The 247,493-nt window shown below is 31.5% G+C and overlaps 6 protein-coding genes, 1 long non-coding RNA gene and 1 pseudogene across 16 annotated transcripts; 6 read left to right on the forward strand and 2 right to left on the reverse strand.

Moving 5' to 3' along the window:
• The first annotated feature begins 2,220 nt into the window (after positions 1-2,220).
• LOC148280735 (aminomethyltransferase, mitochondrial-like) lies at positions 2,221-3,619 on the forward strand. Its single transcript, XM_088227941.1, has one exon. The coding sequence runs from the start codon at positions 2,256-2,258 to the stop codon at positions 3,501-3,503; it is 1,248 nt and encodes a 415-aa protein (XP_088084067.1). The 5' UTR covers positions 2,221-2,255; the 3' UTR covers positions 3,504-3,619.
• Positions 2,224-30,089, reverse strand: LOC148280736 (uncharacterized). Of its 2 annotated transcripts, none has more exons than XM_088227940.1 (19): positions 29,738-30,089; positions 29,423-29,561; positions 28,155-28,475; positions 27,220-27,308; positions 25,709-25,865; positions 24,441-24,654; positions 22,385-22,451; positions 19,622-19,840; positions 16,596-16,749; positions 15,830-15,953; positions 14,992-15,214; positions 14,064-14,243; positions 11,029-11,227; positions 8,253-8,335; positions 7,816-7,936; positions 6,421-6,626; positions 4,137-4,610; positions 3,788-3,913; positions 2,224-3,697 (listed from the first exon to the last, which is right to left on the reverse strand). In XM_088227940.1, exons 1-19 carry the CDS (start codon positions 29,852-29,854, stop codon positions 3,611-3,613), a joined length of 3,300 nt encoding a protein of 1,099 aa, XP_088084066.1. In that variant the 5' UTR covers positions 29,855-30,089; the 3' UTR covers positions 2,224-3,610. The 2 variants fall into 2 exon arrangements, with proteins under 2 accessions (XP_088084066.1, XP_088084065.1); XM_088227939.1 differs by having other exon boundaries at positions 16,578-16,749.
• Positions 30,090-34,938: 4,849 nt separating this feature from the next.
• On the forward strand, positions 34,939-38,358 carry LOC148280737 (pseudouridine-5'-phosphatase-like). Its single transcript, XM_088227951.1, has 4 exons — positions 34,939-35,236; positions 36,812-37,030; positions 37,199-37,431; positions 38,066-38,358. The coding sequence occupies exons 1-4, from the start codon at positions 35,182-35,184 to the stop codon at positions 38,237-38,239; spliced, it is 681 nt and encodes a 226-aa protein (XP_088084077.1). The 5' UTR covers positions 34,939-35,181; the 3' UTR covers positions 38,240-38,358.
• A 73,273-nt stretch (positions 38,359-111,631) lies between these two features.
• On the forward strand, positions 111,632-217,267 carry shd (cytochrome P450 family 24 subfamily A member shade). Of its 8 annotated transcripts, none has more exons than XM_088227943.1 (9): positions 111,632-111,768; positions 180,061-180,341; positions 202,474-202,687; positions 206,040-206,230; positions 209,953-210,142; positions 211,353-211,509; positions 213,733-213,978; positions 215,443-215,658; positions 216,894-217,267. In XM_088227943.1, the coding sequence occupies exons 2-9, from the start codon at positions 180,113-180,115 to the stop codon at positions 216,999-217,001; spliced, it is 1,551 nt and encodes a 516-aa protein (XP_088084069.1). In that variant the 5' UTR covers positions 111,632-111,768; positions 180,061-180,112; the 3' UTR covers positions 217,002-217,267. The 8 variants fall into 8 exon arrangements, 3 of the variants coding, with proteins under 3 accessions (XP_088084069.1, XP_088084070.1, XP_088084068.1); XR_015822533.1 differs by lacking the exon at positions 111,632-111,768 and adding an exon at positions 163,420-163,706 and having other exon boundaries at positions 202,489-202,687; positions 209,953-210,155; XM_088227944.1 differs by lacking the exon at positions 111,632-111,768 and adding an exon at positions 163,470-163,706 and having other exon boundaries at positions 202,489-202,687.
• Positions 217,268-217,297: 30 nt separating this feature from the next.
• LOC148280739 (RNA exonuclease 5-like) lies at positions 217,298-219,368 on the forward strand (annotated as a pseudogene).
• A 487-nt stretch (positions 219,369-219,855) lies between these two features.
• Gip (hydroxypyruvate isomerase-like protein Gip) lies at positions 219,856-223,499 on the forward strand. Its single transcript, XM_088227957.1, has 5 exons — positions 219,856-220,414; positions 221,686-221,973; positions 222,242-222,372; positions 223,014-223,191; positions 223,316-223,499. Coding segments are annotated over exons 1-5 (852 nt in total). The 5' UTR covers positions 219,856-220,161; the 3' UTR covers positions 223,318-223,499.
• aurB (aurora kinase B) lies at positions 223,494-229,386 on the reverse strand. Its single transcript, XM_088227958.1, has 7 exons — positions 229,234-229,386; positions 228,989-229,147; positions 228,630-228,821; positions 227,347-227,503; positions 225,344-225,480; positions 224,436-224,667; positions 223,494-223,843 (listed from the first exon to the last, which is right to left on the reverse strand). Exons 2-7 carry the CDS (start codon positions 229,111-229,113, stop codon positions 223,751-223,753), a joined length of 936 nt encoding a protein of 311 aa, XP_088084084.1. The 5' UTR covers positions 229,114-229,147; positions 229,234-229,386; the 3' UTR covers positions 223,494-223,750.
• A 1,223-nt stretch (positions 229,387-230,609) lies between these two features.
• LOC148280742 (uncharacterized) lies at positions 230,610-231,946 on the forward strand. 2 transcript variants are annotated; one of them, XR_015822537.1, is made up of 3 exons: positions 230,610-230,817; positions 230,945-231,122; positions 231,287-231,946. It is a non-coding gene; the product is annotated as an uncharacterized LOC148280742 (long non-coding RNA). The 2 variants fall into 2 exon arrangements; XR_015822538.1 differs by having other exon boundaries at positions 230,631-230,817; positions 230,945-231,135; positions 231,287-231,417.
• Positions 231,947-247,493: the final 15,547 nt, after the last annotated feature.

A 247,493-nucleotide genomic window follows, 5' to 3' on the forward strand; every position in this document is an offset into this window, starting at 1 on the left:
TCGTATGAGAGGTAACGAGAGCGAAATGCGATTTTGATTATACGATTTTGATTGCGAGTGAGATGGATATATGACGAACAAACGAATTTACTAAGCAAAATTGTGACAGAATAAGCCTGCTGATGCAAATGCTCATCGAGCATATTCAGAATAAAGACCGGATAGTTTATTGTCTCGTGACTAGTTTTGCTGACGCAGGGTTCAGAGTTCACCGAGGGTTGAACCTTGTACCTCTGAAGGTGATTTTGTAATAGTGAGTAATAAGAAACTTGTTGAAAATGAAACATTTGAGTAAATCATCAGACACAAATATTGCTTTTAATTAAAAGAAAAAAAACTAAACTGAAACTGCAATATTTTTTTGAAGGTATGCCTTTGGCCTCATGCAAGGCAATGTGGCTTCTAGTCGATCAAAACTATGGATTGGTCTTGGTCCCATTTACACATTCTAATGAGTCATTTGCATATTACCCCTCAAAGGGAATACGTCGGTTTTTGGAACACACTTCATCGGTTCAAATATCGGTATAGTTCTTTGTGCCAATTTGCGCCACAGCGCCAAGACTGATAGAATACAGAATTATAATTTTAAAATAAGGACATCCGTTTTTTCCTTTACATTAAATTTTGTGTAATAAATGGTGTGCCAATTTTGGAAATATTAAAGAACAGAAGCCTATCCCCAAAATTATTGTTTGATGCAGGCACATATTAATGCTATGTATCACTCTTTGGGTGCATTGTCGAGAATTAAAAGGTGTTTACAGAGTTACCTTTTGAAGGAAAGTAAAATTTCTGTCGGAAAAACTAAGAAACAAAATAAAAGTTAATTTATTTATCTAAATAATCATGATTTATTTAGATAAATTACAAAAGCCGGCCATACACATGATGAAGTTCAACTTTGATCATACATGTAACGGCCTATCTGTGACAATTTTCAGTCAACGGTGGAATCAGACAGCGTAATACCGATTCATATTAGCAGATTTTGGTACAAATAGAAGAATTTCTGGTAGCTAAGAATATTAAGTTTTTTGAAAAAATGCAGGAGAAAACATTAAAATCCAATGGGCAGAAAGCTTCGGAAATAGTTACATATGTCTTCCATATGTCTTTGTTGCCGATGATGCATTATGCCGATGCACTATTATAAAGCAACAAACAGATATATATTTTTTAATGACACATGCAGTAAATTGCTATGCTCCACAAAAATGTTTAAAAAAAAATACTAACAGGATGATTTTTTTGAATACATCCTCTTTGGTAGAGTTTGTTTGAATACATCCTCTTTCAAAACGTATAGTTAATGTTATGTTTTTGTTCTTTTATTGTGCGTTTTATAATATAAATAATAAAGGTATACAGAAATCAAATATAAACATAAATACGTAGTGTTCAAAACTATCTAAACATTTTGTAATTTCTCTCTGTATATTAAGTTTTCTTTGTATATTCTCACATGTAAAAAAATATAAAAAAGTATATTGTTGTGTCCTCGGCACGGGTAACCCCAGTGAGGTCACATTATGTTTATTATTGTTTGTAATGTGAAAAAAGTGAATAAATGAAATGAAAACAAGTCTCTGACTTATGCAATTGGATGAAATTACGGCGCGCTTGTGAGAATCCATTTTTTCCAATCACAACCTTTTCCTTCACGGAGGACAAAATGACAAATAACACAGGTAGAAAATACATATTATTATTTCCTGAACAGGTATATTTATCAGGTAAAACATTAGGTGTATGGCCGCCATAAGTTGATGTCTACAAATTAATAAATACATAAAATACTTCTTCACTGCGTAATGTCATTAGGTATTTTTTCAAGATTCTGAAATTCGTAGTTGTTTTTAAGAATGATTTGGTTTGATAATACATAATGCTCTTTTTGCCAATGGAAGTATAAACATTCAAATAAACTTAGAGCATTTAAAGTTTATTAAATGTGAATCATGAATATTTAAATAATATTGGTGCTGATAAATTTAAGTATTCATGGACAAACTTGATGAAAAATATTTGTTTGTTTTAAATTATGTTTCTTTGATTACAATATCATTAAGTTAACAGGAGTTAGTATTGTAATTGGATAAAGAGGATTGATTGTATTATTTTAAATATATTTACTGGTTTCCTAAGATAATAATGTGTATTTGTAACCTCTGACCCCAGATATACATTTATCAATGTAACAGTCAACTGATTTTTGGTAGCAGTGTTAAATGTACCTTTCGACTTAAGACATCATGTTTATACGAAGCAAGTGTTTTCAAATTATATCCAAAGCCAATGGATGTAAGCCTCCGATGAGACTTGTGAATACAAGTAACGTTTTATGTGATTCAACAAGTGGTGGGGAAGTAAAGAAAACGTCGCTTTACGAGTTTCACGTAAAAAATGGAGGAAAAATGGTTGACTTTGCTGGACATCTCCTGCCTGTACAATATTCTGATATGGGTGTTGCTGCCTCTCATCTTCACACTAGGAGCAGTGCCTCTCTTTTCGATGTGTCTCATATGTTACAGACTCTCATTAAAGGTAAAGATTGCCTCGCCTGGTTCGAAACATTATGCCCTGTGGATCTTAAAAACATGGAGAATGGTTCCAGTGCTCTGACAGTATTCCTGAATGAAAACGGCGGAATCCTCGATGATCTGATCGTTACCAAAGTAGACTCGGATAATTTGTATGTGGTATCGAACGCCGGACGGATGGAACATGATAAGAATCATATGACAGAACACCTGGAAATATTCAAAACAAAAGGCAAAGATGTACATATGAATTTTCTGGATGTTTCGGAACGAGCTTTGATCGCTATTCAAGGACCAAAAGCGGTTGAATCATTCCAGAATTTGTGCACCAAGGATCTCTCCAATCTTTATTTTATGAATTCTCTGGAAATGAAAGTAGCGGGAGTAGAAGGCTGCAGGGTTACACGCTGTGGCTATACTGGAGAAGATGGCGTAGAAGTTTCTATTCCAGCTGACAGTGCCACTCGAATCTGTGAAATTTTATTAAAATCACCAAGTGTCAGACTTGCGGGATTGGGTGCGAGAGATTCATTACGGTTAGAAGCAGGATTATGTTTGTACGGAAATGATATTGACGACACAGTTACACCGGTCGAAGCTAATCTTACATGGTTGGTAGCAAAGAGAAGGAGAGAAGAAGGTAATTTCATCGGTGCCGGAGTTGTGTTGAAGCAGATCAGGGACGGAGTCTCCAAACGTCGGGTGGGTTTAAGGTTGGAAACGGGTCCTCCAGCTCGCAGAGGAGTGCAGATTTTAAATCCTTCCGACTCCCGAGTAATAGGAACAGTCACTAGCGGATGTCCGAGTCCTTCTCTGGGTGGAAATGTTGCAATGGGATATGTCGAAGAGAAGTTTAAAAAACTGAATACCAACATATCTGTCAACATCCGCAATACCAACACTGAATGTCATATTTCTAAAATGCCCTTTGTACCATCCAAATACTATTTGAAAAAATAATAAACAAAAAATACATTAGTAAACCTTATATATTACGAGATAGAAATCTTATTTTACAAAACTGAAAATAATTTATTTATCAAACGCTTGATCATTAAAGTCTTTTGTCAGCTGAATTGTTGGTTTTTACTATTTTGTATTTGAGGCATTTTTTCAGAATACTTGGACTCCAATTCCATCAGCTTTGTTCCAGACTAAAAATAAATAAGTGGCATAATTATAAATTGATTGTACTATTAAAAGTTACAATTAAAACTATTAAACAATAAGTGAATAAAACAAACCTTTTCATTTTTATTGTTTAAGCAATTTTCTAAACGCTCCTGCATTTTTTTAAGTGAATTTTCATAATTAGACTTTATTCTCTTTAGTTCACCATCCACGTGTTTATCCTTTTCAATAACGTATTCCTGAAATATATAAAAAATGCTATACGGTACTTCAAATGAATAATAAATTCATTCACACATATCGGAGATTAAAATAGTTTTTGAAAATAATAATACAGACTTATAAATTAATACATTATAAATATTTAGGATCAATTTATTTTTCTACTAAAACGGTGCATTTCGTAAATGTATGGAGTTGTAACACAGTACATTGATAATATCAATAGAAATTATTACAAACCTTATATTTAAGAGCTGTTTTCTTTAAAATCCTATATTTATCTTTTAACCTTTCAAGATCTTTTAGTGTGTTTGCAAACTTTTCTTTTACTAACGCAGCTTCAACTAAAGTTTGCTTCTGATTCTTAATATTCTCCACATCGGTATTTAAGTTATCGATTCGCTGGTGATATTTTTCCAAACTTCTTTTGTATTCCTCTTTGAGCTTTTCATTTTGGATATTCATCTTTTCATGTTCTCCTAACTTTGACAAGACTTCTTGCAGTTTTGCCCTTTCTGTTAATATAACACTCTGTAATGAAGCCACTTCTCTGGTTTTAAGTTTTAGTACATCACCGAGTTGGGTGACATTACTATTGTACTGATCTTCGACTTCGGATAGTTTTTGTCTGAAGCAAATTTCCGTTTTTTTAATCTCTTTAGCAAAGTGTTGAGCAACTTCTTCTCTGATTATTTCTTCCATTCTCACATTGACCTAGTAACAAAAGAATAAATGAGATGACTTAATACGGGTAAACATATTTGTACATAATATATATCTGCGGTTTGGATCTAAATAGATTTCTTTTTTTTTTCCCAGCATTTTGTAGAGGGTCAATTTCAATTGAATAAACAATACATTTAACTATTTTATACATATGTGGTAATGTTTTTTATTAATATGTATTTGTTATCAAACACATCACTAATAATTGTATATTGATCAATTCAGTCTAAGAGCATCCGCTACAGGAAGTATTGACAAAATCAAAACACTTCCAAACGAACACAATACATTGCTAATGCTTAGTTTATGTAAAGCAAAAGAAACTTAAAATCAAAAGTGAACTCAATAGCAAAAAAATTGTTTGTGATTATGTAAAAACTTTTGACTTTGTCGGTTTTCCTTGTATGCTCACAATATTCATACACGGTGTGTCCGGAAAGTAACTTTAGTGAGATGATTACAAAGAAGTTATTGAACTTTTCGTTACAACACATCAAAATTCCTCAAAATAGGCTCCTCAGAACAGTTTCCGCGGCAGTCTTGCCAAGTTTGACGCAAAATTCTCAGGTCAAAAAAACGGTAAGTGCTGGTTTCTTCCATCTCTGACAGATCAAATCCGTGCTGAGAAATATTCCTATAGATGCAACTAAAGCTCTTGTAAATGCTTATGTCGTTTCGTGTCTAGATTACTGTAATAGAATATACGCAAATCTCCCAAAATATCCAACTAATAAACTTCAATCTGTTTTCAATGCAGCAGCAAGGCTTATTACGGGAGTAAAAAAATATTCTCACATCTCACAACATCTTCGAGATTTGCACTGGTTAAAAAGCCCAGAGAGAATAAAATACAAGCTTTGCTGGACAGTATTCAAATCCCTTCATGAAATGGCTCCAAAATACCTATCGGACCTTTGTATTTGGGAAAATACATGTCAAAGAAAATCTACTCTTAGGTCAGCATTTGATTCAGAGAGAGGAAAACTTGTCAAAATCCGGCGCTCCCTAAACACTAGATTGGGAGATCGTGCTTTTGCCCGTTGTCGGCCCCTCTGCCTGGAACCAATTGCCTTCAAACTTACGAATCATTGACAGTCCCAGTCAGTTAAGATCCCAACTAAAATCCCACATCTTTAGACTATCATACCCTCAATTTTAAATCTAAATATAATATATCACTTTAGTTTAGTTAAAATGTAAGTTTAGGTATACACTTGTAAAGCGCCATTGAGGTGATTTTTTACAAAAATGGCGCTATATAAATCAGCCAAATATTATTATTAAAACTTGATCGCCATCCTTTACTGTACCGAGTGCTGCCATTTGACTTTTGTACAAGGTCCCAAAATAACTTCCGCGGAAACGCCTGTCCTCACTAGACAGGCGTTTAGTGAGACAGGCGTCACAAGACTGAGAGACCCAGCGTTCATTAGCTGACTTCCCTCATTATCATTCTCAACCGGTACGGGCGCGCTCAGATGTACAGTCGCGCCAAAAAAAATTAATGACATTACTTTCCGGACTCACCATGTATATGTCAACTGATTTCAGTACAAAATGACATTTTTTCTCAATTCGATCTCCATTTAGGAGCCCCCTTTATAAGGGTATACAAGTTCTGCCCTGATTGGGAAGAGTTGAACTAAGCACTTTACAAATCTAAAGATAACGTGAAAATGCAAAGTAAAGCCAAAAACACTGTATCTTCGATACAAAAAAATATAATAAAACGAAGAAAAGTTGGACACCGAATCTACCGATTTCAAATAAGTACCTTAAATATTGAATTTACCCCTACCTGTTGTGTTACATTAGTTTTCCTGTGATCATTATCCGAAAGGTGATTGGTAATTGAAATTTGTTCTTGAATAAGAGTGGGGACAGGTGACGTGCACGCATCTCGTCTGTTCATTAGTTTAGTCTGTTGTGATTGTATGTACTGTTCAAACTGTTTCCCTTTCTCCTTCAAGTCAGTAATCAATCTGTCTCTCTCGCCCTGTAATTCTAAAAAAGTATCGCAAAATTAATGTTTTTGTTCGTAAACATTAATTACATTAGGGTAATCATTACTGTGTAAGCAGATCGGTACACGACGGGATTTTTTCTTATGTCTATGATTTTTAAGTGTTGACCACAGAAAAATACAATACAAGATTTTTTTTCTTTGTCTTTTACCAAAATATGATAATATCGGCCGAAAACAAAATACGTGTTGTCGGTATACTGGTAAAACAATAGCGGAAATTAAAAAAAAAAAAAAATTTAAATTTACCTTTAACTCATCAGTCATCCGTTCATCTAGAACCAGGATATATAAAAATATAGATTTTTAGTCAGTTGCTTGCTATTTTTTGTCAAGTTGTGTGTTTCATTATTTTATTTTTGCGATAGGCCGCATTGTACATATTATTACAGATCGGGAATAACATTAAAAATATATTGTTAACATATTACAACAGAAATGGAGAACATTTTAGAGAAGGGAATATAGAAGTCTAGGCATCTACAGGACTTATAATCTGTCATTGGTTGGTTTAAGTGACCACTTTACGCACTGTGTAACATTCACCATTCTACCTATATTTGAATACCTATATTCTTTCAATTCTTCAATCTGTTGATTTTGTGAAGTTAAAGAGCTGAAACCTTTATTGATGTGGGTGAGATTAATCCGATTGCATTATTCTCTTCTCTAAGCTGTTCTCCATCTCTGTTGTAATATGTTAATATTCACAGCTCCCTAGGGGGTTGAATCTAGTATATATTTATAAAAATTTGGACAAACTCAAAACATTGTTGAAAAATATATTGAATATTTAGAGCAGGTTTTAACGATTCTAATGCAGAACTATCAATCTAAAAAAAAAGTTTTCATTTATAATTTTCGAGCGAAAAATGAGCACGTACAAAACGGCACGCAGTTGGCGTCATGTCATTTTGTCGTCACATGTTATGCTCCCCAAGTGTGCTTCTGACAAACATTGGGTACAAGTATGGCACGGTAACGTAACACGTTTCGTTTGTTCCACAGGGTGCGAAACGTCTTGTTTTTAAGCAATTCTAAACATGCATTTTTTAAACCTCTGTAGAAAATTTATCTGACGTCGCACGGAACAAAATATTGTTAGCTTATTTCACACAATAAAAAAAAAAGTAAAAAGACCCCATATAAAATGGGAAATATACAACATACCGACTTCTGCATTCAATTTCAGAGTCATCTTTTTAGATTCTTCCAGTTCAAGAAGTAGTTTATTCAACTGTACAGTTTGATCATCACATAAGTGTCGGAGATTTTCATTTTCTTCTTTAAACTAAAAAATAAATAAAAAATATAATTGTAAAATAACTTTTTAAACTTTTATTTTATTGGTTGGTTGGAAGAAATTGCCATTTGGCAATAAGCCCGCCAATGTACAAATAACATTATGTACAAAAAGTTAAATAAATAAAATAAATAAAAAAATAAATAAATAAAATATATTATATAAAACCATGTGGGAGGAAAAATTATTTTACTTGATTACACAGTCGCTTCGTAAACGAGATTTCCTTTATCAAAAAAACATTGCGTAATTTTTTTTCATTTCAGTGCATTTTTTTAATTGCAAAAAATTGTATGTTCCTTACCTGATTTGTTATTTCTAAATGTCTTGCAGTAATACTATTTTTTTCCTTTGATTTCGTGTCAGAAGCTTCCATAGTTTGTTGATCTTAAAGTATACAAATTAATATTGTTTATTAATTTATAATTAAACTTAATATGTAGCATTATACAAATAAAAGGACAAAAGTATGCAAAGTTAAAAGTAACCAAAATAAAAAGGTAAAAAAAACACCATAATGATTTTGAGTATGTCTAAATGTTTGGGGTCTAATACTGTATTTGACTATCTGAGTTTATCAAGATTTACAGATTTTGGAATATTATGGAATATAGCAGTCTAGGCATTTACTGGGCTAGCGACTTGTCATCGGCAGGTTTAAGTGTTCACTTTACTCACCGTGTATCTGCCTATGCAGAACAGTGAATGTAGACCTAAGAGTAATAGTACGCCACCCGCTTATAGAGCCGCACATATAGACAAAAAACATTATTTTATGGTACTCAGGTCGAGAATCGCAAGCACAAACCAAAACCGTCCGTTACACGTTTGTTGTTAAACCAAAATTTGGAGTGCTTTTATTTATTTGACGGACTTATGCAGTCCATTCTAACAATGGTGAATACAATTTCTTATAATAAATACAGGCACTAGTAAAATAAAATACAACTATATTTAGTTGTATTTTATTAAATTAAAGCTAGGACAAAAAAGTTACACCAAAAAAGTCCAGATCTTGTCTCGAGTTTACAATACGACACAATCGGGACATTGGTGCATGCAAGCCATAGTTTGTACTGTGTTGATCGAGGAACAGCACATTATTATTTCGCAACCGGCTGATTGGAACATTGAATGCCGCTTGTTCCAGTAACGATGGTACATCAATTAAGCCATTCAGTAAATTAAACATAAATATGGAGTCAATGTTATTCCTATGTTTTTGTAGACTTGAGATTTTTAACATTGACTCCATTTCTCTGTTAGTGTAGTCTCCCCTCTCGAGGCCAATCATCCATGCTACTTTTCTTAGCAAACGATGTTGCACCGATTTGATATGATTTATCCGGCCTACATAGAAGGGGGACCAAATCACGGATGCATATTCTAAAAGAGGACGAACAAGTGAACAATATAGTGTTTTAACCATGAACATATTAGTAAAGTCACTAGATGTCCTGCTATCAAAACCCAAGAGTTTTGGTGACTTGTTAATCATAGTATCAATATGTTCATTGAAGGTAAGTTAGTATTCTATGCAATAGAGCGAAAGGATGTCTGTATAAGCGGGTAGCGAATTATTAGTCTAAGATGCAGACACAGTATTAATAAAAATTTTTAAATGTAAATCAAATATTATAAAAAACAATCGTAGCTGAATCGTATATAACGATAATATACTAAATTTACATTTTAAAAATATTGTATAAAAGATATTTTCATTCTTCATACATATATTATTTGTTTTAAATAAATACAGTCGAACTTGGTTATTACGAGGAAGATGGGACCGATAAATTGATAAATTTGCTCGTTATAAGCGTAATTCTTTATACCAGAGAAAGGTTTTATTTATACAATCGCTATTGCACATTGTCACTAAGTAAACAAGTAAATACATATGTGTACATTTACTCATAATTCACAGAAAAAATTAAAAAAAATGTTAAAGAAAATTATAATAAATGCTTACAAACATACCTATCACATGAAGACATTATTACATTTAAAATCGTCGTATCCAAATTTTTTTGCGAGCTTTTCCGCATGCGCCTTCAATATTGATCCATTGATGGAAAATCCTGCGTTTCTTTGGGTACAAAACTGTTGGAGCAATGCTTCATTGACATATTAGTACAATCGTACTTTCTAATTTTTTTTGTTTCTGTGATATTCTTTTCAAATGCAGACAAATAAACATGCTTATTTTTCCACAATGTTCACACTGTGGATGATAATAGAGAAAACTTTGTACACACTTCCACATTTTTCGCGCCACGTTCGATTTCACGAATAAATGCCACTTTTTTACGAATTAAGAGACACTTTCTCTTGTTAGTAGACATCTTTATAATTCAAGGATTGGGTTTTAACTGATCTGTTCTAGAACTCATTTGACATCACCCACTTGTTATGTTTGCTGTGTATTGAAATAAGCATAGAACATTAAAAAATCTAAAAAAAACCCCAGAAAAACCCCCGAAACAAGCATGTCATTCATAAACTACAAAAGCAGCTGTAAATTGTAACAATGAGCCGAGCCGGCACTTACTAAGTTCACAAAGCTTGGATTTTTAAAAACCATGTGTGTTCATTTTTCAATATTGTCGGCGAAAAATCCAATTAGGTACGTAGACACTTACATAGCTATCATAAACATAATCCGATCCCAACGCCCGGCGGTAATAATCCTTTACGTTACGTAGTCGAAGGTTTGGATTTTATTACTTAGGTTTTTATTTCGAGAATGATGTTTTTAACAATTTAAGATTTTTTGTATAATTTTTGACAATATTTTTGTTCAGTATGTCCGAGAAGTAGCTCATTATAACAGTGAATAATTATATGGGGAAAACCATGAACTAAAATGTCAACTAATGTTTCCTCGTTACATCCGAGATCTCGCTATTTCCGTGATCGTTATAACCGAGTTCGACTGTATGTCATTATAATCTAAGCCCAGCCATACATTTTTATTTATACAACTTCAGTTATTTTTAGAATAAAATAAATACCAACTGCTTGAGGCCGTTGCTGCATAGTGATCTTATACAAGACTAGAAAAGAAAAGATCCACTTACAATTCTTCAAATGGTCATCAAACTGCTTGACCTGTTGTTCTAATAAGTGCTGCCCGAGTTCTTCAACTTTAGATTTTTCCTTTTCTAAGAGAATTTTTAGTTCGTCAACACGAGTGCGCTCCATCTGGAGGTCTTCGTAAATATCTTGGGACTTTAATTCATTCAGATCTTTATTTATTTTATCTTTAACTCCGCAAACCTGAGAAAATACAGAATTAAAAATGGTTTTTTTTAAAACATGTGTCTTTGTTTCAACAATCCATTATAAGGCCTGTTGTTGATGACCGTTTTTGGCAATGAATGGGACCATTGTCTGTTGGCCAGTGTTCGATAGGATAGATGCCAGAGAAACACACAATTCTGTTTTACTTTTTCAAATTATTTTTGAAAAGTGTCTTTAACCATACGAATGTATAACATTTAATATAATTTTTTTTTTAAAACTACAAAAGAGTGTGGAAAGCATGATAAAATCTTACTTAAGAGGATGAACCCATAACTTTTTATTGCGTTTTTCTACTTTTTTTTTTGCCTTGCGTACAAATAATACGCTGTAATATTTTTTCATTCTAGTTGACATTTGGAATGTGTAGTCCACTCACTTCTCAATTTGAAATTGATATTATACATTATATTAATTTATATTGTCAACAGAAGCTTCTCTAAATAAATGGATCGTCAATAAGGACTCCCTTTCCTCACTGGTCCGTTTACATGGCATAAAGATGGTAGTTAACAAGAAGCCAAAACTGCATTGTTCAAACAATTTTTCAGAATGTAATTTTTTAATGTGTTTATTTTTGGCTTCTAGTTTTATGTTTAAAGGTAATTTGATTGTGTCTGCTAATTAGAATATTATCTTTATATTGTAAATTGCAAAGTATTGCTGTAAATTTTGATAATTTGATGATATGCAATAAAATGTAACTTTTATTAAGTCTTATTAAAATACATTTATTTATAATATTTAAAGCACTAACTTTGTGAAACATTATTTATTAATCAATACATAAAAATGAAATAACTTTACCACCACTTATTTTTGTGTACTTTATTTTTTTATGATTTAATAACTAAATAGTTTTGGAAAAAAACACCAAATAACAATAAATATTATTAATTATCAAATCAATGTAAGCAAAACTTCTATTTTGAATATGTTTCCTTTCCCTAAACACGCACATAAACCCCCAGTTTCTACCCCCTCTCTTCTCCCCTAGCCACACCTACTCTACCATCACTGTGTAAATTTGATATATATATTTTTTTTATTCAGAAAACATAGTCATACATAATAAGTATTAAAAACAACAATTTTTTAACATAAAAAGAACAATTAAGTTTTCATAAATTATGCAAAAGATATAAACATTAAGTGTGACAATTTTTTAAAAATAAATAAGAAATTCAAGTGAGAAAAGAATAATTGTTAACATTTGCGTTTTCCATGGAGGTTATCGTTGGTAATTAATTAGAATAAATAAAAATAATGAATGCACACTCCGAGCCATTCATGCACACACACATGAACGCACATATAAAACATACACAAACATATACATAACATGCGGCACATAAACCACTCAAGATGCACATTCAGCAACTATCCCAAATAATCGACCCCATGAAGAAATTTTCTGTAAAAATGCAACGTGCAGTCAAAAATGTCTACATCAATACTGAGTACATTATAATTTTTACAGGTAGTCTAATGAATGAATTAGAGGTATAATTGTTTTTACAAGTTGGTATTCAAAAAAGGGAATTTAATCTGATATAGCGAAGAGGACAACGGAAACCAATGTTTTGTAAAAGATACGGCGAATCAATCATATTATTTAGAATTTTGAAAAGAAAAATTGAATCACACGTAAGGCGCCTTTTTTGTAGTGATTCTATATTAAAATTAATCGCCGTAATCATTTTCAATGTTACCAAAACGATATTCCAGGCTCCTTATAAATTTCTTTTGAATGTTCTCGATTAGATTCATATATACATTATACTGAGGGGACAATACTAATGAAGCGAATTCGAGTTGACTATGCACATAAGTATAGTAAAGAAGTTTGAGTGTATCTGGTTATGAGAATGGCTTGGAGATTCGTAAGATAAACCCTAGAAGTCTATACGCCTTATCCACTTTTGTATTTATGTGATCTCTAAATAAAAGCTTATCATCCATCAGTACACCCAAATCTCTCGCTTTCATTGAACGATTGACAATTTTCCCAGATAGTTTGTAGTCAAATAGTATACTTTTTTTCTTTCGAGTAAATGACATGACAAGACATTTATCAGAATTCAATAATAACTGATTGTCCCTGCAATAGCAACAGATTCTATCTAAGTCAGCTTGAAGAACTTCGCAATCATTTATTGAAGACACAATTTTAAATACTTTATTGTCATCAGTGTATAGCAAAAAAATTGAGTTTTTAATGCATAAACTTATATCATTGATATAAATAGTAAAAAATAAGGGTCCAAGATGCGAACCTTGAGGGACACCTGATGGGATTGGTTTAAATGATGAATTCAATCCTTTGAGTGAGATCGATTGACTGCGGTTACTAATGTAGGAACATTTCCAACGATACAGATTTCCCCATACACCAATGTTCCAAAGCTTGCGAAGCAAGACCGAATGACTTCTTTTATCGAAAGCCTTTGAATAATCCATATATAAAATGTCTACCTGAAAACCTGCATTCATTACATTCAAAACAATATCGGTAAATTCACAAAGATTTGATTCAACTGACCGTTTCTTATAGAATCCATGTTGATTGGGATTAATATGTGGTTTTATAACATCGAAGAGCTGATCAGTTACTATATTTTCAAGGATTTTACTAAAAATGGGAAGAAGAGAAATGGGTCGATAATTAACTACATTATATATATATATATATATTATGATGGTTTGTAACTAACCCTGAAGAAGGTATGATGTTTTTGCCGAAACTAGTTGGTTATTAAATTATTAAAAAATAAAGTGGTAATTATATATATAAAGTATCATAGTTACATACCTCAACATACAAATTTTTGAATTCCTCTATTTGTTTTTGAGCGTCTTTGAGTTGGTAAGAAAGTTTATCCCTTTCTTTGACTATTTCCATGTGTGTAAGTCTATCCAATGAATTTCTTTTGTTTCCATCGGAACTTATTTCTTCATACTTTTCTTCCAAACTAGAGTATTTGGAGAGTAGCTATAAAAATAATTGAACATACACAATATTATATAAAGAGGGAGGGGGGGGGGGGCGTAATTTTCTTCTATATTATTATAAGATTCAAGCTGCTCTATCAGAAACCATTTCACTGCATAAGTATTTAGCTCTCAAGGACAAAAAACTTTTTTCAAGAGAGGAGTTAAGGACTGGATTTTCCTCCGTGGAAGGGATTTGAGTGGAAACTCCTTGATGTTTTTCCGAATGTTTGAGTTTGCTGTTTACCATATTGATGTGCCATGTATTTATTTAAAAATGGTGATATATTCGTATGTCTGTGTTAATTAATTACTCAACACAGGACTTTTAGTCCCATGGAGTTGGGACTTGTCTCAAAAAATGTGTAATAAACTTAAATAAATAAATATTACTAACTTTCAAGCTTTGTTTACATTTACTTTATACTGTTCACCTGTCTTTACAGTGGTTTTTACTGTTAATTTGGTTTTATTTTTTACAAATCTTTTAGATTCATAATTTTTCCTAACAAATCTTTTAAATTCATAAGTTTTGATTCTGTGTGTGACGGAAAATATTAGTGGTTTTTGTTCTGTCTTTAGGACACCAGCGTTAAGACGTTATAATGAATAGATATAGCTATGTAGAATAAATAACTTATTGCCAGTAATCCTTTAATACACATAATATGTAAATTATTCCTTCCCTTGTTATATAATCGAGTGTCCCTGAGCGATGTTCGTACTATTACAGATATTGATTGACTTACAGATGATAATTCCGACATTGTTTTTCCCAATTCAGCTTCCTGTTGCGCACATTTTAATTTTAAATCATCCAAAAGTTCCGGGCGGCAAGATACATTGTGTTCTTCAAATTGGTTTTGCAAGGATTTCAACTGAGATATTTTTTTTTGCTCGGAAGCTTTTAGATTTTCTATTTCTTTTTTTAATCTTACTTCAGCATCTTTGAATGTTTCTATTAACTGGTCCCTGTAAGAGGTAAAATAGATTTTACATATAAAAAACCCAAATGAAACTTATATGGATGAGTTATCTACTCGTATTTTCAATATGTAGCATCTCCATACGGGATAATTTTACAGTTTTTTTTTTTATTGGAATCCATTTTCAAAATTGCACTCACATCGGTGGCCTCTCAAGTGTTATGGCTAAGATACTTGACTCATGCACGGAAGGTTTTGAGTTCGATTCCCGGTGAGAACACAAAAAAAGTGATTTTTCTCAAGTTTGGGTGTTTTGAGCTATAATTCACTACTGTAATTGGACCTCCTGGCTTTTCATGGTGCAAGAAAAAAAAGACAATCAATGTGTAATGCTTTAGATACAGATTTAGAAATAAAATACACATATTAAGAGTACATACTTGTTTTTGGTAAGGCTAGAACACCCAGTAGGGAGATGAAAAAGCAAAAAACGAAGAAGAAGAGTACTTGTTGATTAATAAGCAGCCGAGGGAAATTATTTTCAGTTGGTGGAGATGGTGGATATTAGAAATAGGCACTCATGGCCCAACCTGTAAGTTGGAGATTTAAAAAAAATAATAATTTAAAATTGTGAATATTCTGGAAAATATGACTGACTCACTTTTGCTGAATGGTTTTATTTAATTTTTCAATTTGTTCCTTTTTAAGTTTTTGTGCAGCCAAAGTCTTTGATAGCTCGTTTCGAAGTAACGCCACTTTATCTGCTTGAGAAGAAAATCCCCGCCCTACAAAAAACATTCCAGAAATTTAAGACTGGAATAAGAAAACAAAGGCAAATGCATATCATTATTAAATAGTAATGAACAATATTTTGTGTTTGTCCAAATTATTGTAGACAAGTTGGATTTCCTTCCAAGGGAGTTATTATATAGTAATAAATAGTTATGGTTTATTAACATAACAATTTTTATAATCTGCTACATTTTTATGTTTGCCTGACTAGGTGCAACCCATTTTAAGGCAGACATTTTTATATGTAGCGCAAAATAATAATTAAACATGACTACCTACTATGCTGCAGTGTATTTATTATATAAGTTTAATTATCTATAAATAAATTAGACATTTTTGTAGAGGGGTAAAAAATTGAGAATATATTTGTTAAGGTGGTTTTACATGGCAATATTTCACTGTCCCTGGATTGGCATTTGAAGCGTAAGATTGATCACTTTGGATCCCTGTAAGAAATGATCGAGATAAATGCAGTGCCCTATGCACTATCAGGTGCAGATTAGGGTTTGATGATGGTGATGAAATAAACATATCTACAGTATCTGCATACCCACATGTCCTGGTAGGGCATACCACGATAGTCTCTCCTAAAGTATACTGAATCTGGGATTACTTACTATAATTGATTGAATTACCAGTTTTAGATGATCTAAGTTGAACGAAAGAATCCGATTCTCTTCCTTCGGACAATTGTTCGAGAACAGCCTCCAATTCAGATTGCTCTTCTTGTAATCTGATAAATTTAGTTCTATAGTCCACGAGTTCTGTTGCAGTCGCCTCTAGCTTACCCTGAAGAAAATATGTACATTTAAAAACTATTGATTCTTTCACAACGTATGCTTTTTTAATTATTTACATTAAAGATAATGTTTCCTCACTGGGGAGTCCTGTGCCGAGGGACACATGCCTTACTAAACATAATCTGAAATATACCTTGAACATAATCCTTCTTTTAAAAGGCACGCACTATCCTGGATTCAAACTAAAGATATGAACTCTTTTTTTCTATGATATATTTTGTTGCCCTTTAATAATAAGGAATATTTTAATGTTTTTTTTATATTTTTTATTTTCTTTTAATTACTATAAAAAAAATTTACTATATAATCTTTTACAGAATATTTTATTTTCTCTTTCTTACGTTACACAAAAATATTATAACTGTTGATTTATTATAGGAGCAAAAATTCATTAACATTTTCTTGTATACCCACGAACAGGCCACGCCTTTGTGGGATTTTTTTGTTTACTATTTTTACTATTGATATGTATTTTATTGCTATGTAATTATCCTTTATTTTTGAATACTCTGTTTTACCTCTTATGTATATTGTAAAAAAAACAAAAAATTTAATAAAAATAAAAAATCTTATAAAACTCACAAAACTAAACTCTTTTCTACCTATTAGGCCTGATCCACCCCACCCATCAATCCGTGCGCAACTCACCTCAATACCTATTATCCATTACTCATCATTGTTCCTTTTACGTATGCTCGGTATCACAAGTTTGCGGGGCAGAGGGAGCATTGCCTTGCTTATGATGGCCTTTAAACTTCTGAATGGGTTAATTTATAATACCAAAATTTTGGAGCATAAAAGTATATGTACCAAGCAACAATTGAAGAGCTAGGCAACACAGACCTTTGTTCTATCTGATGATACCTGTGGGGAGGATAATTGGTCTGTTGAACAGCTTACCGAGAGAGGTGGATCTTTTCTATGCTGGGATTACCAATTTTAGACTCTTCTCTCTATGTATCATAATGTGTATTAGTTACTACTATTGTTTTTATGGATATGTTGTACAATAAAATTTATTGTGCACTTTTTTTAAAACATTATTTTGTAAATACCTAATCATATACGTACATTGTAATGACGAAGTTCAGTGTTTTTTTATTTGTTAATAAATTGTAAAACTAAGCCAAAAAATATTTTTAGAAATTTCTATGTATCATATTATCAGTACTATAATTTTTTTAAGTTTTGTATTTCTGATATACTCCGCGTTTGACATCTCAAGTTCTCTTCCACCTCTTCTCGGTTAGTTTTGCCGATTGGTCCGTTGACGGTAAGTAAACAGAAATCTTCCACAACTCTCTTATCATTGGTTGATTCATATAAACTAGTGGCGTCGTTCAAAGTACATGGTTTTTATATATTTTTTTAAATCCTTTATTTTTAAGAAACTTTGCTGTATTTAATTTTTTTTTTAATGCTCTATTTTTTACCGCGTGTAAGAAAACATTTTTTGTATCTAATTTCCCGTAAGGCTGAAGTTCCTTATTGGGAGGCGTGCTGCATTGTACATTTAATTTTAAAAATCTTGATAGCAATATAATAAAGTACTTACTAATTGTCCTTACAGACAATGGAAGTAGGTTGTACACTTTAATGGATACGCAAAAAATAAATACACCAAACTCCCGTTTTACCCAATATACCTACTCATCATTAATGGTAAACGTGGTTTCAAAATAATTTGGTGCAAAAAATAGATTTGATTTTCAAATATTGATTAAATAATGCGTATTAGTAATACTATGTATTGGTTTTTGGAGTTTCCTACTCAGTAGGCATAGAGAGGTATATGGAAGGCTCCAGATATTTTAAGTGATGTAAACGATCTTGTACCAAATTTGCGTCTATTCTTTGGGCTGCTATTTTGAACGCTCTGTAACGTAATTTACATATTAATTACGCATTAACAAAGCATTTTCTGCGCCCGTGAGAGCGTTCATAATCACACCCTTGAAAGTGATAGATCTTTGTCACCATTTTTTAAAAGCACTATTTAAAAATTAAGATACAATAAACAATAATTCATTTCTATAACCACTCACTGTTTTTATTGATTTTCATTCAATTTAGCGCAAAAATAAGATTTAGTTAAAACGTAATTGGCTTTTAGTATTGACTACACCAATGTTCAGATTGTGTCATATTGTATATTCGAGAAAGGATCTAAACTTTTTTAGTGCAAGTCTTATTAAATAGACTATACCTTCAACAATGCTTTAAGTATGTCCAAATATTTGTAGACAGGCTAGATTTCCTCCCTAGGGAGTTATTTAGAAGATCTAAATTTGTTGCAAAAGAGATGGAAAACATTTTTGAGAAGGGAATATGGAAGTATCAAAAATGTTTTCCATCTCTGTTGCAACAAATTAAGATCTAAATAACTCCCTAGGGAGGAAATCAAAAGGAAAAAAGAAGAAAAAAAATGGAAGATTGTATTTAGGCGTTGCCTAGTACGGGAAATAGTTCAACTGGGTGAATCACACTAACATGATAAAGGTTTCAGCTCTTTTACTTCGCAAAAGTCAACAGATGGAAGAGTAGAGGAAATGTGGATGTTTAAACATAGGGAGAATGGTGAATGTTACAGTGTGTAAAGTGGCCACTTAAACCGGTCAATGACAGGTCATAAGCCCTGTAAATATCTAGGCTTCCATATTCCCTTCTCAAAAACGTTTTCCACCTCTGTTGCAACAAATTTAGACCATACCTTGTCTCGAGGTCTTTTTTTTTGTCCTGCTTTAGTTATTCTTTTTGGTCAAATTTTCTTTTAATCATACTTATTTTTTTTAAAAATGGCCATTATGTTATTGTAACTAAATAGACTGTATAAATAAATAAATTATAAAAATAATACTAACCGCCATGTCTTTGAATTGCATTCTTGCTGTGTTTCTTTCAACAATCAATTGAGAGATTTTCTCCTTGAGGTCAGCAGATTCATTGGCAGCTAATCTGTGTTGAGCCTCTTCTAACTCCATTGCTAATTTGTTAATCGTAGAACCTTTCTCAATGAGGAGCTCCTCTTTTGACCTTTCTAAATCCCGATATCGTGACTCCAAAATCAGGTTTTCATTTTCCTGCAGAAAAATTGTATTGAATTGGGAAAACAAAAATGATTGTATTGTAGAATAGTTAAGTACAGTAAAACCACCTTCTTACGTTTTTCAAGGGAGCAAGAAAAAAATGTGTGGAAAAATTAGGAATTTCATAAAAATAAAATTGATTTGCTACACTAAAGTGTACATATACTTGCAGAAAAATAGTAAAAATGGTGATAAGTGGACATTGACAATATTTTAATTCCTATTTTCAATGATTTCACTAAAAATATTTATACATTTTTTCAAACAATATTATGTAATCTGTTTTTTTATTTGATTTAAAAACGGCATGTTAAAAATATTTTATGTGTAAATAAAAAAAAAACGAAAATAGAATTTTTCCCCTACATGTTGGGAAATTTTATTTATACGGTATCACTTTTTTTCTATGGCATCACTAAAAACAACATTATCGTACCTGTAAAAATAAAGAATGACGCAAAAGACAACAATAAAATATTATTTGATTTTGTTAACGTTTTGCCAGTTAACAGTGTCAGTATAAGATAATGACAGATCATTTCCTCGATTGCAATTTTAAATCCAAAATAAACCACCAGATCATGACCCGACAAGTATCGGCACAGCTGCTGATGGTACCACGACAGAAAAACTACTATGGTGACAGAACAATGGGTAGTGTAGTACCAAAACTGTACAATTTAATACCAGCCAAAAATCGTGAAGAAAAAAACCTAATTTCATTTTAAAAAATAATCAAAAAATTATTAAATAGCAAGTGAAACTTAAGTGTATAAATATATTTTATTCTTCAATTATTATTAAACTATGTACTTATAAATTTAAAAAAAAAATGTAATGTAATCCGCAGACAAGCTTCGGCTTTGCGGGAACAAAAATACAATTATGTATGTTACTTATTTGTTAAAATGAATAAAACTTAAAAAAAAAAAAAATATATAGATCGCGGCATTTTTTTTTCCATTTTTATGACAACTTTTCAAACTATCTTTTTTATAACTTTAAATATTTCTATTATGTTTTAAACATCACAATTTGATGATACTACAACTTTATTGTTTCTAAACGTTTGTCAACTGCGTATCATGATTTGTACGTCAATATGAAGTTTTTGTTCAAATGAAAAGTAAGACTCTAAAGGAAGATACTTAAACAAAAAGGTCAATTAAACTACACCTACTTTGAATTTAGGTTAAGACAATAATTTATCCTTTAATTATTATTTAGGTATATAAAATGCTTCCAATGTCAATTAAACATTGTAATATTTTGAAACATGTAAAAGTTGTAGCTAGTTGGAGCACATGATGTCCACAAGAGCCAGCTCCTATGCATCCTCCCGAGTCAGGTCCGCGTTCAGTAGTTTTGACATGAACTGCCGATGAACAGACAGCAGCGGATGCCTTGTGAAGTAGACAAGCGCGATTAAAGCTCTCAAGAGCCATTAGAAAACTACCCAAAAGTGAAAATACCTTCAGGAAATATGATCGTAGAGATCTGCTAAGTCATACAGCATCAAAAGATTCCTCTGTAGCAAGTCTCTTTCAATCAATTAATATCAAATATCAAATAAAAGCGTCACCAGGAGATAACTCATAATATGTGTTCCAGAAATTAATTCAGAACACATAATACAGGTAAGACTTACCTGATGCATTATGAGCCTTTTGAAAAACAAAATCCATGGATGATCAGGATAAAAAATTGTCAGAAATGTACAGAGCAACCATAAAGTAAGACATTGACCCAGGTATGGACGATAAAAACAAAGGACAATGGGAAAGTAAATTAAAGTTATCATAATATGGACTCAATATACATAATATGTATATATTTATTACTAATATGCAAACGTGTTTTTTTTCTGTCCTACTTAATTTATTTTTATATTCACCTATTGTTTTTATTTTTGATTTAAGTAACCTTAAATTTTGGATGATTCCAAATATTATAAATATAATTATTACAAACATTTATATTTTTTTTATTTGAAGCACTAACTTTATTAATATTCATTACAATAAATTAAATATAAAACAACCTTGTTTTTAACAAATCTTAGAAATTAAAAAAGCGATTCATAATGAGAAAAAAATGATAAATAACCAATAAACAATATTTCCTTTAGTCTACTCCTGTCTAGTTTTAAAGATCGTATCTATCTCACTTCACACTTCCCATAATTAAAAGAACAACATGACAAAAACACTTGAATTACTAGCTCCATAAGTATCAATAATGTAATCCTTTAGTTATCACTGTAAAAATAAAATAGGATAGAATTAATTAGTTAAGTAAACCTTGATAAAGAAGCATGTGTAGCTTTGAAAGCGGTCGGTAGAAAAAAAGTGCTTAAAAACAAAGTTGTTTTATATTTATTTTATTACATTTTGATTTCTTTCACTTTACATTTTGTAAAATACATTTTGGAGTGTATATTTATGTATGTAAAAGCCTACAGGGCGTTTAAATAAATTTTAATCAATATAAATTAACAGTTTTAATGGTAGGTAAAACTCCAATATAATATTTTGTTACCTTTTCCTGCAGTTTGTTTCTGACTTTCATTAAATCCTTTTCTAGATGATTAGTGTCCTCTTTGTACCTACAATAAAAAAAATATTTATTAATTTGTACACATGAAAACTGTATTACATAATTTTATATTATACTATTTTACGAGATATTGCTACGATATTTAAAATGTAGATTCCTTTTCAAGTACAAGAGTTTGAGATGAATTATGTTTGCAAAAAAAGATCAAAATAAAATATTTTAAAAATCAACAGATGGAAAAATTGAAGAAATGTAATATTTAAACATAGGCAGAATGATGAATGTTGCACATTCTGTAATGCGATCACTTAAACCAGTCAAGCCCCGAAAATGCCTAGACTTTCATATCCCCTTCTCAAAAATGCTCTCTATCGCTGCATATTTATTTAATCTAATATCGACACATCCTACGTACAACTGTGTAACTGAAAAAAGTAAATTTTAAAGGAGAGCGTTTTAAAGATTTTTTAAAAATAAACTCGTGATATTTCGCTGTTCTTACGTAGTAAAGCTGTGAAATTTGGCATAACGCTTTTAATTGAGTTATTTAATAAGATAAAAAATAAATGTTCTTTCTGAGAACACTAGTTTTTGTTTTATCACACATACACACTTACGCTACTATACTTTGCTACGTAACCTGTCATCAATACTGTAAGTTGCTGATACAGGCTTATTCAATGGGATTCATTGAAATGTTTCACGTGTATCTGCCTAGTTACATAGTTTTACTCGGTACTTCATTTGATATCTTCCCCTAAATTGTTCACTAACACAGCTTTTACCAAAAAATTGTAATAAAATACGGTCTTATATTTGTTTATGTATCGCTGTCACAACATTAATATTAGATCATTTTCATTATTTTGATAAGCGTATATTTCAAAAATGCAACAGTCGTATAACCGTGGATGAGGCAGTTACACAGTTGTACGTAGGATGTGTTGATATTATCAATTAGTTCCTATTTTCATTGAATTATTATTTGATATTATTGTTAAAACACTACGTATTTTCTTTTTTCTTTTATATGAACCCTAGAGGCTTGCACTCACCATCTCAAGATTGGGAATAAATACTTATTATTAATCACAAAAACCCCATTTTATTTTATTTCTAAGTATTCTATTTATGTACTTAAAGATAGGTCCAACTGTTGAAGTGAGTGATGTAGCGGAATATTTATATGACGAATGTGTGGTAAAACTAAGACAAAATCAAGGAGTGCTGTGTTAGTTTGGACATGTAGAATAAATTGACAGCAAAAGAACGGCTAAAACAATTTACAATAAGAATGTTGATGGATGCAGAAAACGACGAGGACTAAGAAAGACATGGTATGACCGAAATCCAACAAATACTTGAAGAGAGACATGTCATTTTTCAGTCATTCAAGGTGGCAACTAAAACCAGCCAAAAGCCCTGTAAATGCTTATAAATCCATATTTCTTTTTCTAAAAGTTCTTTATGCATGTTTTAATATCACACCCCCCGTCAAGGGTGCTGAAAGCATAAAAAAAAACTGTGTTTGGAGTTCAATATGACATTGAATAGGATTTGGTGTGTTTTCTGTGCCAGATTGCCATAGCTAAAAAGTTCATTAAAACCGCATACGAGTGCATAATGGCATTCTAACATGATATTTATTTATAGTCATAACACATTATTGTTAAGTGTCAAAATTAACAATCAAATATATTTTTTAATAAACAATTGTTGTTATTGAATATATATTACAATATTGAGTACATTGTTTTATATTGAACTGTGGTGAAAAATCTCAAATGTCAAAATGTTCAAAGTCATTTTTCTCAGTTCGATGCATTTAAACTTGTGGCACTCAGATGGACATGTCAAAAGTCGGAATAATCATCATGCGTGCATGAGAAGATATGCAGAGGCAGAGTGACGTGGTGTTCTATCTTCTCTGCCCACCTCCACGAAGAAACGGCTTGATAGTTTGTTTGCTTTTTGTTTTATACAATGGAGAACAAAAAACAATATTGGTTTATCCAAATTTAAATATAGATAGGTTAACCTTTCTTGTTGGGCTTTGAATAGTGCGTCAGTAGATTGTGCAGACTCTTTATTCATCTTGGCAGCCTGTAGTCTCCTCTGTGTGTCCATCAGGCTGGCCGTGGTGGCGGTCACTTCGGCGTTCAGTTCCTCGTTCCGCGCTGCAATGATCCCCAGCTTACTGTTCAGGCTGGACATCTGGTGCTCCACTTCGGCAATACGGTGTTTGCTATTAGCTGAAAGTATTTTGGACACTTATGCGCGGAAGCGAAACATACAACTGACAGAAGAAAGATAAGTACATCATCATCATTATAATGGGGTACCGCATTGGTACTTCAATGAGGAAGTTTAGTGGTTAAAAAGAAAGAATTACTTTATGTTTTATTATCGCTACGATTTTTTTTTAAGTTTTGTAATTTTGAAAATCTCAACGAAAGTTAGAAATTACACCGTCCGAAACGTCACAAGTTCTGGTTGGTGAGCGATCAAATCTCACATATAAATCATAAAACATAACTGCCTAGAATACTGGAGCATACTAGAATACTGTTCCATAATTTGGGACCCTTCTGAGTTGAACCACATCATATTCTATTAAAGCAATTTTTGCAATATTTATATAATAAGGAATATAACTACGAGTATTATACATTCTTGTGGCTATCATTATTTCTAGAAGGGATTATTATTATATTATTATAGATAACTTATACGGCATTATTTTCATAATACAATACCTTAAGGGCTCTTTACGAAGTGATTCTATGAATATCAATTTAATTTAAACTTAGAAATGATAACTTAAGTAAAACAATTTATTTTGTAATCACATACTACAGATATATCTAAATGATTTAGAGAACAAGTGGGTTTTTAGTTTTTTCCGAATCGTCACTTCACTCTCACAGTTTTGCACTTCTCCTGGGAAAGCATTCCATGCAATAAGATCTGCGACCGCAAATGCATTCTCATTGAGTTTAGTGCGCTGGTCGCGTAGAGGTATAAATAACTTTTCCTATCGCCGTAGATGTAGCTGATTTAAGCATAAGACGTCTGCCAGCCGGTTCATTTGGAATGAATAGATATTATAGTTCATCCTTAGATATTCCGGAGCAGAGTTGTGCAGTGACGTATAGATAAGCCAACAGGTTTGTATTCCACACTCGGAAAACATAACTAGTGAAATTCCCGAAGTAGATTAATATATGCCTGAACTTAGAGATTACAAAAATAAGTCTCGCTGCCACATTTTATATAGCAGGCGAGTCATTTTATGTTCGTAATTACCGACTAGTTCTTGTGACTGCTGCAAGGAGAGCTGGGCTCGTTCTCTCTCTGCTTCCGCTACGGCTAATCTTGAGTACAGTTCGTCATGGGCAGCTTCAGCATCCCTCCTACAAGTTGACAACTGCTCGCTTAGTCTCTTTACTTCCTGTACTCTCATCTAAAAAAAATGAAAAAACACGTATTTAAAAAAAAAATATTTTCCATCAAAGGGTTAAAGTAGGCTCTCATAAAGACAGAAAAGATGCCTGTTTTAAAAAGTCTGTTTTCCAATCTTACGGAAAATGTTACAAATTTAATCAAAACTATTATGAGTTTATACACAAATACTGGATTTAACTTTTTAGGAAGTTTATTCAGATAAAAGATATTTTTACAGAGATGGAGAAGCTTTCTGAGAAGAAAATACGTAAGTTTGGGAATTTACATGGTTTATCGACCTCTAGGTAGAAGTAGATTTAAAGACTCAACAAGCCGATTCTCAGTGCAACATACAACCCAATTTTTACTACTCTGTAAACTATATCATGAAAGTAAAAGAAAAAACTGAAAAGAAAAAGAATTATTAATTAAAGTTTAAAAAAAAACAAATACGTAAGCAGTCAATAAGTTATTTTCATTCATATATAAACTTTTAATAGATAATTAGGATTTTCAGTACTGTAAAAACTATCAAGGTCGAATTTTTCCCATTTTTTATATTTATCTGAAGGGGGGGGGTGGGTATTTCACCATCTCCTTGTAAATTCTGATTTTAAAAATCCGTACGATTAAATGCTCTAATTTTTACCGGGTGCAGGAAAACATTTTTAAATCCAATTTCCCTTAGCACTGAACTTCCTCATTATTATTATTATTATTATTATTATTATTTATTTATTTACATAAGTTTATTGTACATTATTTGAGAAATAAGTCCCAACTCCATGTGACTAAAAGTCCTGTGTTGAGATGGGACTAGCAATTAGTTGACACAGACACATGAGTATATCACCACAAATATAGGATCAGAAACATAAAAAAAAATTTTTTAAAAAGACATACAAAATATATTAAAGTAAGATTTTAAATTAATAAATTTATTTGTAGAAAATTAGTATAGAAATAGAATTTTGAAAAATAATTTATTTGTATATGGCACATCAATATGGTAAACAGTAAACTCAAATATTTGGAAAATCATCAAGGAGTTTCCTACTCAAATCCCTCCCACTAAGGAAAATCCAGTTTCCTTTCTTGAAAATAATTTTTGTCCTTGAGAGCTTAATACGCTCTTCCAAAATATTGAACACTCTCGGTGCGATAAATGAGAGATGTCTCTGAGCAAAAGAATACAGTACAATAAATTTATACAATAAGTTTCATTAACCAAGATGAATAAATGCCAAAACTATGCAGAAAGATATATTTTTAGTTGATTAGTCAACATCCTTCAAATTATGTACATTATTTTGGATGAGTTCTTTCCACCACCAAGACGAGGAACATTTTAAAATCTACATTGTTTTTCTTACTTGATAAAAAACATGTAATTGATCCTCATTTTGCCTTGGATTTTCGTCCGGAAGATCCGGTTTGGTTTGGATGAGGAGATGTCTCAGAGCTATAAAACAGAGAATCATTACAACAGGTAATCCTAGTGAGGACCTAAAAATCCATTTTTTCATATTCTTAGCATTAAAATAAAATATTTTAAAAAGGTAGTATATAATATAAAACATTGCAGTTTGAACTACTTGGAAAATCAATATTTATTTATTTTAAATTTTCAACTACAATGAACAAATACTTTGACGGACTGATCGCTGAACACGATAACTTCTAGCCAACCAAAAAGCAGACTGGTCAAAAGAAGAATTGGTTAAAAATTTGTACTAAAAAAAAATACATGCATGGAAACACCTAATTAATTAAAAATAACAGCTGTTTTTTTAATAGGGAGATAAAGCTTGCACATTATGAACTTAATAAAAGTAAATTATGTTTTACAGAATATTTCACAGGAATCAAACCTAGGACCTCAAAAATGGTAGGCGATCACACCAACCACTACACAACGAGGCGGACTTGTCTCCACTTGATTCCCATTTTCAGGATTTTTATTTGAGTGCAAATACTCATAGAAAACACTCATCCAGGATTCTGGTTCTATTTCACAAACAGAACAGTATTTTATATCTGCCTGGATACATAGTAGAGCACAAAGTTAGAGCTTCAAAAACATATTTTTTTAAATTATTATTTACTCAAATATAAAAATTTTGAAAGTTGTAAATAACTGGGCTAGAAAAAATCATGTTATGGTAGAGCGGGATTTGGAACTCAGACCTCTGATTCTTGAGTCTGCAACCCAACTGCTGGAACACAATCTGGTTCCAATATTTCTATTGTTATCATGTACGAGAAAACATATTGAAAATAAAAATTTGTTGTAAAATAGAGTTCTTACTATCATATCCTGTAATGGGTGCTTGATAGCAATGCTGATGGTGCTCGGTCAAGACTTCATTTTGAAAATGCTCTTGACCAGAATTAGGTGACGTGTAAATTGGAGAATTATTCACAGGAATCCTGTTTCCTTCACTGAAGCCATTGTAGTTATGTAAGTCTTTCTGGGACATTCCGTGATGAAGAATGGCTCCATTTCCGGCATCCGCATTCGCTCGACTGTGACTCGCATGTACTAATTGTTCGTTGCTTTTGTAATTATTCAAATTTTCAGATTGCAAGAGTTCGGCTTGCAAATTTAATGGAGGGCCATTATCAAAACCTAAAATTGAATAATCATCACAAACTCTTATTTGCACTTGATTGTGCATCGGTGAGGTAAAATGCAGCGTATCCCGTTCATCTGTTACAGGAATGTAAGGTGATCAGTCTTACTCTTCAAGTGCCTGAGGTAGTGAAATATTGCTGTGTGCATTATAAACAAATATTTCATACTGACCTTCCCGGCAATCGAATCCGGGACTCGAGCATGGTAAGAAATTTGTGCCAACCAGAATACTACAAGGATAACTATTTTCCACTCAATTTACTTTTCGGGATTTTTACATGAGAGTAGGTTCAAGATTTATCATTGACATTACTGTATTCTTCATCCGCCTGGACAGAGAAAATTTGCTCAAATAAGGAGTTCATCGTTGAAACTGAGGCCTATTTTGCAGAGCTAGGCAATACCTTAGGAATACCTAGGACGTTGGGAAACGAGTATAACCCTAAAAGAGGACTGAGTTGAAAAACACATAATTTGTTTTTGAAAAAAATGGCATCTTCATTCCTAATACGGGTTCTTGTTGAGCCACCCTCATATATCTCAAAACGTCTTTTTTTGACGTTCATCCTTTATATCTTGTACCCTTCATTTATTGATTCATATAATTTTATTTCATTTACATGCAAACATATATTTTTTTCAATTCTTAAATTTTAAAAGGAGAAAAAATAATATCAAAATGGTAGATTTTATAGAAGTATACTTATAGCAACAACCTTGACAATAACACTACTCAAAACCATTGAACCACAGAAAAAATAGTCATTTTTAATTATATTACTTACATATTATGTACTTACATGTATGTTCAAATTAAAGAACATTTTTTTGTAGATTACCTATAAAATAGATCACGGCTCGCCACGGGTAAACGTTGTGTTAAAAAAAATATGATAAAATGCATAGTTTCAATTTCTTCCAGTAATAATAAGTAATCATACCTTTCTGTGGTGGAATATTGTTTCTTGATAACCGTGAATGAGATACATTGTGCATGGATATAAAATTAGAGCTGTCATTGATAGACTCATCATCGTCATCAATAAAGTCATCAAAACGATTCTTGAGATCATTTTGAAGCTGAAATATGAATGCCAAATGAATATTATTGCTCGCGAAAAAAAATGGGAAGTAAAAACAATATTTAACTTTGGTAAACAACAATGTAGAATTGAGATTTGATCCATATGGATTTTTAGTTCTGTAAATAAAACGTGTTAATTCTTCAAAAAGATTTAATAAAACGGAAGAAAAACCTCTTCGTTGCGTCTTTTCTGATCTTCAATCGCTTCTTCTTCCTCAAGTCGCTGACCACTTGTATTCAAATGAATACTGCCGGCACCATTGAATAAACTCATTCCGGGACCATCCATTTTATTAGTTTCATATGGAAGCAAACAACGAAATACTTTGTATATACATAGATTTAATGTTCTTATTTATAATGTAGCCAAAAACCGGTTTTGATATGCAGTTATAATCGCTTATAATGTCACGAAGGCGAACTGTCACAAAGCATTTTGCGAAAATGAGCGGCAACGTAAACAAAAAACAAGGCTACGAAAAATGAAAACTGATATCGTTGACCTCGAATTAATTTTTGTCTATGACAAATGCACTCTAGTGTTGCCATAACTTTTTTTTGCCAAATGAAAATTAATTTCATGAAGTTCCTACAGTACATAAAATATGCTCGACTATAAAAGAATATCAAAATAGAACATCATCAATAAATTGTTTGAAAAAAAGCAGTGAAATTTTAGTTGGTCACACGTTCACTTCTGTTCTTTAACAAAACTACTTTTGCAAATTGGAGGGAATTAAATGAATGTTCAAAAAAATGCTTATGTTAAAAAAAAATAATCCGGAGAACGTTTTCTCTAAGTTGTCCTACACATAGTGAGCAAAAGCAAACACCAATGCACAGGGTAAATAAAACAGTTGTCGCAACGTTGTTGTCACTTTATGAAATAGTATCTTGTTAAGGGAAGCAATTATTAAACATTTAAGATTTGTAAACTTAAAAATTATTTTATATCAAAAACAGTTCTTCGAAAAATTTGCATGGATATATTTTCAATGCTTGGATAACAATCCTTAGACAATTAAGAAATATATATTGGCACTGGCGCCCGATGCCGATAAATTAACTCACTGCATTATTTTGTTAACAAATATTCGGTACCATGCTCAAATGCTAAATTTGAATACGAAGGTAGTAAGTTAAATAATTTAATTTTCTATAATTGATGTAACCGACCCGTTACAGGGGGGGGTGGCAGCTTCGTTCTGCCTGGTTCCACTCAATCGGCCTAACCGGCGTAAACGGGAGACCTGGGAGCCCGACGCACCGAGAAAGAACTGACCACTAAGTCAACCTCAGTAGCCCTGGCTTTCCAACGGGTCCTGTTTGTGCAAAGAGGCGAGCGCAGTCAAGGCGGAAGCCAGCAGCGAAGCACGAAGTCCAGCGGAAAGCGGAGGGCGCGTAGGCGTAGAAATAAAACACATGCGTTAAGTGTCTTGAGTGAACTGATCGTTTATTTGAAATGTACCCATTATAAATGCGCGGCTGCCGCCTTGTACGCGAGCCACCACCGGGGAGTGGGGGTACGGGCGACCATTCGCCTGGCCTCCCCCACTCTCACTCTGCCCTACGGTCAGCCACGTAAATAGGGTCGTCCACCCGCGCGCGGTTTTAATCGACAGTATGCCATGCGGCGCGCAACATATAAGAATGCAAATAAATAAACATTCATTTTACAAAATTAATATCCAACATTTTACTAATTAAATTCCCGTATATGAAATAAATTAAACCTCGGTATTTGTCAAGGCCGAATTCGAAAGTGAAATAACTCGTCTTTATTGAGGATTCAGCACTTGATTTTATTACTTATACCGAGGCCCTATACTAATTAATATCTTTATTAAGCACATAATCCAATAATATTATAATTCTCGGCAGTCTTGTTCTTCAGCCTGTGCGTCCGGAACAATTGACATAAAATATTTATTGAAATAAATACTCACAACAAGATTTCAAATTTTGGTTAAGAAAATCAAGACAGGAAACTTTTCCACGAAAAACATAACTAACCGCATCGGATTCTAAATTTGTACTGCAGTAGGCAATACAAATCTCCATAGTGCGATTATTTTGCTCTTTGGTGATATACTGTATGGCAAAGGTGGATTAACTGTCAACAGCGTTTTAGGCTGCTGCGCTGCAACAGCACCATCGCTATAATCTACAATGGTCAATTAGTGATGACACCCTTGGCAGCGATCATGATCTTAATGATCTTAATGGTTTAACAACATGTTCAGCCATAGATAATGCCAATGTAGTCTATCCCACAAGGGAAGGCGAATACCGCGATACATCAGAGAAAATATATAGTGGAGAGACTTCTCTGATGATATTAAACTCAAAGTGAACGAGCTGCCCACTCCGACGAAAGAAAATGTAATGAAATGCTACGAAGCATTATCATCATACATCGTCGATGCAATAAACAAACATGTCCCCATAAGAAAAAAATGCAAGGGGAATATGATCGTTGAATCAGGACACATCCCCCCTTCATGGAAAACCCAATCCAGAATCCCAATCCTTAAACCCAACAATGACCCAAATTTTGGGTCTTCCTACCGCTCTATAGCCCTCTCCTTCACTAACAGTGGTGGAACATATGGAGAGACAACACTTGGACTGATTTGTGGAGAGCTTGAAAACTCTGCCCGAACCTCAATTTGGATTCAGGAAAAAAAAGAGCACTACTGAAAGCATGTCAATTCTGACATCCGATATCAAAGCCGCTTTGACCAAAGAAGAGTTCTTAATAGGAGTCTGTCTGGATGTTAATAGACATCAGCGACATTTTCCCCGTAGAGACAAGTATGCTGCAGTATGCGCCAGTATGCAAATGATTTCTTCATGTATGCAAATGAGAAGAACTCAAAGAATCTAGAAAATGATCTAAATTGAGGTATGATTAACATAAAAACTTGGTTAGTGGAACATAGCTTAGATCTATCGGCTGGTAAAAGTAACGCCATATCTTTTTGTAGACCACAAAAAATCCCAACCATAAAAATTCAGAACGGAGATGAGATAGTCCCTTTTATGACCCAGATTAAGTTCTTAGGAGTAGTTTTGGACACTCATCTTACACGGAACTCACACATAAACCATATTGTAAACAAGTGTCAAGCCGGATTGAATACGTTAAGAGCAGTCTTGCGAGTATGGTGAGGGAGCCACCCTTTTAAACAAATATTTTTTTACACTGCGCATATCCTGAGCCATCTTAATTATGCCTCGTTTCTTTTAGAACCATGTTCAAAAAAGAATCTTCAAAGACTCGAACGGATCCAATCCCAAAGTCTGAAACTAGTCATCGGTGCAACGAAATCCTCTCCAATTAACACTTTACAGGTAAAGTGTTACCTAACAGTGATCTTCTCGTTATGACAAAGGAGAAGCAACTTAGTACATGGCAAAAATATTGGGTAGCCTCCTCCCAAGCCAAGGGAAAACAAATTTTCTAATTGAAACCAAATGTAACAGAAAAACCTTGGTTTACCAAAGTGATTCTGAACCAATTTGAGACATCTTTCATATGCATAATGCGCATTGGGCACTGTTGTAATGGTTTTGACTGGTTCAGAATGTATGTCCGGGACTCTGCCATGTGCGAATGTCAGCTTGAGGATGAAGATTCGAATCATGTTTTTTTATGCCCCATAAATGATTGTTATCCTGAGTTCCTATCTTCCCTCTCCGATATCAACGTCTCATTCCCTATTCACATTTTAACTCTACTGTGACCACCCAATATATATATATATAGTTGGATAATTTATAAAGCGCCATTTTTGTGAAAATCACCTCAAAGGCGCTGTACAATTAATAAACATCCCAGTACGTCTTGCAGCTACAGAGCGCATGGACGGTTGGGATTCTAGTTCCTCGTTTTCAATTAAGATCAATCAAAAATTATAATAGATAGGAGCTAGATTACAGGACGTCTTGCAGCTACAGAGCGCATAGACAGTTAGAAATTTAGCCCCCATTTACACTTTTAAAAAATTGACAAATAAATAAATAAAATAGTGTATTACAAAATAATAATAATATGAATAGTAAAAAGGAGTAAGATTACAACACGCCTTGCTGCTACTAAGCGCATAGACGATTGGAATTCTAGACCTCGTTTACAAAATTAAGGTATTTTAAAATTGATATATTAAAGCTAGATAACCAATCATCGTGCAGCTACAAAGCGCATGGATGAGAGGAATTCCAGCAAAGTTAAAACAATATCAATAAATTTACAAAAAATAGAGTATAGTAGTAAATTGGTCAAGTGTTCATACCAAGAAGTAAGCAATAAAAAACTAAATAAATCAAACACTGTTTCAACTCCATGGTTAACAAAGGGAGATAGATGTCCGAAGAGAAGCTTTTGTAGACAGTAGGTAGATATCGTCGCCATGTGGCCCGCTGGCTAGTTAGGTAGATAGTTTCTGGAAACGCACGTGTGTAGTACTATTATGCTTTTTGTTCCAATGACTTGGTGTCCATTTTGGTCCGTATTATTTCGTTTTATGAGACGCAACATTCCTGTTCAAATTCACTTCTTTACATGAATATTACACAAACGCGTGTATAAGCGGTTTGATTTATAATTTTGTATATTATTAGAAGGCAGATATTTGAAATATTATGTATTTATCAATAAATGTCAGTTCACTTTTAGTAGCACTGTTGTAATTTTTTAATTATGGGTGTAGTGTTCTAAATAGCAAAATGTAGGTACTTTCGCGTCAAAAACTGATACATTCTTAAACGGTTTTAAAGGATTCATATAAAATTTTATGATTTTAAGGTTACAGACGCACTATGTTTGTAAGTTTCCATTGTTCACTATTTGTCACATATTTTGTTAAGAATAAAGTATAAAACAATGCTATTAAATAAATAGTCTTCTTTTTTCCACTGTTTGTTGAAACATGACTACACTACTATACACTAATGATTTATAAACATTAACTCATTGTTTTCTAACATATAATAACTTATTTTCAGATTTATTATAAGATTATAAGCTACGGTTGGGGAGGAACTATATTTCACGCCCAGCCCGTACGGTGGCTGAGCGCGAATGAACATGTATTCAACATTTTATATTAATATCTAGTAATAAATATGTTATATATTATATAAAATGTAAGCAATATTAAATACTAACACACTTACTTACTTATATTACTAACACATGAGTAAATATACTCGATATTGGCTAGAACACCCCAGTTGGGGGGTGAAAAAACAAAACAAAGAAGAAACATTTGCCATAGACTAAACATAAAATATTTGCGTCAAAGTCAAACATCAAGTCAAATGATATATCTGTAGTCTGTGGTCAAATGTCTAAAATTCGCACAGATCTGTAACGTATAACAATTGAAGGTCTTTGGTCTTGTCAGATATCTGTAGTCTGTGGTCTTGTCCATTGTACTTGTACAATATAATCTGTGGTCTTGTCAATGTAGTTTGAAAAATTGATAACCACTCGCTATACACGTGGAAATTAAGTAAAGTACATTACTGAATTTTGTTGCAATTTCCATTTACTATTTGTTGACAGTTCATTTAGTGTTCTAATTATTGAATTAATTACTTAATTGATATACAATGCAGTATAAGAAAATTACCCACCTCATTTTCGACATGGATGGTCTCATTATCGGTGAGTTTTTAAAAATCAAATGACCTTCATGTTTTAAATTGAAATATCGTTTGGTTGTATTATGAAAAATAGGTGGCAAAATTCCATTGTAAAATATGATTGCGTAGGCATAGTAGATTTGATAAATAATAAAATTTTCTGATTAGTATTGATTTTTGCTGAGTTGCATGTCTAAAGCTATTAAAACGTCTAAAGTTTTACGAGTTGAATTCTAATAGTCATGGAAGGAGTGAGTCGAAGACAGACAAATTTCCTAAAAATTATCCAAATGATTAATGTACTTAAAATATTGTAGCATGCCTGAGTTTTTTTATCCAAATACTAGATTCAACTAAGAAGTTTATCAAGTGAACAGATATTTCAGCAGTGATGAATAACTTTTTTTGACAAAATCGTTACAGTAAAACCGTAAAATGTATAACAGATTTTTTTTTTCTAAAATGAATAACGAGTTTTGTTAATCACACATATTTAAATGGGTTATAGATAAAACTATATCATACTTTTAAATGTTTCTGTTACGCACTTCAGAAACAATTATGGTACAAACTAATATGAAAAAATGGTAAGATAATACTGTACAAAACTCTGATCAAACTAATCCTTACATATGCCTCTGAAACCTTGGTTTTGACAAAGAATATTAGGGGAACCATTACAGCTTTTAAAAGAAGAATCCTCAGAGTTGTCTATGGCCCTGTGAGAGAAAACAACCATTGGCGTTTTTGCTACAATAAATAGAGCTACATGAAATCTACAGAGCGTCCGATGTAATCAAGCCCAGCAAAGTGGGGTTTGAGGTGGGCTAGCTATGTAATTAGAATGGACGACGAAAACCCCATAAAACGCCTAACTTCGTCTGTGCCACAAGGACGATAATCCGATGGATGGACTGCATCAGTGGAGATACGACAATATGGAAAGTGAGGAACTGGAGAGGAAGGACAGCAGACCGGCAAAAGACTCCTGGATTCAGCCAAAGCCCACCCGGGGCTGTTGAGCTTATAATGATGATACTTTTAAATGGGCGATAGAAGGAAAAGGGAGATGGATAAAAGGGAATCATATGATTTAGATTAGTACGTTATGGGCCTTTCTTATAAACCTGGTATAAAGTTACGCCTAGTCATATTGGTGATAAGATAAGATAATGAAATAAGGATGGTTTTCCCATTCTATAATAAGGATGGCATTCCCATTTCGCATTTTGACAGCATTCAGCCTTCTTTCATTCTTGTTTTCGATTAACCCTGTTCCTAGCACTCACCCTCCTTTCAATATCTTTCTGATTTTGCTTGCAGCCGTGGACGTCCAGGACTGTGAGAACCTGATGCCTTGTAAAGTAGGCAAGCGTAGTTAAAGCTCTCGGAAGGTATCTGTAATATACGGCCCAGCCAGCGGCATCGCCTACACGTATTGATAAGTGTCAGCGGAGGTTGCTGCATTGTCTTAATTCTTAAAAAAATAAGTGCATTAATTTGATACGGGATAGACGTCGTCACTCTTGGAATATCTGTCGGTTAATGTATTTGTTTATGTGTTTCTGTGTATTAGTGTAGTTACTTTATTTTATAGATTCTGAGACCCTGTATACAGAAGCATTTCAAAACGTTGTGGGTAAGTTTGGTAAACAGTACACTTGGGATCTAAAGGCCCAGCTGATGGGACAACAGAATAGAGAATGTGCAGCTAGTGTCATTAAGGCTCTTGATCTACCGATGTCTATCGATGAGTTTATTGATGAAACCCACAAGCAGTTTGAAGTGTTATTCCCTACAGTCGCTTTAATGCCAGGTTAGTTTAGTCTCTAGACAGTTATTATGAATACTAGAACTACATAAGTATCAAAAGATCAGCTAACAAAATATAAAATAATTCTGAGAGAAATATATAATAAAGTAATTAAGCATACTTAACGTCATATGGTTAATAATATGTGGTAAAAAGTTGTATTTTTTGCAGGTGCTAAACGTCTTATTCAACATTTGACTGATCTTAAAATTCCATTTGCATTGGCTTCAAGTTCCAGTAAAGAAAATGCTGACCTTAAGACAATGAATCATCAGGATTTGTTCAATTTATTTTCACATAAAATATTTGGCTCATCCGATCCTGAAGTTAAAGTGGGAAAACCTGAACCTGACATATTTTTGATTTGTGCTTCCAAATTCCCTGACAAACCTGATCCCAGTAAAGTAAGTACATAATACTCATATTTGTCTTTGGTCTAAAAATTTTTATGGAATGTGATTTAAAAAGTTTATATTTTCACTTTCATTTCTGTGAGCTGCTTGTTCTAGAACTGCAATTAAATAATGTTATGATAACACTTATAGTAATATTATATTCATCATAACTATATCAGGCACGTTGTTAAGATGACTATTCTGTTTTCTGTCTTTTTTGTCTGGTGACTATTTTTCCTACTTCTTTTTGCGCATCTTATGAAGGTGTATAACTGATAATTTTACTAGTTTAATATTTTCATATAAATAACTTACATACTAATTCTTATTTTTAAAGCACTCTAAAACTAGCCCACAATGTCACGAAAATGAATTGTCATAAAGTATTTTATGACAATTTGATTGAACAAAGGATGAAATGTCGATCTCTATTAATTTTTTGTTGATGACAAATGGTGCTTAGTGTTGTCAAAATAGTATTTATTATAAACTACCTGCATGAGACCACTGCGGTTTCCATTGTACCCCTCACCGCAGGTATGTGAACACACACTTAGTTCTTAGTTCTCGAGAGCTCTGATTTTGCTAGAAAATTTATCAGTTTAAAAAAAAATTAACATATGTAACCCCCTTTTTCCAATAGTGTCTGGTCTTCGAGGATTCCCCCAATGGTGTAACTGCGGGTATAGCGGCAGGAATGCAAGTTGTCATGGTTCCAGACAAACAATTGGATCCAGCTTTAACAAAAGAGGCAACTCTCGTACTTCAATCCCTTGAAGATTTCAAACCAGAATTGTTTGGTCTCCCGCCGTTTTAAAACAAAATATTGCCATGGATATTTTGCCAAAAATTAATGTACCTAGAAGTTGAACTTGAAAGACAATGTGAAACATAAACGTACTTTGTAGGTATTTCAATAAACACAATTTGCTTATATTTGTTTATATTTTAATTTTGAAATATTTTAAGACCTATCTACATACCTTATGTCATATATTTTTCTTTTGAAATATTTAAACCATTGACATTTTTCTTTTTGTCTCCTTCATAAGGCAAGTCTGTATCGAAAGGTACAGATTTATATTTAATATTTATTAATTTTTTCCCATTGTAAACAATGATTAATAAAAAAGATAATGTGACCTCACTTGGGGTTACTCGTGCCGAGGACACTTACATGTGTGAATGTACAAAGACAAAATAACAAAATATTCAGACAGTTTTAAACACTATGTATTTATGCTTACATTTAATTGATGTATACCTGTATTATTTATATTATAAAATGCACAATCAAATAAAGACAACATAAGCTATACATCTGTGGAGAAGGTGATTCAATATTGGTTTGGGCGAATGAGACAATCCATTTTACTTCTACCCAGCTCCACTATATTATTTCTTAGTAACATTCAATTGAAAGGTTTGGTATACAATAGTATGAACTTTATTTTGTACGAAATTGACAGTGAAAATATATAAATAAAAATTCTTCTGTGCTCTGAATAAACACTCCATCATGTAAAGTTGGTGAATGTGGAAGGTATATTTTTAGAAAATGTTAAATTATGGATTATTTTTGTAATAAATGTATTTTTAAACACCATTCATTTATTTGCATTTTGAAGTAATGTTATTCTGGTGTTAGATTCTTATTCAACATTCAGCTTTTCCGCCATTCTGCAAATGTGTCAAATGTTACATTAAAAAAATATTTATTATCTTGGCCTTCAGTAACCTGTGTTATTAGAGGTTTATATGTATTTAACTAACCACTTATATTTAATATAATATTTATGTCTTATATTCTAAATGGTATGCCTAATCGATGAGTCGACCAGTGTGCACAATATAATAAATTTAAATCTAGAAAACAAAGACTTAATTAGGCTGATAAGAATCATCTTCATAAAGTCTACTAGAACATGAAAAAATCACTTGCATACAATATTTTTAAGTGAACAGGCAAGACCCACCTAATGCAATAAATGTCACCGATATAGTTTTATTTCAGTAATGAAAAGCATAAAATTATTCACTCAGTGTATGTAGGTTTAAAAAATATTAGCCATTTAAGTATTTTCTATAAGTAAAATAATTGGTTTATTTTATTTACAATAAACTGTTTTAATATGACTTACTGTTATTTTTCTTGAGAAATATATTATAGTTTGTTGTTTACTTGGTATACAGGATTATTCTAAATGGACTCTTATTTTGTAATTCCATATTTAGAACCACAAAAAAGTGACAAACATGAAGTAAATTACATTTCAACAATGTTTGAGTATGTCCAAATGCTTGCAGACTGGCTAGATTTCCTCCCTAGGGAGTTATTCATATTAAAACTTATTTCAACAGAGAAGGAAAACATTTTTGAGAAGGGAATATGAAAGTCTTTTATTTTTCTTTTACCCACGTGATAAAGGTTCCAGCTCTTTTACTTTACAAAAGTCAACAGATGGAAGAGTTGAGGAAATTTGGATATTCGGTAACTCAGTGTGTAAAGTGGCCACTTAAACCAGCTAATGACAGGTCATAAGCCCTGTAAATGCCTAGATTTCCATAATTCCTTCTCAAAAATGTTTTCCCTCTCTGTTAAAATAAATTTTAATTACATTTGGTAATATATGTCGATGCGAGAAACGAAAAAGTTACCAAGTGACATTTAGCAACTTTACGGAAAAGCCAATTAAAGTTTGTTTTTTTTTTAATCAATAAAAAATCTAGTTTGTATTATTTTGGCTTGATTCCTACATAATTTAAACAAAAAATTTCAATATGAGATTCTTTACTAATTAAAAAAAAAAAAAAATATTGGCTCTTCTGTGAAATTGCTACGTGCCGCTTGGTAACTTTATCCTTTCCAGCGTCAATATATATTTACAATAAAGCTGACAAAGAAGTAGTTAAATTATTTAACATGGAAAGTCACAAAGTAAGTGGTTCAAATATAAGCTTATAAATACGGTTGAATGTTCATGTGTTCCATTTTGACTCCGAATGTAACTGAACTCAGTTCACATCCAAAGAAGCAGAAGCAAGACATTCAGTTTGTTCAAACCAATGACAAATGCTCTTTCCATTTGAAGGTTTAATGTTTGAATTGAGAAACTATCAAACCCAATGACTTATAACAGAAATCTTTAATCCGAGTCATTTAAAAAAAAACATTTCGTTATCCAAGTGACTTGCTCTTCAAAGAATTCAGAGTACTGAATATTATTCAACAGTATATATTGAGAACGGTAGTGGTTACACACATAAAGAGAGACATTTACCCAAGCGTCAACCACAACCATAATACAAGATACTCTAATAGGGATCTGATACTAAGTGAAGGGGTCAACACTGTTCTGGCATCGAGACAACACTATAACGTAGGCAAAAAGGTCCATAACCTTTTGCCAGAATCGTGGAAAGACGGGAGTGTTGTCAAGTTACGGAAGGTGTTGACCTCGCTCTTTCATGACATTGGTCGTAGGGAGTCAGAAAAGTTGATGCATGCCACGGATTGGAGAACCTTACTGGATGTCAAAAATAAAAAATAAGGATTAATTAAAAAAAAAAAATATTTATAGATGACAACCATGAAGTTTCGCATAAATAAATTGTCGATGTTTTTATGAATGTATGTATGTGTATGCGCATGGGTGTATGTACGTATGTGTGTATGTACATGTGTATATATGTGTATATTTATATATATGTGTGTATATATGTGTATGTCTGTATGTATATGAATCAAAATGTGTATCCGAATAAGTTTATATTTTTTTTGTCTGTGCTCTATATTAATTTGTTAACTATTAAAATATATTAAAATGTAATTGCCTAGCTTGGAACGGGGTATGTACCCTTGTTAGCTGGGCAAAGTGAACATGGAATTGTATTTTGATAAAAAAAAAAAAAAAATTAGTTACAAGCGTGAAGAAAATGGAATTTCAATTCGTGGGTAATCAATTGCCTTCCATGCCTCCATTCTGTGACGGACTTTCATCACGATCAGACATGATGCTATGCAGAAATATGTCCTTGTGCATGATGAAAACATGCTTTCATTGCATTGCAACTGTTAAAAGCGAAACCGATATATCGTTTAATTAGTAAGTAAAATCCAATTTATTGAATAAGCAGATAATTCGTTATATTTTAAAGCACATTTTTCAAAATTTTGATGGCTGCCAGCTTGTGTCATATCTGGTAATAAGTTACATAGACATAAACATGAACTAAGGAAATACGTATGTATATCTCTTTCCCACTTGAATTATTGCATGTGTATCATGATTTACCACCTCTTTTTTTCAGATTGTTGAGGGCACTGCAATATTTGCTATATCTTTGATGCAGCTAGGTATAGGAAGAAATTGTCTGTTAGTGATCGAACATTTGCTATATTGTTCTGGAAATAAAGGGGTACAAAGCTGAAGCCATAATTTTGAATAATTCTGTACTTAATATTGAGTTACATGATCACCCAAAAATTAGTGGAATTACTCGTATAATAATAATTTAACTAATGATCCACGTTGTGTATTGGATTTGGATTTAATGAATTAGTTTTCAATTAAGAGTATTGAGATCATTACTCGATTCAAAGTAAATTAACGTTTATTATGTATTGATACATAATAAAAGTATTATTAAACAGATAAATATTTGTTAATATTTATGAATGAAACTGTGATTTTAATCCTTTATTGTGATGTAAATGTTTAGTACCTGGTGCTTATGACATCCATTGAATTATTCAATAAAGGAATGGATAATCAGTATGTTAAAGACTATAATCTGCACAAGATATGATTGTAAAATATATGTGGAGTTTAATAGCTGATATGATATTATTTAAGGATTGTAGAATTCAAATGAAAATGGACATGTTCATAGATTTTATCTTCTTTTTGATTCACTCAGTCAAATATAAGATTGCTAAAATAATGAATTGATATTTGTGAAGATTTCGATAGAAATGTTATCTGACCAAAATTATTTTCCTTAGCTTACCGTGACCTATATATTATGTTTTGCATAATTTTTTTTTATTTATAAAAATCCTTCATTCAACAATATGTTAAACCTTCAGGTTTGTGTGTTAAAAATTATACATAAAACGAGTAATAAATACTAAACGCACATAATGTAAAATATAATATTATTTTTCTAAGATTATTAATAATTATAAAAAACATTCATTAAGATACTAATGAGTGACAATAAAACAACAATAGAGCTTTTAAATAAATTATTTTTAATTATCTGTTGGGCCCCGATTGCAATGGGAAGTTACCATCTTCAATCGTCCATACGGTAAATTCGATTTTTCTCTATGAAAATGTGGATTTTTTAAACGTGTTAAACCTTTTAAACCTACACATTTTTGTACAGAAAAAAATATTTTACTTTATAGACAACTCTGTTGTCTTCCCATTGGAATCGGGGCCCTAGATTTAAAAATAACCAATTGTACTATTTTGTTTGCATAATTTTGAATATTAGTCAATTTATTTCAAAGTCTAAAAAGTACGTACATAATACAATCTACAATGCAATAATACATATCAGACCAAAACAGGAATATAATGTTCAGTAACCTTCTGATTATGTATTTTATAACCAATAGTTAATTTATTTTTCAGTAAATTTAATGTCTAATAGTTTATGTCATTTCCTCAGAAAAAGAAACAAAAAAAAATTATTAAACTACCTATGCATTATCTGATAATTACATGTTTCATTATTAAACTTACCGAACTGTATATAAAATGTCCATTATCAATAAATGTAAAATAAATGGTTTATTTATTTTTTTCACCCTCAATCTTTCAGTCACAATGAGGAAATTCATTTCTACCGGAAATTGGATACAAAAATGAATAAAAATATCATTTTTTTTAATATAAAAAATCAAACACAGATTTGAGTCTACTAAACACTTAAAAAAAATACAAAAACAAAAATTCTTTTTACAATAATGTTTGGCAACGAGTCGAAACAATCGTAGAATGTTTTTATATTTTAAAAATAAAATAAAGTTTTCAGTATACTCAAATCAGTGTTTGATTTTTATATTAAATATATGGAGTTCTACAAAACAAACGCCAAAACAATAAATAAAAAAGAATGACCTTAAAACGTCACAGGTTGTGACCATGTGTTTACAATACCCAATCGCGTTGTTGTGGCAAGTAACAGGTTTCCGGGGTAGGCATATTTTTCGACATTTAGCGTATTTTGACGTGTAGCGGGTACATGCGGTTTGCACGGGGTTCAACTATTAAATGTTAGAAACATTCACTGACTTTGAGGGGGTGTAATTTCGAAGCTTCAGTGTGGATTTTCAAAATATCATTTTTTTTTTAAATCATGTCAATTTAAATTACTATACATAATTTATTAAAATTAATAAATTGATCTACATAACAATAATTCATAATCACTTGTATATTTACAAGTAATATTACAGTACCTATAATAAAAATATATAAAAGGCTGTTTTTGTTGTGTGTAGGTCATGTTTTTGTTCTATAGTTAAACAGGATTTGAAGCGATTCAGAAAATCTTTTAATAACTAAAATCCTGTTTTGACTGCTGCCGGTTGCCGTTTTTTTTTATTCAGAAAACAACAGCTAATACAAAATATATAATACTTACAAATGAATCGAAATTATAAGTCCAATAATTATTGTTTTCTACATATATTAAATACAATTATAAGAAAGCATACTTCTGTAGGCTTTATCCGTATCAATCCACTTGTTAAAAAAAGAAAACAAAAATATTTTTTTTAGTTAGCTACGGTCTTCCCGGCCATCGCCAGAGCGGTGTTCGCCGGCAATGGTGTCACAATATTATGCCGGTGAGCACTGATCAGGCGGGACGCATACTTCTCATGCGACCGGGCGGGTCGGCGGGTTGCGGATAGCCGACCCCACTGTGGGGTGTCTATGGCACCAGGCAGTGGGGAACATCATGGTTGATCCCGGACAAGAGAAGATACCAACCTTTCCTGTCCAGACTGGTTGGTATACCTATCACCTCATCCCGTTATCAAACTAACACACCCCCCTTCGATCCGATCCCCGACTCTTTACCACTGTCCAGAGGAGTTCACCTCGATTCCAAAAAACATGGCTGCAGTGAAGTGCAGTTGAGAACGGAGGGTACCTGATACCGGGCGACCTCAGGTATAAATAGCCTTACCAATTGGTGGGCCTTACGTAGTGTCGTCACTGCATACCCTGAAAACTACTAAGACAAATCAAACTAGAATGTCTTACAACAGCTCAAGTGCGATTCAATAGGGCTAAAAGAGACCAAAACTGGGATTAATGCAGAAAAGCCCTTACTGAATTCAATTCAAGGAAATGAATGAGAGCATCTTGGAGAAGTTTCTATGATGAAATAAACGGAGCCTCATAAATTTCAAAGATTCATCAGATGCTCTCAAAAACTTCTCCATCACATCTAGGGCTATTTAAAAGACCAGATGGATCATTTACTGAATCCTCGGAAGAAACGCTGAGGCTCCATAGCCCAGGTTTATTTTCCCATTTCGGTGATGCCTGAAAAAAGAGAGAGCCACCCTATCCGGCTGAGGAACTTTGAAAGACCGGCGATCGAGGACTGGAGAAGAGCATCCCTTGTATTTTGACCACCCCAGGTGGAGTAGACAACTAACAATTTTATAGCAATCAAAACTGGGGGAGAGGATGGTATCATCCCTGCTCCTTTACAACAGGGATTAGACGTCACCCTACCTATAATAGTAAAACGTTTTGGGGCTAGTTTTGCATGGGGCTATATACCAAACAGCTGAAGTCCAGGTAGCCTTCATTTCCCAGGCTGGAGATAGAGACAAGTCACAGTCTAAGTCCTACAGGCCAATCAGTCTCGCCTATTCCCTTCTTAAAACAATGTAGATGGTGATTTATATTTACAAGACAGAGACCACTCTAAAAGTGGCACCTCTTTATGTTATTCAACATGCCTATCAAAAAGGCAAGTCCACAAAGACTGCGCTGCGCTACTTACAAAAAAAAAGTTTTATGTTCATTCATTTATTTAAAAAAAATGTACTTTAGCAATCAATATTTTCGCCTTTTACCTAGCTCAAGAGGTTTCCTCTTTTTTGATGTGGTATTCGTTTCGTTTTTCGTTATGTGTGCTTTCACCTTATCATGTACTTTTTTGTAACTTATTTTACAAAAGAAAATATTAAAAAATATATAAAAAGCATAATATTGTAACTATTAATACAAAATGACTGCTGATTAAATTTCGTTGGTTTTTTCTCTTAAATTCACCTAGTAATAGGCAAAATGTTTAGCTTACTCAACGCCTGCCGTTATACAATCTACGTAGCCATTTTTTATTTGAATAGGGAAATATCACATACTACGTATACCGATAAAAATATATGAAATGGATTTAGAATAATTAATTGTATTTTCAAAATCAATATCAATATTGTGACGAAATGTTTTCATACATAAATGTAAAAAAAGAAATTCAATAAAAATATGTTAGTAGAAAAACGCGACGTGTTTGACCTTGGTTGTTGTGACGTCAAGATTCATGAAATTGTTTTTTTTTTTTTTTTTTTGTACCACAACAGGCCAGGAGGCCCAATTACAGTGGTGAATTACATCACAGAACACCCAGGCTTGAGAAAAATCATATTTAAATTTTTTTGTGTTCTCACCGGGAATCGCACCCGGAACCTTCCGTGCGTGAGTCAAGCGTCTTGACCACTACACCACGGAGGCCGCCTGCGTTATACTCAAATTTCAATTGCAGGAACAAATAAACATGAATCGTGACGTATTAGGGGCGTGGCCAATGGAAAGACCGTTTTTGCGAGAATTCTAAATTACAAATTTAAAAGTATTTTTTATGCTCCTAGTAATTAGCAAGAATTTTTTTTTACTGGACAGTATTTCATAGACCTTTATTACTTTAAAAATGTAAAAAAAAACATGGTATTTCCCCTTTTATCAATAGGTGTGAATTTGATTAGGTACTTTTAAAATCGGAAAATCACGTTGTGTTGATTTAGGATACAATACAATGGAAAGTGGAAGCATGCACATCATTAAACAATAGCGAAAATATTTTTAAAAAAATATTACATAAACATGTATTTCAATAAACATCTGGACAGCGATAATAATAATAACATTTATTTTTATTCTAGCTCGATTGAGTGGGTAGTGCAATACCCAACCAGCCAAATAACCATTACAAATGATAAATCAGAATTTTGTTTTAAAGAGTAACATCATTCATATGAAAATTAAACAGACATAAACACATACTAAACAAATAAAACATACAAGAGAAAACAAAAAGGGATTTAAAAATATACTACTAAAACATTTAGTATTTAGGTAACTTAATTAACCTAGCCGGACGGAAAGGGGGGGGGGGATTCGAATCCCCCATATACTGATTTTAATTCGATAACTTAGTATTATTAAAGCTATTTGCCGTATATTTTTTTGTAATCGTGAAATTTAAAACGTAACGTAAAACTTTCATGGAAATACCAATATGAACATGTTAAATCAAAAATAGTACCCGTAACTGGCGTTTTGCATAGACTTCGTGGTCTGCTTCCTCACTCTGTTTTGTTTGCCGTCTATTACGCTATGATACATTCTCACCTATCCTATTTATGCTGTATTTGGGGTTTCGCTAACAAAAACCAGATTTCTGAGATTCAAGTTCTTCAAAACCGAGCTCTGAGAAGCATTCTTGGTTTGAAATGGAATTCCCGTGTCAAGGATATTTATCGTAACACAAAAATACTTCCTTTCAAGGTAATGGCACTGTATGACATCACTAACACTATTTCAAACATCATAAACTTTTCTGCTCACACAAATTTAAAACTTACATTTAATCATGAAATTCACAACTATAATACACGACATGCAAAAAATCTTCACATTTCTAAATTTTGTTCCACGAAGTTCGGCAAAAGGTCTCTGGAATACATTGGTCGTATACAATTTAATAAACTGCCTGATGACCTTAAAAATGAAATGTCGAGTGGTAAATCTCAAAGACCAGAAATGAAGACCTATTTCTTGAATCTTTTTGAAAGTAATAGTTTTTAGCTCAGTTTCTGTGAATAGTCTATATATTGTGTTTTAGGTTTAAATGTTTTTCTTTTATTTTTTTAATATTAAGTTCACAGAATGTTTAAATGTTTTTATTTTCTTTTTTAATATTAATTTCACAGAATGTTTAAATGTTTTTCTTTTCTTTTTTAATATTAAGTTCACAGATTGTTTGAATGTTTTTATTTTCTTCTTTAATATTAAGTTCACAGATTGTTTAAATGTTTTCTTTCCTTTTTTAATATTAAGTTCATAGATTGTTAAAATTTGTTTAAATTTTTATTGTTTAAATGTATACTATGTATTGTTACAAGAAATGTACTATTTTTTTTATGTACCGTCCCAAATGAGTTTTCTCGTACAACTCCTGGGAATATAATATCATGATATTCATGTCTTATATGTTTTATTAATAAATAAAAATAAAAAATAAAAAAAATTAATAGAAATAAGCATTTTGCTGTTTTTGTTTTTAAATTTTGAAATAGTTGTTATTTAAAAAAAATATTATAACAAAAAAGGCGTAAATAATACAAGGGTCAATTTCACCGTATGTATATAAACATTCGACAGAAAAAGAAAAATGAATAAATTACACGAATGAGTAAAATATGTGTCGCGAAAACATGAATAAATTATTGCACGGTCATAAACACTTCCGCCGATATTATTTATTGTCATAAAAATGTTTTCTTTTTATGTACCAAATGAGTTTTTTTCATAACTCTCAGGAGCATGATATCTTATTAATGTATTGCATGCTTTATTAATTAAAAAAAAAAAAATAACATTGAAAATCAAATGATGACTACCAACCTTTCGAGGCAACATAACTTGACCTTATAATATGTTTATACCTAGGCTACCGGACAAATAAAACAATCATCCGTGTCGAATAACTGTTTTTTTACGATGATATTTTAGGGGTAGGTGACTAGTTTTTTAGAGATTTTTCTAAAATAGTTTTAGGAAATCGATATTTTACAAAGTAATGTTGCATGACCTTTCAAATTGCTCTCGTCTTAATGGTGTTATGTGCCGTGTGAGGTGTTGAGGGGCACTTTGTAATGAGTAATTGAATCGCCCTCCAGTCGTCAATAAAAGGCAGCTTCGAATATGGTATTGTTTTATTTAATTCAGTTTCGAAGATAACAATATGTCTCCAACTACACTCGTTAGGTTTACTGTACTTATAATTATAAATATTCAAGTTTACATTTAATAATAAATTGTCGTAGTCACGACGTACTAAGTTAGGAATCTAATTTCAATGTGTCCTCCTGGAATCAATGTATGCCATAATAAAGCTTACATTTACAGTAAATGGAGGGGGATTATAGTAGGTAAATTTAAGAAAGGTTCAGTTTGGATCATCGCAAGGTGCATCTAAACAGTCAATATTGTCCCTTGGGGCATCCGCCCCTTGCAGGTGAGAGCATTAAGATAAGTAAATTATCAAACGCGTACAGACTCTAGATATAAATTGTCAAATGGGTATTGACTACGACTAATAAATAACCCTTGGCTAAAATATAATGTCAAACCAAAGATCAAAAATAAAATAGTTGCGATACAATATAAGTTATTAAGGTGTGGGAGATGGCAATTATCTAATAAGGGTTTGCGCTAGTTTTGAATATAACAAAAGGCAAAAAGATTGGCACACAACAATGGTATGAGATTTATAAAACGTCAATTTATTTTAAAATCAATGTCATTGTCCGTGACAACGAAGTTATTGAATACAATTTCAGACCTCAATAAATGTGTAGAGAAGGTCAAGGTTACACCAAACGCTGACGTTAGAAAAGTACTGGTCATCCTAAAACATCTAAGCACTGAGGACGACGCGACGTACAAGTTCATAGCCTTGGGGGCTATTTATGTCAATTTGCTTGTTGATATATTATTGTATAGGTACATGATACTGATGTGTCGCAATAAAGGTCGTTGTTTTATTTGCGAATTATTTAAAACTCGCTTTAACCGTCCAAAGAAATGTAATACTCGCGTGAAGCTTAATTTGACGGGGTTAATTTTACCCATTGTTATCGATATAAATATTCTTATTCGTCCCTATGTCCGAGCGGATGAAGAATGCAGTTCTGTGTGTGAAACAGAACCAGAACACTGGACGAACGTTTTCGACTCGGTGGTTGCTCGCAGGTAAAACTCTTGAACCAGGAATTCGAACGAAGGAAAGTCCGCCTCTATATGCAACTTTTTAAAACAAGACAAGGACAATCAAGACTAATGAACCAGGGACTGAAATTATACAATAAACTACCAGACAAAACTAAACAAAAGACTCAGACAAACTTTTCAAAAGATGTAAAAAATATAGAACAACAGAGTATGAATGAAAAATGTTATTTTTGTAAAATGAATGTAATAATCCGTAAGGGTTTATAAATAAATTTTCAAATAAAAAAATAAAAATATTGTTAAGTGCCCTGGGCACGGGCAACCGGTGCGGTCACATTATTTTTATTATTTATTATTGTTTTTAATGTGAAAAAAATGAATAAATAAATAACATATTTACAGATGGCATTCCACTGAGTTAATATCCGATCTCCATACAGTTTACATAATGTTGAAATTAACCTATTACAACAGAGATAAAGAACATTTAAGCGAAGGTAATATAGAAGTCTAGGCATCAATAGGGCTTATGACCTGTCAATGGCTGGTTTAAGTGGCCACTTTACACACTGTGTAACATTCACCATTCTGCCCATATTTGCCCAGTCCTTATCTACAAAAATTTGGACAAACTCAAAATATTGTTGATAATGTTGAAAGTAAAAAAATTGTTTCGGTTTTTCAAAAATAGTCGAAATAAGTTGTTTTGTCGTGCTTTTTTCATGCAACCCATTTCGTCCACTTTAATGAAAACGCAACTATGATTTAAAACTGTTAACTTGATTACACTTAACCTTTTTTGGTGCAAATTAGTTAAAACCGATCCTTTGAATGTAAACTGGAATACGAGGAAACAAGCGATCCGTTTCATGACAGCACAAAAATAATTATGAATTTCTAGATGCATTTCTAACCCGCATTGGTCACTCTAGGTTTTACAACGCTGCAATATGTAGCACGATAACTCAACAAATTGATAGACGCATTAATCTATTTATTTTACGCATTAATTCAAGCGTAAATACTTGTGCTTATACTTATATACCCATATGAATGGAGTCACTGATATACCCACATGAATGGAGTGAATACATCGCGGTCCACATACCGGGCATGACGCATGACGTATGACAATATGACATGTGACGGAGCATTGTGCGTGTGAAGTTATGCGTTATGCAATAAAGATAAAATGGATGCATTGTTGATAGCAGCAAACCGAATGCATGAGAATTTACGCTTTAGTCTTTTGTTTTCTACATTTTTACAACAGCAAATTTGCACTGTACAAATAGGTACAGAAACACGTGTGAACGCAATGTTTATTTTAGATAATATACCTATCGTGTTGTACAATGTATGTATTTATTTATTTAACTTTTTGTACATAATGTTATTTGTACATTAGCGGAATTATTGCCAAATGGCAATTTCTTCCAACCAACCAATAAAGTAAAAGTTTTATTTTTATTATTCAAGTTACAGAACATATTCAATAGAAAAAAAAATTAACAATCTAAAGGTATATTAAAATAGAAATAAACATAATAAATAACCTTAAATCAAAACTATTACTCAATACGAACAAGGAAAAAATCGGAAAGAGGAAAGGAGGAAAGATTAAGGAAGAGAAAGGAGATGTTTCTTCAGAGTGATTTAAACAGAGATAATGTAGTGACATCTTTGATGGTGGATGGGAGATGATTCCACAGTCGAACCGCATGGCCACTATATGAGTTAGAGAAGAAAGAAGAATTGTGGATGGGTATTAAGAGAGTGCCTTGAGAATTAGAACGAAGAGGTAAACCATGAACTGATAAGCGTTGAAATGTTCCTAGGTAACTTTTATTGACATGTTTTTGAAAAGGGAATACCGATTTTGTCAGAGGGAACATAATAAATTACAATACGTATTAATTTGTATGTAAAAATTATTTAAAAAAAAAACAAGAAAATATAAATGAATAGTGGAGCTGGGTAGAAGTAAAATGGATTGTCTCATTCGCCCAAACCAATATTGAATAACCTGCTCCACAAATGTGAAGTTTATTTTATGTTTTTGTTCTTTTATTGTACGTTTTATAATATAAATAATATAGGTGTACATAAGTAAAATATAAACTTACTTACGTGTTGTTTAAAACTTTCTGAATATTTTGTTAATTATATCTGTATATTAAGTCTTCTTTGTTTATTCTCACATGTAAAAGTATTTGAAAATATATATTGTTGAGTGTTCTCGGCAAGGATAATCCCAGTGAAGTCACACTATTTTTATTAAACTTTGTTTATAATGGAAAAAAATGAATAAATAAAATAAAATAAAAAAATCAAAACAAAGGAAAGTAAATTATTTTCAGAAAAATAAATACACAAAATATTAACGAAGCAAGAACGGCAAAAAGAATAAAATGTGTTTTTTGGTGCATGCGGTTAACGAGGAAGACGGAGAAAGACATGGCATGACCAACTCCAACATATAACTCTTTCCATATCCCCTCTATCCCACCTGCTGACAGTGCTGACATGCCTCTAAATAGAATAAAAAACTTGAGTTGAAATAGTAGTTGTGTGTGCATGAGAAGATGTATGAATGTAGAGGAAGCGAGTTCTATATGCAAAGATAAAATTTATTTATTTATTTAAACACTTTATATACATACACAGTTTACATGCATATGCATAAGGGCGGGCATATTGCCTCAGGCAATTTCTTCCTACCTACCCCAACCTAGAGTTTTATGGCGTATTATCCTTTCTGCCTATCCCCAAGGGGAAACGGTTGACGGTGTGTGTGTATGTGAGCATTTGTGGAAAAAACAAATCTAAATTAACATAAACATTTCATAATAGGTACCAGAAAACTCCGCTCGATTTCGTTTTTAAGGATTTTTACCTGAGAGTAGACATCGAGCCAAAAACAGTCGTTCGGGCTTTTGGGCCACGATTACGAACGCTATTTTCATCGGTACATATCTAGTATCGAGACGGTATGAAGTAAAATCGATATTTATGTACGAAAATGTGTATATTTGTATAAAAACTCAAAGTATCTTCGTCGGTAACCTGTAAATGAACATAATATATTTTTCATACGGAAAACTTAATTTTACTTTTTAAAAAAAAATTAAGATAAATTTTAATTTCCCATTTCAGAATACGGGCCTCGGTTCTATTCACACACATATTTAAGAAGAAATTCGGTCTGACTTTTCTCCAAACAAACTTATTACTGTATTTTCCTCCTAGATTATGGCACTAGAGCAGTGTTTTTTTTACACACTATAGATATTTACCATTGGCGTGTCTTGTTTGTTTGTTTTTTTTATTTAATAAATGGCTTTTTATAGAAATTAGGACCATCCAAAAACTCTTAAAAGCGCCCAGTTTATCTGCTGTTTTCAGAGGTGCGCGTGCGGTATGCAAACTATTTTGGAAAACGCAAAATACACCGACATAGAAAATTTAATTTTGATCCTTTTTTGAAAAATCGTTTCAGTTGGGGTGCGGTAAACGAGACAATGAAACGTCGATTTTGTCGATTTTAGTTACGAAAAAGTAGTCCTACATGCAATTGTCTTTTTCGCGCAGTATCGGGGAGACATTTGCAAGAAAGTGACAGAAAAATAATGTCCAAATACCTATTCATAAAAATTATCATTCGTTGAATTTCCTCTCGATTGAATTGTCCGTTCTGCCTAGACGCGGACATGGGAAAACACGTATTAATTTAATTTGTTTTAGCTCTTATTTATTTAGTTTTACTTATTATTAATATTATTTATTTTTAGCACCACAACAGGCCAGGAGGCCCAATTACAGTGGTGAATTACATCACAGAACACCCAGGCTTGAGAAAAATCACATTTTAATTTTTGTGTTCTCACCGGGAATCAAACCCGGAACCTTCCGTATGTGAATCAAGCGTCTTGACCGCTAAACCACGGAGGCCGTGGTGTGTTGCATATTCTCTAAACTGCAACTGATTTATTACTATTTTTTTGGTAGGTACAGGTAGAGGAATTTGCGTATCTAGGAAGTATGTTTACTAGGGATAGAATAACTGAAAGGAGGGTAAGTGCAGGGAACAGGGTGAACGGTGCACTTAAATCAACCTTGGTAAATAAATATTTGTTGCAAGAGGCAAAATTAACAGTTCAAAATGGAGCTCTGGAGCCGACCCTGGTGTATGGAAGCTTGGAAAAACTGGGATAAAAGTAAGCTGAATGCTGTGGAAATGCGGGTTCTCGGGCGAATGTGAGGTAAAACTATGTACGACAAATAAACAAATGTCGAGATCCGTACATTACGCAATAATGATTTAAGCATTATCGACGAAATCAAGAAAGGAGCTCTGCATTGGTTTCGACATGTAGAGAGAATGGACAGCGAAAGAACAGAGCAGAAATAGAGAAAAGACTGAGAAAGACATGACATGACCGAATCTGACAAATACTTGAAGATGGACGTGTCAAAAGTTGGAGAAATCGGCTCGCGCGCATGAGAAGATGCATGAATGTAGAGGAAGCGAGATATGTATTCAAATTTTATGTGACAACATTTACAATAACAATTTTACTTGGAAGCTTCTAATTGGACTTTATTACCTCTAAATGTATAAATGTCTTTTGACTTTTCAATGAAATAAAATAAAATAAAATAAAATAATTACAGAGTGATATTCTATCCTCTCTGACTATCCTTACGGGGAAACGGCGTGATGGTTTGTTGTTGTTGTTATTTGTTTGCCTTTGTGTACATTGTACATTGATAGCAAAAACAAAAAACAAAAAAAAATAGGTTAACTGACAATATGTGCACATAAATGAATTAATTTGATATTATTTTAATATACCAGTCTAGGAAAGAAGAAATTGTTTATTTAGAAGAAAGTTTTGTGTAATTTTTAAATCACTCTGCCCGTGACGTCATAAGTTAGTCAACGAGTTCTGCTGATTGGTGATTAGCTTCCCGGAAACCAGAAATTTTTCACAACACATCATTGGTTTATTCGAAAGAATTTGTGACGTAGTTCAAAGTTTTTAAATGTATTTTGAGTGACTGCAGTTCAATAATTAAATGCTCTAATTTTTACGGCGTGTAAGAAAACGTTTTTTAAATTTAAATTTCCCTTGGAGTGGAGGAATTTGTGGAGCGTTGGGAATGTTGTGACTGTGAACCTACCAGTGAACAGAAGTGGGTATATATGGGAAGTTGTTATACCTTTTAGTTATTATACATAAGTAAAAAAATAATTCAATTATAATAAAAATAATAAATAAACATTCGCTTTGCCGTAACAACATTATGTCAAACGGTCGGATTGCAAATTGAATTTTCTAGACTAAACAAAATCTCATTTCGTTTGTAATCCGACCAGAGACAAATAAACAAAGGTATGTGAGTACGATAATTGTTTTTTGTTATTGTTTTATACTCTGCTGGTGGTTTGTGTTTCCATTGTTATAAAAGTGTTGATGCTATTTACAATAACTGATGCGAAACATGATTACACTGGATGCATTTTCAAAGTGCACTTATTTGACTATCGCAAATTTTATCGACCGACGAAACTGCTTTCGTTTTCTTATACATAATCATATAAATACATTAAAAAATAAATTTATTTTATTAAATATTTTTTTTTGTACCTCCCAGGAGTTACAACAAACTTTTTTGGGACAGAAAAATATGTACATGAAGGTATGGTAATAATATATTATCAAGTAATAATACGTACATAAAACTGAAATAATATAGCAAGTTAAGTATATCTAAGTTATGTGAACTCTTTAAACAAACTAAGCAATTAAATGTAAGTGAACTCGTTAAACTAGAATCCTTAGAATTTATTCATAAATTAGCCACTGATGTAATTGTAGACGAAGAACAAAAAACTTGAAAAAAAATGTACTAAACATGGACACAATACGAGAATATCGGAAAAATATAATATGCAACCTTCTTAGACGAGACAAGGACAGTCGAGACTAATAAACCAGAGACTGAAATTATACAATAAACTACCAGACAAAACCAGTCTGCAAGCCAGTCTACAAGCATTTGGACATACTCAAACATTGTTGAATTAACTACCTGGTAAAAGAAGAAGTATAAAAGTTGGAAAATTGTTTTCAGGCGTTGCCTAGTAGGTGATTTGGTTCAGCCGGATGAATCTCACCCACATAATAAAGGTTTCAGCTTCTTTACTTCACAAAAGTCAACAGATGGAAGAGTTGAGGAAATGTGGATGTTTAAACATGGGCAGAATGGTGAATTTCACACAGTGTGTAAAATGGCCACTTAAACCAACCAATGACAGGTCATAAGCCCCATAAATGCCTAGACTTCCATATTCCCTTATCAACAATGTTTTCCCTCTCTGTTGAAATAAATTTTAAATATGAATAACTTCCTAGGGAGGAAATCCAGCTAGTCTGCAAGCATTTGGACATACTCAAACATTGTATAAAACAGCCCATTATCTTAAAGCAGTGGTCTCCAAACTCCATAAGAATGTGAGCTACTTTCAGAAATTGAACTTGTCTGGTGAGCTACCTATACAAATTCCCTCTTTATAGTTATTTATCATCGGCCTTATCGTACCATACATAATATTTTTATATTAGTTTAAATCAATTAGAACATCAGATTAACAATAAAACATAAAATTCGTACTTCAAATATTTATTTATAATCAAAATAATAATTGAAAATAGGTGTGATTAAAAATTAATGTAAAAATAAAAGTAAAAACAAAGAGTAAAAATAATTAGTGAAAAGAATGGCATTCACTTTCCTCCACATTTTTTTCAATGCTCGGTGAGTACCTTGTCACTCGCATCCGAATGCAATTACCAAGATGTAAATCTGTGAGTCTGTTTCTATATTTACTCTTAACAACCTTCATATTCGAAAACGTTTTTATTTATTTTTGGAGTTCAATAATAAAATTTACTAGGCAAATTTAATATCCTACGCGAGCCACCAAAAGAGCTTCGGCGAGATCACTGTCTTAAAACATCTTGGCTTTACGCGCAATTTTCAATCCCAAAAACTGCCCCGTGTAAAACAGAAAATAAAACGATCTAAGATTTAGCACAAGAATTATTGTACAGGAAACTGCGCAAGATCTTGTATCATTTTCTGACTTATATATTACGAGCTTTAGTTATTATGTAGGTTACAACTACATATGAAAAACGTAAAATAGAAAAAATGGCGTTTGGGACAGTTTTACAACAGATATAAATGTGTTATTATTGTCTACATGTTAAATTTGACTTAATTATATAAACATGCGGCATCGTCACCGGTAAGTTTCTTATCTTACACTCCAGAAATAATGAGACACGAGAAATTCGAGCTTAGGAATTCTTCAGAAGCCATTTTGATTAAATATTTTGTTGCACTTATTCTTTAATTTATGAATGTAAGTAGGTACTGGAATGGTTATGTTTAACCACAGACTACGGTAGCAGACTTTAGATATTAAAGTAACTCATTTTTATATGACAGCACGGTGTCCCTCATTGATTCAATTGAACCCTGAAACAATATAAAAGTAGGTAGCTGCATATTGAATTGAATAACCGACGGGTGCATCTATATAGAACCATTAATGCAACTTAAAGCTGTGTCATTGTAATACATGGCAAATGAATCAGTGATACAAAGTATTTGAGAGTTAAAAATCAAACTAAAAACATCTAAATTAATTTATTTCAATATCAGAAAAGTGATGATTTCTACCTTATAGAAAACTATAAATAAATTGATCATCTTTACAAGGGCCGCAATTACAAACGCTATGTTTATCAGTACATATCGAGACGGCATAAAGTAAAAATGATATTTATGTACGAAAAGGGGTATATTTGTAAGAAAATTTAACATGTCTTCATCGGTAACTTGTAATTGAACGTGTTTAGAAAAAAAACAAACATATTATTATAATTTTTGTACAGAAAACTTCATTTTACTTAATGGATAAAATTGAAGATTACTATTCCCAGAATCTTTCTTTAATTATTTTTTAGCATATAGGACTTTTATTTATTTACGTATAAAAAAATACAGCTTTATAGGATTTAACATATTTCAGCTCTTTAGCTAAAAATTTGTGTTTAATGAAAATGTTTAACAAGAATAATGCAAAACTATAATATAATATTAAACTAAAAAGAAATCTTAATTTTAAAAAATACATCTGTTGTCATTAAAAAAGGTATTTAAATTAAGTCAAAATGAATAAAATCATATTTAAATATCAATAATTTACAATCGGATTGTGGTCCCGCGGCTAGTGTGGCGGACTCATGAATCAGAGGTCCGAGGTTCGAACCCCACTTTACCCAACTTGATTTCCATTTTTCAAATAATTAGTTATTTACAACTCGTTGAAAGTGTCCCCCAAAATTACCCAAAGTATTTGGGTAAATTATAATAACGTAAATATTTATTTAAAAAAATAAAATTTACGTGAAACTGAGAATCGATAAAACCATTTTTGATTACCAATAACAATTTAAGGTAAAACTGTGAATTTTGAAATAATTAATTAAACATAGCTGCATTGAATTTTTATTTGTTATGTTTTTTTTATTTTTCATTTTTGTCATTTTTGTCGCACGGCGAAAAATGAATACACACGTAAGTAGAAGTAGTATTTTTAATATTATAATCATTGTCAAATGACAAAGTAAAGAAAAATCCGTAATTAGCCAATTGAACATAATATTTATTGTTTTAAATATTTAAGTACAAAGAATAGGCCCATCATTTGCGGACTATTGCTAAAAGTAATATCCATCATCATTCCCTTTCCGCACCTAATGGTGCATAGGGCACTGCATTGGTACACCAATCGCAGCGTATGTTGTTCATTTTTGTTACATGAACGTTAGATGATCAGTCTTACACTTCAGGTACCAGTCTAGGGACTATGAAATATTCTCGTGTGAAAACACCCTTTAAAATAAATATTTCACATTAATCATGTCGGGAATCGAACCCGAGACCTCTTGCATGGTAGGCAAAAGCGCTGACTATTACACCACGAGATCGACATTTATCAACATCTTTCAGCTAACCAAAAAACAGGCTGATAAAAAGAAGAGTTGTACTAATTACTAACCACAAAAGAGCATGTGTCATAAATAATCAAATAGTAAATAGGTGAAGCTTTTAAATATTTGTTTCATATTTTGAGGTTCGGTTTACATTTTATTTAAAAAAAAAAATCCATTATCAAAAAAAAATCATATAAAGACACATTGCAAAATAATTAAAATGTATTCCTAACTCTATGAGGCCTAAAGCTCTGTGTTGAGTTGGGATACAACAAAATAACAACTACACTGTGGTATGAATTAGAATGTATGCTTAATAGAGAATTATTTTGTATTATTTTTTAATAATTACAATAAACTAATAAACTACGATTGTAATTACAACTATAGAAATCCACTGAAAACCACGTAGATTAGTGGAATAATGATTGTGTAAATTTAATTTTAAACAAACGGCACAATGTTTCGCTATATAGGCATTTTTAAAGCGGTTGAAAAAAATATATATATCGGGCTGGCACTGTTTTTTTCATAACGAATAACTTAAAAATAGTATTTTGAAAAATATATACATGTAGCTGAACTTCCCTCGTAGAGGAGTACAATACAGTGCACCTGACGGCGTTATTCAAAAATTGAATTGTGCCCACGTAGAAGGCCAAACAAACGTCAATTTTGTGGAATAAGCATTGTTTTATTTAAAAAAACAATGAAATCAACCATACATATTTTTTTTATTCGGTAAACAAACAGTATGTTCAAAATGTATTGACAATTTCTTTGTACGACAATCATGCACACACCAAAAAAAATGTTTACACTGAAGACAATAATTCAAACTGTGATAGATAAAACAAGCGAAGAAGATAAGAAATGAAAAAGACATATCCAATTTTTAATGAAATATGTGCTTCTCTTAATATTTCTATGACTTTTGACATAAATTTACGTCAACTGTCACGAAAAATATCAACTTCTGTAAATCTATGGTTACATTGCCCGCATATTCTAGGTATTGTAGATTGTTTTAAATACTTCGTTGCGCATTGTCTGTGTAAAACCAAAGATTTTGTGTTGTCGGTCTAGATGGCTCTCGGAATGGAAGTCTTTCAAGTTGGTTGGGGGGATCAATTTGATTGTTTATGAATTTGTAAAAAAATACGAACATAAAAATACTTAACAGAGTTATGCCCAATTTTTTTGTTAATTACTCGTAAAAAAAACAAAGTCACGTACCCTTCTACGTGGGCACAATTCAATTATTGCATATTCATATATATAAAAAATCAACTCTTTTTCTTTTTAAATGTAATAATTTAATTGAAACAGTTGCTGAATCTTTTAAACGCTTCGTAATATAGCGGTTTTTCCCATTCTTTATTAAATAATATTATATGTTTATAGTCTGCATTACGTAATTGGTTAAACAACCCGTAAAAAATGCAGACTTCGATTGTCCAATAAAAAAAAAACATATGCATTAATATCTACATTGGTACCAAAGTCTCCTCATAATAGTGCGCCTATTGCAAGATTTATTCTTTGATCCCTATTCAAATGTCAAACTCGTGTAGTACATAATATAGATAGCAATCTCTCGTGTTTATGTACATAGATCACTATGTTTTGATTTCAGGGCCCAAAACACGTGAGGTTGTTCTAAGAAAGACGAAAGTAATTAAAAAGCAAACTCGTGTATTGAAAATGTCTGTAAATAATGCGGCTCCGTTTGTTTATAATTATATTTGATAGTAATAAACAAATATTTACATGATTGCGGATTTTACCATTTCAATTCGGTCCATGAGAATAACAAATACAGGATTAGTGAAATCGCCGGTCCCGGTGTTCTCTCTGGCTCTGTATGAAGTTTGGGAGTGGAAACGCGGACACTAAGACCTAGCGGGCATTGCGACTTTAAAACGCGCGGTAGTTTACCCGCGACGATACAACTGATGGTTTTAGGATCGAGTGAGCGAAAACGCGGGTAAAAGTTCGCAGCGGTCAAAAAATCATAACCTGCACATTTTTGACGCGGTACGGTACCCGCAAAGAAAATTTTAGAATACGCGCACTTGCGGGTAAACTTCCGCGCAGTGTTGCCAGTTTAGCGACTTCGTCGCTAGATTAAGCGACATTTTGACATTAAAAACGAGTTTTTTCTTTTTTCAGCGACAAACAAATTCTAGCGACAAAGTAAAAATGGAATCACTTGTGATGAATAAATTTTACTTCCAAAAATATAGAAATGAATGGGGAAGACAGACATTTTAAGATTATTTAGTTAAAATTTAATATTTTTGTCATTTATAAAACATGTAATAATTACTTAAAACGATATGATATTAATTGACATTACTTATTTTTAATAAAAATAACAATATTTTTGTTTTATTTTACACGGGTATTAAAATATATTATGTATTTATACCTTTTTGTTATAATGCACATGACTATAGATATGTTCTTTCTAAGTTTTTCCTTTGTGAATATAATGTATGGTGTCTGCTTTTATTCATTCAAAATATTCATTTTTTTCTTACTATGTTTTTATCAGTAGCACCGAGAATATACATTTTTAAAAAAAATCTAACGTCCTTTACTTATGACATTACTTACTTTTATCTGTTTAATTTATTAAGTTATTATTATACTTGAAGGGAATCGTGCAAACTACCGCCAGAAATCCTTGCCCCCCCTCCCATCACGAACCCCCCCTTCATCAACAACCCCCCCCTCTATCTTCGCCAACACCCTCCCTCTGTCTAACATCTTAAGATCTAGCGACTTCTAACGACTTTTAAACCTCCGTTTAGCGACATTTGCTCGCGACGAGTTGGCAACACTGCTCCCGCAGCTGGTCAGTGTTGTTCCTACTATCTAAGCTGAAACACACGCCACGCAGCATAATGTCCGCACCCAGATTCTCCATCAAGTGACCAGGATTTGGTACCCTGATGTTTTATTTGTGGGCCCACAGTTTCAAGTGATTGATCAAATGTTTCTACCCTCATTCTATAATAACTGAAAAACTTTTTCGGAAGTCATAATGTAGCTTGTAAAATAGTACATTGAGAAGCCTTAGGCTGATAAAAGGATGCTACACAATCGTCGTTGCGTTTTTCCTCACTCAGTGAATACATGCACATACACAAGTAGCTGTTTTCATTACATTCATTTTGATGCAGTAGCGTTTTTTAGCCGCTAGTGTGAGCAAAACAATTTATTGTTTAACCTTGCGGGAGTGGGAGTTTACCCGCGCGTTTAAACTCCCGCATTTGCGCTCCTAGCCTAAGGAAAATGAACGGCGTACTGGCGAATACTACGCATTCCGTGGACCGCAAGACGCACAAAAGTCTGCATCCTCTAAGAACTATAAAAAGCGAACGACGTCCCAGGACATGCACAAAATGATTTTATTCCATATCTGACGTATTGCAAGAAAGGACGAGCGGCTCTCGAAAGCCAGTAGAAGCAGTGTCAGTTGAGAGTGAGCGAGCGAGAAACGGTCTCCTATAAGGTGGATTGACCAAGTAAGAAATAGGGTATTCTCACAAATCGGGCATAAAGATGAAAATATATTTAATAATTTTGAGTAGAGTTTTAGGATTCTAATAATGTAACTATCAATTTATAAAAAAAACAAATTTTCATTCATAACGCTGGGAATTTTTTTTTTTTATTTCAGAAAGAAAAATATACGACTCCGATAGTAATTTTTCTCCTGAATTCAAATACAATCGGTTTTCCCCATCACACGAGGTTTCTACGGTGCAGGCATTTATAATTTCAAGCATTTTAATACTTTCTCCATTCTTAACCTGCACGATATTTCGATATTACTTACCTAGAAACCTCAAGTAACATTTTTGAATGCTCGTCAAGCTGTATTCTTCAGTGGATTCTATAGAATCAGAACTATAGTTCTTTAAACTTTTTATCATGCATTAGTGATCGTATTTGTGATCCACAAATATTCTCTCTGTAATTTTCGTTTGTCTAATTATAGGAACTCCTGTTTGAGGTACGTGAAACCAGGAGTATTGTCCGTGGCTTTGACGAAATTCTGTGGGTGATGGAGAAATTCCAAATAGATGTTTGAAAACATGATTAAAAACTGCATTACATCCCTGGAGACCACGGCACTCACTATTTTGACATCTGTCAGATCTGGAATGCATAGGTCTTTTAGAATTTCAGATATTCCGGAGCAGAGTTGTGCAGAGACATAAGCCAACAGAGTTTGTATTCCACCCTCTGAGGAAAGGTAGCTAATGTAAATAATGAGGCATTGGAGTGATATGACTGAACTTAGAGATTCCAAAAATAAGTCTCGCTGCGGTTTTAATATAGACTACAGTTCAATAATTAATAGCGAAGATAAACATTATCAAGTGAAGAAAATCATCTTTACTTCGTATTTGACGTCCATGTATACAGCGGAACTATGGAACAATTATACGCAAGCAGCATGGAATAAATTAACGGTCACGTATAATAATTCATACAGGCAATTATTCGAACTGCCTAGGTATTGCAGTGCCTCCAAATGTTTACAGCTGGACGGGTAAACACCTTCGCTGCCCTACTTCGACAAAGAGCCTGGAGCCTATAGGAACGCCTAAAAAGGTGTGGCGGCCTCCGTGGTGTAGTGGTCAAGACGCTTGATTCACGCACGGAAGGTTCCGGGTTCGATTCCGGTGAGAACACAAAAAATTAAAATGTGATTTTTCTCAAGCCTGGGTGCTCTGTGATGTAATTCACCACTGTAATTAGGCCTCCTGGCCTGTTGTGGTGCAAAAAAAAATGTAATGTAATGTAATGTAAAGCTCTGATAACGCACTTTCCAAGCCACTGCAGGGTGGATCCATTCACCGTGTTCGAGCGATGCGGGATATGCTAAGACCACTATAAGTGCTGCAAACATAAAATTTGTTTTATGTTTATGCTTGTATTATGTTTATGTTTACATGGTACAATTGGCCTGCACTATGTAGCCATTTTACTGGAATAATAATAAAAAAAACACTTATAGACACTACACAAGCATTTATTGATTGGATTACAACTTCCTCGAGTCTTTTCCTTATATTTTTCTCGGAAAACATTTTTATAAGCTGACTTCTGGAAGCTCACAATAGAATCCAAATATGTAAGAAGTTATACAATAGATGCTACAGGTCTCATGCTTTTGCAACATGTTTCCGTTTGCAATCAAAAGGCTAATAAATTAATTCCTTTGTTAGAATGTTATCGGCCAAACGGAATAATAAATGCAGTCCAAATATCAAATCGATGACGCATCACAAGTATTTCAATTTATAATTTAATAAAAACGGCTTCTGACTAGATGAAATACAACGCGAAGCAATTAAGTTATTGACAGGTTTATGGCGATTAGCGAAAAGGCGAAACATTTTATCGCGCGGTCAAATTGGTGTCGCCCTTGTCAGTTGCACTACTGACCCGAAATTTATTTTTTTGTTTAATTTTAGTCTGGTAGTCTCTGGAATGTTATTGCAATAAACGTCGCGTCGTATAACTATAATTTTGGATGGTGCATCAAATGCACACTCAGGGAAGTTAACAGACAAAACTCGAACTGAGCAAAATATTATTTTTTTTCCATGGAGGTAATAAATTAAAATAAATAAAAATACCGAATGTACACTCCAAGCCATCAACGCACACACATGAACGCACATATAAAACATACACAAACATATACATTACATGCGGTACATATACATAGCATATTTATTTATTTGACACTTTATATACATATACGTGAAATAGCGGATATAATTTATTTACTTAAAATTGCCTCTGGTTCAATTGACTGTCCCGAACTACTATGCAAACTTTCTATCAATGTTCCTTCCAAAGTTTTAAGAAATAACCCTCTCCTTCACATACCTCTTGTTTCATCTAATTATAGGCAAAATTCATATTTATAGCGAACTTTTAAAAAATTTAATGTAATAAATAAATCATTTAACATAAATTTATTTGCAAATAATCTTAATGACGTACGGCGTTTGCTTTCGAAATAATTCGTAGTATGTTTTCTTTTCTTTTAAATTTACATTTAATTACTATTAATTTTATGTTCGAGAATCTTTTTTAACTTACTGTGATGCTACTTGTGAAAACCTGTAATTGGCTTATTTGTTATTTGTTTTGTTGTATATATATATGACATAATTATAGCTGTTGGTTATCCAAATAAATAAAATAAACAAATAAAAATATACAATATATATATATATACATATAAGGGCGGGCATATTGCCTTAAGGCAATTTCTTCCCACCTACCTAAACCGTTCAGTTTGAGAAAATTATAAATACATGTACCTACATATTGAATCTTACAATTTTATACAAAAATTAAAAGCAAAGATTAACAAAAATAAATAAAATAATTTAAAAAAATTAACATTATACTATAAAGAGAGGAGAGGAGATGGGAAGGAAAGAAGAAGGACAAAGGAACAATTTAAATATTTAGATAGTAACATTTCAATCTTGACTTAAATGTAAATAAAGAAGGGGCGTCTGTAACATTAGTGGGTAGATTATTCCACAATCTAGCGACTACTACTGTGAAAGAGGAGGCAAGAAAATTAAAGCGATGACAGGGTATTAAAAGGGTTCTCTCACAATCGAGCGGCTACTACTGTGAAATAGGAGGCAAGAAAATTAGAGCGATGACAGGGTATTAAAAGAGTTCTCTCGTTATTTTTTTCTCATTTTTTTTCGAGGTCAGGCTCGGATACAATATAGGTAAATATGACGTGCTAAGTTGCAACGGCGGGACAAGAAAGAAAACTCTTTTGCTCATAAACCAACCAGCGGAAAAATTGATGGTGATGTGGGCGAAATCGTAAATGTTACATATTGCCAATTTTTTTAGAGTAATTTAAATGACTATCGAGAGTTAATAGAGCTCTGCATAATATTTCTTGGCGGAGATAAAGGTAATGAATTTAAAATTCGGCCCCCAGGCGCCGTCACCAAGCAAAATGGATGGCGAGAATTAAAAATATCATTGTTTTGCTCTCAATTCAAAATGTCAAATAAGGACAAAACAGCTCAATTAGACGTCTGCCTGTGTATCGCGACATCCTATGTCAAGCCTTGGCTGCAATGCACTTTAGCGGTAAAAGCGCCCTACCAGGACTTGTGCTTTTTGAAAGCTGTGAAAGCATACGAAGTGGTCGACAAAACTATATGAAAAGCGGCCATACAGAAGTTTTGCCAGCATTTGTGGTATTTAGCAGACGAAATCTTATCTCTATTTGACGATGATATTAACCAAGAAAGTAAGGTAAAAATAGTTGCTAATTTGGCCAAAGAAAATCCATCAGTCCACAATAAACGCTACATTCTATCGAGAGAAGAACTTAGCGGGACTCTTTTCGAAAAAAACATCGATGACTTTGTTTCCATGAACAGCAGATCCTTTTTCAGGCGACTCAAAATTGATGACAGTTTTCTCATGGAGTGTCCTACTTCGTGGCCTGCTAATGCTTCGTTTCAACACGCTTAAATGAAGGTGCAGTCACTGAAAGCAGTTAATGATACGGCTGAAAGAGCTGTTAAGTTGATGCAAGACTTTCATAGCTTAATCACAGTGAACGAGAAACAAAAACAATATTTATTACGTTGCGTACAAGAACACAGAAAAGTATATCCTGACTGTAAAAAACAAACCTTAAAAAGAAAATTTAATTAATAATGTCCTTTTAATAATTAATATGTATAATACATAATAAATATGATACAATAATCAAAGTTTTATTTACAAAATAAATATTAAGTTAACATATTCCCCTATGTTTCCATACAAACTTTTATATTCAAAGTTTGACATCAAGTCGGCACGGGTTATTGCTATCCGACTTCAATAATATTTATTATCTCAGTTATTAAGGTCAAATGTAACAAAATAAGAGGGTATGCGTGTCTCAATCTGTAAAAAAAATTGCCCTTATAGTCTGGGACACCCTAATATATATTTAAAAAAACAAATGGTTGCTTACTTCTGCAGTGGAGAAGTGAGGGGGGCTCGGTTGTTGGTGTATTAGACTCACCCCTCGTTTCTCCCCTGCAGAAGTAAGCAACCATTTGCTTTTTTAAATATATTTAAAAAAAAAAAATATTCGTTCAAAAAATGTATTTTAATGTGCCAATATGCCTTCTAGCTCATACTGATCATCGTGGTTTCGGATGTGACAGGGTTTAATGAACAACCTGTATATGTTTGTCGAATACAAAAAACTTTAATAATCTTCTGGAAGTCAAAATTTTTATCAAATATTAAAACTTTAAAATCTACATAAAAAAACACACACGAGACTCGCCCTATCCTGAGCTCCATACAACTCTGTAGAAGATGATATATCTTTTAGAATATAAAATCTAATTTTAAAGAACCTGTTTTAGGGAATAAACATGAATGTAAACCGAACTCCCGTTCTAAACACAAGTTTTTACTTTATTAGAGAGGCAGAAACGTTATTATATGCAAAAAACATTTTTGATTTTATACTTATTTTGTAAACAATTTTTTCAATCAAAAAAATATTTTTTTAAAAATAGTTGTGAAAAAATTAAAAGATTTTTTTTTTTTTTTTAAATATAAATATAACAAAAAAACTCATTCAATAAGATCCTATAGGTACTTGGAACAAATTTGTTCAGAGGTCGAATTCCGCGCGCAAACAGCATATCTACGGAATTCTGAATTAGGCCAAGATTGAGGTGTCGAATGATATTTATAGGTATATCTTCTACAAGGATATCTTCTACATCATAACGTTATTATTCCTGTTGACCTACACTTGGCTTAGCTGTTAATAAAGATGTTTCTTTCAAGGTGTCATCAACAAAACTGAACATATGACAAAAAATATATAAATATATAAGTGCCCGACTGATTTCGGTTTCGGCCAGTTAAACGAGTTTCGGTCTAAAATTGGCCGAAACTTCTGCTCAGCCGAATCCTGCGGTCGTCCGGCTGAATTCAGGTGAAAAATTAGTATAAATTTTAGATATTGGATTGTTGTCCATTTAAATAATTAGTTATTGTATTGGTCATTGTCTAACATAAAAATAAAAACTAGACGATTTTGTGATCTGTTGACTACAGTCAATAGTTATAAGATATTTCATTTTAAAATTTTAGTAATTCCTTTATAGTTAACTCTTAAAAGATTGGTAAAAAATTGCTTTACGCGCGGTGATGTAACATCGTGTGACCACAAGCAAAAGACGTAATATTAAAATGTTCGAACATTTGAAAAAAAAACAAGTAGGCATACTGTTAAATAAGTCCTTTAAATAACACATAATTTAATCCTGTTGTAGAAAAAATTAATTAAAATCACAAAATACGCCGGTCATCTTACATGCGTGCATCCCCCATCATTGTCAATAACCGACTAAATCTGTTTCACACAAACATCGGCCACAGAACAGCCTCTCTGTCTTCCTTGTTATGAGTTCTATCTTCGAGCTCTTTTTTATACAGATTTATTGCGGTACTGGCGTCACATTCATTGTTCGCGTAGCAAGGATATACGAGTTTGGGGGAATTAGAAGCAAACTTAGAAATCTCCATCAAAAACGGGAAATTAGTTATTGATGCCAAAATATACTGTACATAAAAACCTGCCAAACTAAATTATAGCGTAATTTAAAACCGTCTCTAAATCTTGTAAAAAAGATTTCAATTATCCTACTTGACACCGAGAACTTAGCATTCTCCGTTGAGTTAGTGAAGCATAATTAGAAATCCCACAATTCTTTTTTCAAAGTTTTTCGCAAATATCAACGTTACTCCTTCAATGGAGATTTCGAAGTTTGCTTCTTGTACCCTCATATATTTGTTGTAAAAAAATCTAGCTAATTTATACAAAAAAGCCCCAAAAATAAAAAATACGCTACTCATTAAATTTACTCGTTTTATTTCATTGTGAATTTTATTAAATTTTAGTCTTATTTTGATGAACTTGTAAGGTTTACAATAAAAACGAATAATTTTGGGCGTTTTTAAATGACTTTCAACTTAATCATTTCCGGTTTCAATTTTTGGTCGTGAAACTAGAACAGACACCGAAATTCATTTTTGGGTTTGGCTAAAAATATTGTTTCGGTCGGTCACCAAAAAAGATTAAAGAAAAATAAAAAACATTCGCGTTTTCATTATCTATTTCTTTAATTATTTTATTTACCCAGGTAAAAATCCTGATAAAGGAAATCGAATGGAAATACGAATAAGTCCGCTTCGCTATGTAGTAGTTGGCGCGTCCACCCATTATTCTTGAGGTCTTTGGTTCGATTCCTGGCAGGGTGGACGGGGTTTAAAGGTGGTTCTGCACTGAAACATTGTAATGTCTCTGGACTGGCACCTGATCCACCATACATATGTTCGGAATGCGCTGCATTTGGTTTACCTACTTTTGCAGTGCCCTATGCACCTTCGGGTGTGAAAAGAGGAATGATGATGATTTAATTTTATTTGCATTTTTTTATTAAATTTTATTGAAATAAATTGCACTTAGTGCCTTTTACAGATTAGTTGCATACATAAATGTAAAAATAATATATTATAAGTAAAAGGTAGCATTTAAAACATATTAATACTGACTAGATTGAGTTTTTCTATTGACATTTCTTGGTGGAACTGCATTTTAATAATAATAAAAAAATACGCTAGTAGTTTTTATCCACTCAGTTTAAAACAATAAAATATTTTAATGAATAATACTTTTTTTTCTATTACAGTTCACTTATATTTTTTAAATATTAAAACTAACTTTCCAAAGAAGAGAACTAACTTAAATTTTATTTATAATTTAAATCAGAGATCGGGGGGGTATATATTTTAATTTAAACTCTTTTAATCCCATAATTATATAAAATCATAATTTACAACCTCTGCTTGCACTTGTATATAACATATACATTTGCTTAGTCTCCCACCAGTCTGATGATGCTGGTCACAACGAAACCCGGTCACTAGTAAAAATTATAAATAAAAGTGGAATAAAACTTTATACGTATTTTTATTATTATAACTAATACTAAACAGTTATTTACAAATTAAAAAGTCTAAAAAGACAAACAGTTTAAACAATATAAAATGCCCTTTAGATGTTACCTAAAAATAACAAAGCGAAATTCACATATTATGTAATACCAATGTTCTTGTTATTATTTTTTTTAAATACTGACTCATTGAAAATCCACCATGCGTTTAAACTTGTATTTCAGCTCAGAGTAATAATGCGTAACCTAGACAGAAGCCCTTCCATCATGTTTCATAGAACGCAAGCGATGTTGGTTTATTGGCTAGCAACCAATTGGTGGCCATTTTGTTTTATTTGACAATATAAACATAACGGTTCGATCGGATGCTTTTGTAGCTGTGCTTGGCTTTGTTTGTTAATAACTTAGATATTTACGTAATAATAAGTAAAAATCGACTATGGTGAATTGCAGTATGTTTGGTTGCAGCAGTAGGAGCGTCAAAGGTGTTAAAAGAGACAGTTTTCACAGTTTATTGATTTAGAATATTTTCCCATGATTTAAGTTGATTTTTGGCATTTGTTGTCCCAACACGTGTATTATTTGCTTAAAAAGTTTCATCATAACAAAATATTTACTTCAGATACTATTTTTTCTCAATTTAGGGAATAAATTTGTGAATTAAAGTATGTTTACTATTGATAATGACAGTTGATTATGAGCAATATGTCAGGGCCGCACTAGGCATCCATATAAAGTTTGAGTTTTATCGAGTAGAGGTCGATTAAAATTGTACTCGAAAATAGCAACGTTAACCTAGGCCGCTACGACTTGCCGTTTCGGAGATGTGACAGACAAACAAACAAACTCAACACAGGACTTTGGTTCCATGGAGTTGGGATTTATGTCTCAATAAATTTAACATAAGTATATTGTAAATAAAATGAAAAAAATAAAAAAATAAATAAACACACACATGTAGAAAAATAAATTGGAATAACCCTGCAATAATAAATACACAGGTACACATTAAAAAATATTAACAAGGCAAATTAATATCCATTTGGCAATTCTCGACCTGAGTACGGCCCATTGTTTGGCTGCGACCTGTAGCTAACTTAATACCCAATAGTCATATAATGGTCTTCCTACGTTTGGGCTCCTCTCTAGGTTATGGATTATTACTCTGAGTATTTAAGGCAAGAATATATAGGTTTGAACAAATTTAATATAGTATCAAAGATGGCCAAACAATCCCATACCAACTTTCGAGAAAATTCCGATAATCTGTAATAGCACTTTTTAATTGAAATATTTATTAAAAAATAATTCTTATTTCACAATATTTAGTGCCATTAACACTTTCAACAATTAACCTAAAGGTTAACATAACAAAAAACGCTATTTTGATTAAGTATTATAAATGAAGTTGGCCGTTTTTGATACTATTTTTAGCGTTTGGCCATCTTTGATACTGAGGGCCTCATATATATTTATTTTTATTTATTTATTCATATTTTTCTCTTACAAACTAAAATGAATAATTAAAATAATGTGACCTTACTGAGGTTACCCATGCCGAGGATACTTAACAATATACTTTTTTCAAATGTTTTTACATTTGAGAATAAACAAGAAGACTAATTTAATAAACAGAGATAAATAACAAAATATTCACAGTTTTAAAAACTAGGTATATACATATGTACATGTATATTGTTTATATTACAAAACGTACAATGAAAATAACAAAAACCTAACATAAGCTATACACTTGTGAAGCAGTTGATTCAATATTGGTTTGGGCGAATAAGACAATCCATTTTACTTCTACCTAGCTCCACTACCCATTTTTTTATAGCCTTTTTAAACATTTTCTCGCGACTAATTGTTTTAATAGATAGTGGAAGTAGGTTATAAATTTTAATTGAATAATACTCAAAATCCCTTTGTCCGAAAGTGATATTAGTTTGTATTTGTTTAAGTTGTCTTAGTGTTGAGGATCTAGTGATTATATTAATTGTATGTTATGTATTGTAGGGGTTATGTCTTTCATTTGAGTAGTACTTTCATATGTACGTAGTTTATAAAAAAAAATAACAGTGCGCATAGAAGAGTTTTGTCTCTTGCTCTTTCAAATGTGTATTTTATAATTAGCGTGTTAATTACATTCACAACACACCATATTCAATTAATTAAATAAAGGCGTGCTTGTGAAGATAATGACGTTAAACGTGAAACGGAATTGAACTTGTGATTTACGTAGTTACTTGACCTTCAGTTTTAAAGAGTTAAGAAGTATGTATAGTATATTTTGGTAACGTATTGAAAGCTAAGAAAAAAGTTTGTATGCAAGGTTTCATTAACCAGTAAGAACTGTGAGAACGTAAGAACGTCACAATATTATTGAAATCGAGGTACCAATTTTTATCCAAACTCAACCGAACAGCGTCAAAACACATGACCACATTCCTTCCGCGCGTCTTGAACGTAGACCCTGACTATACACGAATATAATTTATCATTCTTTCTGCAAAATAAAATTCGGTTAGATTTTGGGGTGCGGAAAACAGGACAACGAAACCTCAATTTTGTCGATTTTATTTAGGCATAATCATTCCGACGTGCAGTTGTCTTTTTGTACAGGATCGGGGAGGCATATGCGAGAGAGTAATAGAAAAACGATGTTCAAATACCTATTTATCAAATTTCTGTGACACCGCATATCCCTTTTTAAAATATTTTAATAAGTTGAAGTTACAATTTTTTTGCAGTACGCATTAATTCTTAAAAGGCTGTGTTAAAAAAATCCTTTGCGCTGATGGAAAATCGCATTACCACAAGCAAAAGACATACATTATAAAGATATACATAAAATTTAATCCTGTTATAGAAGAAATAAATTAAAAATCATAAATACGCCGGTCATCTTACATGCGTGCATCTCCCATCACTGTCAATAAATGACTGAATCTGTTTCCACAGAACAGCGTCTCTGTCTTTCGTGTTGTGAGTTCTATATTCGTGCTCTCTTTTACAGATTTATTGCTGTTATGGCAGTACATTCATTCATCGCATAGCAAGGATAACTAATTTGATAAATTTTACTTTCCAAATCTAGTGTGAAAATGTCCATTGGAGGTTACGAATAATACAACTACACAATTTGAAAAAATAAGAGATACATAAAGTCTTGTATCGTATGTAGACTAGTGGGACATCACAGCCACACAAGAGTTAAATAGTTTTAGAGCAAGAAATAAGGAATGTCTTTGTGGTAGTTGATTATAAAGTTTATGTAATTATTATATTATTTTAGTACTGTTCTGTGACTATAAAATTGAGATTTGTAAAATAAGCAGGTTTTAAATCAACAAAATCATAATGAAAGTCAACAGTTTACTTATTACTAATAATAATGACAACATTATTTATATTTATGATGATATAAAATACATTAAATTAATTATTCGCTTTTGCATGTAAGAAATAAGTAATACCACATTACGTAGTTAGATTTATTGTTCTATTTACAATTTTAATTCAATACGCGTTTTCGATTTTAAAGGTAAGATATTTATTTTATTTATTTTATAAACTTATACGGAAGTTCTTGGACATAAAAAATGATTTCTTACGCGCGGTAAAAATTAGAGCATTAAAATTTCACGGCAAAGTTTCTTGAAAACGTGTAAAAAAAATTATAATAAAAACGAACTTCTTTGAACGATATCACTAGCTTATATGAATCACCAATTGAGTTGTGAATGATTTCCGGTTTTATGGTAAGTCAACGGACCAATCGGCAGAACTGACCGAGAGGAAGCGGAAGAGAATTTGAAACGTCACACGCGGAGTAATTTTTGTTTAAAAAATCATAGCGCTGATAATACGACAGAAAAAAATTATAAAAAAATTTTTTTGGCTTAGTTTAATAGTCTCTTAACAAAAAAAACACTGAACTATCCCATTCAACATAGACATATACCTAAAGAAACACAAGACTTGTAGATATTTGTCGATACAATTCCTCATGCATATTATATCTTCAATTACAGAATAACACAAACAAACAAACATAACAAACAAACCATAACGCCGTTTCCCCGTAGGGGTAGGCAGAGAGGATAGAACGCCATAACACTCTATCTTATCTAGACCTCGCTTCATCTACATTCATACATCTTCTCATACACGCACGCCGATTATTCCTACTTTTGACATGTCCATCTTCAAGTATTTGATGTACTTGATCGTGCCATATCTTTCTCGGTCTTCCTCGTTTTCTGCATCTATCAACATTTCCATCGTAGATCCATGTGCCGTTCTTTCGCTGTCCATTCACTCTACATGTCCAAAGCAACGCAGCACCCCTTTCTTGATTTTGTCGATAATGCATGTCTCAGTCTTACACACTTCACGGCCCTCGACATTTGTGCACCTATCATACATCGTTTTACCACACATTCGCCTGAGGGATTGCATTTCGACCGCATTCAACCTACTTTCATCATCATTTTTCCAATTCCGTACTTCGCTCCCATGCATTAGAGTTGGCGCTAGAACTATGTTGTGAAATGCCACTCGTAGTTTAGCCTCCTGCGATAAACATTTGTTTGCCAAAGTAGATTTCAGTGCACCGTTCACCCTGTTCCCGGCACTCACCCTCCTTTCAATATCTTGCATAGATAAAATTATTGTACATTTTGAATTTGACATTTTAGTGTGTTGGACAGATATTTATTTTACAAAATAAGAAGTACACGTATACAGTCCATTAAAATATTTAAATACCACTTTATTTTGACGGCAGCGAAAGTTCTTCCTCCACATACCCGAAATAGTTATAAAGACCGTGCAATACCTCCGCTATTTTTTAATTCTAAGACTAATCTCGAAAATGGATTGTAAGTCTTGGACGTTCGCTGCTGACTGTTTGTCGGCAGTTTTGCAGTTTATGTCAGAACTTCGGGACGAGAACCTGACTTGGGGGGAACGCAAGGAAGATTTTTTTATTTTATTTAATATAATAGTTAACAAAAAGAAAAACATTATAATGCAAAAGTACAGAAACAAAAAACAAAACGAAATACCACACCAAAAAGGAAGCAACCTTTTGTGCTTGCTGTAAGATTACAAAATACACTTATATTTCAAAAAATAAATGAAGGTATTAAAACTTTTTTTTATAAATAAGATGCATGGAGGCTCTTTGTGGATACCATATGCTCTAACTAAGGAGCGGACATGAAATGATGCTGATTTATGTTTGCGTAACACGAATAATTTTATCAGTATTCACTATTATTTGAATTCCCAAAAATATTATATTACCGAATATTCCAAACGTGATATCCGATAGTGAATGGCCCATTTCCTACGTTTCGTCGAAAATTAGGATAGATATTATATTCTTTTGTATCTATGTATTTAACATCTGTTCAGCAACTACTCTCAGGGAAAAAGTCCTAAAAAAGGAAATCGAATAGAGATAAGTAGGCCCCAAGGTGAACTGTTTATTGCGTTTACTTGGCATTAAATAAATAAATATAATAAAAAAAAATAATTACAACATTCTTCTTAACTTAACACAGGATTTAAGTCCCATGTAGTTAAGATTTGAGTCGCAATAAATTCTCTCTCACTTCTTTATAATATTCCTCAAAACCCATGCGCTCCAAAATATCTAGTTGAGAATTATATTTATCTTTCTGATCCATGATCTTTCGCTTCGCTCTTCTCAGGTTTTTCAGGAGAGAACATTTTCCATTCCTCGACATAGCACATCATTTTTCAGCAATTTCTTTCCTGTTCAAGGTGCTAGACTTTGGAATGAGCTACCCCTTCATATAAAAAATACACCTTCTCTGATCACCTTCAAGAAACGCCTGAAAAATTATTATATGACTTTAAACCCCTCAGTTTACTGTTTTTTTTAAATAAAAAATCTTTTTATTCTTTTCCTTTCCGGTTCCCCTCCCTCTTTCCTTCCAAACCCACCTGATTCCACATTCCAAATCCTTTAATATGTTAAACATAGTGTAGTTTCTATTTGGATTATTTGTGCAAGCCTTATTTCCTCATTAAAAAACAATTGTTATTATGAATTAATTAGGTTTTTTTCTGTGTGTTTTACGTGTCTTTAAATATATATTTTGTTTTTTAGTACAAATTTTTGACCAACTCTTCTTTTGACCAGTTTGTTATTTGGTTGGCTGGAAAACTTTGCTTTTAACAATAAGTCCGCCTAGGCAATTATTATTTATGCTTGAAGATTTAAATAAATAAGATAATATAATTTAAATAAATAGAGGTGCCAAATAGCCCACGATAGTAGCTTGTTTCTCGGCTCTGCACTGTACTAATGACATTGTTATCCTTTTTTCTGTTTTTTAATATAATTAATATATATATGTGAAGATTGAAGTATGCAAGTATATGCATTATTTTACATTTATTTTTAAGACACCATAAGGATAATTGAAATAATGTAAATAAATGCCTCGACACGGGTTGTGCCCAGTAAAGTATTTGTACATAATAGAAAAAAAAATGTAAAACATGAAAATAAATTACAGAAATACTGTAAATAAATAAATTATCTTGCCGATAATCGAATCCAGGACCTCTTATGTTAGTCAATCGCGCTATTCACTACATCACGAGGCGGACAAAGTATGTCTCCTCAAACCATGCTGACAAACTGGTATTGTAATCTATGATTTATGGACTATTAATGCGAGTGGGAGATTGAATAAAATCTAACCTTTGGTAGAATACTAGTCCTTAAGCCCTTTTTACACGGATCAGGCAACTAAATCTGTTCGGATACTGACTAAAAAATACACAAACATAAACAAAATATATAATAAAACGACCTGTGGTGTAGGCTAAGACTCTTGCTACACGTTTTCCGGGTTCGATTCCCGGTGAGATCGCAAAAAAATAATGTGGTTTTATCAAGGTATTCTGTATTGTAATTCACTACTGTAATCGAGCCTGGAGGTCCCGTATTAAGTCAACATTTATCTTCAAAGTAAAATTAAATTTTCTGTAGATAAATTTTAATACAAATATACACATTTTCGAATTTAATATCGATTTTACTTTCGTACAGTCTCGATGTACCTACCGATGAAGATAGTATTTGCAATCTCGGCCCTGGCCTGTTGTGGCGGAAACAAATAATAATAATGAAGTTTAAGCATTTACAGGGCTTATGACCTTTCAAATGGCCACTTTAGAGACTGCCTAATATTCAAAATCTTCATTTATTTCCATCCTTATTTCTTCAAACATAGGCATAATGGTGAATATTAGACAGTGTGTAAAGTAGCTACTTGAAAGATCATAAGCACTGTAAATGCCTCGACATCAATATTTCCTTTGAAAGAGTGTTTTCCATCTCTATTGTAATACGTAAATCGTCATTAATTTCTGTCGTGTGATACCTAGTCATTGCCTACAAAATTTTGTCAACTTAAAATATTTTTGATCAAATACAAAAACATAATAAATACCCAAAAATAACATTGCAACAATCTTTTTAGAGATGATGGAATATGGAACGCAGCGTCCTTGACTAGAATTTTCTCATAAATGACGATATATTAATTATCCTATATAAATTAACTAATATAAGCAGAACGGTGAATATTACACAGTGTTTGAGGTCCTTTAAGGACTTTCTTTGATAATGTATCTATCTCATTGATATTTAAGAGTTAAAACTCTTCTACAAAGTACTATTACTAGTTAAAATTTATTTATTATTTATTTGTTTACGGACTTCGTAAGTTCATTTAACAATGGTAAATACAGTTATTTAAAATATGTACAGTGTACAGTTACAATTAAAATAAAATACAACTAAATAATATTAAATCCAGGACAAAAATTTAATAATAATTACTACCTCAAGACAAGATCTGGTCTATCATAGTGATTGTTCAAATACTTACACCAAAAAAGTCCACATCTTGCCTCGAGTTTACAATACGACACAATTAGGACATTGGTTCATGCAAGCCATCGGCGGATTGGAACATTGAGTGCCACTTGCCACAATGTATACAAGGATTTGGATATACTTTAAATACTGTTGAGGAATTTTGAAAAATGTTTACTAGTCTTGCCTGTTGATTAAAGGATTTCTTTTTAAAAAATATTAAATCTAACTTAATTGTGTTTAACGAAATTTCTTCAGCAATTTTTTTTCCTAAGAAGATTTCTTCAATAAATTCTCTCTACCTAACTAATGATTTGCAATTGGTAATCAAGATTGTCAACACAATTGTACAATAGCTTAAGCTCTTTATCATGGCCAATTCAATTTTTTTTCTTAAAATGGAGAGTGAATACGCAAATCTTCTCCTACATAAAAAAGTTTGTTGGCTTTCAAGAGGAAATGTTTCAAAACGAAAATAAATTTGGCTCTCAAAAGAGATCTTAACAAATTGTTGTACTGCTGATCTTTGGCTCTTCTGACTAATGAGTTTGCCGACTACTGTTGTATACCATTATTTTATTGCACTTGTTTGTCTTTGTCTTATTTAATGGTATTTTTGTTCAGTTTCTTGCATATATGTTTCTTCATGTAACTGTTGTAATAGGCTGAGGACGTATTTAAAATAAAAAATAAATTAATGAATGCCTTTATAGATTTCTCCTTTATAATATTTTTTCCTCTTAAACAAGATTTCTTCATAGAAATTATTATTTAGCAAGATTTATTCCACAAAATTACTCTGTTAAAAACATTTCTTCTTCAAAATTATTATGTCAAACAAGATTTCTTCTCTAAACACTCTCCACCAAGATTTCTTTTCTAAAATGCTTCTTTCTTACGAGATCCGTGTAAGACGGTCTTTAGTCTATCCTGGTTCCCGTGAGAACGCACGCCCTCTAAGTCCTAATGGCCAATTTATGGTACCGGGACTTGTAAAGGCATTCGGTTCTATCATAGGAAACCTGAAGAACCTGGTAGAAATTATTGTAAATCACTCTTGAAATAATTTATTACTTAAAGGCGCGGCCAGAACTTGGAACATTGAACACCTTTATAATTACATGCGTGGACAAAATCAAATCCTGATTAGGTATATGATAATATATCAGGGGCGAATCGTGTATTGAAGCGATTATGCGCAGCTTACCATTATATTTGACCATCTATAATAATGTTTTACGGTGACTTAATTTACAGAAAAACAAACAAATATTTACTATTTCTTATAAATCATTGCAACCATTTGTATGTTTCTTTAAATATGAATAAAAATATTAATATAGCCCAATGAACCAAGGAACTAGCCGATTACTATTTTTCTTTGTTGGATACCGTTGACATATTATGTATCACATAGGACATGTGGCGTTTGCAATGGCCGTTTTTGTCATTATTCTTTTTAAAAGGAATTAGCCAGTGCTCAGTGTTCAGATTTAAATTGTGGTATTTTTTAATAAACTTTTGTACAGGTATTGTATCAAAATAGTTGAGCTACGTATATCGCGTAGTTAATAATAATTGCAGTTTGAGTTGATTTAAATCACAAAACCACTGGAAAAAAAACATTTATAATTATATTACTTACACATAAAGTAGGACTTATATGTAGGTACAAATAATTGTAGATTATTTTTTGTAGATTACCTATAAAATAAATCACGGTTCGCCACTGCTATATACGTATTTTCCATTTTATCATAATGCATAATAAATTGACACAAAAAACCATAAAATGTTTTGAGTAACAGCATTGTTTTAATGTGATATTTATACACCTAAATTTTTCGATATAAAAGCTATAGACCTTTATACCTTTCGACATAAACATATATTATAATTCGTATTATGTTTAAGATTGTGTATTCAACGATGTTCGTCGTTGGAACAAATAAAAAAAATGGTATCGGGTCTCCTCGCCTTTCTAATCAGACTTCAGCAAAAAACGAATTTGAAATTCGGACAACAGAAAACTTTTTTCAACACTAAACCCAGTTTATAGACAAGTTATCGAGTTGTCGTGTTGTGTGTTAAGTAAAGCGTGCGACTGAATATGGCCGTTAAACCGTGAAATATTATGTTGTAAGGAAGAGCCAACCATTATTCAAATACTAATTGCCAAAATGGAAGCTTTAAATTAATAACAGTATTTCCTCAGATAGCTGTGTAAATAAAAAAATAGTCCGAAAATGAGTCAAAACAGGTTAGTGTAATAAGATAACTCAGCGGTTCATATAATTAAAAAAATATATTACTTTGAATTTTTCTTTCGGTCAATTTTCCATTCGGTTAGTTTTTAATACGATCATTATTGTTCAATCAATCTCCCGTTAGGTCAATTTTCCGTTAGACCAATTTTCCGGTAGGTCAATTTTCCATTAGGTAAAATTTCCATTATGTCAATTTTCCATTAGGTCCATTTTAAGTTGGGTCAGTTTTCTGTAAGGTCAATTTTCCGTTAGGTCAATTTTCTGTTAGGTCAATTTTAAGTTAGGTCTATTTTTTGTTCTATAGATTTTCAATTCGGTCATTTTTTGTTTGGCCAAAAGAAGACGAAGTGCTTGTTTTCTTGGATAGTTTTAAGAACGTAATAATTATAAAATCTAAAATCATTGTAATTAAGTTAAATATTTTCTCAACAATATTTTGAGTATGTCCAAGTGTTTGTAGACAAGGCTGGACAGAAAGCATTACCGAAAACGATTTGGGCAGGTTTGGAGGTCATAAAAAAGTCAATAAGATATTGTTTTAAATTGAATATTACAACCAGAATTGTCTTTTTTTTTAATAAAAAAAGTACAATTCCATAAAAAAAAGTTTAAACTAAAGTATTTCAATAAATTTTATTTTGTTAAAGTATTACCGAAGGCATAATTTTAAGTAGAAATAAAGGAAAATGTCACAAAAATGTAGGTGATTTAAAATGCTCGTATTTCTTTTCAAAATCAAAAAAATAAAATTAGGCTCAGGCCACTTTCATGTTTGATTTATTATTTTAAAATAATTACAATTTTTTTTAGTTCAATACTTAGTCTTTATTGAGATCCCAGATAGTTTAGTCTAAAATTGAAATGGCGTAATATGCCGGTCTAAAAGTAATTTTATTTTAGTTACATAAAACTTTTACGTACAGAAATACCTTTAAAAAATATTGTTTTTATCTAATTCATGTTTTTTTATTATTGCGCGATTAAAAAAAAACTTTAGTTTTAAAGTGGCAAAATCGTATGATTTCTTAATTTTGCGTTCGTTTTACCAGACTTACAGCCTTAAGATAATTTTCTATGGATGAATATGTACTCTCGTATACATAATAGTTATATAATTTCAAATCATTGAATAATGGGTTCAATATTTTCTTTTATTTTTAGTTGTATTTAATTTGTATCCCTGCAGAGCGTTCAGAAGCGCACTGCTGGTTTTATTGTAGATAAGAATTGTTTGTAAAATTATATAAAGCGGAACTTGTTTCTGAACCCTGGCTTTAGTAATATTTGAATAAGCAGAGTTTTGAATGCGTCTTGGGAACATGAATAGGATAGGGTAAAACTGCAGACACTAAAGCGGGTTTATAGAAGATGTGAGACGGACTTAACGCTGCTGACGCCGTCCGGACGGGTCATTCAAGAGGCAATTTTAGGGCCTGAAGTGAATTTCATATTCGGTAAAGGTCGTGTTTAGAAGGTCGCGGTAACACGCACGCATTAGGTTATTTTATCGTCATTTTATGGTACTGCATCGGCACTCCATTTACCTTTTAAATATTTCATCTATTGATTTTATTTTCCGTTGTATTTAATAGTAATTTAATTTTACTGGTAATGACTTAGGATTTAGGTATTAGTGGTATATTATTTATAATTTATTTTTAAATCTGGAAGCAGGGCACACATAATCGCACAGATTATCGTAGGCAACTAAAATGGCTCAAAATTAGACAGCGGAGAGACTATCACTCCCTCTCACTTCTGTTCAATGTACTTCATAGTCCTAACGCTCCTATATACCTGCGTGAAAAATTTCAACGCTTATCAGTTCATGGTTTATCTCTTGGTTCTAATTCTCAAGGCACTCTCTTAATACCCATCAACAATTCCTCTTTCTTCTCTAACTCATATAGTGTCCATGCGGCTCGACTGTAGAATCATCTCCCATCCACCATCAAATATGTTACTACATTATCTCTGTTTAAATCACGTCTGAAGAAACATCTCCTTTCTCTTCCTTAATCTCTCCTCCTTTCCTTTTTCCTCTTTCCTCTTTTTTCTTTTTTCCCATAGAGTAATAGTTTTGATTTAAGGTAATTTATAAACAAATACGTTTATTTCTATTTTTATATATCTTGAGCTTTTTAATATTTTTTTTTCTATTGAATATGTCCTGTAACTTGAATTATAAAAATAAAACTTTTATTTTATTGGTTGGTCGGAAGAAATTGCCATTTGGCAATAAGCCCGCCAATGTACAAATAACATTATGTACAAAAAGTTAAATAAATAAATAAAAAATAAAAAAGCATATTCTTATGTGAGCTCTAATAATAATAAAATAAATGTATTTATTAATTATTTTATATTTATTTTAAATATAAATATATTTACTTTCTCAAAATGGGGAAGCTATCTCTAGTTAGGTAGTTTAGTATTTAAAAAAAAAGGTTATTTTACATAATTCCTAAACAATAATACGATGTTATAGCGGGCTTTCAAATATGTTTAATAGGTGTTTATTCTAGGAACCTAATTTATTATTTTGTTGAACACATTTGACGGCGTTTTATGTATTTATTTTCTTTGTGTGAGAAAAGGTATTTGGCTCATATATGGTTGTGTTATACTTTATTTATTTATTTGCGGTTCCATGAACCTTTTACATAATTATAATAAAACCAGTGAAAAAAAATCAACAAAAAATAGCATAATTATAAAGGTGTTAGTTAAACTTGCTTCGTTTATTTGTTGTTCTTAATGTGTGCTTTTGATAAAAAAAATGACAATATTATTTAAGTCCCGAATTGAGTTAGGAATGTAATTTAAAAATAAAGAAAAAAAAGGTAATGCGATTTCAGCATTTTTAGATTTTCTGATTTTCATCATTATTGCAGTCTTGCTTGATATTAACGAAGATGCCTATTCATCATCACCATTTCATCTTTCCGCATTCAGTGGTGAATAGGGCACTAAATTCTTAAATTAAAAGCAGAGTATTTTTATCATCTGTTACATGAATGTAATGAGATTAGTCTTACGCTCCACGAAAAATGAAATATTGCGGTGTGGAACAACTCAAATAATATTTTGAAGTTCATTTTATGGTACTGCATACGTGCATAGTTAAAGAAGTTAAGGTTTAACTGGTAAGTCGACCTGTCTAAAGAGTATTTGTTGGACCCTTTCTAGTCTGTTAATACTAACATTATCGTAAAGTGACCAAATAGGAGTACAATTTTCTAGCTGGGAACGAATAAATGTTTTATTAAGTTTTTTAATTTTTTCGTTTTTTTTATTTTTAATTTCATCGATAACCCTACGGGTTACATACATTTAACAAAATATTTTAACTTTCGAAATTCACATTCTACTGTTAATGATAATATTTTTAACTTATTTGTAAAGGTTGTCTGAGTCTTTTGTTTATTTTTGTCTGGTAGTTTATTGTATAATTTCAGTCATGGTTTATTAGTCTCGACTGTCCTTGTCTCGTTTTAGAAGGTTGTATATGATATTTTTCTGATATTCTCGTATTGTGTCCATGTTTACTACAATTTTTTTCAAGTTTTAGTTCTTCGTCTATAATTACATCAGCGGCTAATTTATGAATAAATTTTAAGTATTGTAGTTTAAAGAAATCAGTTACATTTAATTGCTAAGTTTGTTTAAAAAGTTCTTCAGTTGCTGTTAAATAGAGTAGGTCATATACTAACTTTAATATTTTATTTGGCTGTCTTTGTAGTCTGTTTATATCATTTTGATTTCCTGTTCCCCATAGTAGTTGCAAATAACATATTTTAGTTTTTACATAGGCTTCGTACATTAGAATTTTTCCGTTTTTGCAACAAAGATTTTGATTTAAAAAAAAGACTCGATAATGTCATTTGTCTTTGCATGTTTAAATGGTTTGGTTTCGATACCCGCATGATAAGTCCGAACATTTTAAATGTTTTTTTCAGGACTGATTCAATATGAATGGTAAACATTAGTTTAGTATATAGGTAACAACTCTTATGTCGCGAATTTGAGAATCTGTTATAGAAATAGGTGTGTTTGAAAGAGTAAGGAAATCTTACTGAGACGTCGTTTGTTTCCATGAAATACGAAATGATGATGTACAAAACAAGCCAAATTTCATATTTTTCTAAGAACTGTAAGACTGCTTTTAATTTCATTCATAGAATTGATATTAAAAATATAAAATATTTTACCATACTGATTACCATACTACCTGCTTATATTATTTGAATGTATTCTAGGTAATGGTGAGTGTATTATACATGTACATTACGCGCATATCTGTATATTGCTGGTGTCATGTTATATAATCCCTAAAGTCGTTACTCCATAGAGTATTGGATGAAGTATTTATTTTGCAGCTAAATGAAGAGGTAAAGTAAGATAAACCGGCTCATTGCTAATATGTAGGTACACAATTCATTATTATGCAGTTACAGTTTTTTGTGCGTAGTTTGATTCTACATATTAAAAAAAACTCATTTATGTTAATTGTTATAATTTACACAAATATTTCAAATTTAGGGTCATTTTCAACAAGTTATAAACATTATTCATTCAATAAAATAAATAAAACAACATTGTTTTTAACACCATTTTTTTTTTCCACCGACCGGTTTCAAAGCAAACGAGCTTCATCGTCAAGGTTTACGTAACTAATGAATTAATTTCTATTTTATTTTTATCATGTTCACTAAATACTACAGGTGGACCCAATAAATCAAGTCTTTTTTCCTTACAAGGGTGGTAATTTGATATCAATATTTTCGAAGCTAGACAGGAGAGGACTAAAAGAAATATTGTTTATTCGGTTATTAATTATTTTTTTCTTATTATGAATCGCTTTTTTAATTTCTAAGTTGTCTTTTTTTTTTTTTTTTTTCTTTTTTTTTTTTTTGCACCACAACAGGCCAGGAGGCCCAAAATCAGTGGTGAATTACATTACAGAACAACCAGGCTTGAGAAAAATCACATTTTTAAATTTTTGTGTTCTCACCGGGAATCGAACCCGGAACCTTCCGTGCGTGAGTCAAGCGTCTTGGCCACTACACCACGGAGGCCGCCTTATTTTAATATTATGTTTTCAACATGAAGTACTTTTAATCCAGAGTCTTTATTGAAGTTATGATTATTTTCTATCAGATGATTTGCGAATTCAGAAAAAAAATTATTATTTAAGCATCTTAAGTGCTCGAGGCCAATCATCCATGCTAAATTTCTTAGCAGACGATGTTGCGTCGATTCAATATGAATATGAATATGAATATGTGATGGAAAGCCAGCAACCTAAAATTGAATATAAAAAAATTGTAAAATAATGTCTTTTTATAGAGTTAAAAAACCTATCTCCTTTGATAATATCAATATCAATTTAGATGTAGTCAAGTCTATTAAGGATCTATTTATATTTATTTATTTACTAACGGACTTAGTTCATTTAAAAATGGCAAACACAAATCTTTATAATACATACAGGCACAATTGAATAAAATACAAATAAAGAAAATTAAAACTACTACAAAAAACTAATAATAATTACTACATCAAGACAAAATCAGGTATATCTTAGTGATTGTTTAAATAAAAAAAGTCCAGATCCTATCTCGAGTTTACAATGCGACACAATCGGGACATTAGTGCATGCAAGTCATAGTTTGTGTTGTGTTGACCAAGTAACAGCACATTATTAGGCAGATCGGAACATTGAAGGCCACTTGTTCCAGTAACGATGGTACATCAATTAAGCCATTTAGTAAATTAAACAAAAATATAGAGTCAATGTTATTTCTACGTTTTTGTAAGCATGAGATTTTTAACATTGATTCTATTTCTCCGTAAGTGTAGTCTCCCCTCTCGAGGCCAATCGTCCATGCTACCTTTTTTTAGCATACGATGTTGCACCGATTCGATATGAATATATTAAATTAATTAATTAAATTTTAACTACAACATACATAAAATAAATACAAGAGCATCAAATAATTTAACTTGCGAACAACCTAGGATCAACAGAAAAAGAAACAGTTTTTTGTATACGGAAATCAATTTTTACAACTCACTTTCTAATGATCTAAAATATATACAAAACATGTACGTACTTAAAAACACCTAAATAAAACATTTCTTGCAGCCCGTGTGACGAGTGATATGTGATGTTATTTTCTCGAATTTTTATTTAAACTATTGTGTTATGATATATAATATCCCTCATACCAGCACTTTTGCTGTTTGGGAATATTTCGTACAAATAAAATATGTAATATAATGTAATATGTAAAGTTTAAAAACCTTGTATTTTGTCATAAATAAATAAATAAATAAATAAAATAAAATATGTTGAAAATGTAATGCAAAGCCAGCAACCTAAAATTAAATGTAGTAAAATAATGTATTTTCATAGAGTTAAAAAACCTATCTCCTTTGATAACAAAATCGAAAATATCAATTTAGATGCAGTTAAGTCTATTAAGGACCTATTTATATTTGAAGCATTAAGAAGAAACGCTTTCTGACTTTTCTTCATATAAATTTTTATTATGTCATAAGAGCAGTGATCTTTGTACACTCTATAGATGTTCACCATTGGTGCGTTTTTATAGTTTGTTTTTATTTTTTGATAAATTGTTTCTTATGGGAGCTAGAATCACCAAAAACCCATAGAGCGTCCAGTTTTATCTGCTGTCTTCGGACGTACGGTATACGGAAAAGGTACCGGCCCAGAAAATATTATTCTGATACTTTTTCTCAAAAAAACAAACAATTTTTTTCAATTAAGGAGTGCGGTAAACGTTGGGACATTACGAAGATTAGGCCGCAGTTCACACGTAAGCTGCTAAAATAAATACACGACGGAGTTTGTTACGAGCAAATTCACAAAAAAAAATAATTTTATACCAAGATATAGTGGAATTATTAAAGAATGAACTAAATAATTAAAATGTTTTTTTCTGGTGCCATTTACAAAAAAATATATTTGGGAGCGACACGTTCACGTCAAGCAAATCGCTAAAGTCACAAGGTCCTGTCCGTACGTGTTCAAACGAGGACAATGTGGCCGCTGGCAGCCGCGCGTGGTGGTTGGAGTAATCATTGTTCCGCGGAGATCCTGCCCGACTGTCTCCCATAAATTGCTGTTTACACGTGTACAATGGTCGGGTCCTAGGACAAAACAATATTGTATTGTCTACGTGTAAACGGCCTGTTAAAGAGCGCAGTGGTCCTGGACGGACTAGAGGCATCTGTGTCAGTACACAATTTGGTAACATGAAACCGGGTTTCGGCCCCGCGGTACTCTGATTTAAACTCCTCTCTACCACAACTTTATTCCTATTTTCTAATAGTGAGTTGTGTACAACTCGTTAAAAAAAGTAACGAAAGACCTTCAAATTAATATTTGCCCTATTTCAAAGATAATCATATTATAAATGTTTTCTGAACATTTTGTAGGAAGCGTTTTGCAAAGATTTTTCGCAAATATTTGTTTCCGGGTAAATTGTCAGTATGGAAATTTTCATATAATTAATTTAATTCAAAATATATTTAAACACGTTAAAGCGGCTTTTACACGCTGGTCAATAAGTTGGCCAGTACGCTAGCGTGCATATTGGCGACGAAATCGCTACACTGCCCACATGTCGGCGAGTCGTTCAGTATCTGTTAGTGCGGGCCGACGTGCAGAAGTCAAATGCGCCCAAAAAATTGCGTACGACCTCTCCAGTACTCCCTTAAAGCTGAGCCAGCGCGTGTGCCAGCTCTGCCGGCCACAAATAGTATCTTCTACACGTTGACCAATGCATTTGCCAATACGTAATATTTGACAGCGTGTAGAGACGATTTAAGATATTTGGTCAGTAATCAAAATAAAATTATTGATTCGTTCATGTTTTTCTTTTCAAATTCAATTGACAGTGTTCGAGAAGTAATTGGGTCATTGATTTGTTAAAATTTGGTTCATATGCAAAATTTTAGCTGTTGATGCAACAGTATGTTACGATAATAAATATTCAATTGCACTAAAATAAAAGGGTGACAGCTTTTAAAAATAACTACAATAGAATTATCATATTCAGCGCATTATAAATTAATATAATATGTCATATCAAATGTCTTTATAATCCGTGATTAGAATAATTATTATAATTTGAAAATGGAAAAAAAAAAATTCTCAGACTTCCACAAACACCCCCCTCCCCCCCCTCCCTTACCTAGTCGCTTCTATTGCCCACGTCCGGCGCGTATCGTTTTGTTGGTCAAATACGCTTATAATATAAAGTTTTTATTTTTAAATTGACAAATGCGATTTCCCAAAAAAATCAAAGGGTGTTTTTAAAAGCATATCATAAAAAATATTTCTCTGAAGTTTCGCGGTATGGCCCTGAAAAACCGTGTATGGGCCATTGATATTTGTGATAAAAAATAAGCGGAAATTCGGCAAAAAAACGCGAGATTAGTTGAATTTTTGGCCAAAAACTCCGAAAGAATCATCGCTGTATGAGACGGCGTTTTATCGTGGTGTAAAATCTACGAATTGCCCTTCCACATTTCTTCAGTGTTTTTGTAACGAGGTGGGCAGGGCAAGTTTTATACCCAAAACATCTCAATAGTGAGATGCTCAATAACACAGCAAGCTTTCGGATTGGTACACATCGATTTTTCAACACAATTTTATTTTTATTTACACCTTTTATCAAAAATACAATTTTACGTTCACTTTGCCCAGCTAAAAAGGGTACATACCCCGTTCCAAGCTAGGCAATTACATTCTTATAAATGATAATAGTTAACAAATTAATAGAGAGCACAGACTAATAAAATATAAACTTACTCGTATACACATTTTGATACATATACATTCACACATACAGATATATAACCATATATATATATATACACACACACATATATACACATGTACATACACACACACATATATACACATGTACATACACACACACATACATACACCCATGCACATACACACAAAACATAGACAATTTATTTATTATGCGAAACTTCATGGTTGCCATCTGTATTTATATATTTTAAAATTATTCTTTATTTTCGACATCCAGTAAGAACCTCTAATCGGCAATTTGCTTTCTTCGGTACTTGACGTTGCTGGACGTCCAGTATGTTTATTATCATCTAAGCATTCACGAACGTCTTTAAACCACTGATGCCATTCGTATGCCCTTGTTTTTGACATACACGATTCTCCAAAGGCTTTATTCAACATTTTCAATGATTCAGCTTATGAAATTTCATTAGGAACACAAAATTTGAGGCACGCTCGTTTTGCCAACTTTTTATCTATCGTAAAAATTGCCACAAAGCAGCTACATAAAAAGAATACTGATTGGTGCAGCACGAGCATTTCAAAATAGAAATTCCTGTTTATTTTTTATCATATTATCATATGATCATCCATACACTAAATGCAGCACTAAGCACCCGTCTTGTGTTCCATCCACCTAAGTTCCGGAGCCTTACTTGTAGGAAGTAAAGGTGAAGCAGCGTTAAAAGGCGCGACATACAGTTTTGGATTCATATTGAATGTACTATGTTTACTCAACTACGCGTTTTGCACGGCAATGTTCACGCGACAACGCTCATTTTTCGAAACATAATTTAAAACTTTCGTTCTATGAAGCATCTACTTATAACGGTCTAAATATTGTAAAAAAATCCAACATACATACTGTCACAAAAGCGTGACAAAGGTCACATTTCAAAATATGATTAGCATGCCCTCTTAGGAGAAAATAATTGCAACGCATTATAGAATACAATAAGTGAGAATTTTGCGAATATATATAAGGAAAGTTTAGTTTTAGTTTCATGTTAATAATTTTATTAAAGAATATAAAGAAATAGGATTCATCGAATCTCTTATAATCGTCAATAAATAAATTATAACAACAAAATATAAATCAATAATTTGTAAATTAAACCTATTAAACGAATTTAAATCACAATACTAAAATCAGCAAATTAAAATCGATAATCGCGAATCTAATGCCAAGTCTTGTCCTCCAAATATTAATCAACTCTGTAGTAGCTCTTTCCGAACAGGCTGTGCTTGACAAAATCTTAATTTTTTTGTTGGCAAAGCTTGAATTCTAAGAGATACCTTATTGTAGAATCGAATGCAGTTTGAGACAAAAGAATTATTATTATTTTACAGTCTAGTAGTGGGCATGAAATAACAAAACTAGACCTTACGCCATTGAAGATTGGATGAATGATGAGATATTGGATGAAATAAAATATAGATACGTATTATTTAGGCAATGGAAAAGTACACCTAGCAATAAATTTTACGAAAGGGAATATAAAAGGTTACTGAACAAAATAAAATATTAGATTTAAATTCACATATTAAATTGAGAAATTCAAAAAGGGTTTCAATAATGTTTTAAAAAAACGTGGTATGAATGTAACAGAATAGTGGACAGAAAACCTACTTCAGTCTTATACCCGTATGCAGAGACAAACCTTAAAGTGAGGAAAGTACATTCTATTGTCTTCACCTTCGGGTTATTCTCTGCATTTAAAATTAGAATGTACTTTCCTCACCTTAAGTTTTATCTCTGCATATGTATTAGTACCTATATCATAATACAAAACAGTTTTTTTTTATTATACTTTGAAATAAATTACTCAATTGATTTTTTAATTATTTTTTTGTGATTTTGACGATGTTAGTGTAGTTAAGAACATATAATAAATTATTAAATGTAATTTTAACTTCTATTCAAAAAATTGGACGAACATAATTATTATTCATCGATTTGTTGAAAGTCGTGATATGATAGAGTGATAACTATTTTATCTCACAGAAATCAACGTAAGATAAATATTGATACATTGTAGTAGTTGATTGAGATTTTAATTGGCATTGAGATGGAAACATTTAGGTATAACCACAGCTAAAGTTGTTGCTTAAAAAAAAAAGAAAAATGGAGATGTTTTTTGCTGTTTATTTATATTTAAATTTCAATTACAATTTAATAATTATTTTAGCGGACTTATTGCTAAAAGTAATATATTTCCGCCAACCAAGTCCCATGGCGACGCCGACGTAGCATCGTTATTCTTTTTATTTTTTTAGATTTTTTTTTGATTTATTCGAAATATATTCTAAAAAATATATAATAACGTATCCCAAACTCTATGAGGCAAAAAGCCCTGCAATGAGCTGAGATTCAACATAATGGAAATTGGAAGCATGTACACAATTAAATAATGGCAAAATTAAATATTATTTATTACATGAACATACATTTATTTCAATAAACATCTGAATAACACGCGTAATATCTCGCAGCAGTCTCCAGCAATGGTCTCTTCTCTTAGATGAAATCCAGACTTGTACACTCTTAAGGAGAACTTAATATGTTCTTAATATAAAAATAATATTAATATGGATGTACGAAAATCTGAAATGCAAAATTGATTGAACCAATATTCTACTTATGCACCCAGTCCAACAATTAAGTTAGTGTATTTAAGTGAGTGTATTTATAATTTTTGTTTAAAATAAGATTCAAAATTTTTATTTTATTTCTTCAGAGATAGGTTAACTTTTTTTTCATCATATAATTATGATTTATCCATGTACTTTTTTATATGAAATTAGTATTGACGTTTGCTCAGGATTAAGTTTTTTGTGATAAATGAACGGATTATTTGTATCACGACAAATCAATAATAATTTGTCCTATGATACGAGTACATCTTTATTTATTTCGGCATTTTCTACTTATATCTTAATTTTGAGAAAGCCTGCGATTGGACTTTTATGTATTTTAATGTCATATTTTACTAAAAAATAACTTATGGGCTTCCACAATAAAATTCATACTCGAAGATGGACATGTCAAAAGTCGTAATAATCGGCACGCGTGCATGAGAAGATAAATGTATCAAATGACTACACTAACACTAATAATCTAATCACTTTTTATTTTGCATGGCAGTATGCTTTTTATTGTTTCTACAGGTATACAAAAAAGCGTTGTTTATCTTTTAAATTTTTACTTACTAAGTTTGTACTTACCTGTATATTTTTTGTAAATGCCCCTTGGGCGTAATGTAAAATTAAATAAATAAAAAATACTAAGACTAATAGTAAGAGTAGTAAGAAGGAACATAGGGTGGGCACTATAATAATTGGAGATTCTAAATCTAATGTTAAATTATTTTCTTATGTAATGCGTTTTTTTAAAGAAAAAACACAAAAAATATGTCCATTTTATGTTGGAGATAAATTCTTACGTTTACCTATTTTTGACCATTAGATTTAGAGGGTCCAATTACTATAGCACAGCACATAGCACCCACCCTACCATTTGCAGTAAACATAAGCTTTATGCATAATAATCGAGGCAAAAAATAAGCAACTCCCATTAAAAATATAATGTATCGGGAATAAGGTTTGTATGCAATTACATTATTTTGTGTATCTGGACACTCAAATATCGGCGGTAACGAGGCAGCTGATGAATTGGCAAGGCTGGGAGCTGAGACAGCCCCAATAGGCCCTGAACCCTACCGTGGGTTGCTCAAATGTGCTCCTCGTAACAGCTCAGGTCATGGGTCAGAAAACAGAGCGTAGTGCTTTGGCAAAAAGTACCTGGTTAGCACCATGCGAAGGAACTGATAATAGAGTATTCGCAAAGGTTTGCCTTCGACCTAATAAAGCTCAGCTGATATCAAGTGAGGGTTATAACTACAGCCCTTACAGGGCACTGCAGATTGAACAAACACCTTGCTAGACTGAACCTTTCCGAAACTTCTAGATGTAGGTTCTGCAGCGCAGATGAGGAAACACCTATACACATTCTATGTGAGTGTGATGATTTGCATTATAAAAGGAGCCTCATCCTCGGGGGACCACTCGTTAAACCTGAGGATGTTAAAGAGCTGGTTCCCTGGCTAACAGCCCGATACTTTACGGGATATTAAACAAAATGTAAACTCTCGGCTTCTACACAGTAGCCGGGCTCTTTATAGACCTGGGCTTGAAGGACGATAACTATTCACGGAGATCCGTCACAATAGATCTTCATGGGTCGCAGTGACGTCAGGAGCGAGCATAGCACTGACCCCCCTCTCCAAGAATAAGAATAAGCCTTGAACATAATAAGCAAGGCAAAAAATAAACAACTCCCATTAAAAAACGAAAATATCGGGAAAAAACAGAGTAATATGGCGTTCTTTTTTCTCGTGATGATATATTGGCTGTTGCTTTCTTTGTTTGTTTTGTTTTTGAAAACTACTTCCCTCCTCACCAGGATAGTATTCATGAGGTAAAGTAGATCTATTTTAGATAAATACCACAAAAAATAAAACGATTCACAAGATTAGGATTGGTGACAAGAGTGTGGCTAAGTTATACGATTTGGGAACTTAATATCTACCGGAATCCTTTTTTTATCCTCTCGAAATGCATATGTAAATCAAGAGGTTTTACCGGTTACTGTTTAAGAAGTTTCCAGTGTCCAGGTGATGGTAGTATCCACGTACAGAACTTGATTTCCTGGTTTCCTTCAATTATGGGTCCTATCGCATCCCTAAATCTTTACAAACGAGAATCCATTTTGAAATTCGAGAAATCTCGAGTGATTTTTGAACGACCAAAACGTTTTATTTTATCATTATTAATAAAACATAAAACGCAAATTCGCTCAATTTGAATTAATGTAAATAATGTAAAATAGCCGTCATTTTGGATGGTCGCAAATCTATAGATAAAGTCCGTTATTGCTGAAAATTCCATATTATATTACGTTCGCTAACAATTCGTAAATACGGATATTCAAATATCTTGTATTCTACATAAATGAAGTATACAAACACACATGAAATATCCATGCGGGATTTTTAATTTGTTTATTAATGTAATTGTTTTGTTTATTTCACATAAACTTTTTTTTCTTCTTTTTTATATGAACACCTCACTGGGCATAACCCGTGTCGAGGCATTCATTTATATCTTTTTTATATTATGCTCTAGTTACAGTTAGTTAGTATTTATAATAGTAATGCATCAAAAAGGTTTTTTTTAAAAGCTACACATGTAAATTAGGAAATTGAAAATCTAGTACATGTCCATAAAAGACATATCGCTCTTACGAAAATATTAATTTTCCCATTTTTGCTGTTTTATTTTAGATTTACTCATAAAGGGACCTCTCGGATACGTGTCGTCCACCGAAGCCTAAAAGCGAAAGAAAAATAGGTTAATAACATTCAGTGGTGTGTTAGAGAATGGGTTGGGGTGGGGGGTTGTGAAGGGAGGGGCTAAGAGGTTGGATGTTAACTTTTTATTTAGTGGAGAGTTTCATAACATCCTTGCCAGAAATAGGTACCAGGACCTTGAGCGTGCCATTTGGGCCAACCACTACACTATAAGGCGGATGCATTTCCACTCGATTACCTTTTTTAGCAGTTTTACCTGAGAGTATCCATCGAGTCAAAAACACTCGTCCAGTATTCTGGTTCTATGTCACACACAGAACTGCAATCATTAATTATAATATGTATTTTTTGTGTGTAATAAAATAATACCATAATGTACAAAGTGATGATTTTTTCATACTTAAAAGAGTAATTATTCGGTACAGTTTAAATGTAAGCATATAAAGCTCTCAATATCATCATTAATGCGTAGTTTACCCGCTGTGATCTCAGGAACTATAATGTAATGTACGTATTGATAAGATAGACATTTCTGATTAAATTACATACCTATATGATTATGAATGTACAAAATATGATATATTACACAGGTTATATGTAAAAAGGCGGAATAAATTTCGTAAGGCTATCAATATTGTTTATATTGAAAATTAAACACATACAGAGTAAAAATAATATTTACATAAAGCCTTGGCAATCAAATATCAAAGTTTTGTGTATTATGAAGGAATTTTTCCTCTTAGGCTTATTGTTTAAAGAAATAAAGACTGGGTCACTGATTTAAGCACGAAATAATACGCTAACCTTTCCGAAGGATACGACATTACGAAGTTTAATTAGCTTTTTGATCTCGGTTTGATCGGAAGCAATCATAATAAAAAAAACTCATTTCTGTGTGGCATTTTACTGTAGGGAATAATACAAATATTTTCTTTGTTAACTGAAAAAAATAAGGAATAATTTAAGTTTAGCCTTGTGAAAAGACGATTATAATAAATAAAAACAATAATTTGTATATTTTTATTTCATAATGAAAACATCTTCATGATTCCATGTCCGCTCCTTTGTTGGAGCAAATGGTGTCCATAAAGAGCTTCCAAGCATTTCTGTCATCTGCCAGCTCCTGTGTATCCTTCCAAATCAGGTTCGCGTACTTCTGATATGAACTACAGAAAAACAGTCAGCGGTGGACGCTCAGAACGTCGAGAACCTGATGCCTTGTAAAGTAGGCAAGCGTGGTAAAAAGGATACGCGAGTCAGAGAAATGACATGAATCGGTATTTAACTATAATCGAGAAAATCGACGTTTCGTTGTCCCGTTTTCTGCGCTCCAAAACTGAATTGTTTTTTTTTTTAAAAGAGTTTGAGAACAAAATTACACGGTACATTTTTCGTTTTTTTTTTTTCAGAATTACTCATTATATTTAGCACATTCCTCCAAATATCCGAAAGCGTTTTAACTACAAAAAAACAATGTTTTTTGAGCAATAAACCAATTCCTATTTTAAAATGTTTAATTTTGCATATCTCGATTTTAATTGAATTTATCTCTACAACTTTCACCTACCCCTTTCACTATGAGTTTGGCAAATTATATGCAGGGCTTTTGTCGGATATTTTTCTTCATCCTCATGTTTGTATAAATATATTGCAAAAAACGCGAATGGTAGTTGAAGACGGCAGATAAAACTAGACGCTTTTTGGGTTTTTGGATAATCCTAGCTCCCTTTAAAAACAATTTATCAAAAAAATAAATACACGCTAATGATAAATATCTATATTGTGTTAAAATTCATCGCTCAAGTGTAATAATGCAGGTAAAAAAAAGGGGGAATACGTTTGTATAAAGAAAAGTCAGACCGGGCTCTTAGAAGGCATATGCAGTATATGGCCCAGCCAACCGCCTCTCCTCCGCTTGGAGACAGTTGGTTTAAACTTTATTATATGATTCTTCTGCTTTTATTTATAATTTATCTAGAATTGCAGTGTCTGTAACAAAAGTATTTTGAATCTAATTCGTGTGATAAACCACTGGATATGAAAATAATATCCCCACGAGTCGATTCTATGTGTAACAAGAAACTAACCCCGTTTTGCAGTACAAATTTACAAAAAAAATGTGATTATTTAGCAGTTACGAATGATGATTTTATTAACAGGTAAGCTTTAAAAAAAACCATTTATTTGTACCTACATAGAAGGTACATAATATAATGTAAGTAATACAAACTATAAATCGATTTTTTTTGTGGTTCTGTGTGATACAACAACTCTCATCTATGAAATCAACTCAAACGACTTAACTTCGTGATATATTGTATTAAATTGATATATTATCCATTACTTAAATTCATACCTCATTAAAAAATAAACAAAAAATAGCACTATGAATTCAGTCGGTATTAGGTATTCAATTGAAATGTCAACGGGCCGAATCGTTCTAGAAATTCATAGTGCTAAAAACAGCCACATCGAGCGCCATATGTCCTGCAATATGACGCATGAAAGTAATTATGGTCGTATGTCAAAAGTACCATCTCAAAGAAAAATAACCCTTAAGAAATGTCTGAAATACTGTTTTCCAAATCAAGAATCTTCAAATAATTGTGTAATCTGCAAGTTTAATCTCGGTGTAAAAACCCGCACTGGGGTTAAGATATTCAAAATATATTCGTAGTTTATATTATATACTCATTTGTATGAAAAAATAAGCTGGAATAATCAGCTAGTTTCTTGGCTCACCGCAGGCGCTGGGTGCGCTTTATTAATATTAATATTTATATTAGGATAAAAATACAAACGGTGGAAATGATTTAAAATAAATAGTAATTATTTATTTGTTTTTCTGTAAATAAAGTTACAGTAAAATTTTACTATAGATAGTCAAATACAATGGTAAGCTGCGCATAATTGCTTCTATATACGGTTCGCCCCTGTTATTTAGGTAGTACCGAGTAGTTAAATAAAGAAAAATAATTATGTCTATAAAAACCATTATATTTAATACAGGGTTCATGTATTATTTAAATATACGGAAGTTAACTAAAACTAGATCGAGTCAAAATCATAAGAACCGGGTTGTGGTCCTGTGGCTAGTTTCTCGGACTCACGGATCAAAGTTCCGTGGTTCGAGCCTCATTCTACCCGAATTTAATTCCCATTTTCAAATAGAGAGTTATTTACAACTCCTTGAAAATGGCTCCTTAAAATTAAAAATTTGGGTAAATCATAAGAACGCAAATATTTACCTTTCTTTGAAAAATAAATAAATTGTATTTCAGCGGGACACTTTTCTAGTAAAAAACTTAGGAAATTATCATTAAAACAAAATAATTCAAAGAATTTTAACAGTTCGAAGTCATGGTTTTTGATGAGAAAGTCCTTTGGCTGTCTGCGTCTTCTTCATTGATCGTTTTAACGCAATGGTCTCAAACAATAATTTTGATTTATTTAATAACGGAATAAATGGCATCACAAAATAGTATTGATCGAGTTCAAACATGTAAATTTCGTAAACGGAAAATGTAAACATTTTTTTGATTTAAACCAATGTACGTAGACTGGTTTTAGGCCAGGACTTGTAAAATGTACTAAATGACAATGATTTGAAAAAACAATGACTTTTTCAGTTATTTTATTCATTTCAATACATATCAATATTAATCCATATAATCCGCATACTGTTTTTTAATAAAACTAATGTTTTTTTATGGAATTTGCTTTTCTGTGTTTACAATTGTGAAAGTTATAAAATCGACAAATTAATTATGGGTAATAGAAGAAAATTCAGAAATCTCCTCCAAAAACGGAAAATTAATTATTGATGCCAAAATAAGCTGTACATAAAAACCTACCTACCTAAATAATAGTGTAATTTAAAACCGTTTCTAAATCTTGCAAAAACCGATTTTAATTATACTTATTGTTACCGCAAACTTACCATTCTTCATTGAGTTAGTGAAGCATAATTAAAAATCTCACAATTCTTTTTCCAAAGTTTTCCACAAATATCTCAGTGACTTCTTCAATGGAAGTACTATTACCATTACCGCTATCATCGTGAAATTTCTTTGTAAGGGTAGGCAGAGAAGATAAAACGTCACACGCGTCTATCATCAAACACATTTATAGCTTCTTCCGGAGTTAAAAAAGGAATGGCCCACGCTCAGACGCTGAAGTCTTTGTGGGCATTTTTTCCAATTCATATCATAGCTTAATTTTAAGATTTAATTTTCTAAAGTGAATTTTTGTAATTATATTTCTTTGTAAATAACATGTGTATGGAAAAAAAAACAAATAAAAAAATAAAAAAATAGATCATGATAGCCTTTTCATTTATGTCTACATTTGACATAGCCAGAATTGAAGTTTTTATTCATCTTAGATCCTCGTTACATTTTTAACAATAACAATACCTATGTCAAAGATATTGGGTACAGTTTGTGGTAAAAAGGGGGCTGGAACCCTGGACCGCTGATCTGTGAGTCCATTCACATTAGATTAATGTAATAAGAATGGTTTAGATGAATAGAGTGGAATACATGATGAATTAATGATAAAATAAATGCTTTATTTGGCGAGAGTAAAGTCAACTTTTTTTATTGACGGCCTAAACCGAAACTGAAAGTTCGTTCAGTCACTACAAATTATAAGCCTTAGAAATATCTAGAATTATATTTTCCCTTGTCCAAAATGTTTTCCGTCTCTGTGAATATCGATCTGTTAATAAAGACAGTGAAATAAAGAATTTTACTCACCATTTTCCGTTTTTATCAGATTGTGCCAAGGTTTCCCTTTATCTATTCGACCTTGCAACTTTTAATTTTATTTAACTAGTAAAAATATTTCCTCATTTAAAAAATAAGTATTTTCGGATTTAGAATTCTTATCAGTAATAATTATGTGCTGAGGCTTGATTAATGTTTTTGCAATACAATCTATTTAAACTCAAAAGTTTAGAACTGATATAATATGTAGTCATTATAGAAACATCTTGCAAATAACATAAAATTTGTTTATGCTAATAGGCAATTGTTAGGCTTTTTCAATGATAACTTTCCAGTTCAACATATCAGTGGAAAGACGGCAAAGTCTGATATGTCACCTTTTCAGGAATATTGAGTTATGTATATTTATCTTTATACATATAATTCCTCTGTACGTGTGATTTCACCGAACTCCTCCTAAACGGCTTAACCGATTTACGTGCGGTTTTCAGAGAAATATAGATCTTTGCGCTGTGCGTGTTCGTAGATATTAAAATCTTCAATCTAATATGTAAAAGAGAAGTAAGGAGCATAAATATGTTATCCATAGATGTACCAGGGTGGCATTCGAGGAGAATGCATTTACAAAAAAATGGAAAGATGTTGTTACTTTGTCTATAAAAAAGTTTGTTTTTGAATGTTTACAAACAGCATTTGTTTTTTGTGGATCTCAATCAGATTCTTTCCTTGAATTCGTTAAAATTTCTACCCATTTATTTATTTTTACTGGATTTTTGGTAACACTAAAATAATATTAAATTCAATACGTTTAAAAAAATCCTATTCTTAGATAAGTACACCCCTCTGTTAGTGAGAAGACCGGAGTTTGACGTTTGCAAAAAGAATGCCTTATTTGAAAAAATATTTATTTTATGTTTTGGAATTCAACCATAAACAAATAGCTACTTAAATTCAATATTTACAATTTTTAGTTTTGGAATTTAATCACAAACAAGTACCTAGGTATCTACTTATCAATTAAAAATATTTTTTTCAAGCTAATAGCAGGCAAGCCAACGCGCAACGTTGGGGCAGGACAACGTCTGATATATATATCAGCAGATTCATCGCGATGAGATGTACAATCCGGAAAAATATGGTTTGTCATTGGTTAATAGGTTTGGATAATATTAGCCGCGTCACTTTATAATATGTCTTTTTTTTCTATTTCCAAAGATAGCAAATTGAGATATGTCACTAAATAACAAAAATTACTTCACAACAGACGTGACAAACCATATTTAGAAATGTCAAACACATCTTGTTTTGCTGACTTTGATTTAGATGGCAAAATGTGATATGTCAAAAATATTTTGTTTTGTCAACCATTCCTAAAGGTGGTAGTCATGTCTGTTGAAAGATGGCAAAATATGGTATGCCAAACATAGCTTGTATTACCGTCTTTGTTCTAGATGGCAATATGATATGAAGAATTTTTTTTTGCTATGTTTGATAGTAATTAAATTATAATCTCTTCTAAATATTTTTTTTAATATTCCAATACGTCATCTTCCGTCTGTCATCGGCCTTGTGGTGTAGTGGTCAGCATATTTGCCTACCATGCAAGAAGTCTCGGGTTCAATTCCCGACATGGTAAAAATGAAATATTTTTTTAAAAAGGTGTATTAAAACTAGAATATTTCATAGTCCCTGGACTGGCACCTAAAACGTAAGAGTGATCATCTTACCTTCATGAAACAAAAATGATCAAGATACTCTGCGACTTGTATACAAATGCAGTGCCCTATGCGCCATTAGGTGCGGAAAGGGAATGAATATGGTGATGATGAACTAAACAAAAGTCAACAGATGGAAAAGTTGAGGAAATGTGGATGTTCAAACAAAGGCAGAAGGGTGAATGTGGTCACACAGTTTGTAAAGTGGCCCCTTAACCCTTTATAACACATCTAGAACAAATTGGTAAATAATTAAACCACCAGAATTGAGGAATTTACTATCTAATATTACGTTTTAATTTTAGTAATTACGGAATGTTTGTATATGTTATATCTTTGACATTCGCAAATTCGACCACATATCTGAATACCGCACGCAACTACACTGGCTCAGTATTAGGCATAGAAGAAATATTAACATTCTATTACTTCTTCACAATATTTTAAATAATCCCACTTCGCCTGTTTATCTGAGAGAGTTCTTCCAACCTCTATCACAACACGGACTATCTTTTCGTTCCAGTAACGAGAGAACCCTTTTAATACCCTTTCATCGCTCTAATTTTCTTGCCTCCTCTTTCACAGTCGTAGCTGCTCGATTGTTGAATAATCTACCCACTGATGTTGGAGACGCTCAGCCCCTTCTTTATTTACATTTAAGTCATGATTGAAATGTCACTAGTCACTATCTAAATATTTAAGTTGTTCCTTTATCCTTCTTCTTTTCTTTCCATCCCTTCTCCTCTCTTCATAGTATAGTGTTCATTTTTTTTTTTTTTTTTTAGGTGATATTTGTTTTTAATTTTGTATAAAATCATAAGATTCAATATGTCCATGTACTTGTATTTTTTTCAAACTGAACGGTTCGGGTAAATAGGAAAAAATTGATTTAAGGCAATATGTCCGCCCTTATATGTATATATATATATATATTGTATGTGTATATAAAATGTTAAATAAAATATAAGCCATATGTCGCAAAAATAATAATAATATTTAATACCTCAAAATATTATTCAATGACATTTACTAAAAGCTTAAAAAAATTTACGTACAATCAAACGATCAAAGATAATTCCATATCACGGTGTAGCGAGATTAGAGACTTGGGAGTTATTTTTTATAGTAGATTTCTGTATGGGTCTCACATAAATTCTATTGTTGGAAAAGCTTACCAAATGCTGGGCTTCATTTAAAGGATTTCCAAACCCTTTAAAAAACCAGACACATTGAAAACTTTATAAAACACTTTGCGGAACCCACAGTATATAACAAACATACAAAGGATTGAAAATGTTCAACGAAAAATTTTTAAATACCTAGATTATAAAAAAATAAAACGTTTTGCACTTACAGCCAATCTACTAAACTAAATGGATTTTTTACCCTTGAAAATAGACGCACTATGTCTGAATTCTGCTATTTATATTAATTATTAAATATTAAATAAAACTCTTTTAACCTACTCTCCAAAATTTTTCTTAATGTCCCCATTTGCGTGACAAGAAATAAATATTTATTCCATTCGCCAGTCTGTAGGACTAACTATGCACAACACTCTTTCCTCTATCGTTCTTGCTCTAACAATAATGCTTTTTTTTCATCTATTGATGTATTTTACACGCCCGCGCCCCTTAATTTATTTAAAAATACATCAGGACTCATTCTTTCTGGCTGCGATACGATTCACTTGCTATTTAATGATGATCACACTTACACACACCTGAACACTTACTCCCACACAAATACACACACACGCACCTCTACACTTACTCTCATACAAATATACATAAACACACCATTTTGTTAACATATTACAACAGAGATGAAGAAAATTTCAGAAAAGGTAATATAGAAGTCTAGGCATCTACAGGGCTTATGACCTGTCATTGGCTGGTTTAAGTGGCCACTTTACACACTGTGTAACATTCACCATTCTGCCCATATTTGAACATCTATATTCCTTCAATTCTTTCATCTGTTGATGTTTGTGAAGTTAAAGAGCTGAAACCTTTATTTATGCGGGTGAGATTCGTGTGATTCGTGTGAATTATTTCACCTACATACTAGGCAACGCCTGAAAATTTACTTTTTTAAATTTCTATACTTCTTCATGGACCAGGTGAATTTATCAACAATATTTTGAGTTTGTCCAAATTTTCAATCAATCACACGAATCTCACCCGCATAAATAAAGGTTTCAGCTCTTTAACTTCACAAACATCGACAGCTAAAAGAATTGAAGGAATATAGATGTTCAAATATGGGCAGAATGGTGAATGTTACACAGTGCGCAAAGTGGCCACTTAAACCAGCTAATGACAGTTCATAAGCCCTGTAGGTGCCTAGACTTCTATATTACTTTTTCTGAAATGTTCTTCATCTCTGTTGTAGTATGTTAATGTTATCAGCTCCCCAGGGAGTTGAATCCAGTCCTTGTCTACAAAAATTTGGACAAACTCAAAATATTGTTGACACCCTTTTGTTTTTTTGTCCCACAATTTAATATGTATTATTTTTATTTAGAAACTTCGCTGGTCTGTCTTTGAACCGTATCTTTTTTATGTTATTATATCATTGTCGACTGTTTGTTTCTGTAAAATAAATAAATAAAAGCATCGTAATAACAGACACTGGTAGATCAGTCTTTCTCTCGGCTCTTTCAAATGCAATAGGTTTATTATCTTTAAAAAAAATATATTTTATTAGGTTTGCAAGACGTAAATCAACAAAGAATATATGTCCTATAAACGGTTTGACAAGCCTGTGTGACTATGTGACTGTCATTGGCCCTGTAAATGCCTGACCTTTGTTATTTCCCCCTCAAAAATGTTTTTGTTTTCTGTTGCAATAAATTTCAAACTGATTAGTATTTTATGCGTATAATTTTTCCTAAACAAAAGCAATAATAGTCTCCCTGTAATGAGCCCTTTCATATTTTTCTACGAAAATATTGACTTAAGATAAATTTGTGTATATTTTTTTAATTATCTATCTGTCAAATGTTCGACAAAACAAATAGCGAATGAACTTTCACCAGGCAACAAGAGCTAATCGATAAATTTGGTAAAATGAAACGTAATATGCATAAATCCAAACAATAAATAAAGTTGAAATATGTATCCAAATGTTTGTAGACAAGGCTGAATTTCACTTTCTAGGAATGAGTAAGTTGATAAGGAAAATATTTTTGAGAAAGCAATATGGAAGCCTAGGTATTTTACACGTATTATGACCTGTCGTTTCCTGGTTTAAGTAGCCACTTTACACACTGTGTAATATTCACCGTTTTACCTGTTAATACATCCGCATTTTCTTACCTTTCTCATCAGTTGACTTTTGTGAAGTAATTAATCTATTTAGCAATTCAGCCATTCAGCCAGATGAATCTCACCTACAACAATAAGGTTTCAGCTCTTTTGCTGAAAAACATATAATAGATGTAATAGTTGAAGAAATGTGGATGTTAAAACGCAGGCAGAATGGTGAAAGTAACGCAGTGCGTGAGGTGGCCACTTAAACCGGCCATTAGTAATGTAAATGCTCAGACTTCCATATTCCCATCTCAAAAATATTTTCTCTCTCTTTTGCAGCAAATTTATGTCTTAATAACTCTTTAGGAATAAAATTCATCCTTTCTACAAACATTTAGACATATTCAAAGCATGGCTAACTTTATTTTTCACTTTTTTAGGAGGACAAAAATGTATCCCTACGATTTTTTCGACCTAGATATACCTACCACAAACTTAAGCATTCTTTGAAATCTACGAGAAATTCAGTGCTACGAAATTATTTATTTATTATTATTATTATTTTGCACCACAACGGTCCAAGAGGCCTAATTACAGTGGTGATTTACATCACGCAACACCCAGGCTTGAGAAAAATTACATTTTATTTTTTGTGTTCTCACCGGGAATCGAGCCCGGAACCTTCTGTGTGTGAGTCAAGCGTCTTAACCGCTACTCCACGTAGGCCGCCAATTAGATAGCAAAAATGTTTTCTTACAAGCGGAAAAAATTGAAGCATTTAATAGTACGGCGAAGTTCTTCGAAAATGTAAGATATAATGAACAACAATGATTTTAATAAAAATGAACTACGTCACAAGTTTAGAATCAAAGATAGAGTGTTTTGATAGATTTTCGGTTTCCGGGAAGCCAACTCACCAATCAGCAGAACTTAAAGTGACATCACTGGTAGGGTAGTTTCGAAATTACAAAATTTAAAAAAATCGCATCGCTGATAATATGATACATAAAAATATTCTTGAAAAAAAATTGGCTTCGTTTTATAGTCTATTATGAAACAGTTTTTTTTTAAAACCACAGAAGTTCCTCATTATGTTGCCACAGTGTTCTTATCCTTTTGCTCTATCCCACTGGGTTCCTCTTGGGTATGCTTGGGACCAATAGTTTGCATCTTAGAAGGGATGGGTCTACACTGACCTATTTTTTCAGACTATTAAGGGGTTTCATCGATAACTCGGCCATTTTAGAGAGTATCAATTTTTATGTTCCTGATGGCTATCTCTGACAGTGTCAGCACAGACGGTTTTACCTCCCGGTTTCCAGAACCAACCTGCCTCTGGTCATGGCGATTGGAAGAGCAGTCAAGCAGCTGAACATTATCACTTTGGAGATCGACATCTTTCACATTAGTGAAACTATGTTTAAGAGGCAAATACTCTTGCTATTAGAGAGTATTATACCTTAATAATGTCGAACCATTGCTCAAGGGTTCTTGGTTTGATATTAAGTTCCAATTAAACGTCTTAAATCCTTTGTTATTTGTTATGTTACTTTGTGTTACTTTGTCAAATGAGCAAATACCACAAAAAGTACTGGGCATTGAATTTTTTCCTTTTTTTTTGCACCACAACAGGCCTGAGGGCCAAATTACAGTGGTGAATTACAATACAGAACACCCAGGCTTGATAAAAATCACATTCAGTTTTTATGTTCTCATCGAGAATCAAACCCGGTACCTTCCGTGCGTGAGTAAAGTATCTTGCCATTACGTCACAAAGGTCGCCGAATATGCGGCTGTGTAAATTTTTTAAAAACTAAGGTACATTTTTAACGCTATACATAACATACGTACGCTCCATCTTGAATATTGCACTGCTATCTGGTCCCCCGTTGATAAATAAAATATTAACAGAATCGAGAGCGGTAAAAAAAATTCCGAAACAAGTAGAATACAAATTTTCAAATTATATAGCTTCTTTAAAATTTCATAACCTTGATTCATTAGCAAACAGAAAAGATATTTTATATCAGGTCCTGTTTTACAAAATTGTAAATAATAAATATGATTCCCCAGAACTAATTCATCTACTTGCTTACCATAACCCCTCCCGACCAACTAGACCAGTGTTCCTTAACCGTATTGAGAGAATCGCCCCCTTTACTACACTAAAATTATTCACCCCCCCCCACCCTTGAACAAAAATCGAAATTAAAATTTACACTTTTCTCCATGTAGGTATGTATTGTATTCAATGTATTTCCTATTACAATTAAAAAATGATCCTTGACCCTCGTGTGTTTGCGCCAATTTCGTGATATTAGGTTCAAGTTTAGTCAAATATAATCTCAAATCTCCTCTTTGACTTATTTGTAATCGATTTCGTGATTTTTTTGATATACGCGTTCTACTAAATAGAAAGATGGAAATGCTATGATGGTAATTTGACTTCTTTCCACAAAAGCGGTTATTGATGGCGAAAACGAACCTTAAAAACATTATAATCACATTGATTGAATACTATTTTGGCTTCGCAGTAATTTTGTAATTCAATTAACTGCTCTTTTAAATTTGAACTAACACCTTCTAGTCATGATAAAAAAGGATTACCAGCCTCGGACGGTACAAAACTTTCACTCATAGGTAATATTTTGAACTTTTTTGAATGGGCCTATATTTTATATGAAGAACGAGATATTGTACTTATTTTTCTATATTGACACAATGCCCTCTTCAATCTTTTGCAGCGCCCCCTAACTGCTAAAAATTTAAAAATGCCCCGTCAGAACTTCAAAACGCCCACAAAGGGGCGCTGGCGCCCCGGTTGAGAATCACTGAACTAGACTCTCTGATATTTTGTATATTCGTAATATTAAAACTAATCATCGGAAACATTCTACGATCCCTCGTATATGTGAAGCATTTAACAAGAATTTTAACCATCATCATCATCATCATTCCCTTTCCGCACCTAATGGCGCATAGGGCACTTCATTGGCACACCAATCGCAGCGTATCTGGATCATTTTTGCTACATAAAGATAAGATGATCAGTCTCACGCTTCGGGTACCAGTCCAGGGACTATTAAATATTTTTAGCGGGTTTGATTCTTGACATGGGTGATATGAATATATTTTTAGAATTTTAATAGTCTTGATATATTGAACACTCCGTATAATAGGTACAGAAGAAAACTAAAAGGCTTGATTCAGAAAAAATAGACGTTTTATCTCTTTTCGTGTTCTTAATCATTTAATCAAATGCAATTTTCCACTCCTACTTTCCTTTAATCACCCTTTACCACTCCTTATCAATTTCCGTCTTTTCCTTCCCACTATCTCCTTGTTTTGTCAATATGTCTTTTATTTTAATAAATAAGTAGTATATTTTTTATTCTTTATATAGTTTAAACGTTAAACTGTCGTCGCTTTATTGCAGTATAATTAAGTGAATACATATAATTGGATGGCATCCTACTATGTATACATTTTTTATAGTTTTTATTTATATTAATTTAACCTGTACATCTGTTTGCATTCGAAATAAATAAAATAAAATAGTTACGAACATTAATAAATGTTTAAGTTTGTTTTTGTTCTCCTGCAAAATGAGTGATTTATACATACTACAGTATACATCCAGGGGTGCAATATTACAACAGAGATGGAGAACATTTTAAAGAAGTAAATATGAAATATTAAAAAAAATTTCAATTGGAAGCAATTGAAATAATGAAGGATTATTTTATTTTTATCTTATTTTAGAAGTGTATATTATAAGATTAAATTATTATACACGTGATTCGTTGCGCAATATTTTTAACATTAATATTATACAAGTACATACATAAGTTTATTTGAAAAAAGCTTTTTGCATAATGCTTTATATAACTGTAGTGGAATCTGTTTCGTGTGGTTTTGATAATTGTATAGAATTATTATTTTACCAATGTTTCTTGCGAGGTGGCGTGTATAAAAAAAGATTTCAACTTACATAATATTGTGCCTGGAGTTTTATTTGCAACTTGATCGGCATACAGTTAAATAAAATACAACGCATGAACACAGAACAATACTGTTTGAACCTTAGAGTATACACTCTAAGGTTAGCGCCGTGTTGCGTCTCTGTGTTGGCAGGCTGTCATCTGGAGATTGATGTGCCCAGTATTGCAAGTGCCTATAGAACGACAGTTTAAAAATATGTTTTGAAAAATGAGCGTTGTCGCGTCAATATTGCCGTGCAAAACGTAAAAAAACACAAAAAGTAACAAAGATCCGGAACTCAAGTTTAATAAAACTCAAGGTAGTATGCATATATACAAGTAAATATATATATATATATCAATGTGTGTACTAACATTATTTCAAAAACTTATGAATATTTTTTTTTTCAAATAATTTAGGAGTTAACTGTAATAGGTAAATATCACATACTACGAATACCGATTAAAATATATGAAATTGATTTAGAATAATTATTGGTATTTTAATATTGCGGAGAAATGTTTTCATTCATAAGTGTAAAAAAGAAATAATAAAAATACGTTCGTAGAAAAACGCGACCTGTTTGGCCTCGGTTGTTGTGACGTCAAGATTCATGATAATGTTCTTAACAAAATTTAATGGCTGAGAACAAATAAAGACGCGGAGTCTGAAATCAGTGATCACGATACCGAAAGTGAAAAAGAAGCGAAAAGTATCTTTGAAAACGAAGACTCAAATGATAACGATAAACAAAGCCGAAACAGCAATAGTTTTTGTGGCAGAAACATATACAAATGGTTGAAAGTACCACCGCGATCACGGGTGCCAGCACATAACATTATTATTCATTTACCTGGTCTTAGAGGTCCTGCACAAGTCAAGAATAAAATGTCTCCATTGGAAGCGTGGTTTTGTCAATTTACTGAAAATATGATTGACAAATTTCTCCGTGAGGTTGGTGTTGAGCTACGAAGATCAACCTGTACAAGGCCGATCCAAAAAAAGAGACCTAAGAAATCGCACTGTCATTTGTGCCCACGACTCAAACACAGCAACACTCCAAGAGCGTTCTCTAAATATATTAATAATGTGTGTCGTAATCATTCAATAGACGTAAAAATATGTGCCAATGCCAGGAAAAATATTAATTAGACCATAAACATTATTTTGATAGAAAATATTGAGATTGAAATAAGGTTCCTAAAGTTGACAATTTTTTTATATTTGCTAAGTATGTGCATTCCCCTTGTGATTTTAGACGTTTAAGTATTTTTATAGATTTTTATGCATGTTTTGTAGTTTATAAGATAAGAGTAACTATAAAAAAGACTTGATTTATAATTTTAATACAAAACTACTTTCTAAAGTTAACTCTTAAAATTTAACGTGTTTTTTGTAACTTGTTTTGTTTGGCGCTAGAAATGTCTATTTTTACGTTAAAAGTTATAAATAAATACTCTTATAATATTCATAAAAAGTATTTAATTTATTTCGAAAAAAAAAACCGGTCCAGTGATAAAAAATAATAAAAAATAGTATTTAAGAAAAATGTTTGCAATTAGTTGCTGCACATCGACAGGGACGAGGTTGTCAATTTTTTTAAAGTTCGAGATTAGCATTTAGCAAAATTTTACAAATCTGCTTTCCTTCCATACGTTTACTTTATTTGCTTGTTATATATCTTGATATTTTTTTTATTATGTATTTTTGTATTATTTAATTTAGTACGTACTATTATTTGGCATATGATTTAATGCTCCTATTTCTTACTATAGTATCGAGTGAGTTTCTAGAAAACATAACTCAATTATCATTTCAATTATCTTTTTATAAATATATTATTTTTCAGTTGATTTCAATGATACTCTTATTTTGTTTTTTTTTGTACAACTATATTTTACTATTATTTTGTTGATTTTAATGGAATCATTATTTTGTATATTTATTATGTGTGATTCTTAATTTGTATAATTTATATTTGAAACATTATTTCTGATTATCTTTTTTGCATTGTATTTTTTGGAATTTTATTATTTATTACTTAAACCTTTGTTCTAGATTGTTATTCTATTGCATCATATGTCATTATAATTTAATCTAATTAATGTTACTATGCATTTTTATTGTTATTTATTGTGGCTTGACACGGGCTTAGCCTAAAAAGCCTTAATAAGTTCATTAATATTTAAACTAGTGTAATTTTGAATAAATAAATTTTATGTGATTTTTCTTTTTGGGGGAGCATGCTCCCCCACGTGTGTAGATGCGTGGCCAGAAATAGCGTGTGGTGCTAAGGGTTAAAACAACTTTGGTTGAGAAAAGATTTTAGATTTAGGCAGTTTTGTATTTTATTATATATTAATGCTGAACGCTTAAAATGTTACAATCGGTTTGATACGACACAAGTTTGACAGCTTTATCTGAAATACTTTCAGATTACATTCAGAATTATTTATTCATAAAAAATATAAATATTTTTTATTGGACGTTTTCAGCAGTCACCCTTCGTTAACTGGAGTATAACATAAAATATAATCTAGTGTAGTCTGTTTGAAGTTGTAAATATTGAGTAAGTAGGTATCTGGGATCAGTCCTAAGACTACGCTAATGGAGGAATAATAATTAGCACTGTACATTTATAATAAAATATTGTTGACATTAGCAGATGCTAATTAAAGTTGCTAAATTTAGTGACTGCTTCGTGGTCAAATGGTCAGTGCGTTTGCCTACCACGAAAAAGGTGATTGATATGAAATATTTATTTGAAAAAGCTTTTTTATACTGGAATATTTAAAAGTCCCTGGTTTTGAACTTGAAGATTTATCTGTGTATAATGTGAGTAGTTGTACCGAATAATACAAGTAGTAGACACTAAGTACTCGTAGATAAACAGATAACATAATAAGCAGTTTGTACGTAGAGTTTGCTGAAAGAAGTTAGCAGGAATAGCATACAGTGGAATTAGCAGATAGCTGAAAGAGCAGTTAGCTGAATTAGCAGCTGTCAGATGGTAGAAAGAAGCTTAGAATAAGGTGGAATTAGCGGATAACAGACAAAACAGTTGGTTGAAAATAGAGAGAGCAAAATAAGCAGCTAGCAAATAGTATATATAGTGAAGTTGTGAGTCCTAAGTAAAGAAAAAAAAATAAGTCATTAACTCCTGCCGCTGAAAAATACGAAAACCAGGGAAAAACTTCTTCACGTACCATGCAAAAACAATATTCAAACATTTGTAAAAGTAGTCGGCCTCGTGGTGTAATGGGATCTCGGGTTTGATTCCCGACATGGTTGATATGAAATATTATTTACAATGGTGTTTTTACACTAGAATATTTCATAGTCCCTGACTGGTACCTAAGGCGTAAGACCGATCACCTTACTTTCATGTAACAAAAAATAATCAAGATACGCTGCGATTGGTGTACCATTGCAGTTCCCTATGCACCATTAGGTGCTGAAATGGAATGATGATGAAAAGTTGTGGAAATGCATATTTAAATTTTATATGCTGATGCTAAATGTTATGCTATTTTGGTTAACATGCTAATTATATATTTAAAAAAATAGCATTAATTTTAATCACTAGTCTACGCTCAAACGCATTTAACACCCGACCATACATATTTACGGTTGTGCGTTTTGTGGTCACTAAAGACCGCATATTCGCGATCGTAAACTTAGTTTAATATTATTTATATTATAAAGACTAAGTTCACAAATTTAAAAAATATATATATTTAAATTAATTTGTAACTCCGGTCATTTGTTTATTTACATAAGTATAAAATTGTGAAACACAAAACAAAACAATAGTTAAGTGTTGTTTATTTTAAATGTGTAAAAAAGTGCAAGAAACAGGTGAGTGAAATTATAAAAATATTTTGATTTCCCGTAATTTAATTTACAAACTATTTGGGTTATTTGAGATCTTGTGGAGTAAATTAATTTTATAGCTGTTTTTGAATGATAACTAAATGAAAATACAATTTATTGTATATTTAAATTGTCATTTTCTTTTCTTTTTTAATCTGAAATTGTTGTTTCAATAAAACTTTTATGTCACATGGACGTGTACATTTAAGCAAGCATTACCATCATCTGAGTTTTTATTTATCTTCAAAGTAAATCCAAGGATATTCGGAAGCTTTAAAAGTCAATTTTATAATCTATCAAAATTCTTCTAGTCCTTACGCCATTTTCAACCAATTTATATTCATCCTTTTATTTTCTATGTATTTACGTTCATAATTTATTCATGATATCTGGTAAAGATTCGAATGAACAAGTTCTATGATGAGAGGAATTAATTATTGTTTGGTATTTACATAATAAGTTTGAGATCAATATTCAGATACCGCTCTGTGTTATCTTAAACATGACAATTGCATATGTGGACTACAGAACATAATTCGATGTGAAAATCAGTTGATATTCAACGAATTATAAAATATCAAACTAAAAGACACAACATTTTTTGACTTTTTTAAACAATAAACTAATAAGCTACTTTGGGTTAGAGAACACTGTGCGTAATATAATATTACTTCCTTTAGTGAAAAACCTGGAATTCTGAAGTTTGAACTTGGCTCTACTTCCCATTTTTCTAACATAGTTACACATTTATGACACAGAAAATACCTTTAAAATTTTAATATTTGGAAAAATCATAAAAATGCTTATACCAAAATATGTTTTAATTTATTTTAATTTAAAGGGATATGTACAAACTTGGCACCTTTGTTTTTTTATGAAATCAGTTTTTATGTAATCCATTGCCAATTCATATTTTTATTTTGGAATCTCATCAATAAACCATGTTTGAATCATTTAAGTGTTACATTGACGTACAGGTAATTAATAATTAATGACACATTTATCAAGAGATAAAAAATAATTTCAAAGTTTCAGAACAATATATTCTCCAATAACAATTTTTCAAGTTTTGCAGCATCTTAACATAAAAAATATTGTAATATCATTATCATACTAAAAGCTTTTAATATAATCATAAATTATTTACATAAGTTTTAGTATAGATACATACACATTTGTAATTGTAATATTATTTTAAAGTTTAGTACTTCTGGAATAAAATACGGGGGCAATTTCTTAGCTTCAAACTACGTAATTTTGTTTGATTCAGGGGTTTCTTACCGATTAGGCCAATTAAATAAACTGTTTTATTCACATCGATAGAAATAATATAAAAAAACTGTATGGTGTTTGAGAAATCAAACCAGTAACATCTTTCAATAAAAAATACTACAAATTTAATGAATTTTATAGGTATTATATTTATATTATATTTAGGTCAATTTAGGAAAAAATTAACCTACTATTTATTTTTCATGTTATTATAATTTGAACTTCAACGATTTTGTTTATTTATTAATATTAAGTAAAAGTATTTTTTTATCACTTGGTACATAAATACTTATTTAAGTTTATTTTTATTTAAAAAATTAAACATGTTTCATACTAATTACAGATATAAAACATTCAATAATAAATTTTACAGCGTTTCTACCTCTATGCCCAATTTTTAGAAGTATTGTTTTTAAAAAACAGTTTATAATAAACTATCATTAATACTTTTTTAGTACAAGATTTTATAAATATAGTATGGACGTTAAGATAAAGTGGATTTCGTGTATTTTTGCAGTTTAGCTTTAAATTCTCTAATATTTTTATTCCATTTTAGTTCAGTGTGTCTTTTTAGCAATCCGTTCTAACGAATATGGTTTATAATTCAGTAAGTAATTTGCTTTTTAAAATGTAAAATTATTTTCCCTGTGAAAGGATATTGTTTTTATTGCACTTTTGTTGCATCTATGCACGTTTGAATAAAACATCTGTTTATTGATCAACATTTTTGAAAAAAAGAGAATTTTGTCCTTTAAAAATATGTAATAAAATATTACCCATGTTTTTTATTAGTAGGAATTATGTGCCAGTAATTCCGTAACTACGCTTGTGTATTTGTGAGGGCGTGTTTATGTGTGTGCTTCTGTTGGTGTCTTTTTTTATGCGTGCTTCGCAAGTTATAAAACCAATGCGGGTCGCGTTATCGTGGTAATGTTACGGATTCCAAAACAGAATTCTGAGGCTCGTTTCCCGTTCCACACTCAAAATGCTACCCATATTTAAACGGACTGATTTCGGACCCAGCTAAAAATGGCAGAATGTTTATTACAATTTATGTTTCTGAATTTATTTATATTTTTGGTAGGTAGGTATTATTCTTTAACTCTTGTGTGGCTGTGATGTCACACTAGTCGACATAGGACACAAGACTTGATATATCTCTCTTATTTTTTAAAATGATGAATTCGTATTTTTTGTAATCTTCAAATGGACATTTTCACACCGGATTTGGAAAGTGAATTTTGTACAACTATGCTGGATGTTAATACAAAAAAATATTTATCCTCGCTACGCGAAAAAAGAGTGTCCGCTAATTCAGCAACACATATGTATAAGAAAGAGCACGAAGATAGAACTCATCACAATGAAGACAGAAACGCTGTTCTATGGCAGGTGTTAGTGTGAAAGAGACCAAAACAAAACTAAGTAAAGTGTAAAATAGATTCAGATTTCAGCCGGTTGTTAACAGTGATGGGAAACGCACGCGCGTAATCTGAGCGGCGTATTTATTATTATTAATTTATTTTACTATAACAGGGCTAAATTAAATGTTTATTTGCACAAATAATGGAAAAGGGATTATTAAACAGTGTGTCTCCATGTTTTTTTTTTTCTTCAATTTTTGAACTTTAAATTATTCCGTCTTTTACTAGTGGTAACACGATGTTACATCACCGCGCGCAAAGGGATTATTTATCACAGTCTTTTAAGAGTTAATAATATGCATGCTTCCACTTTTCATTATTTTGTATCCCAACTCAACACAGGGTTCATGGCCTCGCCAGAGTTAGGGATACGTATTTTTTTTTAAATGTGTATCTTTGTATGAATAAATAAAAAATATCATATCGAGAAACGTATTTAGGAAATTCATCATAACGCGATTATAACTCGCTATACTTTATTCCCATGTAAATAAAAAAATGGTTTGCGAATTAATAAAATAAATATATAACTTTTATATTGTTTCAAATTTACATAAAGTAGGTACTTGCATATTAAGGTAGGTAGGTCTGTTCTAATCAAATAATTAAACTTAAGCCAAGTTTAGTACTCAGCCAATTGAAGATAGTTCAATTTTTAGTACATCCAAAACATTGTAGTCACGTAATGGATTTTACCCCCGAAGGAAGTTTTTAAAGATTTTAGAATGAAAATAGTCCGAAAACTTGAGTTAATCAGAAGAACGTCTGCGTTCTTTTTTTAAATATTTTCTTTAAAAAAGACATCCTGTAAAAGCCTAGACATCAATACATATTTTTCTGTATTTTTCTTTTCATAGATAATCACTGGGAAACACAAATTTCGTAAACTTAGATTTGACACTTGTTTTTGACTTACTTCCAGTGACTGAATTTAAACGTGACCCCAGTTTTTCTCAATTACGTCAACTTTAAAGACTAAATGTGCCCTCACTTCGTCCTAATAGTCATACAAATTTGTGTATACATACAATGGAAATATAAAAAAAAACAAATAATATACATTTTAACTAATAATTTTATCCATATAAAGTTTGTTAACAGGAAATAAAAAGCTAAGCAGATGTTTTCAATAACAAATAAAATGGGTAAACCAGTTACTTCGTCAAATAAATTAACTTTGCTGGTCATGTTTAAGTAAGTTTTTAATGTAATTCCAATTCGCCGTATTATTTCAAAAGATTAAAATAATATAGATTTTCGAATATGGGCAGAATGGTGAATGTTACAAAATGTGGCCACTTAAACCAGCCGTAAGCCTTTTAGATGCCTAGACTTATATATTCCCTTCTCTAAAATGTTCTGCTAGTTAAATCCAGTCATTGTCTAAAAAAATTTGGACAAACCAAAAATATTATTGAGCAAAAAAGTGAGAGTAAATTTTGCGTTTTCTTTCAAAACATTGCCTTCATACTACTACTACTACTACCATCACGCCATTTCCTAGTAGAGGTAGGCAGAGAAAATGGACCGCCACACACGTCTATCCTGGCATACATTTCTAGCTTCTTCCTCATCCATCTTGTCATACATGCCCTTCGGTTCTGTCTGCTTTTGACATGCCCAGACTTAAGATTGTGGTCTATCTGATCATGCCACGTCTTCCTTGGTCGTTCTCGTCTCACGATACTGTTCATTTTCTCCATGTATACTTGTTTCACCATTCTTTCGTCGTCCATTTTTTCTACATGACCATCATCTAACGGTTAATCCAATTATCGAGATTTATGCGTAACCAGACAACGGATAATTAAAGTTTTACTGCATTAAAAAAAAAAAATTTGCTCTCATACAAAATATCTGATTAGACATACCACAGCGTACTTCTGGGGGTGCGATATTACAACAGAGATGGAGAACGAGAATGAAATATAGAAGTCCAAAGTAAAAAAATCACATTAAGATAAGCTATAAATATACTTTGTGCGATATGAGAAAACGAGCTACAAAAAAACTAATTCTACAGAAATTGTGTGAGGATTGTTCTCCGGTGAATTGTTATTCTGCTTTTAAAATCTAAATCCGGTTCTGAGCAAGGATGCGTATTTGTATTCTTATTGTTCGTAATGTTGTCATAATGAACAATTAAGTAATTATACGCTGGAAGATGGCACGATTCCTCTAAGTACCATCTCACGCGAGTTTGTACCTTCCTGGTCTCCTCTTACCTTAGGGCTGCCAAATTAGGGTCTTTTTAATTTTATTTTTTTAACTAGCAAAAAAGTACGATGCTAACGGTATTTATCTTTTTTTTCGTGCGGCATTGGATATCAAATATGGTTTCTAAAAGGTTAAAAATATGCATATTTTGAATTGCTCGAAAACAAAACGTTATGCGCCCTGTTGGCGTCAAACTTGTACGCAATGTTTATTCGAAGCCCAGTCGGCGGTTGTAACGCGTGACGTCAAAATGACGTCATGCCAACTGAAAGTCGTTTTGAATGTGCTCATTTTTAAACATTAATGAAATCTCGTTTTGAATACATTGAGTTTTATATCATTAGAATCGTAAAATTCGGTTCTAATTATGCATAATATTTTTGACGTTGTTCCCGACTTGTGAAAATACCCCACTGTCAAACCACTGACGGGGACACCTCCCTCAAAAAATAACGCTTTACTGACATTCATAGCTTTATGATAAAAATTGTGCAATCTTTTAACAAAATTCAGTGATAAATAATTAAATATATTTTCAATACAGCCCACTTTAAAAATAAAAAAAACCCATTGTGTAACGTTTAACCACTTAGCTCCTCCCCTTCATAACTCTCCCCCCACACATTCTGCGACATATCGCTAAATATTATTCACTTAATTTTAGTGCATGTTAGAACATGGTGGTGTTTGCATCCCATTTAACTCTGCATGTTATGTTTTTTTTCCGTAAATGCCATGTTTACTACAGTGACGATAAAAGTGAAAGTGTATTTTAGTATTTGCGTGTTGGTGTAGTGAGTGTCCTGACAAAGATACGGGTATGTCTCGAAACCGATAGGTGTTAAATGTCGGTAAGTGGTTAAATACTTATATTTACTGACATTAATTTAAATGTTTGACCACAAAGTTAAGGCTGTAGTAGTAAAACGCACACAAAATGAAGAAATCATACGATATTGCCATTTTAAAACGAATGTTTTTTTTAAAAAAAAAAAACATAAATTGAATAAAAACAATAATTTTTAAAGGTATTTCTATTAAAAAATATATTTAAAAGTTTTATGTAACTAAAATATTATTACTTTTAGACCGGCAGATTACGCCATTTCAAATTTAGACTAAACTTAGGTATCTGGGTTCTCATATAAAGACTAAGTATTTTACTAAAAATTTGTGCAATAATTTAAAGACAACAAACTGAACATGAAAATGGCGGAAGCAAAATCTTATTTTTTTTGTTTTTGAAGAGAAATACAAGCATTTTAAATCACATACAATTTTGTGACATTTTCCTTTATTTCTACGTAAAATATATGCCTTCGGTAATACTTTTATAGAATCGTTTTTTTTTTTAAAGAAGATAATTCTGTTTGTAATATTACATTTCTAACAATATCTTATTGACGTTTTTATTGTCTTCATACCTGCCCTTACCGGTACCGAAATGATTTGATGATTTCCTCAATTTGCGTGCGTTTTTTAATACTTTGAACATAAATAATACAATTTATTGAAATAAAAAATAATAATAGGAAGACAGGAAAAATAATACACTGATAATCGGTATTCCAAGGGCAAAACGTTCTATTGGCAATATTGTTTTTTTTTTTTTTGTGGTATAAATAAAATAATATAGATTAATAGAATATTTATTACCTGAACATTTTATTTCATTCATTCTTCTCTCCCTTCACTCTTCCCTGTCTTCGGTGACTTCATTATCATCGCTCTAATTTGCCTAATCATATTTTTCCGATGTTTTTGTTTTTTTTATCAGGTCTTTTTCCCCTTTTATAATAATCCTTATTTTTGTGTATGTAAATACATTTTAGTCTATTTTATTACATCTAAAATGTTTTTAATTTCTATTTTCTTTTCTTAAAAAAAAGTAGTTTCTTATATTTAACTCAATTTTATTTCTTTAACTCAATCTTTATTCTTATCTTTCACTAAACTTAATCTTTATTATTACTTAAGTTAATTTTACACACTTATTTTATTTAATTTATGAAAGATGGTGGAGGTCTATAATTGAGAATATATATAAAGAATGTAAGTAATGCTTACTTAAAAAATGTATGTATTTTGTGTATTCTTGTTGAACTTCCAAATAAATAATAAAAATAAAAAATATATAATAATATAATTCAATGCATGATATTTTATAATTTTAAACACACGCTTTACAGTGTGTCATAGAAAGCGAGTTGCGCTCATCTGTCCACTAAGTTTTAATTAATGAAAACACACGTTCAATGTGCGTGCGCGTATCAATATTAGATATTACGTATTATCGGTAAATAACTTTTTCGTATCATGACTGAATTTTAAATCGATTTTGACAAATTACTCTCGGACGGGGACACTGAAACATTTACCTCAAAACCGGGACATGTACCGGTGTACCGAAATGTACAGCAGCCCTATCTTACCTGTAAATGTGCTCGGTACTGCCCGAGTGCCCAGTATCCGTAATCAGAAGTGATGCCATAATTATTAGCATTAGCAATGTGAATTTATAATAGCGATTAAAATTATATGCTATTTTAATTTTTTTATTACATCAATCAATTAGAAAAGACTGAAATAAATTATTTCTTAGACTGTATGCAGACTGATAAAAAGTAAGGAAATCATACAATTTTGTCAATTTAAAAAGCCGTTCATTCAAAATCACGTAATTTAAGAAATAAAATTTACTCACATTACACCTCAAAAGAGTTGACTCAAAAGGTTTTTTCTAATAAATGTAAACATGTTTCATACAAAATTAAAAAATATAGATTACACAAACATCACTCTGTCAGATTTAAAATTTACACTAAAAATGTATTATGTAACTTAGTAGACATTATAATAATAAATATGTACATCTCCCCTCCCCTCCTTATCCTCTCTTCTAGCATTTTTGTCCTTATCCCGCCCAATTTACAGTAACTTAATGCTCTTAAAATAAATATTAAAAAACCTTTGATTATTGAGTACATGAAAATAACATTTTACATGTATAAATTGTATGTATTTATTTGATATGTAATATATTTTCTTTACTAAATTTGTATACTATGTGGAAATCTGTTATTAGTTCTGAGTTTATACACTATATCTGTTTGTTTACTAAAAATATGTACATAGAGCTGTTGATTTCCCAAATAAAATAAAAAATAAAATTTATATAAAACAAGAAATAATCTCAATTCTAAACAAATAATTCAATTAGATAAATCTCACCCGCATGAATAAAAGTTTCAGCTCTTTAACTTCACAAATATTAACAGATGAAAGAGTTGAAGGAATATAGATGTTCAAATATAGGCAGAATGGTGAATGTTACACAGTGTGTAAAGTGGCCACTTAAACCAGCCATTGACAGGTCATAAGCCCTGTAGATGCCTAGACTTCTATATTACCTTTTCTTAAATGTTCTTCATCTCTGTTGTAATATGTTAAAATAAACATAAAGTAAGACTACCATTTCGTAGGAAAACAAATACACAGAACTCGTTGATGCACCGAGCTGTACAGTTATATTATAAGGAAATACCATTAGAAATAAGAGAGCAAAAAATCCATTAAAAAAACATTTGTTTAGCAGATAAGTTTTAAAAAGTAATCTTATTCGTGTTAGCTTTATAGAAGTTTTCTTCTTAAGTGTACATATACCTATTGTTTAGAAATGTTAATAATTAGTATATGTTTTAATAATAATTAGATATAAGTTAATATTAGGACATTCATTTATTATGTTTGTACTATTTAAAGACAAAAAAAAGATAGAAACAATAATTTTCAAAGGTATTTCTGATGAAAAATATACTTTTTCCTAAAGGAAACGCGGTCTCACTTTTCTTCATCCAAACGTGTTCCCATATTTTCTCCCTGGATCATGGCACTAGCGCAATGACATGGCATGACGAGATACCACGCGAGACTTGTTACTCAATTAATGTAATTACAATTATTTATGTTTTTAATTTTTTTTTTTAATTATTTATTTATTGTAATCTACAGTCATATACAAAAATAAGGTTGTATTATAATAGGTACTTAAAACTAGACTTAAAATGATCTCAAACGTATAATTATCAATATACGAAATGTGACAAAAATAAATTTATATTACCCAATAATAGAATTTGGAAAACTATAAATAAAATGTTTGTACATATTTACCATTGTAAATTTAAAATAAAATAAAAAAAGAATATTGTATTTACTCGTCACTAAAGGAATAACCCGCTAAGCCTCTATTTAGAGGCTTGTCAGCAGGTGGGATAGAGAGGATATGGAAGGAGGTAATGAAAAGAACACCGCATCACCCAGACCAATTGAGAATAAAATCTTTCTTGGATTTTTTACTCGCAACTGGCAGGAATCGAACCCGCGACGCCAGTTTCACAGTTGGCCGTCTTACCAACTGCGCCACGGCGCATGTCTCAAAATGAATAAATAAGTAAAGAAATATGTATAAAAAGGTTCGAATTCGGCATGGTTAACATGACATATTTATTTGTCTATTCATTATTACAAGACTTTCCAAATAAACAAACCAGCCGCGTGATATTCAACGGAGAATAGCCTATTTCACACATATCGTCTTAAAGTAAACGGCACGGTAAAATTATGGTGGATTCACATTTATTAGATTCGTTAGTAGCTATTTCAATTTGGCAATATTTAAAGTTTTTTTTTATAAAACTCCATAGTTTCCTTTGTTTGTTTATACTTGCTTTGTTATAAATTTTTCCGAAATTCAAATATAAATACCTAAATTCCCCATTACCTATTAAAACACCTAGCCTTGCCCTTAACTATTGGTTTTCCCCGCAATTATGATTGATGTACATGCTATAGTTCATAAGATTATTTTCTGTATAACTTATAATTTATAAACAAATACGTTTATTTCTATTTTTAGATATTTTTAACTTTTTAATCTTTTTTTTTTTCTATTGAATATGTTCTGTAACTTGAATTATAAAAATAAAACTTTTATTTTATTGGTTGGTTGGAAGAAATTGCCATTTGGCAATAAGCCCGCCAATGTACAAATAACATTATGTACAAAAAGTTAAATAAAATAAAATATAAAAAAATAACCATATAAGGACATTCGATCCATCTAATCTTCACATTCGTTTGAAAATGCCCTAACAAGGCGAAACAATTGTCACGAAATTTTTGTTTTTATTTTTGTAAAAATAAAATAAAGTGTTCAGTAGACTCAAATCAGTGTTTGATTTCTTCTATTATAAGTTTAAATATGGAGTTCTACAAAATAAACCCCAAATCAATCGATATTTTTTTTATTGTTTAACGACAGAACTAATTAATTACCTAACTAATATCTCCCTAATACCACGTGAGCGAATGCACGGGTAAAAATCTAGCATATATAAATTCGTTAATTTTGTATTATATCCATCCCTTTTTCAACTATCCCAACTCTACACAGAACTTTGGTCACATGGATTTGGGACTTTTGTCTCAAAAAATGTAAAATAAGCTGTAAGAAAATAAATAAGTAAATTAATAACATTTAGATTGGGCTTTAGTTAACATTAACACATTACAACAGAGATGAAGAACATTTTAGAGAAGGGAATATAGAAGTCTTGGCATCCACATGGCTTATGATCTGTCGTAACTTCCACTTAAAAAGAATGCGTTCCTCTATTTTTGGTGGCGTCCTTCAACTCCCAACTAAAGAAATGTCTCAATCGGATATAAAAAGTATTTAAATGCTCTTCTTGATGCTTGGCAATCGCGATAGGAATCTTCCCCCTCACGGAGGGTTACAGATACATCTCACACGGAACAATAAAGGTTTCAGCTCTTTCACTTTACAAACGTCAACAGATGAAAGAATCAAAGGAATACAGATGTTAAAATATAGGCAGAATGGTGAATGTTACACGGTGTGTATATTGGTAACATAAACCAGCCAATGACAGGCTATAAACCCTGTGGATGCCTACACTTCTTTATTCCCTTGTCTAAAATTTAGTTAACAAATTATAATCCTGCACCAAGCACAAGAGGATGCGTCTTTTTTGGTACTGTATTTCGTTTTGTTCTTTCTTTTAAGATTTTTTGCCTATATTATATGTATTATTCATGTTATAAATTGTCTACGAGTATGTTTGTAAAACATATAAAATAAATAGGAAACGAAAATAAAAAAATGATTTTCTGTGTTATTTGAAGGCGATTAGTCCAATTAGCCCACAGTACGCTGATCGAGCAAACTAAACCTAGAGAGATAAATCATTTGTTGATTTTTATTCGTGCTACACGTTGGAGCAAAAATTCCATAAATTTGCCTTTTTTCCTGGAAATCACGAATCACTGATCACCGCGCACATGCGCACAATATACGCCGATGGTTATGTAAATATGGGATGGAGCATGAGAGAAAAAACACCATAACGAGTAGACCATCACTAATCAGGGATCCTGGCATGTCACATATTTAGACGATCATCAGTCGAACGTTTTCGTATTTCTCATTCAATGACGAATATGATGCGTATTAGACAAAGTACATTTATTTATTTTAAGTCTTCAAGAATAAAAATATTTGTACTTTGGCGGACTTATTGCTAAAAGAAATGTCTTTTAGCTAACCAAAAAAAGCCCGTCAAAAAAAAAATATTAGGTAATTCAACAAAGATACATACTAGAAAACATACAATTTAAAAGTATTCGTTGATACAATTTTACATGCATATATATCTTCAATTATAGAATTACACAAAATAGATTTATATATCAAGATACAATATATATTTATTGTTTTTTTATACTGGATACAATGCAATAAAAAATAAGTTGTACGTGTGTACTTATTGAATAAGATATATTCCTAAGAGATTATTCGCAAAAGCTGAGAGAGTATCATGAAAAATGAAAATTTTATTGTTTCGGCAGTAAATATTATATTCCCGACACATGCGGGTCGTAGGTGTGTGGTATGTAGCATTACTTGAAAACAAAGGCAGTTTAAACATTTGCCGATGTCAAAGTGTTCTCAATTCCGCATTTATTTGTATTTTATTTAGGAGGTTAGTATCTACTTTATAGTTTAATATTTAATACAGATATTGTTTATCGAAAACAATGCAGCGTTTTATCTGTATAATATTTATATTATAGTAAAAATTAAAATCTTATTTAAAAAATAAATATATACGTAAATACATTTAATGATGTTAAATAACAGCTGTTCTTTAAGTGGGAAGGTAAAGCTTGCTTGCACATATAAACTAAAAAAATGGAAATACTTATATTAAAAACGTTAAATGATTAGGAATGTGGGACCAGGAAATGAGTTTGGAAGGAGACAGTAAGAGGATCCGGAAAGAATGAAAATCAAATAAAAATAAATGGAGGTTATAAGCCATAGACTAAGTAACAATTCAATTAGATGAATCTCACCCGCATAAATAAAGGTTTCAGCTCTTTAACTTCACAAACATCAACAGATGAAGGAATTGAAGATATAAAGATGTTCAAATATGGGCAGAATGGTGAATGTTACACAGTGTGTAAAGTGGCCACTTAAACCAGCCATTTACAGGTCAGAAGCCCTGTAGATGCCTACACTTCCATATTACCTTCTCTTCAATGTTCTTCGTCTCTGTTGTAATATGTTAATATAAACAACTCTCCGGGGAGTTGAATCCAGTCTTTTTCTACAAAAATTTAAAAAAAAACTCAAAATATTTATTCTAATTATACTTTTTATATACATTACTACTGATAGGAATGAATGTATTAATATCAATGTGACTTAGCATCTTTACTCATTTATTGATTGTTGGATTTCCTGATCTTGATATGTCAAGGTACTAATTAAGTTGTTTTAAATTATTTTTTTAATAAAAGCAAATCACCTAAATATGTTGAATTTGCTAAAGTTTTTTGTTTTAAGTTCCGAATAGCTAGGAATTTCCTGTGTTTAGACATGATCCATTTAAGATATGAGATATAATTAAAACAGAATATTACGTCAGAGAGAAAAAATCTATTAACAGGAATCTATAAGATACATTTTATCCATCTGCTTTAGCATTTTATATGCATTGCAACTTGCAACTGGCGGACGTCATTATGTCAGGGTCTAACTTGTAAAAAAAACTTGGGGCTGAAAAAAAGACAGTTCTACTTTGAGGTACCTAAGGCTTGTTGCACTTCGTTTTATAATATTTTAAAGGGTTCTATCCTTTTTTGAAAACCAGAAATTAGTTAGAAACGCCCAGCTGTCTGACAGTTAGCAAAGCAGTTGACTCGAATCTGAGGGGTAGATGGGTGGTAGTTTTAGCATTATTTTTAGAACGAGTAGCATTCATATTTCTTTACTTTGTGATTTGCCAATTTTACTCGCTGAAATTTGTGTTTTTTTAAAAATGCGTATAGGCATAGTGAATTTTACAATTTTTTTGCGAACGTAATATGAGGTGAAATGAATTAACTGAAATTTAAATGTGAAGCAAACTCATTGCTTATATCTGTAATCAGTATAATCCAAATACCTTTTTTTCTAGTTTTTTATTTAAAAAAACAGCCATGTTTATTAAAACCATTAAAACGGTTCAGTAAAAAAACAAATCAAAAAGGTCACAGAGTTAAAACTTTGAATACAAAAGCTTAACTATTTTGTCAGTCGGTTCACTTTATGGGCTTATGGACTCCGCTCATACATACCGTGGATGCGGCGCATCCCTTGACTGTTTGAAAATAAGAATGCGTAGTTTATTACTAAAGATTAAAATTAAAAATATTAAAAGAAAATCTTTAAATTTTCCTAAAATTATCTTATTCCGTATTTCCTGTTAAGGTACTGAATATCAAATTACCTTGGCCTTGGCAGTATTCGTCAGATACGCTGGAATCTGGATACTGCTCTTCATTTTAAGTCCAGTCCTATTGCAAGTGATCGAATTTCCGCGCACGCGCATTAGGGTTCAAAGCGTAGTCATATTGTTCTTCACAAGACTCATTGAGATAAGAGCATCCAACTCTTGTAATGCAAAGAAAAAACGACTCTATTAAGATAAAACATAAAGATTTAAATAGCGTATTTTTTTAAATTTGGCCAAAATTGAATAACATCTCGAGTTTTAGGTATTTAAAGAAAATTTTAATAGCATCATTTCCTTAATATAATACCTCAAGCGCACTTTATAAAAGTGATAATGTACTATATTGATTTTAATTAGATATTTACATATAGGTACCTACTCGTATGTACTATCACGCCTACTAAAAGTAAAGACATGATTCTTTTTTGTCAACATCCTTACTGACAATATTCACCGCACGCGCCTGATGGGCTCATATATTTATGTATTTTATATAAATTTGTCTGTAATTTCGCCAACGCAAAGATTTATCGTATGTCGAATGATCTGTATCCTTTTTTAAATCTAATGAAATGTTTTTAATATTGAATCACTCGTATCGGAATTCGAAATCATTTAAATTGAATTTTTATCGATACTTTATAATTTTATCCGTAGAATTGTAAACAATTGGCTTTATGATCTATTAACGCATTTATTATTTTTTATAACGTTTCTGTATTAAGGTGTATGATTCCCCGATAACAAAAAATTACACCAACCCGTTAAAATTAGTTTTAGTTTTAAATTTTAGTTCTGGGGGCTATAATTTGGCACTATACAAGCGAGAAACGTAATCCATCGCGAGTTATACTACCTAGATCTGTATTTCAAACCTGATCTCTGGAAAAACCCTTGAAAATATTTTACATAGGACTATTAACCTCTCAGGTAAATTTTACACACAGAAATGCTCAAATAAATATATAATCAATTTGATTATGGTAAATACAGCACATAAATACATTACGTAAATTTTAAAGGTTTTTTTTTGTGTATATGATTTATTTTTAAATCGATAAAAAATTAAATTAATTACCTCGATTTTTTTGTGAGTCCAATAAATGGTATTTACACGCAGAATTAACGCATGATTTTCAAATTACCTGTTAGTTAGCTCGAGACTACGTTTAATTATTTAAGTTTTCCATACAATTTTTATATCTGACGCTGTCGAATGTCTAAAAGTTAAACAAGGAAGATTTTTTCAGAGGGAAACGAAATATTGATTGCAATAATAATTGTTCACGTATGGTGAAATAAAAACATGAAACCTGCCGAATATCAATCACTTTTGCTATTAGGTTTTATTGTTGGTTGTTTGAAGGCCACATTATAAAAAAACCAATGACGGTAGATTGATTTTTTTCATATAAGATACAGGTAATATTAATCGTTATGGACTAATGACATAAGAATCTTTCGTAAGTTGAAGCGTTGATTTTTTACTCTACATCAAAGTTATATAAGTTTTATTATTATGAGCTTTGTTTGCCCGTAACGTAAAACTATTTGCATATTATGTTTTTTAGTTCCTTTAGGATTTCATCGAAAGTGAGGCCTAAAAAATGACTCGTATTTTATCAAAAAATATTCATGTCTGTGTCCACGCAGATGAACAATATAGTTCATTCTGTGTCTGAAAACGCACCAGTAGGATGGACTTGTGTTTTTGACTCGATGACTGCTCTTCTCAGGTAAAAATCCCGAGCAAGGAAATCAAGATGGGATGCAGTGGTTGGCGCATTCGGTTACTGCGCTTGGGGTACCGGGTTCGACGCCAGGGGACAGGGTCAACGTGAAATATTTGTTTTAAGGTTGATTTAATACAGCAGAATATCACTGTCCCTGGACGAAAGTACTGTCTGAAGCGTAATACTGATTGCTGTATCGCCATAAGTGGACGATGATATGAATAATTAATTTTCTTTATCCATGTCCACTCATCAGGTGATGCATACGAGTATATGGTATCCACAAAATCTCTGTCAGTGGCCATTCTTTCTTCGCGTAGCAAGGATAAATATTTTTTTGTATTGACATCCAGCATAGTTTTCCAAATCCGGTGTGAAAATGTCCATTTAAAGATTACACAAAATACGAATTAATCATTTATAAAATTAAGAGAGATATATCAAATCTTGTGTCCTATGTCGACTGGTGTGACATCACAGCCACACAAGAGTTAAACTGCAAAAGTACTATTATTTTTGCTGTTTTTTGTATCAGAAAATTTTAACTACCTTAACATATGAACATTTTTAGGACGACTGAATTTTCACCGAAAAAGAGGTTTGGTTTTTAATACTCAGAGATTAACGATAGTCTCCCATTTTTTGTCTTAATTTATTGGTTAATAGACGTGATGCTTTATTTATAATTTTATGATTTGATGCACATACAGTAAAAACTAACAAAAAATAGCGTGGAAAGACGTGGGTTGTAAAGGGTTATGGTTGTAAGACTTGCATATTATTTTTGCTATCAAGGACATCTAGTATTGCCATCAAGGCTGTTTGATTCATTATAAACATCGCCTAGTTTTGTATTCTTAAATATCGTAACACAAGCTAATATATTATTATTCGATATTCTTAGACAAATTGATTTTTAATTAATCTTGTGCAAGAATAACAGACCTCGTTTTCATCATTACCCTCAAACAAATAAAAAACTATGTAATATACGAATATAAACAAAACATTAAAATTAACAAATTACAACAGGGATGGAGAACATTCTAAAGAAGGGAACATGGAAGTCTAGGCATTTACAGGGTTTAGAACCTTTGGCTGGTTTAAGTGGCCACTTTACACACCGTGTAACATTCACGATTTTGCCTATGTTTTTTTCTATTCTTCCATCTGTTGATTTAAGTGAAGTTAAACAGCTAAAACCTTTATTGTTGTGAAGAGGTTCATCTGACTTATTTCACATACTAGGCAACGCCTGATAACAATTTTCCAATTTTGAAGCTTCTTCTTGGACCAGTTGGCTTTATTACAATATTTGAGTTTGTCCAAATGTTTGTAGACAAAAGACTAGATTTCACCCCCTCGGGAGTCATTAAGATTGACAAATTACAATAGGGATGGAGAACATTCTAAAGTCCAGTAAATCCAGTCTTTTGTCTACAAATATTTGGACAAACTCAAATATTGTAATATTTACGTATATTTTTGTTGAAACATTAACAATAATTACAGGTTACGTTTATGAAAATGTGAGATTTTCAATAGGAAAAATTAAATATTCATAGGCAATTGCTTCAATTATTTATATTTGAAGTCAAATGTGATGATATTTAAAATCTAATTGCTAAAAATATGAAAAAACTATTAGCTCACGCTTGCAGCGTGAGCGAGGAGGACCACTAATGAAATTCGAATAGCTACTGGCGTACTGTATTGAAGTACTGGCAACTATGTGTGAGACAATTGTATATTCGGCACTTTTATATTTCATACACCGTGACATGCGACACATCGGCAAACTTCCTAATGTTGTTGAATTATCTCCGATTTCTTATAAAATGCTTTTTCTGTGCTAAATAAGTATTTATTACATATTTTAAAAGATTTAACCATTAAAAGTGTATAACGGAAGAATAACGAATATAAGAACCAAGTTGTTATTATATTTATAGAGATATAAAAGTTATAAGTTGCAATGTGTACTAGCTACACATTATCGGAAAGGGAGGGTTAACAGAGCATCAGTACCTATGACATTTGCATATTTATTACCAACATCGCACAGAGAAGTATTACCAGTCAAAAAGTGCGCGGGATTATTTATTTATTATTTATTTATGGCACAATATGTTTTAAAAATAAATAAATAAATTGTTTTATATTCACTCTCTTAACTAAACGCAAATATAACGTAATTTAAAGAGTTAATTATGTACTTGGGTTCCATAATTCAAGTAAACAAAAAATAGGTAATTTTTAAGTTTAATTTTGGTATTTATTTCAAAAGCACAATTAATTATAATAATTTGTATGAGCATACAAGATACCTAACTAAAATAATTATTAGAAATTTGACTTAAAACCAATTTAAAAAAAAACAGAATCTGTTGAATTTTCAGTTTCAGAATCTTCTTCTCCACTATCTTCATCTGCTGATTCGGGCAAGAGTAAATTTATCTTGCTAAATACTCCTATGTGCATCGTTTGAATTCTGTTAAAAATATATATTGATAGTCCCGTCAGAGAAAAGGGCAGAATATGTAGACAAAAGTTTGGAAATACTCAAAATAAAGTAAATATCAAACTGAGACATTAAGATTTATCTTTCTTTGTTATTTTTTTCTATTATAGTAACAGAAGCATGTTTTTGGGAGAGTTTAATGAACCCCAGAATGAATGCTCTCAATAGATAAAAGATTTATCTCTGCATCACTATCTCTCATTCAAATAAAATTTTAGAGCTGTTAGTGTACTTAAATATATAGCCAATTATTGACTAACAGTACGAGTAGTAAGGACTTATCGATGGTTCGCGTCATAATAATTATTCGAAAGAGTATTAAAAAAATTAATTGTTAATTTTATTCCTCCCATCTTTCTTTTCTAATCTTGCCATGTGATTTATTGAACAGTTAACTGTTAAAATTCATAAAAAATTAAATGATAAGAATTTTTTATGATTTATAATTTTATTAATACACGTTAATCTACAAAATTATTTCGTTAACGTTTAGTATCTACTGAAAATTTGTATTATACAATTATAATTATAATTAATAATACAATAAAATTTGTTCGTTTATTTATTCAAACACTTTATATATAACACATGTAGGTTTGTAGGTACAGGTTTTGTATAACATATTTATTTATTTCTGATTACATTTGTATACATATTCACTAACATATCATAGCTTTTTAGGCTGTGCTCGTATTAAGTCATAATAATTAACAGCAACAAAATATAATATAAATTAAAATAATTAATTTTACGAGTACAACATAAAATTTTAAAAAGAAAGAAAAACAACCCTTTACAAGAAAAAACTTTAATTACTTTGATAAAAACAATTTCATACTATCCAATATGAAATCGGGTTGTGGTCCCGTGGCTAGTGTCTCGGACCCACGGCTCAAAGGTTCACGGTTCGAATCCCACTCTACCCCAACTTGATTCCCATTTTCTAATAGTGAGTTATTTACAACTCGTTGAAAATGGCCACTTAAAATGAAATATTTGGGTAAATGTAAGGTAAATGTAAAGGTAAGAACGCAAATATTTCTTTTTATAATTAAAAAAAAATTAAAAATAACAATTAAATTTAAAAAAATAAAATTACAAAAAACACACACACTTACAATTTATTTTATTTCATTTATGTTATTTTTTCACAATATATTCTTTTAACATTTATTGAGACACAAGTCCCAACTCCATGAAACTAATGTTAAGTTGGGTCGAATATACATATAGAAATTTTACAGTCAATATCACCATATTTACTACATATTACAAAAACTTAATTAAAAAGCAATCCAATTTAAAGAATTAACATTTTAAAAATTAAATAAAAATAAAATAATAGAACAGCAATCATTTCTATAATGTAACAAACATAAACCAGTAAACCAACTATTAATATCATTAAAATAAATAGAACACATAGTACTAAAATACAATGGTAATAATAATTTACATATTGAATTAAAAATATTTATTTATTTATTCATATTTTACTCTTACAAACTATAAACAATAATTAAAATAATGTGCCCTTACCCGTGCCGAGGACACTTAACAATATACTTTTTTGAAATGTTTTTACATTTGAGAATAAACAAAGTAGACTAACTTAATAAATAGAGATAATTGACAAAATATTCAGACTGTTTGAAAAATTGGGTAAAAATATACATCTATATTATTTATATTACAAAAAGAAAGAAGGAAAGAAAAGGAATCAATTCATTAGTTACGTAAACCTTGACTAAGAAGCTTGTTTGCTTTAAACCGGTCGGTGGAAAAAAAATAGTGTTTAAAAACAATGTTGTTCTATTTATTTTCTTTATGATTCATATTTTAGTTATTTGTGCATGTTGTGTTCACATATAATGATGAACAATATCTTAATAATCATAAGTAAAAATTGTAATTATCCCACCAATGTCGTATGTATTGTTTATTGTTTGTGAACTACAATAAATAAAATAAAACCGCTGAACATCCTCATTGAAAAACTGCGAGATTTCTTAGTCAGTTCTGTTGAAATTTCAGACCGATTTTTGTTCAGCTTTCAGATCCTTACAATACGCCCATTACATCTCACAGAGGTACACTCTCGGATCTCGGATAAATGTAGCCTTATTCTGTAACTAAATCGTTTTGTAAATTGTTTCGTATCGTTTGAGAGGAAACGAGGGCGAAATTCGATTTTGATTGCGTTAGAGTGATAAATATATGACGAACGAACGAATTTACGAAACGCAATTGTGACAGAATAAGCCCCATGTTTTACTCACTCTACCTTTTATAAAAAGTTCTAGGGTCGATTGGGTCCATGACCGTCTTATACAATATGAAGCATCGTGATACTTGAACCACACATTCTTATATTTCAAGGTTAACAATATTTGGTTTATCCCGGGATGGGCTGAAAATACTTGTACCGGTAAAGCTTTTTTTACTCGAGGGATACGTTCTACCCAGTACAGTGTATAATAGGATAGGAACTTTAAAAAAGTGACGCTGGATAAAAAAACCTTGTGTAATAAACAATTCGGGATTTCTTGTTATTTATTGTTAGTGACCGACCGAAGTTTCGTTTGGGCCAGTTTCACTCAAAAATTGGCCGAAACTTCGGCTCAGCTGAAACTGCGATTGGAATGTGTCGGACTACGTTCGGTTGTACTCAAATGCATCTTATGGTTCGAGACTCGGCCGCGTGACCTGTGACATGTGACCTTTAGTTTGTTTATTCTTTCGGCCGGTGAGTGTTGTTAGTTGTCATGCTAAATTGATGCCTTTTATTTCATTGTATATTGTATTTAGTATTCGTAAGGAACTCCGGAGAAAAAAAAGTGGTTAAAAACAAAGTTGTTTTTTTAAATATTATTATAGGTTCCTTTATATTTATAAGTTTAATTTTATGTACAAGAGGTTTAAAAACTCAAAAACGTTATATCTCAATCTTTCGTCTTTTGACATTCATCCCTTATATATTGTATCCTTCTTATATAATATTATATTATACCTACCCCAAGAAAGTAAAAAAGCAATGTAGGGCATTCCAATAACGAACAATAATAATACTCCCACGCCTAATTAAATTAATGTGTAACAATTTATTTTTTTTGTTAAAGGAATATTAGCGTTCTTATAATTTACCCAAATATTTCAATTTTGGTGGCCATTTTCAACGAGTTGTAAATAACTCACTATTAGAAAATGCAAATCAAGTCGGGGTAGAGTGGGGTTCGAACCTCGGACCTCTGATCCGTTAGTCCGCAACACTAGCCACGGGACCACAACCTGATTCAGGATTCAGATTCATTTCAGAACGTGTCATTTCGAGACGGTATAAAACGAGGGTGCAATTTATTTATATTTCCCCCGGCTAGTCTGGGTCCAGGCGTATAAAGAATACAGTTGTGTTTGCGAAAAAGAACCTAAAACCTGGAGGTGTGTTTTCGACTCGACGGCTTCTCTCAGGGAAAAATATCGAAAACGAAAATTGAGTGAAGGTAAGTCCGCCACTTAGTGACGCACTTGTTTATCATTCTTGTTAGGTTCGGTTCCAGGCGACTTCTGACACATAAAATATCGTTTTTAATGTGCTTCTGCACTGCAGCATTTCATTATTCCCGGACTGGCACATGAAGCAAAATACTTATCACCATACTATGTAAAAAAAAATATCAGAATACGCAGGGATTGGAGTACAATGCAATGCCATTGCCAGCATTAGGTGCATCACAATTGAAATGACACTATCTGAATATTTTAGTTTTTCCTTTTCTTTCCTTCTTTCATTACTACTTTTATCTCCCCCCCCCCCCTTACCCTACTCTTCTTATAATATAGTGTAGATTTTTTAAAACTAAAATTAATGTCTACTATATTTCTTCTCTTTTGAAATTATTGTTTATTTTTTAGTAAAATTAAAATTGAAACGATTGTACGATGTATTTTTTTAATCAAACGGTTTGGGCAAGTGGGAAGAAATTGCCTTAAAGCAATATACCTATGCTTATAATTTATATTTTTTTCCTTCTTCATACTTGTCCTTATTTCCACTTTATATTTTTTGAAGTCTCGTTCTAATTTTTATATCGTTTAAACCTCGTTTAAACCGTTTTTTTTGTTGCTTTATTGATTACGTTAACTAATACCACTTTCAGACAAAGGGATTTTGAGTGTTATTCAATTAAAATCTACAACCTACTTCCACTATCTATTAAAACAATTAGTAACGAGAAAATGTTTGAAAAGGCTATAAAAAAATGGATAGTAAAGCTAGGTAGAAGTAAAATGGATTGTCTCATTCGCCCAAACCAATATTGAATCAACTGCTCCACAAGTGTATAGCTTATGTTAGATTTTTGTTATTTTCATTGTGCGTTTTTGTAATTAATATTATTATTATTATGGATAACTTATATAGCGCCGTTTTCGTATTAAAATACCATAAGGGCGCTTTACGTAGTGATTCTATTCTTAAATTAATTTAATTGAAGTTTTTAAATTTGTAATTTAATTAAAACAATTTATTTCGTTGTCACATGCTACGGATTTATTCAAATAATTTAGAGAACAAGTGGGTTTTAAGTTTTTTCCGAAATATCACTTCACTTTCACAGCCTCGCAGCTCTGCTGGGAGAGCATTCAATGCCATAGGGCCTGCGACCGCAAATGCGCGTTCACTAAATTTAGTGCGCTGTTTGCGTAGAGGTATAATAACTTTTCCTCTCGCCGTAGACGTAGCTGATCTAAGCGTGAGACGCCTGTCAGCTAGTTCATCTGGAATGCATAGTTCCCTTAGATATTCCGGAGCAGAGTTGTGCAGTGACTTATACATAAGCCAACGGAGTTTGTATTCGACCCTCTGTGGAAAACGTAGCCAGTGTAGTTCCCGAAGTAGTGAAGTGATATGACTGAACTTAGAGATTCCGAAAATAAGTATCGCTGCGGCATTCAATACAGATTGTAGGCGAGTCATTTTGTTCATCGGTAGACCTGCATGGATACCATTACAATAATCGACTCAAGACACTACAAACGCATTTATTAATTGACGGGCGGCATCAACCGGCAAATTTTTGCGTATGCATTTAATTTGTCTCAGCTGGTAGAAGCATGAACTAATCGTTCTACTAATTTGAGCGTCAAGAGATAGGTCAGAATTGAGTAAAACTCCCAGTAGTTTAACGGTGGGTAAAGCGGCACTCCCTGCATTGGGTAGAGAGTGAGGGATTATAAATAATATAGATGTATATTTATACCCAGTTTTTAAAACAGTCTAAATATTTTGTTTATTATCTCTATTTATTAAGTTAGTCTACTTTGTTGATGGTAGGGAAATAGATTATTGTTTTGAAAAAATGACAATTATAAAAAGCATCCGCCTCCATTGTTTAGGTGGGTTTGCTTTATTTACTGTGAGAGTCGAATATAAATATTTATTTATAAGTTTGCGTTTTTGTTTTTGATTGAATATTTTATCAATTAGGTTCTCATTATATCCATTATTATTACCAATCTGTTTTATTGTATTAAGTTCTTTTTTTAAATTAGTATCATCTAGTGGAATGTTAATTAACCTATGTATCATTGAATGGAATGCGGAATGTTCATGAGCAATTGGATGATTTGAAGAATTATGAATAATTGTGTCTGTATATATGTTGGTTTACGGTACATATCGAAATCATTTTTTTATTTTTTATTATTAAAAACAAGTCAAGAAAGTTTAGTTTTTTATCTTTTTCTATTTAAAGTAAATTTTATTTCTGTACGTAATGAATTTAAGAAATTAAGAAATGTCTGAAGTTCTCGATTCGACCCTGTAAATAAACAAAAAACAATCATTATTTTTTTTTAATGGACAAACTTAATTAAATTCTATGAATATTATGAAACAGGCTATTACAATTTTACCTAGCTAACATAAGGGACGAAGGAGAGGTTTAAAAAAAAAAAAAAAATGTCAATAGACTTTTAAACTAAGTCAATTTTTTTTTGTATCGTATTATCATCGCTATGATGCAAGTTTTATAATTTCGGAAATCCCTACACAAACTTCGAAATTACCTAAACGGCCCGCGACGTCACGAATTCAACTCTGAAGTTTTTCAGACATTTAACACTTAGTATCCCGGAGCCGTGTAAACACGTGATTATATAACCATACGTTGTGTCCCGGTCCCGTGTTTTCACGTGGTTTACCAGCTGTCTAAAAAAGTGCATTTTCATAATAATATTGTATTATTGACTTTTATTAGTACTTTTTCGTCGCTGGTAAACCACGTGAAAACACGGGACCGGAACACAACGCATGGTTGTTATAATCACGTGTTAACACGGCTCCGGGATACAAAGCACTAAACAAGGAGTGAGGCCCTGTATACAGGGTGTTCTTTAAACCCTGTCACATCCGAAACCACGATGATCAGTATGGGCAAGAAGACATATTAGCATATAAAAAAGTATTTAAAACGAACAATTTTTTTTAAGAGAAAATATTTAAAAAAACAAATGGTTGGTTCTTCTGCAGGGGTGAAGTGAGGGGGGCGCCGCCGCGCGGTTGACTGTATATTAGACTCCGCCCTCCCCCTTCCCCGTTTCTCCCATGCAGAAGTAAGCAGCCATTTGTTTCGTAATATTTTATTTTTGTAAATTTTATTCGTTCTAAAAATTTATTTTAATGTGCAATATGTCTTCTTGATCATACTGATCATCGTGGTTTTGGATGTGACAGGGTTTCAAGAACACCCTGTATGTGCGAACATTGCAATGCAAAATGTAGCTCCCCATAAAGGCCATTGTTGGCAAAACTATCATACAAAAATGACTTATTTAATTGTTTCAAATAATTATTTTTGTACGATAGAAGTTTGAATTGATTTAATTCAGTATTTTCATAATTATGACACATTTAAGAAACCCGAAATTTCACAAAAATGTGCCGGGCACAGGGTAAATTCACCCGCTAAATCTCGTCGATAAAAGAGCCGAAAATCTATCACAACACAACAACAAAACCTGTGACGTTTCAAAGTAGCTCTAGTTCAGCTTCACCGTACAATAGAATGCTCTAATTTTTACCGCGTGTAAGAAAACATTTTTACGTCAAATTTCCCGTAGCACTGAGCTTCCTCATTTGCCGCGATTCAATAACGAGACCACCACCCAGTACAGTACAATATCTACTAAATTATTTCGATTTATTAATTAATGTTTTTCCGTGGAAATGCAGTTTTAAGTGAAAAGGATATTTGAACATGTCTCTGAAAAAAATCATGTTCAGATGCGATATTTTTTATACTAGAATTGCCGTGTGTATATGTATTGTTTTACGGGTAAAATCATATAAAACATTTTTTTAAATAAAACTACGGATCTTAATTATTATCTCGCCACAAGGTCTTAGGAGTAACTTACGCGTCTTATCATTGATGCTAATATTGATTCAATTAAGAAATGTAAACTTTTTTTCCCCGATGCGGTATTTATAACTTGAACTACTTTCGAGCAATCAACTGCTCCGGGGTATTCTTGTAAGCAAATAAACCTGCACACATTTTTTTTTATCTCTGGCCGAATTTAATTTTTATACATAAAACCGTACTAACAACCAACGCGTGTTTTCCGAAGGTGACAGATTCACACTGGTCATTCAATCTACAATTTGTTATATTATTTTACATTGAATTTGAAGGATCAATTGATCATATCTATAACATACGCTGTATTCTACAGGAGAACAAAGAACTAAATAGTACCTTGGCTATGTGCTTCGTATATTACAAAAAAGCGTTTGCTAATCCGCATAGACCTATACTCAGGAAAATACTAAAAGCATATGGGATGCCTATAAAACTGATCGAACTTATTAAGGCCCTTCACTTAAATAGCGAATGCTGAATCAGAATTAACAATGTTGTCACAGATTGGTTTGATGTCACCACCGGAGTTCGCCAAGGTTGCGTCTTTGCACCGCTCTTTTTTATAATCCTTATGGACTTCATCCTTAGAAAGTCAATTCCACTAGATCTAAGAATATTTATCTTCTCCTCTTACAAACTCTGCGACCTAAATTATGCCGATGATGCAATTATAATTGACGATTCAGTCGGGGGTCTTCGGGTCACTGTTGATAAGCTAAATAGGTGCTGTGTAATACTTCATTTCTTGATGCTCAAAATCCCTTTAATCTGTCAAATCAAGTTATCGAAAGGGTCGAGAGTTTCAAATACCTGGAGTATATGTTACAGAAAATGGTAACTTAAAAAAAAAACTGGGATTGCATTTAGAAATAGCACGCGCCACATTCAACAGTATGAAGGCTATCTAGAGATCGGATATTTACTATTATATTTATTAAATGTCCTCGGCACGGGTAACCCCAGTGAGGTCACATTATTTTTAGTATTAATCATAGTTTATAATGGAAAAAAAATATGAATAAATAAATATAAATTATGAGTTTTGGGAATAGGTGTCTCAGAAAAATCTTGCGAGGGCGGTGGTTTGACTTTGCGTCATCAAGCAGAGGCGATACGGTTGGCTTGGCCATGTATTGCGGATGCCTCCTGAGAGCCTTAACCACGCTTGCCTACTTTATAAAGCATCAGGTTCTCAACGTCCTGGACGTCCACTGCTTACTGTTCGTCGGCAGTTCATGTCAGAACTACAAGACGCGAACCTAACTTGTGAGGATGCATAGGAGCTGGCAGCCGACAGAAATGCCTGGAGGATCTCCGTGGACTCCATATGCTCCAATTAGGGAGCGGACATAGAATGATGATGATGATGATGTATTTGAAGGGATCTAAATGGCCACCATTTGTCTAGCTGCAGCTTTTATAGAGTGAAGAATTTCAGTGCTACGGAAATGTAATTTTTTTTCTTTTACGCGGTAAAAATTAAAGCATTTGATTGTATGGCGAAGTTTCCCGAAAGCGCATTGAAAAAGAAAAGAAGAAAAAGTAAATCGGAGTCAGGTATAATTGATAAGATTAAGAAAGGGTCTCTGAGATTGTTTGGTCATGTAGAACGAATGGATGATGCAAAATTGGTAAAACAAGTATATATGGCGAAAATAAAAGGTAACGTAAGACGAGGACGACCAACGAAGACGTGGCACGATCAGATAAACCAAAATCTTAAGTCTGGTCTTGTCAAAAACAGGAAGAATCGAAGGGCATGTTTGACAAGATGTATGCAGGACAAGACAGCTTGGCATTATATTCGTGTTTATTGATTTTAGATTGTTGATTAAAATTGTGTTATTGATTCAAAATTATTTGTTTGATAAGTTTAATTTACTAATATTATTGATTTATATTTTATAGTTATAATTTTATTGGCGATTATAAGAGATTCGATGAATCCTATATAAAGAATAATGTGATAATAATAATAATATTCTGAACGTGGAAGTAGCTAGAAATGTATGACAAGATAGACGTGTGTGGCGGTCCATTCTTTCTGCCTACCCCTTCGGAAAAATGGCGTGATGGTAGTAGTAGATTTTTTTACAACTCGTTGAAAACGGACCCAAAATTAAAAAATGAAATAAATTTTACATTGAAAAAATAAAAAATCAAAATAATATATATATATATATATATATATATATGTATGTGTATCACATTTATAAATACAAGCTTTGTTCAGTTGTACTATAGTCCTTAAAATATAGCTTGATTAGAATGACAGCTGTCAAACTAATTTCATTAGTGATGGGAAATTACTGATAACTGATCAAATCAATTTTATAAGTTATTTCATGCAATCATGAAACTCTGTTTCCGAAAATTGATATAAAAAAAGCAAAAACAAGCCTACTATTGTGTGTTTAATACAATTATTTACCAAAAAATGAGACATTTATACTTTTTTCATGAACAACATCAAATGAAATATTTTTTTATTCGATCAATTTACGATCTCTAACGTTTTTGCAAAATGATGTAACCTTGTAGAAACGTCGTTAATAATTAGGTTTATTTGAGTTTTCTTTTAGTTTTAAAGCTGATTTTATATATTAATGTTGATTTATGTTTCAAGCATTGTAATAAAAAAATAAATTAACACGCCCGATACTAATGATCTTTCGTGTGTCAATATAAATAACTCCTTTGACGTTACTACAAAGTTATATAGTCAGTTTTTCTGGTTTATAGGGAATTTCCTTGTTTTATTGCAAGAGATTGTTGTCAGTTTTAAACTTTTAAAATAGTTCTAGTAAATGTTATTTTAATTAGAATAACCTACCATAAAGTAGAAACATTATAAAAAATGAAATAAAAAATCAACAAAATTAATGACAAGATATTGGATCAAACTACATAAAAACGAAATAATTTTAAAGGAATAATGATTTTTCTAATATAAAATGTTATATCTCATATTAGGTACGTCAAATAACTATCTCAATAATCAATTGTGATAAATAACTTTACTCTGAATTTAAGCAATCATAATTATCATGAAGTAATAATAATTAATCAAATCTAGAATGACTTATTTAAATAACTAGTTATGGTTGTAAATACAAAAAAATGATAGGTCATCAGAGAAACAATAATTTGATTATTTAAATAAACAAATCGTTTCTTGGTAATAAAAACGATTTATGTAAACTAGCTGGTAGCGATAGTTGTCTGTTATATCTTATTAAATTCAGCCCTACGGGCGTCATTTTATCGACCCTTCGGGACTCAGTTAATTGTGATATTGGATGCAAAAAAACCGCTTTTATTTAATTTTCACAACATAAAAACAATAAATTATTGAAGATATTATATATAGATAAGAACAAAGAATGTTTTGTGGATTTTTAGCAAACGAACTCTTAAACTCAGAACAAAGAAACTTGTTCCACCACGCCACTTCCAAACTCAAAAATGGCGTACATATGTAGATGGTGATATTGATTGTTCAAGTGTTATACATATATTCGTCCCTACTCAACACAGGACTTTGGCTCCATGGAGTGAAGATTTGTGTCTCAATTAAATGTAACATAAATATAGTGTAAATAAAATAAATTAAAATAAAAAACTGAAAATGGACCTTTTGAATGCGTATCACCATTTATTGTTTACAACAGGGCCTGTGTTGAATGCGATAATAATAAAATTATAATATATTGAGTGTGATTAGTAATCGTTATAATATATTGAACCACATAACTTTTTTGTAAACGTGTTGTTGAAAAACATTTGGCCATATTGATTTTGTGGTACATTTTATTATATTTTTATTTCAAATAAATAATGACTTGATGATGAAATGAGTTCAAAACAATAGAATGAATCTACTTGCATATTATCTAACTTCGGAGGTCAAAATGTTAAAGTCAATTTACTGATTTCTGTCTTTCTGGCATATTTTGTAAACTATTCAAATCTGTGATAGAAGCACATTCTATCGAATTGTACATAAAAATGATACAACTTACATAACAATATATTGATACTTGCATATTAAAACAAAACAACTTGATAAAAATGTTCTTAAAGAAAAATATGTGTTTAATAAACCTGTAAATCTATTTTTTTTTATAAAAAGTGCACATAATGATTAGCTTTTAGGACTTGTAAAATGAAGATAATATCGTCATTTCCCAATCCGCGCCCAGTGGTGCATAGGGCACTGCATTGTAACTCCAATTGCAGCGTATCTAGATCAGTAGTAAACAAAGAACTAAGTAAAAATTAACAACCAGGGCTGTGATTACAAACGCTGTCTTCATCGGTATATAACGAGACGGTTAAAGTAACATCGATATTTATGTATAAAAATGTAAATATTTGTATGAAAATTAAATATATCTTCGTCGGAAACCTATAAGTGAACACGTTTAGAAGAGAAAATTATAAAAATATCATATTTTTCATAGAGATAACTTAATTTTACTTTGTAGATAAAATTTAAGATATGGCATAGATATTCCTCTAACGTAAATTGTTATGTTCCAAAAAGTTGAACAACTTTGGCTAAGAGGCATTTCTCTGTGGCAGGTCCAAGGATCTTTAATTTTCTGGATCAGGTGACAAAGGAATCGAAATCCTTTTTCTAAGTTTGAGTAATTGGTTTGTTCGTATGGAAATAGATCACTGTTACATCATGTGAAATAACTGGTGTATGACAGAGGCGATCCGCGTATTTAAAAATAAATTGAGACTCATTATTTTTAACTGCGATACGATCCCACTTACTATTTAATGATGCTCACACTTACACACATCTGAACACTTATTCCTCCACTAATACAGATAAACACACATCTACACTTACTCTCATACAAATTACACATGAACGCACCCTTTTGTTGTAACACAATTTAATAATATGTATGATTCTTATTTAGAAACTTTGCTGGTCTGTCTTTAAACTGTATTTTTTTTTATGTTACTTTATCACTGATAACTGTTTGTTTCTTTTAAATAAATAAATACCAGAGATCCGACTCCCATTTAGAAAAAAGGCTAAATTCAATTTTATATAAGGTAGTAAAGAAACATTTTATTTATTTGACACTTTATATACATATACAATAAATATACATATAAAGGCGGGCATATTGCCTTAAGGCAATTTCTTCCTACCTACCAAACCGGTCAGTTTGAGAAAATTATAAATACATGAACATATTGAATCTTACAATTTTATACAAAAATTAAAAGCAAAGATTAACAAAAATAAATATAGATGCAAAAAAATTAAAAAAAAATACCACTATACTATGAAGAGAGGAGAGGAGATGGGAAGGAAAGAAGAAGGATAAAGGAACTATTTAAATATTTAGATAGTGACATTTCAATATTGACTTAAATGTAAATAAAGAAGGGGCGTCTCTAACATTAGTGAGTAGATTATTCCACAATCAAGCGGCTACTACTGTGAAAGAGGAGGCAAGCAAATTAGAGCGATGACAGGGTATTAAAAGGGTTCTCTCGTTACTAGAACGAAGAGATAATCCGTGTTGTGAAAGAGGTTGGATGAGCTCTCTCAGATAAACAGGTGAAGTGTTAGGGGAAAAAACGTTTATGAAGGAAAAAAAAAACAGAATTCAAACAGAAGGTTAAGAAATATGTGTTAAACAACTTATAAATGAAATAAATCTACATTATAATTATTAGAGCACACATAAGAATATGTTTATGTGTGCCCTATTTCAAGATTCAAAATAAAAAATATTTCTTCTTGCGGTGCCTTGTCAGGTGTCAAGTCCCCCCGACGTTGGCTATCACTACGGCGAAAGCATCTCGGTCCTGCGCTACTCTTGTATTACGCAGCCAGGACAACTGCTTGTTGAATGTACTCGCCGTAGTGATTCCTGGGAAAAGATGACCAGAGTGGTTTCCCGTTGCCTTTCGTGGATTTCTCTGGCGGGGTTACCTTCCCTTAGCTCGATAATTCTGGTTTGGAGGCGCCAGAAACTCGCCTTTCATCCTCTCGTTATCTGCTGTGATCACACCGTTATGAGTGTGATCCCATTGCCCGGGGTTTGCGGCGTGGACGCCAACGAGTAGGACTAGTCAGTGGTGTTGCCGGTGGAATGCAACTGGGCGTTCACAGCATTTTATTGAATCACACCCTCCGGCAAGATGTTTGAATCGGGTTGTGGTTCTGTGGCTAGTATCTCGGACTCACGGACCAAAGGTCCGTGGTTCGAATCCTACTCTACCCCAACTTGATTCCCATTTTCTAATAGTGAGTTATTTACAACTCGTTGAAAATGGCCCTCAAAATTAAATATTTGGGTAAATCATAAGAACGCAAATATTTATTTAAAAAAATTTTTTTTTTAAATGTTACTCCCTGCGACCTTACTGACAGTTTAAACCCCAAAAAATATTTTTTAAATCTTAATTTGTCTATACTGTAAAATTGATATTTTAGATGTAAGGCTTCGTGGCTCTCAGGTACACGTTTACAATCAAACTGCGAAAATAATCAAACATAGACACTTTGAATGTTTTTATTGTACCCCTCAATACAGACGGTCAGTACATTCAGCTTATTCTAGGTTTCCTGTATCATTCCAAATTTGGAGTGCGGCTTCAGTTTCCAGATCCACTTAGAAAAATAAAATATTGCATATCTACCTTGGAAACCAATATTCCACGCTCATCGTGCTAGGAGTTGAACCCAATACCTTAATTTATTAGACTTATTCCCACTCAATTTCCTTTATAAAGATTTTTACGTGTCTGCTGTTCTTGTTCTATTTTACACACATAATTGTACTCAATTATTAATTGTATTAAATACTGGAATGGAAAACGTATTGTGCATGAAGTGGGCACATTTAAAAAATAAAAATGTTTGTGAATAGACTATCAAGCAAAGCCGGAGTAAAAAAAAATTTTTTACGTTTCGTATTATCATCGCTCTGATTTTATAAAATTTCGTAATTTTGAAATTACTCCGCTCGTGACGTCACGAGTTGTCGGTGAGTTGTGCAGCCGTAAAAATACACTCAATATTGAAAAAAATGTCTACCCGGAAACAGGAAGTCTATCACAACACACAACAACCCTGTAGTCTTTAGGAAGGTTTATTCTCAAGAACCTGTGACGTAATTCAAAGTAGTTCTTTTTTTGTAAAACAATTTTTATGAATATTTTTCACACATTCTTCGTACAATTAAATGCTCTAATTTTTACAGCGCGTAAGAAAATATTTTTTGTGTGTAATTTCTCGTAGCACTGAACTTTCTCATTTAATAATAATTTATAATCATAAAGAATGAAAATTATGAGTTCAATTCACAAACAAGTAATATTTTTTATGAATGCTGTCTTTTTTACGTTTTTCTAAGAAACTCTTAGTTTTTACCACAAACTTTCTATATTTTGGTCAACTACATTGTATTTAAATATAAAAGAAACATCTCGTGTTTAAAATGAGAAAACCAGTTGCGTTACATCGGGGAACGAATCGTAAAATAAAAAATTACAAGTATTCAAAATACGAATACCATTAACCTTTACTACCAACCGCGACTCATAACATGCGGTTAAATGCACGCCTCGCCTTTGCAAAATATTTTAAGGTCTAAGATATTTATTTGCGTTAACCCCTCGGAGAAATAATGCGTATCTAGAGAGGAGCCTAAACGTATGAAAACAATTATATGACTATTGGGTATTAAGTTAGCTACAGTTCGCAGCGCTAGGACACTAAAAACGTTGCATTTTGTGGGAGAAATAGTTGAAAACTTGAACTCATTCCCCCCCTTTTTTAAAACTATTGGTCCACGTTTGTGTTGGCTAATAACGGCATGTGTCGTGTCCACACGTTGGTTATATATTTTTGTGTTACTATGGTGAAAGTGTATGGAGGGGTTTGCATGTTGGTGTAAAATAGTGTCCTGACGAGGAAACAGGTACATCTTGAAACCGGTAGACATATAAAAGTAGGTTAGTACCTACAATAATTGTTATAAATATATAATAACAATTACAACTCAATTACTTGTTACTACGTTTTTTTACTATGTTCTTTACTATTTTCCTTTACAATGTTTTCATTATGTTTTTTACTATTTTTTTTTATTTTTTTATTTTACCATATTAAAAAAAAGTTTTTTACTGTTTTCCTTTTTATTTTGTTTTTTACAATGTCTTTTACAACGTTTTTTACTATGTTGCTTACTGTGTTTTTTATACTGCGTATTTTATTGTTTTTTTTACGGTTTTTTACTATTTCTCTCATTCCGTTTTTTTCTATGTTTTTGCAATATATTTACTATGTTTTCCACTGTTTTCGTGTTTTGTACTATGACTTTTCCTACATTTTTTACTATGTTTCTTATCTTGTTTTTTATATTGCGTATTTAACTGGTTTTTTTAAAATATGTTTTTTGCTATTTCTTTTACTACGTTTTCTACTGTTTTTTTATCATTTATTTTACGTTGTTCATAACTGTTTTTTTACAATGTTCTTAACTTTGTTTTTTACAGATATTTTTGTAACTAGATGTTTTACAATCTTTTTTTCTATGTCTTTTAATACGGTTTTTACTAGATTTTTTTCTATGAGTTGATTATTGTTTTTATATTTTTATTGTCTTAGAATGGGGTAAATGACGCCAGTTAGCCAGTAGAGGCAACTTTGTATAAATGTATAATTTTATACATAAGATATGATAATAAAATATATATATATTCATTCAACTTAAACAATTATTAAAAAATTATATAATTATTTGATTATAATTAAATAAAAATAATGTTTTTAAACGTAATTATTGTTATTTGCCAACATGTAATGAAATGTTATGGGTTTATGATACTTTAATTACGAATATGGAAGTCTAGGCATTTACAGGGCTAGACTTCCATATTCCCTTATTTAAGGTGTTCTCCATCCCTGTTGTAATTTGTTAATCATAATGATTCCCGGGGGGGGGGGGGGGTGAAATCCAGTCTTTTGTCTACGAACATTTGGACAAACTCAAATATTGTAATGAAACCAACTGGTCCAAAAAGAAGTTAAAAATTAAAAAATTGTTTTCAGGCGTTGCCTAGTATGTGAAATAATTCAGTCAGATGAATCTCTTCGCAACAATAAAGGTTTCAGCTCTTTAACTTCACTAAAATCAACAAATGGAAGAATTGAAGAAATTTGGATGTTTAAACATAGGCAAAATTGTGAATGTTTCACAGTGTGTAAAGTGGCCACTTAAACCAGGCAATGACAGGACATAAGCCCTGTAAACGCCTAGACTTCCATATTCCCTTATTTAAGGTGTTCTCCATCCCTGTTGTTATTTGTTTATATCAATAGATAAAAAAAGCAATTTAGTTAGAGCAAGAACGATAAAGGAAAGAGTTTTGTGCATAGTTAGTGCTGCAGACTGGCAGATGAAACAAATACTTATTTCTTGTCACGCGAAAGGGGACATTAAGATTAATTTTGGAGAGTTGGTTAAAAGAGACTACTTTATTATTTAATAATTTATGTAAATAGCATAATTCAGATACAGTGCGTCTATTTTCAAGGGTAAAACATCCATTTTGTTTGGCAGATTGGCTGTAAGTACAAAGCGTTTTATTGTTTTAATAATCTAGGTATTTAAAAAAAAATTGTTGAACATTTTCAATCCCTTCTATGTTTGTTTTATATTGTGGGCTCCGCACAATGGATGCAAACAGTACAACATACGTATTATACAGTTTATATACATATAAGGGCAAGCATATTGCCTTAAGGCAATTTCTTCCTACTTGCCCAATCCGTTAAATTAAAAATAAAGATTAACAAAATAAAAATATATAAAAAATTAACACTATTCTATGAAGCGTGGAGAGGGGATGGGAAGGAAAGAAGAAGGATAAAGGAACCATTTAAATATTTAGAAAGTGACATTTCAATCTTGACTAAAATGTAACTAAAAAAGGGGCGTCTCTAACATTAGTGGTTAGATTATACCACAATCGAGTAGCTACTACTGTGAAAGAGGAGGCAAGAAAATTAGAGCGATGAAAGGGTATTAAAAGGGTTCTCTCGTCACTAGAACGAAGAGATAGTCCGTTTTGTGATAGAGGTTGGAAGAGCTCTCTCAGATAAACAGGCGAAGTAGGACTATTTAAAATATTGTGAAGAAGTGATAGAATGTGAACGTTTCTTCTATGCCTGATACTGAGCCAGTGTAGTTGCGTGCGATATTCGTAAATTTAGTAATTATATTATGCAGTTTATAAATCGCCTCGTCGGCTTCGTAGTGTAATTGTCAGCGCGTTTGCCTACCATGCACGAGGTCTCGGGTTCGATTCCCTTCATGGTTGAGATGAAATATTGATTTAAAGAGTCCCTGGACTGGTACCTGAAGCGTAAGACTGATCATCTTACCTTCATGTGACTGAAATAACCATATGCGCTGCGATGAGTGTACCAATGCAGTGCTCTGAGCACCAATAGGTGCGGAAAGGGGATGATGATTAATCGTCGTACATCTGAATAGTGAAAATCCTTATAAACAGTGCACAGTCTACGCTTTTCCGTAATTATTTTTTATTGGATGCTAGGATAATTTTAATCGCATCCTATTATCTGTTTATGTATTTCTTATATAATAAAATGTTTCGCCCGGAAAAATGTAGCACTCTGCCATCAGATGTTCAGACATTAGAATAATTAACAATGTTTTGAGTATGTCCAAATGTTTGTGGATAGGCTGGATTTCCTCCCTACCGTACATTCACGGAGACTGAACCGCTGTGCACGTGCAAACCACGAGCCCACTGCGTGATATCTCATGATTGGCCCATTTCACACCACGGCAAAAATCTACACGACATGATAAAATATAATACCGTGGATCAATATTTATTGTTTTACAGTTATGTATTTATTTAATGCCTGGCAAACGTAAAAACCAGTACACCATGAGGCCGACTAATCTCCAGTCGATTTCCTTTTGCAAGATTTTTACCTGAGAGTAATTGCTAAATTTAAATAATGATTTTGTTAAAATAATCATTTAAATCTCTTTTTTAAGTTCGACTATATTAATTGAATCGGGTTGTGGCCCTGCGGCTAGTGTTGCGGACTCACGGTTTAGAGGTCCGAGGTTCGAACCCCACTCTACCCCAACTTGATTTCCAGTTTCTAATAGTGAACTATTCACTACCCGTTGAAAATGGTCACCAACATTCAAATATTTGGGTAAATTATCAGAACGCTAATATTTTTTTAAAATTTACTGGTGCCTTTTTATTGATATTTTTATCAAAATACATTTTTAAAAATCATCAACAACTTAAAAATTAAAAAGCTCTAACGAATATTGAGTGCGCACGTAAATATTATCATAATTATTAATTAAACTCTGTACCTACCCTTTGTAAAAAAATATTTTTATAATGTTATGTAACCCGCAAACAAGCCTCGGCTTTGCGGGAACGACAAACCAATTAGATATGTATGCTATTTCATTGTTCAAAAATATTTTTATACATGAAAACTATTTTCTTATGTATTATTAGATATTATTGTAAACATATGTAATAGCTGTAAAAATATAATTTTAAAAATAAAAAAAATAGTTAAAAATAAATAAGCTCAGTAAATGCCTCGACATCCATATTGTCTTCTCAAAATTGTTTTCCCTCTCAGTTTTTTTAATTATTTTTTTTAATTAATAAATTTCATAAAAAGGACATGTTTTTGTAAAATTCTAAACATATCTACTTTTACACATCTAGTCAATGTTATCACTGTAACTCTCCAAAATAAGAGACTAACTCATTGCTTGGAGAGTGACTTACACTGTTTTAGTTGTTTATTTATAGTAGTTTATATAATTTTAAATACGAGTACATGAAAAAGAAAAACATAGGATATATAAAGAAAAAACAATAATACATTCATACTAATTAAAATTTAATGTTGTTTTTACACGCATTCAAAGATTTTATTAGATTAACTTAATTTTTTTAACAAATTTAGATTAGAATAATTAATGTTAAAAGTGAGAATTTAGATTAAAATACAAAAATAATTCAGTTGCATAACTTAAGGTGATTCTAAACGAAAATATGAAACTAATTATTCATAGATGGCGCTTTTATCATTTTTTTATTGAATAATGGCATTTTTACGTTAATTTTCAATGGAAATTTTATAAAACTTGGTTTGCGGAAACTTTACACTTTATCGATACCATAACAATATATTTTGGTTCTTTTCACAAAATGGTGTACAAAACAAAAAAAATATATATTTTATTAATTAATAGAAAATAAACGTTAAAATTTCATTTTCCAATAAAAATGATAATAGCGCCATCTATGAATAATTAATTTCGTATTTTCGTTAGAATCACCTTAAAGAGGAACACAAATAGAAAAATTTTAAAAAATTTAAAAAAATATAAAATAATAATCGTTGCTGGATGTCTTTATTAAAACGAAGTGCACTTTTTTTTAAAGTTCAACAAAATAAATTTATGAAGTTAACACCATCAACAACAAAGACACTTAGTTTATTTTTAGATACAAAAACCCAAGTTATAAATTAATGTCCATCAATCGCAGTGCATCTTGGTCATTTTTGGTATCAAAGAGAGTGTGCGGACCAACTACTGCTTTACAAAATTATGACAGGAATGGTTGACTGTACAGAGCTGCTTGGTTTAATAACAATACATGTGCCAGCCAGGATTTGTAGACGGTACCACATGTTTCATGTACCAATAAGTAAAACATCGTATATTAAAAAAGCTTTTTTCGTAGGACTTTTTCAATGTACAATACAAAATTTAAAAATATAGATTACACAAACATCACTCTGTCAGATTTAAAATTTACACTAAAAATGTATTATGTAACTTAGTAGACATTATAATAATAAATATGTACATCTCCCCTCCCCTCCTTATCCTCTCTTCAAGCATTTTTGTCCTTATCCCGCCCAATTTACAGGAACTTAATGTTCTTAAAATAAATATTAAAAAATCTTTGATTATTGAGAACATGAAAATAACATTTTAATACGCATAAATTGTATGTATTTATTTGATATGTAATATATTTTCTTTACTAACTTTGTATACTATGTGGAAATATGTTATTAGTTCTGAGTTTATACACTATATCTGTTTGTTTACTAAAAATATGTATGTAGAGCTGTTGATTTCCCAAATAAAATAAAATAAAATAAAGCAGTGCCCTGTGCATTATTAGGTGTGAAAAAAGAACGATGAAGATTACAGTAATGTGTTTATGATAAAAATGGTGGTCCAGTTAAATAGATACTGTTGGGAATCTCTGTTACAAATATGATGTTCTTACAGGAAGTGAATTCTGACAAGTCGACGAAAAAACCTGCCCAACAGGTAAGTAAGTACAAGATAAACAAATTGAATAAATGATATTAATTTATGGATTTTTATTTTGCATGTTCGTATCGAGTTTATCAAATAAACCAGTTTGTTAAATCGGTTTGTATATAGGATTTGTAAAGGAGATCTCAGCCCCTTAAAAGTTTCCGTCTGTTAAACCCAATCATGACGAAGAACTTTTTTTTTTCGAAATTATAGAAAATGATTGTTATTGAAGTAGTTTTTTTTTATTCAAGTAAATTTAAAATGAAGCGGCCCAAAATGTCATTTTTCAAGATTCTGTTTTCTACGCGTGGCCATGTTTTTTTTATTGATACCAGATTTCGATCAAATCAGCAACTTTAAATATTTTAACCAAAAATAGTTTATATACCATTTTAAATTAATTGAATTAATAATTTAGAATATTTGTACTCGTTAATAGTTTACTTACCATTTTAAAAATGAAATAAATTGATAGAAGTTATAACGAATTTAAGGAAATAACCTAATTGGGATCCATTAAAAGCGAATGTTGTTTTGAAACATTAAAATACAAACAAACTAAAAAAACAACATCCTTCCATTTTCTTGTATGTGCATCTCGACGAATGTAACCCTGCCGAGCGATTGAAAAAACATTTACGCTTCTAACTTTTTTTCTAGTTAATAAATTTGAGATTTTAAAAACTAAAAACCTGCTCGTGGCAAAGATGTACATTTAGCTGAAAACCGGACGTAAATTAGAATTACTGAACCAATTTACGTCCGGTAGAAACTACAAAAAAAGTTAGAAGCGTAAGTGTTTTCTCAATCGCTCGGCGGGGTTACATTCGTTGTGAATGCACATACAAGAAAAATTGAAGGGTGTTGTTTTTTTAGTTTGTTTGTTTTTTAATGTTTACAAACAACATTCGCTTTTAATGGATCCCAATCAGGTTATTCTCTAAATTCCTTATAATTTCTATCCATTTATTTCCTTTTAATGGATTACTGGATGTAAAGTGGCCACTTAAACCAGCCATTGACAGGTCATAAGCCCTGTAGATGCCTAGACTTCTATATTACCTTTTCTTAAATGTTCTTCATCTCTGCTGTAATATGTTAGTATAAACAGTTCCCCAGGGAGTTGAATCCAGTCCTTGTCTACAAAAAATTGGACAAACTCAAAATATTGTTGGTTTATAAAAGAATTCAAATGTGTAAAAACAAATAAATAATAATCGTTTAGCTTTAATAATGTCTGTTACTTGGTCACTAGTTCAACGAACTTCACTTAAAATTTATTAATCATCTTTAAGTGAACCAGGATTAAAACGACAGTAAATTCTAATTTATAATTGACAACCGTTAGCTATTATTGAATTGAAAATAATTTAGTGGAATATTAGCATATTTATTGCATTTTTAAAACATGAAAACTGTCAGAGTGGGTTTTATAATTCTAAAACGAGTATTATTTCGGTTTTTAGAAGTAAAATATATTTCCGTTGATCGTATGTAAATTTCAACAAGAAAAAAATAATTGACGCATGAATTTGAGATACAGGTTTTGTATAAATACATTCGTCTCATTAACGCATGTTTAATACAAAACGATGCGGGATTCTCCTGTCTTTTTTTAAATATATCATAATGTTAAGTGCCCGTGCGCTCTTAGCAGCAGGACGTATGGTAATCTAGCTATCTATCCTATCCACATCATTCCAACCATTAGCTACCTCTCCATCCGGTCCTGTCTCTGGCTGCTACCTTCCAGTTTTGCTGCCCAGGCCTGAGAGTGAGCCTGAGCTTGAGAGTCAGCCGCGACATCAACCAACCATCGAAGTCTCGGTGTTCAGACACTTCTTCCCAACTGCACTGGGTCGTTAAACAATACTCTTTTTGGGGTCTTTGGATCTCCCATGCGCATGCAGTGCAAATGACATAGCCAACGCAATCTGTTTATAAAATAAACATGACTATTAACATATTACAACAGAGATGAAGAACATTTAAGAGAAGGTAATATAGAAGTCTAGGCATCTACAGGGCTTATGACCTGTCAATGGCTGGTTTAAGTGGCCACTTTACACACTGCGTAACATTCACCATTCTTCCCATATTTGAACATCTATATTCCTTAAATTCTTTCATCTGTTGATGTTTGTGAAAAATATCATTTTCAGGCGTTGCCTAGTATGTAGGTAAAATAATTTAATTAGATGAATCTCACCGGCATAAATAAAGGTTTTAGCTCTTTAACTTCACAAACATCAACAGATGAAAGAATTTAAGGAATATAGATGTTTAAATATGGGCAGAATGGTGAATGTTACACAGTGTATAAAGTGGCCACTTAAACCAGTCATTGACAGGTCATAAGCCCTGTAGATGCCTAGACTTCCATATTACCTTATCTTAAATGTTCTTCATCTCTGTTGTAATATGTTAATATAAGCAGCTCCCCAGGGAGTTGAATCCAGTCCTTGTCTACGAAAATTTGGACTAACTCAAAATATTGTTGATAAACGTGACTATGTTGACATCCTGATATAGATTGTACAGCTCCATGTTGAATTATTTAATATTACTTATACTGTAATCTAAGCTAATATTATAAATTCTTTTCCAAATCAAAATGTCGTTTTTCAAGATAAGTTAGACATTTGACGAGTCATTTTCAAATCACGATAAATCCCGAGTGTAATTATTGTAGGCACTTTCAAATGTTTATTATTTTTACTATTAATATGTTTACATTTTTGTGCATTTCAAGCGCGCAATATTAATAGTTTTTGTAAAGACATTTAAGTTTGTAAGTGAAAATTCTTGATGGAAGTTCGTTGTAATTTATTATAGAAAATAAAAGACGAGTGATCCACAAATTTGGAATATCCAGTGACCGGTTTCATCGCGTATAATGATCCTTAAGACAAAAATTATTTAATTTAATTTACTCTCATAAAATTTTGAATTCTCTTTCTCAGTTATATATAAACATAAAAAAAAAATTAAAAAAATATATAATAATAAATAAATACAACCTTCGGTCAAAGAGGATTGACCTACTACTCGGTTAAAGTGTACAATCTACTTCCATTATCCATAAGGACAATTAGTAAGTTCTCAAAATATAAAATTGCTATTAAGAAATGGATAGTAGAGGTAGGTTGCGCACGGATCGATGAGTGGATCAAGCCAAATATGTAAAATGTATTCACTGTTTATGATTTTTTAAATTAGTCTATATAAATTGGTCATGTTTTTTTATGAATATTTTTGTTTTTTTTTGTTTATTATATTAATTATAATTAGGTTAATTGGTTTAATAACGTTTTTTTATAGTTATTATTTTATTAATTTTGTTATATAGCTAATCTTAGGCATGTTTCACATTTTGTAAAATGTTTCCCTCGGCACGGGACACCCCAGTAATGGAACATTATTCTGTATAAAAAAAGAATACAAACAATGTAAAAGTATAAATAAATAAATACATTGAATTTCTTAATAAAGATACCAGTCTCGAAGATGTCGCGAAAGCGATGAAACCAGTCGCTGGATATTCCAAATTTTTGGATTAAAGTATCACTCGTCTTTTACTTTCTATAAAAAAATTGCAAAGACCGTTTTTATTTTTAAGATTATTCTAATTTTGAGAAAGTAAAAATAAATAATTAAAAACAAGATTTGTTCAATTTTTCGAGCTGATAAAAACGTAACACATCCACTTTTTTGCGTATCGAACGACAACTGGTGGAGCTACATTCGTGATTTTGACAAAAAAAAGCCAGAACTATCATAAATCGGGAGTGTAAAATAACATTTTATCATCATTGTTCCCTCTCCGCATTTAATGGTGCATAGGGCACTGCATTGGTATACTAATCGCAGCGCATCTGGATTATTTTTGTTACACGAAGGTAAGATGATCAGTCTTACGCCTCAGGAACCAGTTCAGGGACTATGAAAAATTCTAGTGTAAAAACACCCTTTTAAATAAATATTTGAATCGTACCCGAGGCCTCTTGCATGGTAGGCAAACGCGCTGACCAGTACACCCGACAATATTTCAATATTATATAAAAACGGAGGGCAATTCGATGAGTAGTGATTTTTTCTCAAAGAGGAACGTTTGTACCAAATGGTTTTGTAATAGTAATAATTATTTTTAATTTACTGAAAATGCTAAATAGTGCATAGCCAATTTTACCATATACCTAAAAAATAAGAACATATTTATTGCTATAAAACAGTATATACAGAAATAACTAACACAAAATGAAATTGTTCCACACAATTTAAACCATAAAAAATCACGAAAATAAGCATATAAAAAACAAAGTTTTTTTTCGGGAAATAAATATGATAAAATATGTTGTGGCTCGTTTTATATGTACAAGCATTTTTTGTTAAATAAACAAAAGGCTGTAAAATCGGAAAATAAAAACCTTGATCAACTTACACCAGTCTGTTTTTGGTTGGCTGGAAAATATTGGTAAAAGCAATAAGTCCGCCAATGTACACAAAACTATTGTACGAAAAATTGAATAACATAAATGAAACGTAATCACGAAAGTAACTAACCTAACTTAACATGGAATACATTGGTGATGTAAATATAATATTATTATTGTCATGTAGAGCGTTCAAGTAACTGAAAAAAACGTTTTCCAACATAGCAGTGAATATGATGCTTATAATATAAATAATCATATTCAAAAAGCTACATATTTACAATTAGATAGTAATATTTATTTATGTATTTCGCCTTGACATTCGAAGATTCAGAAACGTTATCATAATGGCTGACAGCAATGAAATAAATAATAAGAAATACGGATTAGGATTTTATTTATGAGAAAAATTACAGGTTTTATGTCGAAATACTAACAATATCTCACATTTCTATCCGACTTGTACATAATTATCATTAGGGAAAACCCCCATTCATCGTAATAATAACAGCTTTGGTTAATTAAATTTTAAGTTTTTAAAAAATCTGCCGTAGACTGTTATATGTTAGGAAATTCGACCCTTTGGGCTTTACGCAATCGGCCCTCCGAGCCTCCTTTCATCTTTTCCGATAAAGTGAGACGTTTTTTTAATACGAAACTTGTCAGCTTTTCAGATATCCCTATGCAAAAAACACGTCGTTTGGTCACTTCGTTGCGATGTGAAAGAAACACAAACACCCTTTCCCATTTATGAAATACAAGCTGAACCCGGAATTGCTTTGCTATTGCTAGATTTGAGTACATGCGCGTATATAAATTAAATGAACATAATCGAAAGTTTGATATCAATTGTTGTATTTACTTTAAATTAGATATGTACGTATACATTATTATTTTTAGTGTACATAAATTGTAAAGACAGAGAATTTTGATAAATACCTATTCGAACATTGTTTTCCTGTCACTGTCTTGCACATGCCTCCCCGATACTGTGCGAAAAAGACAACTGCATGTCAGACCTTTTGTTAGATTGGACAAAATCGACGTTTCGCTGTCCCGTTTTCCGCACCTCAAAACTGAACCGATTTTGTTATTTTTTTAGACAGAATATTTTTTTCTGTATCGGTACGTTTTGCGTTTTTCAAAAATAGTTATATTTGTATACCGCGCGTCGTGCGCCCGAAGACAGCAGATTAAACTGTGCATTTTCGCGGGTTTGGATGGTTCTAGTTATAGTAAACATTTTTTTTTAAAAATGAAACCAAAGAGACGCCAATGGTAAATATCTATAGTGTGTAAAAAAAAAATAGACGTTGATGTTTTAAAAGGGGAATATGAAAACCTAATAAAACTATTTGGCTTGACGAGTCCATAATCGCTATTAAAAAATTGTATTTTAATTCATTAAATAAATAAAAATAGTGAGAGCTGATTTCAATGATTAATTTATATACTCGTATATTCCGTTACATGCATCATTCTATCCAGGATTGAACATCCTCATTTGGATTTGTATGAACTTTTTCTTACAGTACTATGGATGGATCAGTTACATAAAAAAAAAGTTTACTCAAACAAAGTTTAAAGTTTGATAATTGTTGCGTTTTCTTCGAAATGGACAAAAGAGTTCGCAAATATGTACAAATGAAACAGTTAATATTATAAATTTATAGTTAAATATATAAATTTACAGTTATATTAAGTGTATAATAGTGATAAATGATGTTAGAATAAGTATAGATGTAAATATTGTGTTGTAAATATATGTTAGACTTTGTTAACATAGAACTAAATAAAATAAAAATATGAAAATAAAACAACTCATCTTGCACATTTTGACAAAAATGTAACAATGGTTTAAATGTTGAATGCGGGCAACAAACTGAACGGCGCACTAAGTACAGTAAATGCTATTAAAATATGTCAATCGAAGCTAAACTGGCAGTGCATAACGTAGTTTTAGTCACAACACTTATAAATGGGAGTGAAACTGGCAGAAGAAGGATAAAGACCGAATAAACGCGGTCGAAATGCAATCGAATGTGTGGGAAATCATTGTATGACAGGGTTACGAATTATGAAATCAGACGAGAGTGTAAATCTGAGTCAGGTATTTTTGAAAATATTAAGACAGGGTCTCTGAGATGGTTTAGTCATGTACTCGTATAACGAATGGATGACGAAAGCAAACAGGTATATATGGCGGTAATGTTGGACGAGGACGACCAAGGAAGACGGGGCACGATCAGATAAACCAAAATCTTTAGTCTGGTCATGTCAAAAGCAGGCAGAACCGAAGGGCATGTATGACAAGATGCATGAACCTGGAAGAAGCAAGAAATGTGGCCAGAATAGACGCGTGTGGCGGCGCATTATCTCTGCCTTGAAATGGGGTGATGGCAGTCGTAGTACCAGTAATTATTTAACTTGAAACTTTATTTAACTTACCTTTTTATGCAAATGACCCTAAGTTATTTATCTAATCATAAACATAATTTTTTTCAACCTAAAATGCATATCAATCAATTCAAAATAGTTTTTTCGATATGAGGGTATTAAAAACAAACTTAAAAATCTACCAAAAAAGGAAAATGAGTTATTGACGCCAAAATAAACCATACATAAAAACTTACCTACCTGAAAAATTGCGTAATTCAAAACCGTCCCTGAATCTTGCAAAAACAGATTTCAATTATACTACTTGACACCGCAAACTTAGCATTCTTCATTGGTTAGTGAAGCTTAATTAGAAATCTCACAATTATTTTTTCAAAGTTTTCCGCAAATATTTCAGTAATTACTTCAGTTGAGATTTCTGAGTTTGCTTCTATGCTCTCATATTTAAAAGCAATGCTAAGTTTGATTTAAATAGAAACTTTATAATAATTAAGTGTTAACATTTTTGCTAATAAATGGATCTCCTTCTCTTGAATTTTTCGCCTATGAATACTCAAATTTTATTTATTTATTTCTACCTAAAAATAAAGCATTCAGTGATATTTTTCACAGAACACCGAGATTTTAGAAAATTATTGTTTTGTGGTCTTACCGGGAATCGAACTGGGAATCCTCAGTGATGCAAGCGTCTTAGCTATTTACCCCACGGTGTTATATTTTGTTTACGAAATTCCCCATAAAGGACGGTGTCAGTGAATCTTTGGCAGTTAGTACTCGTAATATACTGAGCGAATGTAAGACTGATCAGACGAGCATGCCTGACGTGCTACTTCTACGTCTGACATTATTTTCTTAGTACATAAGGTGTACTGCCACAGCCTTACTGACACGCTACTATACTCTTTTTGGAACTACCCGTATAAACCCGTAAATTCAAAGGTGGTTAAGGTATGAACTGTAGTCGAAAAAATACGACTCTCATTTTATTCGAGTTTTTGACTAACAAAATGCAATTAATGATTTTTTCTATTTTCTATAAAAACTTATTACAACGAGGAACTTCAGCCCTACGGGAAATTTGATACAAAAAATGTTTTCTTGCGCGAGGTAAAAATTAGAGCATTCAATTGTGCTGCAAATTTTCTCGAAAATGTACGAAAAAAATAATAAATATTTTTATAAAAAGGAACAACTTTGAAGGAAATCACTGGTACATATGAATCAACCAATGATAAGATATCTGTGAAAGATATCTGGCTCGCTTACACTAAACGGATCAATCGGAAGAACTGACAGACAATAAGCGGACGAGAATCTTTGACGTCTCACGTGGAGTTATTTAAAAAATACGAAACTTTAAAAAATCATAGCGGTGATAAAAATATAAAAAAATTGGCTACGTTTAATAGTTTATTAAAAAATAAAAACCACTGAGCTTCCTAATTTTTCACTTATTTTAAATCCACGAGGTATTAAAACACTAAAACACATTACAGGCATACAAGGTATTAGGATTGAAACAATAATTAATATTCATACCGAATATGACATATTAGATTTTCCTATTTCTACTGGTTGTTATAGTTAATGTTAAAAACAGATTGTATAATATGTGCTGTACTTGCAAATTTTAAATTTATAATGAACTGCTTTTGTGAATATTAAATTTAATAGATTTGTTAGTGTTAGGGCCAAAACTAAATTGATCAATATTTCGTTTATTAAATGATACATTTTGTAAAGCACGCGTTTAAATTACTAACAACTTCGTTCCGAAGATTTAGCGGGTTAAAATAATACTTTACAAAGAACGCTTTATTGGTTAATTTTGTATACCGACCAGCAATTTCGGATGTTATTGTTCTGCTCTGAAACATGTTTATTTCAAAAGTGTCGTATATCGTGAATTATTGTTTTATGCCCTTTTAAATGTCGTCTACTGAAGTTGAGATATTTATTTTTCTGTGTATACTTTGTCCCCTTGTATTTTTTTATATAATATTTCAAAGAACCGGACATTTGTCCTATACTTAAGTGTTAAGATCCATATTTAGTTTATTGTTTTTTGTCCTAGTCACATAATTTTTTATTTATTGAGGAAGAGAAATCTTGTAATTGTTTGAAAGGGTCTCAGATATATTTTGTTTGGCACTAAAATATCAGTATTTTTTTTGTAGAATAGGTTTTGGAAAGCTTGTGAGAGAGGAACAAGCTTTAGTCTTCTTCTTGAAGTCTGCAAGTGCGCTTGTAGAGTTGCTGACGGAAAGTCAGACCGTAGCAGGCGAGGAGTGTACGCATCCTCGAGTGTTACGTGTATTAAGTGACAGGCGAGGCTTGTACACATCTTCGAGTGTTACGATTTACGAGTGTGTGGGTGTGATTGCCCTGAGGTTTTATTCGAGCTGATTTGTGTATTTAATGGCTATGTGCCCGCTCAACTTTTTCAGACTATTTTCAATTTGGATTAATGTGACATTGCGGAATTAGAAAATAAATAGTATTTTGAAGAAACTTTGTGTGTCTTTTTCCTCGTTCGCATGTCACCCGAGATTGGCGAGACCTTCGAAGCGAGAACCCTGCACCAGCTGACGTGAACAGTTAGTAATAATATGAAAATTTTTAATTCCATCAAATAAAGTAAACAATTATAATAATGATTTGTTTGTAGATATAGTGTTAATTAATTATCAACTCATTAAAATAGATTAATAAAGTAAAATTTTACTTTCTTGAATATTTCGTTGAAATTCTGATGGAACAATCTAGAACTCGGAACGAAAAAATGACATTACACATTTGAAAAATACGTCATTTAAAAAACATTGGTTTACAGTGTTAAATAAATATTGTGGCTATTTAATATTCAAATTCCTCCCGTCAAAACTTACCGTTGAGCGATACGTTAACAACAATTTATTTCGTACGTATTTTTTTATGTTTACTGTGTTTACTATTACATGACTGAAATAACTGTTATTTTGACCATAAACATTTCTCTTTACTAATAATTGTTCGAATAACTGTTACCGAGTCGTATTTTATTTTAAACAACAATCGTAAATATCCACTGAGAACCAAATCAGATTATTTTTTATGTACCGCGTTTATTTATTTTTTTGGATCGCCATTTTGATTTTCAGATACCGCGTCAAATAATAAAAATATGTTTTGGTGCACAGCAGACGCACGAGTGAAAAGGGTTTTAGTGTGCAATGAAATATTCAATTTATCACCTTGATCAGTGGGTGTGTAAAAACTGAAAAGTATTATTTACAAAAAATGCATATCTACTGCAGTAGTTTTTAGTCAATTCATATGTCGCAAAAAAACAATATTTCAAAAATAAGATGGCGACGCGACGCGACGCACAACTGTTGCATGAGTCAATTTAAATGTTTTGGTATAAATATATTTATTTATAAATGTATAAATAGTATTAGCAAAAAATATTTTTAGGCACATTTATAGGCAGCTAGAAAAGCAAAAGAATTCTACGGGTATACCACAACTAAATAATAACCATTTTCTTTTGATCTTCTGTTAAATTATATGTTTTGTTTAGTTATGTTTGAATTAGTTTTGTAAATAATGTTGTTTTATTATTTAGCCCTTGATTTTATGATCTTTAATAACATCATAATTCAAAAATACATTATATTTATATAGTTTTTCTTTAAGCCCAAAAGCGTAAAATCTCAGAATAAATTGATCTCGAAGCTGACCTGATTCAATCTTGTATGTATGAAAAAATAAGAGAAAAAAACGGTTCATTGGATTTATTCATGGCTTTATATTATGCAATATTCTTTCACAAAAGAATTTATTAAGCTTTGCCGTTGCGTGACATAAATCAGCTTATTAGATGCGAATAAACAATTGAAATGGAATTACATATTCATTGAAAAATCGAAGATTCGCAGATACGATCTCTTGTCAAAGCAGCGTCAATGTAATATATATCAGTAGACTAACAGTATTAAGGTTTACATTAAATTATTTAAAAACAAATTATTTTACATACTGAAACCGTCTACACGAGTTCCCGAATTTTAGGCGAATATTTTTATTCACTTTTATCGAGAATGTCAAAACAGACCTCGTGTTATTAGAAAATCAGAATTTAACCGCGTTACAATACTGAACACAATAAAATTAAACATCCCAACTAGAAACCTCAGACAAAACTTACTCTTTCATACCGACAACCATAGAACTAACTATGGTTTTCATTCCTTTGTGCCCAGAATTCTGCCACAAACATACCAGTCTTGATTTCTTTGATAACAAGTTATCTTCTTTCTAATGATCATTAAACCAAATTCAAGTATAAACACCCCTCTCCCGCCTCCACTCCCTCAAAGTTTACTATATACCATTGAGTCTTTCTACTTAAAAAAAATTATTATTTTCTATGCATAAATGTGTCCATAAAAATGCATATTGGGCGTATATATAAATAAATAAATTAATTAATTAAACGTCATTTTATCATGAAAAAAATATATACCTATATTACATGAGATTTTGTTGGAATTCCTAAAAAGGGGTTTCCATTGATTTTTAGTTTTAATTTGAAATGGTGCAAAGTGCAATTATCTACTTCAACTGCCTAGGCTGGGTGCTACAGGGTGGTCACATTCACTCAGTTTAGCATCGTGCCTGACATCTCATACGCCAGCCACAAAGCGAATAATTTTGAACCAATTTAATAGTCCTAACAAGTTTAATAGGTACATAAAATGCATATAAATAATAATAATTGTTATATTTCTACGATTTTAAAACATACATTTTGTAATTTAAATCACACGGATTTGAAAATAGTATGACAAAATGAACTACACGTTTAAATAATATTGATGGAAATTAAGACGATCAAAAGTAGAAAATCGTTCCATGCCGAAGTTGAGAATTCCTTAAAAGTATCCAAATACTTTTTTTTAATTGACCCTGTTAACATTTTTAAACGAATTTTTCTGTTCTAAATTTGTTGCAACAGAGGGAAAACATTTTTGAGAAAAGAAAATGGAAGTTTAGGCATTCACAGGGCTTATGACCTGTCGTTGGCTAGTTTAAGTGGCTACTTTACACTCTGTGTTTTTTTTATTCATCGAAGCTGTTTACCAAACATAGTATCCGGCAAAATACAAGTTACAGATATACAAATTAACATAAAATAACATAAATATTATATTGACATATTACAACAGAGATGAAGAACATTTAAGAGAAGGTAATATAAAAGTCTAGGCATCTACAGGGCTTATGACCTGTCAATGGCTGGTTTAAGTGACCACTTTACACACTGTGTAACATTCACCATTCTGCCCATATTTGAACATCTATATTTCTTCAATAATTTCTGTTGATGCCTAGACTTCTATATTACCTTCTCTTAAATGTTCTTCATCTCTGTTGTAATATGTTAATATAAACAGCTCCCTAGGGATTTGAATCCAGTCCTTGTCTACAAAAATTTGGACAAATTCAAAATTTTGTTAATAAATATTATATATCTTGGAACAATAAAACTAAAAATGGCTTGAAGAATAACATCAAAGATTTGGTAACAATAATGCTCGCATAACTAGACAATTTTAACATAAATATAATAAATATGTGTTAAAAGTTTTGTGTGAAAAATAATATAACTAATATCGAAAATTAAAAAATATAATGGTGACGATAAAAAAAAATTGTCACGGGGATCAAGTATTGTTGGAATGTATTCAGGATATGTAGTTAATTTACAAATGAATAAAATGTTTTTTTTTTTTTTTTGATAATTTTCGACAATTTTTTGAGTGTTTATTTTACTCTGTGAGATTTGTGTAAAAGTGATGCTGTATTTTTTTTAATGAATGCAGTGATGCGGCTCTGTGTAGACCCGACATGACAAGAACTTAAAAACAGAATAATTTTTCGAGGTCAAGTTCACGTTCAATACAACCGGACTCTTTTACGGTTGGAAATAAATAAAACGGTTGTCTTCAATGGAGTCTCAGTTCGCTCGACGTTCTCACGGCGCGCGGCGGTAGATGCAATTCGCGCGCGAACTTGCATGCTGTTCCAATTACAAATTTATCGCTTTTCATGGTATTGAGTTTAATCTCTGAAATAAGTGAAGTGAATAAAGTGCTGCCAGTATTAAAATATTAAAAAAATATTTCAGTACCTACGTAAATATTTTTCCCTAAAAAGGAGAAAACTGGAAATATTGCATTTTCGCGCGCTTAACGTAAGTATAAAAATCTTTTTTTTTCATCTTATTAAGACTTGTCGGCTCGTTTATTTTTCGTTAATCGCATATGATGTATAAATAATTTGTATTTATAACTTGTATAATTTTCTTACGATTTTTTCTAGATTCATATCCCTAATTTTATATTTTGTGGCATGAATTATCGTTTTATGGATTTCCAAATTTTAAAGATCTGTGTTTTATTTTATACAAAAAAATATTGAAAATACAATTGGGTTTAAACAAAAGAACGCCCTTTTGACGAATATATTGTAAAAAACACGTAAAAACAAAACAAATATGTTTACATTCTTTATGATATTGTATATTTATCAAAGTGTATTCAAGTTCTTACAGTAAAAATTTTGAATTTTGAAAATACCTAATTCAAAATGTTTATATAAAAAAAAGGGTAAAATTAATATAAACCGTTACTAAAAGAGTTTGTAAAAACAAAGAAAAATTCTAATATATCGCGTATCAATCCCTACCGATAATTAACATTAATATAGTGCATTTTTCCATAACTTAGTATTTCAGACTCTATTTACTTAATATGAATATTTCCCTAAAGCTAGCTAAAAAAATGACGGTATGTAAACCGTTATCTACTAAAAGAGTTTGTAAAAACAAGGGAATATCCTAATATATCCTTTATCAATACCCTGCCAATGGTTGACATTAATAAAGTTCATTTTTCACAAATTTATTTTTTTCAGGCTCTATTTACTTAATGTGAATATTTCCCTAAAGTTAAATAGCTAGCTAAAAAATGAAAATTTATTTGAAAAAACGTTCATTACAAAAAAAAACGAAATGTCATTTTTGAGATTTTAATTGGGGTTTAGTGGTATCTTACATACCTACCTCAAATGATATCATTTCCATAAAAAAATAATCACTCAGCCAAATTATTAATTTCTAAAAACATACCACCTATGCGATAAATAAATAATCATCTCCCGTGTAAATGAAAACGTACAACTATTGCATGATTTAAAAAATATTATTGGCGCAAAATGAATATATTATATCTACGTTTTATTGCTGATATTCGCATAGCCTTGTAATTAATAATAAAAACATAGCTATATCGTACAATAAAAATACACTGGGGAAATTTTTTTAGATCAATGAATAAGGTTTTTAATTTTTTGCAATATATATTTAAGCGCTTTTTCTGCATCCTTTTTTATTATTCTAAGGCTAAATTTTACGTCCATATTTACATTTACCAAAGATAGGTCGTTTGCAGCTAAATTAAATTAATTCGATTTAGCAATTGTAAATTAATTTACTGCACCTACTTAGCAGTGTTAAAATTATAAAGCATCAAAAAAGTTATTATTCTTATTATGCTAATATATTATGTTCATCTCGTGGTGTGAACACGTTGAGCTATCATTTGTGAGCTCCCAAATTCGGTTCCCGGCGAGGTCGACATGAAATACTGATTTGAAAAGGTTTTTTTCCACAATATTTCATACTTCTTAGACTGGTGGGAGACTAGTCTTTATGTAAAAAAAGATCGAAATACGCTTCTTTTGTTGAAACAATATACTCTGTAAAATTCATTATTTATAAATGTCTACAGGCTTATACAAACTTAATACAAAGTTCGACAGGGAAAACAAATAATCTTTGCCGGGCATTTATTTATTTAATAGAAACATACAGTCTATATATAGTTGGATAATTTATAAAGCGCCATTTTTGTGAAAATCACCTCAAGGGCGCTGTACAATTAATAAACATCCCAGTACGTCTTGCAGCTACAGAGCGCATGGACGGTTGGGATTCTAGTTCCTCGTTTTCAATTAAGATCAATCAAAAATTATAATAGATAGGAGCTAGATTACAGGACGTCTTGCAGCTACAGAGCGCATAGACAGTTAGAAATTTAGCCCCCATTTACACTTTTAAAAAATTGACAAATAAATAAATAAAATAGTGTATTACAAAATAATAATAATATGAATAGTAAAAAGGAGTAAGATTACAACACGCCTTGCTGCTACTAAGCGCATAGACGATTGGAATTCTAGACCTCGTTTACAAAATTAAGGTATTTTAAAGTTGATATATTAAAGCTAGATAACCAATCATCGTGCAGCTACAAAGCGCATGGATGAGAGGAATTCCAGCAAAGTTAAAACAATATCAATAAATTTACAAAAAATTGAGTATAGTAGTAAATTGGTCAAGTGTTCATACCAAGAAGTAAGCAATAAAAAACTAAATAAATCAAACACTGTTTCAACTCCATGGTTAACAAAGGGAGATAGAATGATTAAATTAGATAGCAATGATTAAATCACATAATAAAGATACGGTTGAAAGACAGACCAGAGAAGTTTCTAAAATATAATTAAACATATTAAATAATGATACTTTTATTAAAAGTGTGTGTTTGGGTGAATTTGTATGTAAGTAAGTATTTAGGGGTGGTATTCTGATCACAAAAGCGAGCGTAGGAAACGAATTTTTAACGCGTATTTACGTACTAAATACACGCCAACAGAGCGATCTTCTCGAGCGCAATTCCTTTCAGAATACCAGCCCAGGTCTGTGTAAGCGTAAGCATAAATAGGTTCTAGATATTTGTTATAAAAATATAATATTAAAGTCTTTTGAAGCTTGAAATTTATTACAACAGAAAGGAAAAACATTTTTGAGAACGGAATATGGAAGTCAAGGGATTTGCAGTAAAATTGACCATTCTGTCCATTGTCTAAAAAATTTTGGACTCACTCAAAATTTTTATCATCGCCTCATTTTCAGATAGTTGAATTTTTTTAAAATGAAATAAATACTTAATTAACTAGTACGATATTTACACTACATATCTTAATTTATTTAAGAATTATAGTACTATTTTAATAAATTCTGTAAAATATGAATTTAAATATACTCACAAAAAAACCTTTTTTTTAAATACATAAATAAATCAAGTTAAGACTGATCACCATTGAGACTAGCTACATTTGGTTAAACAATGCAGCGCTTTATACACCATCATGGTCTCACACGGTGATATATTTCGTTTTCTTTTTCTTATGTTATTTAATGTTTCTTTCTTAGTTTTTTTTTGTATTATTTAAGTGTTTTCTTCTTTTTTTTTATAGGTTCCAAATATTTATATTACCAGTTTGTTTCAATCAATTCTTTTAAAAACTATAAATATTTTTTTACGGTTTTTATCATCCGTCGATGAGAGGAGTGCTCTTCCGAAACTGTAGAAGTATTCTTGTAAAATAATAAAATGATGTAACACTAATAACAAAGTTTTAATTAACATATTACAACAGAGATGAAGAACAATTAAGAGAAGGTAATATAAAAGTCTAGGCATCTACAGGGCTTATGATCTGTCATTGGCTGGTTTAAGTGGCCACTTCACACACTGTGTAACATTCACCATTCTGCCCATATTTGAACATCTATATTCCTTCAATTCTTTCATCTGTTGATGTTTGTGAAGTTAAAGAGCTGAAACCTTTATTTATGCGGGTGAGATTCATCTAATTGAATTATTTCACCTACATACTAGGCAACGCCTGAAAATGTTATTTTTTCAATTTCTATACTTCTTCATGGACCAGGTGGATTTATCAACATCGGAGTTGAATCCAGTTCTTGTCTACAAAAATTTGGACAAACTCAAAATATTGTTGATAAATCCACCTGGTCCATGAAGAAGTATAGAAATTGAAAAAATAACATTTTCAGGCGTTGCCTAGTATGTAGGTGAAATAATTCAATTAGATGAATCTCACCCGCATAAATAAAGGTTTCAGCTCTTTAACTTCACAAACATCAACAGATGAAAGAATTGAAGGAATATAGATGTTCAAATATGGGCAGAATGGTGAATGTTACACAGTGTGTGAAGTGGCCACTTAAACCAGCCAATGACAGATCATAAGCCCTGTAGATGCCTAGACTTTTATATTACCTTCTCTTAATTGTTCTTCATCTCTGTTGTAATATGTTAATATAAACAGCTCCCCAGGGAGTTGAATCCAGTTCTTGTCTACAAAAATTTGGACAAACTAAAAATTGTTGTTAACAAAGTTTTGTTTTCATAATAATCAAACATTGCAGTTAAAAAAAACCTTAAAAATCAATATTTCACGTCCTTCCTGCCAGAAAGAACCATAAGACTGGTAGGTGAACGCGTCAACTTGATAACTGTATTAATAATTAAGATATGAAATATGCATTCAAAGTCTGCAAGCCATGATTTGGTACGAAGTGCCACGTGACGCTTATCAGCTCTCCTGCTATCCATATGCAAAAAAATCATGTCGATCGGTCGCTCCGTTGCGACGTGAAAGAAACACAAACAAACACACTTTCGCGTTTATAATATCTGGACCTTAGAGGATAAAACACGGAAGTCCAATTTTTGCCGTTTTGAAGTTAAAAATGCAGAAATTATCGCAATAGGCTTAAGCGAATAAAGCGCTGAAGTCCTCTTTTTTTTAATCAAAAAAACATCAGTAGTCCACGCTATTTGATTATGTGCTTTTTATTATAAAAATAATTATTATTTTATACTGAAAGTACTTTATATGAATCAATGATGACATTATCTCATTTGGTTCAAAAGTTATCATATTTTGGAAATCGCACAATCACAAAATTTCGTTTCCTGAACGTTTCGTTCAATATGACTCTCTTGGTTTATCCTTTAAGGTACAGATATTAGTATGCACCTTGTTCTTGAAAAACATAATCGATAAATAAAATGAAAATACATTATGAATTGACCTTATAATCAAATGTAAATTAATTATTCACTGTGTATGTTTAAAAAATAAATACCCGTAATAATGTATGATGCTACCTTGTACTCATTGTTAATGCTGATAATATTTTTCAAAGCCAAATAAACACAAATTGTCATATATTTAATGTTCGTGTAAATACACACATAATGTATAATTTTACGTTATGTAGAATTATGTACTAGTATGTCCAAATGTTTGAAGAAACATTATCAAATCCTAATCCGCACCTCATGGTACACAGGGAACTGCATTGGAAACGTATATGCAGTGTATCTTGATCGTTTTTTACAGAAAAGTAAGTTGATCAATCTTACGCTTCAGATTCTAATCCAGGAAGAGTGAAATATTTCAGTATGAAACCACCTTACAAGCAGATATTTCCTTTTGTCCCTCCCAGGAATCAAACCCAGAATGCGCTAACCACTACTCTACGAATTGTGTTAATTTTAACAAAATTAACACTGTTTTTTTGTAATCGTAATTAAATATATTTTTTCAGATAGTAGTGTTAAAAAATAGCAGCAAGTAATTCCTTAACTAATTAATACATAATATGTACATAAATATATTTTTTTTCACATTCACATTTTTTTTTGCACCACAACAGGCCAGGAGGCCTGCCTAATTTCAGTGGTGAATTACATCACAGAGCACCCAGGCTTGAGAAAAATCACATTTGAATTTTTGTGTTCTCACCGGGAATCGAACCCGGAACCTTCCGTGCGTGAGTCAAGCGTCTTGACCACTACACCACGGAGGCCGCCTTTTGTCAATACGGACACTTTTTGATGACAATCAAGCTACCTATATGGATGATTGTTTATAACAAAAATCATCACCATCCCACGAAACGATACGATAGACCCAGCATCCCTAATCTCCTTCGGAAACTTATTAAAAATCTTTAGTCCTTTATGGTACAGATTGTTCTCAGTTGCCTGGATTCTTGTTTTTGGGAGTCTGAAACATTAACTTCCCCTCGTAATATTGCAATGAATTGCGTAATTCTTTGTTTATTTTTTGTTTTTTTATAAATCACATAAAGCAAAGCAAAGTAAGTACAATACAAATGAATTACATTCCCAGGAATAACTACAACTCGATTCGGAACTTAAAAAAGTTTTAACATTTTTAAAAAGCACATATTAAGAAGTTAAATATCTTTATAACTAAATATCTCACAACAATATAATAAAAACCAAAAAACACATTTTACACAAACAAATTAAATTGCTTTCAAGAATGGAGGAAGTGGTAAATCTAGGACTAAGGGAAATAAAGTCATTAACGTCACATGATAGGCAGACGATGCAACCATAGTAGCAGAATAAGAAGATGATTTACAACGCATATTATACATGATATATAAATTGTATTTTTTTCCGCTGAATATAACTTAACATGTATTCGGGAAACAATTTACTACTGCCCTTGTAATTGCAATGTGGTCATGATGAAAGCATGACAATATCCGACTTCTTCTTCTTCTTCTCGTGTCATATCGGGTCCCCCCGACGTTAAAGATCAATCGAAAGAAAGCTTCCTTATCCTGAGCAGCGCGAAACAGCTCCTCCACAGTTCTAATCCTGATCCATGCTCGGATGTATCGAAGCCAGGAAAGCTGTTTTCTTCCGACCCCTCTACGTTCCGTGATCTTCCCCTTCGTGACGAGCTGAAGTCTGTCATATTTATCACCTCTCAACACATGGCCAAAATATGAAATCTTACGGAGTTTAACAGTGGTGAATAGTTTTCTATTAGTATTGGCTCTACGTACTTCATTGTTGGTTATCATTTCGGTCCAAGATATTCTTAACATTCTACGGTGGATCCACATTTCAAATGCTTCAAGGAGGTTTATAATATTAACTTTTAGAGTCCACGCCTCTACACCGTACATAAGACAGACCATATATAACATTTGAATATTCGTTGTCTCAGCTTAAGGTTTATATTATCGTCACAAAGAAGATTTTTCATTTTGTTAAATCCTGTTCGGGATGCTTTTTATATCCGACTTAGCCATCTATATTATTTGCCAAACTCACAGTAAAAGAAGCAATGGAAACAGTCGAGTTAAATTTAATTTAAATTGCGGTTTATGAAATTGAAATTTTCAAAAATAACTCGATTTCCTAATTAACAAAAGTTTTAATTATGAGCAAAACCGATAGGAAGACCCTCAGTTCATAAAATAGTTTTTGTGTATTTTGGAGATAACAAAGAAATTCGTTTGATTCTTTGAATCAAAATCATTTAAAATTCTCATTTGCTTTCAGTAATTATGTCCAATATCACATAAGTTTTCTGAATTTTCTAGATAGTGCCAGGTTATCGAAATATTTTCGAGAAAAAATATTACAAATAAATGTACTTAACATTGATCCAGTCAGGAATTAAAACCGGAATCTCGTGTTTGGTAGAACATTGTGCCACCAGGCGATAGAAAACAGGAGATGTTTGGTTTTTTATTTTAATTGATTAAAATATTAAAAACTAGCATGGGGATGCGAAATATTAGTTTTTAATGTGGTTCTACACCGCAATATTTCTTTTTTTTTAAGCGTATGATTGATCATCACATGCTTCGGAGACATAAAATTATCAGATTTAAATTCTGGTTCCGCCTCTTATATTTATTTATTTATTTATAAATCAACGGTTCAAAGAACCTTTTACAATAAAAAGTTTTACAGAAATAATCACAGCAGTGAACAATTCATTATGTAATATATAATATGAAATATAACTATATTATTCAACTAAATAATTAAAACTAAACAAATCAGTAATTTTTAAAAAAAAAATTTAAAACTGCAAAAAAGTAACAAAGAAACATACAAATATAAAATGACAAATAAAAGATAACAAATTGAAGTGAGAAAACCTTATGTTCTAAATATAAATATAGCAAAATAGAATTAAGAATAATTTAACATAAACATGTAAAAACGAAATATGGAATTGGAAAAATAAGGACGAAGATAGACTGAATCCTGTCGAAATGCGATATCTTAGTGAATGTGTGGTTAAACTATGTTAGATAGGTGCAAGAATCTCGATATCAGTGCATTTTATGTAAGGCTGAGATAAGCATTATCAACAAAATAAAAATATTATTCCGCCCGCATATTAAACATGAACCCATATGTTTATATTTAAATACTACTTATCGTATATACAGTTCTAAACTATCCCAATTGCAGTTTTTCAAAATGCTTTTTAACAGGTTCTTTGTAAAATTCTCTTCATTTCTGTTTTCTTTTGAAGTTATTCAATCATTTATCAACTAAATCCACCTGGTCCACGAAGAAGTATAAAAATGAAAAAAATAACATTTTCAGGCGTTGCCTAGTATGTAGGTGAAATAATTCAATTAGATGAATCTCACCCGCATAAATAAAAGTTTCAGCTCTTTAACTTCACAAACATCAACATGAAAGAATTAAAGAAATATAGGTGTTTAAATATGGACAGAATGGTGAATGTTACACAGTGTGTAAAGTGGCCACTTAAACCAGCCATTGACAGGTCATACGCCCTGTAGATTCCTAGACTTCCATATTAGCTTCTCTTGAATGTTCTTCATCTCTGTTGTAATATGTAAACAATCATTTAGGTTTATCCTAAAAGACAAATGTTTGAAATCATACATCTAAATTATTCCAAAACCTAGGATACTCTTGAAAGGCAGTTATACTTGGAATTCTTCTCAGCATTTTCTCGCTTTTAAGATTTTTATTAAAATATTGTTTTTAAAAAACCCTTCTTTTCGTTGATCGTTTTAAGTTATTCAATAATTTATGTTTATCTTAAACGCCAAATTCTTAAAATCATTCATCTAAACTATCCCTAAACCTAGAATACTCTTGAAAGACAATTATACTTTGAATTCTTCACGCATTTTCTCGCTTTTAACAATTTCACAACAACGTGGAGTCAAAAAATTCGCACTCCTGCACATTTTATAATAGTTCATTGTTATATTAACTTATTTCCTTCCTTCTTAACTTCCTAACTTCCTAATATATAACTTCCTTCTCATATTTCGTTTATTTACAAAATTATTTTAATATTTATACTACTTTTTTAATTATATTATACTAAACAACAAATTCCATTTATCGAATAATAACACGAATACCGCACTTATAATATAAATTTACACTCTTATCAAAATAACTAATATAAATATAATATATATATAAATATGTTATTTTTTTTTATTTTTTTTTTAAACAATATACATAAGAGGTAAAAAAAAACAAAAAAAAGGATAATTACATAGCAATGAAATACATATTAACAATAAAAATAGTAAACAAAAAATCCCACAAAGGCATGGCCTATTCGTGGGTATACAAGAAATGTTTATGAATTTTCGCTCCTATAATAAATAGACAGGTATAATATTTTTTATTATAAAGAAAGAGAAAATGTTTTGTAAAAGATTATAAGGTACTTGTTTATTTTATAGTAATTAAAAAAGGAAAGAAAATTAGAATTAAAGGACAACAAAATATATAATAGAAAAAGAGAGTTAATATCTTTAGTTTGAATCCAGGATAGTGCGTGTTTTTTAAAAGAAAGAAAATTTTGAAAGTTTGGGATCAATGAAATATTAACAGTAAAAAATAATTTGGACCTATAAAATATGCATGTCTCTGTGCTAGCCTCGTTTTACAATGTGGTATTTCTTATACACGATTCCTTCTTTGACTTGATCTATTTGAATTATCTGTAAATACATTTTGGTTCTTAAACATATATTTAAAAAATTGAAAACAATATATTTGTTTTATCTCTAAAAGTTTAGCTTCTTGGAACAATTGGAATGAGGGAAAAGTGCGATTTTGAGAAGCATTATTATTAAGATAAATGTTTGAACAGTTTCTAACGGTTTAACATGGTTGTAATAAAATACATTTTTTAAAAATATATTCTTAGTTCTGCCGGTACATACGGATGTATTTTGAAAAATAATGATTAGTAATAATTTTAATCATCCATATTTACATTGATTTTCACTTAGCTCAAATATGTTTTTTTTATTTACCGCAACATTTCGGTTCTTGAGATCAGGCATTGCCCATATAGGAACCGATGGATCTGTACACATGTGTTGCTATACTATACGACTTTGTCTGTCTGACCTATTCTCGGCATAACATTGTAGCTCTTCGTAGATAAATAAACATATTTGTGTTTCTGAAATAAACAAATAAAATGAAATCAAGAAAGAAGATCAATATATTTCTTTTTTGGGTGATATCGTGTGTGTTGGATTTGTTCCGACGACCATTGATGGAACCATCTTCAGGGTAAACTGAAAGTTTTGTAGAAAAAAGTATGTGTTAAACTACTAGTTATTTGTACCGTGTCGCAGTCGGCAGTAGGCACATTTCTATTCGTTGTTGTAGTATGTAATGCTGAGAACCATGTTGTTCTCATTAGGTGAACAAATTGCAAACCATAGTGTTTTGAAAAAATAGATGATGGGTTTTATTTATAAAATTGTGCTGAAGAGCCTATGTAGCATGAATCCTGCAGAGTTTTATCTTATTTACGGGCGTGTTCAGTGAACAATAATAACAATGAACTCGTTCAATACGGAATGATTATGCATTTCCTGGTGGCGAAGAGAGAATCTGTTACTCGGTACCTATACTCTACGTTAAGAGGCAAGTCTTAACCCTCGTCTTCCTCTAGAAACGACTTATTTAAGTAACTACCGTAGTGAACGTTACGGGTTACTAAAGCTCGGGTTTCCTAGGACAGCGGTGCCCGTATTTTAACGGCCGTAGTGAACATTAATGCGGTTGACAGCCGTCGTAACGGTGACTAGAGAGTGGTTTCCTATAAAAATGGTGTTGATAACACCGTTAAAAAATAAAACCACTCTCTAGTCACCACTACGACGGCTGTCCACCGCATCACCGTTCACTACGGCCGTTAAGATACGGGCACCGCTGTCCTAGGAAACCCTAGCTTAACCCATTACGCAATGTAGACTGCGAATCTCGGGGAGAATAACATTGCGAATGCATCTCATACTAGATAATAAATAGATAGGAGATGGCTGCCAATATGCCCAATATGTAGATATTTTGAATCTGTGTAAATAACTCATAAATCCGCCATGTCCTGTCAGGATGTGTGTAAGTTCGTATCCTGCACGCTGCAGTTTCCTTAAATTAAAATCATTGTAAATAGATGGAAAAAAAAAATTGTTACCTTTCCTGTGGGTTCTGCTAAATAGCGATAATTCCAGAGCTGTAAAGTTTTGCTTCTTATTTTTCTCTTAGCAAAACTTATTGGAAAGTCAGCAAAATCGGGACCTGTTTTTTTTAATGTTGCTTCCCGAGCCTTTTCGTCACCTCTTTCATTGCCAATTATTCCGCAGTGTCCTCGAATCCAGCCAATGTACACATTTTGCGATCGATTTTTTAATATCTGGATATCAGTTCGTATACTCATGACCATTGGGTTCACCGAATTACGATCCGCAATCGCGTGAATTCACGATTTACAGTCTGTCGAAATCGTTATATGTTTCCATCTATTAGGCGGTTTTTTTAAAACGTAAACTATAGATTCTCTTATAGCGTATATTTCAGCCTGAAATACTGAGCAAAAGTGATCGAGTTTAAACTTCCTGGCAAACAGTTCTCTTACGCCATCGTAGGGTACAAATGCTGCACCCACTTTGCCATTTAAAAGACTGCAATCAGTAAAGATCCTCAATTCATTCTCTTGCATGTCAGGCAGCGTTTGGTCATTGAATCCATAGTCTATCTAGTATCGCTCCGCAGGATGAGGAAGGGAGAAAAAATTTCCGGTTCCCTGATAAAACCTGTCAGTTGGCACCCCGGGACTTGACTAGGGCTAGGAGGGGGAGATTTTGTATATGGCAGTTGACAGTACTCGCCCTCCACTCAGTAGTCAGACCTAGGTTTGGAAGGCGAGAATCAATTTACGCGGACCTGACACAATAGACCTACACAGGTTGCATGCGACTTCAGGAACTTATTTAAAACTAACTCATATCTACTATAGTAAAAATTGTTATATTGTTTTGACTTGCTCACTGAAGGTTCCGGGTTCGATTCGGGAGAACACAAAAATTCAATGTGATGTTTCTCAAGCCTTGGTGTTCTGTTATCCAATTCACCACTGTTATCCAATTCATCACTGTTATTGGGTCTCCTGGCCTGTTGTGGTGCAAAAAAAAGGAACATAAAAAAAACCTTTTTGGGTATCACTAAATTTATCGTCGTTGAGGTTGCCATCGAGTCTAGTTAAGAAGTACAGACTGCCCCCTTAAGTAAACCATTCTATGCCATTCTACACTCAACTCTTCTAAGAAAGACAAAAAATGTGAGGTTAATGACATCGAGCATGAAAATCTGGCAAAGTGCTTTCGCGACTTTTATAATGTGTTTATTATTAAATGTTGGTATTCCAACATTCACCGCTCGCGGCGCTACCTGTCAACTAACAAATAGCTTTTAAGGCTTTGGAGGTGTTAAAAGTATTACTTTTTGCGGCTGAGTTTATTTGCCAACACTGTCAGCTGTCATAGATACTTATTACACGACTTAAATACTTTCATTTGATGTGATAATGAAAACACTATTTTTGTTTTTGGATAGCGAAATGTTTATTGTTGTAAACCCGCCTGTCGGTAATCATAGACAAGAAATTGATCAGTTGTTCTATCAAATAAATAAATAGAGTTTATGTTATAAGTTTATATTTGAAGCACTAGCCTTGTGGTTATTCATTTTAATAAAATAAATAAAACAACTTTGTTTTTAACCACTAATTTTTTTTTTTTTTTCCACCGACCGGTTTCAAAGCAAACAAGCTTCTTCGTCAAGGTTTACGTAACTAATGAATTGATTCCTTTTTTATTTTTATCATGTTCACTAAATACTACACGTGGACCCAATAAATCAAGTCGTTTTTTCCTTACACGGGTGGTAATTTGATATCACTATTTTCGAAGTTAGACAGGAGAGGACTAAAAGAAATATTGTTTATTTGGTTATTCAATTATTGTTTTCTTATTATAAATCGCTTTTTTAATTTCTAAGATTTCTAAGTTGTCTAATTTTAATATTTTATTTTCAACATGAAGTACTTTTAATCCAGTGTCTTTACTGAAGTTAAGATTATTTTCTATCAGACGGTTTGCGAATTCAGACAAATTATTAGTTTTTAAGCATCTAAGTGTTCTTTTACTCTAATATTAAAGTTTCTTTTAGTTTTTCCAATGTAGATTGAATTGCAATTTTTACAATTTCATTGGTATATCCCAGATTTATTATATTTATGGACTTTGTCTTTGTAATTTTTTAACAATATTCCCATATTATAAGTTGTGAAGAAAGCAGGTTTAATATTTGATGGTAGGGAATTAGATAATTGTTTCGAAAAAATGTCATTTATAAAAAGCTTCCGCCTCCATTGTTTAGGTGGGTTTGCTTTATTTACTGTGGGAGTCGAATATAGATGTTTATTTATACGTTTTTGGTTTTGATTTAATATTTTATCAATTAAGTTCTCATTATATCCATTATTATTAGCAATCTGTTTTATTGTATTAAGTTATTTTTAAAAATTGGTATTATCTAGTGGAACGTTAATTAACCTATGTATCATTGAATGGAATGCGGAATGTTTATGGGCAATTGGATGATTTGAAGAATTATGAATAATTGTGTCTGTATATGTTGGTTTACGGTAAAATAATAATAAAAAATAGTGGTTAAAAACAGGGGAGTTTATGTTTGTTTATTTCATCATTTTATATTTGTATAATTTTCACATTTAGTGCATGATTCGATCATGGCTTCATAACTTTTTGTAGAATTTAAATCATTTTTAGCTACGTGACATCATAAAAAAAATTAACGATATTGAAAACATAAATTTCATTTCGCGCGAGAGAGGAAGATTTTTATGTGCTTTTACTGTGTAAATTAACAATACTTTAAATAAATATGATCGGTATTGTTTAATAGATCAACAAATAAATAGAAACATAAAAATGCTATAAAAACTATAATAATTAATAAAGGGAATGTAAAAAATATTTTCCATAAATGAAATTAGGTGAAAAGAAACTTAAGTTTTTCGGTGTAAATTACAACTTGAAAATATAACTGATTGTAAAATTATCTCTTTTTTTAATAAATGTATCGCATTAACGAATGAAACGGTATACTCGTATCGTTGGGCCAATGCCGAAGTCGCGAATGTGCATTTTTGCCAGTTTTGATTTAAATATACCACGAAAATAAAGTTTAAACAGAGCACACGCTACTAAAACAGTGATTTTTAAATTATGTAAAAGGACCTGCGTATTCGCGAATATTTCTTTCGAGACTTTGGCGTTGAATACACTTTTACTTGTTTTCCAAATTTACTACGCTAAAATTGTGTTTGTGGTAAATTCCCGATTCCAGTGCATCTGAATGAATGTGATCTAAAACACGTTGTTTTTTAAAAATCTTTATCCATTCCTTTTTTAAAAATAAAAAAATTTAATTAAAATCATTTAAAAAAATACATATTTAATAATATCTTTATTTGGCATTTAAAGAAAAAATCACATTTCCATAGCACAAAATAATATAATATACAATGTATGCATTATAATAAATGTGTGCCTCAGAGGCAGACGCAGCCTCAGTGCATGAGAAGATGTATGAATGTAGAGGAAGCGAGGTTTGTATGCAAATAAGTGATTTGGCGTTCTATCCTCTCTGCCTACCCCTACGGGGAAACAGCGAGATGGTTTGTTGTTGTTGTTGTTTTACTGTACTAAATATTTTTTCCAATGTTAGTTTTTTGTTGCATCTATCTATGTAGGTAAACTCGTACCAAGATTGTATGTGCATGGTGTGGTATCGGTTGGTTAACATAGCAAGAAGCGACAGATTAATTACCTGATATTAATTGATATAACTCATTCAATAGTTTAAAAAATTAATGTTTGTTAATAAAATAAAATAAAAATATTTTTTTAAAAACCCCTACGAAAACTCCATAAAAAATACAAATAATTCATTTCCAACAAATCTTGTCAAAATGTAAAATATTTTATTTTTTCAATAAGTCGTCTTAATTGTTAGATTTTTAGATACTTCTACGTATCTATACGGAGCTAGTTTAGCAACAATATAAATAGATTTATGACACCAGTTCTAAACTTCAAACCTCGATATCTCGAAATGATGTTTTTGCACATTTGCGACTTTGACATTGACCCGACGATATCTGTTTTGTTTTTTACAGATGCAGTGTAATTAAATAAATTTTTCATCACTCACGACGGTATATTTTTGCTTAGCATCACGTCTGATCATGATAAAAGTCCGTTACAGAATGAAGATACGAAAGGCAATTACCCACGAATGAAAAATTCCATTATTAACGCTTGTAACGTGTCTATTTAATTATACCTACGTCATTGCCGGGGAGCCATGGTTTTATATTAAAAACAAACACACAAACCATCACACCTAAACTAAATTACAAGAAGGTACCTAAAATACATCTGCTAACATGTGTTCAGGGTTTTATTTCCAGACTTACAGGTTCTCAGAAAAATAATAAAATGTAAAGGAGTAGGTATTGGTTTGAAGGACATAAAGTGAGGCAGTGTTATTTAAATCGTTGATTATGTTATTGATAACAGCAGCAACAACAAACCATCACGCCGTTTCTCCGTAGGTGTAGGCAGAGAGGATTGAACGCCATATCACTCTGTCTCTTGCATACAGACCTCGTTTCCTCCACATTCATACATCTTCTCAGACAAAAAAAGCAGAGATATTTGGGGTTAAAGTTTTGAAAACCAGTACAATTGTTGATGATATTACACCTTCGTTCGATCTCAAAATTAGTTTTTTTGCTACTTTTCGACGGTACAGTTGGTTTTATATGAAAGCCCTCACATACTTAGATTTATTTAATTTATCTTTATACCAATTAAAATTATTACTTTTTAATCACTTCATTTCTAAATTATAAAAATGTTCTAAGCGTTATACTTGTTTTACTGTTTACGCTATAATACATCGTCTCTATTACTTCAATCCTTTTTTTATTTAAACCCTTTATTTATTGTTAATTTTCTGCTTACATATGTTATAATTTCTTATTTAATTTTTCTTTAATATTTCCTTATTTTCTGCTGATTTTATTTAATGTATCTATATTTTGTATACTGTGTTCAGGTGTTTTGTTTTATTATAATTGTTTTTCAATATTATTTTATACTTTGTTAAAGGCGTAAGCCGTCGAAATAAATAAATAAATACAATTTTCACCTATGAAAAAAGTAAATTTTTGAAAATTTACAACATAACGTCTTCCTCCAATCATGTCTTCATGTTCATCTTTAAGGGATTGTTGAATGCCCGGTTTTCCTCGTTTTCTGCATCCATTTACATCCGCTTCGCAAATCTTTTCAAGCCGTTATTTTTTGTATTAGGTTTTAAAAATCGTATTTTATACCACAAATAAAGAAATAATTTATTTTGTTTCAGATCTCAAATACATAGCTTTAAGTTCACACCGAGTCAACAGTACCTTCTTAACATGATGCTCGCTGGCTACATAGACGATTTTATGGTATGGATGATGGTAGGAGGAATCACATTCTTGGTACAGATCTACAGGAAGATACTCCTTAAGAAGGCGGAGGACGCTAAAGCGAGAAGAAACGACCTTTGGAGAATCCCCGGCCCTGCAAAGCTGCCATACCTTGGAACCACTTGGATATATCTTCTCAGATACAAGACCACCAAAGTACACGAGGCGTATCAAGGTAGGTAAATCTACCGTCCTAATCCTGTGGATAAATTAATCATTATACATAAAAACTCCAAGTGTCTGGATTAATGAGTGCCAGGCGTTATCCGGATATGTAGAAAGCAGGGGAGAATCGTGTATAGAAGCGATTATGCGCAGCTTACCATTATATTTGACTAACCATAATAATGTTTTACTGTATCTTTATCCTAATATACATATTAATATATCACGAAGTTACGTCGTTTGAGTTGATTCCATAGATGAGAATTGTTGTATTACACAGAACCACAATGAAATATCGTTTTATAGTACATATTACTTACATTTTATTATGTACCTTCTATGTAGGTAAAAATATATGATATTTTTTATGGCTTACCCGTAAATAAAATCACCATTCGCCACTGGTAGAAATCCAGATAGTTGGATTAGCAATTAAATTATGGTACTGTTTTAAAAGAAAACGAAAATTATACTCTAAGATCACTATTTTATACCTTTTGAAATAATACAGCGAATGAGGAAACTCAGTAGTTATTTTTAATTTGTTAATAAACTATTGAACTAAGCCAAAAAAAATCTTTCTTTTATTCTATTCAAAATCAAAGAATAGTTAGACCAGGTATTTCGTACAAATTAATAAACAGTAAAATTGATTCCCCTAATCTACTTGAAAGACTTCCATTCCGTGTGCCATCTAAACCAACAAGACATAATTTTCTGCTTTACACAGACAACGCGTCAACGAATTATTTAAAACAATCTACAATACCTAAAACGTTCGAGTAATATAACTATAGATTTACCGAGGCTGATATTTTTCATGATAATGAGCTTAAATTTAAGTCAAAAGTGATAGAAATATTGAGAGAAGCAGACATTTAATTAGTTTTATTATTATTTGCATCTTTGTTATTTTTTATCTTTTACATCTGTTATATTCAATATAATTTTATATATTGTCTTCAGTGCAAACGATTTTTTTTTGTGTGTGCATGGGTATCCCTACACTAATATACAATTAAATTGTCAATTTATTGTGTACAAGCTGTTTGTTTACCTAATAAAATAAATAAATGATGATTTAACATATCATATTATTGGAATAATTTTAAAGATCAGATCTTCTCACAAAATTCGAAATAATCAAAGAATTTGACGGTATTTACCGTGTTATTTAACACGTACAGCGTTTCGTGTATAGTGAAATAATTCAGTGTACAGTTACAGAAATTTGAGTTATTTTTCGAGTGTGTGTTTATTATACCTGTAGCAATGGCGGGTACGTTTAGTAACGGTATGGGTTTGGCGAATTTAATTTAACCAAATATCTTATAGTGACCGTTACAAATTAAATTAATGTTTCTTTGTGCGTATTTTTTTCAATTGTATCTGTTCTGATACAGAATTGGACGTACTTACGCGGAAAGCATCCAAACCTCAAAACCCTAAGGATGAGTAATGCCGATTTCGATAGCATACTACGATATAAAGTTCTACTGTATTATGTTAGTAATTTATTGTACTGTATTGTAGTGATAGCCTCGTTGTGTAATGGTCAGCGCGTTTGCCTACCATGCAAGAGGTCTCGGGTTCGATTCCCAACATGGTTGATATGAAATATTTATTAAAAAGTGTGTTTTCACACCAGAATATTTCATAGTCCCTGTACTGGTACCCGAAGCGGAAGACTGATCATCATACCTTCATTTGACAAAAATGATCCAGATGCGTTGCGATTAGTGTACCCCAGTATCAAGGGTCTATAAAGACCTGGGTTAAGAGGGCGAGAATTATTCACTGGGACCTGGGATACGTCACAATAGATCTTTACCGGTCGCAGTGACTTTAGGAGCTTGCATAGCACTGACCCCCACTTTAAAAAATAACATTATTTATGTATTTATTCATACTTTTACATTGTTTTTATTCTTTTTTTATACAGAATAATTTTCCCTCACTGGGGTCCCGTGCAGAGGGAAACATTTTACAAAATGTGAAACATGCCTAAGATTAGCTATTTAACAAAATTAACAAAATTATAACAATAAAAAAAAAGTAATTAATCCAATTAACCTAATTATCATTAACATAATAAACAATCATAAAAAAACATAACCAATTTATATAGACCAATGGGACAAATTTCATACACAGTACACACATTTTACCTATTTGGTTTGATCCACTCATCGATCCGTGCGCAACCCACCTCCACTATACATTTCTTAATGGCAATTTTATATTGTGATAACTTACTAATTGTCCTTGGATAATGGAAGTAGATTGTACATTTTAACCGAGTAGTAGGCCAATCCTCTTTGACCGATGTTTGTATTTATTTTTTTTCAGAATCAGGGTGGAGTATCTAGTAACTCTTGTATTTGTAACGGAAGGTAGAGAATAATGTCTACGTGCGTATAGTAACAAAGCTTTTACATAAAGTTGTTTAATAGATTTTACATTAAGATTTTCAAATATACCGAGGGAGCTAGTTCTGATTGGGACTCGAAAGATAATTTTTATTAAAGCTTTTTGTGCAATTATTATTTGCTTGATCAGTGTGTCATTTGCACATCCCCATATAATTATCCCATATTCCAAAACTGATTGAGTTATGGCGTAATATATTTTTACAAGTTCTTTTAGGCGAATTATATTTCTTACAGTTTTAAAAAAGTAAATTTGCTTTTTCAATTTATTATTAATATGATCAATTGGATTAGTCCATCTTAAGTTCCCATCTATATAAATTCCCAAACATTTCATTGAATCTACTTTTTCCAATAATGCTTTGTTTAATTTTGTGTGACTGTGTTGGCTTTCAATAAATATGTAAAAAAAAAAACAAAGCAAGTATCCAAAACAAAAAAGAATCTTATTTTACTAGCAGTTGCTATAAGGAATACTGTAACATGCAAAAATTAATAATCAAATAAAAACAACATCTCAAATAACATCATTATAAATCCTTATCTGCATTTTATGTGAACAGATAAGGGTTATTTTTTTCGAACCGTCAGAAATATTATGCACTTATTTTTTATCGGATTTTAATTTCAGTTTATGTAATTTCTAAATTGATGACATCGCAAAGTTCGTTTTGTTTATGTAATATAAGAATGACGCAAACTTAATGCGAAATTTAATGTTTTTTTTTTGCATTTTACGCACTATTTCCAAAGAAATTTGATCTATTTAGGGGGTTGTCAAGTAAAAGCTTCGGCAAAGAAAACTGAGTATTTTTTTCAATTTTCAAATGAGAATCAATTGGATTCAAATCGACCATTCATACTGCATAAGAATAATAAAATAATTTTGAAAATATAATTATGATGAAAATGTAGACAAGTGTAGAAATCGGGAAAGACGGAGAAAGACATCCGTTGATAAAGTTCAACAAATTGATAAGTAAATATTTGAAAAGTGGGAAAATGGCTTGGGTGCATAAAAAGATGCAATTATAAAAACGAAAACCGCCATATGACAGAGGACTAGTACTAGTAAAGAACTATATGCCTATCTTTAAAGACATGTTTAAAAGTAGCACAAAAGCAATAAGCCAACGTGCTGATAGGATATAAGGTATTAGGAGCTAACACCAACGTGTGAAACACTGGGCGAGATTATTCTTAAAAATAATTGATAGAATTATTTGAGGGTTAAACAATGACCGACTAAAAATATTTTAACATAAGTATAAAATCGTTCATTGTTTCCTTTCCGCACCAAATGGTCCATAAGGCACTGCATTAATACACCAACCGCAGCATACCGTGACTTTTATTTTTACATGAACCTACGCTTCAGTTGCCAGTCTAAAAATCATCAGCACTTTTTTTAAAACTAAAGGAAATGCTTTTATTTGGAAAATGCATTGTATATTTTTTATTTATTAAGATACATACACGAACAGAAAATATAAAAGGAAAATAATGAAACCCACTAAACCGCGAAACCAGCTTGTCAGCAGGTTCCTTATTTTTCCTTTGTAAAGGAAAAAAGTTTAAAAAGTTAAAGAAATTATATAATTTTAAAAAGTAATATAAACATTTTTAAGATCTAAAGGATAAGCATACGTATTTTTCACACAAAATATATTTACAAAAATTAAATTGTATATTAAATTTAAAAATAATTATAAAGTTAATTAAATTACAAAATTATTAAATTAGAAATTTTAGACACATGATCTTAATTTTGCTACACCACTGTATTATTAAATAACTTATTTGTATTATATTTTGACATAACATATTTTTTTTTTGTCTTTTTGTTTTTTTTTTGTGTCATAATTTCAATATATATTTCTGTGTATTTGATTAAGAGGCCTGTTTTAACACGGAATTTTCTAGAAAGTCAGGACATGAACATTAATAATTGTGTGATACTGGAATTGTGTATTAATAAATGCATTTAGTATTTATACAGTGTCTGTATTATATTTTAACAATTCACTCAAAAAACAATAAAAGGTTATTTAAATATTGTTCCGGTATGATCGAAAGCGGGGTATTTAAAATTTAAATATTTTTTGGATATTTGGTCTCAGGAAGCGGATACTGTCAATCTTGTTCTTAACCTAAACAAATTTATTTCTTACACCGAAAATATGCATTAACAACAGTTGGTTAGAATATCTGAATGAATTTGGAATAATTTATATTTTAGAACAATGACCGATAAACTTTGACGTAAAATTAATAGACACGTTATTCGTAATGATGATTCCTAAACTAGCTTCTTAAAAACAGCAAATATTGCGTTTTTCTCAATAATAGTAAAACTCCAGTTATCCAGAGTGCCAAAAAGCTGGATCGTTTTCAGGAAATAAAAAATAAAGGTGATATTTTTACTTAAAATTTATTTATTTATGACTAAATACAAGGTTTTTAAACTTTACATATTACATTTTATTACATATTTTCTTTGTACGAAATATTCCCAATCAGCAAAAGTGCTGGTTATGAGGGGATATTATAAATAATAACACAATAGTTTGAATAAAAATTCAATAAAATAACATCACATATCACTTGTCACACGGGCTGTTAAAACTGTTTTTTTATATGTTTTTTAAGTACGTACATGTTTCGTATATTTTTTAGATCATTAGAAAGTGAATTGTAAAAATTTATTGCTGTGTACAAAAAACTTTTTTTTTTCTGTTGGTCCTAGGTTGTTCACAAGTTAAATTATTTGATGCTCTTGTATTTATTTTATGTATGCTTTAGTTAAAATTAAATTTAATATTTGTCTTTATTTTATTCTTTTTCATCTTAAATATCATTGTTATTTTTTCAGTGTAGATCAATTCCTCTAGTTTGAGCATTTTTGTTATTCCATATAAATATGTGGTTCTAGTATATTTATTAAAATTAAATGTTACTTTAAGTGCTTTATGAATTGTTCTTTGTATTGATTCTTGCATCTGTTTACTACATTGCGACCATATTATTAATGTAAGTTCTTAGTGGGATTCCAAATCCCAAGGTATTACTTTTAAGGCGATACAACCTGGCCCTAATTAATCCGGATAGTTGGAGTTTTGAATAACAAATCACGATTCACATTTTTCTTGTATTTTAATCCTTAAATCAAAGACAAATAAAAAAAATATGTAAATACAAAATACGAAAAATACCGGTTGGACTTGCTAAAAAAGAGACGCTTTTGTATTTGGCAAGTGGATAAAATAATATATAAATAAGAAAAAACTAATCCAATCCGACAATACATGAGTAAAGAAATGAAATAGAAAAAAAAACATGCAAAATATACCCACACATAAATATATATACTTGTACAATATACATATTTACATTCATGCAGTACATATTTCCATAGTTCATATTTATTTATATGTAACTCGTTACCATGGATACTTCTCTAGCTGGCAGCTAGCTGTCGAAAATGTGCTTAAAATACCGCAGATTGGAGATTCTTACCGCATGGTTAAAATAAAATATAAAAATAAAGAATAGAAAATTTTTAAAAAATGCCAATCATGAAGTTTCGCCTTTATTAATTTTATTCCGAATATACAAACAAAACAAACAAACCATCACGCCGTTTCCCCGTAAGGGTAGGCAGAGAGGATAGAACGCCACAACACTCTATCTTTGCATACAGATCTCGCTTCCTCTACATTCATATATCTTCTCATGCACGCGCGCCGATTATTCCGACTTTTGACATGTCCATCTTTAAGTATTTGTTGGATTTGGTCATGCCATGTCTTTCTCGGTCTTCCTCTATTTCTGCATCCATCAACATTCGCATTGTAAATATTCTTAGCCGTTCTCTCGCTGTCCATTCGTTCTACATGTCCAAACCAGCGCAGAGCTCCTTTCTTGATTTTGTCGATAATGCTTGTCTCAGCCTTACATAATGTACGGATCTCAACATTTGTGCATCTATCGTACATAGTTTTACCACACATTCGCCTGAGAGATCGCATTTCGACAGCATTCAGCTTACTTTCATCCCTGTTTTTCCAAATCCATACTTCGCTCCAATACATCAGGGATGGGACCAGGACTCCGTTGTGAACTGCCAATTTTGCCTCTTGTGACAAGCATTTATTTGCCAAGGTCGATTTAAGTGCACCGTTCACTCTGTTCCCGGCACTCACCCTCCTTTCAATATCTTTCTCAGTCATTCCATCCCTAGTGAACATACTTCCCAGATACACAAATTCCTCTACTTGTTTTAGTATAACTCCATTCACAGTGATTTCACATTTAGTCATACTTTCATTTCTTTCAAAAACCATCACATTCGATTTATCGACATTCATCAGCAAATCGCTTCTCTTGCATACATCGTAGACCTTTGTTTATTATATGTATATATTATGTATGTATGTGTATGCGCATTGGTACAAGTATGTGTATACATATATGTCAATATGTGCAAACTATTAAGTTTATATTTTATTTGTCTGTTCTTTCTATTAACTTGTAAATTATTATTGTGTATTAAAATGTAATTGGTTAGTTTGAAAAGGGGTATGTACCCTTGTTAGCTGGGAAAAGTTTACAACAAGTGTATATTTGATAAAATGTATAAATAAAACATTTTTTAGAAAAATCATAAAAAAACATAATAGTTATCTACTCATTTCATAAATTGGATTGTGTATACGAATAAAACGCTATATTATCTGTTTCGTCTTTAGTAGTTTTTTTTTTCAAAAATATTTACACAATAGTCTTAACCCAACAATGCCTAATGTAGACGATCAACTACATACCGATAATCAGTGTATAAAAGTGATTTTTAAAACTGAACTGAACTGAACTAAACGGCAATGAACTGTACTGAATTCAATGCTCTAAATTTTATAACGCGCAAATTATTTTTTTTGTTTCCAATTTCCCGTAAGACTGAAGTTCCTCATTGCCATAATCAAGGGAGCAAATAAGAGAATACGTTTGTATGGAGAAAAGTCAGACAGCGTTTCCTCTTAAGACTTTTGAGTGTATAACCCTTTATTCTATACAGCATCACCGGCATTAAAAAGGCTTTAATCTCATCTTGGGCTAAGACTCTTAACAGAGATAACTATTACTATTAACTCAGATTATTGCAGACCCAAATAAGAGTTGTTGACTCGACCCCAAACAACACGTCTGTATTTTTGATTTTGCGATGCACAAAAAATGAATGAGGAGGTCTTACTGTCAATAAAACTGTTAGGTTCGATGCCTTACTTTCACCGCCATCTTTTAATTATGTTTACAGTTATTTTTTTAGACTAGCATGGGAAGTTTATCAAGATAACAAAGATGATGCTTTTCATTTAACTTTCAAATCGACAATATCCGCCATTCATAATTCATTTTGTTGTTTTTCTATTACTGTTATGTAACAGTAAATAAGTCGATTGAATTCCGGTTTATGTATTATAATACATACATATTCAATTGAATTGGATATGAATCATCCGTATTATAGATACTAATAGGGAATGCATAGAAACTTTTTATGCTACAGTAATAGAATATCTTAAGCAGTTGGTTGCGCGAGTGGGTGATGGGATTGAGTGGTTTGTGGCTGGATGGACCGCCAGTGGATGAAGGTCCACCTATCCTACCCATCCTGTGATCTCCCAACTTTCAATGTTTGTTTATCTTCCTCGTCTCTATGGCCATGGGTAGCTACGGTTGCTATGAGAACAATTTTCCATATCCATAGCAACCTACATCGACAATCAACTACCGCGTGTTCATAATTTTATCTGCCGCATCTGCTCGTCCTTTAATCATCTGCCCACATCTGAACTCCATTACATTTTCTGACCGCCGCGCCGCTCCGCCACATTCATCTGTACATTTCGCAAATAACTATAGTGAAAGCGCCGTGTTCACCAAAAAAGGAAAAAACTACCGAGAAGCCAGGACTTGGAGATAGCATCCGGATTCTTGTCCCTGATTCCCTTTGCTGTCTTCCTAAAGGTAGGATTTTTGTTTGCTGTAGTTTGGCCGCATTCTGTTCTTTTCCGCATCTGCCATCATCAAATTAACCACCCGCAAATATTAACACAGATCAACAATTCAGTCAAATAATACACACGCAAAATTTATAATCGCCCGGCTGCAGTTTTCTCATGTTCAGCTTGTTTTATTATTTTTTTCAAACAGGAAAGTTACCATAAAATAAAATACAGTAAAACACTTGGAAATGCGCAGGTTAGGGCTTTTAGCCATCATGCATAAGGTCTTGGAGACGATTCCAGACATGGGCCTCGATTATGATGGGAAGATAAGGACGTCATACCTTCACCATGACGGTATAGTTAAACTATTTCGAGAGATTACGAAGATAGACTACCGACCCCCCACCTTCAAGTTTTGTGTAGGTACATCGATATGAAACAAGGGAAAGCGTACGTCACGGTACACATATCTTACTTATTTTTTATTTTTTTATTTATAAATCATATAACACAAAGTATTTTACAAGTATAATACGTTGAATTACATTCCGAGGAGTTACAACAACTCGATTCGGGACATAAAAAATATTAACATTTAGAAAATAACACATATTGAGAACAACAAAGAAACAAAGCAAGTTTAGCACCTTTATAACTAAATATAGCACAACAATATATACCCCAAAAAACTTTTCTTACGAAAGCAGAATAAATATATATTTAAAAAACGCTTTAAAGAATAAAAAAAAAAGTTGGGAATCTATTAAGGGAGATAAGGTCATTAACATCACATGCCATGCAGATGATGCTGCCATAGTGATGATGAGAACATATCCATCTCAGTTAGTAAACATCTGGATGCCTAAAAAATGTCGTATAGTACAATGAAATGAACACATGATTATTGGAAACATAATTCGGATATACAAAACGTGTGTCAGACCTCTACGCACTAAAGTGACATGGCTTCAGTATGACGTGATAGTTGAAGATAAAATTCTCCCAACCGATTACGAAGATACACTACTGATTCCCCCACAATCAAGTTTTGATGTAAGTACATCGGTTTGTACTGATGGGTCTAGAACCCTTGATACGTTTATCTATGCATTAAAAGTGTCAAAAAAAAATTTCCACCATACAGTTTTTCCTTTGATTACGATAAAATTAAATTTTTAATCGTTCTGAGGTTGGCACTTTTTTTATTTAAAGCATATTAAAAATATGAGAAAGAAATAAGTAAATTTTGAAGACTTGAAGTCGAATTAAATTCTGACATAGCTGTCAGTTTTATAAACGAGCGGCTAGATGCAAAAAAATATTTTGCTAGATTCTGCCCTATTAACGTATAAGAGTATCTAGAAAGAAAGTTGTCACTACAAAAAAATAATTAGTTATTATATTTTTTCTATCTGTTTTACTATCTTTCTGAGAGTAGATATCGAGACGTTAAAAGAGCCGGCTTTGTAATCAATCGGTAGATAAATACAGACGATCGTTAAACGTACCGTCTAGGTAATTGTCAAGTGAGCATTTTTTGCTTGAATTGAGATTTTTCGGAGTTTTAATCGCTTTGAAGTGGGCACTTTTTATCACAAAAGCCTATATAAAATAAAAATGAGAAAGATTTAAAATGAAAAAAAAATAAATGGTGATATTTATTTTTCATAGTCCCAATATTTCTTCCGAAGTGTTGCCATTGTACCTTACGGTACATGCGCATAATGTCATCTCAAAAGTCATATGATCTGACGCATGCGCTGTAACTACCTAGAATTTTCAAACATATTTTCTGACACCTTCAGTGTGTAGATATGTGTACCGTTGGGTACGAGTGCCCTCGGTACATATCGATGTATTTACGCACCACAAAACTTGAAGATACGGGGTCGGCAGTATATCTTCGTAACCGCTCGGGATCATTTATCTTTAACTATACCGTCATAGTGAATATATGGCTTCCGTGTCTTCCAATTATAATCGCCCCCATGGTATGAATGAAATATTTTGTGATTGTTTGTTAATTTTCATTGAGCTACATAGTTTCCATTTGAATCAAAAGACTGCATGCGATGCCCAAATTATATTATTTATATGATCATTTTTCAATAGAGCTTTCAATATAATATGATTTATGATACGAGTATTCTAACAGTTTTACACCGCAACGTGATTCTAGTTCAAAGTTGCTTTTAAAAATTAATAATTAAATTCAATAAGGTTTAAATTTGATGTTAAACGTAATGTTAAAAAATGGTAAGCCAATTTTTTTTTTAAAATGAAAAAAAAATTCGCATTGGGGCCACGACAAAAATTCGCACAAGCCTAAAATTTAAGTTTTTGAGTTAAGTATGAAGAAATGTTTCTAAATATATTTTATATCCGCATAAATAACGGCACAATTCATATTGGCTTGGCCTTAAAAGCAAAAATATCAATATTCAACAATACTTTTCACTCAAATTCAAGAAACACTAAGCACAATGATCAAAACATTTCAACTAGATGGCACAAGTGAGTATACTGTTGTTTGTGCCTTTGTGTTAGTTTTGTGTTTTGAATCTTAGTTTACTGATAGCGCGGGCGTATGAGTAACTGCTCTCCTGTAAAAGGGAGTTATTTGAGTTGTGCCACTATTATTCCCGGGGTGCGATTTGTTTAATAATTAATTACAATGTTACAAGTTGTATTGTTACAAACAAATAGAATATCTTGCTTTAAATATTAAATATGTATACAATACAATGTGTTTTTTTTATTCAGTATAAATGCAATCAAATACATTATTTCTTCTATTTATAATTACGCGTGATTCTGTTGTGTTTATCTTGTATTCGGCCGTTAAACTTCGCCATTTTAACGTTCAAGACCGCGCATTTTGCATCATTTTATGCAGAATAATCAGTTTTAGGGCAAACCAGGGCCTCGATTACACTAGAAAATTAACAGAGTTATCTTCGACTAACCTTCGAAAAACCGATATTTTTGTATAAAATTAAGTATATTTGCATGAACATTTAAAGTATCTTCATCGGCAACCCATAATTGTACATGTTTAAAATAAAGAAATGTATGCATATTCTGCTTTTCATACAGAAAACTTAATTTTACTTTGCAGATAAAATTTAATATAAATGTTAACTTCCCATTGTAATCGGGGCCCAGGTAGTGATATCATAATGTCCGCATTTAAACATTGTTAATTAGGGGAAAGGAAATAAAGAAAGGAGAGGTAGAAGCGTCAAGTACAATCAAATCAAAAATACTACTTATTTGGATATTATGTTATGTATATTAAACGAAACATAAAAGCGGAATTGTAAAACTTTTTTGATTTAAAAAAAAAGAATGAGTCTGTAATTCCGCATTAAATCTAGTTGTAATCTAGCCAATATCTAGATCTAATCTAACTCATACGGCCCGGCCCAGTCAGAAATAAATGGCAAACATCATATTAAATCAATAAAACGATAGAGACAAATTCCGAAGGAAATATTTTTAAACATTCTGAAATGAGTTCGCTTTCTTGCAAAGAGAAAGGATCCGAAAATTCCCTAACTAAAAAAAATAAAAATAAATATTTATGTATTGTAAATGCGTATCATTTTCAAAAGTTTTAAATCATTTTCCTCTCCATAAAAAAGCATTATTCTAATAACTTATGTGTCCATGAAGAATACAGTTCTGTGTGTGAAATTGAACAACAATCGCGGGCGAGTGTTTCTGTCTCGATAGCTTCCTCGGGTAAAGATTCTGAATAAAAATATCGAGTGGAGATAAGTTTGTCTCGTTGTGTAGTGGCTGGCGCGTTCGCCTACCGTTCTTGAGATCATGTTGCTTAATCATAGATATAAAACGACTTCGTTTAAAAGTCCTTTTGTAACCTGACCGATCACAGTGGAACAAAATTTATTTATCGCGGTCACGTGGCCAAACGCCATAGATTAAATACATACACTATATTCTGTAGCCTAACGTCAAATTTGTGGTCAAAGTCAAATCGTGTTATTGCTGTATCAAATTGAGTTTAAAAACATATATAACATGATAAATTGTGCACGAAATATTACAACTTTATAAAAAAAAAATATTTGACTTTACTAACAGTTTTTGAGTATTTTACATATTTAATTAATACAATAATTCAACGGCTCCAAATAATATTCAAATACGCAAAACGCAAATATTTTTAACGATGACATTTAATATTAGTTATTGCCACGAATCAGGTTGAAACGTGAAAATTAATCTCCAATCGATAAATTTTAGTAAATTTCCCATTGTTATCGCTACAACGATAAACGATCACAGTGAGAAGCTTTTATCGCGGCGGTTATCACCGAGGAGTGCGGCCATTGTAATTGAGCAACTAAGATCAATTCCTGGCAGGGTGGATGTGAGATACTGATTTTAAAGGTTGTTTAAACTGTTGAATTTTATTGTTCATGGACTGGCACCGGAAGCGTAAAACTGATTACGTTATCTACATGTAAAAAATGATCGAAATACGCTGAATTTGGGTTATCTCAATTATCAAATGCATTGCCCCATGCATTATTGGGTAAAAGGGAAAAAGGGGATGAAAATTATTTTAATTAGGGTAGATTACAATAAATCATGTTTAAAAATCTGCCTCCAAAAAAGCTCACTAAAATCAGAACAAATCATTAAAAAAATTTAAAACTATTCAAGTTTGTTAAAACATAGCATAGCACGGTATTTCACGTGCTATGCTAATGAACTTATGTTGAAATAGCAATAATTGCATTGCATTACAAGTATTAACAAAACATAAGTAATGTGGAACACTCGGGTGCATTCATTCTTTAGTAAGGTCAACGAGCGAGTGCGCGGGGAAATAAGACAACTTTACTGACAACTTTACATTTCAATTGGAAAATAATGTTAACATACGCGTACAATACGTTATCGCACGAATTCGGCGTAACAATGCGCGTCATAAATTGTACTGAATTAGATGCGTTTATATTCATATTATTCATACATGCCACAGGGGCGGAGTAGGGCGTATTTATTGTACTTAATTATTATTTTTTAACTGTCTCGAAAACTCCCAGACTTTATATATCATATTATTGGAATAATTTTAACCATCAGATCTTCTCACGAAATTCGAAATAATCAAAGAATTTGACGGTAAATAACACGTACAGCGTGTCGTGCATAGTGAAATAATTCAGTGTACAGTTACAGAAATTTGAGTTATTTTTCGAGTGTGTGTTTATTATACCTGTAGCAATGGCGGGTACGCTTAGTAACGGTATGGGTTTGGCGAATTTAATTTAACCAAATATCTTAAAGTGACCGTTACAAATGAAATTAATGTTTCTTTGTGCGTATTTTTTTCAATTGTATCTGTTCTGATACAGAATTGGACGTACTTACGCGGAAAGCATCCAAACCTCAAAACCCTAAGGATGAGTAATGCCGATTTCGATAGCATACTACGATATAAAGTTCTACTGTATTATGTTAGTAATTTATTGTACTGTATTGTAGTGATAGGTAATGGTCAGCGCGTTTGCCTACCAAGAGGTCTCGGGTTCGATTCCCAACATGATTGATATGAAATATTTATTAAAAAGTGTGTTTTCACACCCAGAATATTTCATAGTCCCTGTACTGGTACCCGAAGCGTAAGACTGATCATCATACCTTCATGTGACAAAAATGATCCAGATGCGCTGCGATTAGTGTACCAGTATCAAGGCTCTATAAAGACCTGGGTTTAGAGGGCGAGAATTATTACAAGGTTTAATTTAGAAAATTGTAAAAAATATTTGCGGTGTAGCAATAAGCTTGCTGTAGTAAACATTTCTTGATTGTATGTGTAGCAGAGGCGGTTCCTTACTATGTGCATAAGTGCATTGCACTGCCAAGTAAAAACATGAGTAAATTAATCATTAATTTTATTGATAGTAAAAATATATTATAGGTACAAAGAAACAGGGTCTCGTTACAATATTATACTCGTAAACATCATAATATTCGATATTAGCGCCAAAAGATCTAGCGAGATCGACTCTAGTGGATGATTTTCTCATCTTGTCTACGCATGCGCAATCGTCCCCGTGCATATTCTGTTTTGTACAATTCTTTACCTTGAATTTGTATAAAATATACCATATCTCCTAGAATCGTCATTTGAGCGAGATAAACAACGCTTCATACCGGTGAATCGTGCGTTAGAGAGAGAAGATAATATACATATTCTAGGCATTGTCAACGCATGCGCAGATCGGAAGTTTGAAGTTCGTTTGTAATGTCACTCTGAACATGCGTAATTACATGATATTAGTAAGAATTTAGCTACCCGTAACGTGTGTATAATGTCAGGCGAATTTAGCCTTCCTGTTTCCGATACGCGGGCTGTCATACTATTGCTCGTTTATCACGTCATATTGTTATAAAATAATTAAACTTAATATACAAGTTGACAAAATGTAAAGAAATGCACTGCCATTGTTTTCGGTCGGGAGCCGCCAGTGATATGAAGGCATAATATCGTTGAAACACGGACAATGCGTGCTTACAAGAAGTAGAGGATCGATGTATTCAAGATGCGGTGTTAGAGAAGACTGCTGCGTATACCTTGGACACCCAGAAGAACGAATGCGTCGATACTAGAAGAGATCCACATTACAACTCGTCTGCCAGTGGTGTGTTTGAGAAGTATACTGCCTTTCTTCGGACATATTGTAAGACATGAGTCCGAAAACCTAGAAAAGGTAATTATGTCTGGCCTAGTTAAAGGTAAGAGAAGCCGGGGTAGAATACCGGCTAGATGGACTGACCAGACAAGAGAGACTACGGAAGTGACAGTTGAAAGACAGACTGAAGTGGAGTAGCATCCTGATGAGAAGTGTTCGCGGTGGTCACGATCCCCTGGACTAATGGACCGACTTGGAAGAAGATAATATTATTGACAATTTTCGGAGCCGTATTTTCAACTTCAAGTACAAAAATGTATGCACTTTGACGGACTTATTGTTAAAAGCAATATCTTCCAGCCATCCAAAAAAATGATCAAAAGAAAAAAAAAGTGGTCAAACTTTTTACTTATTAAGAAAAAATATATCTACAAATACACGTATTTATTTTTAAATTACAGCTGTTTTCAGTGGGCAGATAGAGCTTGTACATATACACTTAATTAATAAAAATAATTCTAAAAATAAAAATAACACTATAAATATGATGCAATAATAGTTGAGGATAAGGAGGTTAAATAGAGGAAAGAAGGGGGGATGATCATGATATTTATTTATTTATTTACTCATTTAAAATTACATTTGTTTACAAATTCACGAACTTGCTACGGCTTTTTAAGTTATGTTAACCATTATAATTAACAAGAAAAAAACATTACTAAGTACATAAATAATAATTACATGTGATAAAATTGAGATATAAAGAATAACAACCCTAATTACAATTTCTACAGTATTAGTAGAGTTTTACATATTTAGTTACAACGCAAAATAATGAAATCAGAGAAATTAATAGAAAATAATACAAAAATATAATTAAAATACGGTTCATAAAATATAAATTAGAGTAATAATAAAATATTGAAGCTAGTGAAATATTCCCTTATCTAAAATACCAATTGAGGAACCCTTTAAAAAAAAATAAACAATTAAATGTTAATGAACTTTTTCAACTAGAATCTTTAAAAATTATTCATAAGTTAGCCACTGATATCATTGTAGACAAAGAACTAAAACTTGGAAAAAATTGTAATAAACATGGACATAATACAAGAATATCAGAACAATATCACATACAACATTCTCAGACAAAGACAACAAACAACAAGACAAAGACAATCTAGACTAATAAATAAGGGACTGAAATATACAATACACTACCGGACAAAACTAAACAATCTTCTAAAAAGGCGCAAAAAATATCATCATCAACAACAGAGTATGAGCAAAAAAATCATTTTTATTTTTGTAAAATGAATGCAATAATCCATAAGGGTTGATTAATAATAGATTGTCATGAAATCTGAAAGTATTTCAAAACGTTATAAAAATTCGTGTAAAAATATCTACATAAATGCGAACAGTACCTATGTTAAACTTGGAGCAACTACGATAAATAAATGATATTTAAAGAGTTATGTAATAAAAAAAAATTGTTTATTTAACCAGACAATTTATTTCAAATTCAATTAAACTTTTTTTATCGTATAAGATCCAGGTGCGTGCGTCGATATAATAATTGAATTGGTTTAAAAATATAACATTTGCACGTGTAGATAAAACTTCCCCATTCATATCTGCTTATGATAATGAGTTATAACTATTACCTGCCTACCTTCCTTCATACTGGGTTAGTATAAATTATGCGGAAATTAATTATATACGATTATTCGCATAATTTCCAATTATCGGGTGGGTTTAACTAGTTATTTGCATACTAAAATTCTCCACGCGTTTGTGAGAAGAATACGGTTCGGGTATTTATAACTTACGAACTAGAATAAATATGGATGGCAATCTATAAATAACATGCACGACCTTGTATTAGATTTTTTTTAAATGCAAATAAGTAGGCACTTAAGGATCTTATTAATATTTAAATCAACAATGTTTAAGTATGTCCAAATACTTGCAGACTGGCTGGATTTCCTCCCTAGGGAGTTATTCATATTTAAATTTATTGCAACAGACAGGGAAAACATTTTTGAGCAGAGAATATGGAAGTCTAGGCATTTACAGGGACTAGGCTTTAAGGAAATGTTAGTGTTTAAACATGGGCAGAATGGTGAATGTTACACAGTGTGTAAAGTGGCCACTTAAACCAGCCAATGACAAGTCATAAGCCCTTTAAAATTACCAGACACCATTTATTTAAGTTGTTTTTTTTTTCTGTATTTGTATATTATCGTCAAATTGTAAATACGTAAATACGTCCATAAAAAAATAGTGTTATATGCTTGTTCCTAAAACGGAAAACTCCTTGGGAATATTATATAAAATTATATATGGTATGTTTGTGGAAATATATATATATTTTATTTATCATCAAAATATTTTTTTTATTTGGGTATGTTTTTTATTAGAATCAGGAAATGCTTGTTGAACGAAACAGGTTTTTACAGACGAAAATTAAGATTGACTTTACATTATTTCAGACTAAGTTTTATGTCGTCAAAATAAATACACAGATCTACTTGTTTATTTAAACGAATAATAAACACATAAATGCATTAACGGGACATTAACTCGATAGAAGATACCCGTTAGTGGGTGAACTGGCATAATATAAACAAGAGGAAAAGTGTGACGTCTTTTTAATATTAGGTACGACTCTCATAATGTGTATTATATTCATAAATCATAATATGATCTTGTACGTTTGTACCCAATAATGTTATGTACAATTATAGAAGTTCTAAATTAAATAATGATACTTGAAAACAAACATAGCAATCTTAAGGGCGCAAAATAGGCAAACAAAGTACGGGGGCGTAACTGCTGGCGTAAAGTAAAGTATTTAAATATTGTTTAAATATGTAGGTACGCTAAGAAAAAATAAAGTTTACTATAAACAAACAATTACAATACGTAATACGCGAAGACAAAAAAACATACCCAAATATGGATAAAAACGATAAAATAATACCTTAGATGTAGGCACAATAATTATAATTATCATCATCATCGTCATTCCCTTTCCACACCTAATGGTGCATAGGGTACTGGATTGGTACACCAATCGCAATGTATATTGATTAATTTTGTTACGCGAAGGTAAGGTCATCAGTCTTACGTTTCAGGTACCAGTCCAGGGACTGTGAAATATTCTAGTGTGAAAACACCTTTTAAAAAAAATGTCGGGAATCGAATCCGAGACCTCTTGCATGGTAGGCAAACGCGCTGACCGTTACACCTCGAGGCTGACAGAATAATAAACATAATTATTAAATGTCTTGGAAGCATGTTTTCCTTAATATAATATGAAGAACATTTTGAAGCCAATAAAAAAAATATGTATGTGTATTTGTTCTGTCCACAGATAATATTCAGTGGTTCTATCATTTACATCATATATTTACACAAAAATTATTAATTTTAACAATCTTTTGAGTAAGTCCAAATGTTTGCAGACTGGCTGGACTTTATTATGGAGTTATTTAAATCTAAATTTGTTGCAACAGAGAGGCAAAACATTTTTGAGATGGGAATAGAAAAGTCTAGGCATTTACAGGGCTTATAACCGGTCATTAGCTGGTTTAAGAGACTACTTTACACACTGTGTAACATTTACCATTCTGCCAATGTTAGAATATCCACATTTCCTCAACTCTTCCATCTGTTGACTTTTGTAAAGTTATCTTTATCTTAAGCTGAAACCTTTATCATGTGGGTAATATTCATCAGTCTGAACTAATTCGCCTATTTTTATACATCTTCTTTTACTAGTTAGTTAATTCAACAATGTTTTGAGCATGTCCAAATGTTTGCAGACTGGCTGCATTTTTTCCCTAGGGAGTTATTTAGATCTGTCAACATTGGTGAATGTTACACAGTGTGTAAAGTGGCCACTTAAACCAGCCAATGTCAGGTCATAAGCCCTGTTAATGCCTAGACATCCATATTTCCTTCTCAAAAATGTTTTCCCTCTCTGTTGCAACAAATTAAGAGATTTACACATATTTTTTTATGGAGTGAACCGAATAAATTTTTTTTTAAACAAAGGCAAGCCAAGTCTTTTAAAAAAATTAGCCTGAGATAAACATCGGAGCCGGGCGGACGACGCATCGCTTGAGGCGTTGTTGATACTCCGTCTGCAAAAAACGTGTTGTGAAATACGTAGCTCGCGCGTGGTCGCTACCTTACTTCCTCTTAATAAAAGTATAATTGCTTGCATCTTCATATTAAAAAATATTCCAATACCGAACTCTATATTCGTTCTTTAACAATTATCGTATGTTTTTTTTTACATTAAAAAAAAAAATTATTAAAAAAAATATTTTCTAAAATAGAGTTGTGTAAACCTCTTAAATATTATGGTACTTATAACAATGTCAAACCAAAAAAAATAAATAATTTATGCGGTTTCGTCAAAGTAGGCAAAATGGCTTTTCCGTTTTGTTCATTTTTACGAATCGCACAACTTGTTGCACTTTTAATTTTTTTAACTTAGCCTTTTATGGTGTAAAGTCGGGCTGTGGTTCCATGGTAGTATCGCGGATATTGGATCAGAATTCAGAGGTTCGAAGCCCACACTAACACTTGTTTTCCATTATCCGGTGCGGTTAATGATTTAACCATTACAATGAGGAAGTTCAGTGGTATTTTATTTATTTTTTGTTTGCTAAGACTATTAAACTAAACATCACTTATTACCTCTGCAAAAACGTCGTGAAATAGCTGATATAATTTATCTATTAAAAATTGCCTCTGGTTCAATTGACTGTCCTGAACTACTATACAAACTCTCTATTAATATTCCTTCCAAAGTACTAAGGAATAACCTTCTTTATATTCCTCTTGTTTCATCTAAATATAGGCAAAATTCATATTTATGGCGAACTTTTAATAATTTTAATGTACTAACAAAATCATTAAACATAGATTTATTTGCGAATAATCATAATGACGTGCCGCGTTTTCTTTCGAAATAATTTGTAATGTTTTTTTCTTTTCTTTTTGATTTACATTAGATTACTGTTCATTTTATGTTCGAGAATATTTTTTAACTTACTGTGATGCTACTTGTGACAACCTGTAATTGGCTTATTTGTAAATTTTTGTTTTATATTTAAGATCGATATAGCTTTTGGTTATCTAAATAAAGAATAAAAAATAAAATTAACGTAAAAAAAAAAATGTTTATCTAACTATCACTGCTACGATTTTTTTAAAGTTTTCTAATTTTTTTAATTACTCCACCGTGACGTCACTAGTTTTCTTCGGTGAGTGATCCTGATTGGTGGATTGGTTTCCCGGAAATCTATAACAACACTCTATCATTGGTCGATTAAGAGAAACTTGTGACGTAATTAAAAAATTACTAAAAAGTAGTTCGTTTTCATTTAAATAATTTTTATTATTTTTTTCATACATTCTAGAGAAACTTCGCTTACAATTAAATACTTTAATTTTAACTGTGTGCAAGAAAATATTTTTTTGTATAAAGTTTCCCATGGCATTGAATTTTCTCATTACTAACTGAAAAAAACGTTAAATTTATTTTGTATTTTTTTTAATCTACTCGGCTAAATAAATAGTGGGTACTTTTGGATAATCTTTTTTTGTAAAAATACGCCGAGACTACCAAATTACAGAGAACTCCTGGTATAGTTTCTCGTTCGGCAAAGAGCAATTCTCCTTGCATGCGGGCTCCGCCAAGGAGACTTAAGTCCTAACATACGGTGTGCGGTATGCAGTATTGTTGTGGGGCAAGCTGGCCACAAAATAAATTAGTAAAACATAAGTTATGTAAATGTCTAGACTTGTATATTCTTTTTTGTTTTTTAAATGTTCTTCATCTCTGTTGTGTAACACCTTTCAACCTACATACTTAAACACGACCAAACAGCTTTTCAAAACTAATTTATTTTGTTGAAAAGCGGTAGGCAAGCGGCCGATCGCGATCTACTAGTAGCTATAAGCACTGTCGATCTACACCAAGACAACGCAAAAAAATTAGTAATCAGGCTACAGAAAGACGCAGATCTTTATGATTTTTTTAAGCCATCATACTATATTACGTGCGTAACAGATTGGATTTTTAAATTAAATCGTCGTGATCGTTGAACGTCGGATGTGCGAAAAAAGCGACTTTGACTTTCTTTTATATTTGATCTTGAAAAGGTTCCAAATTCCAGGGGTGGTATTCTTTATCTTCTGTACCCACTAGAGAGTGATTGGTTTGTAGATTTTTTTAATTGACATTTTGCTTCATATAATGGCCAATTGAATTGCCAAGCTGAATTAACTACCTGGTAAAAGAAGAAGTATAAAAATTGGAAAATTGTTTTCAGGCGTTGCCTAGTAGGTGATTTGGTTCAGCCGGATGAATCTCACCCACGTGATAAAGGTTTTAGCTCTTTTACTTCACAAAATTCAACAGACGGAAGAGTTGAGGAAATGTGGATGTTCAAACATGGGCAGAATTGTGAATGTTACACAGGGTGTAAAGTGGCCACTTAAACCAGCCAATGACAGGTCATAAGCCCTGTAAATGTTTTCCATCTCTGTTGTTATAAATTTATATATGAAACACTCCCTAGGGAGGAAATCCAGCCAGTCTGCAAGCATTTGGACATACTCAAACATTGTTGGCTCACAATATAAAATTGCCATTAAGAAATGGATAGTGGAGGTGGGTTGCGCACGGATCGATGAGTGGATTAAACCAAATAGGAAAAATGTGTGTACTGTTTATGGAATATGGTATATTAGTCTATATAAATTGGTTATGTTTTTTTATGATTATTTCATTTTTTTATTGTTTATTATGTTAATGATAATTAGGTTAATTGGATGAATTACGATTTTTTTTGTTGTTATTATTATGTTAACTTTGTTAAATAGCTAATCTTAGGCATGTTTCACATTTTGTAAAATGTTTCCCTCGGCACGGGACACCCCAGTGAGGGAACATTATTCTTTATAAAAAAAAGAAAACAAACATTGTAAAAGTATAAATAAATAAAAATTAGTTGTTTGCATTCCAGATATGCTGCGCAGGTACGGAGGGGTCGTAAGAGAGGTGGTATCCAGCGGGGACAGTATAGTCAGCGTATCGAGCAGAGAGGACATCGAGAAGGTACTTCGGTTCCCCAGTAGGTACCCCTACCGCCCCCCCTCCAAGATCATTCTAGACTACAGGAGGCTGAGGCCGGAGAGGTTCGCCAGTGCGGGGATATCCAATGAGTAATATATTATTCTTTATTAGTTAATTGTTTTATTTGGTAGAATTGGCTCAGCACTATGTAGCCATTTTACTGGAATAAAACAAGAAAAAAAATAGTCAGTAAAAATATCCATAATGACCAAATATACCAAAATAAAACAGGGACCGTTCGCGTAGCGTCTATAAACTTGTTAACCTTAATAATAAGTTAAGGAATGCTATCTTTTTCTAGTTTTTTATATTTTACTTTTTGTGCTGTTACATTTTCACTTAATTGCCATACTTACTAGTTCTTTGCTCGATGTATTATTATTTTTTATTGTTAACTTTTTAAAATCATTCTTATATAGTTGAAATTCCATTCGTCGATGCGTTTTGTTGCTGCAAGACTTTTTGTGATGTTAGCTATCGTATTATTTTTATCATATTATGTAAATGTTATCAACTATCAAATATCTAAATTTAGCAAATGGGGTCTAAAATCTCAACCGTCCATGTGCTCAGTAGCTGCAAGACTTGTTGTAATCCAACTTCTATTTTTATAAATTTGCTTTTTATTTCGTTTTTAAAATATCACTTAAACTCTGAACTTCATTGTCAAAAAGTTTAAAAATAAAAATGTAAATATGGGCTGGATGTCTTACTGTCCATGCGCTCTGTAGCTGCAAGACGTGCTGTTATCTAGCTCCTATATATCATATTTGTAATATATCATAATTGCAGACGAGGAACTAGAATCCCAACCGTCCATGCGCTCTGTAGCTGCAAGACGTGCTGGGAGATTTATTTATTGTACAGCGCCCTTGAGGTGATTTTCACAAAAATGGCGCTATATAAATTATCCAAACATTATTATTATTACAAGTTATCGTGTGAAAATAACAGCTAAAAATAAACTTTTAGGTACATACCCCGTGTTTCAAACCGCGAAACTAGTTTTTACTGAAAAAATTTCAACAAATAAATATATGTATCGTCTTTTTTGGATTATGACGTGTAGGTTGGATTCGTTCCGACGTTTCGGCTACAGTTGCAGGGTGTGTTATGCAGAAAACAAAATGTGCGTCTATGTACCAGTTAGTAGTTTGTACCGTGTTGCAGTCGGCAGTTAAATTTAAGCCCATCGTCGTTGTTCATGTTATTTGGGTGTCTGAGTATTTCATTTGTGTAAGGAATGTAGGTATTTTGTTGGTGACAACAATATATCTACAGTCGTCTGCATACCCACACAGCTTGGCAAGTCATTCTAGATTTGTCTCTCTTAGCAAACAGTCGCTCTCTTACCACAATATAATAAGCATTTAGAATAAACCACAGTCAACTACACTTAAAGTCTTATTATTGATCTTTACATACTCGTACCACCATAGGGTATAACAATTTGCATATTGATTACAGTGACCATGAAAATCTACGCACCCTACAAATTTAATGATTGCGTAAATTCAAAAAATATTTTATTTATTTTTTTATACATCAACGGTTCAAAGAACCTTTTACAAAAAAATAATAATTTACAGAAATAATCACAGCAGTGCACAATAATCATGTAGTACATAGTGTGAAATAATAGAATAATTAAAACTTAACAATTTAGAAAACATATAATAAAAAAAGTTGAAAAAAAACATAACATTTCTAAATAAAGATAGCAATAACCATGAGAAAATCTTATGTACTAAATATAAATATAACACAGTAAATTTGAGAATAACTAAATAATAATGTTAAAAAAAAAATAATAATACAACATTAGTAATCAAAAAAATAAAAGTTTTTTGAGCAATAAATCAACAAAAAAAAACGTTTAATTATTAAATAATACCTCTATTTAGTGAAATCATCATCATCATCAGTTGGTTGGAAGAAGTTGCCATTTGGCAATAAATCCACCAATGTACAATTTAAAATTATGTCTAACATGTTAAATAAAGAAATAAAAAATCACGTATTCCAAGAAACAAAGTTAAATTCGATAATAAATTTTAAAATAAATCCATTATTTTTCTAAAAAATAACGAGTGAGAATTCGTTTTAATTCTAGAAGATATCGAATATTTGTTCTAATTCATTTACATACCTATGTATCCTGGGTATAGGAGAGTGCATTTCAAAGTTGGTCCGTGAATTGTTGCAAAAAATAATTCCTTCTAGTGCACCTACCAGGTATTTGAATTTGAATTAGTTCAAGCAGAGCAGGGCTGTCAATTATCGATTTCATTATTTTAAATAAGAATAACAAATCAGCTATAACTCCACGATCAGATATTTTAAGATCGATTTTAAACATTGATTGTAAAAAAATATTGTCTTTTATTTGGTTTGATAAAAAATAACGGCAATAAAAAAACTTGCAGTTACCTACTTTGTGTTTCAGACCGTGAATCTTTTATTGGAAACGTTTCCAAAACGCGTTCGGATTATTTTAGAAATGTAACAAAGTAATTTTCTTTTTTTAAATTTAAGCAATTCTAAGTAATAAGTAGTAAGTCTGAGTCTTTTGTTTATTTTGTTGTGGTAGTTTATTGCACAATTTCAGTCCCTGATTTAATAGTCTAGAGTATCTAGACTTTAAAATTTAGCATTTGGTATTATTTTGAGATATTATCGTATTGTGTCCGTATCTTCAAAAGGAAATTTCGATATTTCCGTGATGATTAAATAAAAATAATTATAAAGTTTTTCTAAAATAAGCTTTCTCGTTTATAATAGATATTTTCAAAAAATCACAATGCCTATAGACCACAAATCTCTAAATGTAATAATTTTCAAAGCTTGTATTACTTGGCATATTAAATTGATTCATTATGTGCTTCGTCTTTTATCCTGACTCCTAATTAGCTAGGAATTTGCTACGAGTATTCAGGACCATATTATTGTTGCATTAAAAATCAAAATAACATCTATAATAATATAATGGTAAGTTTTATAAGTTGCACAAGATTCTAATGTGTCATTAGAGCTGATTTTACTCGGAAGATTCGCAGTCTGTGGGTATTTAAAACGGTATGTACCTATATTATTTATGTAAATACGTACGTAAATTCAACGAGATAGGTTCCGAAGATGATTAATTATAATATTATGTAGTATTTGACAACTTCATCAAGTACCTACCTAATTCAAATTATTTTGTTAACACCAGACAACACACAATATTTTTGAATATAGAATAAAGTGTGGGTATCGAAATTTTCAAAACAATCGATGTTTAGTTAAAAAGTCATAGACGAATAATATTATGCGAAAAGTAAAAAGCGTTACGCCAGAGATAATGTAGGATTACGCCATTTTGTAAGTCGTCCTGTGAATTAGCGAAATTAAAATGACTAAAGAATTATTAGCACTTATTAACTTTTCTTTTCTTTTCAGACAGGGAGAGTTGTGGCATAACCTTCGCAGTAAACTGACCCCTGAACTGAGCAGTAAAAGAACAATGCTGGGATTTCTCCCTGAACTGAATCAGATCGCTGATGACTTCATGCACCTTTTGAGAGCAAATAGAAACCAGGAGGAAAATGTACTTAAATTTGACGCTTTATCGTGCAGATATGGATTAGAAAGTAGGTTTTTGTTTTGTGTGTTGATTATCATGTTGGTATTTGAAGTAAGTAATACAAAAATATTAATTTGATACTTATCTAGTGTCAAATTTAAACCGTTTACCCACCTTCTAGAAATGTAGTTTTTCGCACACGTCATATTATTTTCAGAGTTTTATAGGACGTTGATCATGTTTAAACTCGTAGTAAAATAAAAGGGAACTCAATCTGTAAATGAATACCTACGCTCATAGAATTAAGAATAGTCCAAAAGGAGCGTAGAATCATATTTGAATACATCGGACTGTGTCCAATAATTCCTCCACTATGCCTCACTTACGCCGTGCGCATTCGTGGCCGCCGCGTAATGTTGCACGACGGGAAAAAATATAATTAAAACACAAATGTTAGATAATTGGCGGCCTCCGTGGTGTAATGGTCAAGACGCTTGACTCACGCACGGAAGGTTCCGGGTTCGATTCCCGGTGAGAACACAAAAATTTAAAAATATGATTTTTCTCAAGCCTGGTTGTTCTGTAATGTAATTCACCACTGTAATTGGGCCTCCTGGCCTGCTGTGGTGCAAAAAAAAATGAAATGAAAATGAAATAAAAAAAGCAATCTTTTAATTTATCTAAAATTTTACTGTGCACGTGGAAATATTGATTGACACAACAGAGTAAATAAGTAAAGGGTCATTTAATAAGAGTAATTGAATTAATGAACTTTAACTTAAAATATAAAACAATTTTTTTTTAGATAAAACGGATATTTTTATATCATGTTAAATAATATTTTTTGTTTTAAAGATAATGTCGTTCAAATGTCCCCCACGGTGTTGTTTAATCCGATGTCTACTTTTATTAGATGAGCAAAGTAGGGTAAAAAAATTTACTACCCTGGCAACACTAACGAAATGTTCATTTTGTTTCTTCGACAATCTGACAGATGAAAAAATAATTCGGTTTTTAAGCAATGCACATTCATTTACTAATTACACATGAAATGTGATCGCATCCTGTTTCTTTAAGATCCTAGTAGTATTTCTAAACTTTAAAAGGACACAACACGGCATAGTTGAATTCAAATCAGGAATTGCGTACTGAGCGACGTCGGCGGCCTCCGTGGTGTAGTGGTCAAGACGCTTGACTCACACACGGAAGGTTCCGGGTTCGATTCCCGGTGAGAACACAAAAATTAAAATGTGATTTTTCTCAAGCCTGGGTGCTCTGTGATGTAATTCACCACTGTAATTAGGCCTCCTGGCCTGTTGTGGTGCAAAACAAAAATGTAATGTAAAAATGTACAAAGAAACTAATGGGTCAAAACGTAAACCTACTCATTTATGAGTAGTTTAGTCGAATTCTGTTTGATGTGCGTATGCGATTTCTGGACAATACTTAATGCTATGCCTACGGCATTCCGTCCAACGCCGGTGAAAATTAATATTGTTTATTTTTTAATGCATAGGTCAAGTGTTATATGCATAATAAAGGTTTTCTTTGGCAGACATCGATTGACGGATGTAAAGGGGATGTTTAATTTAAAATTGATCATTTTGACAAAGTTTGCAAAGCATGGATAGCACGATGAAGAAAGCTTGAATAATTATTTAATATTATGTTCTATAGTCCGTAAAATGTAACATGATTAGAATGACAGTTGTCAGAAAAAGTCACGACATAACTTTGTAGTAACGTCAAAGGAGTTATTTATATTGACACATGAAAAATCATTTGTATCTGGCGTGTTAATTTATTTTTTATTACAATGATTGAAAAATAAATCAACATTGATATATAAAATCGGCTTAAAAACTTTAAAAAAACCAAAATAAACCTAATTATTGACGGCGTTCTTACAAGGTTACATCATTTGCAAAAACGCTAGAGATGGGACAAATTGATCAATGTAAATTGATCGAATAAAAAAATAATTCATTTGATGTTGTTCATGAAAAAAGTATAAATGTCTCCTTTTTGTGAATAATTGTGTTAAACACACTATAATAGGCTTGTTTTTGCGATTTTTATATCAATTTTCGGAAACAGAGTTTCATGATTGCATGAAATAACTGATAAAATCGATTTGATCAGTGATCAGTAATTTCCCATCACTAATGAAACTAGTTTGACAGCTGTCATCCTAATCAAGCTATATTTTAAGGACTATAGTGTTCGCTCCTAGGCCCCTATTACAATGGAAAGTTAACGTTTATCTTCAATTTTATCTACAAAGTAAAATTAAGTTTTCTGTAATAAACAGAATATGCAAACAACTTTTTTCTTCTAAGATGTTCAATTTTAGATTACCGACGATAATAATTATAAGTTCGTGCAAATTTCGTACACAAATATCGGTTTTTCTTTATAGACAGTCGAAGAGAACTCTGTTAACTTCCCATTGTAATCGGGGTCCTGGTGGCGCTAATATAGTTTTGTGACATTTATAACGCTCGAACAAGTTCATGATGATAAAACGGACGGTAGCGCCATCTTTGATTATACCGTTTGTACTACGCTAGATTTTGAAGAAAAAAAAATAGATTCCATGCCCCAGTAGCGCCAAAAAAAGGTTCTAGATAAAATTGTTGAGTTTTGGTCAAAATCGTTTTGTCGAAATATGTAAATTTTTACAAAAATCGCAATATTTATTTCTGTAAATTTTATTGTAAATTCTTTTTTATACAAAATAAAAATATAAAATTTATACCTATGCTTTTTTTTATTTTTATGCAAAACAAATTTATATTTTATATAATTTTTTTATCTTTACATAAAATAAATTTATGTTATTTGTTGTCTTTGTACCTTTTAAAAGCCCTTTTTTAATCAGTCATTGCCCCCTTAGACCCCTTCAACGCCCCCAACTTTTTTAGTGCAACTGGTCTTAAGATAAAAGAATGCAGAGCTTTTAAATGTTTAATAACCCTGCGTCAATGTGTTAGTGCCTGTGGATGAACCAATTGAACATACATATTTTGTTTATGTTAGTAGGCACACTTATATGATTTATTTAAACTTATAGCTGGCACACATAAAGCGGAGGATATTAAAGATTTGAATCGACTGTACATACTCGTACCTACGAAATTACTTTTTTTGGTGGGTTTTTTTTTTGGGAGTAATAATTCGCTACCTGCTTGTAGAGATGCCCTTTCGCTTTATTGAATAGAACAAAAGCGTTCCAAATTTTTGTTTGGTTTAACTACAAACGTGTAACGGACCATTTCGGTTTGCGCTAGCAATTTTTGACCTGAGTACCTACAACCCGTTGTATAGCTGTAAACTGTAGCTAACTTCATCATTGATAATCATAAAATTGTTTTTTTCCGTATGGGGTGACTCTATAAGCGGGTAGAGTATTATTACTCTGAGGTTTTTTCTTGTTTTAGTGTTTGTTTCAATTAATATTAAAATTGTATTAGTTCGGTGTAATAATTAACTAATTACCTGTTTATTATTATAACATTTTATGTTATTCTTGTATATATATGCATTATTTTTATGTTTCTATGCTCATTGTAATTTGTAACTTCTTTTTGTCCGATATTATCATGTCTTGGCAGAAGGCCTCAATAAAGGTGAAAAAAAGACTCAATGATAATATTTTTTATTAAAAATCACTACTTCCATCTGTTGATTCTTTATTTGAATATAGAATTTATAGCTCTGAACATTTTTTTTACTAAAATAAATCCATAAAAAATGATAAGTATTGATTAATCTACCTTATTTTTTCAGCAACATGCACTTTAGTACTAGGAGAAAGAATGACATTCATGGAAGATGTAGTATCGGAGACAGCGAATAAGCTGAGTAGAGCCATGATGCAGAGATTCAAGTCGGAGAGAGATGAGATGTATTGCTGGAGAGATTACACTAAGACTGCTGACTATGCCGAGTTCTTAAAGGGGGAAGAGGAGCTCTATAGGTAAATATAAATGGTAAATAAATCCAATTCTCAGATTCATTAAAAAAATACTTCTTACATACTAAATATCACCAAAGTTGCTAGGAAAAAATGTAAAAGCCCACTGAGGACATTTAAAATAAAAATAAAATTTTAAAAATTGGTATGTTGTTTTTCACTACAGTACTTCAGTCTTTGGGAGTGTAATACTTCACTCGCTTGAAACTTATACTGATATTTTTCTATCATGTTTGTATGATGAATGATCGCTGATACGCTGCGATAGGAGTACCATTGCAATTCTTGATGCATCACTAGGTGCAAATAGGAAAATGGTGCATCAAGAAAGTGGGTTTTCTAAGAATAATAGGTTTGCCATTAAAATAGATAAAATAAAAAAGTAATAACTTTTGCAGCCTTATTTAAAACCATATATTGAGAGTGGGAGTATCGTTTTCCATTACTTTTAGCAACCCTTCTTTTCATTAAACAAGCAAAAAAACCTTAGAATTTTTCTATGGACTTTACCAGTGCCACGTTTCTAACCTTCATCAAGCGAAAATCAGTAGATTCATTATCAACCTAAATGTCGTGGACGGGAGGAGAGGGAGAGTGGCCAGCATTGCCAACCTCTAGATTCATTAATTCCCTAGAGGCAGTAAGCATGGGGGGGGTGGCCAAAGTTACCAACATCATGATAAGCGTGGAAGAGGGGGGGGGCAGCATTGCCAACCTCGCTATTGTGCTAAAAAAATTGACAATTGTTCAAAATTTCATAGATAAAACTACTACTACTTTTATTCTATAAGAAAATTATTAAAAATTGGTAGGATTTCAATCGATTTCGGTAGATTGCTCTCAAAATTGGTAGACTGAAAAATCAGTAGAATTGGCCGCACAGTTTAAATGAGGAGGCGAAAAGTTGTGGTGTAATAAACATAAGGATTTTGGATTTACATTCTTATGAATGAATTTTCTCTTAAATCCATACTTTCTTATAGTACCTAACTAAAGAGCTTATAAAATATTTTTTTTAAAACAAAATATATCTATTAATATTTGTAATTTTTTATGACTTTTTAAAAATTTTGATATTGCTAAGTCAAAATAAATAAATAAATGTAGTTGTTCCAGTCTACTGTACCGTGTGTGTATTTCCTACTTGAACATGGATAAAAGTTTAAAAATATTTATAATACACCTATTTAAAATGTTGTTTTATCTGTTTCAGAATTGTTTCTGACATTATCGAAAAGGCAAGAAACACAAAAGAAAATTCTCACAATGACGTAAAATGTATACTTATGTCAATCATAGAGAGGACTGATATTGACGAGAGAGAGAAGGAATCAGCTTTAATTGATTTTGTGGCAGCTGGAATATTGACGGTAAATATTATTCTATAAATATGACTTTATTAATAAATTAATCACACAATACATACTGTTATTGTCAGAGCAATACTATTATATCAGAAGATAGCACACTTGATATTGAATAATCATATTATTACATCATCAGTAATTAGTTCAAGGTATAACAATCCATGATACTCTTCCTATGATCCAAAATTTACTCAGGAACATAAATTAATGTAAAAACAAACCATCATGCCGTTCCTCCATATGGGTAGGTAGAGAGGATAGAAAGCCATATAAACAGCAGATTGACGTTCTTTATACAGATTTTTCTAAGGCATTTGACAAAGTAGATCATAAAATTCTCATGTATAAATTACATGCCTTGGGAATAAGAGATCCATTACTCTCATTTGTTAAATCGTATCTAACTGGTAGGACACAAAATGTTCGGATAAATAACTATTTATCAACCAGTATTGATGTTACATCGGGTGTACCTCAGGGTGCTCATTTGGCACCCCTGCTTTTCAATTTGTTTATTAATGATGTTGCTAAATCATTCTCTTACTCTCGTTTTTGGCTCTTCGCGGACGACAACAAAATTCTCAAAATAATTCAAACTTTACAAGACTGCTTTCTTCTTCAATCAGACATTAACTCTTTTAACCGATGGTGTAAAGTCAATAAATTAGAACTAAATATTAAAAAATGCAAAATAATGTCATTTCATAGAACAAAACAACCGATTTCCTTCGAGTACCTATTAGAAAACAATACAGTAAATAAATCACTGAAATTACTTGGCTTCATTAACAGAAAATCCTCTGATTTTACTAATGTCCGTACAATCAAAACTCTTTATTGCTCAACTGTTCGCCCTCTTCTAGAATATGCCTCCGTGGTCTGATCTCCATTCTATTTCAATCACATTGAATCAGTCCAACATCGCTTGCTTCGAAAAATAGCGTGGATGCTCGGACTAGAGAGAGATAATTATTCTTATGGTGAAATAGAGTAATGTTAAATATTTCTAGTCTACAAAAACGTAGAACTAATATTGACTCCATATATATGTTCGGCATACTAAATGGTATAATCGATGTTCCATCATTACTAGGACAAGTAAAATTCAATATTCCGACTCGTAGATTGAGAAACAATAAAGTACTGTTCATCGATCAGCATAGAACAAACTATGGCCTAAATTCTCCAATGACCCGCCTTTGTCGTATTGTTAACTCAAGACAAGATCTGGACTTTTTTGGTTTAAGTTTACAACGATTTAAACGGGCACTAAATAAATAGTCCAGATCTTGTCTCGATGTCCCTTATGTTTGTCAATGCTTCTTTTCTTTTTTTTTTTTAAATATTTTTAACTATTCTTTTATTATAATATTTAAACCTTATAAATTGTATACATGGACAATGTCCGTTAATAATAAATAAATAAATAAACTATGTATTTGCATGAAGACATTGCTTTCTCGACATTCATAAATCTTCTCGTACACGCGCATCGATTATTCTGACTTGTGGCGTATCCATCTTCCAGTATCTGTTAGATAATTGATCATGGGATGTCTTTCTTGGTCTTCCCCGTTTTCTGCATCCATATAAAATACGCATTCATATTATAGAAGTGTACGTAAACAAATATCACCTTAATGAATTATTTAATTCATTCATTCATTAATATTATATAATTGCATTAGTTATATTACCGCCAATGACTTATAAACAAGTTTATGATTTATTCAATAAAACACTAAAAATAAGAAAATGAAATGCCATTCATTATTTTGAGTAGCTCTATATGGCACGTCTTCCTTTATCACATTCAATTATCCCCAGGTAAAACCATATAAACATCTCTAGAAACTAAAATGTTTGATGATACACTTCCGCTGGATATTGCTCTAACTGACCTTATCTCCAACCGTCTTTCCCTGGATGCTACAGACAATTCTGAAATACATTATTAATTTTTAGTCATGAATTAAAAGCTATTTAATTCCTAATATTTTATTTTTATAAGTATGTATTTCCAAAGCTAGGAATGTTATGTATCTTAGTTAAGTGTCCAGATATCGAATTGCATCAGTAACATATATCGGCATTTGATTTTGACTTAGTATAATTAATCGTTCCATTTTTGTTGTAATTAAGTTTCTTGAACGATTCTAAATTGTATCCATTGCAGCTACCGATATACAATTTGAATCTGAAATATTTTTCCCATTATTGTTTCAGTTGAGTAACAGCCTTAACTTCCTTCTGTATCTAGTTGCCAGGAATCCCTCAGTTCAGGAGAAAGTTTTCGAGGAGTTGGAAGAAATAGCACCAAACTCAAATCACATCACAGGAAGTGATATCTCCCGGATGTCCTACACGAAGGCTTGCATTCTGGAAGCATTCCGGATTGTTCCTGTGGCATTTGCGCTGGGTAGAGTCCTCGAAGAAGATACACTCTTGAGTGGATATTACCTTAAAGCTGGAGTAAGTCACATTACATACTAGGTTATGTTCAGTTATTTAATTATTCATTTTTTATTTACATTTAGAACATTACAGAGTATCCAATTCATTCTCAATACATTACAAAATATACATATCAGGGCTGGTATTCCGAACGCGTTTACAGCGCGCTATAATGCGTATTTAGTACGTAAAAACGCGCTATACCGCGCTATAATTTCGTTTGGAATACCAGCCCGGATTGATTAAATACGAAAGAGAAAAAAAAATTAATGTAAAATAGACATACATATTACAATTCGAAAATTGTTTTCCTAAAAGAAATCCCACTGTCATGAAATATATCGACATTCGAGGCGATACTATTGAATAACACGATGTTATACTTATGTGCATTGGAATACCTTATAATAATTATAATTTCTTCAATACGAAAACTCCAATATTTATTTTGTTATTAATCAGACACAAATGAGTGATCCAAAAATTTTGGAAAGCTAGTTTTATGTTTATTACAAAATTCACGTACAATTTGACAATCTATGTTCCTGTTTTAGAAGCAGTTAGTCTAAATGACTAAATTTAGTAAATCTAAACTTTTATTTTTAAACGCTAATTCATATTAAATAACACAAGTTTTAAGGTGGTTTCACATACACTTTTATGGCTGTCTGATGACTTTATTTTTTTTGTAATCATCGAAATTTATATATTCCTCTGTCTGAATTATATGTGGCATTTTTGATGTTATTTACTCTAATAATAACACTTTCGAGGGTAAAAGTATAAAATACAGTCAAGTAATATACGAGTAAATTGTGTTTAATGATTATGTTTACAATACTTACATAGTCTATTTTTCAATAACGTGCAATAAATTGTAATATGTTTAATGAAAAAAAAAGGAAAAGAAAAATTATTCTGTCCCAAGATTTTGATGAAAGCGTAAATTTCTACTTTGTTACCGCTTTACCGCAATGAATTTGTAAATATTCAACTCTAGCGGGCTTGTTTTATTCTATACTTGGCAACATCAGATGTCAATGCTATCACCATTTTCAATAAATCATTACTGATGTTGTGCCAGTTACCCGTAGAACTTTGAAGCAGTGACCTCATCAGAAATTACATTCCGAAACAGACTGAAAATTTAAAGTTATGAACATCTATTTTTCATCTTGCATTCACTTAAGACGATCATGAATTCACTAACAAGCCAATTGGATAAGTGTTTCGTAAAAGAATGACTTTATTTTGTTAACATTATTACTTATTTATTTCTTGACCATGTGTCGTTACCTTCATTTCGTTGCTTTTAGTGAGGTGGAAAGAATTAACAGAACAGAAGAAGAACAGAAGTTAAGGCATACAAACTTTTTTGAAATCTTAGTTGTTAAAAAAATTACTTGTCAATCCCATGAATTGAGTGATTTAAGTTATTTTTTACCTTCACAGTCAATAAAAAAAATTCAATCTTTCTTTCAGACTTATGTGATGTGCCACACAATGGTAGCGTGTCAGGATGAGAGCAACTTCACTCGGGCACGAGAGTACCTACCGGAGAGGTGGATGGAGGGCAACCCATTACACAAGGAGAGCCAGTCGGCGGCCACATGTATATACGCACCCTTTGGGGTCGGCAAACGCATGTGTCCAGGCAAGAGATCTACGGAGCAGGGGTTACTAGTCACATTCGCTAAGGTAACCAGTTAGATATACCCTTATTTGCACATAATGGAGCAGAAAATACAGTGTATTGATAATTTCTTACACAAAAGGCAAAATGATGATCAGTCTATGCTTCAGAGTCTATGAAACATTGCAACGGATTTTTAAAAAACCTCGTGCATGGTGCTTAAAGGCTATTGACACTCACTACAAGGTTCACAATAGGCGACTCTAAAATAAACTTTTCTGCCTTTCAATACAGTGATTTTAGTACATACAGTTGAAAGTACAATCCATTAGAATATTCAATATGTTACCCAAACATTGCAAAACCATGACTCGGATTCAATTCAATGAATTTGTAAAAAATTGGTTACTGGGTTTAGGTCGAGAAAAATTTGAAAATTTACTCAAAACATTCTTACATAATAAATGGTATAAATTAATATTGTATAACTGTATAGTTAATTAACTAGTAGGTAGTAATATTATTGTTTATTTTGCATAAAAATGTCTGCCTTAAAACAGGTTGTACCTAGTTGGGTAGACTAGACATGATCCTGAGAAATCTATCACCTAACTGTGTATGTAGTAGATAAAGCAAGTGTTATTTTTGTTAATAAACCATTATTATTATTATTTAAATCTTTGATAAACAGTGCTTATGCGTGCGTAGCAAAAAATATCATACAAATAATTTTAATGTGTGTGCTTACCACAAGCAAAAATTGCATCTTGCCTTGGTTCGCCGTCAGGCACTAGCACATTAGCATAGGCTTATTAAACATTCGAACACTGCATATTTTAAATCATTATTGTTTTCTTTTTAAAAAGACTTCAGCTATAACTGGTACAGTCTTCAAAAATTACCTTGTAGTTGTGAAAGCATTAATCTATTTTTTCAACGGTAAAACATTACAAAAGCATTTTTTTTTAAAGAAATATTTGCATTCTTATGATTTACTAAAATATTTCAATTTTGGGGCCATTTTCAACGAGTTGTAAATAACTCACTATTAGAAAATGGGAACCAAGTTGGGGTAGAGTGGGGTTGAAACCTCGGACCTCTGATCCGTGAGTCCGCAACACTAGCCGCAAGACCACAACCTAATTCGAGACAGAAAGAAGAAATTAGAAATGTATTGGATTATTGGGTGACGGGGGGGGGGGGGTCAGTGGATTCATAAGTTTCCTGATAAGGGTTTAAATCTTAAAATTTTGACACACTCGAAATATTGTTATTTAAACTGTTTTTATCTTTTTTCCAGATGATTCGCGAATTTCATATAGAGTACGATGGAGAGTTGGACGTACAGTTTGAGTTCGTACTTGCCCCAAAGACACCTGTGACGTTTAGATTAAGAGATCGTTGCTAGTTATGGAGTCATTAGTTAATTATAATTGTTTAGTTGATACTGCTTTAAGTATTTTATTTTATTATAGTGACTCTATTTGTTATTAATGGGACGTTGATTTTATATGTTCAAATAAGTTATGAATAAATGTTTTTATCTCCTAGCTATTGTTAAATTGTATATATTTATTATAGGAATAAAGTGATATGGAAAATATTGTAAGAAGACATAAAATGGGTTGTGAAAGCTCATCTCGTACTGAAAATAAAAAGTTCTATTTCTCTATACTCCATTGGTTTTCTTTTTCCCTATTAATTATGAACGTAATATTGACACATTACAAGACTCATTTGATGTGATTTTCTGATCTTAATTGATTTACATTTTTTTTTAATGATTATTATGTCATTTATTTAATAAGAAAGAAATATAAGCATTCTTATAATTTACTCAAATATTTCAATTTTAGTGGCCATTTTTAACGAGTTGTAAATAACTCACTATTAGAAAATGGAAATCAAGTTGGGGTAGAGTGGGATTTAAACTTCGGACCTCTGGCCCAAGTCCGCAACACTAGCCACGGGACCACAACCCGATTCTATATTCTGCAAAGTATGCACCTGAACAAAATTTTGAATCGTAATTGCACCAGTAATATCTAGAAAAAGGGAAACTCAAATTTCATATTGTTCTTTTGAATTCCTTTTCAAAGTTAAAATAAAAAATTAAAAAATAATATTAAAAGGCACTTGTGCCGTTTAATAAATAAATAAAGTAGTAAGGAGCTGGTTTACGAAATGCAAAGTATAAGGTTCCACGTTATCAAATAATATCCATTTGATATACCTACATATAAAGAGAAACACGGCTTGTGGCATTTGTGTTGGTGACGGAACAAAATAATAAATGAAGATGAACTTAGCAATTTAAATATCTACATATATTATGAGATGTGCATAAGAAATAATAAAATATAAAGTATGTCTTATGGTTCAAGTTACCAGTCTAGACTAGTAGGAAATTGTATCGCATTGTGGAAATGAAACCTGAGGCTTGCATAATAGGCCAATTTCGGAACCATTTCATCACGGAGCAGACAAGTAATATTGCACCACACAAAATATGAGTATTGTATTTAAAGAAAGATACAAATGATATAATGTTCTGAAAGTAAACTGCATCTGAATCTAAATAAATTTTAATTCAATATGTTCAAAAAGTCATTTTTACAATAAATTAGATTGAATGACTTATATCAATAAGACTCTGATCACTGAGGGAAAAAAATGCATTTGTTTTTTTCTTATTTTATTAAGTTTTTTTTTAAGCTAGTTTAGGAAATTTTAAAGGTATTTGAAATGCTTTATTTAAAAAATATGTATTCTTTGAACAAAGCAGTCGTATACACATTTTATTTTTTAATGATGAAGTTCAGTGCTACGGTAAGTTAGATTTAAAAAATGTTTTCTAGCGTGTGGTGAAAATTGCGAGCATTTAATTGTTCGGCGAAGTTTCTCAAAAATGTATGAAAAAATTCATTAAAAATGAATTACTTCGAATAACAAATAAATTAACATTATTCTGTCATTGAAAAGGAAGCCATGATAGAAGAATTCGGAAGCATGGACGCTACCATGGAAGCTAGGAAAGACTTAATGGTGATGCTAAGAGCTTTATTTCCAGTCGCCGAAGGGTTTAGACCGAAAGTGACTATGGATATGCAGTTACAAGATAAATTCCCTCGCACGCAATCAGTGCTTTTTTCTTGGCAACTCGTAGAAGAAAATTACTCTCTTCCCCTGAAAGGGAAATCAAAGACTTATTATATTTGGATTATGTTATGACCAAGGATACATATGAACCAGTAAGTTTTACTTCTCCCATGTTCGGGCTAGATTGTGAAATGTGTAGGACATGTGCCGGCTTTGAATAAACTCGGGTATCTCTGTTAATGAACAACACCAAGTTGTGTATGAAAAACTGGTATTACCATTTAATAAAATACTGGATTATTTAACACAATATCACCCCTAAATTATTGGCTGATGTTAATACATATATTCAAGGTGTCCAATGTGATATTAAGAAATATTACCTCCTAATGCTATTCTGGTCGGCCGATCCGCTTTATTTTGATCTTCACACTTTAGAAATGATGCACCCGTATGTAATCAATACCAGTGTTATATTTAACATTTCCGGAGACAGGTTGAGAAAAAGTAAACTTAAAATATTAGCAGAAGAGTTTTTGAATCAAGATATACAGGACAGATCTAAAGGTCATTGCTCCGTTGAAGATTCTCTCACTTATCTTAAGTTCGTACAACTGAAGCTCTGCAATGATATGATTTTGGTGATGCAGTTCTCAAAGGACGGCCGAATTTTTAACAGAACTACACCATCTTATGAGCAACAAAACAGAATGGCGTCGCTAGTTCTTCCGAATCAACCAACAGTAAGAGTGTTGTGATAGATTTCCGGTTTACATGAAGCCAACCCACCAATCACCAGAACTCGCCGAAGAGAACTTATGACGTCACAGGCAGAGTAATTTCAAAATCATGAACCTTATAGAGCTGATAACACGATACATATAAATATTTCTTGAAAAATTTTGGCGTAGTTTGATAGTCTATCGATAAATAAAATAAAATAAAAAAACCACTGAACTTCCTCATCGATAAAAAGAAAATTTAAAATGCAGGTGTCTACATAAATGCTGGCCTTAGTTTATGCAACTTCTACCTTATTTTTAAATCTATATATAATCTGTCTATCTTCATTTTTTTTTTTTTCATTTAGTAACGATCTCTTTTGCTCTCAACATCTTTATTTTCAATACTGGAATTTCCTATTTGTGCAAAATGGCAACACTATCATTATCAAATGATAAGATAACCTTAAGAAAGTGACAGCTGTCAAAGATTCTACAGGTGTAAACAGGTTAACTCTAAGAACCTTGGTTGTGAAAACACTCAAGTCATTTATTTACAATTATATTTAATTATGAGATAAATATCTCAATCAAGTTAAATAAAACTCTGTTATCTCTAACTAGATAAGTACGTAATAACAAATAAACCAATTTCTTTGCTTCAGTGGTTAATTAGATAAAAACATTTTTTATCTAAGTGTGTTTCTTTGATGATATGAAATATACTGTATTTATAAGCAAGCATTCATGCAAGTCAGTAATAAAATATTTAATAACATTCTGCTGTTAGTTTTTATCAAAAGATTTAAGATGAAATTCTGTGCGAATTTGAGCTTTATGTTTCTCGAAAGTGCGTCATTTCCTCAGAGGTATCAATTGGCAAGTGAGGCTGGTTTTAAAGCCGTTGAATCCGGATTTCCCTTTGGAATTCCTATAGAAGAAGTGAAGGAAGCTAAAGAAAAATCTGGATTAAAACAAGTTTTGATTAATCTTTGTACAGGTGAGTTAAGAATTTAAAAAATACTGACAAATTTACCACCATTTGAAATTTCAAACTAGATTTAATAAAGTTTAATATGGAATCAATGGGAATTGTTAGTAATTGGAGAGAAAATCAAAAACAATAATTGGTTTCTATCTGTAATAATAAATAAAATTGAACTAGACAATTGTTAGTAAGATTTAATTATGGAGCTCACTAGTGTCAAGCTGCTTTCTTAAAATTCCTACGTATATTATAACAGGAAAATCTTAGCTAGTCAAGATCAGAAATTTCATTAGTATCTTAACACAACTACTAGAGACTAACACATTTAGGAAGAATCGTGGTGGTATTTTACGAGAATCAGAATACCCCCTCCACGCTGAGTTGCGCTTGCTAATTCCGATTGTTGTTTGTGTTTTTTGAAGTCTATATTATTAATTACAATGTGGAAAGTTTTGAAAAGAGGTAGTACAAAGGTTGTAGCACAAATTATAACATACAGTGAAGGAGAAAAAGTTTTTTTTAAAAACCCATATATAAGTTTGATGAATGAGTTGCCGCAATAAGAGATACATTATTTTGGGTGTTTTTAGAAATGCCATATAAATTTTTTTTCCAGGCTTTTGAAAAAAAAAAGGTTTATATTTCATGCAATATTTTGTGAAATTTTTCATTAATGATTTTCAGTTTTTTGTATTGCATTCGGCATTCATGAATATTTTTTAATATTTTAAAAATTATTGTTGTTTTCTACAGATATATCTGTGTTTTATTCAATTTAATAGTGAGTATTCAACTAAACTTTGTAAACGAATACTACTAAAGCACTATTTAACTAAATAAAGTACTCTTCAATCATTGATATGTCTACTTTGTTGTATATTTTTATAAAATATTGACAAATGGCACCAAAATTTTCAAGATACCTAAATATTATGGATATTGTTGAAAATATTTCATTTCTCAACAGTTTATTTAGAAATATGCTTTTGAATTGAGTCGTATAGAATCAAAGGCAGAACTGTCCAGCATTCTTGAGTGGGATAGTTCTGCTTTTGATTCTATACAACTCAACTAATGTATATTTTATTATTTAATCCCCGCAACAAGTAAAAACTGCTAGTAATTCCAAAATAACAACTGAGTAAATCTAATTAAATCATTAAAAATAGGGGAAATAATTCCGACAATAGCAATATCACCCGTTTTGACACTAGTCCAAATTCAAGCTTCTAAAACGTATTCTACTCTATAAATTATAACACCTTATCGAAATTTTGTTCTAGGTGATGTCAAAAATGGGGAGCTTGGTGTTACTTTTAAACCAGGAAAAGAGGACGAATTCCGCAAAAATTTGGCCAAAACCATAGAATATGCCAAGGCTTTACAATGCTCGAAGCTCCATGTAATGGCCGGTAACATAGATGAAGTGCGGAATGAAGACCATTGGAAAACATATGAAAATAATCTTAAATACGCTTCAGAACAGTTGAAAAATGCAGGAATCATCGGCCTTATAGAACCAATTAACAAATACTCCGTACCAAAATACTTTATGAACTCATTTGACAAAGGTAATGAACATTTAGGGATAATTAAATAAATAAAAATATATTTTCAATACAATCTATATAGTAAAACTTTCCTATGATAAATAATAACCTGGGAATAAAATTTACAAAAAGGACTCCGAGGAAATCTATATAAAGATTGAATAGGTAACAGATTTGATTTAGTCTTAATTATTTTTGAATAGATAAATTACCATTTTGTATGGTAACACAATCATTAAGTATTATGATTTTATTGAATTGGTGCATTATTATTTTCTCTGTTTTACAGCACTTGAGATTATCAAAAGGATTGATAGCCCCAATCTACGCCTAATGCTCGACATATTCCACTTACAACAAATAAAAGGGGACATATCTCACAGTATCCGAGAATTTATGCCATACGTTGGCCATGTTCAGGTAATAAAATATTAGTTAAAAAAAATATATAATATTCATTTTGCATAAAAACTGTAGTTAAAAATTAAAACAATATCAAAACGGATGAAAAAAAACGAGGATATTTATCTACATAGTTATTTTTACAAAGCAAAAGAATCTCCATAGTGTAAAGGACAAAAGAGTTGATAAATATCAAACGCCAGTATGTCCACCCAAATTTTTTTTTGACAATTGTTCTACATTCTTCAAATGTTTTAGTGAAAAAAAAAGATCATTTTGCTACTATTTAAATTAAAACATGTCTTTATTATTACAATGAAAACACTGTCAAAAAACCTCTGTTTTAATTCAGAAGCTAGTAGGTCCACATGGACATTGTGGTGGATTGTTGTGGACATACTGGCGTTTGATATTTATCAACTCAAAAGTTCTTTTGAAATAACAAAATACTTTTCTTATATATTGTGTGTGTACTATTTTAAAATGCAACAAATCATTTGAAACAATAATTAAAATTGAAAATTCTTGGCTTTCAAATAAATTATTTTTATTAAAATAATCAGGCACATATGTAATTTAAACAACCATTAAGAAAAGAGTAATGTATTTAATTTATTTGTGGCAAAAGTTACATTTATATCAATTTATGAATTTTACAGATTGCGCAAGTTCCACAGCGAAATGAGCCAAATACCCCAGGTGAAATTAATTACAAGTACGTACTGGATTTCTTGAAGGAAAATGGTTACAACGATTATATTGGTTTGGAATATTCTCCTTTGAAAGGATCACAGGAAGGCTTGAAATGGATAGTAGATTTTGGATATACGATTGAATAAAATAAAATATTTGCCTAGCTTGGAACGGGGTATGTACCCTTGTTAGCTGGGCAAAGTGAATATGGAATTGTATTTTGATAATAAGTGTGAATAAATAAATAAAAAAAAAAAAAAAAAAAAAAAAAACATTTACAAAATAAAATAGTTTTTTATAACAATCAATACTAAAAGATTTACGTACATATCTGGAATTCACAACTGTGAATCAGATTTTTATTTTAATGGGTTGTTTATAAATGATCTAAAGTGAGTATGAGTATTTAAAGACTTGTAAATTTTGTTGAAATAAAACAAAGCAAACTGACAGAATTTCATTTATATCATGATATATCGTACAAAAATCAACTTAATTTATTAAGACAATAATTAATATTCATAAAGCTATGATAAGTCCAAATAGGAATTTAAGATACAGGGTACAGTGTAAAATAAAAAACTAAACTTCTGATAGAGATTGTTTTTTCTCATTACAAATAACTAAGTTTGTCAGGTAAATAAACAATATAATATATACAAGTTTAAGTAAACAATCGTTGAGACAGACTAACCCGAGTGCATTAGTGGGATGATTTTCCCACAAATTCTGTGATCCAGGGATGTCTCATGGCATTAATGAGAGACATTCTTTCAGAGCTGCGGAATTTCAACAACTGAAAAATGAACATAAAATAAAATGAAAAAATTTGGATTACAAATATTTTAATGAAGGAAATGACATATTTCAATACCTTAATTTATAAATTTGCCCATAATGCTAACTTTACTAGAAAGAAAAAATGACATAATTTTAAGAGTTTTTTTAAGTCTTTTTAAACTATCCAGTACAGTGTGACTGACATGAATCAGAACATGTTGAAAAACAAAATGCATATACATACGCACATATATAATATATGCCCAGAGGGCACTCACAAAAATGTAGGTTTAAAAAAAACACATAATTTAAACAATAAAAAGTACAAAAAAATAGATTGCGGTTAGACAAAAAAAATATTTTTTAAATACGTTGAAAAGTATATTTTAGGAGAGATTAATTGTCATTCCAATTGTAATTTAATTGTCTCAACATGCAAATAAAAAATGATGATAAATGATAAATCAAAAAAGGATTGAAACAAGCTAGTTGAAGTGTAAATATCAATTAAGAGAAAATAAGTCACAGTAATAAATCATGGACGGTAGTCAATAGGACAATATATTATTATATACCAGCCATAGAAATGAATTTGTAGGGATAGTTACGTTTGAAATGAAATCCTTGGCACCGGGAGTAATCCACGGCGGGTAATGCACATCGATGGCTTTGATCCTCTGATAAGTGGATTGCTGATCTTCCGTCTCGAATGGAGGAGATCCAACGAGGAATTCATAGCACAGAACACCCAGACACCACTGGTCCACGCTTACATCGTACATTTGTCCATTCACCATCTCCGGGCACAGGTAGTCTAGAGTTCCGCACATGGTCTTGCGCCTGGGAAAGTAAGTTTTATTACATCGTACTAATTACATGCTAGCAACACTTTCTCTATCCTCTGGAGTGTTCAGAATCGCGGTGGCTTCCAGAGATAATTTCAAGACTTTTAAAAAGTCTTGTAATCATTTCGGCGAATTGATTATGTTCAATCAATTTAATCCCAGTCAGTCAAGAACACACTTCAGTCTTTTTCTCGATCCAATGAATCACATTTTATTATGTATTTCTGTTTTTTTTTTTTTTTACCAAAACGCCAAGGGTTCCAGATTACGAGCGTTGCCAGATTTTCAACAGTCATGCTGAAAATACTCCTCAAAGGTTCTAGTCATATTTCACACACGGAACTGTATTCATCATCCGTCCGGAAACAGACAGATATATGCATGTACCACTGGTGATCCACCTATAGGTTGGATGTATGTGTTCTACCGTAGCCAGTTTGGCCAAACCAATCCAAATTCATTTTTCATACACTGTGAAATTAAAGCAGCCCTAAAATCGGCTAAAATTATGGTACATGGCAAAATAAATATTTTATGTTAGTTTAATTTAAACTACTAAATTGTAAATTGCTTAGGTAGGTGTCCCTATTTTGCCTGACTGCTTCCAAAATCGCCCCACCGCGAGCTAAGTGTGAATAAATTTATATCAAGCATTATGTAAGAAAGCTTACTGTTTGGATGGCGCATGAACAGACCATCCAAAGTCTGCCAATTTGAGTGTGCCATCAGATGCAACCAAAATATTTTCAGGTTTGAGATCTCTATGAATAACATTGTTACGGTGGCAATACTCCAATGCACTGGAAATCTAAAAAAAACAAAACAATTTTAATAGAAGTCAAACTAAACTATTTGATATATGCGGTCGCTTGACTATCTGTTTTTTCTTCATTCCAAATCATTTGTTTTAAGTAATTTATCATCCCGAATAATATACACTGGGATTTCTTACATAGTTTCAAACCAACACGGGTTGTTGTCAGTAGCTCAATCACAAATAACTATCGACATGCTAATAAGCAATTTCAGACCATGGTTGTTTATCGTATTCGCGATCACAATCGAACATCTGTTAACACCTAATATTAAATGTCAAAATATTTACATTTCGCGACGTATAATCCTGCTGCGCAATCACATATTTGAATTTCACCGGTGTAAATATGGAAAATATTCCAAAACTGCTATTTTTTATTTATTTATTGTTTATCGTGCTATTTATTGCATTTAGCCGGCGGTTAACAAGCCAAATGTCAAGAAAAGCAGTTGCCATAGTAATTGTAATTTAATTTTCACTTTTTTGTATTAGATACTCCTTACTATTTTGAAAATGCAATAAATTGTATTTTTTTTATGGTAAATGCCAAATGTTTTCCAGTGAACTGTATTTATTTACGTGAAAAACAAAAAACAAACTGACACAAGCGTTAACTTAAGGATTACACACGCGTTGACTTATGACTGCGATAACTTAAGCATGTTCATTATTGTTCGTTGTGATCGCTCAAATGCTTAGCATGTTTTTAAGTACATCGATAGTTATTTGTGATTGAGCTACAGGTTATATTTTTTTAATAAAATTAAGGTACAATAAATAAAAAACAATTATTTTTTTTAAATCTCAAATAAATTCCTATACAATGAAAAGTTTTCAACAATATTTCTTATTTTAGTATGTTTTTTTACACGGTACTGCGTGATACGTTTACACCGTGTCAAAGAGGTTTCAGTATATGTATGAGAATAAATTCGGATAGAAGCTATTATTATCCGTCTGCTAAATAAATATTATTTACAAAAAAACAGCATTTAAAAAAATCGATACACCAAGTAATGAATTAGTGAGGAAGTTCTGTGCTACGGGAAATTGGATACAGAAAATGTTTTATTAAATGTGGCAAAAATTAGAGCATTTCATTGTACTTGCATTTTATGTGACTACATCGCAAGTTCTTATGAATCAACCAATCAATTACAGTGTTATTGTGATGGGACAGATTTTCGGTTTCCGGGAAGCCACTTTTTTTAACGTTTAGTATATTTTGATGCTACAGGGCTCTATTTTTAAATGTCAGATCAACTCACTGACGACAACTCATGATGTAACGGGCGGAGTAATTTTGAAATTACAAAACTTAAAAAATTCATAGCGATAATACCACGATTTATATTTTTAAAAATGACTTAGTTTGATAGTATATTAACAAATAAAAAGAAAACCACTGAAATTCCTCATTGCTTTTATTTCTCAACAGACAAATAATATGAACAACAGGTGAATTGTTTATTAACCTGTCCGGGAGTGAGTTTCTGCCGACAAAACTGTATCTGGGGAGTGAGTTTTTTTTCATGTTTTTTTTTTACTTTTTATAATTTTATATCATTGTCAATGCTATAAGCAACATATTTTCTTGAATAAAAATAATAAATTATACCAGTAGATATGATTTATATCAAAATTATCGATGTTTTATTTCATGGGTTGTCAACCATCGGTTTTACAAGCCCAAATAATATTTCTGAAAATAATCGGACGTACATGTACGCCCATACTCCATTGATGAAAATTTTGTTTGGACGACCATGTACGGCCATACTCCCGGACAGGTTAATAATTAAAACCCTCAATAACTAGACAAATTATCAGATGCATTTTCAAATGCATTTAAAATACCTGGTAAGTGTAAATTGCAGATTTTCGTTCCGAGAATCTTCCATTTTCAGCTTTCTTTAAGTATTTATAGAGTTCTCCACCATCTGCAAATTCTAAGACCAAGTATATTCTCCTGTCATCGTGAAACCACGTCAATAACCGTAAAATATTGGGGTGCCTGAAAAACAACAAAAAACATTTAGGTATTATTATTTTATTCATTTGAGATCGACATTTTTAAAAACTTTTTTTTTCAGTGCCTTAAAATTATTATTTTTTTATTATACTGTATGAAGCAACAGGATATAAAGTATAAAAGTCAAAAAATGAAGTTTTGAGATAACATTTTAAATTTTACAAACCTCTTAGACATTAAAATAAACTTAAATAAAGAAACAATAAAATTGATCAATTCTTTCATCGGCTGTCTAGATTTGCTGGAGTTGGTGTGTTTCCGTGTACCTAGTCAGATACAGATCTCTTTTTTGCTCCGCAAGTTCTAGGACCAACTATCACAGGTACTCGCCTATCCCTAGGTTCCACAGATATGGTAATCGGTATGAGGATAAGACTGATATATTTGGTTCTGGACTTGATAGTTATAAAACGAGTCTGATTTCTTTTTTTTCTCTCGCAATATAATTCTTAAACTTTTCTTTTTGAAAACATTTTTCTTTTTTGCTTTATCATATTTATGTATTTATTTTGTTCATATTTTGGGTTACTTATGTGTATTTACTTGTTACTATTGTTAAAGTTATGCAATTTTATCATTTTTATTATGTATTTATCTATATATATGTACAAATGTATTATTTTTTTCTTCATATTTATGTTTAATGTGTATGTTAAAGGCAATTTATGCCGTTTGTGTAAAAAAATAAATTTGAAGAAACCTGATTAATGCCTATACTGTTTTACATAATCTAAAACGGCTTTCATCAATATTAAATTATTGCTTTATTTCCAGTATTAAACTGGCTTAACCCTTGTATGCATTTTTTTCTTGTAATTTATCTTGGAAACTAGAGCCTTTATGTCAAATTTTAATGAACAGAAATGTAGATCACGTGAACTGCCGCCAGACGCCATTGAAATATGAAAACATTATATTAAACAAATTTTAGTTTAGAGTCGTTTCACTAGGATAACATGTATGTCCTTTTTGTTTTATATTGATTGTTATGTAACATTTTAGAGCTAAAAGGATCGACTTGACACGCCATATTTATATATCATGTGCATTTAAACATTTAGTACATTTATTTATGTTCCTAAAATAATTGACAAGAAACTATACTCACTTCAGACGAGATTGAATTTCTATTTCTCTCAGGACTTGTCTCTCTACGTTGGATTTGACCAGTTCAGATTTGAAGAGTGTTTTGATGGCTACAAAATGTCCAGTTCTCTTCTCTCGGGCACAGTACACTCGGCCAAACTTTCCTTTGCCCATTCCACAGCCTAACTCAAAATCACTAGGGCCCCATTCATATCTATAAACAATAAAATTAAATATGAAATTATTCCCAATGCAGGCTCAATTACAACACACTACACTAAGCACTATAATGATTTTACTCAAGTCGTATAAGAATTTTCAGGCAAATAGATGTAATTATAATCACAAACATACATAATCACAAACATAGAAATTACTTACGGTTTTCCATAAGCTTCGTGGGTCATCATTTTGCGCATAAGAAAGTCAACTTCCTCCTTGTCATCATTTGGGATTCCAACCAAATATGGTTCTGTTTCTAGTCTATTAACTTTTGCTAGTGCCATAATAGAAAGGCAAATTACAATTTTTGTTCACAAACTAAAGCAATGAAGAAATTACTGAAAATGACTTAAAAACAAATCTTGAAAAAACACTATTCAAATAAAACATCTTAACATCCACACCTTGAAGATATGATTACAACAACCCAAATAATCAAACGTGTGAACACTTAAATATTCAATCATAAATATTTGTAACTAGCCACTAAACTCAGCCTTTTACTTTTTATTTTTACAAAATCTCAAACGACAGGTTCGTTAAAGTTTGAATACGTTAGACGGCTTTGGTGAAGTTGCCAGAAGACTAAATTATAATTCACTTTCAAAAGTAGCGAAAATATATAATCAAATTACTCTCATTTAGTAATGTAATACAATGTATTTTAAATTATTTCTTGACTTAATATTATATCTTCTAATAATAAAAGTGAAAGCGAATAAATACAATAGCGTTTGGAGAACAAAATATGTTCGGACTAAATACGTTTTAGTAGCGACATTTTAGCACGCCTGGCAATCATTTAATCAGGGTACAAACGTTAAAAACAAAATGACAATATTACAATTTTATATGTAGGTAAGTACTTAAATTAGCTGCGAATCAGAACCAACGCATAAAATTTTAATCCTTCTCAATGAAATTGATCAAAAATTATTTGTTTACTGAAAAATCAATTTGTTTATTTTTTTAATAACCGTTTATTTAGAATTCGACAGTATTTTTTTTGTTCGTAAAGTCTAAATATTTTTATTCTACTTTTTCTAAACATAAACAAGTAAGTCTGTATCGAAAAACAGGATAATTTAAATTTAATGAAATTATATTTTTGAGCATTCAAATAAGTACTTTGAGTCACTACTTTTGAGTCCGCGTAACTTAAAAATACAAATATTCAATAGTTAAGAACGTACCTACCCAGATAGCAGTGAAACTTGGTACAAACTTGATTTAAGATTGATGGAAGGTTGAAAAGGAAAATTTGACGAGACAAGTTTTTATCAAAAGTTGCTGGAATATTGTTATGACAACTTTGAAGAGACAAGTTTTGACAAAACTTGCTGGAATCTTGTTATGTCAATAATGGTATTTCAGAATCCGAAAGTCATATAGTGATGATCAACACATTGCCATATACATAAAAATATGGAGAGAATTCCTTTTTTTTTATTTTTTTTTATTTAAACTATTATATTTAATCCCAGGACTTTTCCACAAGACCGATTTTTTTTTCGGCACCACAACAGGCCGTCAGGCCCAATTACAGTGGTGAATTACAACACGTTACGCCCAGCCTTAAGAAAATCACATTTAATTTTTGTGTTCTCACCAGGAATCGAACCCAGAACCTTCCACGTGTGAGACAAATGTCTTAACCACTACACCACGGACGCCACCGAATTAAATTATTGGATGACAAATATCCAAAAAAGTGGTTAATTCCAAACAACATTCAGGTTGGCAATACTATCAAAGTCATAGAAAAATTATATATTTCACCGTTTTTGTCCGTGGGTATCATGTCATTTTTAATTACGCATTTATCGTTGGACGTTTTTCCGGCGATTTTAAAACTTTTTATACTGTCGAAATGTTAATACTCAGTTTAAAGGATAAACTATTGAAATGCCACTGAGGAAAAAACATTAAAAATGAGTTTTTGTTGCACTGTCACTCTACAAAACCGTCTTGTCAAGAGCTCTTTAAAAGTAAGTATGATATTAATATCTCATCCACTGCATAATGCTTACAATAGTTTAAACTGATTAATTATTAAATATCACAAACATTATACTGTTATTGAATTGAATTGATTGAATTATGTTTTATTTACAGAACGAAAAGGCTGTTGATAATATATCGATATAATAAACCAATACTTTAACCCCAGAGGCTCTTATACTTCACAAAAGTTAACAGATGGAAGAGTTGAGAAAATGAAGATGTTTAAACATAGGCAGAACGCTTAATGTTACACAGTTTGTAAAGTGGCCACTTCAACCAGCAAATGAAAGTACATAAGCCCAGTAAATATCTAGACTTCCATATGTCCTTCCCAAAATGTTTTCCCTTTGTTGCAGCAAATTTTGATTTAAATATCGGATACTTTTTACCATGAGAAATCTCTCTAGTCGAAAAGCTAGTAAGTCATAAAACAGTTTTATTTATTTGTTTCAGAGTTGAGAGACAAAAAAATGCACCGGACTCTGATCTCCAGTCGATTGACATGAATTATTTGTCATCACATCATCTGACTTTCTTGGCAAAAATAGCCCGTAATTTTTATTATTTATTCAAAATAAATATACTGAGTAATAATAACAAGATATTTTATTTACCATTAATATTTTTAAGAAGCTTCGTGTTTTTTTTTTGGTATGTGTTTTTTTGTTTCGTTTTTTTTTCCTTTTTTTTGTTTTTTCTTGTTTTTTTTGTTTTTTTTTGTTTTTTATTTTGTATTTTTTGTTTTTTTTTTGCTAAATAAATCCAAACTTGCATGGTGTTTGTTTTTTTTGTAAAAAACAAACATCGTGCAGGTTTGTTGGATGGTAACTAGGAAGTTTGCTTTAAACTTGCCTCAAGTTTACAGAGTTGCAATCTCAAACTTGGGTCAAGCTTGAACTCTTGATACTTCAAACTTGATACAAGCTTAAGGCAAGTTTAAATTGTTATCTGGGTATGTACAAATCCGGTTAAATTTTTATTTCGAATGAGTTCAAATTAGCATAATATGTTTCAATATTCAGATATGGCTTATAACATATTTTAAAAAGAGGAATTTAGAAGTCTAGGGATTTGGCTTGTGACCTGCCATTGTCTTGCGTAAGCGACCACTTTACACTCTGTACAATATTCACGATTCAGCCTATGTTCAAACATCCATATTCCTGTAACTCTCCCATTTGCAGATTTTTGTGAGGTTAAAGAGCTAAAACCTTTATCGATGCGGATGAGATTTATTGAGTTATTTTGACTGCATACTAGGCAACGCCTAAAAATATTTTTCAACTTCTTATTGGACCAGTTGATATAATCTACAATATTTTGAGTTTGTAGACATGGACTGGTTCTTACCCCTTTTCTTGTATTTCAAAAATTTGGACAAACTCATTTTCACAATGCGCCCATCTTATAAGACTGCCCGAGCAAGCATTATTATACACCTATCTACACATTGTATGTAAAACCAGAAAACCCACAGAGATAATTTCTCCCAACAAATTATTATTTATTGGAACTTTTTCTTGTAATTCGGCAAAACAATGGACAGTACATACCGCTATGCTCTGTACAGACATTGCATTCAGCGGGAGATTGAATTCAATGGTCCAAGTAAATTTATGCAAATTTAAACAAAATCCTACCAGTGTGAAGGAAGTCGTGATAAGATAATTTGTTGCTGGTTGAAAAAATACAATATTCGCGACGTTGGCAGTTTTGGCACTGACCTATTAATATACATAGACGCGCCCTATAGATAAAAATATTTTTAAAATTAGTGATACGAAAACGTATCCATCCACGTAATTGGGGAAAATGCATATACATATTACAAAAACTGGGAGGATACTCATTTTCGGTATATAAAAGAATTTGTATTTAAATGTTTCCAAACAACATTCGTGTTTGATGGATCTCAACTAGATTATTTCCTCAAATTCCAGTAACTTCTACCCATTCAATTCTTTTCACTTTATGTTGCAGAATGATAAAATAATATTTATTACATTTTTAAAACCGTATTCCTACAAGTGAACTCTTGTTAGACAGAAGAGCTTCGTTTTTGTGCCGAAAGGCGTATTTTGATATGTAAAATAAATTGATTATTCTTATATCTTGATATAAATTATTTAACGCTTTATCAATCGCTTATAAACAAGAACGATTTTTACACGTTTTCATGGCCCATGTAAACATTTTGGTTTCGATTCTAAGCGTTTCTAGCGTGAAGCTCACGTCACACCCGGCTGGTGGTCAAAGAACGAAAGAACGACTAAATACGCGTTGGGCATTACTGAGCGTTTGGGCATCAATTAATGGTCATCATTTTTTAGGGCTCAGGGAGCGTGTACGTGCATTAACAGGTCGATTGGCCTGACGATATCACGGCTGTTGTTAAACTGACAATATTTTTTACGAATTAAATTTACTGAAGCATCACACTTAAATACAATGAAAGAATGAAACGTAGTTTTATATTTACATATGATGATATATATTAATTATGTTTATCTGTGTCATGTACGTAATTTTAAAAATTTAAATAAATAACCCGTTCGAAAATTACCATCACCAGCCGACGTGATGATCGTACGTCATAATATTATGTCGTATTAAGTACCTACCTACCTAGAAAATAAAGCGGAAATGGTTGAATTCATACGAATGTGTTCTTTTATTAGCAATATTTTTTTTTTTAATTTTGCACCATTTGTATTATACACTAAAGCTCTAGCTATCCGGATTATAAAAAAAATACTTAAACATGTCCAGAAAGGTCGATTGTTTTGACAAAGAAACGCACCGGCCGCCGGCCGCCAGCGCTATTTTTCATTTGTTTTTATAACAACTCCTTTATTTTTTATTTCCTTAAACGATCCTGATATTTGTCATTCCGGATAGCTGGGGTTCTACTGTATTTGTTCAAATAACATGATGTTTTTTTAAAAACTGAAATTATATAACTTCTAATGCACTAAAAATCTAAAACAGTGTAAGCCACTCTCTAAGAATGCCAGTCTCTTTTTTTGAAAAATATGTATTTAAGATAACCAAGTAAATAAATATGTAAGTAAATTTCAAAAGAAAAAAAAAACAAGTAACATTATTTTTGTAGCCATATTAATTAAATATTTTTAAAAAAAGAATTTGTACTCAACCACCATTTTTTTTTCTTTATATAGGCACCTATACTAAATGTATTTTTGTTTCTTGATTTATTTTGCTTATTTACGACCGAGTGACATTTTCATTATCAGGTGAAAATGAACGGTTGGTATAAAAATAATAATAAGTATTTACAATATGCATATACACACATGAGTACGTAAATTCAAACAAATAAATATAAAACAGAAAAAAAAACAAGCGAGGGATCTAAAGTTTTTATTTTTCGTTTCAAATGTCTGGCCAGGAGCTACGAATCGTTTGTGAAAATATATATATTTTTTTAAAATACGTTGAATACGAATCTAAAGAAAATTCAAGTAGGCATCGCAAGTAAATTAAGTACTTACCCTTAATTGGTTGCAACAGGGACGAAAAACATTTTTAAGAATAGAATTTGAAAGTCTAGGCATTTGTGGGGCTTGTGACTTGTCATTGGCTGGTATAAGTGGCAACATTAGACGCTGTATAACATTCACCATTCTGCCTATGTTTAAACATCCGCATTTCCCTAGCTTTTCCATCTGTTGACTTTTGTGAAGTAAAATAGCTGAAACCTTTATCATGTGGGTGAGATTCATCCGGCTGAACCAATTTACCTATTAGGCAACGCCTGAAAACATTTTTTTAAATTTTATAACTTCTTTTTATACCAGTTAGTTTAATTAACATTTTTTTTAGTTTATGCAAATGTTAAGGAGTTATTCAGATTCAAATTTGTTGCAAGAATTGGTTAAGCCGGATGTATCTCACTCACATGATACAAAGTTTCAGCTCTTTTAGTTTTTAGAATCGGCTCGTGGTCCTGTGACTAGTATCGTGGACTCACGGATCCAAGGTCCGAGGTTCGCACCCCGCTCTTGATTCCCATTTTCTAATAGTGAATTATTTACAACTCGTTGAAAATGGCAAGCAATATTGAAATATTTGGGTAAATCGTTATAACCCAAATGGTCCTTTAAAAATAAAACTTTTGTATAAAAGTCAACAGATCGACGAGTTGAGGAAAAGTGGATGTTTAATCATAGGCAGAATGATGAATGTTACACAGTGTGTAAAGTGGCCACTTAAACCAGCCATAATCCGTGTCATAAGCCCTGTAAATGCCTCGACGTTCATATTCCCTTCTCAAAAATGTTTTCCCTCACTGTTGCAACAAATTTAAATCTAAATAATTCCGGGGGTAATCCAGCCAGTCTGCAAACATTTGTACATACTCAAAACATTGTTTAAATTAATAATATTTGGGCAAATGACAAAACCACTGAATATTATCTGTGGACAGGACAAATACACATACAATTTTTTTAATTGGCTTCATAAATGGTCTTCATATCAAAGGAAAAAGTTAACATGATTCTTAGAAATTGAATTTAATAATTGTGCTTACGTCTAAGGCATTTTTTAATCGTTTTCATCCATATTTAGGTATGATTTTCTGTGTACACGTATTACGTATTATAAATTGTTTCGTATTACATATTATATACTCGAAACATTATTAAGTACTTACCTATTAGTATTTATCGAGAAACATACCGCCCCGTCCCATTCCGTCCGCGTCCCATTATAATCTAGGGCTAAAAATATGATATTTTTCAAATAAATTGAAATATTTACGCCTGAACCACGCTGGATTACAATATATTTGTCGATGTAATTATTGTATCGTGGGAACGTTTGGAATTGCAAAATCAATTTCATTTTCTCATCCCTTTGCTAGGCACTTTACACGTGGACAATACAATATTGCTATGTCCCAACACTCGACCATTGTCCACGTGTAAACAGCAATTTTCAGAACAGGATATTGTTCTGAGACATTGTCACGAGAATAGACGGGCAGTGCCACCGTGCGCAGCCGCATTGTCCTCTTGTGAACCCGCAACGCGCGTCCACACGGACGCCACGGACAGGTCTTTTTTATTTTTTAATATTTTTTTACTGCTAAAAAAATTAAAATTATATTATAGAGTAATGCCTAGTAGACCCGTACTAAGGCAGACGAACATATATGTGTATTTATATATCTCCATATACATATACACACACGTGTGCACCCTTATAAACAATCATACACATACACACATACATACACATGCATTGCAACATATACATGCATATATATATATATATATATATATATATATATATATACACTATACACATACATATATGTATAAATTTTATTCTTATTGTCTTTGTAATGTTTAGTGTTTAAATTGTCGTGGATAATATTAATATTACTTACTTTGCAAGGTAGTTTAATAAGCTTTTAGTTTATTTCCTTCCTAACTTAATAAGCCACTGAGTTTATTATATTATATCTTTATGACACTAGTTATTTGGTTGACGCGTGTGGGTCGCTTCCACGTATTTTTTCTGCGAAAATGCTTTTTTTTTATCATTTAGTTCGTTCTTTAATAATTCCAATACATCTTTGGTATAAAAGAACAGTATTTTTTGTAAACTCGCTCGTAATAAACGCCGTCGTGTATTCATTTTCGCAGCGCTCACGTGTGAACTGCGGCCGAATTTTACTGTCCCATCGTTCTGCCCTGCGCTGTTGTGGCTGTTCACGGAGCTGGAGAAGACAATATTGCCATATCTATTGTACTGACCACGTGTAAACAATACTTTAATTACCCTGTCTTCAGATACCCATGACGTTCTTGGCTACTTGCCGTTACGCACTATGATTACCCCTTGAGACTTGAGACTCGAGATTATGTAGAGATAAGTAATTATAATTCGTTGACCATATATGTAACGTTTTTCAACACAAGTATTATCTCAGAACAAAACAGCATGTTACTTGACGATCGAGCAAATTGATGTAACAGTAATAATTATAACAATCAGTATTTTTGTAATATTTTCAAAATGTTATACTTGATACATGCAAGTATTTATGTATAAACATGAAAAATACGTATTTAATGAATCATAAAAATTATAAAAACAAATGTAAGTTTGATATTAAATGGATTAAAAGTAGGTACTAACTTATTAGCAAATAATATTTTACAATATGATGGTGTTTGTGTGTAATTTTTTTTTTTTTTAAATACAGAATTTTGGAAAAAAAAATATCAAAGCCAACATGAACATGATCACAATACCAAGAGAAAATGAAACAAACCGACTTTCATTTAGAAAGAATGCGAAGTCACAAAATTCAATTTTATATAATTATAAATTGAATTTACGGTTTGACAAAAATAAATTATCTTTAAATACGGAAAAGACAAAAATGATCCCATTTTTTATTAACGAAACAAATTTAGTAGTAAAAGCAATTGCAACAAAACTAACTGCGATCTAACATGCCCAGTACTTGATACAACAGATAAAATAAAATATCTTGGTGTTTACATAGACCAAAACTTAAAATGGAAATACCGTATTAGTGAACTAGTTAGAAAATGTATAAACATATTTATTATATTAGGAATGTTTTATAAATCAATAATTTAAAAATAGCTTATCACTCAATTGTACACTCTTTGTTACAATATGGTATTGTAGGATGGGGTGGTGCATATGCCAATATATAAAACCCTCTTAAAATAGTACAAAGATTCATTATTAAAGTAATTTTAAAGAAACCCTCAACATTCAATACGGAAAGTCCATATAACATATATTTAAAGTTCATACAGTACACTCTTTATAAAATAAATTCTATTATACAAATTTTTATAGAAGAAAAAATAAAAGAATTTGAGATGAATAAGTCACTCAGATACCAACATAATATTAAAATTCCTAAATTCCACATAAGTCATGGTCAAAATAGCTTTGTCTTCAAAGGTGTAAACAGTTATAGTAAACAGTTCCCAATGAACTAAACCTATTAAAAATAATATATCAATGATTAAATTTAAAGTAACGTGTCAAACACGTGTAAAAACTACATTAAATTTTAATTAGTATGAATGTATTATTGTTTTATGTTTTTTTCTTTATATATCCTATGTTTTTTTTTCTTCTGTACTCGTATATTTAAAATTATATTAACGGACATTGTCCATGTATACAATTTATAAGGTTTAAATATTACAATAAAAGAATAGTTTAAAACATTTTTAAAAAAAGGAAGAAGCATTGACAAACATAAGGGACATCGAGACAAGATCTGGACTATTTATTTAGTGCTCGTTTAAATCGTTGTAAACTTAAACCAAAAAAGTCCAGATCTTGTCTTGAGTTAACAATACGACAAAGGCGGGTCATTGGAGAATTTAGGCCATAGTTTGTTCTATGCTGATCGATGAACAGTACTTCATTGTTTCTCAATCTACGAGTCGGAATATTGAATTTTACTTGTCCCAGTAATGATGGAACATCGATTATACCATTTAGTATGCCGAACATATATATGGAGTCAATATTAGTTCTACGTTTTTGTAGACTAGAAATATTTAACATTGACTCTATTTCAGCATAAGAATAATTATCTCTCTCTAGTCCAAGCATCCACGCTATTTTTCGAAGCAATCGATGTTGGACTGATTCAATGTGATTTATGCGATTGACATATAATGGAGACCAGACCACTGAGGCATATTCAAGAAGAGGGCGAACAGTTGAGCAATAAAGAGTTTTGATTGTACGGACATTAGTAAAATCAGAGGATATATAATGAAGCCAAGTAATTTCAGTGATTTATTTACTGTATTATCTATATGCTCGTTGTATGTCAGTTTATAGTCCAAAACAACTCCTAAATCTCTGATGGACTTGACTACATCAATTTTGTAGTTTTCTAATAGGTACTCGAAGGAAATTGGTTGTTTTGGTCTATGAAATGACATTATTTTGCATTTTTTAATATTTAGTTCTAATTTATTGACTTTACACCATCGGTTAAAAAAGTTAATGTCTGATTGAAGAAGAAAGCAGTCTTGTAAAGTTTGAATTATTTTGAGAATTTTGTTGTCGTCCGCGAAAAGCCAAAAACGAGAGTAAGAGAATGATTTAGCAACATCATTAATAAACAAATTGAAAAGCTGGGTGCCAAATGAGCACCCTGAGGTACACCCGATGTAACATTAATACTGGTTGATAAATAGTTATTTACCCGAACATTTTGTGTCCTACTAGTTAGATACGATTTAATAAATGAGAGTAATGGATCTCTTATTCCCAAGGCATGTAATTTATACATGAGAATTTTATGATCTACTTTGTCAAATGCCTTAGAAAAATCTGTATAAAGAACGTCAATCTGCTGACCATTTTCCAGTGCTTTGACAATAACCTGGGTATAATCTACCAGGTTAGAGGTGGTTGATCTGGCAGATCTAAATCCATGCTGTTCATCGATCAGTATATTCTTAAACATGGGCGTGATTTTGCCAGCAATCTTATAGCTTCAAACATTTTAGGGATACAAGCTAATTATGAATAAACAACTACAACAGTGTAAGTCACTTTTGGAAAGTTACAGTGATAACATTTACTATATGTATTAAAGAAAATCTGTTTAGAATTTTAAAAAAACATGTACCTTTTATGGAATATATTAATAATAATTATTAATATAAGTCAGTAAAACAATACATATATACAAATGGTAGAACACTTATGAAGGAAAAAAAATAAAATTCAAACAGAAGTTTAATAAATATGTGTTAAATAACTTACAAATTAAATTTATTTTCATTGTTATTATTAGAGCACACAAAATAATATGTTTATGTGTGCCCTATTTCATATTAATCAAATAAAAATACATTAAAAGAATGATAAAATTAAACAAATAAAAAAATGATGACATCCAAAAAAAAAATTCCTTGTTTTTATCGATAATTTTTTTGTTGATTTATTCTTAATAAAATATATAATTATATAATGTTTTAACTAAACATAGTATGGTTTTAAATATCGATTTAACGTATATATTTATATTAACGTTTCCCATTCAGTAAAATAAAATTAAAAAACTTGTGTACATTAAGGGGACAGACGTCTTACAATAATTTGTCCTTTTGTTTTGATTAAAAAAATAATTTCAATCTACAATATGAATTACAAACAATTATACAGCGTTATCAATTCGTGTTACATAAAAAAGAACTATGAATATAATTTTTGGGTTCTTTCCATTTCTTAAAAAAAAAATACTACTCTGTAAGTATAAATATTTTGCGCTGTTGAAAATATTTTCTTGCCTGCGGTAAAAATTGTAGCAATAAATAATACTGCAAAGTTTCTTGAAAATGTACGAAAAAAAGTTTTTAAAATACATTAGTAAAAACGAACTACTTTGAACGACGTCACTAGTTCACGTGAGTATATTTATTTATATAATAATAAAATAAATATATAAATATAATATTTCTGTTATACGGTACGTCAACCAATCGGCAGAACTGACCGAAAAGAAGCGGAAGAAAACATGAAACCTCACACACGGAGCAATTTCAAAAATACAAAACTTTAAAAAATCATAGCGCTGATGAATAACGATGACGATACGTAAAAACGAAAAAAAATTGTAACGTGACGTAGAAACACTTGAGTGTATTTTAACTAAATAAAGTATCGTGCATCATGACTATTAGCTGGTGGCGTATTGTTACTCTTAGATTCAATCCAATTGAGTGTTTTGGGTAATGCCTGAGGTCTCAATAATGTTCTAAACGAAAATCGTCATGTTTGATTTCAATGTTGCCATATATGTGGTAAAGTGTAAACGCATGCAAAGTGCAGACCTTTAATATGTAAAACATAATTAACTTTTAATTCATTTATATGTGCAAGCTTTATCCCCCATTAGAAAACAGCTGTAATTTTCAATTTATTCGGTTTTTTCATGTATATCTATGTTTTTTTTAAATATGTATTATGTTTTTTAGTACCTACAATTTTTTTAACCAACTCTTCTTTTGACAGGTCTGTTTTTTGGTTGGCTAGAAGACATTGCTTTTTGCAATAAGCCGGCCAAAGTTCATGTATTTTTGTACTTGAAGTATAACACATAAAGTACACGTTCTTGAAAAAAAAATTAAAATTAAAAATAAATGCATAGTGCAAATAAATCATCTCTTCGTAATATCAGCATATGTTAATTTGGTTTTTCTTTTATTGTTTTTTTCTCTTCTTTTCTTTTCATGTCATACCATATTTATACGCTATAAACTATTTAATAATTAAAATAGGAATGGCCCACGCTCAGACACTGAAGTCTTTGTGGGCATTTTTTCCAATTTATGTTTTAGCTTAATTTTAATATGTATTTCTCTAAAGTGTATTTTTGTAATAATATTACTATGTAAATAATATATGTATGGAAAAATTAACAAATATATTTTTTAAAATTAATTTTTAAAAAAATATCTAATTATTTATATATTACCTATGTGGTACTTTGATACACATCAATACCTTTTTTTAAATGTAAAAACAGAAAAAAATCATTTGAAGCTGAAGTTAATAAATAATCTTCGCCAAGACTGACACTGGCTTTATAAATAGGGTTAAAAAGCTTTCTAATTATACCTACTTCCCCGTATCACAGTTTTGACATGCGTACCTACCTTAGATACTTTACTAATTAGTACTATTCAATCATTACCTACTTCGTGATACACGGATATAAGATCTATACTACAGGACATGCGCGATCTTAATTGCTTTTCAAGACCGAAAATATTCAGTTCGACGCAAATGCAAAGAATCGATTATTATTATTCGATCATTAGTCGAATGTATCAACAATATTTCGAGTATGTCCAAATGTTTTAAAACAAATTACGTATTCACTTACTTAACAAATTTAACGCATAAAAGGCTTTAATATAAATATTACAATTTATTTAGAAATTAAAAGTACCAAAGTTTGATTTTTTTCATTTATAGAAATATTTGTATTTATATGATTTACACAAATATACAAAAAAAACTTTTTTAGTCCTTTGCATAAATATTGTAGAGAATAGGTTCAAAAACTAATATCATTGTAGACAAAGAACTAAAACTTTAAAAAAATGTATTAAACATGGACATAATACAAGAATATTAAAACAATATCCCAAACAACATTCCAAAACAAGACAAGGACAATCGAGATTAATAAATCAAGGACTGAAATTTTACAATAAACTACCAGATAAAATTAAACAAAAGACTCGGACAAACTACTTTTCAAAAGGTGCAAAAAATATTATTACCAACAACAGAGTATAAATAAAAAAAAAATATATTATTTTTGTAAAATGAATGTAATAATCCGTAAAGGTTAATAAATAAATTTCAAAAAAAAAAAAAAAACACTTCCCTGAGGTAGTTTTTTTTAGTTCTCCATCTGCTGTTTTTGCTTTGGAGGGTAACGACTGCTATTGGACAGGAGCAAACCAACAGTCTGAGCAAGCTTATAGTCCTTCGTTAGGGTGTGGACTTTTTTGAGGAGCTTATTGTGGTTGACTGTGTAAGATCCACGAAGGCTACGCCCATCACTTTTCCCTTCTTAAAACGATCCAAGATTTAGCACTTGACCCACACATGATCTACCGCGTCTGAATCCGGCTTGCTGATCTATATAATATGATATTCAATTTAGGATGAGTCGTTCAAACACCTTACTTAGTTGGCATGTAAAAGAGACCAGTCGAAAGTTTTTCCGATTAGCGGGATCATTTCCAAGTTTTAGAAGTGCCACAAATCGTGCCTTCCTCCATAGTTTAGGGATATTTTACTGTTCAATGCATATATTCATAATTTTAAGAGTCAGTCTACTGGTTTTATCCCCAAAATACTTAATTTGCCCGATCCGTATATCAACCAGTTCAGCTGCTTTGTTGGGCTTCAGCGTTTTCATGGCTGTTTGCAGTCAATTTCAGTCAGAGTGAATTTATCCTCCGGGAAGTTATTTTCATCTTGTTCTGCACTGTTGGTCCCTTGGGATCCTCTTTCCTGATTTTCCATTCATCAGTAGTTGGTGCGCCGCTTGTTTGGGAGTAACTATGTAAGTACTGGGTGTGACTGAGGCCGGGTCATTGCTTAAGTTCTTTATTGCTTTCCATGCTTTTCTGCTGTTCTGTTTCATACCGAGGTTTTCTATTAGTTTGCACTACTTCTCCGTTCTCGAGTTCGATATGGCATTCATCAATTGTTCCCCAGCTTGTATTGTGTCTTTAGAGAATGGATTTTCCTCATAGAGTTCTTTGTACTTTGCATAGAGAACCTTGAATACGGTTGTTAGTCCAGGACGTCCAGGTATATATTCCATTCTGCATCCGCGTGGTATGCATTTCCTGGATATCTTGTGCACGGTATTTACAAATTCAGAATATGATAATTATTCGATTTTAACATCACTATTCAGGCATTACTTAATATAAAGAATCATGTCATGAAATCGTTAACATTTGAAGAGCGTGATCGGTGATCAGGTAAAAGTGTATTTTTTACGGACACATAGATTAGTGAAATCATGAGGAGTATATTCGAAAACCGTTAATCTCCAATCGACAGCTAATAACTCAAGCAGTGAGTCACGTATTATATTATCAGATAGGTAGTAGTGTCATAATTAGCATTAGCATTGGAAATGTATAATTAATTTACAATAGCAATAATAACAATAATTCTTAATCCAGTGAAAAAGCCATAATGCATGGCTTATTTTTCCATACAACACAAAAAAAATTCATTACACAAAACAGTATACAGTGACTCACGGTGATATTTTAACAAGCGCGCTTCGGATTTTTGTATTGAATATCTGTGAATTTATTAAATATACTTTCATCCTTTATTTTTATTTTACACCCCTAACTATTCTGGAAATGATTTCAATCAATAAATGTAAACAAACTACTTAAAAATAAAAACATTTAAAACACTCACGGATACAAAATTTTACCTCACACTAATATTCGTTTAAATAGCACTATACAGGTTGTGCTTTAAACCCTGTCACATCCGAAACCATGATCATCTAAACCACAGCTATCTAACAAGATTTACATCTGTTGATGGCCTAGTTGTACCAAAATTTAAAAATAAATATGGACAACGTACGTTGGATTATATTGTTACAAAAATATTTAATATGTTGCCGCTTGACATAAAAACATGTCATAATAAAAATAAAATTATGTTTTTATTAAGTGGTTAGTAGACAGAACGTTCCTATATTGATTAATTATTAATGTAAAACATTTTTCTTATCTCTCATTAATTACATTTTTGTTATTTTCTTAGGTTAACATTTTCTTTTATTTCTTTCTTATTTTATTTACATTTTTAGATCTTAATTTTAATAGGTACTATTAATTTTCTTATTATTTTTATTTTTTCTGTAGATATGAATGGAAATTTTCGATTTACGGTGTTTTATTTTTTATCTTGTTTTGATTACATTTATGAGCACACACTATTTATATATGTGTTTATTTTTTTCTTATATTAAAAATATATTCTAGTAAATTGCTATTCTTTAATTTTAATTGTATTATTTTACTCTTTTATCTTACTTTAAAAAAATATACATTTCTTTTAACTATTTTTATCTGTTCATTATTTTATACGTATACAGTATTATATATGTACTCTTTTTATTTGATTACTAATTAAAACTAATGTCTGAGCATCCGATGACAAACTATTATTGAATAGTTTATCGGGACAAAATATATTTTAATACTTTGTTTTCTTTATAATGTATTATTATTGTAATAATGTGTATATTTTATTGAATAAAGTGTATGAAAAAAAAAGTATTCTGCACAATACCAAATAATATAATTAATAAACGCTGTTCTGCAGCACTGAAAGTAAAAAATATGTATAATCCTATCAATGTGATGTAATAAATTAATAAAATTGTCCAAACATAGATATACAATACAATAAACATCTCATTAAAGAACCTATGTTATTATTCTACACACGTTAAGTTGTTGACTCGAGGCAATGCAAGTAAAAAGGAAAACGAATCGACATGTAGGTACAAATCTATACGCAAAAAATGAGAAAGTTGTGTGACCAGAGAAAAGCAGACGAAACTAAGTGGCGATGTCAATAGCGTATTTTATGATCGTTATGTCTTCCGAGTTCATTAACATACGTCAAGCATAGAGGTAGAGTCTTCGCCTTGAGGCAATTTCAATGACAACAATCAATAACTCAACTATCTATGTGGAGAAGTTTTCTCCTTCGTTTGCAGTGACAAAGGAACATAAAGCTACACAATACGAACACAGCTTGCCCACCACATACCGCACACCGCACACCGCACACCGCATCTACAGACAAGTTTCCTTGGCTGTACCCACATAAAAATGAAAATTGCTCATCATTGAACGAAAAAAGCCATTAAAATCTCTCTGTAATAAGTTGCCTATAAACAGTTTAAACTCGTCTTAACAGCAAACAATATAATAACTCGTAGCGTGACGTGACAGAAACATATTGTACCGCGGACGAGAACTTATTTCGGGCAGAGATCTTTTAGCTTTAGCTCCTAGAATTTATAATAAGCTTAAAAATATTTTATTCACCCAACCCAATGTAACTACCATACAATAAAATAAAATAACCCAGTGGATTATTAAGTCAGGAAGGAAAGAAACTAAAAGCTTATTAAACTACATTGCAAGGTAAGTAATATTAATATTATCCACGACAACTTTAACACTATTAAATACAAATACAAGAAGAATAAAATTTATTTATATATGTATGTATGCAAGTATGTGTATGCAAGAGTGAGTATGTATGTGTGGGTGTGTATATGTGTGGGTGTATATATGTATGTATGTGTATGTATGTGTATGTGGGTATATGTATATATATATATATATATATATATGTAAGTATGCATATATATATATGTGTGTGTTTGTATGTGTGTTTTTGTATAAATGTTTATATGGGTGCACACGTGTGAGGGTATGAATTATATATTAAGATATATGAATAAACATATATGTTACTCTGACTTAGCACGGATCTTCTCCTAATAGGCATTACTTTTTAATATAAAATATAAATAATAAATATATATATATAAAATGTATGAACGTAACGGAAAATTGAAATTAAACTGTATTTAGTTGATTACACTTTTTTTGATACATAAGTCCCAAGCCCATGGGACCAAAAGTACCATGTTGAGTTTAGACAAGTAATTAACACTCACATACGATTATATCATCACAAATATTATATAGGATCCGAAACGTAATAATAATTTAAAAAAATTAAAATATGGCACATCAATATGGTGAACAGTAAACTCAAACATTTGTTTTACATTTAGTAAAAGAGAGAGAGAAAAAAAGGTGGTTACAAATTTGAAAAATAATCATGTGGAGAAAGAAGAAAAAAAATGTTTCAAAATTAAGGTTAATTGAAATAAAAAGTAAAATCTACACTAAACCATGAAGAAAAGGGGGGGGGGGGGGGGTAAAGTGGGAAGGATAGAAAGAAAGGAAGGGAAAATGAGGAGTGAGAATGACAAACTTCTAAAGTCTTGTCTTGATAGGCTACCAAAAAAAAAGTGCTGCTTACTATTGAACAAATGATCCAGATACATTTTCCAAATATTTTTTATTACGGATGTTTTTTTTTCTGAAGGAATAGGTAACCCGCTTAATTTCTATTTTAGAGGCTTGTCAGCAGGTGGGAAAGAGAGGATATGGAAGGAAGTTATAAAAAATACACAACACAGATTAATTGAGATAAAAATATGTCTTGGATTTTTTTTCTTGCTAGCGGGATTCGAATCCACGACGCCATTTTCGCGGTTGGCCATCTAACCAACTGCCCCATGGTGCCTGTTTAATTGAATTAATATCTTTAATGTAACTGGCGTTAATTATTAATGCATTATACAACATACTCTGAAGAGACTTGTACATTACGCAAGATGATAAAGGTTTTAACTTTATAAAGCATGTTTCTTCGCAGAAACCCGTCTTTCCTTTTTTCTCCTGTTATGTATATTTTATGGTCGTCAGTAATTTTCTTAACCAACTTCACCTAACCTAACCTAACCAGTTCTTCTAGAAATATTGTAAAGGACACCGCTTATCCTTTGTCGTATTATATTACATGACCAAGTCTGGAAACCAGGATTACTTAGATACCAGCAAAATATGTTTTCTTTTCATGTGTGTATAATATATGTACATGTTTATGTATTTCCCGTGTTCGGGAGGAAAAAAATATTACAGTTCTGTGGGTGAAATATAACCAGAATCCTTGACGAGTGTTTTCGACTCGATGGCTACTCTCGGGTAAGAATCCTGGATAAGAAAATCGACAGAAGATTAGTCCGTCTTGTGGTTAGCGCGTTTATACGTAGTTCCATGATAAGGCCGCGGTCTGAGGTTCGAATCTCGCTTTACCACAGCATTAATCCTAATAAAATCACCACAATAATATCATAATAAACATACCTTAATCGCCTTTCTTCTATACTTTATTTTATTTTTATTTTATTTTATTTATTCATATTTTTATCTTACAAACTATAATTAATAAT

This window comes from Micrasema longulum, unplaced genomic scaffold (genome assembly GCF_059751315.1).
Source record: "Micrasema longulum isolate JH-2025_06_02 unplaced genomic scaffold, ASM5975131v1 h1tg000548l, whole genome shotgun sequence".
Lineage (NCBI taxonomy): Eukaryota > Metazoa > Arthropoda > Insecta > Trichoptera > Brachycentridae > Micrasema > Micrasema longulum.

Excerpts from the sequence above, each read along its gene's own strand:
- shd (XM_088227943.1), top strand. The coding sequence starts at position 180,113 with ATGATGCTCGCTGGCTACATAGACGATTTTATGGTATGGATGATGGTA. Across the intron at positions 202,688-206,039 it reads AGTGCGGGGATATCCAATGA|ACAGGGAGAGTTGTGGCATA; the intron begins GTAATATATTAT and ends TTTTCTTTTCAG. Across the intron at positions 206,231-209,952 it reads GTGCAGATATGGATTAGAAA|CAACATGCACTTTAGTACTA; the intron begins GTAGGTTTTTGT and ends TTATTTTTTCAG.
- Gip (XM_088227957.1), top strand. The coding sequence starts at position 220,162 with ATGCAAGTCAGTAATAAAATATTTAATAACATTCTGCTGTTAGTTTTT. Across the intron at positions 220,415-221,685 it reads TTTGATTAATCTTTGTACAG|GTGATGTCAAAAATGGGGAG; the intron begins GTGAGTTAAGAA and ends ATTTTGTTCTAG. Across the intron at positions 222,373-223,013 it reads CATACGTTGGCCATGTTCAG|ATTGCGCAAGTTCCACAGCG; the intron begins GTAATAAAATAT and ends TGAATTTTACAG.
- LOC148280736 (XM_088227939.1), bottom strand. The coding sequence starts at position 29,854 with ATGGATGGTCCCGGAATGAGTTTATTCAATGGTGCCGGCAGTATTCAT. Across the intron at positions 15,954-16,577 it reads TGGTAATTCAATCAATTATA|GGCGGGGATTTTCTTCTCAA; the intron begins GTAAGTAATCCC and ends TGTTTTTTGTAG. Across the intron at positions 3,914-4,136 it reads AAACAGCTCTTAAATATAAG|GAATACGTTATTGAAAAGGA; the intron begins GTTTGTAATAAT and ends TATATATTTCAG.
- LOC148280737 (XM_088227951.1), top strand. The coding sequence starts at position 35,182 with ATGCAGTATAAGAAAATTACCCACCTCATTTTCGACATGGATGGTCTC. Across the intron at positions 37,031-37,198 it reads TACAGTCGCTTTAATGCCAG|GTGCTAAACGTCTTATTCAA; the intron begins GTTAGTTTAGTC and ends TATTTTTTGCAG. Across the intron at positions 37,432-38,065 it reads ACAAACCTGATCCCAGTAAA|TGTCTGGTCTTCGAGGATTC; the intron begins GTAAGTACATAA and ends TTTTTCCAATAG.
- aurB (XM_088227958.1), bottom strand. The coding sequence starts at position 229,113 with ATGGCACTAGCAAAAGTTAATAGACTAGAAACAGAACCATATTTGGTT. Across the intron at positions 228,822-228,988 it reads CACGAAGCTTATGGAAAACC|ATATGAATGGGGCCCTAGTG; the intron begins GTAAGTAATTTC and ends TATTGTTTATAG. Across the intron at positions 227,504-228,629 it reads GAAATTCAATCTCGTCTGAA|GCACCCCAATATTTTACGGT; the intron begins GTGAGTATAGTT and ends GTTGTTTTTCAG.
- LOC148280735 (XM_088227941.1), top strand. The coding sequence starts at position 2,256 with ATGTTTATACGAAGCAAGTGTTTTCAAATTATATCCAAAGCCAATGGA.